The 237,114-nt window shown below is 43.2% G+C and overlaps 2 protein-coding genes and 1 long non-coding RNA gene across 4 annotated transcripts; 1 reads left to right on the top strand and 2 right to left on the bottom strand.

The window, feature by feature from the left end:
* Positions 1 to 56,460: 56,460 nt before the first annotated feature.
* Positions 56,461 to 67,153, bottom strand: psmg1 (proteasome (prosome, macropain) assembly chaperone 1). The gene is made up of 7 exons (XM_078232018.1): positions 66,983 to 67,153; positions 65,486 to 65,595; positions 64,700 to 64,854; positions 63,102 to 63,164; positions 61,364 to 61,562; positions 58,104 to 58,240; positions 56,461 to 56,729 (listed from the first exon to the last, which is right to left on the bottom strand). The coding sequence occupies exons 1-7, from the start codon at positions 67,078 to 67,080 to the stop codon at positions 56,655 to 56,657; spliced, it is 837 nt and encodes a 278-aa protein (XP_078088144.1). The 5' UTR covers positions 67,081 to 67,153; the 3' UTR covers positions 56,461 to 56,654.
* A 9,883-nt stretch (positions 67,154 to 77,036) lies between these two features.
* On the bottom strand, positions 77,037 to 174,914 carry LOC144506516 (bromodomain and WD repeat-containing protein 1-like). 2 transcript variants are annotated; one of them, XM_078232737.1, is made up of 40 exons: positions 174,593 to 174,914; positions 174,430 to 174,488; positions 174,303 to 174,332; positions 173,962 to 174,021; positions 170,974 to 171,124; positions 167,217 to 167,315; positions 166,959 to 167,119; positions 160,917 to 161,138; positions 160,174 to 160,274; positions 155,827 to 155,897; positions 150,104 to 150,204; positions 148,886 to 148,926; positions 144,556 to 144,654; positions 143,852 to 144,005; positions 134,592 to 134,726; positions 127,697 to 127,825; positions 126,036 to 126,261; positions 123,592 to 123,774; positions 119,785 to 119,968; positions 118,379 to 118,472; positions 116,173 to 116,316; positions 114,697 to 114,764; positions 113,135 to 113,315; positions 111,660 to 111,776; positions 110,787 to 110,894; positions 109,089 to 109,213; positions 107,174 to 107,256; positions 106,277 to 106,388; positions 103,758 to 103,819; positions 101,941 to 102,096; positions 101,696 to 101,816; positions 98,800 to 98,925; positions 95,010 to 95,088; positions 94,817 to 94,867; positions 93,643 to 93,786; positions 89,198 to 89,350; positions 88,290 to 88,459; positions 86,239 to 86,480; positions 79,745 to 79,897; positions 77,037 to 78,936 (listed from the first exon to the last, which is right to left on the bottom strand). In XM_078232737.1, the coding sequence occupies exons 1-40, from the start codon at positions 174,639 to 174,641 to the stop codon at positions 78,191 to 78,193; spliced, it is 5,490 nt and encodes a 1,829-aa protein (XP_078088863.1). In that variant the 5' UTR covers positions 174,642 to 174,914; the 3' UTR covers positions 77,037 to 78,190. The 2 variants fall into 2 exon arrangements, 1 of the variants encoding a protein (XP_078088863.1); XR_013499919.1 differs by lacking the exons at positions 77,037 to 78,936; positions 79,745 to 79,897; positions 86,239 to 86,480; ... (15 more) ...; positions 114,697 to 114,764; positions 143,852 to 144,005 and having other exon boundaries at positions 116,288 to 116,316; positions 174,593 to 174,762.
* Positions 174,915 to 174,961: 47 nt separating this feature from the next.
* Positions 174,962 to 175,278, top strand: LOC144506218 (uncharacterized). Its single transcript, XR_013499867.1, has 2 exons — positions 174,962 to 175,052; positions 175,150 to 175,278. It is a non-coding gene; the product is annotated as an uncharacterized LOC144506218 (long non-coding RNA).
* The last annotated feature ends 61,836 nt before the right edge of the window (positions 175,279 to 237,114 follow it).

Genomic DNA, 237,114 nt, shown 5'->3' on the forward strand with positions numbered 1-237,114 from the left:
TGGTGGAATCGTGGCGGGTGGGGACAGAACATTTGGGGCAGGATTTTACAACTTCGCTAGTCCCAAAACCGTAAAATCCCGCCAATTAGAGAATAGTTTGGAATTTTGTTCTCCTGATTTTGATGGCAGTTTAAAGGCAGGTTATGTTTCCTACTGGTCTACGTCAGGAACAACATTTACATTAATTTTCATTTCATGAATGATTTGATTTGATTTGATTTATTACTGTCGCATGTATTAGCTTACAGTGAAAAGTATTGTTTCTTGCACACTATACAGACAAAGCATACCATTCATAGAGAAGGAAAGGAGAGAGTGCAGAATGTAGTGTTACAGTCATAGCTAGGGTGTAGAGAAAGGTCAACTTAATGTAGAGTAGGTCCATCCAGAAGTTTGATGGCAGCAGGGAAGAAGCTGTTCTTGTGTCAGTTGGCACACAACCTCAGACTTTTGTATCTTTTTCCCGACAGAAAAAGGTGGAAGAGAGAAAGTCCAGGGTGCATGGGATCCTTAATTATACTGGCTGCTTTTCCAAGACAGTGGGATGTGTGGACAGAGTCAATGGATGGGAGACTGGTTTGCATGATGGATTGGGCTACATTCACGTTCTTTTGTAATTTCTTGCGGTGTTGGGAAGAGCAGGAGCCATACCAAGCTGTGATACAACCAGAAAGAATGCTTTTTATGGTGCATCTGTAAACGTTGGTGAGAGTGGATGCTCATTAAAAGAACGACACACCAGAATTGCATTTCAGATCTGCACATAGTACTCTAGCTGTGGTCTAACCCACATTTTATACAGTTCCAGCATAACTTCCCTGCTCTGAAACTCTATATCTCGGCTAATAAAAGCAAGTCTCCCACATGCTTTCTTAATCGCTTCATCCACCTGTCCTGCTACCTTAAGGAGCCAGTGTACATGCACACCAAGGTCCCTCTGATTCTTATGAGAATGTGAGTTCGGAGTGAGGAGAAGGTTCACTTACTCTGGCCGGGTGCATCAGTTCTTCATTCATTCCCACACAGCAGAGCAGTCCTTAATTGGTGGCCACTGGCACTGACCTCCCTAGCAACCTCCCCGCAAGCTGTCGTGGTCTGCTCCCAACCCTTGGAAATAAGACCTCCTGTCTTTTCTGTACGGCCTGGAGGAGAACCCCCAAGGAAGCCTCACTGAAGCGTGGAGCAGAGGGTTTGCTTCTTTTCGGTGCCATTGAGAACCTGAATTACACAACACACCTGGCCTGCAGGGAGTGAATGTGTGTGCAGCTGCCATTTCAATATGGTGCCAGGACCTCTGATCCCATGAGGTAATGGCAGGGTGGGTGAATCAATGCTTGCCCTGCCACAAGATTCAACAAGTTCCTCATTGATGAATAACTGGTGGATGGAAAAGATGAATATCTGGCTTGAAAATCTTCCCACCGCCCAGTGAGAATCACGTCAACTTCCCCAGTCTCCAGAATGGAAAATCCAGCCTGCAATCACATTGTGATGGGAGAAAAAAAACAGCCATTTTGTCCACAGCGACCTCCCACAAACAACAATGTGATAATCACCAGGTCTTGCGCAATGTGACATATTAAAGTTTCAGCCAAAGCACATCCCTGATGGGTGCTGTTAATTTGCCATTTTCAACTACTGGCACGGTGGCACAGTGGTTAGCACTGCTGCCTCACAGCGCCAGGAACCTGGGTTCAATTCCCGGCTTCGTTCACTGTCTGTGTGGAGTTTGCACGTTCTCCCCGTGTCAGCGTGGGTTCCCTCCCGGTGTCTCCAGTTTCCTCCCACAGTCCGAAAGACCTGCTGGTTAGGCGCATTGGCCACGCTAAATTCTCCCTCAGTGTACCCGAACAGGCGTCAGAGTGTGGGATTCTCACAGGAACTTCATTGCAGTGTTCATGTAAGCCTACTTGCGACACTAGCGAATAAACTAAACACAGAGACAGGCCATTCTGCCCAACTGATCAATGCTGCCGTTTATGCTCCACATTAGCTATCTCCCACTCCCTCTTCATCTAACCCAATCAGCATAACCTTATATTCCTTTCTCCCTCCTGTGGCCACTTAACTTCTCCATTGCAGAGGTTGTCAGTCAAATTATGCTTTTATCTGTAAGCAATAGGATCTTTGCTCAGTGCAGACATGGATTAAAAATTTGGCAACTTACAAAGAAGCACAAGTCATGGCCTGCCATACATAACAAGAACACATAAACAATTCCAAAACCAGTTTAATCAACTGATGAGAAATGCGTTGGCTATCCTGTGACTTTTTAACTCATTAACTAAATTGGGCAACCCACTGTTTCCCATCCTGTAATCCGCACCGGCTATAGATAGACCAGGATCTGATAGGACACTACAGGACAGGGTATGTCAACAGTAAGCTGGCTGCTATGTGAATGAGTGTTAGAACCAGAGCTTGCCAGCTTCAATACAACAACCTAATTAGCACTTATTGAAAGAAAGCCTCCACCAGGAATTTGCAATTTATTTTATTTAAACACCTGTATAATTGTACGGGTAAATACCCACAATAAGTCATGTCAAGTGGCAAATCTAGACTGGAAGGATGAATGAGTCTAATATGTTTTTGCATGACTAATATCTTCCAATTGCATTCCCGTGGAATGTATCCGTTTTATCACTGACAATCCATCTTGCTCTGTTATTACCACAAGCCACGTACTGTTTGGGAATTATTTTTCCAACACTGAAAGAAATAGTCCAATCTTTCTACTTCCCAATCTCTTTATATTCAAACAGAGCACATAAACAGTACAACACAAAACTTAAAACAATGCACTAGTGTGAACATTTCATTATATTGGATAAGGCGATATGGCCAAGATCATTTCATTCTTGCATCATTCTCCACACTGGGATTCCCCTTGGGTGAAGTCATCTTTAATTTTGGTTAGCACATTTCAGCAGTTTCTTCAGCTGCTCTTCCAACAAAGTGGAATAAGATCATGCACGACAGGATTCACCGCAACAACCACAAGTTCGGAAACATCATGACGAGGCACAATGGCCTGATACATTGGTTCAGAATCTTACTCGAGGGCCTGAATTTTCAGGATACCCTGAGAGTCAGCACGTAACACATCAGCGCCAACCCCAACGTCAGCTATCATTTCACACTCAACTGAGCATTGATTGGCAACAGGCAGGAGTTTTGCCCACCGCTGGAACAAAGTCCCACCTTGAGAACTTTTAGTCAATCAGATTGGTTCTCCAACCCATCCAGGCACAGTGCTGCAGTGGCCAGAAGCAGTACTGCAAGCATTATGCCTCAGGACCGCACTTTAAGTAAGCACTGGGGATCTCAGGGCGAGAAAGTAAGGGATTCCCTAAGGGTTTGGGAGAGGGGAGTGATCTCGGTGTTAGGGGGTTGGCTGGGGTGGGGACAGAGCTCCCAGGTCTCAGAATAGCCAATGTTGTTCCTTTGTTTAAGAAGGGTAGCTAGAATAATCCAGGTAATTACAGGCCGGTGAGTCTTACCTCAGTGGTAGGGAAATTATTGGAGAGGATTCTTCGAGACAGGATTTACTCCCACTTGGAAATAAGTGGACATATTAGCGAGAGGCAACATGGTTTTGTGAAGGGGAGATCATGTCTCACTAACTTGATCGAGTTTTTCGAGGAAGTGATGAAGATGATTGATAAGGGTAGAGCAGTGGATGTTGTCTACATCAACTTCAGTAAGGCCTTTGACAAGTTCCCTCATGGCAGACTGGTGTAGGAGGTGAAGTCGCATGGGATCAGAGGTGAGCTGGCAAGGTGGATACAGAACTGGCTCGGTCAACGAAGACAGAGGGTAGCAGTGGAAGGGTGCGTTTCTGAATGAAGGGATATGACAAGTGGCGTTCTCCAGGGATCAGTGCTGGGACCTTTGCTGTTTGTAATATACATAAATGATTTGGAGGAAAATGTAACGGTTTGATTAGTAAGTTTGCAGACGACACAAAGGTTGGTGTATTTGCGGATAGCGATGAGGACCATCAGAGGATACAGCAGGATATAGATCGGTTGGAGACTTGGGCAGAGGAATGGCAGCTGGAGTTTAATCCAGACAAATGTGAGGTAATGCATTTTGGAAGGTCTAATATAGACAGGAAATATACAGTAAATGACAGAACCCTTAAAAGTATTGATAGGCAGAGAGATCTGGGTGTACAGGTACACAGGTCACTGAAAGTGGCAACGCAAGTGGAGAAGGTAGTCAAGAAGGCATGTTTGCCTTCATCGGCCGGGGCATTGAGTTTAAAAATTGGCAAGTCATGTTGCAGCTTTATAGAACCTTAGTTAGGCCGCACTTGGAATATAGTGTTCAATTCTGGTCGCCACACTACCAGAAGGATGTCAAGGCTTTGGAGTGGGTGCAGAAAAGATTTACCAGGATGTTGCCTGGTATGGAGGACATTAGCGATGAGCAGAGGTTGGAGAAACTTGGTTTGTTCTCATTGGAATGATGTAGGTTGAGGGGCGACCTGATAGAAGTCTACAAGATTATGAGGGGCATGGGCAGAGTGGATAGTCAGAAGCTTTTTCCCAGGGTGGAAGAGTCAATTATTCGAGGGCATAGGTTTAAGGTGCGAAGGGCAAGGTTTAAAGGAGATCTACGAGGCAAGTTTTTTACACAGAGGGTGGTGGGTGCCTGGAACTCACTGCCATGGGAGGTAGTGGAAGCAGATACGACAGTGATTTTTACAGGGCGTCTTGACAAATACATGAATCGGATGGGAATAGAGGGATATGGTCCCCGGAAGGTTAGGGGGTTTTAGTTAAGTCGGGCAGCATGGTCGGAGCAGGTTTGGAGTGCCAAAGGGCCTGTTCCTGTGCTGTAATTTTCTTTGTTCTTTGTCTCGGAGGGAAGGGTGCCCAAATCTGAAGGTGTCTTTGGGGTGTGTTTCATTAAAAATACACATTCTCAAACTAAACTCATCAATTCTCCTGCACTGAAATTCCTGGGTCTCGATCTTTCAGTGGGTGACTTCTGGGGCAGGATTTCCCGGCCGTGCTCGCCCAAAAGCGAGCCATATCCCTCCTTCCCAACTTACCCATGTAACTGTCTAAATGTTTTTTAAGAGTCAAAATTGTACCCATCTCTACTACTACCTCTGGCAGCTTGATCCAGACACTCATCACCCTCTGTATGAAAAAATTGCCCCTCTGGACCTTTTGTATCTCTCCCCTCTCACCTTAAACCTAAGCCCTCTAGTTTTAGACTCCTCCACCTTTGGGAAAAGATGTTGACTATCTCGCTGATCTATGCCCCTCATTATTTTATAGACCTCTATAAGATCACCCCTAAGCCTCCTACGCTCCAGGGAAAGAAGCCCCAGTCTGTCCTGCCTCTCCTTATAACTCAAACCATCAAGTCCCAATAGCATCTTAGTAAATATTTTCTGAGAATTACAGGTAAGGTCGCCATAGTACCAGGTGACCATAGGCTCCGCTCCCCTTTGAGGGGGAGCTGACCGGTGGTGATTTAATCTGAGAATCGCCACACCTCAGGCGAGGAACAAGGTTGAGAAGGCCTTCATGAATAACCACAGCCAGTATGGGAATTGAACCCGCACTGTTGGCATCAGTCTGTATCACAAACCAGCTGCCCAGCCAACTGAGCTAAACCAACACCAGAGTGTCAGTTCAAACTCAGCCAAGGCGACAAAAAGTAGCTTTGGGATGCTTAAACTTCCAGTTCTCTCAGAAATGTCCCACCAGCTGACCTTCCACCTCATTCCAAGCAAGAAGCCACCAGGAAGTGGGAGAAAATTGTGTGGTACAGACACAGCAGTAACTCCCCTCAAGTAGGACAGAGTAACGATGTTCTCTGGCCCACCCATGGAGATCTCTATGATTGGGAGTTGTGGGGAAGATTGCACTATTGCTCCTCTTTACCCAACAAAGAAATTAAAGAAACAAATCAACTTGACTTTTTGGCCCCAATTCAATTCACCACTGGTTAGGCCAGCAGGAAGCACACTTCCAATTCTCACTCAGGACCCCCCCGCGAGTAAAAATTCAAGTCAAACCTCAATGACTGGTCATTTAGACCCAACATGAATGTGTGAAAAGGACCCTACCAGTTTAGGTGGCTGCCCTTGACGCCTGCTCAGGAAGAATGTTAAAATACCTGTCAGGTGGCATCAGGGAGAGAAGTAAAGCAGCCCACCCATCTGATTTCCAGTGTACCAATATCACCCCAGTATTGTCTGTGTGAAACAATTTGGAAATGTGATGGATTGTATAAGAGGTGATTGATGTGGCAATTAGTTTATGTCTAAATTAGGAGGAAGGGTATCCTTGCTATCGAAGGAGCGCAGCGAAGGTTTACCAGGCTGATTCCTGGGATGGCAGGACTGTCATATGAGGAGAGACTAAGTCGATTAGGATTATATTCATTGGAGTTTAGAAGAGTGAGAGGGGATCTCATAGAAAGTTATAAAATTCTAACAGGATTAGACAGGGCAGATTCAGAAAGAATGTTCCCGATGGTGAGGGAGTCCAAAACTTAGAGTCATAGTTTGAGAATAAAGGGTAAACATTTTAGGACTGAGGTGAGGAGAAATTTCTTCATCCAGAGAGTGGCGAATCAGTGGAATTCGCTACCACAGAATGTAGTTGAGGCCAAAATATTGTGTGATTTCAAGAAGAAATTAGATATAGCTCTTGGGACTAAAGGGATCAAGGGCTGTGGAGGGAAGGGGGGGGATTAGGATATTGAATTTGATCAGCCATGATCAACATGAAGGATGGAGCAGGCTCGAAGGGCTGAATGGCCTACGCCTGCTTCTAGTTTCTATGTTTCTATGTTTTAAATGCCCAGAGACCCCAGAGCAATGGAGAGCTGAGAGGTTGTTCATATTTGAGTAACGATGGCCCTGATTTTTGCTGTGACAATGATGGGGGAACTGTCTGCATTTGCCATCATTATTCAAATGAAACTGACAGCAATTTTGCAAGTCCACATGAGTAGACTAACACAGAAATTCAGAGGCTGCCGCCTGTGATTCCACACTGCTTTAGGGAGTATGTTGTTGGTGTCCTCTCAGAGTGCAATTCGTAAGCACTCATTGAATTAACTAATCCACTTTTATACTATTAGTCTCCCCAAAAATATCTTTGAAAAAGTTACACCATTTTGCAAGTTCATAAATACTGATGAATACCCTTACTGGCCTTGAAAAGCTAATTTTATATTTGTGGAATGTCAAATTTCTCCACTGCGTTCAAAAAATTCCATATATTTTTTAAATATAGGGTTCTCTGTTGATATTTTAGCTTTTATCTAAATCCAATGAGAATACTGTATTTTGCTATCTAAAATGTTAAACCACAAGTGAACTTTAATCAGTGCTTTTAACTTCCTGGTTTGCTGTCTGTGAGAATACTTCAATGCAATTGGTTGCTTACCTTGCTTGCTGACATCACTACCGCTGCATACCTGGGGATCCCTTGACTCGATGCTAGTTGGGAATGATGAAACCACGTAACAGAGGTTGCTGGATTTTTGTGGGCTGTTTCGTCCAAAGTCAACAGTGAGCACAAATACTTCACACTGACTGCAAAATCTAGCTTTATAATTTAATGGAATATTGGCTAATGTTCAATACAGGTGTGGTTGAGTTGTTGTTGAATCATCTGTTCAACACAGTCTATATTTTTTCAGTGGAATAACCCAAATGGATAATGATGAACCAACAAATGTGTCATAATGTCAGATGTGTCCAGTGAATCTGCAATGATCTGAGTCATCCACGGTCCCAAGGGACTGACGAAGAAGGAATGATCTCTTTCAAAGATCACAGATCATAGAATCCGTACAGTGCAGAAGGCCCATCAAGCCTGCACCGACTCTGAAAGAGCATCTTATCTTAGGACCACCCTATATCCTATCCCCTTAAGCCCGCTAACCTACACATCTTGGGACACTAAGGGGCAACTTAGCATGGCCAACTCCACTGTGTGGATGTGGGAGCAAACCGGAACACCCAGAGGAAACCCACGCAGACACGGGGAGAATGTGCACACTCCACACAGACAGTCACCCAAGGCTAGAACTGAACCTGGGTCCCTGGCGCTGTGAGGCAGCAGTGCTAACCGCTGTGCTACCATGTCGCCCCAATTTGTGCAGATAATGAACATAAACTAACAATATTAGAAGTTGATACTGGATTTAGGGTAGACTTGAATGATGTGGTGCCAATAGCATCTCATGCAGTGAAATAAAGCTTTCTTCAGGAGCGTACAGATATCGAAACCCTCAAAATGTCCAAGGATTTGGGAAGTGCAGGAAGCTGCATGGAACTCTTGAGACACATTTATTCAGCTGCACAATCCAGTCAGAGGCACAGTAATTATAATTTCAATATATTAAGTATAATTATACAAGCAGGAGTAAGGGAAAGGAAAGATAACAAGAGATGGAAGAAAAGCCAAATTAAGTCATGGGAAGGCAGTGGCACAGTGGCATTGTCGTTGGACTACTAATTCAGTAACCCAGGGTAATGCTGTGGGGACCGGGGTTCAAATCCCACAACGGCAGCTGGTGAAACTTGAATTCAATAAAACTCTGGAATTAACAGTCGAATGATGATAGTGAAACCGGTGTCAATTGTTGTAAAGACCCACCTGGTTCACTGCAGAAGCACCACCATCCCATGGAGTGACCCAGGGGCCCACAGGAACCCCAAGGGAGGAGGAAGGGCTCAAGCCCATGCTGGGGCCTTCCAGCCAGGAGACTGTGACTGTGGCTACACCTTCTGACACCCCCCTTCCTGACACCAGGGCATCTCAGGGGCAGCGGGATGAGGAGGGTGTCATGGAAACATCCCAGACACCTGGAAGCCAGCCAGGGCCCTCAAGGTCCAGGGCTCCAGAGGACGCCCACCACACGCATCACAGGCAATGAGACAAGGTAGGCAGCTGGCCCCCTCCACCTCTGATGTACATTCTGGGGAGACACTGAGATGTAGTGGTGGCCACGTAAGGTTCAGAAGTTGTAGTTGCACTGAGATGGCACGGGTGAAGGGCTGCACTAGTTACATAGTTCTTTAAGCACCTTAATGTTTTCCGCTCACACATTTTTATGTTAGAACTCATTACTTAAACACCTTTATTGTAATCATTGTGTTTTTTCACCATGCACCTGTGCGTGATTTGTCTCTAATAGGAATCCTCTTCCATTGATGATCACCAGAGGGATGCTTCATGTTGATGTCAGTTGAGAAAATAAAGCCATTGTTACCACAGACCCCACAAGTGATTCCCTCCCGTCCCCTACCCCACCCGCCCCAGGGCCCTGTGAGGGGGTTTCCGCTCCTTTACAGGGCATCATCATAATGGTGCTTAGCGAGTTGTCATCACCCTCCTGCCTGCCAAATAACTCCCTAACACAGAGTACCCAGGCCCACCACTCTGGTGTGATGTCGTCGCAGGAGGTAGAAGGACATTGGGAGTGGGGGAATGGAACCCGATCAGGGCCTCCCTCGCCGCCCTCGCATGCCTCATTCGAGCTGCCAGCCCTTCAGTGCCTGGGTGGTGTCGCTCGGTGTGCTCCTCCTCTTCCTCCTCCTCTTCTTCCTCCTCCTCCTGCTGGACGGCCTCCTCCCCAGCGACGCCCGTCTGGTCGACCTCCACATCCTCTTCCTCCTCCTCCAATAGGTCACCTCTCCGCTGTGCCACAGTGTGCAGGGCACAGCACACACGACCACTATACGGGAACAGATCACTGGGTTGTATTGTTGGGCCCCGCCAGAGTGGCCCAGGCCCCGGAATCACATCTTGAGGAGCCCAATGCACCTCTCCACTATCGCACGGGTGGCTACATGGGCCTCATTATAGCGGGTCTCCACCTCAGTCACAGACCTCCACACAGGGGTCGTCAGCCATGTCTGAAGCGGGTAACCCATATCACCCACGAGCCATCCCCGCAGCCTGGGCTCCTCCTCAAATACCTCCAGGATGTCCGAGCTCCTGACAATGAAGCTTTCATGCACACTGCCAGGAGGTCTCGCGCAAATGTGCATAATGTTCTATTGTGGCCACACAACAGTTGCACATTCAGGGAGTGAAACCCTTTTCTGTCGACATATCTTCATGGATTCTGCAGCGGGGTCTTGAGGGCGACATAGGTGCAGTCGATGGCCCCCTGTATATAAGGCATCCCCCCAATGGCCATGAACCCTGCAGCCCGGGCTTCCTGCTGGGCCTGGTCCAGGTTAAATTTGATATACTGCCCAGCCCGGGCATACAGGGCTTCTGTGACCTGCTTGACACAGGTGTGCATGGCTGACTGGGAAATGCCACATACATCTCCTCTGAGCCACTGAGAGTGGATGCCCCCTCGTGCCCCTAGGTGCCAGGTCCTGCAACAGATGGCACAGATGTTGCACTGTCTCCTTTCAGAGGCGGAGCTGCCGACGACACACTGTGTTCGACATCTGTTCAAATGACACTCGTGCACGGAACTGTCGGGGTCTCCGCTCCCTCCTTCTCCTACGCCCCCCCCCCCCCTCCCCACTCTGGGCAAATGGCAGGCACCTCCTGCCTCTGGTGGTCGTCTCTCTCTACTCCTGCAAGTGGTAAGGCTCATGCCTCCTGTGCCCACAATTCTTCCTCCAGCTCCTCCTCCTCAGCTCCAGCAGCAACCAAAAGAACAGCAAAAACAGTCGGTTGAATCGCAAAAGCCATCTTGTCACTCCGAAAGCGGGGGTGTGGTGGGGGGGGGGGGTGGTTGGAGATGGAGAAGAACACAGATAGAGGTCAAGGAACGTTGCTTGTCCCTAGCCAATTAACAGTCACTGTCCACACTGCCCATTCTCCTACCCACATGCTCCCAGAATCAGAGACCCCTCATTCTCCCACCCACATGCTCCCCACGATCACAGCTCCTTGAAAAGTTCAGAGGCTGCAGCAGTGCAATTTGCAAGAGCTTTGTGCACATCCTTCAGCTGGAAGAGTGCTGCGTGCACTAGGACCCAGCAGCATCCATAAGACCCGAGGTCAGTGCTGAGACCCGGGTCCATGCTGCAAATCAGACATCGGACACCCTGCTGAGCAACAGCCCCCCACCCTCCACACACATGCGGCGCACCCCTCCCCGACTCGAGCAACAAAAGGAGAGAGAGCATAAGCAGAGAGAGCTGTCGTATGCTCGGCACTTACCTCCTCACTAACCCTCACTGATGGAGCGCCCGAATCAGACTTTTATGGAGCATGTCTATTTCATGCCAATTCCAGATTGGTTGAAAGAGGAAAGTGCCAGGAAGGTTGGGCATGCAGCCCATTAAGTCTATTGTAATGCAGGCAAATACGTTTAAATGGCTGTCGCGCCCGTTTTGGGCATGGTCCTGATCGCGGCCATTTTCGGGCCTTGGGAAAGGGGGAACCGACGCAGAGGTGGGTGTGGATCACACTACGACTCACACCCGACTTTACCAAGTTTTCGTGGCCGAAATCGGGCCCATAGAATGCAGTGCAACTTGAACACATCCCGTGCCTGCTCCAGATAAATGCGCACCACACTCCTTCAATAATAACAATGGAAAGTGCAGGAAAACATCAGCGGGTCTGGCAGCATCTGTGGAGAAAGAAACAGAGGTCAGGATTTGACAGCCCCATCATGGCGGGACCCACCATGGGCGATTCAGTAGCCAGGCCAGAAGCCCATTGACCTCCAGCGGGACTGGACAATCCTGACAACAGGCGAGGCTGGAAAATCCTGCCCAGAGTTAACGTTTCAAATCCAACATAACTCTCCTTTGGGCCATACTGCTTCCTGTTTGTCATTGACAGGAGCTGACTGTTGGTTTTGAATGATGGATTCTGAGTTTATTATCCTTTGTGTAGGTTGCAATACCTGCAGCCCATACTTTGGGCTAGACTGTAACTCTGCTACTCTACCTTGTAGATCTCAATCTTATCTGGCTTCACTCCAAGTTTTAAGAAAGTCTTTTGAAAGACTTGGAAAAGATCTGGAAAATCTTGAGTTCTTCAAAAGCATGATGCAATGTTGTAAATCCCCCGAGCATAAACCATTATGTCACATCTGGTGATGTCAGTGTATTAAAAAGACAGTTTTGACCTCTCCCTTTAATTAATCAACTGTGTTTTATATTTTCTTTCTGGTCCAGAAAAGCCACAGCTGGAGGTGTAAACTGGGCGAGGGAACCAGCATTGTGAGGGTAGACTGTTCCTGAAGGATCTCCTCATATTCAACAAAGTCAGGCTATTTCCACTCAGCACTGAATACAACTACCTGCAGCATTAAGGACCCCATGCACCCCGGACATTCTCTTTTCCACCTTTTTCCATCGGGAAATAGATACAAAGGTCTGAGGTCATGTACCAACCAACTCAAGAACAGCTTCTTCCCTGCTGCCATCAGACTTTTAAATGGACCTACCTCGCATTAAGTCTCTACACCCTAGCAATGACTGCAATACTACATTCTGCGCTCTCTCCTTCCCTTCTCTATGAACGGTATGCTTTGTCTGTATAGCGCGCAAGAAACAATACTTTTCACTGTATATTAATGTATGTGACAATAATAAATCAAATCAAATCCAATCCAAATCATTAGAGAGCAGGTTGTAAGGATACAGGCAATGACATCCCATCAGCAATTCAAATGAAGCATTTGTATTTGGTCGAACCTACCTTTAGAAATCTCTGAATTTCTTTTTGTCGGTAGCTTAATTTGATACCAACCTTCCTCAAACTGTGTCAAGGGAGTTGGCATAACCAGTTTCAGTTGACACAATTTCTATTTATACCCTGGGGTTTTCTCTGTGAATCACAATACATTTGTGATACTTGGGCATCTCCTTGGTGGCACAGTGGTTAGCACTGCTGCCTCACAGCGCCAGGGATCCAGGTTCGATTCCCGGCTTGGGTCACTGTTTGTGCGGAGTCTGCACATTCTCCCCGTATCTGTGTGGGTTTCCTCCGGGTGTTACGGTTTCCTCCCACTGTCCAAGGATGTGCACATTAGGTAGATTGGCTATGCTAAATTGCCCCTTAATGTCCTGAAATGTGTAGGTTAGGTGGATTGGTCATGCTAAATTGCCCCTTGTTGTCCCGAGATGTGTAGGTTAGGTGGATTGGCCATGCTAAATTTCTCTTTAGTGTCCCAAGAGGTGCAGGTTAGGAGGATTAGCCATTGCAAATGTATGGGGTTACGGGGATAAGTTGGGGGAGAGGGCCTGGGTAAGAGAGTCAGTTCAGACTCGATGGGCCAAATGGCCTCTTTCAGCACTTTAGGGATTCTATGTCCCTATTCATTCAAAAACTCGGCCAGTACCTCGAATACTTGTGTGCATGATTTGATGGCAATAAGTGAATGAGTAGAGTGAAGAAGAGGAAAATGACAGCCTTGAGCTGCAAGGAATCTAACTTCATCACCATCAACTGGAGACTCTTCTCAAAATCATTGATTGGCCTTGGGTTAAGAGGAGTTCCTCCCTTCAGGCCTGTCTCTTCCTGCTGAGCCTCAATCCCCCTAAAAATAGAGATGAGTTCAGAGTTCAAACGATCAGGGGATTGTACCCTGATCATTTGATACCAGAGATGAGGGGTGTTGATTATGAGGAGAGACTGAGCAGATTGGGTTTGTATTCGTTGGAATTTAGAAGGCTGAGGGGGGATCTTCTATGTTATAGAAACCTATAAGATAATGAAGGGGCTGGATAGGGTAGAGATGGAGAGATTCTTTCCACTTAGAAAGGAAACTAGAACTAGAAGGCACAGCCTCAAAATAAAGAGGGGTCAGTTTAGGACAGAGTTGAGGAGGAACTTCTTCTCTCAGAGGGTGGTGAATCTCTGGAATTCTCTGCCCACTGAAGTGGTGGAGGCTACCTCGTTGAATATGTTTAAATCACGGACAGATGGATTCCTGATCGGTCAGGGAATTAGGGGTTATAGGGATCAGGCGGGTAAGTGAAACTGATCCACTTCAGATCAGCCATGATCTTATTGAATGGCGGGGCAGGCTCGAGGGGCTAGATGGCCTACTCCTGCTCCTATTTCTTATGTTCTTATGTACCCAAATGTCATGGTGTGACCCATAATCACCGAGATAGCACACGCACGCGCATCTCAGTTGCAATTAGATGGGGATAACTTGTTTGAGTAAATCCCATGAATTATATTCTGCTGCTAAACTCTGCTTTTATGCTATACATAGCATATACTTTCATCGAACATAAACTAGAATCATAGAATCCCTACAGTGCAGATGGAGGCCATTCAGCCCATCAAGTCTGCACCAACAATAATCCCACCCAGGCCCTATCCCCATAACCCCATGTATTTACCCTACTAATCCCCCTGACACCAAGTCAGTTTAACATGGCCTATCAACCTAACCCGCACATCTTTGGACTATTGAAGGAAACCAGAGCACCCGGAGGAAACCCACGCAGACACAGGGAGAACGTGCAAACTCTACACAGACAGTGACCCAAGGCTGGAATTGAACCCAGGTAACCTGGCGCTGTGAGGCAGCCAGTGGTAACCACTGTATGTGGTGTGAAAACCAACCCACACTCACTGAACTAGAACAAAAAAAAACTTAAATGTCCCAAATTATCACTGAGACCACAAAGGTTCATTAGACCAACGCACCCAAACTCAATAAAAACAAACCCATACACATCAACCAACACAAAACCTGACCCCAAACCTGTTTAAATAGATCAAAAATAGACTTCTGCGCTCCATCAGCATGGAAACCAAACCCATACCCTATAAACCAGGATCTTCCAACATAATGGCCTGTCACAGCCTGCCAGGCCTCTCCACCTGTTTTTTGGGCCTCTCTACCTGGCCTCTCAATCCAGCCTCTCTTCCCAGCCTGCTGGGCATCACCACCTGGCCTCTCTACCTGGCCTGCTGGGCCTCACGACCCAGCCTCTCTAGCCGGCCTCACCACCTGGCCTCTCCAGCCAGCCTGCAGAGAACATGTTCAAAATGCCAGTAAGTGAAGACAAAGATTCTGCAAGGAGCTGCTCCTCCAATCACAGACTGTTTCTCTCCTGCAATCACTAGTGAGCTTATCAGAAGCAAAGGTGGGAGGGAACCAGTCTCTGATTGGAGGAGCAGCCTTGTTCAGTCTGAGGCCTGATAAAACAGTATGAGGACAATGGTGAGTGTGCTGGGGAGGGAGGAGGGATCTCAGGGAGTGGGAGAAGAGCCAGAGTGACTACCGAGTAAGGGGGAGAGTGACTACTGAGCAGGGGGGAAGTGGGGGAGTGAGCATGAGTGTGTAAGTGCGTGTGCGACTGAGAGTGTGTGCGTGAGAGTAAGAATGTGAGTGAGAATGAGAGCGAGAATAAGTTTGGTTCAGTTCCAGCCTCAGTTCAAACTCACTCTCACACACCAACTCACAAAGTGGGTGAGGGTGAGTGATTGAGTGCCTTCAGACTGGGAGTGAGGCAGAGACGCACTCACTCTCACCCTCTAATGCTGACCTTTATTAATTACTCATAGTTGTAAATGATCAATTTTGTTGCTTTGACATTGCTCAGTGCAATGTCAAAGTTTCTTCTCTTTGTGCCTCAACGTTTTATTGAAATCCAGGTTTAATGTTGCACCAAATCTGAAATTTACTCATTGGCCACTTGAGGGAGAAAAAAGTTGAAATGTGGCCTCTCGTATGAAAAGGTTGGACATGCCTGCTCTAAGCCAACATCAAAACCAGATACCCCAACAGACAGCAGAGAAAGCAAGCCCGTTACAACAAGAAAACCAGAATGACAAAAAGAACAAGGATTTACATTTATATATTGCGATTCATGATCTCAGGACATCCCAGAATGTTTTATAGCCAGTGAAATGTTCCTGAAGCTCAGTCACTGTTTTCAGAGAGAAATCTGTGGCAGCCAGTTTGCACACAGCAAGATCCCACATGCAACACTGAGATAATGACAAGTTATCCATTTTAATGATGGAATGAGGGATAAATATTGTCCAGGATAGCCAGGAAACCAAGATGAAGTGTTCCTGAGGCTCAGACCCCATGTAATCCGGCCAAGTTGCAAATCCTGGTTGCAAATACATTTCACGTCATCAATGCATTTGCCAACAATCACATTTTTGGGCACTTTAATATGGGGAGGTGATGGCCTAGTGTTATTATTGCTAGACTATTAATCCAGAAACTCAGCTCTTGTTCTGGAGACTCAACTTCAAATCCCGCCACAACAGATGGTGGAATTTGAATTCAATCATGAAAATATATCTGGAATTAAGAATCTATTGATGACCATGAAACAATTGTCGATTGTCAGAAAAACCTGAGTTTCTGGTTTAATAGTCTAGCGATAATGCCACAAAGCCATCACCTCCCCCTATTGTAAAAAACCCAACATTCACTAATGTCCTTTAGAGAAGGAAATCTGCCTCCTTACCTGGTCTGGCCTACACGCAACTCCAGAGCCACAGCAATATGGTTGACTCTCAACTGCCCTCCAAGGGCAACTAAGGATGGACACTAAATGCTGGCCAGCCAGCGACGCCCATGTCCCACGAATGAATAAAAAAAATTAACATGAAAGTGGTACCATGACAAAAATTACACATCACTTCAGAACTGTAAAGCATTCACTGTGGCACAGACCCAGGGGCAAAACTTGAGGGGGAGTTTCCTCCCCGTCCAAGGCAAGAGTCCAAGTTAAAGAGACAGCAGTGCCAATTTTGGTTCTGCTTTTGGACTTGTAGGTGGGTGTGACAAAGTTATCACTTGCCTTAGGATTTGATCATTCTGTTAGTTATTGTTGTTACTCTGATCTCTAAGCAACTTATGTTTGTCCGCACTAAGGATACTCCAGTAGCAAGCAATTCAAATAAAACAACTTCACAAAGTGACGGTTCAATAAAGAAACTTCATTACACCACCACACATTGGGCCACAAAAGCTCCCCACAATTCCCGTCTGCTTTCTATTTATACCGGGTCAGTCAGTCAGCTGACCACCACAGCATGTTACCATTGGTTACATTGTAAACATTTACAGATTAGCCTCAGTTCCATCATTTCCTGGAGTGAATAACAGTGGGTTCCTGGAGTGAATAACATCTCCGATTGGGAGTTTACCGGCTGAAGAGTGTACACACATACATATATATTACATATGAAGAGTGTGTATGTATGAAAACCATATGTACACACACATATATATTTTGTCTGGTACAATGAATAAGCCATTGAAAGCAGAATATTCAATCCTATAGAACAAACCTATTCCTGTGCAACGTTATGACATGTGCTTGAATCACTCCGAGAATATTTCCAGTGCACAGGTCACTCTTTGCACAACCTACATTTAATTATTATCCTTCAAGTGCAAATACTTTTACAATGCTGTCTCCAATTTGTCAGACTCCAAGCCACCTGAATGGCTGCCAATTGGCTGGAATCAGACAATGTCATTGCTCCCTGATCATTATCTTTTGCTTCAATTCAAGGTCTAGACTATTGTTGTTGCTGAAGGACTGTTTATGTTACTGTACAATTGCAGCATTTTTTTTATCTTAACCAGTTTTATTGAACTTCGGATTGGATTTTGAGTTTGTCATTTTTTTTCCAAAGGACTTGATTGTAATGTAATGGGCTAGTTGCATAGTTTGCATTGTATATCCAATATTAAATGAATAACTTGTGAAAGCCCAGGCATTGCTTAATTGGTGATTTGCTACAGGCCTAAAATGTTAACTCTGTAAAAGCCTTTATTTCCCGGGTACAATCCAGCCTCCCGAGTGAATTAATCGCGCATCAATTTTATTAGCAACAAGAATAGAGCATACTGCTTAACAATACAATCCCAGACTAAAGGGTCACTAGGAAGTGCAGTGACCTTTATACTCCTATAGGAAGGCGGAGCCAACCGGAGTGTACCACAGAACAATGCCAATAGGTGGAACACCCCAACCCTAACCCCAACAGTAACAAGAGTAACATATGTACAAGTACCCATAGTGATAACCATCTATGGTTCAGTACCCATAGTGATAACCATCTATGGTTCAGTACCCATAGTGGTAACCATCTATGGTTCACCACACTCTGTTTATCGCTCCATAAATGCTGCCTGAACAGCTTTGCTAGCATTTTCAGTTTTTATCATTGAAAATGATGACCACGATAGCACAGTGGTTGGCACTGCTGCCTCACAGCGCCAGGGACCTGGGTTCAATTCCGGCCTTGGGTCACTGTCTGTGTGGAGTTTGCACATTCTCCCCGTGTCTGCGTGGGTTTCCTCCGGGTACTCTGGTTTCCTCCCACAGTCCAAAGATGTGCGGGTTAGGTTGATTGGCCATGCTAAATTGACCCTAGTGTCAGGGGGATTAGCAGGGTAAATATGTGGGGTTACGCGAATAGGCTCTGGGTGGGATTGTGGTCAGTGCAGACTCGATGGGCCGAATGGCCTCCTTCTGCACCATGATTCTATGAATGAAGTCCTTCATGCAATTCATGCATTTTTCGAGGTCTCCATCTTGAGAAGCTGTTAGGTGGAGCCCCGTCCAATTTTACTTTTATTGTCAGGATATATGTGGTACTAACAAAGTTGATCTCTAGTTTTCCTTGAGAAGCTTGGTGTGGGTGAACCTTCTTCTTGAACTACAACAGTCCATATGATGAAGGCACTAAATGCTTTTGGGTAGGAAGTTCATGAATTTTGACCCAGATACAAATGAAGGAACTGCAACCCACGTTGGGTTGGGTGAGTTGTCTTGGAGGATGTTGCTGGGATTTTCGAGGTGGCCGGTACCATCAGAAATTTCAGACAATACAAGATTCACGAAGCCAGTGTCTCAGTTTAAAGCTGTAACTTTATTTGACCAACGATCGTAGGAGAAATTATCGAAGAGCCCTAGCCCCCTCCAGGCGTCGATCAGCCGAGGTCACCCCTTTTTTCTGAGGCTGTGCCCTCAGATCCTAGCCTCTCCTACTAATTGAAACAACTTCCCCATGTCAGCTTTATCCAGGCCTTTCAGTATTCTGCAAGTTTCAGCGAGATGCCCCCTTATCCTTCTAAACTCCATCCAGCACAGACCCAGAAATGCTCCTCATACATCAAACCATCACGTGACTCTCTCCTCAGGGTGGCACGGTAGCACAGTGGTTAGCACTGCTGCTTCACAGCTCCAGGGACCTGGGTTCGAATCCCGGCTCGGGTCACTGTCTGTGTGGAGTTTGCACATTCTCCCTGTGTCTGCGTGGGTTTCCTCCGGGTGCTCCGGTTTCCTCCCATAGTCCAAAGATGTGTGGGCTAGGTTGATTGGCCATTCTAAATTGCCCCTTAGTGTCCCGGGATGCATAGGTTAGAGGGGTTTAGTGGGTAAAATATGTAGGGATATGTGGATAGGGCCAGGGTGGGATTGTGGTTGGTGCACACTCGATGGGCTGAATGGCCTCTTTCTGCACTGTAGGATTCTATGATGATGATTCTATAAGGAGTAGCTCTTCTTTGGCTAGGGGTGGTGGAGAATGATGACTTCAGGAACCAAGCAAAATATAAACAGAGACAGCAACAGAAGGAAGATTCATTTATTACCCCTTTTGCTGACTAGTTTTGCCTTACCAACATTACACCATGTACAGTCAGAGCCCATATCAAAACCACAACCTCCAGGAGGCACAACCAGAGGTGCATCAACATCCCCCACAATGCTGAATTATTTTAGCAATTATGTACACTCTCTCCAAAGGCCAGAAATCTCTCTTCCCCACCATTGTTTTTTATGTACAGCTGGGTTTCTGCCACATCGTCTTATCAGAAAGATCCACTTTCAAGATATCCACAGTGTTCCCAGCTTATGATTTCTCAGCCAGCTGACATTGAAACAATCCAACACTTTTAAACTTGGCCAAAAGAAGCAAGGTCAAATATAATGAATTTACAGGGAAGTTGTGCGGTGAACTGGACACTGGGTCACAGCCTGCTGAACGCCCATACCTCTGCCACAAGGAAATCTGCAAGCAAGATATGAAGTTGGCAGACATCGACATGGATCTCTGGAGGCTGGCAACTCGGAGCAACGATGGAAGAGACAAAAGAATCAAAAAGCCCAGCTCGGCAAGAAGCTCGACCTTTGAATCTTGTATCTTCTCAGCCTCTGACTTCAATTGCAGCAAATGAGCCAGAGGCTGCCATGCCAGAGTGGGCTTCCGAGCCACATCAGGTGACATTTAATACAGAGTTAACCACAATGGTGCAAGCCATTATGTCACGAGATGGAAGGCTGTCAAAGAAGGAGAAGCTATTGAGAAAGGAATGAAGGATATGTTGATTGGATGAAATGAAGGAAGGGTTGGAGGAGGCTTTTGTGGCAAATGGACCCATTGCTTCCACTCGTTTAGCTCAATGACCCGTTTGGCATCTACAATTCTGTATGGTTCGATATAACTGGTGAACTAATGGGTGGAATTTTCCCACCCTGCCCACCGCCGCTGGAATCGTAGCAGGGGGGACAGAAAATTTGGAGGAACATTTAAAGGTCCGATTTTGGGGGCGCAGATGGCTGGAAAATCCTGCCACATTGTCCTTCTTTAATTCAGCACTTTGTATGGTACAGGAATAAATTCTTTTGTAATTCCAGTACTCTCTGAACACTTGTGACACAGCATTCTGATTAGTTTTATCATCGTCTGGTTTCATTCCATCCAATGGATTTCAAATAAATTCCCCCATCATTGTGGAAATTGTTTTGGAGAAGTTACCAATGGAGATAACACAAATAAATAAACAGACCAGAAATAACCTGACTATTAAAGGACGTCCTAAACATCACCCTCCATCCCTATTGAACGTCTGTAACCTTAGATCAGCCACTTTCCTACCAGTGCTTTACACTTTGATTGCCAGTTCTTCCATCTGTTATTTTGAAAGGTTAGCACTTCTATTCAAATAAGAAAACAAAAAATTGCATTTATACGACACTTCTCATGAACATAGGATGTTGTAGAGCTTCAGATAGGTGGTGGCCTAGTGCTATTATCACTAGACTATTAATCCAGAAACTCAGCTAATGTTCTGGAGACCCGGGTTTGAATCCCGCCACGGCAGATGGTGGAATTTGAATTCAATAAAAATAAAATTTCTGGAATTAAGAATCTGATGACCATGAAATCATCATTGGAAAAACCCACCTGGCTCACTAATGTCCTTTAGGGAAGGAAATCCACCGTCCTTACCTGGTCTGGCCTACATGTGACTCCAGAGCCACAGCAATGTGGTTGACTTTCAATTGCCCTCGGGCAATTAGGGATGGGTAATAAATGCTGGCCAGCCAACGATGCCCATGTCCCATGAATGAATTTTTAAAAATCTGCTGTGTAGTTACTGTTGTAATGCAGACAAATGTGGCAATCACTTTACCTAAAGCAAACTTCCACAAACATCAATGTGTTGATGACTATGTTTCGATGATTGGTGAGGGATAAATATTGGCCCGGAAAGTGGGAGAACCCACTTTGAACAGTAGCACTTCTTTCAAGATCAGAGAGGGCCTGAGTTTAATGGCTTACCCAGAAGGAGGTATTGTGGGGCGAGGAATATAACAGGAATGTGTTAGGTATTTGTATGAAAACGATGCAGAGTAATGGCCAGCTCATACCTCTATCCACAATAATTGCTCCTTCGCATTAACGAACCCTTTTTGATTAAACCCATAAACTTGCAAAACCCAAATTACCTTGGCTTTCCTAACTGCACCCTCTAGAGGCACAGCTAGGAACAGTAGCTGCTCAGGGTCCTAGCATTCTCAACACATGCAGTTGTGCGGAACATGGTTCCTGTTTACAGTTTTATTTAGGTTGATGGCTAATGCTTAAATTACATGCTGGAAAATCAGAGGGTGGCTTATTCATCATTTCAACATGAAGGATTTGGCAACAAATTCCAAAAACAATGAATTGAAATTTTCCCCCCAAGATCTGTCAACGAATCCATTAATTCATGTCAGTCTATCAGTCAATCGCTATTCTGTTCCTTGGTTCCACCAGACTTTGGGGAAACTCCTGAAAACAATAGCAATGTTGAGACTTGTAGCTAAGCCTTTGATGAAACAGTTCTCAGCACAAAACTAGTCAGCAGTAGATCAATCCCATATAACAGGACTGGAATAACGCCATGACGTTACTTTATATTGATCCTGTGGCCCACTCCTGTACCTAAGTCCCATGTTCCTATTTTCTTATAAGCAGTTTATTAATGGCAGACTTATGTAAATTTTGCTGGAATGGTCTTTCAGAATGGTCAGTATAATACCTGCCGCTTATATCAATTGATGTGATAGACTCATGGAATCCTACAGTGCAAAAGGAGGCCATTTGGCCCATTGAGTCTGCATCAATCACAATCCCACCCAGGCCCTATCCCCATAACCCCATGCATTTACCCTAGCTAATCCCCCTGACACTAATCCACCTAACCTGCACATCTTTGGACTGTGGGAGGAAACCAGAACACGTGGAGGAAACCCATGTAGACATGGGGAGAATGCGCAAACTCCACATAGATAGTGACCCAAGCTGGGAATTGAACCCGGGTCCCTGGTGCTATGAGGCAGCAGTGCTAACCACCATGCTGCCCCAGATATTGCAGTGTTGTTCAGCAGTAACTGGGACATTGCTTGGAAAGGAGAGCCTCATAGAAATCATAGAATCATAGAAACCCTACAGTGCAGAAGGAGGCCATTCGGCCCATCGAGTCTGCACCGACCACAATCCCACCCAGGCCCTACCCCCACATATTTACCCACTAATCCCTCTAACCTACGCATCCCAGGACTCTAAGGGGCAATTTTTTTTTTTTAACCTGGCCAATCAACCTAACCCGCACATCTTTGGACTGTGGGAGGAAACCGGAGCACCCGGAGGAAACCCACGCAGACACGAGGAGAATGTGCAAACTCCACACAGACAGTGACCCGAGCCGGGAATCGAACCCGGGACCCTGGAGCTGTGAAGCAGCAGTGCTAACCACTGTACTACCATGCCGCCTATTATAGCAATGAGTGTGCATCATTTGGCCTTTGTATTTGTTAGGAATTTGGAAGTTAACAGGATTGACAGTGAACTTGTAATGAAACTTATGATTACTGGGACATGGTTACAAGGAGACAAGGTCTGGGAATTGAATATCCAAGGGTACTCAGCATTTCGGAAAGATAGACAAAGGAAAAGGAGGTGGTGTAGCTTTGCTGTCAGTGCTGTAATGAGAAATGACATAAGCACGGGAGATCAAGATGTGGAAGCAGTCTGGGTAGAAATAAGAAATAGCAAAGGAAAGAAGTACTTGGTAGGAGTAAGCTATATGTCCCCAAACAGTAGTTCCGCAGTGGGGCACAGTATAAATCAGGAAATACTGGAGCTTGTAAGAAGGGTACGGCAATAATCATGGGTGATTTTAATATGCACATAGACTGCATGAATCAAATTGGCAAGGGTAGGCTGGAGGTAGAGTTCATTGAATGTACAAAGAGCAAAGAAAATTACAGCACAGGAACAGGCCCTTCGGCTCTCCAAACCCGTCCCAACTCTGCTGCCCGACTGAACTAAAACCCCCTATCCTTCCTGGGACTATATCCTTCTATTCCTATCCTATTCATGTATTTATCAAGACGCCCCTTAAAGGCCCTTAAAACTCACTATTGTATCTGCTTCCACTATCTCCCCCGGCAGTGAATTCCAGGCACCCATCACCTAAGTAAAAAAATTGCCTCGTACATCTCCTTTAAACCTTGCCCCTCGTACCTTAAACTTATGCCCCCTAGTAATTGACTCTTCCACCCTGGGAAAAAGCTTCTGACTATCCGTTCTGTCCATGCCCCTCATAACCTTGTAGACTTCTACCAGATCTCCCCTCAACCTCCGTCGTTCCAATGAGAACAAGACAAGTTTTTCCAACCTCTCCTCATAGCTAATGCCCTCCATGTCAGGCAACATACTGGTAAATCTTTTTTGTACCCTCTCCAAAGCCTCGACATTCTTCTGGTAGTGTGATGACCAGAATTGAACACTATATTCCAAGTGCAGCCTATCTGAGGTTCAACAAAGCCGCAATATGACTTGCCAATTTTTAAACTCAGTGCCCCGGCTGATGAAGGCAAGCATGCCATATGCCTTCTTGACTACCTTCTCCACCTGATGTATTAGAGATTGTTTCTTGGAACAGTATGTTGCGGAACCAACATTTCACATTGTAGCAGCCAGTGACAGGCTGGAAGATTGAGAAACTTCAAACCTGAACAAAGGGATACTAAAAAAGTAATAAAAAGAGCTAAGATAAATTATGAAAGAAAACTAATGCAAAATATCAAGAAGGATAGCGAAAGCTTTGAAAGGAATATAAAAGGGAAAAGGGTCACTAGGGTGAAGGTTGGTCTCTTGGAAGATGAAACCGGAGAGTTAATAGTGGGGAACACTGAAATGGCAGAGATGCTAAATCAATACTTTGCCTCAGTTTTCACAGTGGAGGACACTGGTACCATTCTTATAGGGACGGGCAAGTCAGAGGTAATAGAAAGGGTAGAACTTAGAACAAACAACATCAATAGAGAAAAGATATTCAGCAAACTATTGGGATTGAGGGCAGATAAGTCTCCCGGGCCTGATGGCCTACATCCTAGGGTATTAAAGGAAGCGGCGGCGGAGATAGTGGATCCATTGGTTATAATATTCCAAAATTCTCTGGACACAGGAAAGCTATCAATGGATTGGAAAAATGCTAATGTAACGCCCTTATTCGAAAAGGGAGGGAGGCAGAATGTGGGAAATTACAGATCAGTTAGTTTAACATCTGTAGTTGGGAAAGTGTTAGAATCAATTATCAAGGAAGCAATATCAGGACATTTGGAAAGTCAAAACACTATCCATCAGAGTCATAATAGTTTTATGAATGGCAATTCATGTTTGACTAATTTGCTAGCATTCTCCAAGGATGTAACAAGCAAAGTGGATAATGGGGATCCCTGCTTGAGATTTTGGGGGGGGGGGGATGGTGGGGGGGAGTGGTAGGTGGGTCCGAAGACTCTCTGCTTCAGATCAGTGGAGTGTGGGAAAAGGGGGGGGGTGGTCTGCTGCGACCCTGCCTGTGATCAGTGAGGGGGAAGGGGGGTCCGCTGCCACTCTGCCTGTGGTCAGTGGGGGGAAGGGGGAGAGAGGCCCGTGATCGTTCCGGGTGGCGGAGGGAGTGGAGGGATAAGCGGTCAGTAATGTTGTGGGGGTGGGGCAATGTCTGTGGAGCCAGGGGGAGGCATTATCAGACCCAATGTGGCAGGGGAGCCGCATCCTATCATATATTTTTCTGCGCATGCGCAGTTGGAGGCACTGATCGGAACTGCAGCATTTTGGGTGAGTTAAGACCCACCCACAGACTTCTGCAGCGCAATTCAGAATCACTTATATTTTTTCAGGCAGAGTGTGTATGGGGGTGATGAGAACAGGTCTAAAAGTCAGATCTGAAACAGTCCCAGTTTCAAGTCTGCCCAGCACTTAGAATCAAAATGGTAAAATAGGGCCCAAAAGATAATTTCAGAAAAATAGTTATTAATATACTCAAGTGTCAGAGTGTATATTAGTCTTTCTGGTCATGTGCTTTTCTTTTCTTTTACTTGAATAAATACTCTATTAATTGTTTACACGATTTGTGGGCAGCACAGTGGCACAGTGGTTAGCACGACTGCCTCAAAGCATCAGGGACCCGTGTTCAAATCCCAGTTTGGGTCACTGTCTGTGTGGAGTTTGCACGTTCTCCCCTTGTCTATGTGGGTTTCCTCCGGGTGCTCCGGTTTCCTCTCTCAGTCCAAAGATGTGTGGGTTAGGTGGATTGGCCTTGCTAAGTTGCCCCTCAGTGTCAGGGGAACTAGCTAGGGTAAATGCATGGGGTTATGGGGATAGGACCTGGGTGGGATTGTAGTCACTGCAGAATTGATGGGCCGAATGGCTTCCTTCTGTATTGTAGGATTCTATGATTGGACTGGTTCCTCACGAGAATGTACATTGTTCCTCACATTATTCAAACAAGTATAAACCTGTAAGATCCGGTGTTTCAAGTTTTCTTTTTGGGGGTTTTGAGACACTCACAGGTAACATCATAGAACATAGAACATTACAGCGCAGTACAGGCCCTTCGGCCTTCGATGTTGCACCGACCAGTGAAACCGATCTAAAGCCCATCTAACCTACATTATTGCAATATCATCCATATGTTTATCCAATGACCATTTAAATGCTGTTAATGTTGGCGAGTCCCACTACTGCTGCAGACAGGGCATTCCACGCCCTTACCACTCTCTGAGTGAAGAACCTGCCTCTGACATCTGTCCTATATCTATCACCCCTCAATTTAAAGCTATGTCCCCTTGTGCTAGCTATCGCCATCTGAGGAAAAAGGCTCTCACTATCCACCCTATCTAATCCTCTGGTCATCTTGTATGCCTCTATTAAGTCACCTCTTAACCTTTTTCTCTCTAACAAAATCAACCTCAAGTCCCTCAGCCTTTCCTCATAAGACCTTCCCACCTTACCAGACAACATCCTAGTACATCTCCTCTGCACCCTTTCCAATGCATCCACATCCTTCCTATAATGCGGTGACCAGAACTGTACGCAATACTCCAAGTGTGGCCACACCAGAGTTTTGTACAGCTGCAACATGACCTCCTGGCTCTGAAACTCAATCCCTCTACCAATAAAAGCTAACACTCCGTACGCCTTCTTAACAACCCTATCAACCTGGGTGCCAACTTTCAGGGATCTATGCACATGGATACCCAGATCCCTCTGTTCATCCTCACTACCAAGTATCTTACCATTAGCCCAGTACTCTGTAGTCCTGTTACTGCTTCCAAAGTGAATCACCTCACACTTTTCCGCATTGAACTCCATTTGCCACCTCTCAGCCCAGCACTGCAGCTTATCTATGTCCCTCTGTAATCTGCAACAAGCTTCCGCACTGTCCACAACTCCACCGACTTTAGTGTCATCCGCAAATTTACTAACCCATCCTTCTACGCCCTCATCCAGGTCACTTATAAAAATGACAAACAGCAGTGGTCCCAAAACACATCCTTGCAGTACACCACTAATAACTGAACTCCAGGATGAACATTTCCCATCAACCACCGCCCTCTGTCTTCTTACGGCTAGCCAATTCCTGATCCAAACCGTTAAATCACCCTCAATCCCATGCCTCCGTATCTTCTGCAATAGCTTACCATGGGGAACCTTATCAAATGCTTTACTGAAATCCATATACACCACATCAACCACTTTACCCTCATCCACCTCTTTGGTCACCTTCTCAAAGAACTCAATAAGGTTTGTGAGGCACGACCTACCCTTCACAAAACCGAGTTGACTATCCCTAATCAAATTATTCCTTTCTAGATAATTATAAATCCTATCTCTTGTAATCCTTTCCAAAATTTTGCCCACAACAGAAGTAAGGCTCACTGGTCTATAAGCGGGATTCTTAACTGTTTTTCATTCAACTATCACACAGGAAGGATTGCAACAGTCTGGCATTTTTGTCCATCACAAGGATATTTTTTAACTTAAATACTTTTAGTCATCTTCCCAGGGTGCTGGAGATGGCCATGAGTGGATCTCCCAGGCCTACCATGCCCTGGCACAGTGAGAAGCCTCGCTGCTGCTAGCTTAAAAACTCCTTGTACTTTTTTGTAAAAGTTGCCCCCAAATGCAGCATTGTTCGATGGGCGGAATGGCCTAATTCTGCTCCTACACCTTATGGTTATGGTGCAAATGACCACATTATGTGACCAAAATACAGTGGATGACGGAAAACTGAAATAAAAACAGTAATTGCTGGAAATATTCAGCAAGTTTGGCAGCATCTATAGAGAGAGTAAAAGAGTTAACTCTTCCAAAGAAGGAGGGTTATATTCACTTTGAAACCTGAACTCTGTTTCTCCTGTCTCCACAAGCAATGTCAGATGATGCACGGTGGCACAATGGTTCGCACTGCTGCCTCACAGCACCAGGGACCCTGGTTCAATTCCCAGCTTGGGTCGCTGTCTGCGTGGGATTTTGCACATTCTCCCCGTGTCTGTATGGGCTTCCTCTGGGTGCTCCGGTTTCCTCCCACAGTCCAAAGGACATCTGGTTAGGTGGATTGGCCATGCTAAATTCTCCCTCAGTGTATCCGAACAGGCGCCGGAATATTGCGACTAGGGGATTTTCACAGTAACTTCATTGCAGTGTTAATGTAAGACTACTTGTGACTAATAAATAAACTTTAAGTTTGCACCTGTTTATAATGTGCCCACCCATAACAGATGGACATATTGTAAGTCAGCCATTATCCCCTACTGAAAAATAGGCCGGCATCTGACAGAGGTCATCTCCTGCCCATGCTGACCGCAATTCTCCACCAAAAGGAGGTAATGTTAGAAATCTAGAAGAGTACACGACCAGTAGGAAGGAACTTAAGAGGGAAATTAGAAGAGCAAGAAGGGGTCATGAGAAGGCCTTGTCAAACAGGATAAAGGAAAATCCCAAGGCATTCTACAAGTATGTTAAGAGCGAGAAGATGAGATGTGAAGGAGTAGGACCTATCAAATGTGATGGTGGGAAAGTCTGTATAGAACCGGTAGAAATAGCAGAGGTACTCAATGAATACTTTACTTCAGTATTCACAGTGGAAAAGGATCTTGGTAGTTGCAGTGCAGACATGCAGTGGACTGAGAAGATTGAGCATGTGGACATTAGGAAAGAGGATGTGTTGGAACTTTTGAAAAGCATCAAGTTAGATAAATTGCCGGGACCGGATGGTATGTATCCCAGCTTACTGTGGGAGGCGAGGGAAGAGATTGCTGAGCCTCTGGCGATGATCTTTGCATCATCAATGGAGACGGGAGAGGTTCCGGAGGATTGGAGGATTGCGGATCTGGTTTCGTTATTCAAGAAAGGGAGAAGAGATAGCCCAGGAAATTATAGACCGGTGAGTCTAACCTCAGTGGTTGGTAAGTTGATGGAGAAGATCCTGAGAGGCTTGATTTATGAACATCTGGAGAGGAATAGTATGATCAGAAATAGCCAGCACGGCTTTGTCCAAGGCAGATCATGCCTTACGAGCCTAATTGAATTTTTTGAAGATGTAACTCGACACATAGACGAGGGAAGAGCGGTAGATGTAGTTTATATGAATTTCAGCAAGGGGTTTGATAAGGTGCCCCATGCAAGGCTTATTGAGAAAGTGAAGGGGCATGGGATACAAGGGGACATTGCCTTGTGGATTCAGAACTGGCTTGCCCACAGAAGGCAAAGAATGGTTGTAGATGGGTCTTTTTTCAGCATGGAGATCGGTCACCAGTGGAGTGCCCCAGGGATCTATTCTGGGACCCTTGCTCTTTGTGATTTTTATAAATGACCTGGATGACGAAGTGGAAGGATGGGTTGGCAAGTTTGCTGATGACACAAAGGTTGGTAGTGTTGTGGATAGTGTAGAGGGATGTCAGCAGTTGCAAAGAGACATAGATAAGATGCAAGACTGGGCGGAGAAGTGGCAGATGGACTTCAACCCAGATAAGTGTGTGGTGGTTCATTTTGGCAGGTCGAATAGGATGAAAGAATATAATATTACGGGTAAGACGCTTGGCAGTGTGGAAGATCAGAAGGATCTTGGGGTCCAGGTTCATAGGACGCTCAAAGCACCGTCGCAGGTAGAGGCCGTGGTTAAGAAGGGTATGGAATACTGGCCTTCATCAATAGAGGAATTGAGTTTAGAAATCGGGAGATAATGCTGCAGCTGTATAGGACTCTGGTCAGACCCCACCTGGAGTACTGTGCCCAGTACAGAAAGGATGTGGAAGCCATAGAAAGGGTGCAGAGGAGATTTACAAGGATGTTGCCTGGATTAGGTGTCATGCCTTATGAGGATAGGTTGAGAGAGCTAGGTCTTTTCTCCTTGGAGAAGCGAAGGATGAGAGGTGACCTGATAGAGGTGTATAAGATGTTGAGAGGCATTGATAGAGTGGATTCTCAGAGGCTTTTACCCAGGGCTTAAATGGTTGCCACAAGAGGTCACAAGTTTAGGGTGCTGGGGAGTATAGGTACAGAGGAAATGTTAGGGGTAAGTTTTTCACTCAGAGGGTGGTGGGTGCGTGGAATCAGCTGCCGGTAGTGGTGGTGGAGGCGGATTCAATAGGGTCTGTTAAGAGATTTTTGGATAAGTTCATGGAAGTTAGTAAGATAGAGGGTTATAGGTAAGCCTAGTAGGTAGGGACATGTTCGGCGCAACTTGTGGGCCAAAGGGCCTGTTTGTGCTGTAGCTTTTCTATGTTCTATGTTCTATGTTCTAAAAGATTCAACTGAACCAGGGCAGAAAGTCCAGGCTTTAAGCTTTAAACACTTCCCTTAATTCGCAGCTGGTTTGCACATGCTTTTGCTGTTTCTGAAAACTGAAGGAAAGCATTGTCTTTTGGGTCTTTTCATTCTTTCAGCAGTGTACAATAACTGTAAATGATCTGTTCAAAATAACAGGTCAGTATTTGGAAATCATTTGGAGCGAGATTTCCATGGTTTTGAAACCTGAACTAATTATAACTTTCAGTTCAGAACCTGGAGACTCAGTTTGACCGATTTAAGAATGATCCTTTTGGCTTGCGAGTATCACTTTGCACTGAATGTTGTTATCACCTGCTACCATTGAACCATTCTATACTTTTCTCAATAATGATTTATATAATAAAAGGTGTCATTGTGTGTTGGAGGGTGGTAAACAGTACACACTTTGTTAAAGCTATACAAGCTGGAAACTAATTCTCCCAGCTGTCTTGATCATTATTTATACCTCAACCAATATCACAGAGACAGATTATCCGGTCATTAACTCTTTGTTTTTTAATTGTGAGAGTTTGTTGTGTACAAGTTGCTTGCCAGGTTTTCTATATTTCATTAGTGACTACACTTCAAAAGACCTTCACAATTTTTTTATTCATTTACAGGATATGGGCATTGCTGGCTAAGCCAGCTTTTATTGCCCGTCCTTAATTGCCCTTGAGAAGGTGGTGGTGAGCTGCCTTCCAAAACCGCTGCAGTCTCTTGGTGTAGGCACACCCACTGTGCCATGAGGGAATAAGTTTTGATCCAGCGACAGTGAAGGAACAGCGATATATTTCCAAGTCAGGATGGTGAGTGACTGAGAGGGGAACCTCCAGGTGGTGGTGTTCCCATGTATCCTTTTCCTTCTCGGTGGTAGTGGCTGTGGGTTTGGAAGGTGCTATCTTCCAAGGAGCCTTGGTGAGTTCATGTAGATTGTACACACTGCTGCCACTATTCATCGGTGGTGGAGGGATTGAATCAAGTGGGCTGTTTTGTCCTTAATGGTATCGAGCTTCATGCGTGTTGTTGGAGCTGCACACATCCAGGCCAGTGGAGAGTGTTCCATCACACTCCTGCAGATGGTGGACAAACTTCGGGCGTTCAGGAGGTGAGTTATTCGCCACAGGATTCCCAGCCTCTGGCCTGCTCTTGCAGCCACAGTATTTATATGGTTAATCCAGTTCAGTTTTTGGTCAATGGTAACCTCCAGCATATTGATAGTGGGGGATTCAGTGATGGTAAAGCCACTGAATATTAAGGGACAATGGTTAGATCCTCGCTTGTTGGAGATAGTCATTGCCTGGCATTTGTGTGGCATGAATGTTACTCGCCACTTGTCAGCCCAAACCTGGATATTGTCCAGGTCTTGCTGCATTTGGACATGGACTGTTGCAGTATCTGAGGAGTTGAGAATGGTGCTGAACATTGTGTAGCGACCAGCAAACAACCTCACTTCTTTCGTTCATGGAGCTAAATATTTGCGCACTGGAACAGCTTTTAGGATGCCCCGGGGTGGCAAAAGGCATTATAAAAATGCAAAATCCATCTTTACAAAAATAAAATCTGAAAGTGCAATGAAACCAAAATGCAGGAAATGTTTTTATTTATTCATTTATTCATTCATGGGATCTGAGCATCGATGGCCAATATTTATTGCCCATCCTTAATTGCCCTTGATCTGAGTGGCTTTCTAGGTATTTCAGAGTCAACCACATTGCTGTGGCTCTGGAATCGCATGTAGGCCAGACCAGGTAAGGACAGCTGATGTCCTTCTGCTAAAGAGCATCAGTGACAATTGACAATGATTTGATCGTCACCCTTTAATTCCAAATTTTTATGGAATTCAAATCTCACCACATGCCGTGGTGGGATTCAAACCCAGGCCCCGAGAGCATTACCCTGAGTCTCTGGATTACGAGTCCAGTAACAATACCACTATGCCACTGTTTCCCCTAAGCAGTTCACAATACCTCAGGGCAGAGAAACAGGAATTAATGGGTTGGATTTAATGTAGTCCATCGCAGAATGAAACATGGCGACTGGACCCAATTATTCACAGGAGAGACCCCCACGCCAGTCTCCCAGGGGGAAAAAACCTTCTCCCAATTATGTCGGAAGGTGGAAGGGGCTGACATGGGATTCCTGGCCACCAGCAGCAGGGTGCCAGTTAGGCTCATTAATGAACTAATTGACTCCCATTATCCCTGGGCCCCGGTAGTCAGTACAGGCAAGGACCTGGGAGTGCTGCACCACCTCACAGCCATACCTGTTCTGCTGCCAAGCGGCAGCTTCCATATTCCCAACACTCAGGGAAAACCAGAAAATTCCATTCATTGATTTTAATTAGCCCCTTAATGCTCTACCTTTCGCTTGCAGGAGTGCTGTAAACTGTTGCACCTCCCATCCAACCTCCAGTAAAACACCCCAGGGCACAATGGTGTCAACAAACAATCGTGCCAGAATGGTGGCATAAGATTACACATCCATCCACCTCCAGTCCCATCCACATGTCAGAGCCAAAGGTTCTGCCCTAAGTAAGCAACAGTTTGGATATACAGCATCAGCTCTCTGTTCCAATACTCTAAATGGCTGGCAACAGCTCAGCTGTTGTACAAATATTTCATTTTGCTCACCTTTTTAGATAAACTACATCACCTTATCATTTCAATGTACATTTTGGCAATTAATGAGTTTGACCATGATTACAATGAAGTCACACTCTGAGGGTGGAATCTTCTGTTTTTTGAAATTAAGTGCAGTGACTGATGTTCTAATATTAATACGAGTTCCCCAGCCTCTTCCCATTCAGCTCTGCATTGTACACGCGCAGTAGGGAATAAAGCTGCAATATTTACATACTGCATTTCTAAAGTTTATTATTATTTATCAGTATCACAAGTAAGCTTACATTAACACTGCAACGAAGTGACTGTGAAAATCCCCTAGTCACTACATTTCAGTGCCTGTTCGGGTACACAGAGGGAGAATTTAGTATGGCCAATGCACCGACTCTCTGAAAGAGTATTTTACCCAGGCCCACCCCATACCCTATTCCCATAACCCCCGCTAATCCCCCTAACCTAGGCATCTTGGGACACTAAGGAGCAATTTAGCATGGCCAATCTACTTAACCTGCACATTTTTGGACTGTGGGAGGGAACCGGAACACCCGCAGGAAATCCACGCTGACACGGGGAGAACATGCAGACTCCACACAGACAGCGACCCAAGCTGGGAATTGAACCTGGGTTCCTGGCACTGTGAGGCAGCAGTGCCAACCACTGTGCCACACTGTGCCGTTCACATACACTTGTCAAATTTTTTCTTTCAGATTCAGAAGACACAAGATTCATGTCAAAAACAATGGAAAGATGTATTATGAAGCTTCTACCTTTCTGCTGGACCTGTGGCAGCTGGACCTAGATTAAGGATATCTAATTAGAAGAAAGCTGTGCAATAAAGAGAAAAGAAGGGAGTTATCTTGATCGCATGACCAACATTCCTCCAACACCACCACAAATATATCACAACACCAGGTTAAAGTCTAACAGGTTTATTTGGTATCACGAGCTTGGGGAGCGCTGCTCTTTCCTCAGGTGAGTGATGACCTGTTGGACATTAACCTGGGTGTTGTGAGACTTTTTACTGTGCTCACCCCAGTCCAACACCGGCATCTCCACAAATATATCATCATTCGTTTTTTTATTATTTGTGGATTCTTGCTGTGAACAATTAACTTTCATATATGGCCATGTGGCACATACTAACCACATTTCAGGAATAATTTATTGGCTACCAAGCCCTTTCAAGTATGCTGAAGACATGAAAGGTGCTTTGTAAACACAAGTTCTTTATTTCCTTGCTGGTTGGCAAACTCAGTGACTCACCCAATAAACACACTGAACCGTCGCTGAACTTAAGCAGAAATGCTTAATTAGCACATCAGGATTTTAGGAATACAGGAGAAGTAACGCAACAGGGCTTCTTCGTCATGACCTTCCAAACCCCTGACTGCTTCCATCTAGAAGGACAAGAGCAGCAGGTACCTGGAACATCACCACTTGGGGTTCCCCTACAAACCACTCACCATCCTGACTTGGAAATATATCACTGTTCCTTTACTGTCACTGGATCAAAATCCTGGAACGCCCTCCCTAACAGCACTGTGAATGTACCCACACCACATTGATGGTTCAAAAAGCCAGTTCACCACCACCTTCTGAAGGGCAACTAGGGATGGGCAACTAATGCGGCCTGGCCAGCGATGCCCACTTTCCGTAAATGAAGTTTTAAAGAATTCCACACTTGTGCCAATTCTGAAAAGTTATTCTTGTGATTAAATTATATTTTAGTCCTTCTTCTCCTTGCCCAGCTAAAACCCTGTTTCCTGATGACAATAACTTGACTGTGCCAATGAGAGTCGAGTAGGTCAAGAGGGAGATGAGGCAAGTTTCGGTTTTGGGGCCTGTGGGCTGTTCCACCAGTTATCGTCAATTGACACAAAATCTTCCCAGGTGCAACTACAGACGAGGGGAATGGTTCTGCAATAAATGACCAAGACTGAAGAGATGTCAAGCATTGCCAAGAGCACATTTCCATATTCCTTCCATGAGGAAGGAACTTTAGCACATGTGATGAGAAGATTACAATCCCTGCATTTGTCATGAAGACGAGCTTTATGCCAAATAATGATTAACCCTTTAAGCACCATGACACAATTCAATAACTTGAAATGGGGTGTCACGGTGGCACAGCCACTGCTGCCTCACAGAGCCAGGGACTCGGGTTCGATTCCCAGCTTGGGTCACTGTCTGTGTGGAGTTTGCACATTCTCCTCGTGTCTGCGTGGGTTTCCTCCGAGTTCTCCATTTTCCTCCCACAGTCCAAGGATGTGCAGGTTAGATGGATTGGCCATGCTAAATTGCCCCTTAGTGTCAGGAGGACTAGCTGTGGTAAATGCATGGGGTTATGGGGATAGGGCCTGGGTGGGATTGTGGTCGGTGCAGACTCGATGGGCCAAATAGCCTCCTTCTGCACCGAATGATTCAATGATTCTAAGTTGCCAAAGCTAAGTATTAGACATGATTACTTACTGTTTTATTACATCAGTTCCCCCTTTCAGTTTCTGATCCAGGCAAACTTGTGACAATGCATCAGACTAACCACCTCAGTAACCAGAGTGATGACACATTCTTCATTGTAACAGCTATTGTCATAAGTTTATAGTCCCACATTAAGGCACACACAGGATACAGCAGGCTTTTTGATCCATTGAAACCTGAAGTGAACTTTTTAAGAACACAGAGGCTGAAGTGACTGAACTCACAGCCCAAGGCAGCTAACTCCAGTTTGCATTCCTATGGTCGGGATTCTCCACCTCCATTTTCGGCGGGGGGGAAAGTCATAGAGTGCAGAGAAGCCACCGCGGGTCCCCAAATGGCTTTTACACTCGCGGGATTTCCCATTGTTCCCCACCCCTGCCAAAGACATCATGGGGTTCCCGCCATGGAATTCAGGAACCCCATTACCATGCACTTAATTATCAGTAAATTTATTTATTAGTGTCACAAGTAGGCTTACATTAACACAGCAATGAAGTTACTGTGAAAATCCCCTAGTCGCCTGTTTGGCTACATTGAGGGAGAATTTAGCATGGCCAATGCACCTAACCAGCACATCTTTCAGACTGTGGGAGAAACGTGGAGCACCCAGTGGAAGCCCACGCAGACACGGGGAGAACGTGCAGACTCCACACAGACAGTGACCCAAGCTGGGAATCAAACCCGGGTCCCTGGCACTGTAGGGCAGCAGTGCTAACCACTCTGCCATCATTCCACCCTGTAGCAGGCTTCCTCATTCAATTGTTTCCCTCCCCATAGGGATTTCCCTCTCGCCAGCGGGATTTACAACAGCTTTTGACAAATGGGGACCTGGCAAACAGTCCCCTCTGGGTGCGCATGCCTGATTGTCACCACATGTTAGACTGTGAGGGCACACCAATGTGAATCACAACAGATTTGCCACAACATGTACCTGGTGAACAGAACCCACCACAGGTGCACAGGTGAGTACCGCTCATAGTGGGGAGAGGGCCATGCCCGGGCAGTTCGCTGGCACTGCCAACTGGCACTGCCTGGGCACTTCCCCCGGCACTGACCCCTAGCAGTGCCAGAAGGCCGTGCCAGGAAGCGTTGCCAGGGAGGGGTTCTCTGGGGAGGTGCTAGGGGTTCCATGGCGCGGGGGGGCTGGGGGTTCCTTGGTGGGTGGGTGAGGTTCCATGGAGGGCGAGGGTGTTACGTGGAGGTGGAGGACGTTCCCTCGGTGGTGGTGGGGGTCTCTAGGTTGTTCCTTTTAAAAATTTTATTTCTTTGAAAAAGAGTGCCTCGATCTTTTTAAAGCATAAGATGCTGTTGGTGGGTTTAATCAGACATCGTGGGACCTGTCCCTTCACTTTTCTTTTTCAAAACGTATGGTGAGAAATGCCGTCGGTGCAGCCAGTGGGCTACACTCTGCTTTTCCTGTCCAAGCTGACAGTTCAGAAAAAAAAATCGGAAAATTCTGCACAGTGACCTCAGGGGAGTGTGAAGGACTCACGCTCTCCTGACTCATTTGCAAGGCACCTCCGGCGATCCCTGAGATATTCAACTGTTGGAGATTGTCCATTAAGACTAAACACTTGAACAATGAGATCCTGGCTAGCTCAGTTTTCAGAGGTAAACTACTCAAGTCACCTTTGGAATACACCATTTTTATTCATTCGTGGGACATTACTGGTTGGCCAGCATTTACTGCCTATCCCTAATTGCCCTTGAAGGGCAGTTGAGAGTCGATCACATTGCTGTGGCTCTGGAGTCACATGTAGGCCAGACCAGGTAAGGACGGCAGATTTCCTTCCCTAAAGGACATTAGTGAACCAGATGGGTTTTTCCGACAATCGACAATGGTTTCATGGTCATCGGTAGATTCTTCATTCCAGAGTTTTTTTATGGAATTCAAATTCCACCACCTGCCGTGGTGGGATTCGAACTCGGGTCCTCAGAACATTTAAATATAAATCCTTTTCAATCCTCCTGGCAGTTGAAGAATGTAGATCATGTAACAAACTAACATTTTGTATGTTTTAGAACTGAGGACAAGCAGCTTGGAAAGAATACCAAAGTGGGGTCCCTCCTGTTCCTGTGCTGTATTGTTCTTTGTTCTTTGTTCTCCTGTTTGCTTCACTTTTCAACTCTTCCAGTTTGCTTTCAACTCTGTTTGCTGAGTGTGATCATATGGGGATGCCCTGCTGCAGACAGAGTTCTTTTAAAAGAATCCAACCCAGCACTACTGTCTCCTGTTGAACAACAAAATCACGAGTCTATATTTTTAAACTAGAACCATCAAGATCATCGAATCCAGCCTGAAGCCATTCGAGCCTGTATGCAGACTGTATATCGCACAGTGGTGTGTATATAACACTGCTGCCTCACAGCGCAAGGAACCCGGGTTCGATTCCAGGCTTGGGTCATTGTCGGTGCGGAGTCTACACATTCTCCCCGTGTCTGTGTGGGTTTCTTCCGGGTGCTCCGGTTTCTTCCCACAGTCTAAAGATGTTCAGGTTAGGTTCAGTGACCATGCTAAATTGTCCCTTAGTGTCAGTAAACATGGGTTATGGGATAGGACCAGGGTGGGATTGTTGTCGGTGCAGGCTCGATGGGCCAATGGTCTCCTTCTGCACTGGAGGGATTCTAAGTCCTTTACGTTTTATATGGACTCTAACTTAGCCAATCTATCCTTCCCCACTTCGTAATCTATATTTGTGCATGAACTTTGAGTGTGTGTGTGTGTGTGTGTGTGTTGAAGTTGGAGCATTTTATTATTTCACATAGATCAGTTTAAGAAGAAAACCTGCCCTATTGGTTCTTTTATGAACACAGCCAGTAAACAGTTAAATACTCATTGAATTAACAAGTACACTCTATTCAAAAAAAACCTGTTGTGATCAAATGAGGAGAGGACAAATAGGTGAGCCATTTGACTCCTCCTCACCGAGTACTATTGGAGAAATCCTTGTATCTTGTAATAATAATGTGTAGAATGAAGAAGTAAGTCATAGAGGAGTGTTGTATGTGTTGTATAAGCAACAAAAGGAGACTGGGAGCAGTGATTGACCTGAGACTGTGATGGGGTCACAGTAATGGACTACACACATACTATAGCCAATCAGAACCCAATAAAGGAATCGGACAAGGTCAAGTATTGTATTTTGTATTGACAGAGCCATGAGTCAATTCTACTTTGTATTTCAAAAACCAAATCACCCACGATTATATGTCTATAATTAATAGTTGCCAAATCATAAGGACACAAAAACACACATATAATCAGTTATTATTTTGTTCTCTGTGTGATTAATCATTTTGTATTGTGCTAAACTGAACAATGAGTGCCACACCTTTTATCCCATTAGCGTTATAGACTTTTAGTCTCCTGCCAGCACAGCGCAATCATTATTCAAGGCCCAACACTAAGGTTGCCGTGCCAATTAGGCCTAAGAATTCTTTGCTCCTACACTCCCAAATTTAAATTTAATTATTTATTTTAAATCTAGCATAAAAAGCTAGCATCCGTAAAACTAATTAATGTATTTTTTTATTCATTCATGGGACATGGGCAGCGCTGGCTGGCCAGCAGTTATCACACATTCCTGGTTGCCCGAGGGCAGTTGAGATCAACCACATTGCTGTGGCTCCGGAGTCACGTATAGGCCAGACCGGGTAAGGATGGCAGATTTCCCTCTCTTAAGGAACCAGATGGGTTTTTCCAACAATCGACAATCGTTACATGGTCATCAGTAGATTCTTAATTCCAGATATTTTTCATTGAATTCAAATTCTACCAGCGGGATCCGAACCCGGGTCCCCAGAACATTAGCTGAGTTTCTGGATTAATAGTCTAGCGATAATGCCACTTGGCCATCACCTACCCCTATCGTTAAAAACCCAACTGGTTCACTAATGTCTTTTAGGGAAGGAAATCTGCCATCCTTACCCAATATATATGTGACTTTCGACCCATAAAAAAGTGGATGACTGTAATGGCCAAGTAGCCATTTAGTTGTATTCCATCCTCTCAGGGTAATAATTGCTGGCCTAGTTAGCAACACCCACGTTGCCAAAGTTTTTCATCTTGCACTCATTGTGTGAATGAATAAACAAAAGTATGTTTAATATAGAAGTTAGTAGGTTGCCAATTAAACACTATTACGTATCCAGAAACAAGCATGTTAAATATGCTTGTTTCTGGATACAACTTAAATATTGCTGTGAAGAGAGACATGTTGCCAAAGCTTTTCATCTTGCACTCATCAGGACAAATACAAGAATGCCAAATTTCAAACAAGTGCAACAATTTATGCTACAGGAGAAAAGGGTGCTGACTGGTTGGCAGATTAATTCTAATTGGTCGAATTGTTGACGTGGAGAAGGCCATCTTCTTTAATTCAACAGAAAGTCTATTAAACAAAACAAAATGAATAAAGTGTGGATACATATAGTTTTAGATTTAATTTCACTTAAGTTCTTTATCCCTCATGAAAACAAATATTTTTATTCTATGACCACTTGGAGCTATCAATCAAACTGCTCACTTAATGAGCACCCCACTGTAATAACGTTAGTTGTGAAATCAATCATACAGCACAAATCCTATAATGATAACCCTCAATGTTAAGTCAACAGACAGAATTAAATAGCTAGCACTATATTTTTTTTAATTTCCACATATTTTTATAAAATGTGAAGCCCAGCAGAGTCAAATCCTTTGACAGCTCTGACAGTTTCAATGGTTTTTGTCAGTTCTTTGACACCTTGACAACTCTTTGACAGCTTGGCAGTTATTTTGCACTTCTTTGTCTGCTTTGACAGTTTCAATGTGCTTGTGCACTTTTTACACACGATCGTGTCTCACTTAACAATTGCAAAGGACACCTGACCATCCCAAAGGGCATCTGAGCTCTCCCAAAGGTTACCTCAACTCCAACAAAGAGCACCTGACCTCGTCCAAAGGTGTTTGTGTCCATACCCAAGATGCATCTTGTCTCTCCAAAAGAGTACCCTGGCTATCCAAACAAGGCCACAAGTTCCATACTGGGCTCCTATGGTGTCTAGTCTGCACACTTCAGGTTTCGGACACCACAAGAGTGGAAACAACAGCTAATTTATATGGGTCGCTGCCTCCAGGACTCACAAATATGCAATTTAAAAGCTGCCCCATTACACACTGCCCCCTCCCCCCTTGGGTAAAATGGTGAAGGCCGGGTTTAGGGGTAGGAATTCTGAATTTAATCCCCTGCTGGAAATTTCATGCGGATGGAGAGCCTCTCTGTCTGTTCAGAAATTCAGGCCTAATAATACAAAATAAGACCATAAGACATCAGAGCAGAATTAGGCACTCAGCCCATCGAGTCTGCTCCGCCATTCAATCATGGCTGATACTTTTCTCATCCCCATTCTCCTGCCTTTTCCCCATAACCCCTGATCCCCTTATTAATCAAGAACCTATCTATCTCTGTCTTAAAGATACTCAATGATCTGGCCTCCACAGCCTTCTGCGGCAAAGAGTTCCACAGATTCACCACTCTCTGGTTGAAGAAATTCCTCCTCATCTTTGATTTAAAGGATTGTCCCTTTAGCCTGAGGTTGTACCCTCTGGTTCTAGTTTTTCCGACTAGTGGAAACATCCACTCCACGTCCACTCTATCCAGGCCTCGCAGTACCCTGTAAGTTTCAATAAGATCCCCCCTCATCCTTCTAAACTCCAATGAGTACAGACCCAGAGTCCTCAACTGTTCCTCATACAACAAGCCCTTCATTCCAGGGATCATGCTTGTGAACATCTTCTGGACCCTTTCTAAGGCCAGTACATCCTTCCTTAGATATGGGGTCCAAAACTGCTCACAATACTCCAAATGGGATCTGACCAAAGCCTTATACAGCCTCAGAAGTACATCCCTGCTCTTGTATTCTAGTAAGAAGTTTAACAACACCAGGTTAAAGTCCAACAGGTTTATTTGGTAGCAAAAGCCACACAAGCTTTCGGAGCTCTTGTATTCTAGCCCTCTCGACATGAATGCTAACATTGCATTTGCCTTCCTAACTGCCGACTGAACCTGGACGTTAACCTTAAGAGAATCTTGAACAATGACTCCCAAGTCCCTTAGTATTTCTGATTTCCTAAGCATTTTCCCATTAGAAAATAGTCTATGCCTCCATTCCTCTTTCCAAAGTGCATAACCTCACACTTTTCCACATTATATTCCATCTGCCACTTCTTTGCCCACTCTCCTAATCTGTCCAAGTCCTTCTGCAGCCCCCCTGCTTCCTCAATACTACCTGTCCCTCTACATATCTTTGTATCATCTGCAAATTTAGCAACAATGCCTTCAGTTCCTTCCTCCAAATCGTTAATGTATATCGTGAAAAGTTGTGGTCCCAGCACTGACCCCTGAGGCACACCACTAGTCACCGGCTGCCATTCCTGAGAAAGACCCCTTTATCCCCACTCTCTGCCTTCTGCCAGTCATCCAATCCTCTATCCATGGCAGGATCTTACCCTTAACACCATGGGCTCGTAACTTATTTAACAGTCTCCTATGCGGCACCTTGTCAAAGGCCTTCTGGAAATCTAAATAAATCATGTCCACTGGTTCTCCTTTATCTAACTTCCTTGTTACCTCTTCAAAGAACTCTAACAGATTTGTCAGACGTGACCTCCCCTTGACAAAGCCGTGCTGACCATAACCTGAGTTATCTTAATAATAAGGGCGGCACGGTGGAACAGTGAATAGCACTGCTGCCTCACCACGCCAGGGACCCAGATTTGATTCTCGGCTTGGGTCACTGTCTATGTGGAGTTTGCACATTCTCCCCGTGTCTGCGTGGGTTTCCTCTGGGTGCTCCAGTTTCCTCCCACAGTCCAAAGATGTGCGGGTTAGGTGAATTGGCCATGCTAAATTACCCCTTGGTGTCAGGGGGATAAGCTAGGGTAAATGCATGGGGTTATGGGGATATGTGAGATTGTGGTCGATGCAGTCTCAATGGGCTGAATGGCCTCCTTCTGCACTGTCGGGATTCTATGATCTCTGATCTATAATTGAAAGAATTAGGGAGGGGCGGTGAGCCTATTGTTGAACATACAAATACCATTCAACTGGCGCCTGACTTTGGCCAGCCAGGGACATATGAGAATGGCCCCAGACTGATTCTGCCTTCAATGTTCCCTCACAACCTACAGCAGAGGGCCTGATCCCACAGCATCATGACTGGTATTGTGAACTCAGTAAATGGAAGATCACGAGGAGAAACTAACACATTAGGACTTCATCATGGTAACCGCTCTGAACTCCCGCCATGGGTTACCCAACGGAGGGGGGGCTGGGGGGATTCAATGGGAAATCCTACGGACAGCGGCGGGATTAGAATACCCCCACCGCTGGTCAACGGTGGGCAGCCTCCCGCCATCAAGAAACCCTCTACAGGGGACGGGGAAAATCGCCCCTTCGGTTTATTTTGGGATAGGTACCTTATTTAACAAAACGTGGCTGACCAATGGAAAATGTCCATTTGTCCCCGATATTCCATTTGTAACTTTTGAATCAACATTGTTTATTTGTTCTGTGTCTGGTTCTCATTCAGATTTCGGTGCTGTATGTTTCAACGACAATGATCTTATAGCTGGGAGCCACAGTAATTACACAGGTTACAGCCAAGCTGAACTCTGCACTATTAGCTGCCAATGAGACCTGAAGGGTTCAATCCCACAAGTCAGGCTAAATGAAAACCACATGCCCACTGCCAACAGGCTTCCAACATCTGCCCAAGGTAGGCCTGCTATTAATTAGTGGATACAATCGACTTCAGAATCAACCTTCTGTGCAATAAAAGGTATTGAATCCAGCCATTAAATGTGACAATGTTAGCACTATTTGAATATCACTGCAAGGCTTGCAACTGGAGAGAGTGACAAGTAGACTGTCACCTCAGGAAGGATGTATATATGCCTTAGAAAGAGTGCAACAAAGGGTCACTAGATAGATTCCCAGGATGAGAGCATTGTCCTTTGAGGGGAGCGTAGACTGTCGGTGGAATTCTCCAGTCCTCCCCGTCAGCAGGATATTTCTGTTCCCGGCGTGGGCAATGCCCCGCCAATCCGTGGTGGGATTCCCAGCGGTGGACCGGGTGAGGCGGGCAAAATCCTGTAAAGTTCGGCTAGAGCGAAGGACCCGCCACCAGAAACCATGCCGGAAAATCCCGCCCTAGAATTCAGAAGAATGACAGGTGACCTCTTTGAAACACATTCTTAGAGGGCTGTGAGACTGTTTCCACTGGCTGAAGGGTTTAGAATTCTCAGTCCCAAAATATGGGGTCAGTTATTCAGGACTGAGTGCGGAGAAATTTCTTCACCGACAGGGCGGTGAATCTTCAGAATTCACAAACCCAGATGAGTGTGGAATCTCAGTGGTTGAGTATATTCAAGACTGCGGTTGATAGATTTTGGGGGGCTAAGGGAATGAAGGGATATGTAGATACAGAGGGAAAGACGAGTTAATGTTTCCTCCCACACTCCAAAGATGTGTGGGTTAGGTGGATTGGCCATGCTAAATTGCCCCTTAGTGTCAGGGGGGACTAGCTAGGGTAAATGCATGGGGTTATGGGGATAGTGCCTGGTTGGGATGTGGTTGGTGCAGACTCGATGGGCCAAATGGCCTCCTTCTGCACTGTAGGGATTCTATGATTCTATGATAAAGGCTTAGCCATGATCATACTGAATGACAGAGAAGGCGCCGGGGTTGTAATGCATGTTCTGCTCCTGCTCTTAGTCCTTCTGTTTTTTATGTCCTTGTCACCTCGTACATCAGGCAGAATAATTGCTCCCTGTATAAAAATGCAAGAATAAAAGAAAAATCCAAAAATAAAATGAGTAAGAGTTTATCCCCCCTGGATATTTTATAACCCTAATTAAACTATTGAACAGTGCAGTTAGCTTAGCTTACTAACCCTTCCTGCCATCTAGTGGTAGGAAATAGGTTTGTGGCTGTGGTGGCTGTGCACAATGAGCTTATGGTGTTGTGTGGCACAAAGACAAAGCAATCTCCATGTGGACTGAGATATAGCGGCTATTTCTGCGACACTCTCATTTATCCAGTGGCCATCTTTTATCAGTGACACATATACTTGCCTTTTTCTTTTGAAAGGACAAAGATAATTCAGGACAAAGTGAACTAACATAGTTCTAGTTGCTTCGTGGTACAGAACTTGAATATTGCTGAAAAAAAGACACAACCTGTTAAAGCTTTTGGCCTTGCACTCACCAGGACGGACACAAGAATGCCAAATTTCAAAGGAAGCAACAGTTAATGCGGCACGAGAAAACGGTGCTATTTGGCTGGCAGGTCAACTCTGATTGGTCGGGGCATTGCCCTGGAAATGCACCAGGGAGATATTGTCCCCCATGCTTTTGCTCAATTCAAAAATTGTGCAATGCCCACATGTTCCTTCAGCTTGCAGAGGGCGGCTTTCTGTATATGAATATTATTGTGGACTCCCTGCAGTGCAGGAGAGACCATCCGGCCCATCGAGTCTTCACCGACTCTCTGACTCATCTATCCCAAGCCCTCTCCCCTGCCAATGTAACCCAACACATTTATCATGGATAATCAATCTAATCTACCCATCTATGGACACTAAGGGAAAATTTAGCATAGCCAATCCATCTAACCCAGTTTCTAGCAAATTGTTCACAATTGTGGCAACGTCTTGACCAATCAGAGTCAACTTGCCAAACGATCAGCACCTTTTTCTCAGGCAGAATGAACTGTGACTCCCTTTGAAATTTGGTATTCTTGCATTTGGCCTGATGCATGCAAGTTGAAAAGCTTCGGCGGTGTGTCTTTTTTTCAGCTATATTCACATCATTGTATAACAAGTGGGTATTTTTCTCTGTCCCTCCTCACCCGATGGCCCTGGCTTTCCTGCAACATGGAAGTAATACTTCATCACTCACGACTTGTTGGTATTAGCTTTGCAAAAACACTGCAGGTATCTAGAGCTGACAGGGTTAAAATTAAATTCCGCCTGACCGCTTTGCAAGACCCGATCTGGATCCCATTTTGTTGGCACTGATTTTTTTTTTCTCACTGTTCATCACAAAAGAGAGCCAAAGGCAAAAGAAAACATTTATACCAGTCAGTGTATAAAACCTCAGGGGTTAAAGGTCAGTGGCTACAGGAAATGTGGCCAAAAGTATTGTGTGCAGTTGAGGGGAGGGGGCCAGGGGATCCGATTTCAGGCCACAGGATGTGAGATGTTAACAAGTGGGAATGGAACAATGTAAATCTTTGGTGAACTAAACCTTGGTTCACCTCTGACCCGGACATAAATATTGCAGCTATCAGTTTTAATAAATAACACAGTTTAGTTATTGTTTAAAAGACCACCCATTGCCAAAGTATAAATACCACTCATTCTCCTTAAATTAATGCAGTGGAAGCATTTACTCCATTTAACTAAAGAACCTTGGCTACAAGTTAAGCAATCACTTTTGTGGTTAGGTTGTGTATTGTACCCTCTATACAACCAGACTACACATGGTCACCATCTGTACAACATGTTGTACAATCTCCAAGTGGGTAACATAAGAAGTAAAAATAGCATAAATCCTTTTTACCCATTGCAAGTTCAGTGCTTTATTTAAACCCCCCCTCCCCCCACCCCCTGTAGTACTGAGCAATGCAGAAAGGTCCCCAGTCCACGCTGTGGTTTGATGCTTGGTTTGTACTGAGTAAGCTAATCTCAGCTACACGACAGCACCTATACAATAGGTATGTGACCATGATTTTAGTGGCTGCAGCTGGAAAGTGCACACATGTTGGTATTGAATGAGAGAGAGAGAGAGATTTTTAGGATGTGACATCTTCCCTGGTCAAATATCACGACACCCCTAATTATTCAGGCTCACATCTGGAGTAACCACCTGAGTGAACTTTCGAATGGGGCTTTCCATCCATGGAACCTAATCCCAACCAAGGCCTGTCCCTTCAGGAGATGAAGAGAGCAAATTGGTGCAAGTGTCCTTCTTGCCTCGATTACAAAGATGAATCTGAGCCGTTGTCATTCAAGACACTCCTGTCCTGTGTACTCTTTTTATTATTTGTACTATTTTGCCCAGTACTGTTCCCCACAATTTCCTGTCCTCTGCTGTGTGACTGATCCTACTCGCCAGAAAAGATGCCCCATTCTTTCTCAACAAAAGAAATTGAGATTTTTTTTTAAAAGAGAGAGCTCTGTATTTGTGGCTGGCAAGAAAAGATTGAGGTTTCTACTTCTACCCAGAGATAGTAATTGATTGAGAATCAGCCAGCACGCTTGAGAAGGAGTTGGAGCGGTACGGCTTGTGTTGTGGAATGGGATGCTGAGTGTCATAGAGCTAGCAGGGACTAGCAGGATAAATATGAGGGGTTACGGGGATAGGCTTTGGGTGGGATTGTTGTCGGTGCAGACTCGATGGGCCAAATGGCCTCCTTCTGCACTCCAGGGATTTGATGATTCTATGAAACATGCCTTGCCTTTTTTTCTTGCTCCTCACTATTTTATGGATGAACCCTGATGTGTATCAATCCAAGTTGAACCTACTGCAATAATAAAAACCATTTCCTGGTGGAAGTTTGGAGCTTAAAACTATAATCGAGGCTTATTAATTCCAGTTCAAATTGTAAGGCGCTGTCGGAGTACAGCTGACGCAAACTCCTTTTTTCCTGTTTAATTGAATGTGGTAACAATGGAGACACAGGCACAGCTTCTGAAAATGCATTTCACAAGTTACTGAGCAGTGTAGGGATTGCCCCTCTTTAACATTGAGAGAGGAGTTGTATCCTGGATGGCAAAGTGTTGTTTAATAAATCTTCTGAAGCAACAGTGCAGTCCAAAGCAGTAAAACAAATCCACAGCTCCATCTAGTGACTGGTTACAGAGTGGCATTCTGAAGGTCGGAGAAACGTTCCCCATGTATCAAGCACTTGGGTATTTATTTCTAATTTGTACTCGGTTTTCCTCCTCCCCAGAAGGTTCATAAGTTCATAAAATATAGGAGCAGAATTAGGCCATTCAGCCCATCGAGTCCGCTCTGCCATTTAATTATGGCTGATATGCTCCCCATTCCCATTTTCCTGCCTTCTCCTCGTAACCCTTCAACCCATTACGAATTAAAAATCTGTCCAACTCCTCCTTAAAGTTACTCATTGTCCCAGCATCTCTCCCTAGGGTTCTGAAAGGTCTTTCTCCAAACCTGTAAATCCCAGGCTGTGAGTATCGTCACTTTCCTGACTCGTGCTCACCAATTCTCCTGTGGGTCTGGCCAGTTGGAATTAGAAGCAGAGATCCTTCTCTGGACCAGGTGCTGAGGTCAATCACAGTGCCCCTACTGGAAGTTCAGCACCTAGTCCTCTTCCCATCCCATTGGCCGAGATGATCCATCTCAACACAGACATAGGGAGGAATTCTATCCATCCCGCCTCAGCCCAAGAGCAGAATGTGGGAGGGCATAAAATCAGGTGGTTTGGTATTTTGCCAGCGGCAGGGAAAGTATCAAATGGCCCACGAGCCCTTGGACTCACTGAGGTCCAGCTAAAACATGGGGGCATCTTTGTGGGCTGGAGGGTCCCTCCTCTTTGGGCACCCTCTATCCAATAGAGACGTTCCCCCCACCTTCCCCCACCCCAGGACTCCCAACCCCCCCCTCCCCAACCGCCACTCCCCCCACCCCCCGCACCCCCGCTGTTTTTTCACCCTCCTTGTTGGGGCCTGCCAGACCAGTGAAATGCTGAACCCACTGGCCTCCATGGACCATCCACAGGCTTGTCTGTCTACAGCCCCAGCAGTGGCCAGCGCTCCCCTGGGTGCTGCTGGTACAAGAAAGCTGCCACCCATCCCATTGGACATTCCTCGCAGATGGGGGCAGGAGCCTTGCGCTGAGCCATTTAATGTCTGAACACCCCTAGAACCAGCTCAGGGCTTCCCAGCGTAGTGGTGACGGACTCGCTGCTGACTTTTTAAATTGCTGGGGGGTGAGGCAAATGAAGGGTCATCTAGACTGGAAACGTTGGCTCTATTCTCTCTCCACAGATGCTGTCAGACTTCCTGAGATTTTCCAGCATTTTCTATTTTTCCCTCAGAAGCACTCCTGGTCGTAACCTCATGCGATCGCAGAATTGTTCAACAACGGAAAAAGATGCATTTGAAAAAAATCAATAGAAGTAAATCAATACAAATTTTCCTCGTGATTTTTGTTGGCTGTGGGGTTAGGGTTGGGGGAAGGGGGGGTTGCATTTTAGTTTTTAACTTTCCCTTTATGTAGAGGTGACCCAGCAACAAGGTTTGGTAGGATGGCTGGGTACTTGTCTCAGGAAGCCACCAACAACCCAGTCCCAATCGTTGGCCATTCATTAAATGGACAAAAATCATCCCAAAACGTTTCAGTAAAAAACAGCAAATTATGCATTTTCCTGCAAGCTGTTTCAAGTGAAGATTAGTCTTGCCCCCATCTGGCCCACACATGCACCAGACACACACACTTCTTCTATTCACCTCTGCTTCCCAGAGCTCCCACCCGCCTTCATATAAATTGTCTGCTGTATTTCCTTTTGAACTGCAGCAGGACTTTTAAACTCAGTAATATTTCACAACAATCTAAATCCAGTCTGCATGAATTGCCTTCGCCTTGTTTCAAGGTTTTGATTGATTATTCAGTTTGCAAACTTGTCCTTAGTCTGAAAACTGAATGAAAACACAATTGTGCTTTTTCAAAAATTCCTTCCATTCCACCCACCCATCTCCGCCCCCACCCCTCCTCCCCCCCCCCACACACATCCCCCACCCCCCAGACACAACTTCATTTACAAACTTGTTTCCCCCCACCCACTGCCCCCCACCCCAGCCCCCATTCTTCTCTTGGTTCACAATTAACCCAGTTAACAATTAATTAAATGAACCAAGGTTCCTACTCCTGATTGTCCTTACAGGAATGTACACTTCTTGTCACACAATCCTTCAGCAATTTCCCTTTGGAATCATTGATTATTTCCGCTTCCACCCACAGCGAGTTCCAGGTCACTATCATTGCCACATTAAAAAAAGTTCCTCCCTGCACCCCTGCAATTCTTCACCAAAATCTTAAATTTATATCCCCTAGTCATTGTGGATGGCATGGTGGCAATGTGGTTAGCACTGCTGCCTCACAGCACCAGGGGTCCAAGTTCGATTCCTGGCTTGGGTCACTGTCTATGTGGAGTTTGCACGTTCTCCCCGTGTCTGCACGTCTTTCCTCCAGGAGCTCCGGTTTCCTCCCACAGTCCGAAAGACAAAGTTAGGTGCTTTGGCCATGCTAAATTCTCCCTCAGTGTACCTGAACAGGCGCCGGAGTGTGGTGACTAGAGGATTTTTCACAGTAACTTCATTGCAGTGTTAATGTAAGTCTACTTTTGACACTAATGAATAAACTTTATCAGTTACTGGGAATAGTTTTCCTCCTGTCTACCTTATTCAAACTTTTCATAATCTATCAAATTTCCCCTCAATCTCCTTTGCTCCATGGTGAATAACTCAGCTTCTCCAACCTATCTCTGTAACTAGAATCCCCTATCCATGGAATTCTCCTGATAAATCCCCTCTGCAACCTCTCAAGGAACCTCAGATCGAATGTGTGGTGACCAAAAGTGGACACAATTCTCCAGTTGGGACCTAAAAACACCTTGATGGGAGTTCAGCATAACTTCCCTGCTTTCATATTCAATGGTCTACTTATGAAGCCCAATATCCCATATGTTTTGCTAACTATCCTCGCAATATGTCTTGCCATCTATAAAGGATCGGGATCGCAGCCCAGTCCATCACGCAAACCAGCCTCCCATCCATTGACTCTGTCTACACTTTCCACTGCTTCGGAAACACAGCCAGCATAATATGTCCGGGGTATGTACGTACCCCGGACATACTCTCTTCCACCTTCATCCAACAGGAAAAGAGACAAAAGTCTGAGGTCACATACCAACCGACTCAAGAACAGCTTCTCCCCTGCTGCCATCATTTGAATGGACGGACCTTATATTAAGCTGATCTTCCTCTACACTCTAGTTGTGACTCTACAATCACATTCTGCACCCTCTCCTTTCCTTCTCTATGAATGGTATGCTTTGTCTGTATAATGTGCAAGAAACAATACTTTTCACTGTAAACTAATACATGTGACAATAATAAATCCAATCAAATCATCTTCAAAAATCAATGCACATGTGCCTGTTATGGCTGCTGAACTTTGCAACATGGCTATGTTTTGAAATGTACCTTTAACTCAAAGTAATACAGAGAATTTTAGATAAACACCTCTACTCAGAGTCATGCCCATGTGATCTTTTTGCTGTGGGGAGAGAAATTCAAAGAGAAACTTGTTAAAGTGTTGGCTGCCCATTTTAACACTTTGCACGGTGGCTCACAGCAGAAGAACAGCTGCTGTTTGAGACGCACGGAGACAAAAAGGCAATTGCATTGTATTCCCGACAAAGCAGGATAATGGTGAGATTTTGGTTTCTTTTCCGAAGAAAGAGAATAGAACAGACAAGGCTTTTGAAGATTTAAGAAACAGAGTCGCCAAGGTGTGCCTTGCTCTGGACCATTCTGGAAGTTTCAATCTGGTGTGGTAGGCTGCTGATGATCTGGGACAGTTCCTGTAGTGCTACATATATTTCCAAAGTATCTGGCACAGTGAAAGGATTTTGTGACATATTTTTCATTAGATCTTGCAAAACCTACTTTTTTGTTGTTAATTTGATGCATTAGTTGTCTGTTAATTAATGTTTGATCTACATGTATTTTAGTTTTTTGTTACAATAAAAGTCATGAAACATTAAATTTTGTCCTTTGGTTCTTTCCATTGGTCACTGGGAAGTATGTTTTAGGTTACTTGTATGGGGATCATAATGACCCTCAGATTCCTCTGTTCCTGCACACCCAGTAGAACTGTGCCATTAAGTCTACATTGCCTCTCCCTAACCCTTCTGCCAAAATGCATCACTTTACGCTTTTCTACACTAAATTCTATCTGCCATGTGCTTGCCCATTCTACTAACCTATCAATGTCATTTTGTAGGCAATTTGTATCATCCTCACTGTTTCCATTTCCTCCAAGTTTGGTATCACTGGCAAATTTTGAAATTCTGTGCCCCAAGATTCAGGTAATTACCAATAACAAAAATAATTCACAACAGTTAAGGACAAGATCAAGTTCAACCTCCTGGTTGTGGGGGATTTGCTCTCTGCATGAGGTGCAATGGAACCATAAGCTTGTTTCTTATTGACCTGGCCATTGTTGTACAAAAGACATCTTCGCACATGCTAGACAAATGGACTCTGCACACCAGAGAGGGTAACATCTATGGAATTGTACCCCAGCACTCTCTTAGAACAGAACAAAGAACAAAGAACAATACAGCACAGGAACAGGCCCTTCGGCCCTCCAAGCCCGCGCCGCTCCCTGGTCCAAACTAGACCATTCTTTTGTATCCCTCCATTCCCACTCCGTTCATATGGCTGTCTAGATAAGTCTTAAACGTTCCCAGTGTGTCTGCCTCCACCACCTTGCCTGGCAGCGCATTCCAGGCCCCCACCACCCTCTGTGTAAAATATGTCCTTCTGATATCTGTGTTAAACCTCCCCCCCTTCACCTTGAACCTATGACCCCTCGTGAACGTCACCACCGACCTGGGGAAAAGCTTCCCACCGTTCACCCTATCTATAGAACGCTGGTTAGGCCACATTTGGAGTACTGCGTCCAGTTCTGGTCGCCGCACTACCAGAAGGACGTGGAGGCATTGGAGAGAGTGCAGAGAAGGTTTACCAGGATGTTGCCTGGTATGGAGGGTCTTAGCTATGAGGAGAGATTGGGTAGACTGGGGTTGTTCTCCTTGGAAAGACGGAGAATGAGGGGAGATCTAATAGAGGTATACAAGATTATGAAGGGTATAGATAGGGTGAACAGTGGGAAGCTTTTTCCCAGGTCGGAGGTGACGATCACGAGGGGTCACGGGCTCAAGCTGAGAGGGGCGAAGTATAACTCAGACATCAGAGGGACGTTTTTTACACAGAGGGTGGTGGGGGCCTGGAATGCGCTGCCAAGTAGGGTGGTGGAGGCAGGCACGCTGACATCGTTTAAGACTTACCTGGATAGTCACATGAGCAGCCTGGGAATGGAGGGATACAAACGATTGGTCTAGTTGGACCAAGGAGCGGCACAGGCTTGGAGGGCCGAAGGGCCTGTTTCCTGTGCTGTACTGTTCTTTGTTCTTTGTTCTATGCCTTTCATAATTTTATACACCTCTATTAAGTCTCCCCTCATCCTCCATCTTTCCAGGGAGAACAACCCCAGTTTACCCAATCTCTCCTCATAACTAAGCCCCTCCATACCAGGCAACATCCTGGTAAACCTCCTCTGTACTCTCTCCAAAGCCTCCACGTCCTTCTGGTAGTGTGGCGACCAGAACTGGACGCAGTATTCCAAATGCGGCCGAACCAACGTTCTATACATCTGCAACATCAGACCCCAACTTTTATACTCTATGCCCCGTCCTATAAAGGCAAGCATGCCATATGCCTTCTTCACCACCTGTGACATCACTTTCAAGGATCTGTGGACTTGCACACCCAGGTCCCTCTGCGTATCTACACCCTTTATGGTTCTGCCATTTATCGTATAGCTCCTCCCTACATTATTTCTACCAAAATGCATCACTTCGCATTTATCAGGATTGAACTCCATCTGCCATTTCTTTGCCCAAATTTCCAGCCTATCGATATCCTTCTGTAGCTTCTGACAATGCTCCTCACTATCTGCAAGTCCTGCCAATTTTGTGTCGTCCGCAAACTTACTGATCACCCCAGTTACACCTTCTTCCAGATCATTTATATAAATCACAAACAATCACAAAATTCTCTTGAGAGAGAAAATGGGAGAACAGAAAAACTGACCTAACACGTAGATTTTAAGAATTTAATCTGACTGGCATTCTCCCTCTGCCACCATATATACATTAAAATAATCACGTGTTGAATATCAGTTCAGGACTTTAACACTATTATTTACTGATGTAACAACACACCATCTTGCATGCTTGTCACCACAGCATTCCACTGCATGGGTTCTATTCAACTTCCCTACTCAGTAATAATCAGTAAATTAAATGATTTGAAGTATTTTATTAGCACAATAAACTCCTGTTGTGATGTCTGCACAATGCAAAGTACCCCAGGCAAAATTCTAGTCAAACAGCCTACTCCAAGAGTTTGAGTGATGTTTTCTAACATATATCATTCAGTAGTGCGCCAGTTTGGCCTCAGATGACTTTATCTTTCACCTCCCTCTTCTTCTGTGGTGAAACACTTGTCTTTATTTTGCACATTTACGTGAGATCATGGAATGGAAAGAAAAGTTACATAGATTCTTTCATGACCTCACATCCACAGCCAATGAACTACTTTGAAATCTTACTCACTGACGAACACAGAATTTGCACACAGCAAGGTCCCAAATAGAGGCATGAGATAAATGGCATGGTGGCACAGTGGTTAGCACTGCTGCCTCACAGTGCCAGGGACCCAGGTTCAATTCCAGCCTTGGGTGACTGTCTGTGTGGAGTCTGCAAATTTTCCCCATGTCTGCGTGGGTTTCCTCCGGGTGTTCCGGTTTCCTCCCACAGTCTAAAGATTTGCAGGTTAGGTAGATCAGTCATGCTGAATTCTAGAATCTGAATTCAAAATCTCACACTTCCATGATTCTGAACTCTCGTACTCTGCATTATGAGGCCAGAATTGACTAATTATACAACCACTCCATTAATATCCCAGGTGGAATTCTCCCCAGCCCCCATCAGCATGTTCAATGGATGGCGCACAAGGGGAGAATATGGTGGGAGGCTTAGAAATCGTTTCACGCCAGCATTTAGTGGGACCATCCGCTGTTGCCCATCGTGGCAGGTCAGAAAACTCACCAGAGGCTGGCATGAACCTCATTTGTATCCCATTAATAGGATGCAGATATGTGCTCAACATCCCCGACGTGATTTTCCACAATGTCAGCGGGAAAATACATTGGCATTAAACATGCCCGAAACATGGCATGCAGGTGTCGAGACTCACTAGAACGACGACAGGGAGGTGGGGGGGCTGCCTCCGGATTTCAGGATGGAGGACGCCGGCCAGCAGTGGGTGGGGGGAGCATCTGCTGGTGAATTTTCCACATTAGCTGTTCTAGAGAGAGCCCGTCTTCCAGCCACAGAATGTTCCTGGAGATCCATCTTCTTTCTTCAATGGTCGGTCGGTGATGTTGGGCACCTTTTCAATATGAGACGGTGGACAATATGACATCCATGCCTGGCCCGTCACCGAATACGGTCTAAAATACCCAGGTGCATAATTAATAAGGCCAGGCTGGAAGATTTGCCGTTTTCCTGTCAGCCGCCGCAGTGGGAAACACTCCACGTTCCTGATCCACCACAGGACTTGGCCTCAAAATGAGAGAATTCCACTCACCATTTTTTGACTGAGGTTTTTATCTATTTAACCTGAAAATAATTAGTATTTCTGGGTTCTGGTAACACAGTTATTACATGTGTGTAAATTTACTTGTGAACTTACTCTGTCCATTTCTGAACCTTCACCACTCTCTTCAATCACTGAAACATTGACGCAGTTCCTCCTCCCCCATCCCACCCCCAACACCGGAGTATTTTTGGAATCAGTTTCCTGATTTGAAAGTTCTTGCTGACAGAGGCGGTGGGAGGAAATGACAACATAGCGTCTCATAGTTAAAAGGAGAGGATGTGCTCTGAGGAAGTCAACCCAAAACAAAGTATTTCCTCTCAAACACATCAATGAAAAGGCTTCCTCAATATTGGAAATGTTGATATCTATTAGCACGCTGTTGAGGAGATGCAATAATTTCAGAGAAGACAAATAGGCCTGTTAAGCATTTAACTGTTCAGGCAGTAAGTTTTTAAAATTAATTTCTGGGATGTGGGCGTCGCTGGCTGGGTCAGCATTTATTGCACATCCTTGACTGTCCTTGAGAAGGTAGTGGTGAGTCACCTTCTTGAACCATTGCAGTCCCTGAAGTGTAGGTACACCCACACTGCTGTTAGGCAGGGAGTTCCAGGATTCTGGCCCAGCGACTGAGAAGGAATAGCTATATGGTTCCAAGTCAGGATGGTGCATGACTTGGAGGGGAACTTCCAGGTGGTGGCGTTCCCAGATGTCTGCTGCCCTTGTCCTTTCAGATGGTAGCAGTCATGGGCTTAGAAGGTGCTCATAGATTCATCTTCCCAATGTTCCTGGATGCCAGGTCTGAGCAGTTCACCCTAAAACACGTTATAATATAACCAATGATAACATGCTGTGAGGGGCTGACCCATTAGACAATGTAACCAATGGCAAAATGATGTGGTGGTCAGTTGACCCGATACACATAGAAAGCAGATGGAGCTTGTGGGGAGCTTTCATGGCCCAAGGCGTGGCGGTGTAATGAAGTTTATTTGATTTACTTTGTTAAGTTACTTCTTTTATTGCTTGCCACTGGGGTATCCTCACTGCTGGATAAGCAACTTGTTCTGATAAACAATCTGTTGTCCGAAACACCTCCACTCCTTACTGAGTTTTGTTTCTAATATTCAGCAGTTTTATCTTTGACCATCAAACGGCAGGCGTGGGTACGGGCGTATAATCAATCGATGACCAGCAGGAGGCCTGTTTCTGAGGCGGAATGAGAACAAGGACAAATCATATGGAATTGTAAATGTCGGTGCTTTTAAAACTTGTGTACATGGAAGTAAGCTCTGAGCTGGAACCTCCACCTTTGTAAATATCAGGTAAATGACCTCAACAAAGGAATACATCTGCTCAATTCAGATTTTAATGACTGACAAGCCTACAGGATAATGGCAGCAATGCAACCAGAACCAGATTTCTGGGGTTAATGGAGTTAATTCTAGACCGGAAATAAATAAACAAAAAAATTCAAGGAAGCAATATCGTGAACATAAGATATTAATAATACATATCGAATTCCAACAAAGTATTCAATGCAAAACACTATGAAACAAAACTGTTAAAGAGTTTAATATTTTTTAAGGATTATAAAACATTACTAAATCCAGGCAGCCAAGTACTTTGGGAAATCTCTCACAGTAGTTAATTCAGTAACTGTTGAGGAATTGTTACTGTCTCATGTGTACAGGTTGCTTTGGATCTTGCTCATATCCACGAGTTGTTTCAGTATTTCTGCACTTTGGGAGGTATCCTGGAAGGAAACAAAGGAACCATTCACAAATGCTTCAAATGCCAATGCATTTCAGTCTCAAAGGACCCCAGGGCTAGTGGTGATTGTGTGGAGCAGAGGGAAGGGGGAAGGGAAATCAACCAATATTCCCACTCCTATCCACTGATGCTTGCTGAAAAACTGCATTGCAATCTATTCCACACCAAGACCCAATTGTCCAACACTTTTGACCTCGCTGATTAACACTGCCCCAAACAGCCCAAATTTACAAGTCTCATCCCCTGATTTAATTCTCTCATGGCTCTGCTCCTCCCTACCTGTGTAACCACCTTCAACGATACAACCTATTATACCACCCCTCCCCCCACAGCTCTCCGTTCCACTGGTTCTGGCCCTTCATTTGCCCCGTCACTGGTGGCTGTGCCTCGAGTTGCCCCAGTTGCACTGTCTGAAATTCTCTCCCTTAACTCTGCCACCTCTCCAGCTTTGTAACACTTCTATTATCCACCCATATCTTTAACCAAACTTGTGATCACTCCTCCCAAAACCTGGCTTGGACTCCTTTCTCCCTTAGACCTCTGTGCAGCTCCTTGGGAGGGTTCTTAATATTGGAAATGCAAGTTGTTACACAGAAACTGTGGTGCAGAAATAGGCCATTCGGCCCATTAGCTCCATGCAGGTTTATGCTCCAGGTGTGCCAGATGTTATGTAAGCCAGGGCAGGCTCAAATGTGATTCTTCCAAGGTTAAATATCCTGCCAAAATTAATTCTCCAGTCTCACAGAGGAAGAACTCCTTGGATGAACAGCCGGGTAACTTTCAGCAACCACGAGGACAGGATTAATCTTGGCAGTGATGGGTCCTTCAGGAAGATTTTGTATAAACTCACACACACAGAATGGGGAGCTGGCAAACTATTGGAGGGCTGCTGATTAGACTAGTAGCCCACCAACCGTCAACCCACTTACTGTCCCTTTTCTATTTTAGAACCATAGAAAGGTTACAGCACAGAAGGAAGCCATTCGACCCATCTTGTCCATGCCAACCCAAGGACCCAGGTGCCCTTTTTAATCCCACCTTCCTGCACCTGGCCCATAGCCCTATAGCTTACAGCACTTGAAGTGCAGATCCAGGTACTTTTCAAAAGAGTTTAGGATCTCTGCCTCCACCAACTAACGCCATCTGGACTGGAGGATTAATCAAGGGGAAAAAATGGAATCAAATTCTGGTTGTGAAGTTAAGTAATGAAGAGGATTTAATTAAATATTATTTAAGAATGGATCACCAAGTAGACCACTGCTATGATATATACACAATATATTTTCCATGCACAATTCCGCATTGCTCAGTGATACAGCCCCCTTACACACACGAGTAAAACATAAATAGTCCTTACTTTCACAAAGGAAATCAGACTCTTGCAGGTAAGGAGTGGCCGGAAAGCTTCTATCGTCAGAGAATCTATAGCTGTGACGTCACTGTAGCAATGATAGAGCACAGCAGGTATCTGCCGAACTTGACAATAGCTCAGAACTGGAGAGGAAATCACAGGAAAACTCATTGATCAAAGCAACAAATGGGCATAGTTCCTGAAGCATCCCACCCAGGCCACCCTCAACTCTCCACAAGACTAGATTCAAGTCCCCTCCTCACCCACGCAAACCAGAACTTTTTTCCTATTCCTTCATGGATGTGGGTGTTGCTCATCCCTAATTACCCTTGAACTGAGTGGGTTTCTTGGTCATTTCACATTGATCACATTGCTGTGGCTCTGGAGTCATGTGTAGGCCAGACTGGGTAAGGATGGCAGATTTCCCCTGAACCAGATCAGTGAAAAAAATCAATGATAGTTGTCATTAATGAAACTATTTTATAATTCCAGATTTATTAGAACAATAGAACCCCACAGTGCAGAAGGAGGCCATTTGGCCCATCGAATCTGCACTGACCACAATCCCACCCAGGCCCTATCCCCATAATCCCATGCATTTATCCTAGCTAGTCCCCGACACTAAGGGGCAATTTAGCATGGCCAATCAACCTAACCCGCACATCTTTGGAATGTGGGAGGAAGCCGGAGCACCAGGAGGAAACCCAAGCAGACATAGGGAGAACATGCAAACTCCACACAGACAGTGACCCGAGGCCGGAATTGAAGCTGGGTCCCTGGCGCTGTGAGGCAGCAGTGCTAACCACTGTGCCACCGTGCCATCAGCCCCCCCTCCCCCCCCCCCCCCGACATTTGTCCCATCACTGGTGGCTGTGCCTCGAGTTGTCTGGGTTGCACAGTCTGAAATTCTCTCCCTTAACTCTGCCACCTCTCCACCTTTGTAACGTTTCTTATGCCCACCCACATCTTTAACCAAACTTGTGCTTAACCCAACAAGATTAAATTGAATTGAAATTTCGCCATGGTGGGAATTGAGGTCACGTCTCCAGGCCATTAGCCTGGAGCCTCTGGATTACTAGTCCAGTGACATTATCACTGAGTCACCACCTCCCCACAGCATTTCTACACTCCACCCTGGACTGAACTGAGATTTGATGCTGGGGGGAGGGGGTATGTACCACAATTGGCCTCAGTGCCATTCGCGGATTGAGCTCACACATGAAGAACAGCCATTCGCGTGAGGAATGCAGCCACTCTGGAAATCAGACCTCCTGACTTCCCGCCTTCCATCAGAGAAAACGTGAGACAGAAAAGACCCAGATACCGTGCAGGTTTAACCGAAAAACCCACTTTTCACTTCACATTATTTTACCCGGGGACAGCAAGCTTTTAAAACACAAAATTCAAACTATCGGAAGTCTATCAGAAGGTATCGTACCAGGAAGCACAGGTAAACTTTATAAAACTCATTTTGGGGATTTAGAATCAGGAGAAGTCCATTTGGCCCATTGTGCCTGTGCTGACTCTTTAAATTGAGTGCTACTCAAATAGGCCCACATTTTCCCAATAGATCTGTAAGTTATCCCTTTTACCGACATCATTAGCAAGGCTGGCACCTATTGCCCATCCATAGTTACTGGTGGGCAGTCTTTGCCACGGAAAGAGCAGTGGGATTTCAGTTTCACCTCTTCCTGCACTGACCTCCTAATCTCAGCAATACACGTACATGTACAAAACATGACAGGGCAGATGGTCTGAGGTGTGCTTGCTTTAATGCAAGCAGTTTGACAGGTAAGGCAGATGAACTTAAAGCTTGGATTAGTACATGGAATTATGATGTTGTTACAATTACGAAGACTTGGATGAAAGAAGGGCAGGACTGGCAGCTCAGCATTCCAGGATTTAGATGCTTCAGGTGAGATAGTGAGGGTGACAAAAGAGGTGGGAGTGTTGCTTTACCGATTAGGGAGAATATCACTGCTATACAGGGGGAGGACACCTTGGTGGGATCATGCAGTGAGGCCATATGGATAGAACCCAGGATCAGGAGCAGTGCAATCACACTGTTGCGGTTGTATTACAGGCCTCCCGACAGCCAGTGTGAAGTGGAGGAACTGAGATGTCAGCAGATTATGGGAAGATGTAAAAACAGGGTTGTTTTGATGGGTGATTGTAACTTCCCCAATATAGACTGGGATTCCTTAAGTGCCAGGGGCTTGGACGGGGCAGAGTTTGTTCTGTGTGTCCAAGAGTACTTCTTGAGGCAATATGTACATAGTCCAACCCAGGCAGGGGTATCTTGGAACAGGTCTGGCAAACAAGCCCAGTCAGGTGATTGAAAAGTTAACTTGTGAGCTGTTTTAAATGGGTTACATCTCCAGGTCTGTTCAAGTAACCTCATTGTGAAAATGACATCAGACCACCATATCCACCAGTATTTTGACACCACACACAATCTTGGTCGGCACCAGAGGTGAAGGCAGGTTAGAGCTGAGACATGTCCAAAAGGGGAGATGGAATTAAATTGAATAGGAAATGGCAGATTACAAAACAATTTTCATATTACAAAGGCTATTTGTTGTCTAACCATGGGCACTCTGAGACTATGGCAGGACAGATTTTAAGCTAGCAAGTTCCTTCTTTTGATGCCAAAACATTGAATGTATTCAAGAGGCGGCTAGATATAGCACTTGGGACGAACGGGATCAAAGGTTATGGGGAGAAAGCAGGATTAGGCTTTTGAGTTTTATTTACCGTGAAAATGCCCTAGTCACCACACTCCGGCACCTGTTCGGGTACATTGAGGGAGAATTTAGCATGGCCAATGCACCTAACCAGCACGTCTTTGGACTGTGGGAGGAAACCGGAGCACCTGGAGGAAACCCATGCAGACACGGGGACAATGTGCAAACTCCACACAAGCAGTGACCCAAGCCAGGAATCGAACCCAGGTCCCTGGCACTGTGAGGCAGCAGCGCAAACCACTGTGCCACCATGCCGCCCCATTTCTTATCTGAACAGAATTGGAGGAAAAAGATTACTGCCCATGTGTGAAAGGAAGGAAAAATGAAAACGATTCATCCCAAATGGAAACATGACTCAATTATGGGGAAATTGGGCTTCCCAAGCTAGAAATTCTACATCAACGCTATTTGGTTTTGCTCCAAAGCATCACCACAGATTAAAACTCAACAACTGCAGTCACTGGTGAAGATTTTGATATCAACTTGCTCTCCCACTCTTGTGGAATTCCTCACAGCCCATACCTGCTGCGGGGAGACCGGATATGACATTTGGCTGCTCGAGTAATGGACAATGAGGCGTCTCCCGGAATACACTGGTTTTCAAAGCTCGGAGGAAAGGCACAGTGATGCTGGAAGTGGAGCTGGGAGATTTATATTCAGTCACAGAGCAGCTCGATAATACAATCACTTCCAGATTCCTTTTCTGGATATTTCCAAAGACCTGTAATGATTCCAAACATTTCCTCCATTGAGTTGCCTGACACACGAAAATACCACAGGATAAAATTACATGGCTCGTTCTGAAATGGTTACTCCCACTGTGGACATTATTATCGTGTCCCAACTCACAGCCGTGTGTGGCTGCGTCTCAAAATCTAGCATTCTCATGTGACAGACTGTCTACTTTCATACGACACAGGACTTTGGAAACGTAGACCTTCCGATGGAAGCCCCCCACCTCCCACCCCTTCCCATCCAAGGTCAAGGGTGAGAACTCCTTCAGTTTTTAAACATTTTAACGTCTTCAATTTTTCCTCAAAAATTGAGGCTGGGCAGGAAAAGGTCCTTAAGTGTCATCATGTGGCCAGCTAAGGGCCTTAATAGGAGCAAGGAGAGAGGGTGTATGTGAGAGCGAGAGAGAAAGGTGAGAGAGAGCGAGAGACAGAGAGAGAGAGGGTGAGAAAGAGAGAGTGAAAGAATGAGAGAGGAAGAGAGGGGCTGAGAGAGGGTAAGGGTGAGAATGAGTGAGAGTCAGAGGGGATTAGAGAAAGAGGAGTAGAGAGGGAGAGGGTTAGAGAGAAAGAGAGAGAGCTAGAAAAAGAGAGAGGGTTAGAGAGAGAGAGGGTTAGAAAGAGAGAGAGGGTTAGAGAGAGAGGGTTAGAAAGAGAGAGAGGGTTAGAGAGAGAGGGTTAGAGAGTGAGAGAGAGGGTTAGAGAGAGAGAGAGAGGGGGATAGAGAGAGGGGGTTAGAGAGAGAGAGGGGGTTAGAGAGAGAGAGAGAGGGTTAGAGAGAGAGAAAGGGTTAGAGAGAAAGGGTTAGGGAGAGAGAGAGTTAGAGAGAGAGAGAGAGAGGATGGGCGAGAGAGAAAGGGTTAGAGAGAGGGTGACAGAGAGAGAAAGGGAGAGACGGGATGAGAGAGAAACAGGGGATGAGAAAGAGAGAGAAAGGGTTAGAGAGAGGATGAGAGATGGAGAGTAATGAGAGAGAGGGATAAGAGAGTGAAAGAGAGGGGATGAGAGAGAGAGAAAAGGTTAGTGAGAGAGAGAGAGGGGATGAGAGGGAATGTGTGTGTGGGGGGTGGGTGTTGAGAAGTGTCTGTCAGCTTTCTTTTATCAATGGAAGGGGTTTGGTTGTCAATGGAAAACCTGCTACTGGGTGTCCTACTCTGCAGAAGAATGAGATGGAGCACAGATAGGAGAGCAGCACCATGATTGGGATCTGGAGTCACATACAGGCCCAGACTGGGTAAGGATGGCAGCTTTCCTTCCCAAAAGGACATCAGGAACTAGCTGGGATTTAATGGCAGTCTGACCATTTCATAATCACTTTACAATTTATTTTAAACTGTATTTAAATGTGTGGTGGCTGGAGGTGAACACGAGCTCCATGGGTCATCAATCCAAGTCGCAGAATACCCTGTCCAGCCAGCACTGAAAGCCAGCACCCTGCCAGTTCCCTATCCCCTAACGCAGAGCTACAACTGAAGATATAAAGCACGCGTCTTCCGCCTATACACCCGAGAGTTCATGAGGAAACACACCTTTTCAGTCCACTGAAAGAGCTGACCTTCCGCAACGTAGCAACTACAATGGCAGCTCAGAATCTAGTGACAGAAAGATAACACATGACAACAATAAAACAACACTTTCAAGGGAAGAACTTGCATTTCTCTCACACCTTCCATGACTTCAGGCTGTAACGCGACGCTTTGCCATCACTGAAGTATTTTTCAAATACTGTTCTGACTAGAAGTTTCCCACACTGGCACAGTTAGAAAGTCTCTCAGCTGGGTCATTACTGGCTAGTGAGACATCAGTGTGAAAAACAGCAACATGCACACACGTAAACAGAATTGATGCTAATGCAGATACTAGTTCATTCACAGCATTAACCGTTAGATCATATTATTGAATGAATTTGCGGCACAGTGGTTAGCACTGCTGCCAGGGACCCGGGTTCGATCCCCGGCTTGGGTCATTTTCTGTGTGAAGTTTGCACGTTCTCCCCGTGTCTGCGTGAGTTCCCTTCAGGTGCTCCGGTTTCCTCCCACAGTCCAAAGATGTGCAAGTTAGGTGCATTGGCCATGCTAAATTCTCCCTCAGTGTACTCGAACGGGCACCAGAATGTGACAAATAGGGGATTTTCACAGTAACTTCACTGCAGTGTCAATGTAAGCCTGACTAATAAAAAAAATAAACTTTGGGATTCAGCTGCATCTACTAACAGCAACTTCTAACTCAACCTCGAAAGGGTAAATCAACTGCCCTAGGGTTATACGGGATCTTGCTCTGCATTGTCAGTCAACCTTCAACCTCACCTCAGCTTGGTGGGAGGGACGTTGGCATTGAACCCAGCTGAAGCTCAGTCATCACTCTTCAGCCAATCTGTGGTGGCCAGTCTGAGAAAGAAAAAAAAGCCAGCCCCCCCCCCCCCCCCCCCCCCCCCAAATTAACCAAGGGTCAGACCAGATCTGGCTGTGACCATTCCACAATCAAATCACTTACTGATGCCAACAAGTCCGGGTCATTTATAACTGCCCGAGTAACCCGACTTGTCTTCAGCAGAGACAGGTTGCGGGAGGGAATATTTGCTGGGTGTTTATCTTGTTCGATGTGGGTGTCGCTGGCTGGGCCGGCATTATTGTCCATCCCTGAGGGTATTTAAGAGTCCACCACATTGCTGTGTCTTCGGAGTCACATGTAGGCCAGACCAGGTAAGGACGGCAGATTTCCTTCCCTAAAGGGCATTAGTGAACCAGATGGGTTTTTACAACAATTGACAATGGTTTCATGGTCATCATTAGACTTTTAATTCCAGATTTTTATTGAATTCAAATGTCACCATCTGATGTGGCGGGATTCGACCCCAGGTCCCCAGAGCATTACCCTGAGTCTCTGGATTACTAGTCCAGTGACAATATCACTACACCATCGCCTACCGACTGGTGTAGCTAGTCTGTCATCCCCACAGTCAGTACACTCTGCAAACACAATACCCATTCGGTCAGACTAATCTTGTGAAGGATGAATGTGATGCACTTGAGCAGGAATGAGATTTATGTGCAGTGGTTTGGGCAGCTCTCTGCAAACGTACAAACTGTCACATATTCAGACACACTCATTCAATCATAAAACTGACCATTGGATTGGACGTCAGTCGATAGAGAAGACATGATGAATCTACTGGGAACTGTTGATTGACAGTGTCTGTACCCTTCACTCTCTCATTCCAGAATGTAACAGCTCCAATAACCTCCCAGCTCCCACAGCACTGAACAAAGGAATTCAGAAACCCTACCAGGACAAATAGCAGAGAATGTGCGGTCAATAATAAAATAATAATAATTCAATCACTGCTGTACATTGCAACGAGGAGGCAAAGGAAATCGGAAGCAGTGATCAGCTGGCTGCACATAAAGAGAAGACCAAAGAGGTAGAAAATGGCCCGAGGGGCATGAGGCGGGGAGCCAGACGGGGAACCAGGCAGAGGCCAAGGGGCACCAGGCGGGGGCCGAGGGGCACTAGGCGGGGGCCCAGGGGCACCAGGCGGGGGCCCAGGGGAACCTGGCGGGGGTCCAGGGGAACCTGGCGGGGGCCCAGGGGCACCAGGCGGGGGCCCAGGGGCACCAGCGGGGAACTAGGCAGGGGCTATGGGGAACCAGGCGGAGACCGAGGGGAACCAGGCGAGTTGGGTTTCCACGATCCGGGAAAAAAATTGAATTATGAAATGATGTGATGATGAGACTTGACTTCAGTGTAGCCAGGTTTGGATTAAGACTAGACGTGCAGCGGAGCAAAGGCAACAACACAGTGACTGGGCAATAACAGTGCATCGATCTGGCAAACAGACACAAGACTGAAGGACAGGCACATCCAACAACAATTCTTACCTGGAGACCCTTCAGCCCCCTCTTACTTTACTCACCTACAGCATTCTGTCCAACAGCAATGAGAAACGTTGAGCAGGTAAAACTCGGCGTTCCAGAACTTTCTGTTGATGTTTTGCTGTGTGTGCTCCATTGGATTGTAATCTCTCTGATTGGGAAGATATGAGGACAGTTAATCTTCAACCAGAAGGGAGACCACATAACACTGGATAAATGGTTAAACTGTGAGCTATTTGCAGAATGAATCAGAAAAGCTCAACGACAGGCACAGGAAAATGAAGTGTAAACACAGTTTAACTTTTCAAATCTTGTCCAATCTGGCCTGAAAAGGCAATTCTGACCCCAGGCAGAGCTGACCAGAAGGCAGCAAGAATTTTTTTATTATTTTATTCACGGGTCATGGGCATCGCTGGCTGGGCCAGCATTTATTGCCCATCCCCAGTTGCCCTTGGAGGGTAGTTGAGAGTCAACCGCATTGCTGTGCCTCTGGAGTCACACGTAGGCCAGACCAGGTAAGGACGGCAGATTTCCTTCCCTAAAGGACGTTAGTGAACCAGATGGGTTTTTCTGACAATTGACAATGATTTCGCAGTCATCAGTAGATTCTCAATTCCAGATTGTTTTTTTTAAATGCTGTTTGGCCATTCGGACCTTTTATTCTCTCTATGGACTGCCATTAGCAGCCTTTCCCCTTGGTTTTATGGCAATGACTCGTCTCTCATTCCCTCATCCTGCAGTATAAACATCTCCCACTTTCTGTGCCTTTTAGCTTTGACAAAGGGTCATCTGGACTCGAAACGTCAGCTCTCTCCTCTCAGCCTTTGGGCTAAGATCAAGTGCAGTCCTGCACTCGATAGAAGTCAATGAGGTTACACTGAGGTTTCATCTGAAGCAATTTTTTAAAAGCAGCATCTGGGCCTTTTGGCTGAGATGGAAATGGGATCGAGCACTGGAGGAGGTGCAACGTCTGCTCCAATCGGCTTGGATCACATCGAGGAGGCGGCCAGACAGGTCTCATCAGCTTGGATCGGGAATGTCTCACTCGTTGAGACTCTGAATTGAACTTTGATTGGATTGAATTGGATATAAACGAAAACAATCTTCTCTCCTTACAGATGCTGCCGGACCTGCTGAGATTTTCCGGCATTTTCTCTTTGGTTTCAGATGTTTTTTATTGAATTCAAATTCCACCGCGGGCGGTGTGGCGGATTCGAGCCCGGCTCCCCGGGGCGTCCCCCTGAGTCTCTGTCCCGAGGCAGTGCCGCTGATCCGGCTCATCCTCGATGCCCACAGCGGTGCCCCCACTCTGCCCTCAGCCCCACTTTCCAAACACAAGCCCAGGCCATCGCCCCTCTGCTCAACTTACAGCTGGGGATCAGCCAGGACTCAGAGACTCCCCACACTGCGCACACACACAGGCCACTCAGCCCATCCAACCCCACCAAACTATCCCACTCGGCCGTCAATATAATTGATCCGGGATTATTCACTCAGACTCCCGGCACTCGGATCAATCCCGGAGTCTCCGGCCTCACCGGCGGCCCAGCTCCTCAGCCTGGATTTCCGGATCTTCCTCCTCATCCTCCACCGCCCGGGAGAAAACCGGCACAACCTCCCCGAAAAACGTGGCCATTTCCGAAGCCTGCCCACCGCTGCACTGACTCCTCCCCGTCGCCAGAGGGCGCTCCAACCCACTGCACGGACACATCCCCGCCACCAGAGGGCGCGCCAACCCACTGCACCGACTCATCCCGCCGCCAGAAGGCGTTCCAACCCATTGCACCGACTCAACCCCGTCGCCAGAGGGCGCTCCAACCCACTGCACCGACTCAACCCCGCCGCCAGAGGGCGCGCCAACCCATTGCACCGACTCATCCCAGCCGCCAGAGAGTACTCCCGCCCGCTGCTGCACTGACTCATCCCCACCGCCAGAGGACGAGCCCGCCCGCTGCTGCACTGACTCCTCCCCGCGGCCAAAGGGCGCTCCACGACCCCAACGACTCATCCCATCCGTCAGAGGACGATCCCACTACTATACAGACTCATTCCCTCTGCCAGACAGCGCTCCCGCCCACCGCTGCACCGACTCATCCCCGCCGCTCCTTTCAATGCACTGACTCATACCCACCACCAGAGGGTGCTCCCACTGTTGCACTGATTCATCCCCACCACGAGAGGGTGCTCCAACCCACTGCACCGACTCATCTCTTCCGCCAGAGGGAGCTCCCACCCGTCTGTGCACCGTCTCATCTTTACCGCCAGAGGCCGCTGCTGCCCGCGCCAAACACCTTTGCAAGGTGCAATCCTGTAGCTGCATCTAGAAAACGTGCAGAGATACATAACCAGAACATAGATATAAACTATAAACAGAGTTATAACCGTTACGGACTGAGATATATAACTATTATATTATTGAGTGAGCTGAACTCCATGAATAGGCATTAAAGTTTATTTATTAGTGTCACAAGTAAGGCTTACATTACACTGCGATAAAGTTACTGTGAAAATCCCCTAGTCGCCACACTCCGGCACCTGTTTGGGCACACTGAGGGAGAATTTAGCATGGCCAATGCACCTAACCAGCACATTTTTCAGACTGGGAGGAAACCCACGCAGACACGGGGAGAACATGCAGACTCTGCACAGACAGTGACCCAAGCTGAGAATCGAATCTGGTCCTTGGTGCTGTGAGGCAGCAGTGCTAACCCCTGTGCCACCCAAAAGTGGAAGAGGACAAGTGCACTACCAGAAGACTGATCCCAAATGTGTTACCAAAAACTGACCAAACCAAAGTAGAACGTACAGGGTAAATGGTAGGACTCTGAAGAGTGCAGTTGAACAGAGGGATCTGGGAATACAGGTACAGAATTCCCTAAAAGTGACGTCACAGGTGGATAGGGTCGTAAAGAGTGCCTTTGGTACATTGGCCTTTATAAATCGGAGTATCGAGTATAAAAGTTGGAGTGTTATGGTAAGGTTATATAAGGCATTGGTGAGGCCGAATTTGGAGTATTGTGTACAGTTTTGGTCACCTCGTTACAGGAAGGATGTAAATAAGGTTGAAAGAGTGCAGAGAAGGTTCACAAGGATGTTGCCGGGACTTGAGAAGCTGAGTTACAGAGAGAGATTGAATAGGTTGGGACTTTATTCCCTGGAGCGTAGAAGATTGAGGGGAGATTTGATAGAGGTGTATAAGATTTTGATGGGTATAGATAGAGTGAATGCAAGCAGGCTTTTTCCGCTGAGGCAAGGGGAGAAAAAAACCAGAGGGCATGGGTCAGTGGGACTAGGCAAAAAATGGTTCGGCACAGACAAGACGGGCCAAAAGGCCTGTTTCTGAGCTGTAATTTTCTATGGTTCTATGCACAATGTGGAAATGCCAGCGTTGGAGATGCCGGCAAGATGCACAAAAGAGTGAATAATAGTGAATTGGTTTTCAAGCAGGAATAAACAGATCTTCCAGCATTAAGATCACTGTTCTTAAAGTGTATTAATGACCTGGATTTGGGTATGTAGGACTTCATCTCAAAGTTGATAGATGACACATAGGAGGGAAATATGGTTAAAGCAGTCAGAACACAGATTGGTCAAATGGGCAGACATACTGATAAGAGCGATTTATTCATTAAATGTCATCGTTTTTTTTAAAAAGAGAAAAGAACAAAGCAGTCTGCCAAATTGGACCATAATGGCAGCAAGGAAAGAGTCAGCGAATATTTTTCTATCTGTAATCCAGTTTGAGTTTCACAGGGCTCAACCTGGTAGGGGTGAGACCATAGTCAGCTGGCAAGAGTGCTTCTGGGCCTTTTGGCTAAGAGTCAGATCAAGCCCAAGATGGGGAGCCATGTCTTTTCTCGTCAGCTTGGATTTTGTATGTCTCTCTTTTGGGGACTATGAATTGGATTCAATTTGAATTGTTTTTTTGGAGATGGATTAAGGGTTTCTACTGTGTGCGCAGCGTATTGCCTTTATAACTTTAAGGAAGGAATACAATTTTTAAAATATAAATCTCATCGACGAAACCTGTTGGCCTCCCGTCCAAATAGTTGTTCTCGACCGAGTGTTGCACACTGGCACATTCCAAAGCCCAGGACTATGTGCTGAGGGTCAATGGGGAAGGTCACTGCCCAAGACCTTTCAGCCATAGTAAACTGAGGGGAGGGGAATTGTATAGAACCCCCTTGGGCTATTTGACTCACATTGAGTGTACACAGTGAATATTACATGTATCATAATTGTATTAAAGCACCTCAGAGTGCGACCTGATGTAAACAACTTAAATACCTTTGTTTTATTTGTAACAAGCATTTTGAAATATCTAATGTTTCTTTGACTTCTTAAATTTTATTTATTAGTCACAAGTAAGGCTTACATTAACATTGCAATGAAGTTACAGTGAAATTCCCCTAGTCCAGCGCCTGTTCGGGTCAACCAGCACATCTTTCAGATTGTGGGAGGAAACCGGAACACGTGGAGGAAACCCACGCAGACACAGGGAGAAGGTGCAAACTCCACACAGTGACCCAAGCTGGGAATCGAACCCGGGTCCTTGGCGCTGTGAGGCAGCAGTTCTAACCACTGTGCCACCCACCTTCTTGACACCTAGGTAACAAAGACACTTATGTCAGACTCCTATTTATTGACGACAGCTCAGCCTTCAACACTATTATTCCTGCGAAACCCATCTCCAAACTCTGTTGCCTGGGCCTTGACTCCTCCCTCTGCAACTGGATCCTGAACTTCCTAACCCACAGACCACAATCAGTAAGGATAGGCAACACCACCACCTCCACGATCATCCTCAACACCGGTGCCCCAGAAGCGGTTTTCTCAGCCCTCTACTATATTTCTAAACACCTATGACTGTGTAACCAAATCCCCCTCCAACTCGAATTAAGTTTGCTGACGACACCACCATAGTGGGTCGGATCTCAAACAATGACGAGACAGAGTATAGGAATCAGATAGCGAATCTGGTGAACTGGAGCAGCGACAGCTCTCCCTCAATGTCAACAAAATGCAGGAGATTGTCATCAACTTCAGGAAGCGTAAAGGAGAACATGCCCCTGTCTACATTAATGGGGACAAAGTGGAAATGGTTGAGAGCTTCAAGTTTTTAGGTGTCCAGATCACCAACAACCTGTCCTGGTCCCCTCCATGCCGACACTATAGTTAAGAAAGCCCACCAATGCCTCTACTTTGTCAGAAGACTAAGGAAATTTGGCATGTCAGCTATGACTCTCACCAACTTTTACAGATGCACAATAGAAAGCATTCTTTCTGATTGTATCACAGCTTGGTATGGCTCCTGCTCTGCCCAAAACCACAAGAAACTTCAAAAGGTTGTGAATGTAGCCCAGTTCATCACTCAAACCAGCCTCCCATCTACTGACTCTGTCTACACTTCCCACTGCCTCGGCAAAGCAGCCGGCATAATTAAGGACCCCACGCACTCCGGACATTCTCTCTTCCACCTTCTCCATTCGGGAAAAAGATACAAAAGTCTGAGGTCACGTACTAACCGACTCAAGAAAAACTTCTTTCTTCTGCCATCAGACTTTTGAATGGATCTATCTTGCATTTAAGTTGATCTTTCTCTACATCCTAGCTATGACTGTAACACGACATTCTGCACTCTCTCGTTTCCTTTTCTATGAATAGCACGCTTTGTCTGTATAGCACGCAAGAAACAATAATTTTCACTTTATGTTAATACATGTGACAATAATAAATCAAATCAAAGTATGTTCAAATCATGATAGACATCATCCATTAGACCAAAACTCCCATGTAATTCTGTACTTTCAAGTTTATTAGTACAGCACCCAGCAACTGTGTACACCCTTTGGCCAAAATAACCCCTTGCATATATTCAGTATTCATTTCCTTCTGTTGACAATCTCTCCATTAGTTTACACACCATTCGTGACTCAGAAATGACACGTGACAATGGTACTCACAATAGTCACAGAATATTTGAAGCAAAGAACACAAGGAGAAAACTTTTGAAATGCCTTTTATTTTTAAAGAAGGAAATCTGTGTTTTTTTTGTACAGGGGCAATCAGTTTTCCACATAAAACTTGGAAAATAGCATAATCACAACCACATACACTATTCATTTGTACAATATGCTATGCTGCTAATGCAAAAATTGCAGGTTTTCCAAACTTTTACATATGTACAATTTACAATAACTGCCAGAAAAATGACAAAAATAAACTGCCAATGTTTTTCCTTGCATATCAAAGAAAACTGAAGTTTGCCATTTTGACAAACACCTCTCCCTGAATAGTTTTGATTCTTCAGTTTGTACATATAAACTGTCCTGAGATCAAAATAGAAACATTTTGGCAAAAGCAATGTCCTAGGAAAAGGAATAAACATATTCTCAAATTTTTAAATTGGGGAGTGTAAAATTCAGAACTTTACAATAAATCTGCACTAACAAAAATATTAACTCAATTTTAACCCAGTTATTCCTCATTACCCCATCCCCAACCTGTGCCAGTTTTGCCTTCAGTCACAAATGAGGAGTGGTCTGATCCTTGGATTGGTATAGAATTGCTGCTGGTCTTCTGCAGTATAATAATAATGTCCTGTTGTTTTTCTTTTATGCTTCTCTCCAAGATTAAATGTCCCACTTAGAAGCTCAACCAATAACTTATTCATAAATTTGCCTACAAAGAGAATTTAGAGATGGATCAGGCCTCAGGCACTCCAACTTGGCAATGCAGCACCATATTTCTGAACTTATAAGATTGCTGCTTTCCTCCCCAAATAAAACTCAATGCCAAAATCACATTCTCTGGAACATTGCTGCTGTAACACACGTGCATAAGTTAACAACCTCCAGGACTGGAATCCTGTGGACGTATCACCCACTATGTTGCAGAGTACTCAACACAGTAAAGCATGGCACATCATCCAAAACCAATATATTTTTATTTACCAGCTCATATTAACTCAAAATCAACTGATGGTTTAATTTTTAAATCGTACTTCATTTTTCATAAAGTGTTACAAAATTCTGTTTCTTTTTTCCCCAATATTGTACTTGTAATCGGAATCCCAAATGCATAGACATTTATACCGTTCCAAAGCATTACAAAGTTGCTGATCAAGCTAACAAGAAAGATTTCATAGATAATGTCAAGTATGTAAACAAAATTTTGCTGTATTCAATTTTTCTTCCGTTTTCTCAGTTTTCCTTTAAATTGTTATCCGAAAGAAATCTGAGCTTAAACTAAAGACTATTGCAATTCAGCTGGATATAAAATATTTGGGGAAATCACTTTTAAAATTAAGGTTAAATTCATTCCTAAACAGCTATCATTTTATAGCTTGTCTTGCAGTCAGATGAAATGCTGGCCATAACACTCCTGTGTTAATGATGTTGGATGTGAACGCATTTTGAAATGGTTAAAGAAATGCTGCAAATATACAATAGGTCTGCAGTATAAAGAAAGGTTGATGATTTGGGTGGCAGTCTTTGGAAAGCCCGTCTCGCCTCAAAAAATAAACCTCTTTATAAAAGAGGTAGGATATCCAAATCAACTGTGCATAATTTATATAATGCAAACTGTAAGTGGGAATCACTGTTATTGCTATTACCCTTTACTCCATCATGCTTCAGCATACAAAAAACTCAATTCAAGCAATACATCCTGAAAATTAATTCACTGCAACTATTATTTCATTGACTGACAAGTGCAAACGCTTGGTACAGTAGCTTAAAATTACATTTTCTGGGCGAGTGCATTTTTATTATATCCATAAAAGAATACTGGAAAGAGAATGCAGATAATTCATAGTCAGAAAAACAGATCTAATTTTGTCACTATAAGTTACCTTGAACTTTTCCCCTTACTAAACAGAAAATAGGCAGCCTGTGAGTGCAACAATTATCTTTGAATTATCAAAGAAGAGTTTTAGCTGAATAACAGAATGGTACCTAATTGTCCCAATGTGTTTATTACAAATTAAAAGTTCAATTCTTGTGCTGTTAGCCAATGAGGCAGAGGAAAGGACTACGTCAATCCAACTGCTCACAGGTTTCCTGGGCAAAGGTCAGAGTTCCTATTCCAAATGGCAATCCGTCTTTTCCCAAATTGTCTGTGAACACAAGGTTCAGGAAGAACCACCGTGCCACCATTTAGCCAGATTTCTGACACTAACTGTCTAGGTACATGTGAACGGCTCATTGCAGCCAATGGGAATGTTATTACAAAGTGAGCATTCAGGATCATTCTTGGCTCTGCTCAACCCACAGTCAAGCAAGCCTGCTGACACTCAATATTAAGGCTAACAATTAGTGCAGGGTGCCCAAGAAGCAATGGAACTCTATCTTGCAAAAGCCAGCATCTTATTACCTGGATGTTATCACGATTTTTCTACAGGTGGTAGCTCACGTTTGGCATAAACTGCACTTTACACAGCTTTGGGGGAAGTCAGGCACTATTTTTCTGGGGGTTTTTTCAAGCAAATATACTTAACCTAAAGAATGTAATGTAGTAAGATCCGGCCTCTACAAACTGTGTATTTTAACTGGCAGTAGCAATGTTAGAACAAATCCACCAGCATATATGACCAGTTTCATGCAGTACAGAATGAGAAGTGGTGGGTCAGTCACAGCACACTAGTCTGATTATGGGATTATGGAATGGTAGGGTTGTGAAGTATTGGAAGGCAAATATTAGCCAAAGTTGTTCTTGTGCAGCTCCTTGGTATGAGAGTGTCATAGGAGTACGTCATCTGTCAATACACAGTTAGAAATAGTGTCCCATGCTCTAAAGGGAAAATGATGTTCTTACAATCGACCAGGTTAGGAAGGAGTCACAAAGGAATTTCAAAATTAACCAGATTAAATTCCAGTTAAGATGCAGCTTATGCACAGGTTTGCGGAACATTATATGCAAGTATTGTGCTACTCAGCTAACTATTGGAAATTAAGATAAAATAAAATCATTTTAATAAATGAAATCAAAAGAAAACTTCATGCTTCATTATCCAAGGATTTACTAGTGGAAATATGCAACATGAGCGCTGGTTGATAACTAAGGTATGTGAAGACTAATTCGGAAACTCAGACTTTACCATTTTTCAAACCATCATCTTAACATTCCTTGGAATATAGTTGGGAATAAGAGAGAGAACTTCCTGCTTCTCTACTGATGTGTTTATTGTTCAATTAAAGTGGATCAGAAGTGTTTATAGTCAGTTAACAATAACCTATTAGTTTTGTTGTAAATTATTGGACTTTCATGATTACTCTATTATGTGACATTTTCTAAATCCATCAACTGATGCAGAATTAGCATCATTTTTCCATAGATCTAAACAATATTCAATATTGTGGGAGATTTAACCCACAACAACATTTCTAACTGGAAGACAATTCACATGTTTAGATTCTAAGTTAACACAATCAAATAAAAACATTAGATAACGTATGGACAATTTTTAACATAACTCGCCCACCTGGAATTCGATGCCACACTAGCGATTTTAACTATTGAATGAAGAGTAATATTGGGCCTTGGGTAAAACCAGAGTTTCACCTGATCCCATGAGCTTCCTGTCTGGGGAGTTAGGTTAAAATTAGCCCCTCAAATTTTGCATACAACCACATCAAAATTATCCCTCCATTTTGAAGTGGACATTGTGTCCAAATATTCAGCAATATTCGAGTTGTGGTGTTAGGGGTGGGGTGGGAGGGGGGTGGTGGCTGGGGTAAAACATTTGGTTTAATGTGCACCTGAGGACAACCACCACAAAAAGAGTAGAAATATCATCTAGTATCACTGTAGGCACAGACAAAACTGAAGGCACCAATTTCTTTTTATAACACAATTCCACACTAATAAACTGTGGATGAGCTAAAAGGTCACTTGCCATTACATTAAAAAAAATTAGACTGAACAAAACTGTCTGCTATCATAAATTATGTTGCATGTCAGAAGTTACATTCTCTCATTCAAGTGAGTTTACAGATATTTTAACCATCTCTTCTTCAGAAGTGATCATCTGGCATCCCCAAAACATTTTGCACGTGACAAATGCAAAGCTTGGCTGCGATTTAAAATATATTTTTTAAAAGATAGAACATAAAAAATAATTTTAAGGTGATTTGTTCAGTCTCTACCTCATACAAATATATGTATGTGGTAAAATGGGAAAGAATGTAGACGAGCTATCCCAGGTATAACTGGATCATGTCTCTAAAGACTGGTGGTCAATGGTCCTGCTGTGCCCAAAATATTGGCAACTTTATAGATTCACCAGTTTGCTGTGTGCCTTTTAAAAGCTAATGTTCAAGGTTAGGATGTTTAATTTCACTGTCATCATAGATTTTTATAAAGATGAAAACTAAATAAATGAAAGGATAGGCCAGTCTGATACAATTGGTAGGAAAAACAATAATTAATCTGACCAAGAACTGGTTTCAGTACAGATTCAAAATCAAATGGCTTGCTGACAAGTAGCTAAATGATATTTACACATATTGTAAAATAACAAAACTAAAACAAAATGCAGCAGTTTTGTATGAACCTGAAAACAGTAAATTAAAGCACATATGCTTCTTGGAACAGTTAGCAGTGGGTAGATGGCTTCAGTAAACAACAGCCAATTTTAGAGCAGGGAGATATAAATTTAGACAGTATTCGATAAATGGGCAGAAAAGTTAAATCAGGTGCCAGGCCTGTTAGTAACTTGGAAATTTACTTAGATTGTTTTCATTGCAAACAATACGGAATTACTTTTCTTGTAGTATTTTAGTTTGTGATCTGCAAACCATAACTGAGTTAAATATTTATTTATCAAGGGAGATTTTGTTTAGCAACTTTTGAACAACAGTGATTGTTGTGGGTCAAGTCAAAAGATTTACGCTCTCTCTCTTGTGCAAATTGGGAAACAGCTTGGAATTAAAACTTTGCACAGGAATTCCTCCAATGAATCAGTAGAGTAGCATTATGATACCGAGTACAGGGCAGCAAAGTTCCAAGTCTGATACCTGTTAATTTATGTTGGCTCATATCAATTTGAGCAGGCGCTTTAGTTAGACTGCAGAGGAAAAACAACAGCCATTGTTCCTACATTAATTTCAGACTAATGTTGAAAGATATGTGCATGTGGGGTGTGGAGTCAAGATCATGCTCCAAGATCAGCTAACATTCCCTCAACATTTTGATTGAATAAGCCTGTGAATGCTCATTAATTAGATACATATATGGATATTCAGACAAGGTATCAAATGGTCGATGGAATCACATTTCAGTGCAAATCATTTCCTTCAGAAGTGGAGGGCAGGAAGAAAGTTCTTCTAAACAAATTTTATGAAATCTGTAAAAGGATGTAACTTCAGTGTAAAAGTACAGATTGAAAATATTGTACTTTACACCAGCACACTGATGACCCACAATTTAGGAAGATACTTTTGACTGACGTATTATTTTGGAACATTCACACAAGATTTATCATAGCAAGGAGGACTTCATAGTTAATCCATGCTTTCTGAATTCACTCAGATTAGCTCCCTCTTAAACAAGTATTTTTAAATTGTCTTTAAATGAGATTTTTTTTTTAAACTCTCCCCTCTCCTAAATTTGATGGCCAGCATTAAAATATTTGGATAGATGTTGAGATATTAACAAAACGTAATTTAATAAACCAAATATGATCCACTTAGAACAAAAGACAGTAAACTGGAAAGTAATTTAAAATGGGGGTAAATTTGATTTTAAACCAGACTCTGTCAATTAAGTATTTTGTCCTGCATATAATTTCTTACGCTATTACTCAACTTTGTGCCAAGCCATTCCTCACATTCCAAATAAATCCACACTGTTTCTGCACCAGCAATTAGATCACAATCAGGTCGGTACTGTAAATACTGATTTTCCTCTCCACCTTTTAATATATTGGGGAAAAAAAGCTCTGATCAGGAAAGCCATTAGTATTACATTGTTCTTTGCTCAAACACAGGAAACAGCAAATTGATTAGGCACAGACAATGGCTGCCAAAGCGACAGAAATTTAAAGGATTAGAATTATCCAATTTACTACAAAATTAAACTATTGCTCGTTAATGTAAGCAATGCTAGGGATAGGACAAAGAAAGTTACAGGCTTTTGAATAATATAGTACATCTACTTGAAAAGAAAATCTGTTTTTCCTATCCTTGCTGAAGAAGAATGATTTCCATTTCTTCTACTCTGTGCCTCCAAAACAAATCTCTGCTCTACACACTAGCTTTAGGCAAAAATATTTGTATTGTATTCTTGCTTTCAATTAATGCAGATATCATCACAAATTGGGAAAAGAAAATGGATACAAAAACTTGTGTTTCTTCCTGCTGCCATTATCCAGTGTCTAAATGTGAAAGATAACCCACTTGACCACTGGTGAGACAAATATACGCTGTTCAGTTGGCTTAAAATACATGCAAGGAAGCAAAAAATAAATAACTTTAGCTGTAGTGCTTAATAGTAGAAAAAAACTAAATTACACATTTTTCTAGCATGATCCACGGACATTGCTAGAATTGCCTTATGTACTACTGCAGTTTCTTGTGCTGTTACTACATGTTCCTTAATGGTTGCAATATCGGTCATGATTTTGTGTCCGAGCACAGCCAGCTGCCCCCCCTTCCCCAGAAAATAAACCCAGAAAAATATAAATATAATCCCTGAAATTTTAGAGAAAACAAATTCACAGTGGTACAGTGCCAATAAATGGCTGCATCTCAGTCTCTCACTCTCATGGGTATTCGCCGTACCCGTCCAGACCTGGACACTCCATGGTTAGCAATCTCATTTTGTAAAACGCTGTCTGTATCTGAATCATAATCATCATATCTTACAGTTCTTCTGCCTTGATTTCTGGTCCTTATTGCAGACGGTCTACAAACACAATCTCGTTTTACATAATCAGAATCATCATCATCATCCCCTTCTTCATCATCGCTGTCCAAGATGTTTTGCTGCTTCTTATATTCAAACCTGCTGGTGACTTTTTTGGAAACAGCTATTCTGTTTTTGCCTCTCCCTTTAACTTTTTTAGGTCTCCCTCTCTTTAATTTTGTCTTTGCTTTCACTTTTATCTTTGATTTCACTTTTGTCTTTGCTTTCACATCGTAATCGCTGTCCAAATCAGAAACAGATTGCAGTTCAGAGTCTGACTGGGATTTTGAATCAGAACTGCAGCTTGAGCTGCTTTCAGTCCCAGAACTGGTACTGCTACTCGAACTAGGCTTTTGGCTGTCTCCATCCTGCTGCTGCTGCTGGCTCTCAGACAGTGAGTCATCTTCTTCCAAAACACAGGCATACTTTCTTCTCTTAACTGCACTTAACTTCTCCTGTTCCTTCTCTGAATGGGAATCATCTTCCTCAGAATCACTCAAGATCTTGCGTTTCTTAGCTGCCATAGTCTGACGGACCAATTTTCGGTTGTCTCCATTTACCTGAGTACCACTTGTTTCTGTTTCTGAAACTAAAAAAAAACATTATTTTTACCTTTAAACATCTTCAGTTAGAAGAGGGTTTAAACAAACTCAAAATAAGAATGAGCTGAATTAGTACTTTTGGTAACCACATCATTAAACTTAACCCAGATCACCTTGCCCTCCGGAGGGTCAGAATGGTAGTGAGCGATGACAAAGAAAAAAATAACAATGTGTCTCAGAAGCATTTCACACAATAACAATGGACAATTTCTACCTTGTGCTGTCAATCTCTTTCTGGTAATGTTGAATGAGAAGAAATTTTGGCCACTGCACCAAGACAGTTCCTGCTTTCAATCAAAATAACTCCATAAGATCTTGCTATATCCAGCAGAACCACTGGAACAAGATAGGGCTCCAGTTTAAAAAGCTCAGCAAAAGAATAGCATGTCATCGTGCAGCCTCTCTCAATTTTGGACTGAAATATCAGCAAATACACATGCAAATTTTAATGTGGGCCTTGAACCATCAATATTCTGGTTCAGTTGAGCACGTGACAAATTAAATCATACCAACACACTGACAAGAAAGAAACCAATGCCTCAACAAAATAGGAGAATTAATACAGAAACTATCATTCAACTCTCCCTCAGAAAAATATAACTAAACTTCAGTGACAAGCAGGGCCAAGAAATAGCAATCTGTGGTACTCAAACAATTATATCAGATGTTCTGGGTTGCTAGTCTCTACTGAACTAGTGTGCAAGTGAAAGTAAAAATTGGAGATACTTTCCAGATGTGTATCTAAACCAATAGATCCAGGCAATTCAGTCACATAACAATGCTCAGTATGCTCACCTGGTTTTTGTTTAGGTGATACGTGCTTTCTTACTGTCCTACTGCTGCCAGGCACAGACTCCGTCCAAGCACCATTCAGAGAAGAGGCTGTAGACCTCATAGTACTTTCATTCTCTTCAGCAGAACTTTCACTGGAGTCTTCATGTTCTGATGCTAAAAACACAATATCATAAAAAGAAAACTCTTACTTCCATCATAGTTATGCAATTGAGCTGTTCTCTACGAACATCAAGATATTTGTTCTGAATCCTAAACACTATTTTCACTCAAATCAATAGTCACTAGCGGACTTTACACAAAGGTGTCACTGCTCATTTTAATTTTAACAAGGCTATCCAAAAATCTTCAGCATCGTTTCACTAATTTTCTGAAAAAAAAATCAATCTCAACTTCCAGTAACAAGCGCTTATCACTGAAACCTGTGTTTTGTACACCAAAAAATCTGCTCAATTCAAAGAAACCAACCCAGAGACAGTAAGGAACTACGCAATTGCCCAGAATCCGAGGCTTGTGCTGACTGGTAAATGGAAAGAGTGTGGCAGGAATGCTAATAGCACTATGAAATTTACAGAGGGCAAGTCAAGCTGATTGTAAACATAAAAAATGTACATCACTATGATGATTTCTGATAAATTTTCTAAAGTTTCTAATGCAAGGATACTGCCAGGAATGGAAAATTTTCACTACGAGGGAAGATTGGATAGACTGTGGTTGTTTACCTTGAAACAGAGGAGGGTGAGAGATGACTTAATTGAGGTATACAATTAAATCCAGAGGTACAGATATGAAGTAATTGGTAAAAGGATTAGAGAGATGAGGAAACAATTTTTCACCCAAAATAGGGACCTGGAATACTGTCTGACAAGCTGGTAGAGGCTAAAACTCACACCCTTCCCAAGTGTGGTAACTAGAACTAAATGCAAGACTCTAGTTGTGGTGTAACGAGCGCTTTAAGGTTGAGCACAACCTTCCTGCCTTTATACTCGCTGCACCCATTCATGAAGTCCAGCATCTCATTTGCTTTCCTAACCACTCTTTCTTTATGCCATAGAAACTAACTGCATAGAAACAACAGACTAATGCTTTGACGACATGCATTCAAATCCCACAACAGCTGGTGGAATTTAAATTAATCAAATCTGGAGCTAGTCTCAGTGATGGTGATTATGAAACTATCAGTGATTGTCGTAAAAACCCATCTGATTCATTAATGTCCTTTTCTCGAAGGGAATTTGCAATCCTTATCTATTCTGGCCTAGATGCAACTTGATACATGCCTTCGAAATGGCTAAGCAAGCTACTCAGTTTAAGGCCAAGTTAGGCAACAAATGCGGGCCTTGCCAGCAGTGACACATCCCATGATTTCTTTTTAAGTTCCCGTGCATTTCTGGAGTATTATGAAGGTTTCCACTACACTCCTAAGCAGTGAGGGTTCCTGTCTCTACTACGCGCTCAGACAGTGAGCCAGATCCTGATCACCTTAAGTTCATAGAATTTCTCCTTGAATTCTCTCTAAACTTCCTACCCACAGCCAGAATTCGTGGTCTTGCATGCCCCACTACCAACAGAATGGAGAATGCCAGCTGTGGGCGAGGTCAGAGAATTTCAGCCTACATCTACGGCAATAGGTTACTCCTATGCACACACTATCCAGACCTCTGAATTTTACACACTTCAATTAGTTCTCCCCTCAGTCTCACCTGTTCCCAAAAAGATAATCTTTTATCCATACTTTCCTCTCAACTCAAATTCTCCACGCCAGGCAACATCCTCCTAATCCTCCTCTGTATGCTCTTTTGCATGATCACATCTTTAGAGCAGTGATGAGAACTGAATGCAGTATTCTAGCTGTGAACCAATTAGTGTTTTATGCAGTCCTACCATCTTCAAAGGTCTATGCACAAGCACCTCCAGGTCCCTCTGTTCCTGAACATTTTTTAGAACATTGCCAAAGAGTGAATATTGCCTCTTCCAAAATGACCTCGCACTTCTCTGTATCAAATTCCATCTGCTACTCGTCTGTCCATTCTGCCAGTCTATGTCCTGTTGCAGTCAACCAGTATCATCCTCACGATCTGCCACTCCTCCAAGTTTGTTGACATCAACAATTTTTGTAATTTTATTCTGTATTCCAATATCAAAAGTCATTTATGTATATTTTATACATATACTTTTTGTTTTATATCCTTATGGCAATTTTTAAAATTCAATTTGATACTGACCCTCATATTCTACGAGCCTCCATTTTGTTAACCAGTTTTGGTACTCTTATGGTACTCTTCCAAATGTTTTCATAAAATCCACAAAAACAACATCCACTGCATTCCAATCAATCTTCACTGTCACTTCACCAAAAAATTCAGAAGATTAGTCAAGCAAGATCTGTCTCTTACAAATCTGTGCCAATCATCCTTAATTACTCAGACCTCTCAAACGTTTATTTATTTTTTCCTCAGATTTTTGTTTCCAAAACCTCACCCACTATTGATGTCAAATTAAATGGCCTGTAGTTGCTCAGAGTAACATAAGAACTTAATAATTCGGAGGAGTGCTTTATTTGGCCTCTCCATTCAGCCTGATCTGATTGTGGCCTTAACTCCACTTTGCTGCTTGCCCCAAGAACTCTCGACTCCTTATTCATTTAAAACTAAATGTTTCCAAGGCTGAGTTAGACAATGACCCTGCTTCCATCCCTTACTGGGAAAAGAATTCCAAACACAAGAGAGTAGTAGTATTTCATCTGCCTTAAATTTTGAAACTGTAGCCCAAGTTTAAGATTCCTCCATGAGAAGAAGCATCTACTCCATTGAGTCCCCTCAGAATCTTGTATGTTTCAATAAGATCACTTCTCCTTCCTCTAAATTCCAATGAGTATAGGTCCAACCAGCTCAACCTCTTCACATGAGACAAAACCCTCATCCCAGGAATCAGCCTAATGAACCTTCTCTGAACAAGTATGTCTCTCCTTAAGTAAGGAGGGTGACCAAAATGGTACACAGTACTTCTTGCACTCTTTCATGAATAATTGTCACATTTGCCACTCTGCAGGCTAAAGTTCTCTGCAGAGAATTTCCAAGATAGCGCTGGAGTAAGGCGACTTCTTGCAAGCTGTGCCCAGCATACCCTCTAATTCTAACTTTTACTCTCATTCTATGCTTCTAAAACTTTATTCTAACTCTTTCAAACTGTCTAACAATGCTTTAATTCAATCTCTTACGGATTTGGCACAACAGCTTCTTCCCTGCTGCTTTCTGACTTTTGAATGGACCTACCTCATAATAAGCTAATCTTTCTCTACACCCTAGCAATGACTGTAACACTACATTCTACACACTCTCCTTTCCTTCTCTATGTCCAGTACTTCCCTGGAACAGAGATACTATGACATCTTCTTCGAAGCCTTCTTCGAAACATCACCAATGAAGGTGAACATCTCGCCAAGGCCATCCCCATACTCTCACTATTTGCCTTCAAACAACCGCCCAACCTCAAATAGATCATTGTTCACAGCAAACTACCCAGACTTCAGGAGAACAGCGACCATGACACCACACAATCCTGCCACGGCAACCTCTGCAAGACGTGCCGGATCATCGACATGGATACCACCATCAGACCCGAGAACACCACCCACCAAGTACACGGTATATACTCATGCGACTCGGCCAACGTTGTCTATACGCTGCAGGAAAGGATGTCCCGAGGCGTGGTACATCAGCAAGACCATGAAGACGCTACAACAACGGATGAACAGATACTGCACAACAATCACCAGGCAGGAGTGCTTCCTTCCAGTCAGGGAGCACTTCAGCAGTCAAGGGCATTCAGCCTCCGATCTTTGGGTAAGCGTTCTCCAAGGCGGCCTTCAAGACACACGACAGCACAGAATCGCCGAGCAGAAACTGATAGCCAAGTTCTGCACGCATGAGGACGGCCTCAACCGGGATCTTGGGTTCATGTCACACGACTTGCAACCCCCACCATACTGCCTAGATTTGCAAAATCTTACTAACTGTCCTGGCTTGAGACAATTCACACCGCTTTAACCTGTGATTATCCCTCTCTCCACACACACTGTTTGTACCTGTAAAGACTCACATTCTTCAATTCTGTAATTATCTTGCAACTGTGTCTTTGTCTATATATGCCGTGTTTGTGAACCTACCTCCACTCACCTGATGAAGGAGCAGCGCTCTGAAAGCTCGTGATTCCAAATAAACCTGTTGGACTTTAACCTGGTGTTGTGAGACTTCTTACTATTCTCTATGTACGGTATGCTTTGTCTGTATAGCACGCAAGAAACAATACTTTTCATTGTATATTAATACATGTGACAATAATAAGTCAAATCAAACCAAGCTCTATGCTCCTTGTACATGTAAATTCAATTTTCTCCAAACATCACCATTTTTAAGTTTCACACATTTTGTTCTTACTATCAAAGTGAATAAACTCACTCAATTCTCACATTATATTCCATCTGCCACTTCCTTGCCCACTCACTTAATCTGCCTTTTTCTCTTTGGAGCCAATTTGTATCTTCTTCAGAGCTGATATTCACACCTCACTTGTATCATTGGCCAATCTGAATAAATTTCACTTGCTTCAGTCAATATAATGGATTGCAAATAACAGAGCCCAGCCCTGATCCTTGCAGCCCTCCACTATCTGCAGCCTGTCAACTTGAAATGTCTCATTTATCCCAACTCTCTACATGCTTACATAAGTTAACCAATCTTTCATCCATGCCAAATATATTACCCCAACTCCACGAGCCCTTACCATGCAAATTAATCTTCTGAGAGCTTTTCCAAATGCCTTTTGGAAATGCACGTGTACAACATCAACTGGTTTGCATTCATTTACTTGTTACAACCTCAAAAAATCCTTAACAAATGATATCAAAGACAATTTTCCTTTCATAAAACTATGTTGACTCTGTCTGATCATACGATGATTTTCTAAGTGCATTATTAAGACTGCCATAGCAACAGATTGCAGCATTTTCCCAACAAGTAATGTAAGGCTATTGGTCATTTGATTCATTTTGGTAGGACTAATTTAAATGTGGATTACAGGGTCAAAAGTAGTGTTCTGAAGACTGTGGAGGAACAGAGAGATCTTGGGGTCCATATCCACAGATCTCTAAAGGTTGCCACTCAAGTGGATAGAGCTGTGAAGAAGGTCTATGGTGTGTTAGCTTTTATTAACAGGGGGTTGGAGTTTAAGAGCCGTGGGGTTATGCTGCAACTGTACAGGACCTTGGTGAGACCACATTTGGAATATTGTGTGCAGTTCTGGTCACCTCACTATAAGAAGGATGTGGAAGCGCTGGAAAGAGTGCAGAGGAGATTTACCAGGATGCTGCCTGGTTTGGAGGGTAGGTCTTATGAGGAAAGGTTGAGGGAGCTAGGGGTGTTCTCTCTGGAGCGGAGGAGGCTGAGGGGAGACTTAATAGAGGTTTATAAAATGATGAAGGGGATAGATAGAGTGAACGTTCAAAGACTATTTCCTCGGGTGGATGGAGCTATTACAAGGGGGCATAACTATAGGGTTCATGGTGGGAGATATAGGAAGGATATCAGAGGTAGGTTCTTTACGCAGAGAGTGGTTGGGGTGTGGAATGGACTGCCTGCAGTGATAGTGGAGTCAGACACTTTAGGAAAATTTAAGCAGTTATTGGATAGGCACATGGAGCACACCAGGATGATAGGGAGTGGGATAGCTTGATCTTGGTTTCAGATAAAGCTCGGCACAACATCGTGGGCCGAAGGGCCTGTTCTGTGCTGTACTGTTCTATGTTCTATGGTCTCGAGTTCCCCATTTTCTCTCTCCCTCCTTTCTTGAACAGCAGTGTTACATTTGCTAATTTCCAATCTGCTGAGACTGTTCTGGAATCTAAGGCGTTTTAGAAAATCATAACCTGTGCATCTAATATCCCTGCAGCTCTCTTTTAGACCTCTAGGATGAAGGCCATCAAGCTGACTTGAAGAAGTAGTAGGCTGCTTGTACCACATGATCAGCAAACAAATCTGCTGGTGCCCCCTGCTGTGTGCAAAGCTCACCAGTAGAGTCACAGAGCGAACACCAGATGGAGCCAAAAGTAATGATACTGAAAACATGTAGACAAGGTGAGTCAACAAATTTTGTGCCTTGCCCACTTTGATCTAACAGGCGCAGTCATACCACAAAACACACCCCACATCCAAAATCAGGGGACACAAACCTCTTGCCTTTAAAGTTCTCACCAGTGATCACTAGATGTCTCAAGGCTTTCTTCGACAGCATTGGCGAGCATCCATCAACTTCCACTATGTCAAAACTTACATATCAATAATTCATGAAGGTTTACAAATGCCGATAAAATATGACAAATGAAAACTGTAGAAGCAGTTACAGAACTACATTGCACAGTGGCTTGCATTTGTATAGCATCTTGAACAAAATAAAATATTCCACATAAGAATTAAGCTGAATTCAGTTTGTTTGCTCACCTGTTGTTGATCCAACTGACCCATTAGGCAAGTCTTTTCTTCTTTCTTTCTTTATAATTTGGACAGTCGTCTTGGCCCTCATGTTTCTTACTCTGGGTGATGTAGAAGAATGCTCAGAAGCATCGCTGCAGGTACTATCTCCAGTACTTGTGTTGTTCTGAGATGAATGTAACGAGGTAGATCTTTTGGAAAGGTGTTCCACTTTTGCCGGAGGCTTCATTGGTTTCCGTTTTCGTTCTGGACTAAAGATTGTACAAAAACAAGTACACAGCTCAAGATGCTTGTTGGCTATATTCTTTAAATTATAAATCAGAAACAAACAGTGATACCTGTAAGTGATGCTTTAAAGAATGCAGATCTTATGGATTTAGACACATCGACATATACATAAAGTTTTAAATCCCCTTTATTTCCTGAAGTTTTAAATCCATGTAAGTTACATTCTCCAGACCAGAACTGCATCTCTCTATCCATAATGCTCGATACCATTGTAAAATTCCCCTTCTAAATGTCTCTCAGAATTTGTTCCATGTTGCCAAAAGTCTCTCACATGCAACTTGCTTAGAACACCTCAAGAAACTATTCGTTTTAATATTTTTGCATTTTAAAATCACACAATTCTCTCTTATCTCCTGTGTATAAATTTACGCAACCACACTTGGTTCTCTTTCCTCTAGGGCTGGGACACCTCTATTTTGAACCAAATTCAAACTGCTCCTAATTATTAGGTAATAAATGCCTGCCATGATATGGCATAATTGACATTTGCCTCATAGTTAGCAAAAGAATATCCATAATATTCCTAGCGATTAGACTTTACGTTCAACTTGTGTGGCAGTCTGAAGATGCAATTGCGACAAATATATATCAATTATAATGGAAACATTTAACACTGACATGCCTGACAGGATGCGTCTGTTGTTTGATCATTCCATTTTACTACTTTAAACATCAAGCTCTCTTATCACCAGCAAGTACTTTTTGAACATCACTTTTCAAATTAATCTTCCACTGCCCCCACCAAAAGAAATAGTGTTATTTTTCCGAAATTTACTTTAAATTAAAATAGACCAGAGGTGCAGATTTGACATGGTACACCACAAGCTGATATAACACAATATTATGACAGCACTGTGTACAATTCTCCAAAAATGAGTTTCAGAAGTGTGTGCGCAGATTTTCTGATCATTTGGAGCCAGCTCAATTAACTCTCCCTGTCCACAATCTGGGGGGGATTCTCCCAGCACTGCAAAAGGAGACTCAAGCAGAGGCCGTTTGGCGGGCACCCACTGGGTGCTATGGTCACTGCGAGTCTCCAGCGCTGCCAGAAATTGGCACGGAGCTGTATAATTTATTCAAATTAGAAACTAAATCTAGTTAGCCCCCCTGCCCCAACCCCACTGGAGTGAAGGGGAGGGCCATCGAGGCCCCTAGGAGGTCAGAGGTATGGGGAGAGTGGCCCCTGGGCATTGCTAGCTTAGCAGTGCCAGCCTGACCCCCTGGCACTGCCCAAGGAGGCACCTTGGCACTGCCCACTCGGCATTGCCAAGGGGGTGGGGCTATAGACTCCCACTGCCACTCTGCAGTCAGCGGTAACAGAAGGAGGGAAGCCAGCGATCAGGGCGGGCCCGCACACATCCAGTGGGCAACGAATGGGATGTGGGGGTGTGTGTGCCAGCAATGCAGGAGTTGTGGGGCTGGCCAGCAATCAAGAGACCAGCAGTGTGGGGCTACTGCACATGCGCTGATCTCCGCTATGACAGATCGATGCATGTGCAGTGGCCCGCTCAGTGCTATGCTGTTAGCCTCTCCAGCAGGAATAGGCCTCACCCCTGGATTTTTCACGAGATTCACACTAGTGCACTCTGAAGTGCACAGAGTGTGGGAGATTCATTTTGATTTACTCTAGTTCTTACACAAATTTGACACTTATCCTGCTGCACAACTAAGGCCTATCTATTTAACTGCAGTGGCTTAAAAAAATAAATGATCATGGCCTTAATTTTAATTGTGATCCATTTAAAGAAAATACCACTACACAAATAACATACCTGGAAGCTCTGCTACTAGACCTGGAAGCTTCAGAACTATGTAGGCGTTTCTTGTATCTCTGCTTGTGCTGACTCCTTTTACTGTAATTTAGAGCTGTTTTATAATCGGAAACAATGGTTCGAATTTGGTCCTCAAAAAATGCAGACAACCTCAGAGTCATGCTGTATATCTATATTTTTTAAGAAAAAAGAAGGCTGTTAAGTATATTCTAATACAAGTCATAAGAGGGCAATATTGTATTCGAATATCTATTACAGGTCGCTACATAATCCTTTCAAAATTAGCATTAAATAGTTTCAGTTTATAATTGTCTCTCTCTCGAAAGTGCTAATTAATAACAATCTGATTTCATAATTAAGAGCCTCACCCAAGTAACTGTTCTTGATCTGTGAGCCTTGACACTGAGTACTGGGAATGTATTTGGAAAGGTGGAATAGGGAGCTTGAAACAGGTGGGATGGACATCAGAGTTGAGGCCAGTGTCAAGACAAGCACAATTTTGCAGGCCATAACTTAATGAACCATCAGCTTGAATCTTGTGAGGAGCAGGATAAAGGAGAGGGGGGGCCAAAGGAGAGAGAGCGGGGGGGGGGGGGGGGGGGTGGGAACTTCCTGGTTGTGTGCTGTTTTTTGGTTGTTCAAGGTGCATAGCAGCAACTCACCAAGGTTACTTTGGCAGCGCATACTCTATGACATTTAACATCAAGGAGTAAAGTAGCAGCAATGCTATGGCAATACTAAGAGATATTTTGACTGTGTTATGGAATAACATAGATGATGAACTTGCAGCCCATTTTACAGATCCCTATTTTTATTTCCATTGACTTCAAAAAACACATGCAGCTGAAAAAGAATGAAAATTTTTCCACATAAATTATTACACTCGCAAAGTGTCTTATTTAGATTACCTTTGATTTTTTATTTGGGGAATAAGCTTTAGCGTTGCTGAAGATTAATCGCACATCTTTACAAAGTTCTATTGGGCTTTCATAATTTTCCATTTCTATTGCTTCTTTTATAGTTGCCAAGTCCATTGGAGTGTGTATAATATTCCTGTAATCCTAGATATGACAACACATTATCAAAAGCAAGTGATGAAACCAGCACGAAATGCTCAAAAAAATCACTTTGCTTAAAACCTAATATGCACTCTTTCCATGAAACAGAGCTCCTGTCCCTTTAGTAGATTTTTGCATAACCACAGTGAAATATTTATGCCTGTTTTTTTCTTTCAAATGCATTATGAATTCTGCTATTTATAGCTTTACATGAGCATTGGAAGCCGTATGCCAGTTATCCAATAACTTCAATTTCTGACATGACTATCTTGGGCAGCATGGTGGCACAATGGTTAGCACTGCTGCCTCACAGTGCCAGGGGCCCAGGTTTGATTCCCAGCTTGGGTCACCGTCTGTGCGAACTTTACATGTTCTCCCAGTATCTGCGTGGGTTTCCTCCGGTTACCTTCCACAGTCCGAAAGACGTGCAGGTTCGGTGCATTGGCCATGCTAAATTCTCCCTCAGTGTACCCGAACAGTTGCCAGAGTATGGCGACTAGGGGATTTTCACAGTAACTTCATTGCAGTGTTATGCCTACTTGTGACTAATAGATAAACTTTAAACTTTTATCTTGTTTTGTAGAATATCTATGTTCATGAAAGGTGCTTATTGGGTCACAATTCTATTTACCTCATGCACTGAATTCTGGATTTCCAATGCAAACGATTAGAGAGTGGGAAGTAGACATCCAAAAACATTGGAAATCCACCCCTCCCCACCAAGCCAGAAAAGTCTCATCCCAGTCTTTATAAAATTCCATGACATTATTCCCAGGTTTACTATGACCAGCAGAAATCCTGATGAAAACTTTACTTAAAAATTCTAATTCTTCAAAAAAATATAAAAACAAAAATATATGCTGTTTACAGAACTGTGCTTCAGTAAGTTAATATATTGTGCAATAACAAGTCTGGCTGATCAGCAGAATTCTTAGCACATCATATCCAGTAGCAATGCGCAGCAAAAAAAAAATCAAAATTGTAGTGCTCCTAAAACTCTATGCTTAAAATATATTAAAACTTTTCAAAACAAACCTTACTGAACGAAAGTTAAAATGCAAAATAAGTTTTATTTAGAAATACTTTAAAATGTGAACTTCAAGCAAAAAAAAATTCGAGAAAATGCATATTTATTGCTTTTTAAAAATCTTTCCGGTGGGGAACACTACCACATTTCCCTTTTGTTAAAATCAGTTTTCTAGTTTTTTTCCCATTTATTTTACCTTTGTTACCCTCATTAGGAAAGGTGAGAAAATACTGCATATTCAGCTGACTAATCATCATCACAGGGCTTCTATGATGATCTTCAGCTGAAAGGGATGCAAGGAAACCAATCTCAAACCCAAGGAAACTTTTGCAATTTTTACCAAAGTTGACAAATCAATTGACAATATTTTCAGAATATATTTAAATTGAAAGAATTCATTTATGGATACAAGTGAAAAGTTTACGTAATTTTTTTTATTCATTGTAGGACATGGGCATCGCTGGCTGGACAGCATTTATTGCCCATCCATAGTTGCCCTTGAGAAGGTGGTGGTGAGCTGCCTTCTTGAATCGCTGCAGTCCATGTTCTGTGGGTTGACCCACAATGCCGTTAGGGAGGGAATTCCAGGATTTTGACCCAGCGACTGCGAAGGAATGGCGGTATATTTCCAAGTTAGGATGGGTAAGTAGTCTCACAACACCAGGTTAAGTCCAACAGGTTTACTTGGTAGCACGAGCTTTCGGAGTGCCGCTCCTTCATCAGGTGAGTGATGAAGGAGCAGCGCTCCGAAAGCTCGTGCTACCAAATAAACCTGTTGGACTTTAACCTGGTGTTGAGAGACTACTTACTGTGCCTACCCCAGTCCAACAACTCCATATCAAGTCAGGATGGGGAGTGGCTTGGAGGGGAACTTGCAGGTGGTGGTGTTCCCATTTATCTTCTGCCCTGGTCCTTCTAGATGGAAATGGTCATGGGTTTGGAAGGCACTGTCTAAGGATCTTTGGTGAATTGCTGCAGTGCATCTTGTAGGTAGTACACACTGCTGCTCGGTGATGGAGGGATTGAATTTTTGTAGATGTGGTGCCAATCAAGCAGGCTGCTTTGTCCTGGATGGTGTCAAGCTTCTGGAGTGTTATTGGAGCTGCACCCATCCAGGCAAGTGGGGAGCATTCCATCACACTCATGACTAATGTCTTGTAGATGGTGGACAGGGTCTAGGGAGTCAGGTGAGTTACTCGCCGCAGTATTCCTAGCCTCTGACCTGTTCTTGTAGCCAGTGTGTTTATGTGGTGAGTCCAGTTGAGTTTCTGGTCAATTGTAACCCCAAGGAATTTGATAGTGGGGAATTCAGTGATTGCTACACCATTGAATATTAAGGGGCGGTGGTTAGCGTCTCTTATTGGTGATGGACATTGCCTGGCATTTGTGAGGCACGAATGTTATTTGCCACTTGTCAGCCCAAGCCTGGATATTGTCCAGATCTTGTTGCATTTGAACATGGACTGCTTCAGTATCTGAGGAATCGCGAATGGTGCTGAACATTGTGCAATCATCGGCGAACATCCCCACTTCTGACCTTATGACGGAGGGAAGGTCATTGATGAAGCAGCTGAAGATTGTTGGGCCTAGGACACTAACTACCCTGAGGGAATCCTGCAGAGATGCTTTGGAACTGAGATGACTGACCCTTCACAACCACAACCATCTTCCTATGTACTAGGTATGACTCCAACCAGCAGAGAGTTTGCCCCCTGATACCCATTGATTCCAGTTTCGCTAGGGCTCCTTCACGTCACACTTGGTCGAATGCGGCCTTGATGTCAAGGGCTGTCACTCTCACCTCACCTCTGGAATTCAGCTCTTTTGTCCATGTTTGAACCAAGGCTGTAATGAGGTCAAGGGCTGAGTGACCCTGGCGAAACCCAAACAGGGTGTCACTGAGCAGGTTATTGGTGAGCAGGTGCTGCTTGATAGCTCTGTCGATGACCCCTTCCATCATTTTACTGATAATCGAGTGTAGACTGATTGGGCAGTAATTGGCCAGGTTGGATTTCTCCTGCTTTTTGTGTACAGGACATACCTGGGCAATTTTCCACATTGTTGGGTAAATGCCAGAGTTGTAACTGTTATGGAAGAGCTTGGCTACGGGAGCGGCAAGTTCTGGAGCAAAGTCTTCAGTGCGATTGTCGGAATGTTATCAGGGCCCATTGCCTTTGCAGTATCCAGTGCCTCCAACCATTTCTTGATATCACATGGAGTGAATCGAATTGACTGGAGACTGGCATCTGAGATGCTGGGGACCACTGGAGGAGGCCGAGATGAATCATCCACTCGGCACTTCTGGCTGAAGGTTGCTGCAAATACTTCAGCCTTATCTTTTGCACTGATGTGCTGGGCTCCTCCATCATTGAGGATGGGTATATTTGTGGAGCCCCCTCCTCCAGTGAGTTGTTTAATTGTCCCCCACCATTCTCAACTGGATGTGGAAGGACTGCAGAGCTTAGATCTGATCGTTGGTTGTGGGATCACTTAGCTTTATCATTTGCTGTTTTTGCCATTTGGCATGCAGGTAGTCCTGTTTGGTAGCTTCACCAGGTTGACACCTCATTTTTAGGTATGTCTGGTGCTGCTCCTGGCATGCTCCATTGAACCAGGGTTGATCCCCTGGTTTGATGGTAATGGTTGAGTGGGGGATATGCCGGGCCATGAGGTTGCAGATTGTGCTGGAGTACAGTTCCGCTGTTATTGATGGCCCACAGCGCCTCATGGACGCCCAGGCTTGAGTTGCTAGATCGGTTCGAAGTCTACCCCATTTAGCACAGTGATAGTGCCACACAATATGATGGAGGTTATTCTCAATGTGAAGGCAGGACTTCGTCTCCACAAGGACTCTGCGGTGGTTACTCTTACCATGTGTTATTTTCTTATTGCTAGATCATAGAATCCCTACAGTGCAGAAGGAAGCCATTTGTCCCATCGCGTCCGCACCGACTTCTCCAAAACAGTATCTTAACCGTGCCCACACCCCACCCTATCCCCTTAAATCCACGCACTGACCCCATTAATTCCTCTAACCTGCACATCTTTGGAATGTAGGAGGAAACCGAAGCACCCGGAGGAAACCCACGCAGACGGGGAGAACGTGCAAATTCCACACAGACAGTCACCCAAGGCAGTAGTTGAACTTGACCCCTGGCGCTGTGAGGCATTAGTGCTAACCACAGACGATACCTTAGTATACATTAAAACAGTGCTTTCTTAACTCAATTTATCTCCTCAAAAAGGAAAATAGTCTGAAGTAACTTACTGGGTATTCAGCAAGGTCCACAGGCTGCCTGAAAGGTTCAGAATCTTCACACTGAAACAGGATCTCCAACAGTTCTCTACACTGAGTTTTCCATAGGCTGACATCAAAGCTTGGGTTCCGTCCCAATTGGTGCCTTACATGGTTCTTCACGGGAACAAAGTAGAATAGAGCAAAATAATCAATGAGTTTGTATTGCAAAAACACGTATTACAAGTCACTAATAGCAATACTAAATACACAAATAATCAATATAGCAATGTTTTGTACCAGGATTCCATTTTTAAACACAAACGTTCAGACAATAACTTAAAGGATTATAATATATTAAATGAATACAGAACTGACATCATTTATAAAGAAAGCTATGACCTTGTTGGATCATCCAACAGTCTCAATAGAGTAATTACCAAAACATTCAATTTGTACCGTTTGGAAACAGCAAAACATTTCAGAAGTTTAGGAAATAAAATTCCTTCATTGATGGGAGCTCATTAGGGCTCAGGAATCAAGGAATTTAATTATTGAACCACAAATTAGTCACCTGTCAATCTGTTTTATTTAACAACTGGCAAAGTCACTTCAATATCATAAATACTGGGAGCATGAGAATAATCTTCCTCAAGTTTAAAAGAGTTAAGAGAACTGCTAAAAAAAAAATTAAGACCAATATAAAATGCACATTTTTTGTTGCAAGCTGCACTTCCTTTTTTCCCATTTCGCTCATAATTAACTTTTGACATTTAGCAATATGGATTATATGCAAAGCCAATCATTAATCGTTGCATTTTCCTGCTCGTGTCCAAAAATAAAATAGAATGTTATTTCAGAGCACTGTGCCAACTTGGCTTAGTTGAATATTGTGGAAAGCTCTGTTGCTGAGTTTATAATATACAGTTATTCCTTGTCCACAACCCTCAGATATTTGTGACCCTCTAGTTCACATCCCCCAATTTTCCTAATTTCATCATAGGTGGCAGTGCTTCAGATGCCTGGGCCCCAAGCTCCAGAATTCCTTTCCTACACAAAAGGCAGCAAGTTCCATGGGAGAAAGACAGCAAAATGTTGAAGTGGGAATGTGAACAAGTACCCATTGTGGAAGCCCTGTGCACCAAAACCTAGAGCTAGACCAATAACCATACAATATTTTTGCTAGTGGTTCATTTATATTACTCACTCTTCTAGCAGTAGACGTTCCTGCAACAGCATTCACTGCCTCATCATCTTCCTAAAATCAGATGACATTTCAGTTGAAGTACAGTAATTTATTCATAGAAGAAAAGCAATTGTAAAATTCCATGTTTACAGAATTAACCAGATCAGTTAAGCTAATAGTATCACCATTTAATGGTAAGCCTTTTGATTAGTACCTCATCCTCTTCTTGAGAGTCCAGTAAACAGTTCTCCATGGTACTGCAAATCTCAAAAAAGTCAACACAGTCTTTATTCCTGGAAATAAATACAATTCATTTCTAAATACAAAAATGCAATACCTTTGAAAAGTAACATGTTAATCTTTAAATTATCAGTAACCGTTCATTCTGGTCAATAGTGTACTATGCTGAGAAGCAAAAGTGTACAGAATTTGCTGTGCAAACTTGGCTTAGTTGAACATTGAGGAAAGCTCGCCACCATGTGCTGTGTTGATAACATACACAGTTATTCCATAGCCACAACCCACAGATATTTTTGTGCTCCTCCAATTCGGATCCCCAATTTTCATTGTTTCATCATTGGTGGCAGTGCTTCAGCTGCCTGGGCCCTAAGCTTCCGATTTCTCTTCCTACATCACTCCACTTCTCCACCTGCTTTTCAGATACTCCTTAAAACCTACATCTTTGCTTTTGGTTGCCTGTCCTAATATCCCCTTTATGTGGTTTTGTGTCAAATTTTGTTTGACAACACTCATGTGAAGCAACGTGGATCAATTTACTACGTTAAAGACACGATATAAATGCAAGTTTGTTTTTAATGTAACAGGAAAAGCCAGGGTCAAAATACCAACCCCTGGGGAACACCACCTCAAACCTTCCTCCAACCCAAAAATAGATAAGATGCTGCCAGATGCCTATGCAATTTTCCCAGTATTTTGTGTTTTCATTTTATATGTCACGGGTTTTTGGACACCTGAAGGACTCTCACTTTTCTCAAGGTGTGGTAAGGTTTGCAGATGCGCTGCCACTAGAAAAATATATTTTCGCCCATGTTTTAAAAAGAGGAACTGTTCTTACTGTACTGACTCCAATGAACCTTGACTACATGTCAGACAATCAGTTGTCATATAAGGGGTGGTTAACTAGCATAGTCAACCACTGATGATAAAGTTTGATTGATGGACGTAACACAATGAATGCCAGATGGGAAGACACCAACAAAAGACGCATACACTACTTGGACATTGCGACGTTTACATGGCACCTTGCAGTGCCCATGACGGGCATTGATAAGGACTAAAGCCTTGTTCCAAGCCTTCAAAAGACTGGAATCAAGTCAGAAATTTGGCTTAAAGTAATGTTGCTTCCACAACTCAGTGCTGCAGCCGCAGTGGAGTAGCCAACCACTGAAGATGGTGGAGGAAAGAATGTTGGAGTGACTGGCTGAAGAGTCCCCCTCTGTGAGGTTACTCACAAGACTTGATAACATATGCACCAATTTAGCTTCCTGTTGTGGAATAGATTAAATTAGGGCAATGCATTTTGGGGAGTTGTATTGAACAGATCAACTTGGGATTATTGTTTGTACTTAAAAAAATGATTTAAAGTGCTTTCTCCTTTCAATAAAATTATCTTTTTTTTTATATCATCAATTAAAATGGTCATATCATTGCTATTATAATTATTCAATAATCAATAAGATTGCTGCTTTAACACATTACTTTGCCATTGTTACTCATTTCTGTTAAGATTCAGAACTGTAGTCTGAACCCAAGTGAGACTCTGAAAGGACTCGCACTCCTTTACGACTGGATCTCTCAGAAGATGGACTTTAAGCTTGACCAGGCACTATAGGCACACTGTAGGCCAGAGGTTAGCAGATGCTGACTGAGAACAGCTGCCTTGGTGGGATCTTTGAAGTGGTCGATGTTAATTTTCTTGTGTAATTGCTTCTGTTGCCTCCATTGTTTGGGGGTCAGGCTGATGGAGATAGTTAATTAGATAAGGCCAGCAGTCGGTATCTGTCATGGCTTGGGTGAAGTGGACATTTCCATGGTCTCTTGCGTGTATAATGATGTAGATGCAGTCAAGCAGATGCCAATGATTGTCATAAAAATCTATTGCTTTGCTAATGCCGTTCAGGGAAAGAAACCTCACACTCGTACCATGTTTGACTTACAGGGGCAGCACAGTGGCACAGTGATTAGCACTGCTGCCTCATAGCACCAGAGGCCCAGGTTCGATTCCCAGCTTGGGTCACTGTTCGTGTGGAGTTTGCATGTTCTCCCGTGTCTGTGGGTTTCCTCTGGGTGCTCCGGTTTCTCCCACAGTCTGAAAGATGTGCTGGTTAGGTGCCGGAATGTGGCGACTAGGGGAATTTCACAGTAACTTCATTGCAGTGCTAATGTAAGCTTTACTTGTGACTAATAAATAAACTTTAAAATATGTGTCTAGGTGTAGGAAGAGAATTCCAGAGTTTGGGGCCTGTGCAACTGAAGACATGGCACCCAATAGTGGAGATAATAATGATTGCTAAGATGAAACAACAAAGCCAGTAGATCAGATGGATTCCCTGCTGAAATTATGAAACGTTTCAAGGATACACCTCTGGCACTGCTGCACAACCATATATCTCTCATCCGGAGGGGACTGCATGCCAGGGGTTCCCAAGGATGGAGTGAACATGTTCAAAAGGGAGACAAGTCCAACTGCAACAACAAAAGAGCTTCCCTGTTTGTCTGCAACAGGGAAAGATCATTGCAAGGATCATCCTCAATTGTCTCCTCCCACGGACAGATGAGCACTTTCCAGTGCATTTTTGCAATTCTAAAAAACCCATTCATGGGATAAGTGTGTCACTGGCTGGGCCAGTATTTATTGCCTATCCCAATTGTCTTTGGACTGGAACTGGCTAGACCATTAGAATGGCTAGACCATTAGAGGGCATCTGGAGTCCCATGTAGGGTGGCAGATTTCCTTCCCCAGAGGGAAAAATCCAAAAAAAATGCAAAGAGCAGCATCAATTGCTGTACATGACCTGATCATGGTGTCCAAAATTATGAGAGACTCAGGCAGAGTGGATAAGGAGCAGCTGTTCCCCTTAGTTGAAGGGTCAGTCACGAGGGACAGAGGTTCAAGGTGAGGGGCAGGAGGTTTGGGGGATGCGAGGAAAAACTTTTTTACCCAAAGGGTGATGACGGTCAGGAATGTGCTGCCTGGGAGAGTGGTAGAGGTGAGTTGCCTCACATCCATTAGAAAGTATCTGGACGACTGGCACATCATAACCTTCATGGCTATGGGCCAAGTGCTGACAGATGGGATTAGGTGGGAGTTCAGGTGTTTCTAATGTGTCGGTACATACTTGAAGGGCCTCTGCTGCGCTGTATGATTCTATGACATGATCCTATCAGAGCTCACAAAAACCCTTGACTGTCAACCATGAAGGCTTATGGAGTACCCCATATTTGGCTGCCCTTGGAAATTTGTCACTATCCTCTGCCCACTCCTTAAAGACATGCAAGCCACAATCCTCACCAACAGAACGACTATGGACTCTATTTCAGTGAAACTGAGGTCAAAAAGTACTGTGCAATAGAACCAACCCTCTTCTTCAGCTTTCTCACTGCAATCCTGCATTGCACCTCACCTCCAGCAACCTTCCCACAGGTGTGGAGATGATTTACAGAACAGCCAGGAAACTGCTCATTCTATGCCAGTTCAATCCAAAACCAAAATCACTTCAACCTCGGTCATTGATCTCTAATATGTAGATTGTACTAGTGTGCACGGATATGCCTTGCAGATTGTGCATTGGGCTTATCAACCATCATTCCATATCAGAATGGAAGCAAGTCATCCTTTGATCCTCTTTCCCAAACAATCAAGCTGCTTCCAGAATTATTATCTGGGCTAATTTGCAAACTACTCCATTATTGAATTCAGTTTCATACTTGCTATGGTAGAACTTGAACTTTATCCTTTTGGGAATAAAAATGAAATTACTCACTCAATGAACTTAAGAAGCAGGTCAGTGATTCCTCTGGCCGATGTAACAATAGGACTGTCTGGTTCGTTGAAAGTTCTTGCATTGTGCTCTATGTACCTCACCTCCCACACAAGTGCACTGATCCTCCTGCAAGTTATAGCACAAGACTTACAAACTACTGTTTCAAAATCTCAGTATAACAGTACTGCAACATGACTTATTTGCAGGATACAAATATTGATTACAAAAACGTCAGCCTCACGTAAAACCAATACAGAGCCACTATCAGCAGTCACTGAATATTTCACTCATGTGAAATGGAGATTTTCCACTGGCAGTAACCATTATATGGGAGACAGTGGTGTAGTGGTATTGTCCCTCGACTAGGATTCAGGATAATGGCCTGGGGACCCGGGTTCAAATCCCACCACAGCAAATGGTGAAATTTGAATTCAGTAAAAAAAAAATCTGGAATTCAAAGTCTAATGATGATCATGAAACCATTGTCAATTTTTAGGCGGCACGGTAGCACAGTAGTTAGCACTGCTGCTTCACAGCTCCTGGGACCTGGGTTCGATTCCCGGCTTGGGTCACTGTCTGTGTGGAGTTTGCACATTCTCCTCGTGTTTGCGTGGGTTTCCTCCGGGTGCTCCGGTTTCCTCCCACAGTCCAAAGATGTGCGGGTTAGGTTGATTGGCCATGCTAAAAATTGCCCTTAGTGTCCTGAGATGCGTAGGTTGGAGGGATTACTGGGTAAATATGTAGGGATATGGGGGTAGGGCCTGGGTGGGATTGTGGTCGGTGCAGACTCGATAGGCTGAATGGCCTCTTTCTGTACTGTAGGGTTTCTATGATTCTATGATTAATTATGTTATCACAGAACGTCTCAGTTTGTTCTTGACTAAAAAAATTGTGTAGAGCACAAAACTTTTCTCCTATTCTCATATCTAAATATGGCAAGTAAAATCATAACTGTAATATAATTGGGGGAATTCATAGCTCAGTGTTTTGTCAATTATAAACTATGGTCAGATAACAAATGGACAAAAATGGCAAAAATCACTCTCCAAAGTTGGTCCAGCTAACAGCAAACTCCAAGTAACTATTTAAAACAAATCAGCAAAGCTGCTGGGAAGAATTTTTGTGTCACTGAAATATGTAATCAACACAGTTACCTTTTTTCCTCTTCCCTCAAACAACCTAGCTAAGACTGACAATATTTATTTACTTGGAAATACAAACAACAGATGTCAATCAAGATTTGGATTCCAATTTAAGTCTTCTAATTTCCATTTTTCAGTTAATTGTTTAGTTGCTGGGCTAACAAAATGTTTAGATGTAGTCAAGCATTTGCGGCCTTGGCAACAATTTCATTTATCTTTTCTTTCTCCCTCTTCTTCCATGATCACCAACCCCCACTAAAGAAAATGCAATACATAGAATTCAATTCTTCTCTTCTCATTTCCTGAAAGCTATAATTCAGCTCAAATGCACACGAGCCAATACTTTATCCAAATGATCATTGCTCAGGTGAGCTTCAGTATTTTCATGCTTGGGTACAAAATTACTAAAGAACCAAATTATGGCCTTACCTGGTATCCACACTAGATACTAATCAGGCACAGAAACCTGAGGAATTTTCTCTTGTGGCCCAAAGGCACAGGCACATTGTTGTTTCTCCATAACAATCTAGCTGACAATTAGTTACCTCCACAGGCTAGAGAAGGATGTTGGAATATTTTTGGTCTGTAAATTTTCATACATACTATTATCTAACTAAGCATGGTGGCACAGTGGTTAGCACTGCTAGCTCACAGCACCAGGGATCCAGGTTCAATTCCCGGCTTGGGTCACTGTCCGTGTGGAGTCTAAATGGGTTACCTCCGGGTGCTCCAGTTTCCTCCCACGGTCCGAAAGACGTGCTGGTTAGGTGCATTGGCCATGCTAAATTCTCCCTCAGTGTACCGAAGACACTGGAGTGTGGCGACTAGGGGATTTTCACAGTAACTTCATTGCAGTGTTTATGTAAGCTTAATTGTGACACTAATAAATAAACTTTAAAACTTTAAAAGACCATATGTTATACAGTCCAAAGATGTGAGGGTTAGGTTGATTGGCCAGGTTAAAAATTGCCCCTTAGAATCCTAAAATGCGTAGGTTAGAGGGATTAGCGGGTAAATATGTGGGGGTAGGGCCTGGGTGGGATTGCGGTCGGTGCAGACTCGATGGGCCAAATGGCCTCCTTCTGCACTGTAGGGTTTCTATGATTTCTATGATGACATGAAATATGAACATTTCAAATAACGAATGGGTATAAAATTGCTATTTCCCTTCAAGCCATAATGGAAAAGACCAACTGTAGCCATGTTTATACCATGCCAAAGCAGCTAGCATATACCAGATATTTCAAGATTAGTAGCCAATAATACCCACTAGAATCAACATTGCTGGCTTCTGGCCATTGTAAATCTGGCAAACTGGTCTCCGATGTTACTGCAGTAGACCTTCACATGAAGTACTAATGACTGTTACTCATAGGTTTTGTTTAATGATCTTTTATTCACCAGCAAAAAAGGCGGTAATATTCATTAACATAATGTTTGTAGTTTTTTTAACTATTAAATGATTTTTGCAACTAAGAACATATATGCTTTATTTTTGAACAAGAAATGTCAACAAACTCAGTATAAGGATTTTTAAAAACTGATAGGTTACGGAAATGTATATAATTTCTACTTTAATACATGTCCATAATTAAACTTCCATTCCTTAAATATTCTTGAAACAACTTCTACTTACAATTAACATAACCTTAAAATTAGTTACACAAGCTTTAAATGTTCAAACATTGTTAAAAAAAACATTTATTTATAGTAGCGAGCACTTTTATGTCTCTATGTGGAGAAAACACACATACCTGTAAAACCTATTGACCAGCCTCATTCTGATGGTGCTGAGGTCTGTAAGGTAGGAAACCACCATACAATATACAGGATATGTCCGAAGATCCACAGGAGCATTAAAGGGGGTTGCTAGATCTGTTAATAAAATAGCACATCCGTTTCCGTTACTTCCAGTAGTACTGAATAGTATTACACTGGCATAAGCCACTCCAAGTATCAAATAGCTAGTCCAGAAAATAAATGCTATTAGTGAACTCACCAAGTGTTAGAAGGTCATCAATGCCCCTTATGATACGTTCACATTCTTCATCTCGTGATCTTTCTCCCCACTCTCCCTCTTGAGGTTTGTAGAGCAGGGCTTCTAACTCTTCCACGGTCACAGGAACACCAGCACTAGGATCATCAGGATATTCAGCTACAATTTGAACAGTAGTACAAAAGATAATCAAGTCAATACAATGGACAGCTATCAGAAATTTATAGGGTCAACTAAAGCAGCTTTGAGAGGTGTTGACTGTTTTTGAGCGTGCAGTTATGATTTGGACATTCACTATATGCCTCCTACCAATACTCTACATGTGAGCACAGCAAGGCAAACCTCAAGCAAAATTCATGTGATTCAAAATGTACAATCTTGTTCATGAAGTCAATAGTTTGGTGTGAAACAAAATGAACAAGCAACCCGTTCAGAGATATTTTATACTGGAAGTCATTTATGATGCCTACACTGCTAATAAGCAGAAGGAAACCAAGACTCGGTCAGGCCATTTGAACTGAGTGCTAAGTCCAAACATTTTGGCTGGTCCAAGGGCCTTAACCCACACTATAGGAGTTTCAACTGTTGATATAAATGCTCTTGAAGGGCAGATAAAGTCAGTTTAAGTTTTGTGATTATGTTTTTTAAACCCCCTACTCTTTAAAATAAAAGAAAAGCAGGCTTAAGCTCAGTGAGAGTTAAAACAAGTCTGCTGGACCACTTTTATTGACTGATAGGTGTATAGGTTAGAAAAAAAAATAACATCTGTCCATGAAGTTCTTTGTTCATATTTCTCAAGAGCTATTATGTCATCGTGACTGCTTGCCTTTCAAAAGCTTCATTGTGTCAGAATTCAGTTTGACATTTTAAAGATGCTTTTAAAGGCTTTGTTGTCTTTGATGTGGGATCCAAAATAGAAATGTGCTTGTTTTTACAGGATGTGGAACACTTGAGGAAATTGAAAAGCTTGGGATTTCATGTATGGTAACATCAAAAAATGTTATACTTATGTTGATTTGAATTCCAGTGGATATCATAACAGACTCGATCTCTCCACATGCGCCATCCCACCATCCCAGGAATCAGTCTGTTAAACCTTTACTGCAGTCCCTCCATAGCAAGAACATCCTTCCTCAGAAAAGAAGACCAAAACTACGCACAATATTCCAGGTGTGGTCTCACCAAGGCCCTGTATAATTGCAGCAAAACATCCCCGCTCCTGTACTCAAATCCCCTCACTAGGAAGGCCAATATACCATTTGCCTTCTTCACCACCGACTGCACTTGCATGATAACTTTCAGTGACTGGTGTACAGAACATCCAGGTCTCATTGCAGATTCCCCCCTCAATCTATAGCCATTTAGAAAATAATCTGACTTCCTGTTTTTGCTGCCAAAGTGGATAGCCTCACACTTACGCACATTATGCTGCATCTGCCGTACGTTTGCCCATTTGCTCAATTTGTCAAAACCACACTGAAGCATCTCTTTATTCTTCTCACAGTTCAACCTCCCACCTAGTTTTGTGTCATCTGCAAATTTGAAGATGTTACATTTAGTTCCCTCATCTATATCATTAATGTACATTGTGAATAGTTGGAGTCCTAGCACTGATCCCTGCAGCTCCCCTTTATCAACTCTACAAGTTACATCCTTGAAGAATTCCACTTTGGTGAAGCACCTTAGGATGTCTTATAACATTAATTAATATAAATACAAGTTATTGTTTTTTCTACTCCCCTTGTAGTGGAACTGTTTCTCATTGATAATTTTGTGGAGCATTTGTGCTAAACTTAAACAAAGAATTTCAGCTGGTTTACCATTTTCAGAAATAGGTTCCATATCCCAAGGACTCAGCCTTTCAATTTCATTATTCTCCCAGCTGTGGAGACAAAATAAAAGAGACACACAAGTTATTCATCATAGATAGTATATATTTAACGGGAGTGAATATGTACTAAGGAAGTTGCATGTTCAAGTCTTGACTCCAAGGCTTGAATGCGTAAATGTTTGCTTTTCAGAGTGACACCTGGAGAAGCACTACATTGTATTGTCCAAAGGGTGGCAACTTCATGCATTTACTAAGGTCTTTCAAATAGCAGGAAGCTCTCCTGATAGTCTGGTCAACATTCCTCCATCAACCTAAATGAACAAAACAAGTTAACTGGTTATTTATCGCCTTAGTGTCTTTGGGACCTTAGTGTGTACAAATTGGCTACTATGTTGTCTACATAAGCGACTACACAAAAATAATGCATTTGCTGTGAAGTGCCCCAGCATATGGTAGCTGCTCCAAGGTAAAGTATTTCTTTCACAATCTTATTACAGTAACAGAGTTCCAATGTATTATGTCAGAGTAACAGTGCTATACCCATAACTGCTTAAAGATGATTTACTGATCTCGACCTACTCCAAAAAGGCAAAGGAACTTGCACTGCATCAGCTCACCCTCCTCTTTGTGGATTGCTGGCTAAAGCCCGAGTGTAGGCAGTTGACACTCTCGTATCAGGGAATATTTAGCCTGGCAAATCCAGAAAAATAGGGAAGAATATAATAAAGTGAAGTTCAGCTTACAATTCAAAAAAGTTAAACCAGAATAAAAATGTTGGTTTAATGGAATGCCAAATATTCCTGTTTGCATGCAACTTATGACCAATTCATAACAGACTTGAAGGGTCTTCTTCAAGGAGCCTAGAAATACTCATCACACAAATGCAATGAAAGTAGCAAGTTCTTACAAGAGTGGCTAAAGAAACAAAGTACCAGTGTTTTGATCCAGAAGCTGAATCCAACTCAACTGAGATAGCACAATGTCCAATGGCACTTTATCCAAGTTAAAATGCACAATATAAATGCAAGTTGTTATTGATAGATTGAGAAAGTTATTCCTCTACTAGCTTACAAGTTGTACAAGTTCAGGCAACCTAAGCCCTGTTTTATATGGGATCACATCAACCTTCTACAAATCATAACTGGTCACTACTGATATGAATCTTAGAGAGCCAATAAAAATGCACCCTGCAAATTGGCAGTGTTTCCAAGACTGAACATAAAAATACAAGAAAGAAAACTTGGTAAAGTTGGGTATGAGGCGAGTAGCACGATCCGTGCCCGCCTCCACGCCGTTTCCCCTTTACCAAGTTCCGAAAATGGCCTCAATCGGGACTGCACCCGAAATGGCCATTTAAATGCATTTGCATGTATTTAAATTGGCTTAATGGGCTCGACATCCCACTTTACCAGCACTTCCCCCTTTACCTACACGTTCACCCATCCAGAATCAGCGCTAAACAGACATGCTCCATAGACGTCTGATTCGGGCGCTCCAGTTAGTGAGGAGTTAAGTGCAGAGTGTCTGGCGGCTCTCTGTTTGAGATCAGTGGGGAATCCACTGTCACTCTGCCTGAGATCAGTGGAGGGGAAGGGGGGGCTGCTGCCACTCTGCCTGAGATCAGTTGGGGGGGGAAAGGGGGAGGAGGGGCCCGTGATTGGTCTGGGTGGCAGCAGGATGGGGGGATAAGGGGATCAGTAACGTTACGGAGGTGGGGCAATGTCTGTGGGGGCCAGGGGGTGGCATTATCCGGCCCAGGAGCAATGTGGTGAAGGGGCAGCATTCTATCTTTTTTATCTGCGCATGCGCAGTTGGAGGCACCGATCGGAGCTGCAGGGTTTCACGTTAAGCCCCGCAGTACGATTCAGAATCGCCTGATATTTTTCAGGCAAGAGTGCGTATAGGGGCGCCTGAGAACGGGTCTAAAAGTCAGATATGAAACACTTCCAGTTTCAAGTCCGCCCAGCACTTAGAACCAAAATGGTAAAATAGGGCCCTATGAGTGGGATTTTATGGCCTCACTCGTCCCAAAACCGTAAAATCCCGCTCAGGGTCAACAGAGCTTTCCATTGTCCGTCCCTCGCCCACTCGGAGTCCCATGGCGGGCAGGGTGGTAAAATTCCAGCCTATAAAGTCCAGTTCTAGACCCTCCAGCCTCAGCTTCTATTCTGACAAGCCCTCCAAGCATCTTGTATGTTTAAATGAGATTGTCTCTCAACTGTTTCTCGCCTCACCCGTTCTTACTGCTGGCCCCATTTTGCCAGCAAAATCAGCTTGGACGCAAAGTCGATTTCAATATTAACAACATGATTATCATTAGCAAGTCAAATTTCCATATGATAATCAGCTCCGTGCCAATCTCCAGCACGGCGCTGATTGCACTAACAAAAAGTGCTTGGTAGGCACGCGACCAGCGAACCTCACTGGTGTCTCCCAGCCCGCTGCACCACTCGAGCAGCGCAGCGGGCCAGGAGAATCCCGACCCAGCCATGTTCCCTCCCAACTTACCGAACAGTGTAACACTGGAAATGACTATCAGGGTATGCTGACTGGAACGGTTCCTGACTTAATGCAGTGCCAAACCACCAAACATCATCTATTATAGATCGAAATTTGTCACCTGTAGCAACAAAAGGAATACAAACGATAAATTAATTATTTTGATGAAGTGATGATTATCTATGTTCAGAATGATAACAAGCTTACAATATTCAACAATTTACAATAAATGCAACAATATATATAGGTTTCCAATGTAGGAAGAGACAACCTGTAAAAATGTGACCATTACATTCCTGTAGGAGACAGTTCCAACAAAAGATCAGGCACACCCCATCAACCTGAAGAGAAGCACTGGCTGAAATTTTAGCTATTGTTAGGAGAGATGTTTGCATCAAAGAGCACATTAATTATTTTCCAAAGCTGCCTTCAGATTAATCATCTTCAAGATACAAATGCTGAACCCAAGCAAAGACTTCTAAAGGCTATTTCTCAAAAACTGTACCGTGTATACCAATTAACCATTTCCAGCCTTGTCCACACATGTACAGCAATAAATTTCAAGCTTAAAAATCACAAAAGTATTGTTCAATAGCAATCATGAAAGATGAGTGCACTGTGGATCTATTGAATTAATTGAACATGGCCACAACTGTGATGTTGTGCGGAAGAACCAAGCTGAGAGGTAGTCATTTGAAGGCCTTCTGGAAGTTGATTATATCATTTGTGAAAGTTGTGGCGCAGATCTTGCGCTGAACTTCCAGACAAATGACAAATATCCTGTGCAAGGTAACCTCACAACAATAAAAATAAAATTCCAGACTAACATTACTAAATATAGATGTTAGATTTACAAGATCACTTTCATTTAGCAGATTTAAACAAGGAAACAGAATTAAAACTTACTGGCTTTCCAATTCCTCTCCCTTGCTTCATCATAAAACTGACGTAATACAAGGAAATCAATCACATCAGGCATGTCATGATACCTGAAACACAGAACATCATCATTCTAATTTCCCTTAAAAAATAACAATCAGGTTGACAATAGATAACTGTCCCCTAATTATGCACTAGAGGGTTGGTGGGAGTAGTACTTAAATTAAGATCGAGGATTAACTGGAGCAGAGTGAAATCCTATGCTCTGCATCTGCTTTGATTTGAAATGCAACAAAAACAACAAAAAAATTAAAACAGACAGCCAAGTTAAAAATAACAATAAGTTCATTAATTCCAGCAGAAGTGCATACAGAGAGGATCACTAAAATAAAAGTGGACTTTACAGATAATGTATTAATGAAATATTACATCTAGAACATTGAAATTGGTGAGGTTATCAACACTCTCTGATGCCATGGAACAAATCAGATGTCAGTTTTCAGGGTCCACATCTCTTCAGTTAGATAGAGAAATCAAGGTGTCTGATTTCCCCTGTTTCTCCACAAGCTTTGCTACATTGGTAGATCACTGATCATTGCTGAATCACTAGCTTGCAAATACTCCAGCAAAAGTTAAACCTTCTCCATTCAAATCTAGGGGCGGCACAGTAGTTAGCACTGCTGCCTCAGTTCCAGGGATCCGGGTTTGATTCCTGGCTTGGATGACTGTGTGTGTGGAATTTGCACATTCTCCCCATGTCTGAGTGGGTTTCGTCTGGGTGCTCTGTTTTATTCCCACATTTTGAAAGGCATGCTGCTTAGGTGCATTGACCCGAACAGGTGCCAGAGTGTGACGACTAGGGGAATTTCACAGTAACTTCATTGCAGTGTTAATGTAAGCCTTACTTGTGACTAATAAATAAACTTTAAACTTTAAGTACTTCAATTACTGGAGGTTTTTAAAAAGCTACTTTACTCTCTCTAAAACAGATCTCACTTTCCCTTACTTTGCTTTCTGTACATGATTAAACATTGAATTAAATAGTCTAACTTACATTTGCTGGTATAGACTCAGCAGGACTAATTCCCATTTTCTGGGGTACTACAAGCAGCCTCAGGGTTCCAAAATAGTGTTGACAAAATGGTGCGTGCTTGTGACTCAGAGTGCCTAATGCCATTAATGTACACCCATCAATTCCTTAACCAGAATGCCAAATGCCACTTTGGTAAAGGAATTAATGGACACACACTTGCAACTGCCAGATGTGTACACAGCTGAGATTATGTAGAATGCTAATTTTATGCCAATGCTGCCATTTTGGAACTTCACACACCAAATGACACCATCTCTTAATGTGTGTTCATCTACAAAAGATTAAGCAACACAAAGAATGTCACCCCATTCACTGTCCCACTCACAAACAGCATATTTAAAGGAATCATCACTACTTGCAGGTTAGTTGCTGTTTAATTTATTCTGGCTGTTAAAGCTTTACACATTTTTGGTGCTTTCTGTAGCTGCTTCAAGTTTCAAAACTCTATAGGGAATGGTGGACAAAGCTTGTACATGGAACAAGGTCACAGCTTATCCATGACTGAATGGCAGAATAGGCTCAATGGCTAAGTTGGTCTACTCCCTTTTCTTAGTTTCTATTTTTCACGTGTAGATTTTAAACTTGCAAAGAGATAAATGTTACGCTTCTCATTGTCAGTGTTGAACTGGCTAACTTCAATGCATCAATGGTTCTCATTGAAGAGGAATTAAGGAAGGCTGATAGTCAATATCAGATTCAAAACAAAGGATAATTTCACAAGCTCCTGAATATCAGTTCTCAAAAGTGGATTTGTGGTCATGTTCTTAATTGCAGCAAAATCACATTCATATGTATAATTTTGTTAAATTAAAACAGTTAACCAAAAATATTAAAATACAGTGAACATACTTCAGAGAAAATGACTTTTCCACAATTTTGCCTGTATCCTGGTCTATGAAGGCAAGTTTTAGGCAGCATAGTGTAGGAGGGCCAACTTCATATTTTAGTCCAACAATTTTTAAAAATTCTTGATCCTGTTTATAAAACATAAATAAATTCAAAACTCCCCCAGGTTTGATGAGTAAATTAATTCCTGACAGTAGAAAGTTATATATTCAACATATTCAAATCTCAGCCAATACTTGTTATACAAAATGCTACTTAGCTGGTTAATAGTCTAATAACATTTTATTGACACTTCTACCATTAGTAAAATTATAACTCGTAAAATAATCCATCAGATTTAAAAACAATGAACAAATGGAGCAACACATGTGTCAATTACAAATTATGACTCGCTCTATGACCTAATGAGTAGAAACACCATTACACCAACAGAAGGGTCAGATTTTACTTCATTTTCTATTTCATTTGTAATTTCAGCATTTTAGGCTGAATGATCACTAGCCAGCAATGATGAAAGCTATGCACATGGATATTGAGTGACACAATGTCAGGTACTGAAATGCAAGCATATTGATATTGGTTAATGCTCACACAATGGTTATATGTGTAGAATGACTGCCAAAAGTGCACCCTAGTTGGCATCTTCAGTTGTGAAAATTAAAACAAAAACATAAATGTGTACCACAAATTTCAAGAAAAAATACAAATAACTGCTGTCCTTAAAATATTATTCCTGACTTGGCAATGGTAATGAAATATCCACATTCAAAAAAAGTTTAATTTTTTAAAAGCTGATAACATTTAATATCTTTGAGCAAGCTACACATGCGTAATACCACTATTATTTAGCATTTAACTAGTGAAATTTCTCTATTATATACAATGTGCTCTGAATTTCAAGTTTTTATATTTTAAAACAGATGACAAACGACTGCAAAAGTGGCTGCCCAATGGGTCACCTGACGCTGTGGATTGAAACTACTCCCCTGTCTAAAGAGGGAACAAAATTGAATGGACAAAACACAAAGACATTGGTTGTCTCAAACTCAAGGTCTGAAAGGCATAACACAAGATGTATATATAAATCAACGTAATTATTACCAATCTTATTTGGAAAATGTGCATGCAAGCAGCTTCTAGCAAAACCCATCTAAGCTGCAAGTCACCCAAGTAGTCATGGTAATAAGCAGTAATGCCTTGAAAGTAAAAGATCCTAAAAAGAGAGGACTCTTCAGCTAGTTATACATGAAGTTCACATGAGATCCAACTTCCTGGAAATAAGACTACAAGAAACCTCACAGCTTACTGAGAATCCTTTGCTTTATACCAGGCCTTCATTTCAACTAAAGCATCAACTTCACCCAAGAAATTAGAGGCCTGCCATGAAAGAGATACTTATAAGCTATAACAGTCCATTATTTTCACCTATATCTAATAGTGTGTAAAAGTATGTGCCAGATGAGCAAGTGAAATGTTGCATCAAATTTGGAGTAAACGTGAGATAATAAATAACCTCCTTTATTTTAAGCTTGCTGTTAAAATTTAATTGGGACACTCAAGAGGGTAAGAAAACACACTCCTCTTTCATACAAACATACTGATCATGGACAGAAAACGGAAACACAGCAATTCTGTTGTGACAATTCTTAATGAATTCTTCACGTCAAATTTTAGTTCGATAAAATCATTCTTTTGTCTTACCCTAAGTTCCAGTTTATGCCATGGCTGCTTTCGTAAACTAATGGTGTATATTTTTGCTTTTTTGACAGCTTCAACATAAGCCTCATGGCCTTGACGAAAGTAGACAACCTGTTGAAACAAATTATTCTCAGGAATGTTTGAAATGGCCCAAAGTGTATGATTTTTAAATGTTACTGAATGAGAAATATACTCGGTCATGCTACAGTATGTTCCGTCAAACAAATTTTTATATTTTAAAAACTGAACATATTGTCCTTCTGGGAGTGAATAATGAACATCACCATTGGTTTTCATCATACTTCACTGTATTAGCTGAAGCATAGAATACAGGGAGCTTATGCCATAACTGTACAAAACACTAATTAAGCCACAGCAGGAATACCGGATACAGTTCTGCTCACTACATTATAGGAAGTATATAATCACATTAGAGAGGATGCAGCGGAAATTTACAAGGATGCTGCCAGAAACTTAGCTATGAGGTAAGACTTGATATGGTATGGTAGCTTTCTGTGGAACAGAAAAAGCAAAGAGATTAAAGTGAGGTGCACAAAATTACAATAGCGTGGATAGGAAGGGTTTATTTTCCTTAGCAGAGAAGTCAATAACCTGAGGGTAAATATCGTTGGAATACACAAATAGATACAGAATCATTCTATAGGTATAAATATGAAAAGTTGGGATACCTTGTGGACATGACATTAGAGGAGATCAAATAAATAAAAATACACAAGATAAATGGCAGGGGGCATGCACTTACACAATTTAATTATTTTGTGTTAAGAACTAGAATCTCCACAAAATTCCCTTATTTACACCTTAGGTCATTTCCTCACGTATAAATGTAGTAATCTCATGTCATTGTTTTCTTACCTCATCACCCATCTGTGGAACGTAAGGTGACCTGCGCGGTACCGTATCTGTGATCCATTTTGGTGGATGCCATTCCTCTAAAATTGTACCTTCCCCAGTTGGCACAGGATTTGGTCTCTACATTGCAAGGAGGAAAACAAAACTATGTAATTGCAGAGACACACCATTGTGCACAGGACTATTCTCTCCCCAATTTTAAAATGTTTATTTGTTGAAAACTATAGTTTCTTAGCACCAGTTATAACATTATATGCTGGTGTGATATTGCAAGTTGGGAATTTGCATCGTCATTAATGGATACAGGATTTAGATGAACATACAAACAGCTTTTTGGAGCAGGAGTAGGCCACTCAGCCCTTTGAGCCTGCTCTGCCATTCAATGAGATCATGGCTGATCTGATCGTAATCTCAACTACACTCTCCCGCTTATCCCAATAACCTTCTACCCCTTGCTTATCAAGAATCTATCTCTGCTTTAAGAATGTTCAAACACTCTGCTTCCACCATTTTCTGAAAAGTTGAAAAGAGTAACACAACCTTCAGATACAAATTCTCCTAATCTCTGTCCTAAATGGGCAACCCCTTATCTTTAAGCACTGGCTCCTAGCACTAGGTTCTTCCACAAGAGGCAACATCCTCTTCACATCAATCCTGTCAAGACCCCTCAGGATATTATATGAGCAAAATAAATGATCCAATTTATAAGACTTCATTAGTGCTAGCCATCTGCATTTTAGCTCTTTAATGCAGGAAGCAATCCTGTTTGTCGCACTCCATCCAAATAGCCTCATTCAGATGAGCGTGTAAAATAATCAGAGCAAATTTTATCAGGAACAGAAAAACTATAATAAAAACAGAAGAGTGGAAACACGTGACAGGCCAGCAATTGTAGAATGTAGCAGGCCTGAGTATTTTCAACATTGTGTTTTTATTTCAGATTTCCAGCATCTGCTGTATTTGTATAGCCATATCGTATTCATGGGAAGATGAACTAATTCAATATTTTTAATTTCACAAAGGAAATTGGTGTTTCAGGCTGATGGCCCTTCAGCAGAAGCTTTTGCCTCACCCAGAAGAGTCACTGATCTGAAACCACAATGCTATTTCTCTCTCCACAGATGTAGCAGGCCTGAGTATTTTCAACATTGTGTCTTTATTTCAGATTTTCAGCATCTGCTGTATTTGTGTAGCCATATTGTATTCATGGGAAGATGAACTAATTCAACATTTTTAATTTCACAAAGGAAATTCCGTGGGCATGGATGCACTTGGAAACTTTAACCCATGTTTGGTTTATTTGTCGTGCAATATCTTAGCAAGTGTCAGATGGCTATTTGACTGCAGGAAATATCCCAATCAAAAATCAGAACCCTACCCTGGTTTGCATGGCTCAGTATAAAAGTAGGAAGTACATTAATTCACGAAACTATCTGACAAGTTTTGTTTTGAAAAACCCATTTAAAAGTTATAACTACCTTTCGTGGTCTTCCTTTGGGTTTCTTTAGCTTTTGATTCCACAAATCTTTAACTTTATCATCTTGTTCATCTTCTGAGCTGCTCATTATGCGTGGGGCTCGCCGTCTGGTTGGTCTTTTGGGCGGCTGGAGATTAATTCCTGCATTTGCTGTCCAATCTGAATACTCACTCGAAGAATCACTGAAGCCAAACAAAAGCCAATTTAATTTCTATTCATGTCCAGAGTGGAGGTTGTGTGTTTCAATGTTTTTAAACAAACCAATGTAATTTTTAATTTATTTTCTCTTGGACACAATATCTTGAAATATTTGTTAGTTTGACCTACCAGGACAGCTTATTACCATGGTCATCACAGCAGAACTCAAGACAAAGCAATATTTTCATATGCAACATACCCAAAGTTACAGTACCATTCTCATAGGAACACAGGAATTAAGAGCAGAAGTAGGCAAATTCAGGCCTTCGAGCTTGCTCCGCCATTCAGTCAGGTCATGGCTGATCTCTCCCTGGTCTCAAATCCACCTCCCCACCTGTTCCCTATAACCCTTTATCTATTGTTTTGAGAAATATATCTATCTTCTTATTGAAACCATTCAGCGATTCATACTCTACCGTGCTATGGGGCAAATAAATTCACCACCCTCTGCAAGTAGTAGTTCCTCCTCATCTCAGTTTTAAATCGACTGCCTCTCAACCAATAGATGTGACCTCTTGCTCTAGATTGCCCCATAAGAGCAAACACTTGGTCTACATTTACTCTTATCGATCCCTTTTAAAATTTTATATACCTTGATCCGATCCCCTCTCATCCTTCCCCTCACTATCCTCCCTCCATTAACTTTGGTTCACCCAAAACACTGCCGCTGATGTCCTAATTTGCACTGAATCCATCACCTGTGCTCAGTAATGTACACTGTCCCCCATCTTGGCAGCACTTCAATTTTAAGTTCTCACCATTGTTTTCAAATCTCTCCATGGCCTTGCCCCTCACTAACCTTATCCAGCACTGCACTATTCCTATGCTCTTGTGCAACCCCAATCTTCATCACTCTGCCACTGTGCCTTCAGTTGCCTAGATCCTAAGCTCTGGAACTCCTTCCCTAATCCTCTCCAGCTCTTATCCTCCTTTAGGTCAATCCTTGGAAGCTATCTCAGACTAAACATTTGGTCATGTCTTAACAGCTCTGTAGGTGGCTTAGTGCAAGTTTTGTTGATAACACTCCAATTGAAGCACATTAAGAAGTTTTATTACAATTAAGGTGCAACACAAATGCAAATTATTGTGGCTGCACCAAATACCCACAAAAAGCAGCACATCTACGCAAGTAACCCAGATGAAGAAGTTTCACAATATATTTTTCCTTGCTGGCAATTTTGCAGGGCACTCATGATTCTGAGTGCCAATCCTGAAAGTTTTGGGGAAATATTTGAATAGTACTCAGTGATTTTGTCAACACCATCTATTTCTACACTGAGAAAGGTAAATGCAACTTAAAACAAAGTCTGTACTTGACAACTTAAACACCCAAGAATGAAAATAGTGAATTGTTTGCCATATTACCTTGAGCTGTTAGATTCACTCTGCCATTCCTCTGAAGAGCCTCCACTGCCCTCTGCTGAATTACTTTCCTATATATAAAGAGACACATTTAGATATACATTCTTCATTATTTTCCTATAAATTTGAACTGAAACATATTACTTAATTTCTTCCCTTCATAATCTCGCGTCTCCAAATGAAATGCCAAGTTATAACAGACACAGCTTTCTCTCGTCTGCTACCTGCAAACATCAGAAGCAGTCCCACTGGCTTATTTAATGCCTGTTATGCCTTTATCCTCACCAGTCCTTGGAAAATCTGTTATCCTAATCAAATCCAATGGGATACAACCAGTTGCATGAACTCAAATCTGAGGATCACAGACTTTACACAAGACTTGTTTTAAGAGAAATGAGAAACGCATGATGTACATGTACCAGAGGAACCAGGATGTAAAACAGCATGTGACCAGTGATCAGATAGTGCAGTTATGGTTACAGCTGCTGCATTACTAATGGTGGCTGCTGAATCCCTAGAATAGAAATGTTTGCTGAGCTATCCTGCAACAAATCAAACCTACTTACCATTTTCCAATTGTGTGGATGATTGGTGAGTTTGTGTAAAGAAGTTAGAGATGCAACAGGCTGAGACTTGAGCATTCCTATTGCATTGTCCCACGCTTTGTGGCCAAAATGCATTATTGGAAGAGGAAAAGGATGTCAAGTTGCCTTTCACCACTAAACACCTTCACTACCCTACCTCCTCCACTGACTTGATCTTCTTCTGAAACTTAATGCAAGAAATTCACAAATCTAATTTTTTTTTGAAGAGGAGATTAATGATGTTGTTTTAAAAAAACATTTGACAAGTTAAAAAGCTAGTTTAACAAATTTGAGGTTTATGGCATAGGAGGGTCAGTACAAAGATGGTAGATGGTTGTTTTTTGGACTTGGAAGAACAGGAACACTCCTTTATGGTTTGGATGTTAAGAATACGAGGAGTAAAATGTCAAAATTTGCTGATGATACCAAGCTTGGAAAAATGATAAAAAGTGAGGATGATACAAAATTGCCTGTAACAGGACATCAATAAGTTAGCAGGCTGGACAGACAAGTGACATGTGGAATTTAACACAAGTGTGCTGCAATACATTTTGGAAGAAGGGGGAGAACCAATATAGACAATTCTAAAACGTATGTAGGAACAGAGGTACCTGGGTGGGGATGGTGCATATGCATCGCTCTTTTGAAGGTGGCACTACATTTGGTGTGGTTAGCAAAACAGAAGGGAGTTTTGGCTTTATGGAGGCATTGAGTACAAGAATTAATAAATATACGATACAAACATTTTAAAATGACAGAAATTGTGATACAAATTTAGCATGAATCAAATTTTGCCACCATCTTCATAATTAAATTGTGTCATTATGCTGTCAAAAACACAAATTAAATGCAATTGTTGGATCTAGAATGAAAAAAATGATTCCATGTCACTAACCTCTTCAGAGCTAACCTCTTCTGCTTCTTCGTGGAAAAATTGAGCTAATTCTTCAACAGCAGCGCGCGTTCGATATTTATGCTGCTCACGACGCTGTGCCCTCATTTTTCTTTTTGTGTGTTCAGAAGAGTCCAAGAAGTCATTCTAAGATGAAGATACAAAAAAAAGGAAACCAAACCATAAAACTCACCAATGGAGGATACACGATGACAGGAGTAGAGCATCGCACACAAAAAGTATGGTAAAAGTATTTCATAGAAAGCATAGTGGATTGGACTGGCAATGGAGCAGAGATCATGAGAGGTGTCAGGCAAGGAAAATTAAAGCAGCAACAAACTACTGACACAAACAGCTGGAAAAAAAAGTCAGAAAAGCATAAACACCAGATTTATGCATACATAAACAGAAAGCAATGGTCGAACCATAGAATCCCTATAGTGCAGAGGGGTCATCCGACCACCTAACCTGCACAACTTTGGACACTAAGGAGCAATTTAGCTAAGCTGCACATCTACAGACTCCGGCAAGAAACCAACGCAAACATGGGGAGAATGTGCAAACTCCACACAGACAGTTGCCCAAGGCTGAATTCGAACACAGTTCCCTGGCACTGTGAGGCAGCAGTGCTAACCACTATGCCCCTGTGTCGTCCAGGGGAATAGAAGTAAAATGTTCAATTACTTATTCACAGTTTAATATTTGACTATAAAATAGATTGAGGGGCTAGTAACTTAAAAAAATAACAGAATAAACCCAGAACGATCAACTTTACGTAAATAGACAAAAATGGGCTAACTATATGAAAAATCGAATATATACCAAATTAAATCTGTCTGATAATCATATTTTAATATTGAAAGCAAATCAGAAAATAGCGATAAAGACAATGTATCCTAATTAGCAGAACCTAAATAATATTTTCCAGCAACATGAACTTCAGCTTTTCACCATACATGTAACGCTTTCAATCCACATCAAAGTCTGCAGATCGCACTCGGATACAAGAAACAGATAACCACTCCTCTATTATACACAACACCTCTCCCGTCACTCATGGCACCTTCCCATGCAGTTGCAAAAGGTGCAATGCCTGTCCCTTTACCTCTTCCATGCTTCCCATCCAAGGTCCAAAACACTCATTCCAGGTTAAGCAGCGTTTCACTTGCACCTCTTTCAATTTGGTCTATCGCATTCGCTGCTCCCAATGTGGTCTCCTCTATATCAGAGAGACAAAGCGTAGACTGGGTGATCGCTTTACTGAGCACCTTCAGTCTGTGTGCAATCAGGACTCTGATCTTCCGGTTGCTTGCCATTTTAACACACGATCCTGCTCCCATGCCCACATGTCTGTCCTTGGCCTACTGCAATGTCCCAGTGAAACTCAACACAAACTGGAGGAACAGCATCTCATCTTCTGGCTAGGCACTTTACAGCCTTCCAGTCTCAACATCAAATTCAACAACTTCAGATGATTAGCTCTACCCCACCTCAACTGTTTTCATTTTATTTTTTGTTTAAAAATGAATTTTTTTTCTGTTCTCTACCTTTTATTTCTTTATCGTCTTCCTTCATTTTTCCCCCAACCCCCACCCTTTATTCCCCCTTTCCTTACCTTTTCTTCCCCCTTTGCCCCTTTTCTCAATTTTACCTCTCTCCCATTCATCCCCCCCTCCCCCACATCTTCATTTGTCACAGCTTACCCCTCTGATTTTAGCTTATCTGCTGTTTGGCCAGACGCTTTATTCTAATAACTGCCATTAGCAGTTTTTTCCCCTGGTTTCTGTGGCTATGACTCATCTTTCATTCCTTCACCTTGCAGTATAAATATCTCCCACTTTCTATGCCTTTTAGCTTTGACAAAGGATCATCTGGACTCAAAACGTCAGCTCTTTTCTCTCCTTACAGATGCTGCCAGACCTGCTGAGATTTTCCAGCATTTTCTCTTTTGGTTACAAGAAACTGTAGGTTGTGTAATGGAGTTATTAAGAGTTATTCACTGCTTTCGCTCCTTCAGGCGCTGTGACTCCACAACTTTAAATTTGCAATCATCACCCTTGAGGACCAAGAGAAGCTGGGTGGGTAGCAGATCAATAGGAATAGGGTCAGGAATCAGATGATGGGTCCCATGCTCAGAGGGGACAAATTATAGAAATACTGCAGCAGTTCTTCATTTTATATCCAGTAATATTCCAATTAAACTACCCACCCTTTGTGTAGAATGAATTGGACGTCTTTTCTTCTCTCTTGCATACAAGGCAATTTCCTCTTCACTTTTGGCAAGCCTAAAATCTTCCTGCATCCTATATAAAAGAACAAATACATGATCTCCATCAGTCAAAAGGATCAAAGGAAAACTACATAATTATTTAGGGGTAGGTGGGGCTGAAGGGAGAGAGGAAATAAGAAAAAGGCTTGCACTTTAATGACACCTTTCACAATTACAGGATGCCCAAAGCGTGTTATAATGAAGTACTTCTGAAGTGCAGCTTCTGCTGTAATGTAGGAAATACAGCAGACAATTTGGCAAGCTCCCAATTAGTGTTAAGAACTAGATTTTTTTTTTTAAAAACAGTGATATTGATTGAAGAATAATTATTGATTAGAAAATGGGGAAATCTACCCTGCTCTACCTCAAAATAGTGCCATGGGATCTACTCCAGAGGTTTGAGTGCACAATCTCACAGCATGTCCACCTGGAAGAGGGCATCATAGCCATTTTGAGACCAGATTTATCTACAACTCAATGCATTTGACAGAAACAGCAGGAACTCCATGGTCTCAGAAAAGAGAGATTGCTTTGCTCTGCAAGCTACACAGGAGTCAAAGAGATGCATCAAAGGATTCTGGGAGATTAATCATAGCATGACCAAAGGGCAGAAGAATCATCAAAAGAGGCCAATGATGATGGCTGAGTCAGTTAGACGTTGTTGGCTTAGCAATGTCCATGTTGATTTCAGCATCAAGTGACAGATTGCTCACAATTGTTCTAAAATAAGCTCTTAAGTTAATAAAATATCCAGAAGGTCCAGTGGGCCTCCTCAACATAAATATGATATGAAGCTTAATTTATGTTATTTTCCCATGGTCAAATTAAAGCAACTTCTCCCAGGGTTAATTCACAAACTCGCTCATATCCACACCTAACTCCAGAGATGCACTATTAACTTCTGTACTCCAAGTCAAGCACTGGATAATACAGAACATTATTCTTACTTTGGGCATCTAACCTTAAATATACTCCACAGATGGACTGAAACCTATACTTCACAAATGGACTGAAACCTATTCTTCAGTATCTCTGAACAGCCCTAACTGAAATCCCAGTAGGTTCAGTACTTAGTCAGTGACTGTCTATAGCCCTAAAATTATCTTTATAGCAAGTGCAATTAACATTCACCAGGAAATAATATGACTATATAAATTATGGTAGAAAAGAGATAGGAAAAAGTCATACTGGTCTAACAAAAATGTCTTTCAGCTGGACTTAACTGCATTTAATTTTTGCTGCAAAACAGAAGGGAGAAAAAAGCTCACTCCATTACATTTGACTAGGAAATGAGGCAAATCATATCCAACAGCCAATTTCAGATATTTGCTGTAACAGCTTTATACCTGTTCACACTAGGTGGTATATCTGGTACTACTACCCTTCTTTTCCAAGCCATGATATCTCTTTCCGTGGCTATCTGACTACGGGGAGCATTGAGATGCATCTGACGAACACCTTCAATCTGCCCACTACGACGAAGTCCCACATTTGGTGGTGACAGAACATCGGAGCTTGGGTTCCTCATAACTAGAAAGAGAACAAAACATTAAATTAAGAATAAAAAACCTTAGCATCTTAATCGTGTTACGACATGACTTACACAGGTAACCTTTCAATATCTGCACTTCACAATTCAGTTGGCTGAATATGCACTCGATAGCAAAGTAGAATCCACAATTAGCCAGCTAAAGGTTCAATAATACACCCTGATATTGGCTTCCTTTCAAGTAATTAATTTTCTACAATTGTTTTAAGAAATTTAACTATCGATTGCAACAGCATTTTCACAGAATATTCACGTTATTAAGACTGGAGTATATATTTTTGACAAGATGCAAGTTTGACATTTGACTAATAACATATTACTATCGCTTCCATATTTTAGGGAAAAGAAATTTTGAATGGAAAGGATTGAGAAAAGAGTTGCATTTAAAGGTGGATTTTTAAAGGAAAAGTGCATTTTCACAGTTAATTTGCCAATGAAAGGCATTTCACTCACTCTAAACACTAAGCCAGAAATAAAAATAGAAAATGCTAGAAATACTCAGCAGGTCAGGTACCATCTGTGATCTCGAAGGAAAAGTTAAGGTTTCAGGTCAATAACATTGTCAGGACTGAAGCAATTAGTTATCTTGTCTTAATAATCGTTAAACATTGCACACTGAGTACACTTGGAACTCTCTGGTTCCCAGCATTTGGCAGGTATCACAGCAAACCTTTTTTTCCAGCTGTAAACAGAGGTAGGTTCAAAAAAGACAGAAAATCCGCTATAATTAAGGCAGTAAAGACTTATGTTTGATCAAAACAGAAAGTGGTTTGTGCAAGCTTTTAACATGGTGAGGAAGAGAATGAAGGAGTTCCGTTGGGAGCTACTTCATTTAAATTTAAGATTTTTATTCATGGGATCTGGGCATCCCTGGCTAGGCCAGCATTTATTGTCCATCCCTCCTTGCCCTTGAAAAGGTGGTGGCGAGTTGCCTTCTTAAACTGCTGCATTCAACGTGGTGTAGGTAAACCCAATGTGCTGTTATGGAGAGAGTTCCAGGATTTTGACCCAGTAACAGTGAAGGAATTGAGATACATTTCCAAATCAGGATGGCGTAAGAATACAGCTGATGCTGTAATTTGTTCATTATTTTGTAGCATTATGTGAAGGCAAGTTATGCTCAGTGAGGTAAATGAATCTGATCATGACTGATGCTCAGCATATTGACTTGCTGTGAAATCAAGCAACCTGCCTATCTGTACCTATCCTTATCCCACTAAGTGTTTTATTTGTCTTCCTGCAAAGAGATTGACATACATATGCAAAAGATGATTTAAAATCACAAGCTAATACAATTGTTACACCCCAGCTCATCATTCAGTTTGATATTGGACAGCTTGCACATGCTCCTCATCATAAGATTTTCAGACTATTTATGAGAGTGGCTGCTATTACCGTACTCAGGATAATGATTAAGGCAATGTCAAAACATCACAACGATATTAGCAATATACAATTGCGTGGGTGGATTACTGCATAGCATACGATTTGACCCTTGCCTCAAAGTGAACCAATTTTTAAAAATATAAGTTTGCACACTTCACAAAACACCATAAAAGCAACAACTAATTTCAGCTCTGACGAAGGGCCATCCTGATTCAAAACGTTAGCTCTATTCTCTCCACAGATGATGTCAGACCGACTGAGATTTTCCAGCATTTTGTGTTTTTGTTTCAGATTCCAGCATCCACAGTAATTTGCTTTCATTTTAAATGAATTTCTAGGTAGTTTGTATTGGGTATTCTTTGGGCTGGCTTTTTGTTTTGTATTAAAACGAAAATAAAACATGCTAAATAAAGCTACTTAAAATGACAGGAGTAGGCATATGGCATGCTTGCCTTTATCATAGAAACCCTACAGTGCAGAAGGAGGCCATTCGGCCCATCGAGTCTGCACCGACCACAATCCCACCCAGGCCCTACCTATCCCCACATATTTACCCGCTAATCCCTCTAACCTACGCATCCCAGGACTCTAAGGGGCAATTTTTAACCTGGCCAATCAACCTAACCTGCACATCTTTGGACGGGGCATAGAGTATAAGAGTTGGGGTCTGATGTTGCAGATGTATAGAACGTTGGTTCGGCCGCATTTGGAATACTGCGTCCAGTTCTGGTCGCCACACTACCAGAAGGACGTGGAGGCTTTGGAGAGAGTACAGAGGAGGTTTACCAGGATGTTGCCTGGTATGGCGGGGCTTGGTTATGAGGAGAGATTGGGGAAACTGGGGTTGTTCTCCTTGGAAAGACGGAGGATGAGGGGAGACTTAATAGAGGTGTATAAAATTATGAAAGGCATAGATAGGGTGAACGGTGGGAAGCTTTTCCCCGGGTCGGTGGTGACGTTCACGAGGGGTCATAGGTTCAAGGTGAAGGGGGGGAGGTTTAACACCGATATCAGAAGGACATATTTTACACAGAGGGTCGTGGGGGCCTGGAATGTGTTGCCGGGCAAGGTGGTGGAGGCGGACACACTGGGAACGTTTAAGACTTATCTAGACAGCTATATGAACGGAGTGGGAATGGAGGGATACAAAAGAGTGGTCTAGTTTGGACCAGGGAGCGGCGCGGGCTAATTGTTCTTTGTTTCTCGTTTCAAGGCTTCATTCTATGATCATCTTGCTGGTGCCAGTACAGAGCGAGACTGCGGATAGTTGGGAACCTGTCTCGGGGGCAGGGAATTCATATGGTGTTCGTGGAAGTGGAAATGACTAGGGTTGGGAAGCATTTTCCGATCAGGGCCAGTGTGATCTCCTGGACTCGTTTCGATCGCCTCAGGGGGTCGGAGAGGAATTTTCCAGATTTTTTTTTCCCCATATTGGCCCTGGGGTTTTCACTCTGGGTTTTCGCCTCTCCCTGGAGATCACATGGTCTGGAATGGGGGGGTGGGGGTGAGTAATAGGTTGTGATGAACAAAGCATCGTAGCTGTGAGGGACAGCTCGGTGGATAGGATATTAGTATGAAGATAGGCTGGAAAATTGGGCGGGGATCCTGGATTCAGGATTCAATCCTGGACCGGGGAGCGGCGCGGGCTTGGAGGGCCAAAGGGCCTGTTCTTGTGCTGTATTGTTCTTTGTTAGCTTCATTACTGCATTAACATGGGAAAACTAAAGTAACAATTTTAAATAAACAATTTTTAGTCAGTCAGCTTTTCCATCCAAATTGTTTTGTACATTTAAGCACTTAATAAAAGTATAACAATTGTAATTAGTTTTGATTAAAGATAATTTCACACAACTTTGTCTTTTTTTGTACCAAAGAAACATTTTGAAAGTGCAAAAAGGAATTATCATATCAAAGCCAGTTCAAGCTTTTTAAATTACATTTTAAATATATTTTAAAATACATGTAATGCGTGTCTGCACTTTTTACATATATACATACAAGATATCAAAGCAAGTGGAGTTAATATAAAGTGCACCATTTTAAAATCTCAGAATTAAATGGCACAATGCTACTCAGTTGTGCAAAGTTAAATTGCTCTCTATGGGCTATGAATAATTGTTCCTAGGACATCTATTGTTTGCAAATAACAAACTGAAATGTTAAACACACTTAAGTTTTAGAACTTATGTGCTTTATTTACTCAAAGCGTAAGCTGTACCTCTTGCTGGTGTGCTGATCCTGTTGGATGGATTATTTGTCCCATGCTGCTCGGCTCCTATCCGCTGGTCTTGCTCCAGTTGTAAATTTCGGATAATGCCATCCAGAACACTAAGTTCCATGTTCTGTTCATCTTGGTCACTTGTTTGCTGCCCAATCACTTGTTCCACAACACTACCATCACCTATTAATACACCAACATTAGGCAGATATTTAAAAGAATATTGGTTCTTCTTAAGGCTGAGCCAGTGAGTGGGAAGGGGGAGCCAGCTAATGGCAGCTATTGGGGAGCAAGAGATGGTCAAAGGGATTCTATAAGAAAACAGGATAAGAGAAGGGAGGCCTTATAGCCCTGACAGCATATTTTGCTTTCCATTAAGATTTTGCTTGATCTATCTCTACTCCACTACGCTGCACGAGCACTTTATCTCGATTCCCTTAGTGTCCAAAAATCTATCAATTGATCTTGAATAAACTCAACAAATGAGCATCCACAGCCTTTTGGAGTGCAGAATTTCAAGGGTTCACATATGCCAAGTGAAGAAATTTATTAAAATGGCTACCCTGTAATCTGATGAGCCTGAGTTCTGGACTCCCTAGCCAGACAAAACAGTCTCTCAGCATCTAACCAGTCATGGTCCCTAAGAATCTTACACCCTTCAATGAGATCACCTCGTACTATTCTAAACTACAGAGAGCATTGACCCATTCTACTCTACCTATTCTCATATAACAATCCTCTCAACCCAGGAATCATTTGAGAGAATCTTCAGTTGCACCCATCTGAGGAAAGTGTACCCTTCCTTAGGTAAGGATATATCAAAACAGAACAGAATACGCCAAGTGTGGTTACAACAACGTGTATTTATAAAGTGCCCTTAATGCAATAAGATGATCAAGCTACTTACGCGAGTGGCTATTACCGTACTCAGGATAAGGTAAGGCCAGAAATATCACAATGATATTAGGAATATACAATTGTGTGGGTAGAATACTGCATACCATGTACTATTTGACCCTTGCCTCAAAGTGAATCTTTTCTTTAATTTTAAGTTTGCACATTTGACAAAAAAATCCAAAAATAATTAATTTCAGCTCTGACGCAGGGTCATCCTCACTCTATGTTCTAAAACACTGGCTCCATTCTCTCGCCACAGATGCTGTCAGATCTGTTGAGATTTTCCAGCATTTTCTGTTTTTGTTTCCGATTCTAGCATGCATAGTGATTTATTTTTATTTAAGGAATACATATTGTCACGTCCAGTAAAAATATAATATTTCTAACTTTCAAGAGGTGCACTTCATTCAATGTGGACTCTTTGACCACTTTCTTAAAGAGTCAATTTCAATGTACTGCAAATGGCTGCCATAAGTCAAGTGACCTTCTGTGACTGTTAGACAGATTAATACATGTCTGAACATGTTTTTCTGAACATGTTTCCGGAACGTTATTAAAATGCAAATGTCCATGATGGAAGAAGTTTCCTTGAAAAGATATTCAAAACTAAAGTCTTTAGAACTATTTTCAGGATATTTACCAAAACCAAATTCAATCGTTCTCCCCCAGACTCTGTCTGCAAACTCAAAATTTAAAAAAAGATGGAGTGAAACCAGTTATCACAAGCAGGTGTGAACAACCACCATTCAGCCCCCATTGTGTAGTAACGGCTTCTAATTTCAAATCATTTGAGAGAGCAATCATAGAATCCCTACAGTGCAGGAGACCATTCGGCCCATCAAGCCTGCACCAGCAACAATCCCACCCAGGCCCAAGCCCTGTAATCCCACAAATTTACCTGCTAATCCCCCTGACATAAGGGGCAACTTAGCATGGCCAAACCACCTAACCCACACATCTTTGGACTGTGGGAGGAAACCGCAGCACCCAGAGGAAACCCACGCAGACACTGGGAGAATGTGCAAACTGCACATAGACAGTCACCCAAGACCGGAATTGAACCTCAGTCCCTGGCACTGTGAGTCAGTAGTGTCAGCACTATGCCACAATGCTGCCCTTAGAAGTATTGATACTGTGATTATGATCAAAACGGACTTCAAATAACAAATTGTATTAACTCCAAGAACAGGCCATAAACAAGTCATCCTGGAGACCAAGAGGAACCGAGTGTTTTCATCGCAATTACATTTTGGGGTGTTCTGTGACTAAACGTCCACCTTCAGATTTAACTCATCAGAAAGCCCGCCCCACGTCTTTTATTAAAAACTCCCAACTTTCAAATGTCTTTAAAACATACGCTCAAAATCTCACATCCTGTTGCAGACAACTGAGAAGTGAACAGCAAAGGGGAAAAAGTTATCCCACCATCTCTGTCCAATCTAACAATATATAAACAAAGTAATGTTATGTTCTTAATGATTATAGAAGAACTGAAATTCATTTTTTGAAGGTCTTTCTATGATTTACTACAAAACTAAGCCACTTACTTGTTGCCACATATCCTAGTTGTGGTATGAGCTGCTCATCCAGACAGTTCTCACGGCCTGGCACCAATCGCTGGTATTCTGTTCGATGAGGATTTCCATCCACATCCACCAGGAAGGGTGGTGGCATGAGGTGGGGAGCTTGTTGAGTTTGCTCATCTAAGACAAAATTGTTCCCATCACGAATTAGCGGACGATAGTCAGTATGGAAAAACATTTGTTCTGGAATCTGTAAAGAAGGCACAGTTTTACACATCTGTTTCCAAAGAGCAAAGTGTCCGCTTTTCAAATTGCTTAGTGATATGTTTTGGCAAACTAATCTACTCTGCTAAGTACTGCAAACACTTTAAAGATGATTTTCATTTTGATTGTCCAACTTTATATTCTCTGATGATCTTATTAGCATGCACAGAGGTGAGAATATTTAAATACACGACAATCCCCAAGTGAGGTGTCATAAAAAGTAATTTGATCTGGACAACCTGTTAATGCCACACTTTTAAAAATCACAATTCGTACTGCAATTTACTTAAAGCCATTTTCACATGAACTACAAATTTGTGATTTGCAAAGTTTTATCTCCTCTCTTGACAACAACTAGTGATGAAATATAATCCAACAAGTATATTGCCAAGATGTCATTCATTTAAATCAAGACAAAACCCTGCCACCTACACCCTAAAGTCCCATTCGCTCATCAATTCTGTCCATACCATTCTTTCATTAAAATAAAAATTTCTTTATAAATCCACTGTCTTGTCTCACCATACATTTCAACCCTTGACGCCTGATATTTTCATGTGTTCGGAACTATAAACTACTTTGGCCCCAGCTATCCATTCCACCCCCCTCCCCCCACCCCCACTCCAAGTCTTTGCATTGCTTAATTCCTTGCTTCAGAAAGCTTCAAAACCTACCTTATAGCCTTTCAACACCAGGTTAAAATCCAACAGGTTTATTTGGTATCACGAGCTTTCAGAGTGCTGCTCCTTCATCAGGTCCTTCTCACCTGATGAAGGAGCAGCGCTCCGAAAGCTCGTGATACCAAATAAACCTGTTGGACTTTAACCTGGTGTTGTGAGACTTCTTACTGTGCCCACCCCAGTCCAACACCAGCATCTCCACATCATACCTTTTAGACTGCCCTCATGCAGGACTCTAAAATCCACTAGCACTCTGTTTAGTAAGCTCTATGACAATTAGATGCTGTATCAATGGAAATGATTACCCTGACAAAACCTAGCCTCAAACTTGCTTTCAGGAAATAAAGAATCAAACAGCAATTTAAAAAATAGACGGTGGGATGCTCCATTCATCAGACATTCACATCTCCAGAACGACTTTCTCAGGCCAAAGAGCAAAGGAAGACACTGGCAAGTGAGGAATTAACACCAAAAGATGTATTTACAACATCCTGTTATTTACATTAGCAACTTAATGGATTTTATACAATTTTTATGCACATGCAAAATTGAGAAGTGAAATAATACGGGAACTGAGTTTCAGCATTCAAGATCAAAATGATTCAAATGTTAGGATTAGGATTATATTAAGTACAAAATCATTATTGCTGCATCTGACATACAGAGAAACTGCAGACTGTGCAAATTAAAAGTATACAAGTAATTCAAAGATTACAAAACAAAGCAAAGGAATGCTGGTACCTTTTCATATAATTTACTGCATCCAAATCCAAATATAAGCAGATGTCCATGAGAGTCTGTGCAAGCAAAGTGCTGGCCATCTGGTGAAAACTTGCAGTCAAATACAGCACCATGACCTTGGCCTTCAATCTGTGAAGGGATCCGAGATAATTGATTTTAAACTTGCATCACACCAACAAACATTTTTAAATTTGGAAAAATAGGACGATCAAAAATTAATTTAGCAGCAATTTTATTTAGAATTTCTAGAGTTACTATTTTAAAACGCAAACTTATGGAACAGATTTGGTCCAACGCAATAGCTATGCATTTTGTATCCCAAGAATTTTTTTCCAAACATAGACAAATTAAGAACACCAAATTAAAAGATTATTTGTCTGCCTAATGAACTGCAGTGAATAAAGTAACAAGTACAATTGAGAGCATGCTGTAGTTGGAGGAAAGCAAGGTTGCTAAGTTATAACACTGGAGTAAATAAAATGTAGTTCAATAAAGTTTTGATATAATTTTTCATAAATTGTTAAACCCCCCCCCCTCCAAGCATATAAATGAAAGTTATTTTGGGGATGGGTGAAAATAGGTGCTAAGTAAATGCTATATTAATTAGGACATGTCAGTTTAAAAGCCTAAAATTTTGGGATGACTTGCTTATTGCCGTGATTTAACTGTGCCTGTAGATGCTTAAACTTAGACCTGCACATTTAGCACTGGAGCGCTGATTAGGAGCAATTTTCAAAGTGGTACATATAGTCTCCAGGTACACAATTCCACTGAAAATGCATTGGCTAACTGATAACAGCAGAAGTCAGGGTGGATAAGGAACCAAGAGAGTGGCTCAAAGATTGAGCCTGGTTGTGGAGACACAGAGAAGGAAAGTTGTCCGCACCACCACAGCCAGGAGACTCCCCTTCCCCCCTGCCCCCAGCATGCCTCCAGTATCAGGGAGAAATTAAACAATTTGACATGGGTAGTCGAGCAAGATCCATTTTACAAACCCAATTACTGCACAATCATAACCTCAACTCACTTCATCGTTGATCTATCTATACACTAAAATTTACAGAAACCAGAGTATTGTACCATCCATAGGCATAAATGTGGAGACGTATCACAATCCAAAATAAAACACTGAAAAATGGGAGCAAGGTTAAGAACAAGACATAGGATTCAAAAATTGAGCCCGAAAGCCTATAAGGTGCTCAATCGAAAGATGGGGTGCTGTATTCTGCTTTAGAGTATGAGCAGCTAGAGGAATTGAAAAGCAGAATGTCAAAAGCCATGAGCAAATTGGCATGGGGTTAAAAAAAATTAGACAGTCAAATGTATGGCTTAAAGACTGGATTGGGAGAAATGCATTGTGATTTCTGGGGCATCAGTGTTGGGGAAAGTGGGAGTTGCATTGTTGGGACGGTCTTCACCTCAACTGTGCTGGGACCTGTGTTCTGGCGAGTCTATAACTAGGGCAGTGGAGAGGGCTTTAAGCTAAATATTGGGAGTGAGGGAAGATGTAATGAATGAAAGAGAGGAAAAGGTAAAAAAACAAGAAAGCAATAAAGGAAGTTATCAGACTGAGTGCATAAACATTATTGCACCAGCAATTAAAGCTACAGTGTACAAAAATAAGACAGAATTAAAGGCACTCTTGCTGAATGCATGCAGCATTTGCAACAAGGTAGATGAACTGACTGCACAAATAGAAGAAAACAGGCATGAACTAATTGCCATTACAGAGATGTAGCTGCAGGGTGACCAAGGCTGGGAACTGAAAGTTCAACGGCATTCTGCATTTAGGAAGCATGGGTAAAAAGTGAAAGGCAGTAGGATCTCACTTAATAAAGGATGGGATCAGTACATTATTGAGAGGGATTAGTAGATCAGAGATCTAAATATAGAATCATTTTGAATGGAGCTAAGAAACAGTAGTGGTAACGTAGGGCATAGTTTAAAATCAGGAAGTTAGAGGTGCTTGCAAAAAGGATAATGCAGCAACGTTCAACTCCTCCCAAATTATCTTTCCCATTTTTATTTATTTTGTTTTCAATATCAAGCTTTTCTTACCTACTACATCATGCCATAATGTCCATTCCTTTATATTCCTATGAAAGATCATGGGACATTTGTCTACATTTAAGGCCCTATACAAATATAAGCGGTCATCATCCCAGGGTCATCTGTACCTATTACTAGTGAAGAATATGTTTTTCAAAAAAAAATTCATTGATAGAATATGGGAGTTGCTAGGCCATCATTTATTGCCCATCCCCAGATGCCCTCGAGAAGGTAGTGGTATGCTGCCTTCTTGAATCGCTGCATAGAAACATAGAAGATAGGAGGAGGCCATTCGGCCCTTCAAGCCTGCTCCTTCATTCATCACAATCATGGTTGATCATTCAACTCAATAGCCTAATCCTGCTTTCTCCCCATAACCTTTGATCCCGTTCACCTCAAGTGCTATATCTAGCCGCCTCTTGAATACATTCAATATTTTGGCATCAACTACTTCCTGTGGTGATGAATTCCACAGGCTCACCACTCTTTGGGTAAAGAAATGTCTCCACATCTCCATCCTCAGACTGTGACCCCTGGATCTGGACTCCCCCACCATGCAGTCCATGTGTTGCATGAACCTCCACAATGCTATTAGGCAGAGGTTCCAGGATTTTGATCCAGCATCAGTGAAGGAACAGTGATGTGGGACTTTGAGGGGGACTTGCAGGTGGTGGTGCTCCCATGCATCTGCTGCCTCCGGGGTACAGTTTAGGGCCACTGTGCATGCACAGAGCTCCAGAACTGTCAAACTCCGGCGTGAACAGGCCTCGCCCCGCCACCCCGGGTTTTTAATGATATTCACGACTGGGACCACTTCAGTGCACAGATTCAGGTGAGAAGCTGAACTGTCAGAACAGTCAGGATAGAAACATAGAAAAACTACAGCACAATACAGGCCCTTCAGCCCACAAAGTTGTGCCGAACATGTCCCTACCTTAGCGATTACTAGGCTTACCTATAACCCTCTATCTTTCTAAGTTCCATGTACTTATCTAAAAGTCTCTTAAAAAACCCTATCGAATCGGCCTCCACCACTGTTGCTGGCAGCCCATTCCACGCACCCACCACCCTCCGAGTGAAAAATGTACCCCTGACATCTCCTCTGTACCTACTCCCCAGCACCTTAAACCTGTGTCCTCTTGTGGCAACCGTTTCAGCCCTGGGAAAAAGCCTCTGACTATCCATTCGATCAATATCACTCGACATCTTATATACCTCTATCAGGTCACCCCTCATCCTTTGTTTCTCCAAGGAGAAACGGCCGAGCTCACTCAACCTATCCTCATAAGGCATGCTCCCCAACCCAGGCAACATCCTTGTAAATCTCCTCTGCACCCTTTCTATGGCTTCCACATCCTTCCTGTAATGAGGCAACTAGAACTGAGCACAGTACTCCAAGTGTGGTCACTAAACTCAATTCCTCGATTGATGAAGGCCAGTGCACCATACGCCTTCTTAAACCACAGCCTCAATCTGCACAGTTGCTTTGAGCGTCCTATGAACTCGGACCCCAAGATCCTTCTGATCTTCCACTCTGCCAAGAGTCCTACCATTATTATATTCCGCCATCCTATTTGACCTGCCAAAATGAACCACCTCACACTTATCTGGGGTGAACTCCATCTGCCACTTCTCCACCCAGTCTTGCATCCTATCAATGTCTCGCTGCAACCTCTGACATCCCTCCACACTATCCACAACACCACCAACCTTTGTGTCATCAGCAAACTTACCAACCCATCCCTCCACTTCCTCATCCAGGTCATTTATAAAAATCACAAAGAGTAAGGGTCCCAGAACAGATCCCTGGGGCACTCCACTGGTGACCGACCTCCATGCAGAATATGACCCATCTATAACCACTCTTTGCCTTCTGTGGGCAAGCCAGTTCTGGATCCACAAAGCAATGTCCCCTTGGATCCCATGCCCCCTCACTTTCTCAATAAGTCTTGCATGGGGCACGCCTTGCCGAAGCCTTGCATGGGGCATGCCTTGCCGAAGTCCATATATACTACATCTACTGCTCTTCCTTCATCAATGTGTTTAGTCACATCCTCAAAAAATTCAATCAGGCTCGTAAGGCATGATCTGCCTTTGACAAAGCCATGCTGACTATTCTTAATCATATTATACCTCTCCAAATGTTCATAAATCCTGCCTCTCAGGATCTTCTCCATCAATTTACCAACCACTGAGGTTAGACTCACTGGTCTATAATTTCCAGGACTATCTCTACTCCCTTTCTTGAATAAAGGAACAACATCCGCAATCCTCCAATCCTCTGGAACCTCTCCAGTCTCCATTGATGATGCAAAGATCATCGCCAGAGGCTCAGCAATCTCTTCCCTCGCCTCCCACAGTAGCCTGGGGTACATCTCATCCGGTCCCGGCGACTTATCTAACTTGATGCTTTTCAAAAGCTCCAACACATCCTCTTTCTTAATATCTACATGCTCAAGCTTTTCAGTCCGCTGCAAGTCTGCACTACAACCACCATGATCCTTTTCCATAGTGAATACCGAAGTAAAGTATTCATTAAGTACCTCCGCTATTTCTTCCGGTTCCATACAAATTTTCCCACCATCACACTTGATAGGTCCTATTCTTTCACGTCTTATCCTCTTGCTCTTCACATACTTGTAGAATGCCTTGGGGTTTTCCTTAATCCTGCCTGCCAAGGCCTTCTCATGACCCCTTCTGGCTCTCCTAATTTCCTTCTCAAGATCCTTCCTATTAACCATATACTCTTCAAGATCTCTAACATTACCTAGCTCCCTCAACCTTTTGTGGGCTTTTCTTTTCTTCTTGACTAGATTCATTACAGCCTTTGTACACCACGGTTCCTGTAACCTACCATAACTTCCCTGTCTCATTGGAACGTTGCTATGCAGAACTCCAGACAAATATTCCCTGAAAATTTGCCACATTTCTTCCGTACATTTCCCTGAGAAAACCTCTTTCCAATTTAAGCCTCCAATTTCCTGCCTGATAGCCTCATAATTCCCCTTACTCCAATTAAACACTTTTCTAACTTGTCTGATCCTATCTCTCTCCAATGCTATTGTAAAGGAGATAGAATTATGATCACTATCTCCAAAATGCTCTCCCACTGAGAAATCTGACACCTGACCAGGTTCATTTCCCAATACCAAATCAAGTACAGCCTCTCCTCTTGTAGGCTTATCTACATACTGTGTCAAGAAACCCTCCTGAACACACCTAACAAACTCCTCCCCATCTACACCCCTTACTCTAGGGAGATCCAATCAATATTTGGGAAATTAAAATCTCCCATCACGACAACTCTTATTATTACACCTTCCCAGGATCCGTTTCCCCATCTGTTCCTCAACATCCCTGTTACTATTGGGCGGCCTATAGAAAACACCCAGTAAAGTTATTGACCCCTTCCTGTTCCTAACCTCCACCCACAGAGACTCCGTAGACAATCCCTCCATGGTGTCCATCTTTTCTGCAGCCATGACACTATCTCTGATCAACAGTGCACTCCCCCACCTCTTTTGCCTCCCTCCCTGTCCCTTCTGAAACCCGGCACTTGAAGTAACCAGTCCTGTCCGAGTCATCCAAGTCTCTGTAACGGCCACCACATCATATTTCCAAGTAGTAATCCACGCTCTAAGTTCATCCACTTTGTTCACAACACTTGCGTTAAAATAGATACATCTCAAACCTTCGGTCTGAGCACTCCCCTTCTCTATCACCTGCCTATCCTCCCGCGCACACTGTCGACAAGCTTTCTCTATTTGTGAGCTAACCTCCTCTCTCCCAGTCACTTCAATTTGATTCCCACCCCAACCATTCTAGTTTAAACTCTCCCCAGTAGCCTTAGCAAACCTCCCCGCCAGGATATTGGTCCCCCTGGGATTCAAGTGCAACCTGTCCTTATTGTACAGGTCACACCTGCCCCAAAAGAGGCCCCAATGATCCAGAAACCTGAATCCCTGCCCCCTGCTCCAATCCCTCAGCCATGCATTTATCCTTCACCTCATTCCATTCTTACTCTCACTGTCGCGTGGCACAGGCAGTAACCCCGAGATTACTACCTTTGCGGTCCTTCTTCTCAACTCCCTTCCCAACTCCCTATATTCTCCTTTCAGGACCTCTTCCCTTTTCCTACCTATGTCATTGGTACCAAAATGTACCACGACCTCTGGCTCTTCGTCCTCCCACTTCAGGATATCTTGGACGCAATCAGAAACATCCCAGATCCTGGCACCAGGGAGGCAAACTACCATCCGAGTTTCTTGACCCCGTCCACAGAATCGCCTGTCCGACCCCCTCACTATAGAGTCCCCTATCACTACTGCCTTCCTCCTCCTTTCCCTACCCTTGAGATACAGGGCCGGACTCTGTGCCAGAGGCACGGCCACTGTTGCTTCCCCCAGGTAGGCTGTCCCCTCCAACAGCACTCAAACAGGAGTACTTATTGTTAAGGGGCACAGCCACTGGGGTACTCTCTAGCACCCGACCTTTCCCCTTCCCCTTCCTAACCGCGACCCACTTGTCTGCCTCCCGTGGCCCCGGTGTGACCACCTGCCTATAACTCCTCTCTATCACCCCCTCATTCTCCCTGACCAGATGAAGGTCATCGAGCTGCAGCTCCAGCTCCCTAACGCGGTCCTTTAGGAGCTGCAGCTCGACACACCTGGCGCAGATTTAGAACAGTCAGGATTTAGAACAGTTTTCCCGCCAATTCAGCACTTTTGGGAGAATCGCCCCCAAAGATTCTACCTGATAGACACAAGAATTCTATATGGAACGGTTCAAGGTTTTCCAAATGAAAGAGATGCTGAACCGAGTCCCTGTATCTGCTTTGTACACTTACCATGTTAAAGTAATGGTGAGATTTTGTGCCTTTAGTAATATCCCAAATAAAGATATTGCCATCATGGCCAGCAGACAAAATAATTCTCGAGTCAAATGGATGTGGCTCCAAAACAAACACTTCATCTTCATGACCCTAAAATTTTAACAAAGATTTATCAGATTATAACACCATTTAAAATGAAATTATACAATTATACAATTTATGACTGACAGGTTTTCACACCATCTATACATTTGAAAAAGGTAGGGCTGCCAACTCTGATTAAATGCATTCCTATAGGATTCATCACCATGACTTGCCCTCACTCCAGCCATCAGTCAACCAACACATCCTGTATCCTCAGACTGTGACCCCTGGTTCTGGACACCCCTATCATGCAGTCCATGTGTTGCATGACCCTCCACAATGCTATTAGGCAGAGGTTCCAGGATTTTGATCCAGCATCAGTGAAGGAACGGCAATATAGTTCCATGTCAGGGTGGTGCGAGACTTTGAGGGGAACTTGCAGGTGGTGGTGCCCCCATGCATCTGCTGCCCTTGTCCTTCCAGGTGGTAGAGTCGCAGGTTTGTAAAGTGCGTGAAAGAAGATAGCACCTGTCAAATTCTGATGGCAAGTTTCAAAATAGATACCTGTAGGAGATTGTCACTAGAAAGTCAATGTTTTGACATACTGCCTTCTAATGTCAATTGGAAAGCAAAAAGACTCATTCCCAATTGGGTGATGCTTGACTGTCAGCGAAATTGCCTTCCTTTCCTATTTTTATATCTGGTAAAGAGAAATGTTCAAAGAAAATGGCAAAAAACAATCTTTTTTAACATCCTCCCAGATTGCAGACTGTCAGCAGTGCCCTGGAGGATTGGCAACCCTGAGGCCCTGTGACGCATCTTATCTGAAGAAGTTCTTCTTCTCCCACCATCCAGATTACAATTGTTCAAACGATTTCAGGATTCAGGTATCAGCAATATCTTTTGATTGTACTTTAACAACTTGCAGTTGTTGAATGAATTGCATTCGTGTTTACAACTGGATTAGACAACGGACTGTTCACAAGTTGATTTTCTCTGCATTACAAATGGCCTTTACGTAGCCACAAGTTTAAATTCAACCCAAAGTACGAGCATGTTTATTTCATAACTAATATCCAATTTTGCTGACTCCGATTCAGTCAGCAAGGTTTAGAACTCATTCTAACTATTATCATAGAAACCCTACAGTGCAGAAACAGGCCATTCGGCCCATCAAGTCTGCACCGACCACAATCCCACCCAGGCCCTACTCCCATATCCCTACACATATTACCCGCTAATCCCTCTAACCTACGCATCTCCAGACACTAAGGGGCAATTTTAGCATGGCCAATCAACCTAACCCGCACATCTTTGGACTGTGGGAGGAAACCGGAGCACCCGGAGGAAACCCACGCAGACACGAGGAGAATGTGCAAACTCCACACAGACAGTGACCCAAGCCGGGAATCGAACCCAGGACCCTGGAGCTGTGAAGCAGCAGTGCTAACCACTGTGCTACCGTGCCGCCCTCATAGCATATTATAATATGCTATGCATAACTGTCACAATACACCCATCATCTCATAGAAGCAGATCCACTTGCACAGGGTAAACGGAAGAAAAGGAAATGTCAAAATGTGTACAAACACAGATGTTTTGATGAAATTAAAAATACGAGTATTCATAAAATTCTTGCTGCTTGATTCTTCAAAGTAGCAAAATGGAGAAGAATTTCTCCAGGTGGTCAGTGTGGCATAGCCTTTCTAAAATCACCACGGCAATGTAAAGGCAGCTTTTTAAATGTATATAGAGGTTATACGATGCCACTCCAATTAGAGCACCATTTTATTTGAGTTGTCTCAACATTTTTACACATCTTTCGTAAATACGCCCAAAACATTTATGCCTGAATTAGTAATACATCTTTTTAAATCTTATGTTGCAATATTTAAGGGAGAAATTTTATGTAAATTCAGATTTTAACTCAATGGGAAAAGTAAAGAAGAATCTGGTTTATAATGCAAGTAGGAGGAGAGTTTTTATTGGGGAGGGAAGAGACTAAGCTTTTAAACGACAGCTTCCACTTATTTGGGTTTGCTCAGGGTTAACTTCAAACTGATCCCTATAACTGCCTCCGCTAAAAACTTTCCTCGGTGATCCCCACAGTAAATACAAGCTCTCTTTTCATACTACTTTCTGTATTCTTTGTTCATTTCTGATTTCATCCTGCATTTTCTTTAACCCAAAGACAGAAAATAAGAAAAAGAGTTGCACCTGAGTAGCACCTTTTGCAACCTCAGGACACACAAGTACCTTTGAAGCTTGATCACGGTCATAAAGCAAGAAATGTGGCAGTTAGTTTGCACATCCCTAACTGCCCTCGAGAAGCTGACGGTGAGCCGCCTTCCTTAATTACTGAAGTCCACCTAGTGCGGGGACATCCCATAGTGCTGTTGAGAAGTTTCAGGCTTTTGACCTAGCAACAGTAAAGCAGCAGTGATTTAGTTCCAAGTCAGGATGTTGTGTGGCTTGAAGGAGAACTTGGCAGGTGTTTGTGTTCCTGTGCATTCACTACCCTTGCCCTTCTCAGTGGTAGAGGTCAGAGATTTGCAAGGTGCTGTTGAAGAAAGCTTGACGAGTTGCTGCATTACATCTTGTAGATGTCACACTGTTGCCACTGTGCATTGGTGGTGCAGAAAGTGAATGTCAGAGGTGGTTAATGGGGTGATGACCAAGCTGGCTTCCTAGTCCTAGATGGTGTCAGGGTTCTTGAGTGCACTCATTCAGGCAACTGGAGAGAATTCCTTCAAACTCCCAACTTGTGACATATAGATTGTCAGCAGGCTTTGGAATGTCAGGCAGTGAGTTAGTTAGCAGAGGATTCCCAGCCTCTGATCTGCTCTTCTGCCAGAGTATTTGTATGGCTGGCCCAGTAAAGTTAATGGTAATGTCTAGATGTTGATGGTGGGAATTTGGTGATGGTCATGTCTTTGACTATCACAGGAAGATGGTCAGTTCATCGCGTTATGGAGATGGTCATTGCCTGCAACTCGTGTGGCACGAACATTACTTGCCACTTACCGGCCCAAATCCGAATGTTGTCCAGGTCTTGGTGCACACAGACACAAACTGCTTCAGTGCCTGAGGAGTCTGGAATGTACTGAACAATCATCAGTGAATATCCTCACTTCTGATGAATGCAAAGTCAGTGATGAAGCAGCTACATGATGATGAAACACCTAAAACAATTCCCTGGGGCCAAGGTGACTGACCTCCAATAATCACAATCGTCTTCCTTTGTGTTGGGTATTATTCCAACCACTGGCGAGTTTTCCCCAATTCCTACGGATTTCTTTTTTGCTGGGGCCTCACTTCGTCAAATGCTGCCTTGATGTCAACGGGAGTCACACTAACCTCTTGGTTCAACTCTTTTTTTTTTCACACGATTGGTCTAAGGATGTAATGAGATCAGAAGCCATGTAGCCCAAGCAGAACTCAAACTGATCATTGGTGAGCAGGTTATTGTTCTCCAAGTTGCCGCATGATAGTACTGTCGATGACATCTTCCACCACTTTGCTGATGAGTGACAGTAGAGTGATCGGCTGGTAATTGGCTGGATTGGATTTATCCTGGGTTTTGTGGACAGGACATACCTGAACAATTTTCCACATGGTTAGGTAGATGTCAATGCAACCAGCTTAACTCAGGTGTGGCTTTTTCTGGAGTACAAGTCTTCAGAGCTACTGCCAGGACATTGCCAGAGTCCACAGCCTTTGCTGCATCTAGTGCCTTCAGCCATTTCTTGATATCACAAGAGTGAAACAAATCAAATGTTGGGGACCTCCGAAGGAGGCAGAGATGGATCATCGGCCACAGCTTTTAAAGGGAGAGAAATTCCGATAAGAGCAGGTGCTGCACATGTTTGTGGAAGAGCAGCATGAGTGAACTACTCCGCAACAAGAGAGAACGCGTTCCAAGGTTCTCTGGCACTAGATGAGATAACTTGTTGCAGGCAGCAGAGAAGGGAGGTACTCTATCCCCTCAGGTCCAGGAGGCCTTCTGCAAAGCTGTGCAAAGGCTCTGGTAGCAGATAGCCGTTGCAGCCAATGCAAGTAACAGACCCAAGGTATCTGGATGCAGTGCCAAGAGATGTTCAAATGACCTCATGAATAATCAAGGTCAGTGAATGCATCCTCAAATACCATATCATACCTAGTGTACCACGAGACTCCCAATGCTCAAATACCACAATCCCAATCACCTGCCAACAACTAATGAATCACGACTCCAACTCAACATTTATAACTAGCACAGGTACATTACCCAAACATAATGGCATCACATTCATTGTACACTTCCCTCTCTCCTATAGGAGAATGTTGCACAACCTACAGTCCTTAAAGAACAGGCGCTACAGGTTGTCTGACTGTGAGAAGAACTATTCTGATCCAATTGGTTAGCCATTGCTCACCTTAAGTCAGGCAGCCCCCAACTAGTAAGGTGCCATGGACTATGATCCATCTGCTTCAATGACGCTGGGAGTTTAAGAGTCAGTGCTCAACAAGTGGACCAAATCCATCACACCAAGAAAATAAAAACAAGCTAAAAGATGTCAACTCTTCAATTGGCAAGCCGGAACACAAGGACCATTTGCACAGGCTTGACAGACGACTTGCAGTTAGTAAATGATGCACGCAAGAAAGTTGTGATCAAACTGGAACTTTATAAACAGTGACACAACTTTCCTACAAGAAGAAAAGCTCACTGCAAAAAAACATGCGTTCACCGAGCAGGGGAAGAGTTCAGAGGAACCATGAAAGTGGGATATAGGCTTTGTTATAAGGAACTCACTACTCTCAATAATAGAACTGGCTACAAATGGTTCAGAATGTCTCTCCACTACTTCTCAACTCAAATGGGGCCAGTTAACCTTATGAATATCTATGCTCCACTACAGAGTCAAAAGATTAGTTTTATGAAGCACTTAATATGGCTAACAGAATCCCCAAGTCAGAACCTCTTTAGCTACTGGGGGCTTTCAACACAAGAGTGGACATGGATCACAAGGCACGGCCCTCCTGCCTCTGGGAAAGAAATTAAAACAGACAGACTGAGCTTTGCTGGTGCTACAAGCTGTGTATAACTGAAACCTTCTTTCAGAACAAGTCATGCCATAAGATGTCCTGGAGACACCCAAGATCAGGGCACTCGCATCAAATGGACTGGATCGTCACCAGATTTAATTCTCCCAACAGCATTCCCATCACATGCAGATACCACAACATTGACCCACTCCCCGGTGTGCACCAAGGTTATGATGAAACCTTTGAAGCCTTTCTTTCAAAGCAGAAATGTCGTCCTTTTACGAATGTCAGACATTCTACCTACCCAGATAAAAAGCAACAATTCCCACATTCTGACTGAACAGGAGCTCTCCATCATTCCCACACACAGCGCAAAAGCAAAATGGAACATACCCCAAGGCACCACTTACGATGTCACATGGTCAGCATATGGGAAGCAAGAGCAGAAAAATGCTGACAGGCTCCAGGCCAACCCCACTGTGACGGAACCTGTCATTCTTATGCCAACCGGTCTGCTTCAATTATAAGACTCTGAATGCACTAAGAAGAGTGCACCAAGATCGGAGTAAAGTCCAACAGACTGCTAGGCAGTGCCCCAATGACCACTGATTACAACTTTGCCAGAATCTTCAGAATATATGAAGGAATCAAAAAGGCAACAGGTCCATTAGCAAAGAAAACAGCACAAATGACAAAGGCAGGGAAAGTCACCTCAACTGCAATTAATAGAGGAGATATGTGGAATACTAACTGGAGTTGTGTCCTAGGGAGAACCCTTGCCGAGGAAGTTCTAGACACCATAGAAACCCAGGATATTGAACCAAAGTGCAGGCGCTTATCAAAGCTATTGATTCGTTCGCCATGGGCAAAGTTCCAAGTGCTGATGCTCTCCTGCCTGAATTCTAAGCAGGGCAAACCAGCAGTCCTGCAGCATCGGCACAAACTTCTATCTTTACTGGAGGGAGGGGCAGGGCCCCAGGATATGTTTGATGCAAAAATTGTGGCCCTGCACAGGAACAAGGGCACCACAGTGATTGCAGTAACTATTGAGGTATCGCCCTGCCAAACATTGCGCGAAACAGATTTGCCAGTGTTGTTTTTGACAGACTGCCACTCCCGACTGAACACATCTACTCAAAAATCCCAGGGTGGTTTCAGAACTGGAAGATCTACAATTAACATGATCTTTGCAGTTATTGCAGAAGAAAGAGAAATGCTGTGTATAAAGGAAATCACTATATATCGCCTTCATCAATTTCACCAAGGTACACGAACATATAAACAGAGGCAGTCTATCTAAGCTGCTGGAGAAAAGTGGCTGCCTGCCAAAGCTGCTCAAATGTGATCTGCTCCTTCCACGACAACGTGATGGGTATCGTCAGCTATGACAGGACAACATTGGGGAGACAGTGAAATAGTGGTAATGTCACTATGATAGCAATCTAGGGGTTCAGACTAATGTCCTGGGAATATGGGCTCATATCCCATCATGTCTGCTGGTGGAATCTTTAGTCACTGAGAAGGTATGTCATTTGGGACAAGATGAGGAGGAATTTCTTCAGAGGATGATAACTTTTCGGAATTCTCTATCCGAGAGTTGTGGTGGCACAGTGATTTAGTCTGTTCAAAGCAGTGATCAATAGATTTCTAGATATCAAGAGGTATGTGATAACATGGGATGGAGTTGAGGTAGATCAGCCATGATTTAATTGACTAATGGAGCAGGCTACAAGGACCAGATAGCCTACTCCTATTTCCGACATCAGAACCCTTTCAGATGAGTGGAGTCAAGCATGGTTGTGCTGTGGTACCAACACTCTCTGGCATATTCTTCTCTTCGATGCTGTCATTTGCCTTCAGGTCATCTACAGAAAATGTCTACTTGCACTTGTAACAGCACTGACAGAAAGCTGCTCAACATTGCTCGCGGGTCCAAGACAAAAGTGCACCAAATCACCATCAGCGAGTTGCTGTATGCTAACAATGCCACAGCAGCATTCCATAGCGAAGGATATCTGGAGTGGCAAATGGACAGACACTCTCAGTAAAGCAATGTCTTCTTAATGCTGATGGTCAAAGTAATGACATGGTCCACAACATTGCCATATTGTCATTTATCAGCATTCATAATATGACACTGGAGGCTATTATAGTTTTGACTATCTATGCCCTACAATCACCAACAATCTGTTACCTGATGCTGAAATTAACACACATCGCAAAAGTGGAGTACAAGAGTGCATGGAAAACCAGAAACCCGACCAAGTGCACCAAACCGAAAGTCTGCCAAGCCTACATCCTCAACACACTCATCTACAGTATTGAGACTTGGACAACATATGCAAGGCATGAGAAAAGAGTGAACAGCATCCACCTTTGCTGAATCAGATGTATCCTCGACATCTCTTAGTAGGACTATATCATCAACTCAAGAAATCCTGGAGCGTGTGAATTCCATCTGCATACTCTTGCATCTGCAGTATCAGATGGATGATGAGCATATTACCCAAAAGCCTTTTGTATAGTGAACTGGTCACTGAAACTGCTTTTTTTTTGGGAGGCGGAGGGGGGCACCTACAACTCTGTTTAAATTTTACATTATACCCCATTACACCCAGACAGTGACAAATGAGTTACTTTCTGCAACTATAATCAGGCGTGATACCGCTATCTAGGTGGTTATATACTCAGTGTCACTGAATAATTCATGCTTGAAAGTGAAAGATCAACCCAGCAAATCAATGATAAGAGTTCTAACTATCAATTGGAATACAAACAAAAATCCTCTTCTTTTCAGGCCAATCTCTTGTATGCTTTGCCCACCATCAAAGTGAATGATGGGATCAGAAAGGAAATAAACTTAAATTTTGAAGAAACAGAGGGAAAAAAAGCTACAGAATGAATACATTAGATTGGAAACAAAGCAAAAGGAGAGAGAAAATGTAGAAGAAAAGAATGGGACAGGAAAAGAGAAACAGCGTAGAGTTAATTGCTTTTTGTATTTTACTTCAATGTAAATGATTAATTCTATTCGCATAGGATTATCACAACACACAAGTAGCCTTCCACAATGGAGATTCGAGTAAAGATACTTACACCATTTATTGTGACAATATTCAAGTTCGCACAGATAAGACAACTTCAAGCACACCCATGTTACGTAACACTTCTGCTCTTCAGTCATTGAACACAGGTTCTGTTTTTTTGTCAATATCATAAATTGGATCATGGCACATTCCTATTCTTGGTCAATGAATCTGAACCAGCCACAAGAAAATGACCAAATCCAATTTTCCCTCCCCATGGAGGGAGAAAGCCGATTTCCACACACGAACCACCTAAAAGCACAGCCAAGATTGTGACCTACGTGCATGCTGACATTCGATCTATTATTAGCTGCACTAGCAAGAACAAAAACAGAAAATGCTGGGAAATCTCAGCAGGTCTGACAGCATCTGTGGGGAAAGAATAGAGCCAATGTTGAGGCTAGATGACCCTTCATTCCAGCATCCGCACTATTTTGCTTTCATCCTAGCAAGCAAGAGCATTCTTTCTGGCTGCATCTCAGCTTGGTATGGTTCCTGCTCTGTCCAAGACCGCAGAAAACTACAAAGGGTCATGAACGAAGCCGAGTTCATCACGCAAGCCCGCCAACCATCCACTGACTGTCTACACTTCCCGCTATCTCGGAAAAGCAGCCAACATAATCAAGGACCCCAGATATACTCTCTTCCAGCTTCTTCCGTTGGGAAAAGTACACAAAAATCTGAGGACACATACCAACCAATTCTTCCCTGCCATCAGCCTTTTGAATGGACCTACCTTGTATTAAGTTGATCTTTCTCTAAACCCTAGCTATGACTGTGACACTACATTCTGCACTCTCTCCTTTCCTTCTCTATGTACAGTATGTTTTGTCTGTCTAGTGTGCAAGAAGCAACACTTTTCACTGTATACTAATATATGTGACAATAATAAATTAAGTCAGTCTCGGATCTTAAACTGTAAGGCAAAGCTGAAATTCACAAAAGCTAAGGGAACAAAACAGGACATATAGGCTTCTTTAATTTCAAAGCCTCACAAAATGCATCACAACATTAAATCATTCCATTCTGTGATGCAATTTTATATCATAACCATGCCTCTGTCAGTCGACTACTTACCATTAGAATGTGCAGCAACCGCCCAGTGTATGAATTCCACACCTTTAAAGTATGGTTATTCACAGCAGTGATGACATTGTTGTCATGACGGTCCCATGCAACCATTGTCACTTTAAGTTTTGTGACCTTATCATCCCCTGGACAGGAGTTGGTTCTAAAAATAAAGATAATGACCGCCAGTTGCACAATAAGTAAAAAATAAAACATTTTGGGACACCAGCAATACACAATGACCAAGAAGACAGGTGTTGGAAGTAGAAATATTAAATTCTGAAATACATTATCTGACGTTAATAAACCTTCTGTTTTTCCATAATTTCATGATCTGTACAATATGTGTAACAAACCACTTATCATAGTATCTATATTTCCAGACGTCATCAAGAATCCAATCAAATCTGTTACATCAAGTGAACAGTTTGTTCAAGTTTGAGATCGTTACAGATATCAGAAAGACAATTTGCCTCTGTTTCTTCTGTTTTCTGCTACTTTCCTTTTGTTCTTCATACTTACTTGTAAAATATCTTCAAAGTTTCATCAAGTACACCAGTGTTAAGCCCAATACATCAAAACTGAACTTCACAGCACAGTTAAATTGTGTGCAACATACAAAGCTAAAATTCTGGATGCTTTTGGCTAAGTATTTCACAACCACTTGCACATAAATTAACAACAACTGTGGACTGAGAAACTCCAAAACTTACCCTGGCAATTGAGCACCCATGTCCAGCAAGATATTTTTCCACTCCTGATACTGGTATTGCCAGATCCGTGCTGTTCCATCTCTACTCCCACTGACCAATCTATTTAATATAAAAAGACTAACATCAATATCTATAGGATTACTCGGTTGCATAGATTGGATTTTTTTTTTAAGTCATTCTTTGATAATGCATCTTATAAAGTTTAGGGATTGCAATCCTGGGCTACTAGTCTATTTCCACAGAAAAGTTAAACAACTCCAAAATGAGAAAAGTACACAAAACGCTCGTAGAATACAAAAGAATCACAGGAACTAAAAATATCAATGACAGTGAAATTAGGGACTGAAGGAGACAATGGGTGGTATTACTGCCCAATATCAGTTTAATAGGGCAACTAACCACTTCAAATTAAAATAATCAGCTACTAATTATATTTTGAAATAAAACCCATACACAATTATATATTATAATTTCACAATTAAATTAACTATTACTTAACAATCTAAAGCAGAGTAGTTTATTTTAAATCTACTATTTGAAATGGAGAGTGGCAAAGTCCCCTCTGAATGATAAGCTTGTAAAGAAAGGAATTTTATACATGTTTTTTATGGAACAATTGATAAGGCTGCAGGATAGGCATGTGCCTGTAAAAAGGAAAGATAGGAAAGGTAGGATTCGAGAGCCGTGGATAACCAGGGAAATTGAGGATCTGATTAAAATGAAAAGGGAGGCGTAGGTTAAGTCCAGGCAACTGAAAACAGATGGAGCTCTGGAGGAATACAGAGAGAGTAGGAAAGAACTCAAACGGGGAGTTAGAAGGGCAAAAAGAGGTCACGAGATGTTCTTGGCAGGCAGGATTAAGGAGAATCCTAAGGCATTCTATTCATACGTTAGGAACAAAAGAGTTGTCAGGGAGAAAATCGGACCTCTCAGGGACAAAGGAGGGGAATTATGCTTAGAACCCAAGGGAATAGGGGAGATCCTAAATGAATACTTTGCATCGGTATTCACGAAGGAGAGGGACGTGTTAACCGGGAGTGTCTCGGAGGGAGGTGTTGACCCGTTAGAGAAAATCTCCATTACAAGGGAGGAAGTGTTAGGGTTTTTAGGGAACATTAAAACTGACAAAGCCCCAGGGCCTGATGGCATCTATCCTAGACTGCTCAGGGAGACGAGAGATGAAATTGCTGGGCCTCTAACGGAAATCTTTGTCGCTTCTTTGGACACGGGTGAGGTCCCTGAGGATTGGAGGATAGCGAATGTGGTCCCGTTGCTTAAGAAGGGTAGCAGGGATAGCCCGGGAAATTATAGGCCGTGAGCTTGACGTCCGTGGTAGGGAAGTTGTTGGAGAGGATTCTTAGAGACAGGATGTATGTGCATTTAGAACGGAACAATCTCATTAGTGACAGACAGCGTGGTTTTGTAAGTGGGAGGTCGTGCCTTACAAATTTGGAGGAGTTTTTTGAGGAAGTGCCAAAAACAGTTGACGAAGGAAGGGCCGCGGACGTTGTCTATATGGATTTCAGTAAGGCATTTGACAAAGTCCCACATGGCAGGTTGGTTAAGGTGGTTAAGGCTCATGGGATACAAGGAGAAGTGGCTAGATGGGTGGAGAACTGGCTTGGCCAAAGGAAGAAGTTTAACAACACCAGGTTAAAGTCCAACAGGTTTATTTGGTAGCAAAAGCCACACAAGCTTTCGGAGCTCTAAGCCCCTTCTTCAGGTGAGTGGGAATTCTGTTCACAAACAGAGCATATAAAGACACAGACTCAATTTACATGAATAATGGTTGGAATGCGAATACTTACAACTAATCAAGTCTTTAAGAAACAAAACAATGTGAGTGGAGAGAGCATCAAGACAGGCTAAAAAGATGTGTATTGTCTCCAGACAAGACAGCCAGTGAAACTCTGCAGGTCCACGCAACTGTGGGAGTTACAAATAGTGTGACATGAACCCAATATCCCGGTTGAGGCCGTCCTCGTGCCATCATCTCACGTGAGAACACCATCCACCAGGTACACGGTACATACTCTTGCAATTCGGCCAACATTGTCTACCTGATACGCTGCAAGAAAGGATGTCCCGAGGCATGGTACATTGGGGAAACTATGCAGACGCTGTGACAACGGATGAATGAACACCGCTCGACAATCACCAGGCAAGACTGTTCTCTTCCTGTTGGGGAGCACTTCAGCGGTCACGGGCATTCGGCCTCTGATATTCGGGTAAGCGTTCTCCAAGGCGGCCTTCGCGACACACGACAGCGCAGAGTCGCTGAGCAGAAACTGATAGCCAAGTTCCGCACACACGAGGACAGCCTCAACCGGGATATTGGGTTCATGTCACACTATTTGTAACTCCCACAGTTGCGTGGACCTGCAGAGTTTCACTGGCTGCCTTGTCTGGAGACAATACACATCTTTTTAGCCTGTCTTGATGCTCTCTCCACTCACATTGTTTTGTTTCTTAAAGACTTGATTAGTTGTAAGTATTCGCATTCCAACCATTATTCATGTAAATTGAGTCTGTGTCTTTATATGCTCTGTTTGTGAACAGAATTCCCACTCACCTGAAGAAGGGGCTTAGAGCTCCGAAAGCTTGTGTGGCTTTTGCTACCAAATAAACCTGTTGGACTTTAACCTGGTGTTGTTAAACTTCTTACTGTGTTTACCCCAGTCCAACGCCAGCATCTCCACATCTTGGCCAAAGGAGACAGAGGGTAGCGGTCGAAGCGTCTTTTTCCGGCTGGAGGTCTGTGACCAGTGGTGTTCCGCAGGGCTCTGTGCTGGGACCTCTGCTATTTGTGATATATATATATATATACATATATATACATATATATACACATATATATATATAAATGATTTGGAAGAAGGTGTAACTGGTGTTATCAGCAAGGTTGCGAATGACACAAAGATGGCTGGACTTGCGGATAGCGATGAGCATTGTCGGGCAATACTGCAGGATATAGATAGGCTGGAAAATTGGGCGGAGAGATGGCAGATGGAATTTAATCCAGATAAATGCGAAGTGATGCATTTTGGAAGAAATAATGTAGGGAGGAGTTATACAATAAATGGCAGAGCCATCAAGAGTGTAGTCCACAAATCCTTGAAAGTGGCAACACAGGTGGAGAAGGTGGTGAAGAAGGCATATGGTATGCTTGCCTTTATACGACAGGGTATAGAGTATAAAAGCTGGAGTCTGATGATGCAGCTGTATAGAACGCTGGTTAGGCCACATTTGGAGTTCTGCATCCAGTTCTGGTCGCCGCACTACCAGAAGGATGTGGAGGCGTTAGAGAGAGTGCAGAGGAGGTTTACCAGGATGTTGCCTGGCATGGAGGGTCTTAGCTATGAGGAGAGATTGGGTAAACTGGGCTTGTTCTCCCTGGAAAGACGGAAATGAGGGGAGATCTAATAGAGGTGTACAAGATTATGAAGGGGATTGGATAGGGTGGACGGTGGAAAGCTTTTTCCCAGATCAGAAGGGACGATCACACGGGGTCACGGGCTCAAGGTGAGAGGGGCGAAGTATAACTCAGATATTAGAGAGATGTTTTTTACAAAGAGGGTGGTGGGGGCCTGGAATGCGCTGCCAAGTAGGGTGGTGGAGGCAGACACGCTGACATCGTTTAAGACTTACCTGGATAGTCACATGAGCAGCCTGGGAATGGAGGGATACAAACGATTGGTCTAGTTGGACCAAGGAGCGGCACAGGCTTGGAGGGCCGAAGGGCCTGTTTCCTGTGCTCTACTGTTCTTTGTATATTCAAATTGGGACATTTCTAATCAAATGTTAAGACCGTTGCAATGACATGGTGATACTATTTCAAGTTTAGCCAACGCGGTTTCAAGATTAAACGGGTCTTCAATTTTAATTTACTTTCGATACTTTTATTAGTACCATTTTCTTAAAAGGAAGTATTAATTTGGACATTCATACACAGATGGCAGCTCTGGTGCATGTTTCTAAACTGCAGCAGAACTTGACCACAAAACCCATGAATGACAGATTCACTCATAGGATAAAAATTATTTACCGCAACTGTCAAATTTAACTTTCCCTTTATGCAGCATTTTCCCTCACCTATACAAGTCTGAAGACCCATCTATGATGAATGGTTTCAGCCAGCATTTAACACAATTGTCAATAATTCGAAGTTGACAGATGTTTATTGCTGAAACAGTTAACGCAATGGCAATGTCAAATTATGAACAATCAATAAATCATTTACATGCATATATTGGCATTCCCCTAGAAGAATTATACAAAGTTGTGAAATAAATGGTAAATTCATAATGATAATCGTAAGTAAAATATTTACCTATCACCATTGTTGGAGAACTGAATACTGTCTACTTTGTCCTGAAAGGGTGAAAATAAATATGAATTTAAGGAAGTACTACCGCAGTATGCAAATAATTCTCCTCTTACTCAGTGCAGAACATTCACTCAGATAAAAGCAGAACATTCACTGCTGTATATCATCACTATACCCAGGAACACCCAAACAAGTCAATAAGGATTAAAAAATGCAAGACTACTAAAAAGTAAAAACAAAGACATGCTAGAAATATGAGTTTCTCAATATGCGACCAAACAAATCTGTTCAGCTGCTTTCCTTTCCAGTATTAGTTAATTTCCTTTGTACTTCCAGCATATAGAACTGATTAAATAAGCTATGGCTCAGAGATCGCATTCAGACCCGAGTCAGGATTTTACAGGTTCGAGACATACTCCAGGCATCCCTGGTGAGCGGAGGAAACAGTTACAGCCTCTGGTTCACATCCAGCAGATACAACATCTGTTGGGAATGGAGATTTGACCACCAGCCTACATGCTCGGCACTCCTGGTCAGGCTATCCTGTCCACACATATGGAGTCTTTGTTACAGAAACAACCCACATCATGATCAACTGTATCTAAATACTGTGGAAGAAATGAGTTGTCGCCTGTGCCACCCAGGAATGGAAGAGAAGCAGGAAGACAGAACATAGATCTGCTCCTATTCCACTACTGTGTTAAAAGTAAGGAAGAACAAGACACTGGGCCATTCTTGAACAACTCATTAATTAATACATCCACTATTAGCTGTCACATCCTTGAACAGAATAAAAAGGTACCTTGGATTAACATTAAACAATGCAAATGATTTTAAACGAAGAAAACTACAGTAATAGCTTTCCCATCAAAACCAGGTTCACCTGGTGAAATTGCATCTTCAGTTTCAACTATTCAAGTTCTTTTTCTCCCCTTTTATTGAAAACTATTCTACTGGACAGAACAGATACTGGGATGAAAGGCTAAAAGTTAACTATAATATCACAAACAATAGCAAACTTGGTAAGAACAGGGTTAGAATACAATCTAGTTTAAGCAATGGAAGTAAAGTGCTTTATATAATATTAAAGCTAATACTTATAATACCATGTGCCTGAAAATAATGATGGGATTTGCTCGTGAATAATTGTTTTTAAAATGGAATCCAACATCTGTAAATAGTATATTTAAGTCTATTTCAAAACTTTAATAATATTTTTACCAGATGAGACTCTAATTCAGAAATCTTCTCAGGGGTTCCAGATCCAAGGTAATAGATTCTGATCACATGATCACTGCTTCCAGCTGCAAGGAACATGCCACCTTTTGAAGATAGAAAAATATTCTTCAGACCAAAATTTAAATCAGGAACCACAAATAATTTTAACTACTGAAATATAGCAAGACGTGCTTGCAATTATAATTACTCCATCTAGAAGGATGATAAAAGTAGCAGTATTCTAATTGCAGATTTTGACCAAATGTAGTAGCATGAAAACTACATGTTCCAAGACAACAAACGTTTATGCATCACAAAAAATATCTAATAAACTTGATTATTTGCAGAATGAATTGAAAATTAGAACAAAATGCATCATACACTTGGTGTTATTTCCAAATAATCAACAGCAGAATAAGGATGTCAGAGGCCGGATTTGCAACGAAGGGTCCAGGACTCGACATCCCGACAAATTCTAGGTGCCAACCTCGCACCAAAGCTACTTTTCTGTTTAAATTTCATAATTGGCCCCGAGGCAAGCTCGGAGCCCAATTAAAGGCTCTGAACACCTCTAGCAAGCGGGAGCAACCCACCTGGCACCAGCTGCAAAGGTAGATGGCAGCCAATATGGAGGCCTTGCTGATTAAAGCAAGTAGTTCATCAGAAGGCCAAGAGCTGTAAAAATGGCCAAACAAATTCAATGTACAGTGCTGCACTAGCACTGGCTGGTCCATCATACTTCCACATTTAATAAATAGAAATAAAATATCTTTGCAATGAACTGGGCACTTGTGCAGACTGCTCAGATTCACTGAAATAAAGATGGAAAATCGCATTCCTGACTGCAAAATACAAGAAAAGAAATAGAAGCAGGAGCAAACCAGATGACCCATCAAGACTGCACTGTGTCCCGACCCTGCAGCCCTTTGAAAATCCCGGTTCAGAGCTTTAACAGTGAAGACCCTATCAGAGAATTTAGTGAGGACTACATGGCCTAAGCGTCTGAATGATGCAATGAATGAGCAACGGGTGGGGAAAAACAAAAAATAGTTGTTTGTAGGAAATGTGCAAGTTGCCTAATTGATTTGCTGCACCACATCCTAAACACACGAAACAATAAGCAACCCTTCCCAAAGGCGAGGAAGTAAATTCATGAAGGAATTTAAACACAAATTTAAAATTGAGAGGTTCTGAGTCATTAAGCACAGAAATGATGGAAAAGCACACTTTGTGCAGGATATGGGAGACAGCGGTTTGGATGAGTTGATGTTTATGGAAAGCTGAGGAAGAAAGACTGATCAATAAATCATTTGAGCAGTCCAGTCTAAACGTGAGGGTTTCAGATGGGCTGAGGTGAAAGCAAAGTTGAACAATGTTATGGAGGTGGAAGTATGTAATCTTTGCGACAGGTAAGTCAGAAGCTCATCTCAGAGTCAAATAGGATGCCAAAGTTCAGAGCAGTCAGGTTCAGCCAAGGACGGTTCAGCGGGTTATGGAGTCATTGTCAAGAATACGGAGTCGGTGGTCGAAACTCCCCTGGTACCACAGTAGAAAACAGTACCACTGCAGGGAAGTCCATTGTCAACTTGTCGGACTACACACTTCAACCAGAGGAAATCGAAGTTCTCAGCCGAGGGCTCAATTTCTGCCCCACCACCAAAATAGACCCCATCAGTCTCACAGCAGACACAGAGGAATTCATCAGGCGAATGAGGCTGCGGGAGTTCTTCCACAAACCCCAAGAAGCCAACAGCGAACACAATGAGACAGCCAATGAACCGGAACAGCTGACAGAAAGGTCCGCAGTGCAGCAACCGAAGAGGAAAGTGTCGAATTGGACTCCTCCGGAAGGCCGCTGCCCTCGACTTGACATGTATGCCCAAGCCATCAGGAGGTGCGTCAGCACCAAGTTCATCAGCTGCACTCACAAGACAGCCCCGAACATCACCCAAGCACAACGCAACGCGATCTGCGCTCTCAAGACCAACCGTAACATTATCAAACTAGCAAAGGAGGGACCATCGTCATACTGAATAGAACGGATTACTGCAAAGAAGTGTACCGACAACTGAACAACGGGGAACATTACAGACAGTTACCCGCAGATCCGACCAAAGAGCACACCCATCAACTCAACAGACTGATCAGGACCTTTGATCCGGATCTTCAGAGCACCCTCCGTGCTCTCATCCCACATAATCCCCGCGTTGGAGATCTCTACTGCCTCCCGAAGATACACAAGGCAAACACACCCAGCCGTCCCATTATATCGGGTAATGGGACCGTGCGAGAACCTCTCCGGCTATGTCGAGGGCATCCTGAAATCCATTGTACAAAGAACCCTCAGCTTTTGTCGCGACACTACGGACTTCCTACAGAAACTCAGCACACATGGAGCAGTTGAACCAGGAGCACTCCTCGTCACAATGGATGTCTCGGCACTCAACACCAGCATCCCCCACCACGACGGCATTGCTGCAACTGCCTCAGTACTCAACGCCGACAACTGCCAGTTTCCAGATGCAATTTTACAACTCATCTGCTTCATCCTGGACCACAATGTCTTCACCTTCAACAACCAGTTCTTCATCCAGACACACGGAACAGCCATGGGGACCAAATTCGCACCTCAATATGCCAACATCTTCATGCACAGGTTCGAACAAGATCTCTTCACCGCACAGGACCTTCAACCGATGCTATATACTAGATACATCGATGACATTTTCTTCCTGTCGACTCATGGTGAACAATCACTGAAACAACTAAACGATGACATCAACAAGTTCCATCCCACCATCAGACTCACCATAGATTACTCAGGAATCGGTTACATTCTTGGACGCGCACATCTCCATTAAGGACGGACACCTCAGCACTTCACTGTACCGCAAGCCCACGGATAACCTCACGATGCTCCACTTCTCCAGCTTCCACCCTAAACACGTTAAAGAAGCCATCCACTACGGACAAGCCCTCCGTATACACAGGATCTGCTCAGATGAGGAGGATCGCAACAGACACCTCCAGATGCTGAAGGATGCCCTCATAAGAACAGGATTTGGCGCTCGACTCATCGACAGTTCCGACTCGCCACAGCGAAAAACAGCACCAACCTCCTCAGAAGACAAACACGGGACACGGTGAACAGAGTACCCTTCGTCGTCCAGTACTTCCCCGGAGCGGAGAAGCTACGACATCTTCTCCGGAGCCTTCAACATGTCATTGATGAAGACGAACATCTCACCAAGGCCATCCCCACACCCCCCTTCTTGCTTTCAAACAACCGCACAACCTCAAACAGACCACTGTCTGCAGCAAACTACCCAGCCTTCAGGAGAACAGTGACCACGACACCACACAACCCTGCCACAGCAATCTCTGCAAGACGTGCCAGATCATCGACACGGATGCCATCATCTCACGAGAGAACGCCATCCACCAGGTACACAGTACATACTCTTGCAACTCGGCCAACGTTGCCTACCTGATATGCTGCAGGAAAGGATGTCCCGAGGCATGGTACATTGGGGAGACTATGCAGGCGCTACGACAACGGATGAATGAACACCGCTCGACAATCACCAGGCAGGAGTGTTCTCTTCCTGTTGGGGAACACTTCAGCGGTCACGGGCATTTGGCCTCTGATCTTCGGGTAAGCGTTCTCCAAGGCAGCCTTCACGACACACGACAACGCAGAGTGGCTGAGCAGGGACTGATAGCCAAGTTCCGCACACATGAGGATGGCTTCAGCCGGGATCTTGGGTTCGTGTCACACTATCTGTAGCCCCCCCAACTTGCCTGGGCTTGCAAAATCTCACTAACTGTCCTGTTTGGAGACAATACACATCTCTTTAACCTGTGCTTAACGCTCTCTCCACTCACATTGTCTGTACCTTTAAGACTTGATTACCTGTAAAGACTCGCATTCCAATCATTATTTTGTAAATTGAGTTTGTGTCTTTATATGCCCTGTTTGTGAATAGAACTCCCACTCAACTAACGAAGGGGCAGCGCTCCGAAAGCTAGTGGATTTTGCTACCAAATAAACTGTTGGACTTTAACCTGGTGTTGTGAGACTTCTTACTGTCGAAGCTGAAGACAATGACATCAGTCTAACAAATGTTTAGCTGATCCTTGACAGGCAGTTTAACAACAAAAGATAATGGTGCAGTCGAAAGAGGACATACAACTAAATGCTGTCACTAAATTTATGGAAGCTGATTCAATGCCTGCAGATGATATCATTAAGAGCAGCATGGAGATGACCACTAATAAGTGTTATATTCCAGAAAACCAGGGGATGAATAATAAAACTGGAGTGCAATCTTTACACAAGTATTTATTCACAAAGATATACTTTCCAAACATGCATTTCCTCAACCCAGCCACCAGAATTTCCATCTGCTCCTTCATTTTTCGAACATGCATCTCCAAAACCCAACCACCATAGTTTAAATCAGCTCCTTCATATAGTAGCAATGAATCACCATTCAATACCCACCACCTGAATACAATGAAACACAATGTAGAATTAACACTCAACTCTTGAGGGTCTTCAGAGTCAACAGAATGACAGCAGATAGAAAAATCCCAGTTCTGATGAAAGGTCACAACCTGAAAAGTCAACTCAGTTTTTCTTTCCACAGTTGCTGCCAGACCTGCTGAGTATTTGCAACATTTTCTGTTTTTGTTTCAGATTTCCAGCATCCGTAAGATTTTGCTCAAGAAAAATCACTGATGCTTCGGATGGAATAGATTTGAGTGCAATTAAGTTAGTTCACTTACAACAAGTTAGATAACAGAACAGAGGCACTGGAAGAAAATAGTAATCAACTATATCAAAGGCTACAAAGATGTAGAAAAGAACAAGTACAGAAAATTCACCCAGGTCATAGTCACAGAGAACATTGTTTGTGATTTTGCTTGGGGTTTGTTTTGGTGCTCTGGACAGGACAGAAATCTGATTGGAGATATTCAAGTGGAGTTGCAGGAAAATGGGCATGAATTTAGGAGAGAACACATTCAAATATGTTGCAGAGAAAGGCAGGTTGTCGATGAGACAATAGTTTGTAAAGACAGAAGTGAGATTTTTAAGAAGGGGATGATGAAAAATGAGAGCAAGCCATTTAACCAATGGGATTTTTAAAAAATGAATAAAATGTAACGTGAATGTTTTCCTTTGGCAGTCAAATATTTTCTGTTTTTGGATACCAATCACCGGGGGTCTCAGCCACCCTATCCCCAGCCCACTTTAAAATTTCTCAGCAGGGAGAAAGAAACTCAAGCCATTCAGAGACAATTTGTTTGCTGAAGGAGATTTAGTCACCTTTTTTACACAGACAAAAATATATTAAGGAAATTGCAAATACTGAGACAAAGCAGCATTCTTGCACTCTTTTATCCTTCCTACCACTTGGCCTAATTGATAACTTTGCACCAGGAGCCCTCAAGTTTCCACTTAAAAAGTTGTCAAATTGCTATCAGAGTATTTGCATGTACAGTTGCACACTGACAGACAACTTTCCTAGTAGAGCATTCTATAATGTATAATTTCTGCCACTTCTTCCCTCTCTCAGGCTCAGATACACCAATTCATTTACCCTTCTACCATAAGAAAATCTCTACAAAGCCACTTCCAATCAAATTCAGCAGATTATTTAAGTGTCTTCGGGATTTTTGAACTTAGTTTAAATCAAAAAGCAACGGCTATTTCTGTCACTTACCAACACTGAACGAGGAACAAATCATTGGAGAACCTGGTCTGGACCGCTCCGTAAACTTCAATGGCTGATTCCTTATTCAAAGAGGATATTGGTCAATGCATTCAGAAATCAAATAGTTTTCAACAGAACAAAACTATGCACTGACTAAATTCCACTAGTTCTTTTTGTTGAACAGTTTATAAGACTGATGATTTACAAACAATGTAAACTTTGCAAACAATCCAAGCTTAGCACATCAATAGTTACCAATCATATTTAATAACCCATATCTTAAAATGTAAGTGGACAGAATTTACAGTGCTCATTACTCCACTCATATTGACTTTGGGAATCTGCACAAGAACAGAATAACGCGGGAACACAGAAGTTGCTGTAGTGCATGTATGCTTCTCCACAGCATGCTACTGAATTACCTCCAGGCTGTAATTAATTAGAAATCATTGAACTGGAGAGAACTTGCATTCTCAATCTTACGATAAAAAACGTTGGAAAAAGTCAAACCTTGCTGAACGAAATGTAACTGGATTTTTAACAGTTCATTACTGCTGAACAGCCTTACTCAGCCTGAAAAGCTAATTAAACATTTATGGAATGTCAATTTCTCCATAACAAAATTCTACACATTTTTAAAAATAAATTTTAAAGTTGCGATGTTTTAGTTTCCATCTTAACACAACTAATTATTAGCTTAGTAAGATTGAAGATTCAATGATCTTAACTTCCTGATTTGCTGTCTGTGAGAATATTCGAATGGATTGATTGCTTTGCCCATTTTTTCTATTCTTTCTCGGGTCATGGGCATTACTGGCTCGGCCCACATTTTTATAGTCCATCACTAATTGCCCTCAAGAAGGTAGTGAACTACGTTCTTGAACCTCTGCAATCTAAGTGGTGTAGGTACACACACAATGCAGTATGGGAGGGAGTTCCAGGGTTCTGACCCAGTGACAAGTGAAGGAATGGCAATATAGTTTGAAGTCAGGATGGCATGTGGTATGGAGGGGAAATTGCAAGTGGTTTTTCCCATGCATCTGCTATCCTTGTCCTTCTGGGTGTTAGATGTTGTGGGTTTGGGAGGATGCTGTCGAAGAAGCCTTGGTGAGTTGCTCCACTGCATCTTGTAGACGGTACACATTACTGCCTCCAGGTAAGGGACAGAGACAGGGAACAGGGACAGATGCAAGTTAAAGCGGGAAAAAAAAGCACAGAAAAGGCTCCAACTGGAGAGAGACTACGGATAGCAGATTTCAACATGAAGTGGGCTCAGAGGTGATAATCAACGAGGGCTCAGAAGAAGCCCTGAAGATCCACGGCTGCAGCTGAAAGACTCCAGGTTGCGGGCTGTTGAGGCGAAAGGTACCACTTTGGAGCAGGAGCATTCTGTTTGGCACAACTGAAGAGCTGAAGTTGTACTTGAGTGGTGGTTTGAGCGTATACTCAGGAATCCAGAGAAACAAAATCTCGGGAGATGAGATTAAAAAGATAGGGTAGATAAAGATAAACTATTTCCACTGGTTGGAGATTCTAGAACTAAGGGCCATAGTCTAAAATTTAGAGCCAGACCCAAGTTCAGAAGAGATGTTGGGAACACTTCTACACACAAATATTGGTCCAGATTTGGAACACTCTTCCAAAAATAGCATAGTACGCAGTCTCACAACATCAGGTTAAAGTCCAACAGGTTTATTTGGTAGCACGAGCTTTCAAAGTGCCGCTCCTTCATCAGGTGAGTGCAGGATTTGTTTCACAAACAGGGCACATGTAGACACAAACTCAATTACAAGATAATGGTTGGAATGCAAGTCTTTACAGGTAATCAAGTCTTAAAGGTACAGACAATATGAGTGGAGAGGGGGTTAAGCACAAGTTAAAGAGGTGTGAATTGTCTCCAGCCAGGACAGTTCGTGAGATTTTGCAAGCCCAGGCAAGTCGTGGGGGTTACAGATAGTGTGACATGAACCCAAGATCCCAGTTGAGGCCGTCCTCATGTGTGCAGAACTTGGCTATCAGTTTCTGCTCAGCGATTCTGCGTTGTCGTGTGTCATGAAGGCTGCTTTGGAGAACGCTTCCCCGAGGATCAGATGCTGAATGCCCTTGACTGCTGAAGTGTTCCCCGACAGGAAGAGAACACTCCTGTCTGGTGATTGTCGAGCGGTGTCCATTCATCCATTATCACAGCGTCTGCATGGTCTCGCCAATGTACCATGTTCCGGGACATCCTTTCCTGCAACGTATGAGGTGGACAATGTTGGCCGAGTCACAAAAGTATGTACCAGATACCTGGTGGATGGTGTTCTCACGTGAAATGATGGCATCCGTGACAATGATCCGGCACGTCTTACTGAGGTTGCTGTGGCAGGGTTGTGTGGTGTCATGGTCACTGTTCTCCTGAAGGCTGGGTAGTTTGCTGCGTACAATGAATGGTCTGCTTGAGGTTGCACGGTTGTTTGAAGGCAAGTAGAGGAAGTGTGGGGATGGCCTTGGCGAGATGTTCGTCTTCATCGATGACATGTTGAAGGCGCCGGAAAAGATGTTGTAGCTTCTCAGCTCTGGGGAAGTACTGGATGACAAAGAGTATTCTGTCCGCAGTGTCCCGTGTTTGTCTTCTGAGGAGGTGGGTGCGGCAATGCAGCAATGCCGTCATTGTGGCGCGTCGGAACTGTCAATCGATGATTTGAGCACCATATCCTGTTCTTACGAGGGCATCTTTCAACGTCTGTTGCGATCCTCCTCATCTGAGCAGATCCTGTGTATACGGAGGGCTTGTCCGTAGGGGATGGCTTCTTTAACGTGTTTAGGGTGGAAGCTGGAGAAGTAGAGCATCGTGACATTATCCATGGGCTTACGGTATAGTGAAGTGCTGAGGTGACCGTCCTTGATGTGTGTCCAAGAATGCAATCGATTCTGGAGAGTAGCCCATGGTGAGACAGAACTTGTTGATGTCATCATGTAGTTGTTTCAGTGATTGTTCACCACGAGTCCAAAGGAAGAAAATGTCATCAATATATCTAGTGTATAGTGTCGGTTGAAGGTCCTGTGCGGTGAAGAAGTCTTGTTCGAACCTGTGCATGAAGATGTTGGCATATTGAGGTGCGGATTTGGTCCCCATGGATGTGTTTGGATGAAGAACTGGTTGCTGAAGGTGGAGACATTGTGGTCCAGGATGAAGCGAATGAGTTGTAGAATCGCATCTGGAGATTGGCAGTTGTCGGCGTTGAGTACGGAGGCAATTGCAGCAATGCCATCATTGTGGGGGTGTTGGTATAGAGTGCCGGATCATCAACACGGATGCCATCATCTCATGTGAGAACACCATTCACCAGGTACACGGTACATACTCTTGTGATTCGGCCAACATTGCCTACTTGATACGCTGCAGGAAAGGATGTTCGAGGCATGGTACATTGGTGAGACCATGCAGACACTCCAACAGCGGATGAATGGACACCGCGCAACAATCACCAAGCAGGAGTGTGCCCTTCCTGTCGGGGAACACTTCAACAGTCAAGAGCATTCAGCATCTGATCTTCGGGGAAGCGTTCTCCAAAGCGGCCTTCACGACACACGACAACACAGAATCGCTGAGCAGAAACTGATAGCCAAGTTCCGCACACGAGACGGCCTCAACCGGGATCTTGGGTTCATGTCACACTATCTGTAACCCCCCCACAACTTGCCTGGGCTTGCAAAATCTCACTAACTGTCCTGGCTGGAGACAATTCACACCTCTTTAACCCTCTCTCCATCCACATTGTCTGTACCTTTAAGACTTGATTACCTGTAAAGACTCACATTCCAACCATTATCTTGTAATTGAGTTTTTCTCTATATATGCCCTGTTTGTGAAACAAATCCCGCACTCACCTGAAGGAGCAGCACTCCGAAAGCTTGTGCTACCAAATAAACCTATTGGACTTTAACTTGGTGTTGCAAAAATGGCATAATTGATGCGAGATCAGTTGTTATCTTTAAATCTGAGATGGCTAATTTTTTGTTAAGTAAAGCTATTAAGGGATATGGGCTAAAGCCAGGTATCTGGAGTTAGCTCACAGATCAACCTTGATCACATTGAATGGCTGAACAGGCTCAATGGATTGAATGGTCTACACTCCTGTTCCAATGTTTCCTAATCTGGAAAAATTGGAATTTTAAGAAATTAAAAGTGCAGCAAAACTAAGTTCAAGCAATTACCACAAACTTGTTTCAGTATTGTGAACAGAGCAATGTGAATTCTAAAACCAGCTCTTTGCAATTTTATTTCTGTACTTAAAAGGGTTTGCAAAAAGCAACTATGTTTACCTTCAATTAATAAATATTTCTCAATGATTTGAACACTTTAAAACTCACTTAAACTTCAGAGTGTTTGGATCCCACTGCCAAAAGCAAACACTCCCATCAGATCCTGTAGACGCCATGTAACGCACAGAACCTTTGCCCATAGGACTAAACTGGAATAAATGCAAAAAGGGGCAAGGTACCACAATCATCAGTTTTCATTCACATTTAAAAATCCACATTTTAACTTGATTATACAAGCAAAAATAAACTTCCTCCCATTATGACTATTTTAACAAAATGAAATTCATGCAAATAAGCTTGACTCTCTTTGTTCATAAGTCTGAAACAAAACAGCTCAACTATATTTCCAACCATATGTTTTAAGGTAGCTGCATTTAATAACATTTAAATACAGAAAACTGAGTTTAAATGCAAACAGCATTTGTTTTCATTTCAAGTTCAGTAGCAGAATAAATCTATGTGTGGATATGCAGAAGTTCCTTTACTGTCAATGCATTCTCAGAATTGATTCACAATAAGTTGTCCAAAGTTTAAACGCAAGTAAATGAATAGTTTGCATCAGTACAAAGAAGCATTGAACTCTCAGATGTCAAAATAGTCATTACTTTCTGAGATAAGGCCAATGAAACAACACTTCAACAATGAAAATATGACATCAAAAGTGTAACGGCAGAATTAAGGAAACAGTTAAAGCCTTTGAAACCTCTGAAGGCACAAATGACCACAGATTACAGATTTAAGCAAGAGCATTTATACCTACTTTAAGGTTTTATAGATCATTTTAAAATTACCTGTAGAGAGGTAATGGATCCCGTGTGTCCTTGTAGCACAGCTACTGGAGCACACGTTCTTAAGCACCAAATTCGAATTAGTTTATCACAGCTGCCAGCAGCCAGCATAGTGTTCTCATAATTCACAGCCATGTCAGAAATCTCTGTAGAGTGGCCACGTAGGGTGGAGAGTAATCGACCAGTGTGTGTGGCCCAGATCTTCACCAGACAGTCATCAGAGCCCTGGAACATAATCAATCTTTTAACATGGTGCTTAATAACCTCTATATTGTAGAGACTTTCAAACCCTCCCGTACATTATATCACTCAATTTTCCACCCAATTGAAAGTGTACACTTTGGATAATTTAAACTACTACAGTAATCTAACACATTGAAGTATCGCAACATTTATATACTGCCCCAACAGAACTTTGCATGGTAAAAACCCAGAATAGCAGAAAATGAAAAATGTTATAAATGTAAAATTAATTTTGAAGGATTCATTTTTATCTATCAGTTTGGAGTTCAAATCAAACCTGAATTAGGTGTTCCAGCCAGGACGAATGCTATAAGCTAAAGACTAAATTATAATTTTCCTTGACACCCAGAAAACAAGTTTGCAAGAAAACATGAAAGGATGCCTATAGATTTCAGTTAAGGCAACTAACAACTGCAAGAATTTAAAAAGAATGTGCTCATCTCTGATGCCCCATGTATGGTATACTTTGTATAGCACGCAAGAAACAATACTTTTCACTGTATACTAATACATGTGACAATAATAAATCAAATTAAACAAGAATTGAGTAGAATTCATACTGGGCTTGTATGTCTATTTCAAGTGTTAGACCTTCTTGTCATTAGATATTGTGAACATTTCTCTAGATACTCTCCAAAACCACAGTCACAACTGAAATCAGGCAGAGATCAGAAGTTAATGTAGGATTTCAGTAATTACAACTACTGAAAACAAAAGTGACCCAAGGTTCAGGACAAATATTCAAATTTCAATGTAGATTGCATTAATTGAATTAGAATCTCAGAATGGTTACAGTATAGAAGGCAGCCATTCAGTCCCTTGTGTCCGTGCTAGCTTTCTGTAAAAGCTAATTAGGTGATCCCACTTTCCCATGGTCCTGCAAATATTTTCATAAGAAAATAGAAGTAGGCCATTGGGCCCCCCAATCCTGTTTCAAACACCAAGATCATGGCTAATCTGACTGTGGCTTCAACTTCACTTTATAGCCTGCAACAACCCTCAATTCTCTTGTAGATCAATCAATTGAATTCAAATTAAGTATATTTAATGATCCAGCCTTCACTGCTCTCTGAGAATTCTAAAAGTTGACAACCCTCAGAAGAAATTCCTCCTCATCTCGACCTTAAATAAGAGACCCCTTATTTTTAAACAATGCTCCCTAGTTCAAGAGTTGCACACCCAATCCCATGAACCCCTCCACCTCTCAGCTCTTCCTCTTTCAAGCCCGAGTCTGACATGTTTCAATATCATTTTTCATTCTTCTGAACTCTATTGAGTATAGGCTCAACTTTTTCTCCAAAGACAATTCCTTCAACCCAGGAATCAACCTGGTGAACAGTCTCAGAATTTGCTCCAATGTAATATATTCCCTCCTTAAATAAGGAGAAAAACTGTATGCAGAAACTTTAAATGTAGTCTCACCAATGTCCTGTACAGCTGTAGCAAAATTTCCTTTCCTAACTACTTACACTACCTGCATGCTAATTTTTGTGGAAGATGTTTAACTAACTTGTAGAGTTTTTTGAAGAGGTAACGGAGGGTTGATGAGAGCAATGCAGTGATGTATGTGAACTTACAAAAGGCACTGATACAGTGCCACTCAACAGACTTGAGAAAAGTTATAGCTCATAGAATAAAAGGGACAGTAATAACCTGGATACAAATTTGGACGAATGACAGGAAACAAAGAGTAATGGTTAATGACTGGAGGAAGATTTGCAGTGGAGTTCCCCGGGGATCGGTTTTAGGACCCTTGCTTTTCCTGCTACATATTCATGATCACAAGGAATGATTTCAAAATTTGCAGATGAAGCAAAATTTGGAAGTATTGTATACTGCACGGAGGACAGTATTGAAGTTACAACAGAAAATAGGCAAGTTGGTGGAATGGGCGGATAGGTGGCAGATGAAATTAAATATGAAAAAACATGGTGATACATTTTGGGACGAAGAACATGGAGTGACAGTATAAAATAAAGGGTACTACTCATTAGTGAGTGCAGGAGCAGAGGGACATGGCTATATAGGTGCATAAGTCATTAAGGGTGGCAGGACAGGTTGAGAGAGCAGCATACACAATCCTAGGCTTTATTAATTGGGGCACAAAGTGCAAGAGCAAGGAGGTTATGTTAAACTTGTATAAGACACTAGACCTTGCCTGGAGTATTGCGTACAATTCTGGGCACCGCACTTTAGGAAGTATGTGAAAGCATTGGAGAGAGTACAGAAAAAGTTTACAAGAATGGTTCCAGGGATGAGAAACTTCATTTCAGAAGATAGATTGGAAAGGCTGGGACTCTTTTCCTTGGAGAAAAGAAGGCTGAGAGGAGATTTGATAGCATTGAAAATCGTAAGGGGCCTGGGCAGGCTAGACCAGGGAGAGGGGGGGGGGACTGTTCCCATTCATGGAAGGATTGAGAAGAGGGCACAGATTTTTAAAAAATTGACGAAAGGAGTAAGAGCAATATGAGAACATTTTTTCCCTCCTACACTGAGTGGCTAGGTCTGGATTGCACTGCCTGGAATGAGGTGGAGGTAGGTTCAATCAAGGTATTCAAGAGAAAATTAAATTATTATTTGAAATGAAATAATCTGCAGAGTGATGGGGAGAAGACAGAAGAATGATACAACGTAAAATGCTCAGAGGTGATGCAGACAAGATAGGCAGAGTGGCTTCCTTCTGTGCTGCAGCAATACTGAGATTCTGTAATGCTAAATTTAGGTGAATTGATATTTCAACAATTTTAAGCAACAACAGTCGTCCTTCTCATTTTAGAAATCTACAATAACACCAAAAAAAGGTCTTGGAAATGTATATTCATTTATTTCACTCCATAGCTACTACATCATTTTCTTTTTTTTAATCCGTTCACAGTATGTCAGCAAGGCCAGTACTTGTTATCCATCCCTTGACCAATGCAGTATGTGATGTAGCTACACCCACAATGCAATTAGGGAGCGAGTTCCACTAAGTGAAGGAATGATATCATTCAAAGATGGCATGTAGCTTGGAGGGGAACATGAGCTGGTGTTGTTCCCATGCACCTGCTGCCTTTGTTCTTCTGGGTGATGGACCTGTCACATTTGAAAAGTGCTGAAGGTGGCTTGTCGAGTTACACTGGCACTAGTGTGGCACGAATATTCTGTCTTTCATCTGTCCTCATTCCAAGGGCTGGCCACAATATGAACAATCTTTCTCCATTGATTTCTATTCTCCACTTCCGTCACTGCCTGTCCCATAGAAAAGTCAATCCACATTCTGATATTACCCATCCATGCCCATCTTGCATGTTTTTCAGGTGTTATGTTTTATATTACCTGTTTCTATTCTATTCTAACTGCCTTTTTCCAAATCTGTTCCAGCATGATCTTGAGCAATATTTTGCCAGTGTGGGAGATCAAACCATTTGTTCTTTTCTTTGAGCACTGTTTCATGTCACCTTTCTTCAGATGAAAGATAAAAGTAGAGACCACGACTGATTCTCCTCCCATTTTAAGGAATTCTGCCAGTATATAGTCCAGAACCATGGTCTTACAGCTGGCCGTCTGATATATTGGTTTGCTATACTTCAACTCAAAGTGGAGGAGACTTGCATTCAAATTTTAAATTCTGACTCACTGTCATCCTTCTAATGGTACTCCTGGCATTCGCACCATCGAGTAGCAATTTTTCTTGGCTGACATTTTATTTTTGGGAGAAGGTGACGGAAGTAATGCAGGCGAGTTAGAAACTTTTGTGTACTTGAACAAATCGTTTGGAAAAGTTTCCACATATTGCCTTTCTCCAGTTCAAATTCATTACACTGCAATTTTCTGTTTCTCTTTATCTGCTCACGACTTTCTTTTAATTTCTGTTTGCAAATCTGTTACAATTCACATCGGTTCTCTTTGCTTCAAATCAGGGAAAAAATCTCATCAGATTCTCCATGACTGCACAAATTCCACCATTTACTTTGCTGCATCCAGAACAGTTCTTTCTGATTTGCCAAAGCTCATGCGTCACCGTCTGTAAAGCTTTAAATTTGTTGATGATTTCCACTGAATACTCACTGCCTTACCCTTATGTTTATCTAAATTCCTCCATGTCATTTAAACCTGTTTTGTCCTTTTGCCCACTCTGACATTCACTATAGCCACTAGTAAATGATGATCAGTGCCACAATCTGTTCTTCGGTACATCTTACAATTCATTGTTTTGCTACTGCAATTTAATCAATTTGATGCTTGGTTTCTCCATTTCATGAGGTCCAGGTATACAATCATTTTTGATTATGCTTAAACTGTGTGTTGGACAGAACTAAACCATGTTCTTCATAGTCCTGAAGGCTTTCTCCAATTTCATTCCAAATGGACCAATCACTGTCTGGTCCCTATCCCACCTGTCAAATTTAACCTTAGCCAATAATGACATGCTCATTGTCAGCCTTCCATCGCTTACGATGGTTTGTACCTTAGTGGTCAATTAGTATTAAACATCACTGTGTGGCTCAGGAGGCCTACTCTGGCATGCCAGTCTTTGCTGGCCCGTTTTCGCTACCCTCTTTACGGCTAGCTGGGCTGTTTCTTTTTGCCTATTCTAATGCCCCACCAAACAGTCAGCCCCCAGAGGGGATGCCATTGCTGATGGTCTTGCAGTTGTCAATATCAATGCCAGCATCTTCAGCACCAATTTGCAGGTGTTCATGTAGTGGAGTTATGGAGCCCAGGACATTGTGCAAGTGAATTGGACACTGGGTCACAAAGTTTTTGGGTTTCAGGCAGTCATTCATCTGTTGAACATGATCGAGACAGCAAAGTCATCACTGGCTTCGTAATGAGTGCATGCTGACAGCATTGGCATGCTCCAGGACCTCCAAGTTAGTGACCTTGCCCTTCCAAGATTTGCCAAGGAAGTGCTTGAGACAGCGAAACTGATCAGCCTTCCCACATGCCCAGCATATGTTGTCCAGATCTCACCTTTGTAGAAGAGCACACTGGCTTGACGAATTCATTTTGCTTTGTTCCACATTCTCTTACTCAGCTTGAGGATATCAGCTGCAGTTTTTGTGATGCGTTGACTTTGGCTGGTCTTAGTAGAGCCTAAATATGTAATGCTGTCAACAATCTCCAGCGTCACATTGTCAATGCTGATAGATGGTGCATGGCAATTTCCTGGACCACAACATTTAACTTTCTGATGCCGATGATCAAACCAAATTCTTTACCGGCATGAGAGAATCTATCCATTTGCAACTGAAGGGGTCCTTCAAAATGGCATGCTAGTGCAATAGCATCAGAAGAGAGAACTCTCGGATAAGGACTTGTCTTATCTTTGACTTGGATCTCAGCCGAGCAAGACTGAATGGCTTTCTGTATGTTCTAGTGCGTCAGCAAATAGTCTCCATGAAACACCTGAAGGCAAATTTTAGCAACAAAGAACATACCAAAGAGTGCCAGTACCAGAACACAACAATGTTTGATCCCACTGCAGATCTCAAAGGGTTCCAACGTTGCACAGTCATAGCTGACCTTACCAATTAAGTTATGAAAAGAACAGATCACATTAAACAACTTTAGCAGGCAGCCAAATTTCAGGTCAAATGGGCCACTCTGCTTACATGGTCAAATGCCTCAAATGGACAAATTTCTCTTGCAGTTGTCAGACTGAGGAGATCATGTCAACTGTAAATCTTCCAGTTCTAAAACTCTTTTAAAACTGTTACATGCCACACTATTTGATATGCAATCAACATCTTCAATTATCAAGTGAACAAAATTCAAAGCAGAACACAAAGTATGTCCTCATAGAAAATTGGTACTCACAGTAAAAATCCTGTGCCCTGTGCGATCAAAAGCAACACAGTACACAGAAGACAGATGTCCAAGAATCCTGCGGTGCATCTTTATGTGCTGATATGTACTGGCTGGAAAAATGGAACTAAAACGTCCACTTCCTGTCAACCGTCTGCCACAGACAATCTCCACTGCAATAACAATTTTGCATAAGGTTGCATTTTCTGAGAAAGCTCCAGTCAAATATACAGCATTATCACAGTAGAACTGCATTGATCTCACACTTACCAACACTAGGTGGACTCCCATAGGTAATGGGCACTTCTGGTGGTCTACCTCTATGAAGGGCTGCAAAAGCTGAGCCTCTCCATACGACCTGCTTGCAATCTTAAATTAAGAAAAGAGGCTTCAGTATTAATAAATCTATCAAAAGTACTTAAGACAAGATGCAAGGAAATTTGTGAATACGGCTTTTCATTTGTTCAAAGTACATTCAAGTATTAAAATGGAAATGCTGAAGTATATCATAGATTGTAAATCATAGAATCATACAATGCAGAAGAGGCCCTTCACCCCTCAAGTCCGTACCGACACGCGAGAAACACCTGACCTCCAACCTAATCCTATTTACCAGCACTTGGCCCATAGTCTGGAATGTGCTGCCCTGGGAGGTGATAGAGACGAGTTTCCTCACGTCCTTTAAAAAGTACCTGGATAACACTTGGCATGTCATAGCATTCTCTTTCAGCAGAGACAAGGGACAGGAACCTTCACCAGACTACATGACTCAATACCATACTCAGTCTTCTGCCAAAATATTCACCTCAACTCCCAGAGTACTGATTCTCTTATTATATAGCTCATTTTGTTGATTCAGATTTTAAAACATTATTGCATGATACAGATTTTCAATCACTAGGATAAATCACCCAGAAGAATATACCCTAAACCAAAGTTGGAAAAAATAGAGGCATGGTATGCTGAATGTTCACTTAAATTGTTTGGCAATAACCAAGGTGAAAATAAGAAAATAAACGGCAATTTATTCAGAGTTTAAAGGGGCTATGGATGTCTAACAGCGACAAGCAGACAAAATAACGTACCATTTTGGAAGAGGAGCAACAGGAAAGTCGACAGATTGTTGATAATGAAGTTAGAAAAGGAGCACAGTATGAGAAAAATTCAATTTTAAACCCGTTCTGCACATGTATGCAAATCATACATTGTTAATTTCTCAGAGGAATAATATGCAGCTATAAATATTGTATGCCTCCTTTAATTTCTATACGAGTGGAACACAGCATTAAGCAATCAACAACCTGAGCTACCAGTAAACATCACTTGCAAAAGCAGTCCCATGACAGAGAAAAGTCAGAATCCCAGAGGACCAGTACCTCCCTCATGTTGGATCAAATGTACCATTTAAAATAAATTAATTGTAAGAACTAAAATCTAGTCACTTGGATCATTCAAAACAGGAATACAATTGATGCTCTTCACATCATACAGTACGTTTGACCTCCCAACCCTTGCCAGAAACATAAGTACCAATCCAATGACATTTAAGTGGTTTATCAGTTTCCTTGATGACTCTTGGTACATAATATAGCACAGAACTAGACAACCAGGTAAATAATAGTGCGCATCCATAGTCCACTGCAACTGACCATTTCTAACTTGTATACAATTATAGACAGTCACAGCACAAAGAGAGACCATTCAGCCAATCATGTCTATGCTGACTCTTGAAAGAGCTATCCAATGTCCTACTCCCCTGCTCTTTCTCCTTAACCTGCATTTTTCTGTTTATGTTTAATTGAAATTGCTTTGTCCTACCAAAATGAATCAAAATAAAATTTTAATCTGCCTTTTTCAGCACTGTGTCTCTCTCTCCCCCTTACTGTTGTCTATCATTTCCAGGTTTCGTGTCATCTTCAAACTTATGTCCAGGTCATTGACATATATCAAAAATTGGTGGTTGCAACACCAATCCCTGGGGGACACCATTAAACAACTTATATTTATATAACATTATTAACATAATAAAATATCCTGAGGTACTTCACAAGAGCATTACAAGACCCCTGGGGGCCACCAATAAACACTTCTCCCCAGGGTGAAAAACAACCATCACTAGTGTCATTTGACCCTCCATCAAATTGAAGCATAGAAAAAAAGCCACAAAATTAATTTTCAACAAAGTCTGCTTCACAGATTTCTACAGCCATTATTACCAATGCTTAATTTAGCAGATTATTTCATCTGTGATATTTAGTGGCATTGGACAATACCATTCAAACCCAGAACAATTAGGCCCAGCCCAATAAAAAGGCACCACTAACATACAGCTTGTACAAACTAAAAATCTATGCAATCAAGTTAAATCAGGACTTTGAAAAGTCATAGTCTTGAAATGTTAGTACAAAAGTAGAGAGGTTATGCTTCAGTTATACTGGGCATTAGTGCACCACATCTGGAGTACTGTGTACAGTATTGGTCTCCTTACATATGAACATAGGAAACAGGAACTGATGTAGGCCATATGGCTCCTCGAGCATGTCAGCCATTCAATAAGATCATGACTGATCAGTTTGTGTTATGAGCTCCATAGTCCAATCTACCTTAATAACCTTTGATTTCCCAAGGAAATCAATCACTGCCTTAAAAATATTCAATGACCTTACTTCCACCACCTTCTGAGGCGGAGGAGTTCCAATGTCGCAAGCCCCTCTGAAAAATTTCTCCTAGTCCCCGTCTTAAATGCACAATCTCTATTTTTAAACAGTGACCCCTAGTTCTAGGTTTTCCCACAAGTGGAAACATCCTTTCCATGTCTACCTTGTCAACACCATTCAGGATCTTGTATACTTCAATCAATTCACCCCTCTCTGGGATTCTAAAAGGTGCACGTTTAACTAATATTTACTTTTATCTGATATTCACTGATGAACTTCACTATGTTTCACTCAATTACAGAGACAAAAGCACGTATTTGGCAACACGGTAAGGGCGGCACGGTAGCACAGTGGTTAGCACTGCTGCTTCACAGTTCCAGGGTCCCGGGTTCGATTCCCGGTTCGGGTCACTGTCTGTGTGGAGTTTGCACATTCTCCTCGTGTCTGCGTGGGTTTCCTCCGGGTGCTCCGGTTTCCTCCCACAGTCCAAAGATGTGCGGGTTAGGTTGATTGGCCAGGTTAAAAATTGCCCCTTAGAGTCCTGGGATGCGTAGGTTAGAGCGATTAGCGGGTAAAATATGTGGGGGTAGGGCCTGGGTGGGATTGTGGTCGGTGCAGACTCGATGGGCTGAATGGCCTCCTTCTGCACTGTAGGGTTTCTATGATTTCTATGATTTCTATGAACAGGGCACAGCCAAACCAATAACAACATGACTGTTGACCAAAGCAGTATACAACATGGAAAAATTGATGAAAAATAACGAAAAATGTACAGCTAAGTGAAGAACAATCTCTATTGGTCACTTGCACTGAAGGGAAATGATGAGGAACAATCAGTATTGGTCATTCATTCAAGGGAAAAAAACCAACATCTCTATTTTATTGAAAAGCTATTATGGAGTTCAACTGAGTCATTAAGTTCAATCTCTGGTCTCAGGCTTACTGATCCAAGCACAGCATCAATATAGTTACCACAAGTGGATGCAGAATTTATTAGGTTATTACTTAAGAATTTTGTCCAGGGTTTCTTCTCCCAATCGGTTATCCAGCAACTGTTATTAAATTGTGTGTGATCTCAGTCAAACAGGCTGTCAAAATTCTCAGAAATACTGACTACTTGGGCATGTTACAGAACCCATGAACATATTGGTGCTGAGCTTAACACAAAGGGTAAGTGATACCTTACTGGCTGAACATGTAGCTGCACACAATTTCAGACTCCAGTCTTGCTAAGCAGTACAATTGCTCTCAAAATTACTATGAGTGGCTGTCTGGCTGTAGCCAATCAACTTAACAGTATTCCCATTTCTAAGCAATACAATCCAAACATCATATTCTGTACATCATGGCAAGTTAACCAAAATCTATACCTTTTGCAGTTCGAAGTAGGGACTGTCGGCCTGCACCAAGAAGGGACTGTACTCCAGATACACTTGAAGGAACCTCTTTATCCAGTAGTGTGCCAATTCGCTGGCATATCCGCAGCAGATAATCAGGGGGCACATGCTGATTTGATAAAACCTAGGATACCACAAAATAACCAGTTACAGTTACATTAACTAGGAAGATGATGCAATGCACTGGTACAGTAGGACCAAATTGTACATAGCGGTTTCATTTATCATTCAGAATTTAGCACTGTCCAACTGGGGTGTTTTCAGGGTTATCAAAGACACAACAGAAATGAAGCAAAGACAACACATTTGGGTCAATGTGATCTGGAGAGGTGGCTGATCACCTGCCTGCTGAGCTAGCATTTCAGGATGTGGCGCACAGAAAAGAGATCAGCAATCTTTAAAAATATGAATTGTCAGTTAAAAATGTCAACATTTAACTCCTCTTGAATTAATCTGTAGACAGACACACATCAACTAATCGCAGAATAATCATACCTAGAGTGGGATAATTATGAAGAAAGAGCAACAAGAAACAAACCTCAAACATGGCAAGGCTAATCGTCATCTTAACGTGAGCAACACCGTGGACCATTAACTAGTAATCTAAGACAACAGTGGTGAAGGAAAGGGAAGGGAACTAGAAAATACAGAAAAACTAAATAGTGTTTCACTTTTTCTACCTTGGGAGAGGTAACAAACTCTTTTCATGTTTAAATTCTGACAGGATTAACTTAATTTCAAAGAGATTGCCAAGCATAATTTAAAAATATGGCAAAGCATGAATCAAATCTTAAGTTATCAGGAGATTGAGATATGATTTGTTAACAACTACAAGCATCTTTAACATAATAAAAGATTACATGGAGCCACACAAGGAAATCTTCAGGCAGACGACCAGAGAGCGACAGGTAAACAAGACTTGGTGCAAGTCAAAGACAGGGGCAGTAATGGCCTCAGTTACAGAGGGGCAGAGATGTGAGACATTGCCCTGGGGTGCATTGGAAGAGTCCAATCTAGAAGTAACAAAGGCATGTTTGAGAGTTTCTACAGCAAATGATCACATATTTAGATAACACCAATCTTCTGAAATGGAAAGGGTAAACTTAAAAAGTATTTTTGCATCACAGGTGAAACTTTGTACTGAAAACTAGGCTAATGGTGATCATCTCTACTTGATTTGATTTATTATTGTCACATGTATTGAGATACAGTGAAAAGTATTGTTTCTTGCATGCTATACAGTCAAAACCTAGGAAGGAGGAAAGGATAGGGTGCAGAATATAGCATTTTTGTTAATTCTTTGTCATTTCATCTCAAAATACTTTCTAAATGAAAAATACAATATGCTGAAATGCATCGGGCAGGCAAAAAGCTAGCTGGCGACTTAGGAGAGTGTTTTCCATTACAAATGTCATTCCAAAGTTTTAATCTATCCTCTTCCCAATATTGTTGCAATAGCCTGGCATGCATTTCTAACATATTAATGATTTTATTTTAAATTTCCAGCGTTTGGAAGTTTATTTTTTCCCCAAAAAATTGGGTGGCATGGTGCCACAGTACCTCACAGCGCCTGGCACACGAGTTCAATTCCAGCCTTGGGTCAGTGTGTGGAGTTTGCGCGTTCTGCCAGCGTCTGCGTGATTTCCTCTGGGTGCTCTGGTTTCCTCCCACACTCCAAAGATTGCCCATTGTCAGGGAGATTAGCAGGGTGAATATGTAGGGTTATGGGGATAGGGCCTGGGAGGGATTGTTGTTGGTGCAGGCTCGATGTGCCAAGTGACCTCCTTCTGTACTGTAGGGATTCTACATCTGCTATGAAAGAATTTACCACAGATTTCTTTTATTTCAAATTTATTTCAAGTTTCATGATCTGCTATGATGGGATTTGAACCCGGGTCCCTGCACCTTGCCGTGGGTCTCTGGATTAGTGACCACTTGGGCGACACAATGGTTAGCACTGTTGCATCACAGCACCAGGGACCTGGGTTCGATTCCTGGCTTGGGTCACTGTCTGTGCGGAGTCTGCACATTTTCCCTGTGTCTGCGTGGATTTCATTGAATCACAGAAACCCTACAGTGCAGAAAGAGGTCATTTGGCCCATCAAGTCTGCACTGACCACAATTCCACCCAGGCCCTACCCGCATATCCCTACATATTTACCCACTAATCCCTCTAACCTACACATCTCAGGACACTAAGGGGCAATTTTAGTAAGGCCAATCAACCTAACCCGCACATCTTTGGACTGTGGGAGGAAACCGGAGCATCTGGAGGAAACCCACGCGGACACGAGGAGAATGTGCAAACTCCACACAGACAGTGATCCAAGCCGGGAATCGAACCCAGGTCCCTGGCGCTGTGAAGCAGCAGTGCTAACCACTGTGCCACCGTGCTGCCCATTTCCTCCAGGTGCTCTGCTTTCCTCCCACAGTGTACCCGAACAGGCACCAGAATGTGGCGACCAGGGGATTTTCACAGTAACTTCAGTGCAGTGTTAAAGTAAGCCTACTTGTGACACTAATAAACTAAAAAAAAAACTAGCCCATCTGACAAACACTTGGCCGAGAAAGTGACCCATAAAGTTACGAGCATGCGCAGTTTAGGAAACCAGTTTTTTTCTTCCCGACCAATCAGCGACAGGCTCTCTTGAGCGACGCCCCTGGCCAATGAAAGCGGCATTCTGATTGGGTCAGGGCTAGATATGCAAAGTGATTACGCAATCAGGATGACTCCAAGCCACGCCCACTTGTGAGGGGGAAAAAAAACTCAATTTATCACTTTTAACACCTTTTACCCCAAAATAACCCTCAAAATAAAAAAAAATCACGAGAAATGAGGGAAGAGCAGCAATTGTTCAATTTTTTTGGGGGGGGGGAAATAAATTTCACCTCCCAAAAAAATAAATAAATAAATTTCTTCCAAACATCAATTATCTTCATATTAATAAAAAAATTACTTACAAAGTTTACATAGCTTCTGTGGTACTCGTTACCTTCCCAGTCTAGACGCTTCGGGAGTAGCTGCAAAAAATAAAGTGGGGGGAGGGGGAAAGGAAAATATTATAAAGGGGGTAACAAAATGTGTTAAGTCTTTAAATTTCTTCTATCTCAGGTGAGTTTTTTTTATTAATGCGGGGAGAGAGAGAGAGAGCGGGGGGAGAGGGAAAAAAAAGAACCGTCAAATCAGATAGCATTAGAGTGACATAAGAGGCCGAATAGGAGCAGCAAACGGAGTAAAGGACAGAGAGAGGACAAGCTGAGCGGCCGCTATTGCTGCTGCTGTCCGCCCCGTCGGTACGCACCTCATTCTCCTCCAGCTCCTTCACCAGCATCTGCGAGAGAGAGAGAGAAAGATAATATTATTCTTCGACATATTATTTTACCCTTTTGTGTTTAAAAAAATATAGAGAGGGGGGGGGATTCACTCACCTCCGCGGACTTTTGGCAGGGACCCGCCGAGAGAAAGCGAGCGATAAGGAAGTACAGTTCTGGAGAAAAGAGGGGGACAAAAAAGATTTTAAAAGTCGTCTTTTTTTTTGTTTGTTTTGGTTGGTAAAATTAAAACGGTCGAGGTCTCCAGTGTCGCTCTTACCTGATTCTAATGGAGAGACTTTGGGAGAGGTAGCGGCTGTCTCGGCCATTTTTCCCTTTTTTTTCTTTTAATTACATACTACAGTGATGGGTTTTTAAATACATGATTTTCTGGTTTGCAATTTGGAAAGGTGTGGGGGTTTTTTTGAATAAAAGCTCTTTTTTTTTGGATATGTGTGTGCGTGTGTTATTTAAAAATAATAAAGTGTTGTCCCCGCCGCTGTATGTGTGTATGTGAGAGCCCCAGGCCCGGCCGCCTCCGCTTCTCTCTAATCAAGATTTTCGGTCGCCATTGGAGTGAGTGCTGAGGCCGGCCTCCAACCAGCTGTACACATGCGCGGAGGAAGAAGAAAAAGAGTCCCATTCTGTAGGGGGAGGAGGGGGGTAAATAGTGAAGTGACGGAAGAGACGGCTAACCGCTTCAATTTCTCTTTTTATTAATGGCAGATTCCAGGACAGCAGTAAGTACATATGAAAAGCAAGGAAAGTAGAATGAGTGGTCAATTGGAGATACTTTATTTTTCTTCTTTCCTTCCCCCCCTCCCTCGCCACACACAGGTCGGGTGGTTGAAGGATTGAATATAAAATGGCGTCGCCGGTCTGATATCGATCCGCCCCAAGATGGCGGCACTGGGCTGCTGGTGGTTGGAGAGCTGGCGGGTTTTTGAAAATAAACGGTCATCACTTCACTGCTTTCCGATTTATCACATATTTCTAAGTAGGCTTACATTAATATTGCGATGAAGTTACTGTGAAAATCCCCTAGTTGCTTGTTCGGGTACACTGAGGGAGAATTTAGTATAACCAATGCACTTAACCAGCATGTATTTTGGACTGGGAGGAAACCCAGTAAAAGTTTTAACAACACCAGGTTAAAGTCCAACAGGTTTATTTGATAGCAAATGCCATTAGCTTTCGGCGCGCTGCTCCTTCGTCAGATGGAGTGGATGTCCACTTCGTTAGATATCCACTCCATCTGACGAAGGAGCAGCGCTCCGAAAGCTAATGGCATTTGCTACCAAATAAACCTGTTGGACTTTAACCTGGTGTTGTTAAAACTCTTACTGTGTTTACCCCAGTCCAACGCTGGCATCTCTACATCATGAGGAAACCCACGCAGATATAGGGAGAACTGCAGATTCCACAGAGACAGTGGCCCAAGCCTGGAATTGAACCCGAGACCTGGCACTGTGATGTAGCTGTGCTAATCACTGTGTTGCTCCCACATGATTTTTATTTTTAAAAAGGCTTTGAAGTATTTGAGTGGCTGGTGCTTAAATGTCCTGTTAGATGAGAGGGGGTACAATGTTTAGCACTACTCCCTCACAGCGCCAGGGACCCAGGTTCAATTTTGGCCTTGGGTGACTGTGCAGGTTTCCTCCAGGTGCTCTGGTTTCCTCTTGTACTCCAAAAATGTGTGGGTTAGGTGGAATAGCTATGCTAAATTGCCCCTTAGTTGTTGGGGTTAGCAGAGTAAACGCTTTGGAGATGGGGCCTGGGTGGGATTTTTGTCAGTGCAGGCTGAACAGCCTCCTGCACTATAGGGATTTTATGAGACACTGCCTGTTTATGGTGAGGTTGACTTCCCTGATCTATCAATCCTTCACACACACACGTTTCCAAGCTTCTTCTCCACTTAAGTTTTTCCTTTTAAAAAAATAAATATCACCAAATTGGAAAATAAAAATATTCACCAAAAGGGACAGCAGACTGTCCTGCATGATTCCATTTCCCTCATTTATTTAATTCACTGTCACACTTATTATTTTTCTCCCTGGATCAATAATCTTGCATCTTCCTTGTGTGTGACATCATCAATCCTCTGCCCTTAGGCCTCTCAAAGTACAGACTTCTCAAAGTACTAAACCTCCCACCACCCCTTGCCCATTATAGCCCAGTTCTTATCAGTCGGTGTTTTGGTAGGTCTACTTTCCAATTTTTTTTAACCCTGTAGAGTGCAAGATTGTAATTTCTAAAATTATATAAAAGCGAGTTCCACATTCTCACCAGTAACAGGGAAAGAAGTTTTCTTCTGAACTTTAAATAAATACCACACAAATATTTAATTGTAAGTTTATTAGTATCACAAATGGGTTTATATTAACATTGCAATGAGTTACTGTGAAAATCCCCTAGTCACCGCACTCTGGTATCTGTTCAGGTACACTTAGGGAGAATTTAGCATGACGTACCTAACCAACACATCTTTTGGATTGTGGGAGAAAACTGAGAACATGCAGACTCCACACAAAGTGACCCAAGCCGTGAATCGAACCTGGGTTCCTAGTGCTGTGAGACAGCAGTGCTACCCACTGTGCCACCTCTGACTCCTAGTTTTGGATTAGAATTCACTGAAATAACCTACCATGAAGAATCTATTATTTCAATAATAACTTTAAATAAAACTGCTCTTTAAACAAAAATATTTCAAAGTATTGGTCAAAATAAACGAGAAAAAAGTGAACATTAAGGTCACTATAATTCTTGAGCCGACTTCCTAAAAGAAGAGTTCTATTACAGTTCTCAACCCAAGCAAAATTAAATCTGGAGTGAATAATGACAACTACAATACTGATTCACGTTGATTTATCAATCCACTTGATCGTGCATCAAGTTACCAGAGATTTACAAATATGTAACAGTTAAAGTAGAACTGTTGCTCCTATTAGTCAACCTTCCCTCTAACTTTTAAAAAATTCTCATTACATCCATGGTTCTAGCTTTTCTGAATGGGATGACCAATTAGTGCTCAATTGTGAATAGGTGTCTACCATTATTTAAGTTGAAACTCCTTAACCTCATTTCACATTTGATCTTCATAGTTTTACACCCTGGATAGGAAGAGAGTGCAGATTCTCTAACCTCACAATGCAAGTCACAGCAGTGAGTGTAAGTGTTTAATTCAGTCACTAAAATAGCCGATTATTTACTTTCACTACTGTTAGACTCAGAATAAAAGAGATTTTAACTGTACTTCTTTCAATAAACTTAGAATAATTATGTTAAAACTTATTTTTTTTAAAAACACATTGTAAAACTGGTTAGCATATGATTCTTCATCCAGAAATGTAAAGATTTACCCTCTTTTTAAAATCCCAATGCATACACAAACACAAAACAAACAACAAGACTAATGCAGTCTCTTCAGAGGATGACACCAGTAAGAAGTCTCACAACACCAGGTTAAAGTCCGACAGGTTTATTTGGTAGCAAAAGCCACTAGCTTTCGGAGCGCTGCTCCTTCGTCAGGTAAGTGGGAGTTCGGTTCACAAACAGGGCATATAAAGACAAACTCAAACAAGGATGACACCAAGCAGGCTTATCCAACCGCTTTGCCCAGGTGGGGGGGGGGGGGGGGGGGCATAGTTAATTATTTTTTCACTCATGGGGCCAATGAGCAAATTTCAGAGGGATAAGGTTTGGCACAGCAATAAGCTGAATTTCAAAAAAAAGTTTGGCTTACGGAAAGAAAATTGTTGAGCAAAAGTACAGCAATAAATAGTTAAGTTTAAAAAATAATAAAATCCAACAGGGTGAGAGAGTTTCTGTGTATGTGATGGGTGTGTGTTGGGGAGAGTGAATGAAAAATGAGAGACAGACAGACATACACACACACCCTCACCTGAGGAAGGGGCTCTGAAAGCTTATGCTACCAAATAAGCCTGTTGGACTTTAACCTGGTATTGTCAGACTTTTTACTGTACACACACCCCCACACACTCACTCAGTGCCTTGCACTCACGCAACACACTCACTCTGTCTCACAGTCACTCAGTTTCACATTCACTCCACACACTCATTCAGTGCCTTTCACTAACCACCACATACTCAGTGTTATACACTCCCCTCCACACACTGCCTCAGTCACTCACTGAGTTGCACTCAGCTCCACACACACACAAACATCACCAGGCCAGACATGACCTTGCTCTTCCTTTGAGGAAGAAAATTGAGGTCATCCAAGGTTTGGGCAGCCATCAGTTCTGTTCAACTCATTTCCCCCACCAACCTCAGAACACCCACAGACTTTCATTCACACTCTCTCCCATACATACACACTAGCAGTCAGTTCTTATAGCAAGCACCACACCCCAACCCAACAGGCCAGCACCTGGTTTGTATCCCAGCTTGTTAGTTGCTCCCCGCCCCCCACTGTTGAAAGTAAATTTGTTTACTCTGCCATTGCCTGAGGCCAAGGCGGTCCTCCAGAATTAACTAGGCCACACCCCTAGCTCTCCATACCCTCCAAGCCTACCCATCTGTCCACCCCCATTCCCGATCTCCTACCCATGCCCATTGAATTTGATTTCCACTCAAGCTCCCAGCCATAAAGCAGAAATTAAAAACTTACCTGGTAACTGATGACATTTGCTCATCCTGTCGCAGGTTGGTTTCACCCTGCATTGACTGTCGATAGGCTCATCATTGACTAACAATCAGCAGCCAATGCATGGAAAAAAACAGCCTGTGATTGGCTAAACAGACATAAAGCGTTTCTATACAGCCATCATAAACAAGGCAAAGGTACGTCTGGTAAGTGGGAGGCTTTCAAAGGTATGTTATCCAGGGTTCAGGGTAAGCACATTCCTCTTGGAGTGAAGGGCAAGGCTGGCAGAAGTAGGGAACCCTGGATGACTCGGGATATTGAGCCCCTGGTCAAAAGAAGAAGGAGGCACATGACATGCATAGGCAGCTGGGATCAAGTGAATCACTTGAAGAGTATAGGGGGTCTAGGGGTAGAGTTAAGAGAGAAATCAGGAAGGCAAAAAGGGGACACGAGATTGTTTTGGCAGATAAGGCAAAGGAGAATCCAAAGAGCTACGAATACATAAAGGGCAAAAGAGTAACAAGGGAGACTGTAGAGCCTCTTAAGGATCAACAAGGTCATCTATGTACGGATCCACAAGAGATGGGTGAGATCCTAAATGAATATTTCTCATCAGTATTTACTGTTGAGAAAAGCATGGATGTTAAGGAACTTGGGGAAATAAATAGTGATGTCTTGAAGAGTGTACATATTACAGAGAAAGAGGTGCTGGAAGTCTTAAAGCACATCAAGGTAGATAAATCCCCGGGACCTGATGAAGTGTATCCCAGGACATTGTGAGAGGCTAGGGAAGAAATTGCGGGTCCCCTAGCAGAGATATTTGAATCATCGATAGTCACGGGTGAGATGCCTGAAGATTGGAGGGTGGCAAATGTTGTGCCTTTGTTTAAAAAGGGCTGCAGGGAAAAGCCTCACATCTGTGGTGGGTAAGTTGTTGGAAGGTATTTTGAGAGACAGGATCTACAGGCATTTAGAGACGCAAGGACTGATTAGGGACAGTCAGCATGGCTTTGTGAGTGGAAAATCATGTCTCACAAATTTGATTGAGTTTTTTGAAGGGGTAACCAAGAAGGTAGATGAGGGCAGTGCAGTTGATGTTGTCTACATGGACTTTAGCAAGGCCTTTGACAAGGTACTGCATGGTAGGTTGTTGCATGAGGTTAAATCTCACGGGATCCAGGGTGAGGTATCTAAATGGATACAAAATTGGCTTCTTGACAGAAGTCATGATGTGGAGATGCCGGCGTTGGACTGGGGTGAACACAGTAAGAAGTCTCACAACACCAGGTTCAAGTCCAACAGGTTTATTTGGTAGCAAATACCATAAGCTTTCGGAGCGCTGCTCCTTCGTCAGATGGAGTGGAAATGTGCTCTCAAACAGTGCAAAGAGACACAAAATCAAGTTGCAGAATACTGATTAGAATGCGAATCCCTACAACCAGCCAGGTCTTAAAGGTACAGACAATGTGGGTGGAGGGAGCATTAAACACAGGTTAAAGAGATGTGTATTGTCTCCAGACAGAACAGCTAGTGAGATTCTGCAAGTCCAGGAGGCAAGCTGTGGGGGTTACTGATAATGTGACATAAATCCAACATCCCGGTTTAGGCTGTCCTCATGTGTGCGGAACTTGGCTATCAGTTTCTGCTCAGCGACTCTGCGCTGTCGTGTGTCGTGAAGGTCGCCTTGGAGAACGCTTACCTGAAGATCCAAGGCTGAATGCCCGTGACTGCTGAAGTGCTCCCCCACAAGAAGAGAACAGTCTTGCCTGGTGATTGTCAAGCTGTGTTCATTCATCCGTTGTCGTAGCGTCTGCATGGTTTCCCCAATGTACCATGCCTCGGGACATCCTTTCCTGCAGCGTATCAGGTAGACAATGTTGGCCGAGTTGCAAGAGTAGGTACCGTGTACCTGGTAGATGGTGTTCTCACGTGAGATGATGGCATCCGTGTCGATGATCCGGCACATCTTGCAGAGGTTGCTGTGGCAGGGTTGTGTGGTGTCGTGGTCACTGTTCTCCTGAAGGCTGGGTAGTTTGCTGCGGACAATGGTCTGTTTGAGGTTGCGTGGTTGTTTGAAGGCAAGAAGTGATGAATAACGGATGAATGAACACCGCTCGACAATCACCAGGCAAGACTGTTCTCTTCCTGTGGGGGAGCACTTCAGCAGTCACGGGCATTCAGCCTTGGATCTTCAGGTAAGCGTTCTCCAAGGCGGCCTTCACGACACACGACAGCGCAGAGTCGCTGAGCAGAAACTGATAGCCAAGTTCCGCACACATGAGGACAGCCTAAACCGGGATGTTGGATTTATGTCACATTATCAGTAACCCCCACAGCTTGCCTCCTGGACTTGCAGAATCTCACTAGCTGTTCTGTCTGGAGACAATACACATCTCTTTAACCTGTGTTTAATGCTCCCTCCACCCACATTGTCTGCACCTTTAAGACCTGGCTGGCTGTAAGGATTCGCATTCTAATCAGTATTCTGCAACTTGATTTTGTGTCTCTTTGCACTGTTTGAGAGCACATTTCCACTCCATCTGACGAAGGAGCAGCGCTCCGAAAGCTTATGGTATTTGCTACCAAATAAACCTGTTGGACTTTAACCTGGTGTTGTGAGACTTCTTCTTGACAGAAGCCAGAGGGTGGTTGTAGAGGGCTGTTTTTCAAACTGGAGGCCTGTGACCGGCGGTGTGCCTCAGGGATCAGTGCTGGGTCCACTGTTATTTGTCATTTATCACTGTTATTTGTCATTTTCTATGATTCTATGATTTAAAATCATTAATATTATAATCATTAATATACATACCAATTGCAAAACTGGTGAAACAATTTTCAATGCAGAAATGTAATGATTTACCCCCTTTTTTGAAATCCCAACACTCATGCGCACACAGAAACAAAACAAAAGACAAGACAAATAAAGTCTCTGCAGGGGTTTTTTTTTCTTTTTTTTGAGTCTCTGCAGAGGTTGGCGTAAGGGAACACTATAAAAAGGATAAAATTTAAAAAGGTATTGGTGCTGTCGATCTGTCAGAGCACTGGTCACATTAGTTATCTGGAAGTCTTTTCGGATGGTTCTTTAGTGAAACACTATCTTTGTTAACTCATGGGTTGCAGATTTGCAGGCTTTCAAAATACAGATGAGTTATACTGAAAAGAGAATTTTCTGGCTGAAGATGAAAATTCTACTTTGGACTTCAGGTCATACTCAGAGAGAGAGTGAGAGAAGCAATCTTCTTTCACAGGTTACTCTCAAGCCTCACACACAAACACACAGACTTCAAAATAAAATGTTCAGAAAGAATTTCTTCCAGGCCAGGTGTTTTCAGCCAATCAGCTGGAGTCAACAATATTGGCAACAACAGTTTTTTTTTTAACCCAAGTAAGGACAAGAACACTTCTCTCACCAGATGTCTCACTGGTCATCTACCTGAAGGTACGTGATTTCTTGGAAAAAGCAGCTTTCTCACAGACCAAAGTGAAATTGTAGCCTAAAAAAAAATCAGCAGAGAGTGTCCAAAATTCAATATCATAGAGTTGTATAGCACAGAAAAGGGTCTTTGGCCCATCATGTTTGCACTGACAATATCTAAATGGAGGTCGGTCACCAGTGGTGTGCCCCAGGGATCTGTTCTGGGACCCTTGCTGTTTGTCATTTTCATAAATGACCTGGATGAGGAAGTGGAGGGATGGGTTGGTAAGTTTGCCGACGACACGAAGGTTGGTGGGGTTGTGGATAGTCTGGAGGGATGTCAGAAGTTACAGAGGGACATAGATAGGATGCAAGACTGGGCGGAGAAGTGGCAGATGGACTTCAACCCAGATAAATGCGTAGTGGTCCATTTTGGTAGGTCAAATGGGATGAAGGAGTGCAATATAAAGGGAAAGACTCTTAGTACTGTAGAGGTTCAGAAGGACCTTGCGGTCCGGGTCCATAGGACTCTAAAATCAGCCCCACAGGTGTAGGAGGTGGTTAAGAAGGGGTATGGTGTGCTGGCCTTTATCAATCGAGGGATTGAGTTTAGGAGTCCGGGGATAATGATGCAGCTATATAAGACCCTTGTCAGATCCCACTTGGAGTACTGTGCTCAGTTCTGGTCGCCTCATTAACCATTTAGATATAGATCTGAATTCTCCGGCCATACAAGTCCTGCTACTGCTGCCAGCGAGAATAGAGAATTTGATGCTCAGCCAAATCTCCATTCATAGAAGCAGGATCGGAGAATCCCAACTGCGGACGAGGTCGGAGAATCCGACCAATAGCCTCAGTGTCTTCTTGTGGATTGTACCCCAGCAAGAAGTTGAATCAATGGTCAGAAAAAGGGGAAGTTTTTTTTTATTGTTATCTTGAGGAAACAAGTCTGATATGTATATTTTGTCTAAACAACATAATTATTATTGTCCCCATGCAAGGCTTCTAGAAAAAGTGAGAGGGCATGGGATCCAAGAGGCTGCTGCCCTGTGGATCCAGAACTGGCTTACCCAAAGGAGGCAGAGAGTGGGTATAGATAGGTCTTTTTCTAAATGGAGGTCGGTCACCAGTGGTGTGCCCCAGGGATCTGTTCTGGGACCCTTGCTGTTTGTCATTTTCATAAATGACCTGGATGAGGAAGTGGAGGGATGGGTTGGTAAGTTTGCCGACGACACGAAGGTTGGTGGGGTTGTGGATAGTCTGGAGGGATGTCAGAAGTTACATAGATAGGATGCAAGACTGGGCGGAGAAGTGGCAGATGGACTTCAACCCAGATAAATGCGTAGTGGTCCATTTTGGTAGGTCAAATGGGATGAAGGAGTGCAATATAAAGGGAAAGACTCTTAGTACTGTAGAGGTTCAGAAGGACCTTGCGGTCCGGGTCCATAGGACTCTAAAATCGGCCCCACAGGTGGAGGAGGTGGTTAAGAAGGCGTATGGTGTGCTGGCCTTTATTAGTCGAGGGATTGAGTTTAGGAGTCCGGGGATAATGATGCAGCTATATAAGACCCTCGTCTGATCCCACTTGGAGTACTGTGCTCAGTTCTGGTCGCCTCATTACAGGAAGGATGTGGAAAAGATTGAAAGGGTGCAGAGGAGATTTACAAGGATGTTGCCTGGATTGAGTGGCATGCCTTATGAGGATAGGCTGAGGGAGCTCGGCCTTTTCTCCTTGGAGAGATGTAGGATGAGAGGAGACCTAATAGAGGTATATAAGATGTTGAGAGGCATAGATCGGGTGGACTCTCAGAGGCTTTTTCCCAGGGTGGAAATGGCTGCTACGAGAGGACACAGGTTTAAGGTGCTGGGGGGTAGGTACAGGGGAAATGTTAGGGGGACGTTTTTCACTGAGAGGGTGGTGGGCGAGTGGAATCGGCTGCCGTCAGTGGTGGTGGTGGAGGCAAACTCAATAGGGTCTTTTAAGAGACTCCTGGATGAGTACATGGGACTTAATGGGATGGAGGGTTATAGGTAGGCCTAAAAGGTAGGGATATGTTCGGCACAACTTGTGGGGCCGAAGGGCCTGTTTTGTGCTGTAGTTTTTCTATGTTTCTAATATCTAACATTAAAGTCATGCTAATCCCATTTTCCAGCACTTGCCCCATATCCTTGAATGTTATAATGTTTCAAGTGTTCATCCAAATATTTTTTAAAGGTTGTAAAGTTTCCAGCCTCCACTACCCAATCAGGCAGTGCATCCTAGATTCCCACCATCCTCTTAATTAATTTTTTTCTCAAATCCCCACTGAATCCCCTGCCCCTTACCCTAAAACTGTGTCCCCTCGCAATTGACCCTTCAAACAAGGCGAACAACTGCTTCCTATTCACGCTGTCCATACCCCTCATAATCCTATACACCTCAATCATGTTCCCCCCTCAGCCTTCTCTGCTTGAAACAAAACAAACCAAATCTATCCAGTCTCTCCTTATTGTTCAAATGCTCCATCCCAGGCAACATCCTGGTGAACCTCGTCTGTACCCCCTCCAGTGTAATCACATCTTCCTACAGTGAGGTGACCAGAACTGCATACAGCACTCCAGCTGTGGCCTAACCATCGTTCTGTACAGTTCCAACATTACCTCCTTGCTCTTATACTCTGTGCCATGACTGATAAAAGCAAGTGTCCCTTATACCTTCTGAACCTATTCACCTGCTCTGCTGCCCTCAGATCTGTGAATAAGTATCCCAAGATCCATCTGCTTCTCTGAGCTTCCTAGTGTCCTGCCATTCATTAAATAGTCCCTTGTTTTGTTAATTCTTACAAAGTGCATCACCTCACGCTTATCAGATGGCGCAGTGGTTAGCAGTGATGTCTCACAGTGCCAGGGACCCAGGTTCGATTCCCGGCTTGGGTCACTGTGCAGAGTCTGCACGTTCTCCCCGTGTCTGCATGGGTTGCCTCCGGGTGCTCCAGTTTCCTCCCACAGTCCGAAAGACGTGCATTGGCCATGCTAAATTCTCCCTCAGTGTACCTGAACAGGTGTGGTGACTAGGGGACTTTCACAGTAACTTCATTGCAGTGTTTATGTAAGCCTACTTCTGACACGAATAAATAAACTTTCAATACCATCTGCCACTGCTCTGTCCATCTGACCAACCCATCTATATCTTCCTGTAACCTATGACATTCATCTTAACTGTTAACCACCCTACCAGGAATAAATTATAGCAATGAAACTACAAGCGAGAGAGAGGGCTCCTGGATTCTCAGATGCAGCACTGAAGCCTTTAGTGCAGGACTAGGAAAAGAGGAAAGTAATCTTTTCACAGGAGGTCATCCACGTATACACCGAAACAGCAGTGGGAGCAGATGCCCACAGAAGTCATTGCTGGAAGTCTGTTGCCAAGGACCAGGATACTGTGCTGGAAAATAGTTCAATGACCTCACAAGTGGTCAAGGTCAATGAATGCTTCATCAAGGAACAAATCCGACTAACCGCTCCATAAAGCATACACACTGCTCAATGAACTACACTCTATCCCTCACCATGAATAAAATACCTCCAGCAACCCGGAGTTATGCATAATTTTCATATGTCCCAGCTCAGTCTCGCACACCTACCACTACTGCAAGTCTCACACCAACAGGTTGCAGCTTTCACATATTTCCAGTTACTCAGCTATGGTTTCATATCCTTACTCTCTTTGTGCAAATGGTGCTAGGTCTTTTTGGTCCAGCCATTACTGAGGCTGTTGCAATTGGTGATATAGAAGTAATCTAGGATGCTGGTGTGTTTCTTACTCATGGATCTTCTAAAATTCCACTTCACCTCTATCCCACCATCCGGTATGATGTACAAGCTGCAGATAGTGTAACAATGGATCTCTTGCTTTGCATTCACAGCCTCCCTTTCTCTCATCTCAATCCTCCCCCTTTTCTACTTATGCGTTCATATCCAAGAATTGCTGTCAACCATCCAGTGGTGGCTCAAAAGGAAGGCCCAGAGGAAGAACAAACATCATTTCATGTTATTCTTGCAGTCCTCAGCTCAACTAATTGCACTAAGTGCAACTTAGAGGCTTGTGTAGAGATGGAAACTAAATAAAATGTGTCACCAGTCACAAATGGATTGCAGCCAGGGTGGTGGATGTGTCAGCTCTACAGAGGGCAAAGATGCAGATGAGGTCTGCAGCAGAGAATACAAACATAGCTTTTGAGGTGGCGCACAGGAAGAGGCTGACGGGAATGCAAGCTGAAATTCTGCCAGAAGGCCTGTTGTCACTGTCAACACTTGGAGAAGTCCAGTTCCAAGTTGGCACAGGGCTTCATGCAGAGCTTAGAGCACATCCCTTCTGGAATGAAAACAATGCCAACTCCACAAGACTACTTATGACTCCAGCTGTTTGATGAGCAAAATTCTGATTTCAATTTCAGCATGTGAAGAAGCCATCTAACATAGAAACAAGAAGCAGGAGTATGCCATTCGGCCCTTCAAGCCTGCTCCACCCTTTGTTTTGATCATGACTGATCATCGAATTCAATATCCTGATCCCTCCTTCCTCCCGTATCCCTTGATCCCTTTAGCCCCAAGAGCTATATCGAATTTCATCTTGAATTTACACAATGTTTTGGCCTCAACTACATTCTGTGGTAGTGAATTCCACACACTCACCACCCTCTGGGTGAAGAAATTTCTCCTCACCTCAGTTCTTTAAGGTTTACCCTTTATCCTCAAACTATGATCCCTAGTTCTGGACTCCCCCATCATTGGGAACATTCTTTCTGAATCTATCCTGTCTGAACCTGTTAGAATTTTATAAGTTTCTATGAGATCCCCTTTCACTCTTCTAAACTCCAGTGAATATAATCCTAACCGACTTAGTCTCTCCTCATATGACAGACCTGCCATCCCAGGAATCAGCCTGGTAAACCTTCGCTGTACTCCCTCGATAGGAAGGATATCTTTCCTCAGATAAGGACACCAAAACTGCACAATACTCCAGTTGTGGCCTCACTAGTGCCCTAAACATCCCTTCCCTATACTCAAATCCTCTCGCTATGAAGGCCAACATACCATTTACCTTCTTTACTGCCTGCTGTACCTGCGCGCTTACTTTCAGCAACTGATGCACGAGGACTCCAAGGTCTTGTTGAGTATCCACGTCTCAATTTACACCCATTCAAGTAATAATCTGTCTTCCTATTATTGCTACCAAAGTGGATAACCTCACATTTATCCACATTATACTGCATCTGCCAGGAATATGCCCTGACACTCAGCCTGTCCAAAACACACTGAAGCATCTCTGCATCCTCCTCACAGCTCACCCTCCCACCCATCTTTGTATCATCTGCAAATTTGGAGATAATACATTCAGTTCCCTCTTCCAGGTCATTAATATATAATGTGAACAATTGGGTCCTAGCACAGATCCCTGTGGAACCCCATTAGTCACTTACTGCCAGTCAGAAAAAGACCCATTTATGCCAACTACCAATATGAAAAGGACCCATTAATTTCTACTCTTTGTTTCCTCTCTGGCAACCAGTTTTCTATCCATCTCAGTACACTTCCCCCAATCCCAAGCTCTTTAATCTTGCACGATAATCTCTTTTGCGGGGCTTTGTCAAACGCTTTCTGAAAATCCAAATATACCACATCAACTGGCTCCTCCTTGTCAACTCTACTAGTTACATATCCAAAGAATTCCAACAGATTTGTCAAGCATGATTTCTCCTAATTCTTATGTTCCTATGTTTACCTGCAAGACAAGCACTAAGGACAGGAACAAGGGTGATTAGTTGAATATTGTATGTATTTTTGCAAATGTTGTTGGATAAATTTGCTAGCGCTTGTTTCCTTTGAATGGACGTTGTAGTAGCCTGTCACAGAAGGATGGTAAAGTGGGAAATGGGGATCAATCAAACCAGAGTTTGATGAAACACCTAGATTGATGATGTCCCAAATTCCTTATCACTTCTTTCACTTCCTCTTCTCTTCACCTCATTTTCTTCCTCCTCTTTAGGTGATTGAAGCTCTGGTGGCAAGGGTTATGCCCTCACAATTGCCAGGATCTAGAAGACAAAGGAGGCCATCATGAATCTGGAGATATCCTCCAGGGAGTACTGGAGGGCCCCTGCAAAGCAGTCCAGGCAGCAGAAACGTTGTTTCGGGACATTAGTGGTTTTATCCATATTGTTACCAGTTGCAGCATGATTATCATTGTCGGAACACTCTCTGTGACACATGAAGTGCAGATTAAGCAGCCTTCCATGACCCATTGAGATCTACTGTCACACGCAAGCATCCCTGACAATTGGTTTTGGACTGCCGGGCTGCTCCTCCCCTTTGTCCTCACAGCACTGGCTGAGTGTGGGTTCCGATGACACTACAGTTATCCTCCCCCGAGTGTGAGGCCCTTCACGCTGCATGAATGGGCTGCGTAGCCCATTCCTGAATTTCCCACTCTGTCCTTACAGCCTGGCCTGTCATGGGACTCCATACAGCTAATTTGCTTAGCATCCCAGTGCTAAGCCTCAATTTCAAGCCACTCCCCTCCCCTCCCCCCTCCTCCACCCCCCTCCACCCTCCTCCACCCTCTTGCCAGCCCCACTAAGGAAGGGCATCCCTCAGCTTGGATCTGGACAGGAACTCAGAATGGAAGACACGGGAAGCACTGCCTGCATATCAGCCTTCACAACCCCTTTAAAGCAAGGGACACCCTGACATGAAGGGAAGGTAAGGCCGACAAGTGATTCCTCCTGACTCCTCTTCCAGAAATGGCGATTCTTGGACCACCCCACTTACCCCGGCCTCAACTTGAACTTATCTGTGTCCCCTGACTCCTCTCCAGTGCCCCTTGAGCAGTGAACACCACCGTAGGTTATGGCAGCCTGAGCACTCATCTCCAAAAACCCCCTCAGGTTAAGGCACCATGTTCATGCTTATGTTGAGCTGTTGTAAATGGCACTGGTGTGACGTCACACCAGGGCCTGCTGACTGTCCGGTGAGGTGGAAAGTGTTGGAGAGAGTGCTCACTAATGATATGCTAATGTATTAAAATGAGCTTTCTGAGATCCCGCGGTGTGTTTCACGCCACTCGACTGGCGAGGGGCTGGGAAGATTGGAACTCAGAAACCCACCGGTGCAAATTGCTTTCTAGATTTTGAGAGCGGCCATCATTCCCTCACACAGAGAGTATGGACTCAGAATTGCCCCCTAAGGATTGATAAAGATAAACTATTTCCGCTTGTTGAGGAATCTCAGAATAGAGTATAATTTAAAAATTAGAATCATGGCAGAAGTTTACATTTCTCTTCCCCAAAATGCATCTGATGCTAGGTTATTTGTTCATTTTAAATTTGAGATCGATAGATATTTGTTAATTAAAGGTATGAAAGAATATGGAGCAAAGGTGGGTTAAGTCATAGATCAAACATAATCTCACTGAATGGCAGAACAGGCTTGAGGAGTTAAGTGGGCTACTCCTGTCCCTGTTCCCTTTTCAGTCAAATTCAATAGATATCAACTGGAAGTGAGAATAGTGGCTTGGTTTCCTCCTTTCCATGGCTTGGACCACTGAGGGCAGTCTCCACACCCAACTTCACACCTGGCTGAGATTAATTTCTTGGAAACAGATTAGTAATTGAAACACTAAAGTTAAAAGGAAAAGAGGATTCAAAATATGCTTATGAATCAATTATGTGAACTAAAAATGCTGGAACAATGACTGCCAAGACAGGTCCAAAAGCCTCTCCTTCTAATGTAAGCTTTATTTATATTCTTGTAACAAAATGTAATCAATTTTAACCCATGCAAAGGAAAGAATGAATTGCCCTGAAGTCCTTTTTTTCTGCTACAAGGCTAATAGAATCCTTACAGTGCAGAAGGAGGCCATTTGGCCCATCGAGCCCGCACTGACAACAATCCCCCCCCTCCCCAGACCCTAACCCTGCAACCCCTCGCATTTACTCTGTTAATCTTCTTGACATTAAGGGGCAATTTAGCATTGCCAATCAACCTAACCTGCACATCTTTGGAGTGTGTGAGGAAGCCGGAGCACCCGAAGGAAACCCATGCAGACATGGGGAGAATGTGCAAACTCCACACAGACAGTAACCTATGGTCGGAATTGAACCCAGATCCCTAGCATTGTGAGGCAGCAGTGCTAACCACTGTGCCACTGTGGCATAATAAGTTTTGACATTTCTGTTTCACAAAATCAAGAATTTGGAGAAGGCTAAAATATTCTCTCCATCTTCAGAAATGCATCATTTTTTAGTTCACATCTTTTGAAGTCATGTGTGAGATTTGTAAGTGGGATAAAATAGAAACATAGAAAAACTACAGCTCAAAACAGGCCCTTTGGCCCCACAAATTGTGCCAAACATATCCCTACCTTTTAGGCCTACCTATACCCTCCATCCTATTAAGTCCCATGTACTCATCCAGGAGTCTCTTAAAAGACCCTATTGAGTTTGCCTCCACCACCACTGACGGCAGCCGATTCCACTTGCCCACCACCCTCTGTGTGAAAAACGTCCCCCTAACATTTCCCCTGTACCTACCCCCCAGCACCTTAAACCTGTGTCCTCTTGTAGCAGCCATTTCCACCCTGGGAAAAAGCCTCTGAGAGTTCACCCGATCTATGCCTCTCAACATCTTATATACCTCTATTAGGTCTCCTCTCATCCTACGTCTCTCCAAGGAGAAAAGACCGAGCTCCCTCAGCCTATCCTCATAAGGCATGCCACTCAATCCAGGCAACATCCTTGTAAATCTCCTCTGCACCCTTTCAATCTTTTCCACATCCTTCCTGTAATGAGGCGACCAGAACTGAGCACAGTACTCCAAGTGGGATCTGACGAGGGTCTTATATAGCTGCATCATTATCCCCGGACTCCTAAACTCAATCCCTCGATTGATAAAGGCCAGCACACCATACGCCTTCTTAACCACCTCCTCCACATGTGGGGCCGATTTTAGAGTCCTATGGACCCGGACCGCAAGGTCCTTCTGAACCTCTACATTACTAAGAGTCTTTCCCTTTATATTGCACTCCTTCATCCCATTTGACCTGCCAAAATGGACCACTGTGCATTTATCTGGGTTGAAGTCCATCTGCCACTTCTCCGCCCAGTCTTGCATCCTATCTATGTCCCTCTGTAACTTCTGACATCCCTCCAGACTATCCACAACCCCACCAACCTTCGTGTCGTCGGCAAACTTACCAACCCATCCCTCCACTTCCTCATCCAGGTCATTTATGAAAATGACAAACAGCAAGGGTCCCAGAACAGATCCCTGGGGCACACCACTGGTGACCGACCTCCATTTAGAAAAAGACCCATCTATACCCACTCTCTGCCTCCTTTGGGCAAGCCAGTTCTGGATCCACCGTGCAGCAGCCCCTTGGATCCCATGCCCTCTCACTTTTTCTAGAAGCCTTGCATGGGGGACAATAAAAAATTATGTTGTTTAGACAAAATATACATATCAGACTTGTTTCCTCAAGATAACAATAAAAAAAAAAAATTCCCCTTTTTCTGACCATTGATTCAACTTCTTGCTGGGGTACAATCCACAAGAAGACACTGAGGCTATTGGTCGGATTCTCCGACCTCGTCCGCAGTTGGGATTCTCCGATCCTGCTTTTATGAATGGAGATTTGGCTGAGCATCAAATTCTCTATTCTCGCTGGCAGCAGTAGCAGGACTTGTATGGCCGGAGAATTCAGGTCTATATCTAAATGGTTATTCTTTATGTGTGAGCATAGATAGTAAGCTATTTGATTGCTGGAGGTGCCATTCTAAATATTAAATGATAATTACAGCTCCAAATCTCCTGCAGTTCAGGTGATGTAAAAACCCCTGTTTAAAGAGTAGAGTTCTTATGAGTGCTGATGGGCATTCCTTCCCGAATTAACACCCCAAAATTAGATTAACTGTCATTAGTCTCATTTTTGATACTGGGTCTTTGGTGGACATAGAACAGTTGAAATATTTCTAACATCTCAATAGTAACTGAATTTCGGAAATTAACCGAAGTACAATGGAAAGCCGGGGTGACATGATAAGGTGCTAGAAAAATACATGTTCTTTCTTTCACTACTATTTAATCGCATGCGTAGTACAGCTGTGAAGAATTTGGCATCCAATGAACTTTATGTGAGATTAAAAAACAAAATACTCACACCCAATTGCTATATATAACCAAAACTAAATCACTGAAAAAGACTTGCTGTTGAAGCTTTTCATCTTGCACTCATCAGGATTGTTGCAAAGGGAACAACAATTCATACTGCATGAGAACAGGTTGATGCTCGGTTGGCAAGTCGACTCTGATTGGTCAAATCTTTGCTTGGAGAATGAACCAGTGAATGGCTGTTCCCTAGGCTTTTGTTTAATTGCAAAAAGTGCAATGATTGGACATGTTCTTTTCTGTTTGCAAGGGACAGGGTCCAATGTGTGCAGATATGTAAGTGAACCAAAATGCAAACCTGACTGATAATGATAAATTGTTTATCAATGAGATTCTTAGCACAATTGGGGTTGTTCTCTACAACTGTCCAGATTGTCTGGTCAATATACACTTTGGGATTGGGATTCCTACAGTTCCACACACTATAAGATTGGCCTTCTGGGCAACCTTGTAAATAAGGCCTGAACCATTCGCTCGCCATGTAAGCTCGATGCCTAAATAGGGCACATCAAAACTATACAAAATGGCTACACCAGTCAGGTAATTGCTCACTGTATATCATGCAAACTCACAGGTGGAACGAAGGACACTACTTTCAATCCTGAAATGCGCCCTGTCTACCAAAGATTACCCTGGAAGTGTAAGGTGTCTCAACAATTTGAGCAACAGGTGATGCTGGCTGATTCATGCTGCTACTATGCAGTAACAACACGAATGGTATTCTTCAGTTACAGGATGCTGATGTCAAGCCAAAAAAAACATTCAGCCTCTCACACAAATGAGGAATGTGGTATATGAATTTCAGTGTTGGTGTGATGCCCCAGGTATGTAGGCATGATGTTCAAATGACTGGTAGATTGTATCAAATAGCATGTCCCTTTGATTGTTTGCAACAAGCAAATTATTGACCATACTCCACCAGCCCCTGCTTGCTCGCAAAACTCAGAACAAGGGAGGAGATTTTGAGCATGCACTCTCCATCTGCAGGAATGGTGGCACGCACGCAAATTCTGGAAAGTGCGATTTGCACCGGCTAGTTTCCAAGTTCCAATCATCCCAGCCCCTCGCCAGTGGAGTGGTGCGAAACATGTCGCCGGACTGCAAAAAGATTTTAATACATTATCATGGTATTAGCGAGCACTCTCTCAGTTCCCCCTAATCAGATATTTAGGTGCTTTTGAGGAATTCAAACTCGGTGTATTATCAATGCAAGGCGATACACAGAGATTTTTGGTCTATCCAATACTGAATGGAACAAAATTAAAAAGGAAATAGATACAGGAACCGCTTTATCTCTTAAATCTGAAAATTTGTATCAACAAAACCTTAAGAACATACCATTAAATATAATCCTGAGAACATACATGGAAGAGGTTGTTCCGGTGAAAGGTTATATCATCATCCAAGTTGAAACAAATGGTCAATCTGAATAATTGCCATTGCATGTTGTGAAAGGAATTTTCCTGCACTGTTCAGAAGAACATGGTAAACAAAATCAAACAAAATTGACAAGCAATTAACCAGTTGGTTGATGGAAAGAACACATTACTGAAACTCATAGTAAATGCAGAAGATCTGAGCAACATGTGAACACAGATGCTCTATCACGTCTACAAATTCAGGACAATGTTGAATCACAGGAGAACTCTTTAAACATCTTGTACTTTTCCCAGGTTGATAGTATACCTATTGCAGCCTCTCAAGTGCAAAGACGCACCAGGACAGATCCAGTGATGGGGAAGATTATAGACATGATCCTAAAAGGAATACCACTGGATAAACATAGGAGGAAAAGAGTTCATCTTCACTTTGCGGGACCAATTGAGGGATATATGTTTCTCGTCCTAGTGGACACACATTCCAAATGACCTGAAATCATGATGATGAAGTTGGCAACTGCTGAAAATACAGTCAAATGATTAAACAAAGTAATTGCATGATTTGGCAAACCAGAGCAATTGGTTAGCGATAATGGAACTCAGTTCACATCAAGAGAATTTGTGGACTACCATTTGGAATGTGCGTCCACTAGGACGAGAAACATATATCCCTCAATTGGTCCCGCAAAGTGAAGATGAACTCTTTTCCTCCTATGTTTATCCAGTGGTATTCCTTTTAGGACCATGTCTATAAATGAACAGTATTCCATTACACTTCTGACTTATGCCATGTAGATGGTGGACAGGCTTTAGGGAGTCAACAGGTGAGTTGCTCTCTGCAGAATACAGGTGAATACAGCTCCAACAGTCAAGAAGCTTGCCACTATCCAGTGCAGAGCAGTCCACTTGATTGGCACCCCATTAACCACCTTCAACATTTACTCCCTCCGTCATTGACACACAGGGCAGCAATGTGTCCAATCTACAAGATGCCCTGCATCAACTCACCCAGGTTCCTTAGCCAGCACCTTCCAAACCTGCAGTCTTTACCACCTAGCAGGACAAGGGCAGCGGATGCACAGGAACATCACCATCTGCAGGTTCCGCTCCAAGCTACGCACCATCCTGATTTGGAAATATATCGCCATTCCTTCACTGCCACTGGGTCAAAATCATGGAACTCCCATCTAAACAGCACTTTGGGTGTACCTATACCACATGGACTGCAGCCGTGTAAGAAAATGGCTCACCAACACCCTCTTGAGGAAAACTAGGGGTTGGTAATAAACGCTGGTCTTGGCAACAATGCCCACATTCCATGAAAGAATAAAAATACATATGTCTAAAGTAGAAAACATTGCACGAAAACCATCTCCAATTCATTCGGGCATTCAACCAAGGTTCTTAGAGTCCATGATAGTCCATAATGCCTTAGCAATAGAGAAAAAGATTTTACAGGATAAAGACCACAAAAAAATGAATATTATTTCATGTGAGTTCCAGAGAACAAAGTCCAGAGGAGTTTACTTTATGGTGGGGTTCCTTTTTGATGAGTTTCTCTCTGGTTGAATGATACAAATACTCTTGATACGAATGCTGCCACCTAAGTGCCTTTTCTGTGTGTTGACCACTTGGCAGGCATTGAATCATAGAATCCCTACAGTGCAGAAAGAGGACATTCAGCCCATTAAGCCTGCACTGACCCTTTGAAAGAGCATTCTACCCAGGCCTTCCTCTCCACCCTATTGCTGTAACACCGCGCATTTACCATGGCTAATCCACCTAACCTATTCCTCTTTTGGACACTAAGGGGAAATTTAGCATGGCCAATCTACCTAACCTGCATATATGTGGGCTGTGTAAGGAAACCAGAGCACCCAGAGGAAACCCATGCAGACATGGGAGAATGTGCAAACTCCACACAGTCAGTCACACAAGGCTGGAATTGAACCCCGTCCCTGGCATTGTGAGGCAGTAGTGCTACCCACTGTGCCATCATGTCACCTGATCAGAGCCTTTTAAAAATCAAGCAGGCTTCGTGGAATTAAGATTGCTTACCCAGTCTGGCTGCTGGAGTTCTGTCCAAATGATGTTAAAGCCACAGCCTGGCTACACAGACCAAATATATAATTTAAACTATCCAAAAGGCTAGGGGCTTGGGTCATGTGACTTTCCTTCTCCACAGTGACTTCAAAAGTGATGTTCATCCAGTGCCTGAAATTGACTTTGATTTCAGGACTGATAATCTCTTGGTCATTAATTGTTAAAAGTGGTGTCATCTACGTTGAGGGTTTGGTGTTTGGGAAACCATTGTCTTGGCAGACCCACTGACTCCACTAGCAAATTATCAAATGACAATCCTTTTCAGTTTCTTTGAAATTGGTTTGATCAATCCCAGGTGGGGTGTGAATCTGTTAGCAGCTGTCTAGCCATAACAAGGTGTGGCATTTGAGAACTTGGGCAATAATTATTTTGTCCTTGAAATTCCTGGGATAACTCCCAGACAGAGGGCCAACCCTGTGATCAGGTAACTTGTGGCAGCCATCTTAATTTTCTTTGTTCAGCAGAAAAAGACAAGGTTTAAAAATAAATAGCATAAAGATGACGTTTTTAAACATGTAGATGGCCTAGAGGTATTATCACTAGACTATTAATCCAGAAACTTAGCTAATGTTCTGGGGACCTGGGGTTGAATCCCACCACGGCAGCTGGTGGAATTTGAATTCGATTTTTAAAATCTGGAATTAAGAATCTACTAATGACCATTATTGGAAAAACCCACCTGATTCACTAATGTCCTTTCGGGAAGGAAATCTGCCGTCCTTACCTGGTCTGGCCTACATGCAGTTCCAGAGCCCCAACATGCTGGTTGACTCTCAACTGCCCACTGAACAAGGGCAACTAGGGATGGGCAATAAAAGCTGGCCAGCCAGCAATGCCCATGTCCCACAAATGAATAAAAAACATTTGTAGAGGTGGGTCTTTCTCCATGTCATAGGAACCCAAAACTGCTTTTAGTTTTACCACCACATGATATCTGAATTAACCTACCAACTGGATTGAACACAATTCCTCCCATAATTTGAAACCTCAATCAGATCACTTCTAAGCTTTTAGAAATAATAGCTCTAACTTGGTGCCACCTGTATATCTAAGTGCCTTAAGGTTAGGTCTCATTACAGTTGCCTTATTTTGGACTTCCATGTGGACATAACAAGATATCTCATATACCCAAAGTCTTTCTGTTTAAAATTTGATTACAACTGCAGAAGAACTTGAAAACCTACTTATCCGACTGTGTGACCTCTCTTTATCTTTCTTAATCCATTACTATTACTGAGTATTCTCAGTCAGCCATCATGGTGTGAATATGCCTGAATTATCCCTATCACAAATGTTTGATACTGCATTTTGATGTGTTGTCGCAGCCCTTTAAGGGACATTTCCCTGCCAAGTTGGGCATTCACTCAGACTTACCTGGGCTTGTTCCAGGAGTTGGCGTTTTGGGCCTGTGGAATTTAAGACTTTTTTCCTGGCTCTGTAATGTGTATAGTTGTTCTGTTAATAAAACTACTGACCAGAGTTCAAGCCTTACCTCACTACACTACATTCATGATGTGAGTAAATTGGAAGACCCCTGTGGCCAGGTGCAATTCAAGAACACAGTGGCACAGTGAGTAGCACTGCTGCCTCACAGCACCAGGGACCCAGGTTCGATTCCTGGATTGGGTCACTGTCTGTGTGGAGTTTGCAAGTTCTCTCCATGTCTGCGTGGGTTTCCTCCGGGTGCTCCGGTTTCCTCCCACACTCCAAAGATGTGTGGATTAGGTGGATTGGCCATGCTAAAATTGCCCCTTAGTGTCAGGGGGACTAGCTAGGGTAAATACATGCAGTTATGGAGATAGGGCCTGGGGGGATTGTGGTCGGTGCAGACTCAATGGGCCGAATGGCCTCATTCTGCACTGTAGGATTCTGTGATCTAAGAACAGTCTTCTACTAGATTTAGATCACAACAGAAAAACGTGAAATAAGCATGCCTTTGATTGGGAAACCCAAAACATTTGATCCTATCATAAAGCACTGGGGTCAATAAATTGAGCATCTTAAATTATTCTTTAGAGCCAACGGAATGGAGGGGGAGGAGAAACAGCAGATTATCCTATTGTCAGTATACAGAGCCCAAATGTAAAACTTGATCTGGAGCTTAACTTCTCTGGAGGCCCCAATACGACACCTTTAGTGGTGTTACCAAAGGAGCATTTTCATCCCAAACTGTCTGTAATCATGCAACAGCATAAATTTAACTCAACTAGCAGGAACCTGGGACAATCTATCACAGAGTTTGTGGCCAGATTGAGACAGCTGGCTCAACAGTGCAATTTTGGAACCATGCTCCAAGATATGCTCAGCGGCAGACTAGTCTGTGGGGTGAACGATTTGACCTTACAGAAAAAGCTGTTGGCTGAAACGGATGTTACATTGGTCAAAGCCATGGAGATTGCACAGGTTACAGAGAGTGCTAGGCAGGGTGCTATGGAACAACAGGGCATGCAGCATTGTGCGGTGAAAAGGCATGGGGGAGGAACCTTTGTGATTTTGGTGCCAAAGGTGAGGGTGCAGAGGACTGTGCAAGCAGGAGCAGTGAATAAGAAAGGGGACAAAGGAACAGAAGATGAGGTCAGTCGACAGGAGAATGGAAGAGTGTTATGGGTGCAGGGAAGTTCACAATCAAGAAGCATGTAGATTTAAGATTGTGGTGTGTTTTGAATGCAACCAGAATGACCACATCTGCATTCATCGCAGAAAGAGGAGGAACTAATGGAAGGGTGAACAAAAAGAAAACAACTCAATCTCAAGCGTGTAATATAAAGAATGACTTGCAAAGCGATTGTGAAGACAGGCCCATGGTGTTACAGCTTATGTGTGTGTAAATCAGTCCCACCATAGTAAACTGTCAAATTGAATTAAATAAATCTAGTAATTTTTTGAGGGCCACTAAGTTAAAAAATGGTAAGATTATTCTACCAACCCAATCTACTACCCCTATCTTATCTGATTTAAATGTAATGTTGCACCGTTAACACTTAATCTCTTCTGAAGTTACCTGCAAGCCAACCTTTTGAAAAAAATTCTAAGGGGAGGACAATAAGCGCAGTATTGCCTGCACGCTAATAACAGTAACAAAAAAACTCAGTTTATTATGAAAGCCGTTCAATGCTTCCTCTGATTACTGTTAATATCAATATCTCCATTGAAGTGATCTTGCATCTAACTACTTAAGAAGTGTGTTACAGATGTCCTATTAAGTATCACATGCAAGAGTGTGAAATAAGAATTGAAAATGCGTTTTTCCCCTTGTTTCATGTGCTGACAGACTTTCTGGGCAGGATTTTCCGGCCGCGCTCACCCCAAGACCGGAAAATCCCACCCAAGGTCAATGGACCTTCCCATGGTCTGCCCCTCACCCGCTCCAATTCCCGTGGTGGACGGAACAGGAAAATTCGCCCCTCTGTGTTTTTTTGGTATTTTCTACTAAAACATCAGGACTGACGAGTTCTATTGCATAACATCCACATTTTTGTCAAAATGCATATTGTTTTGAATCCAAAATTTCATCTGTGACATGTATAATCATACTTGATACTAAATGTCAGGATGTTGGGAGCCTGAGCCAGTAAAAAGCAGAGTTGACAGATGGTGACATCAGTCAGGGTGTAATGCTAATTTGACTCCAGTGTTGCCGTTTTCAACCTCAATGCTCCAGCTAACACCCTGTCAGTCTTGTGCACAATTCCTGCTTCAACATCAGGAATTATCTGTGCTTAATTAATTGTGGTTCATTGTACGCAGGTCGTGGGATTAAATGGAGTTTCCCTTGAGTATGTATAAAGAGATACTTATTGAAACTGAGGTGTGGTTGAGTTAGGAGATGTTTGCTTCTAATGTTTAATTCTGTAAATAAATATAAGACTGTAAATAAATGTAAGACCATTTGAGTCAGAAATTAATTCAGAATATTTGCTGTATTGTGAAAGAGAGGATTATGGACAACATAAAAGCTTTGGAAAGATAATCGGTCAACAGTATTTATTGCCCATCCCTAATTTTCCTTCAGAAGGTGGTTGTGACCCGATTTCTTAAACTGCTACAGTCCATATAGTGTAGGTACACCCACAGTGCTGTTAGGTAGGGAGTTCCAGGACTCTGACCCAGCGACAGTGAGAGAATGGTGATATAGTCCCAAGTCAGGATGGTGTGGTATGTGACTTGGAGAGGAACTTTCAGGTGGTGGTGTTTCTGTACATCTGCTGCTCTTTTCCTTCTAGGTGGTGGAGGTTACAAGTTTGGAAGATGCTGTCAAAGAAGCATTGGTAAATTCCTACACTGTATCTTGTAGATGGCACACACTGCTGCCACTGTGCATTGGTGTTGGAAGAAGTGAATGTTGAAAGTGGTGTGTTGGGTGCCAATCAAACAGCCTGCATTGTCCTGGATAGTGTTTAGCTACTTGAGTGATGTAGGAGCTGCTGTATCCAGGAATGTGGAGAGTATTCCATCATACTACTGACTTGTGCCTTGTAGATGGTAGACAGGCTTTGTTACTCTGTAGATTTCTCAGGCTCTGACCTGCTTTTGTAATCACGGTATTTTTATGGCTGGTCCAGTTTAGTTCCTGGTCAGTGGTAACATATAAGATGTTGATTGTGGGGGATTCCACTCTGGTAATGCCATTGAATATCAAGGGGAGATGGTTGGATTTTCTGTTGTTGGAGTTGGTCATTGCCTGGCACTTGTGTGGCATGAATGTAACTTGCCACTTATCAGCCTATGGGCTAGGCCCTTTCTGCGTACCAAGCTTTGTTGATACCCATTCATTAGTCTGTGGTATGTCTTGTTTATGACAAACTGACTAACAGGAGCAAAGAAAATACCTCCAACTACCTTCAATGACAGAGGTAATTAGATAGCTGGAGAGAGTTTGGGCTTTATTCTGAGGTTAACCAGGTATCAGTGGCAACCATAGAACCATAGAAAATTACAGCTCAGAAACAGGCCTTTTGGCCCTTCTTGTCTGTGCCGAACCATTTTATGCCTAGTCCCACTGACCTGCACTTGGACCATATCCCTCCACACCCCTCTCATCCATGAACCCGTCCAAGTTTTTCTTAAATGTTAAAAGTGAGCCCGCATTTACCACTTTATCCGGCAGCTCATTCCACACTCCCACCACTCTCTGCGTGAAGAAGCCCCCCCTAATATTCCCCTTAAACTTTTCTCCTTTCACCCTTAACCCATGTCCTCTGGTTTTTTTCTCCCCTAGCCTCAGCGGAAAAAGCCTGCTTGCATTCACTCTATCTATACCCATCAAAATCTTATACACCTCTATCAAATCTCCCCTCAATCTTCTACGCTCCAGGGAATAAAGTCCCAACCTATTCAATCTCTCTCTGTAACTCAGCTTCTCAAGTCCCGGCAACATCCTTGTGAACCTTCTCTGCACTCTTTCAGTCTTATTTACATCCTTCCTGTAACTAGGTGACCAAAACTGTACACAATACTCCAAATTCGGCCTCACCAATGCCTTATATAACCTTACCATAACACTCCAACTTTTATACTCGATACTCCGATTTATAAAGGCCAATGTACCAAAGGCACTCTTTACGACCCTATCCACCTGTGACGTCACTTTTAGGGAATTCTGTACCTGTATTCCCAGATCCCTCTGTTCAACTGCACTCTTCAGAGTCCTACCATTTACACTGTACGTTCTTCTTTGGTTTGTCCTTCCAAAGTGCAATATCTCACACTTGTCTGCGTTAAATTCCATTTGCCATTTTTCAGCCCATTTTTCTAGTTGGTCCAAATCCCTCTGCAAGCTTTGAAAACCTTCCTCACTGTCCACTACACCTCCAATCTTTGTATCATCAGCAAACTTGCTGATCCAATTTACCACATTATCATCCAGATCATTGATATAGATGACAAACACCCAACACCGATCCCTGCGGCACACCACTAGTCACAGGCCTCCACTCAGAGAAGCAATCCTCCACAACCACTCTCTGGCTTCTTCCATTGAGCCAGTGTCTTATCCAATTTACTACCTCCCCATGTATACCTAGCGACTGAACCTTCCTAACTAACCTCCCATGAGGGACCTTGTCAAAGGCCTTGCTGAAATCCAGGTAGACAACATCCACCGCCTTCCCTTCATCCACTTTCCTGGTAACCTCCTCGAAAAACTCTAATAGATTGGTCAAACATGACCTACCACGCACAAAGCCATGTTGGCTCTCCCTAATAAGTCCCTGTCTATCCAAATATTTGTAGATCCTATCCCTTATCACACCTTCCAATAACTTGCCCACCACCAACGTCAAACTTACTGGCCGATAACTTCCCGGATTTCTTTTGGAACCTTTTTTAAACAACGGAACAACATGAGCAACCAGCTTTGTCACCTAACTAGATTTGTAATGTTCTAGCAGATGGGATTGAAAAGGCCTTTACTGAATTTCATGGCACAGTTCTTTAAGATTGAAATGTTTTTGTTCTTAATTTTATCTAAAATATATGTTTTTAGAATTTTAATAATATTAATGGCTTCTTAATTTTTTTTGCTTCAGTTTGTTTTTGCTTTGTTTACCATCTTTTACTTGAGTAAGAATCCTCAAACATTTCCGCACTCATACCCTGTCCTGGTATTTGTTGTTATCAACTGGAAACACACATTTTTAAAACAACTTTAGACACTTGGTAGTAAATGAATACTTTATTATAACTGCAAAGAAAAAGGCAAATACACTATACAGATTCCTGTGAACCTGGTAGAGCCACCACGGTGACAAGCAAATTAGAGGAACTATGAAATGGAACAAAGGGACAACAGAGGAGTTGAGCAGTTGTCCAGAGAGAAGAGAGATGGCATCTGATCAATAAAAATCAAAGTGAGGACAATATTAATGAGCCTGATGGTGGATCAAATATGGAACTCTGCTTATCATAACAAATGAGCTTTTGGATGTTTATGAAGGGAGTGAATAAAATTTCTTCTTTTGAAAAGTTTTCTTTTTACAATAGTAGATGCATATCACTGTTAAAATATAAATGTGGATGCATTAAATAACACTTCTCATGTTGTGAAAAATATTCACCTTTTTATTACTAAATAAAGCTTTTATTACTAAATTAATTACTTTTGAAGTCCAGCGACGGTCAGAAAATGCAGCTGTCATTCTGCATCAATAATGTTTCAAAACAGTTCTGATCATTTTTTTGCAGTCATGATGAATTGTTTAAAGGAAAGATGTAGGCCAGGAGAATTCTCAGCTCTTCTTCAAATAGTCCCAAGGAATCACTAACCTCATTCTTTACAGGCAGGCATGATCATCAGAAAGATGGTACACCCTGCTTTTTGATATTTCCTCAAAGTGATCTGCTTCTTAAACCCAAAATTCCATGCTCAAATAGTGGGTCATAGATAGAAACTAGAAGCAGGAGTAGGCCATTCAGCCCTTTGAGCCTGCTCCACTATTCATTATGATCATGGCCGATCATCAAATTCAATATCCTGATGCCCCCAATCTTCAAACTTGAATCTCCAACCTTCTCACTCAAAGAGTAGAGCAACCAACAGATTGTAACCAGTTGCTACACAGGTACTGATAACATCAGTAATTACACCCATGAATGTTTAATGTGGGGGGGGGGGGGGGATCCAGTTTCTTTCTAATTCAGTTTATTTCTTCTCCTTAATTTCAGTAAGTTTATTTGGTCTTTCTGTTGGAAGGTGAAAGAAACTGCAATTTCAAGGGTTTAAGTATTGAGGATCTATATCTTACGACTGTGACAAGTTACAACAAAAATCTGGAAAGGAATATTGATAAAGGCAACACTTAAGGCTATGATGGTTAAATAGTCCAATTGTCTCAACAGAATTGTGACCAAAAAATAAAATAATGGACCATTATGTTTTCTGTGAACAAGGTGGCACTGCAGCTTCCATCAACTATGAAACAGTAACACAAAATGAACATAATTTTTGCTTATTATCATGAAGAGTAATCTACTGAAAAGTTGAAAATTTGGCCATGGGTAGGTAGGTGCCTTATTACCTCAGTTCTGTTATTACAACAAAGGTATAATAGGAACTGTTCAAACCTGTAGTTTCACACACTATGTAGAAATAACCTGAGGATGAACCAGTTAATAACTTCTGAGGTGAGCCTAAATGCCATAACAACTTCATTCTAGAAGTATGGGATACAGCTGATCTACATCTCTCCTCAAGCTTTTAAGGAAGAGAATAAAGGAAGTAAAAAGATCAAAAGTCATTGTTTCGTTGCTTGGTCCATTTGTCAACATTTGCTAACAAAAATGAGCACAGTTTGAACATGGGTGGGATGTGAAAGAATGCCAATTTTAATGGGGATGAGCTTGGACCAGTTGAGGGGTCAAAGTACATTAGGTTCAAGTGAGGAAAAAGATTGAAAAAAGTTTCCATATAAACTGGGAGGTTTCAAACAAGAGTTCTGGGATGAATTTCTGTCTGGATGTGGAAGTCCATTTCGATGTGTGAATGGCCACACTTTGAAATTTTGTGAAGAAAATTTGATATATTTCTGGCCTTTTTGTGGGTCAAGAATGCCTACAATGCAAAACACACACCCGCCCCTGCTGAGGTTGGGTTCTCCATTTTAAATGGGGGAATGAAAATCAGATTTTCTCCCACGCACCATCTTTGTGTGGTGGTGCAGGGTTTTGGAAGTTGCATGCCAGGTTTCAGAGTTTGTGCCCGACAAATACTAGTTGACCCTTGTGTTAACCAACATTGTGTAATTGGTCACATGCATTACCGTACTTTTCCAATGTAGAAAGTACCATAATGCAGCGAACAATGTTACAAAATGCCTGTTAGTCTCTGTGATCATCTTTGAAGTGTGTGATTTAAATGAGATGAGAGCTCTGGGTATTAAAAAAAACTGTTTTTGACACTGATTGTCTGTCATTCTACTTGAAATGATCACCTTCTTATTTTTCCACCTCAGAGAGTGCTCTATTGTTTGGACAGCTGTGGCCATTATGAACACTTTGCTGAGTTTCAAGTGCCAATGGATTTCAGTAAGTGTTACGTTTATCCCGAAATGAACAACAATTTTAAAAGTAATAACAGGTTATGCTTTTGATGCGATTCTTGGTTTTTGACATGAGCTAATTGGATTACAGGTATTACAGGATTTATTTCACATGGCAGAATGCAATTTTTCTTAGTATCACAGATAGCGGGTGGAATTTTGAGCTGGCAAGGTCTTGTTTCCCAATTTTCCCACCCCTCACCGGTGATGTAATGGCAGGAACCTCATTTCAATACATTTTAATTAAAGGGCTTCCAAGCCACATGATTCCCCTCTCACTGAATATTCTTACCTCGTCAACATGACATCATGGTAGCAAGGTTTGCAACAGCTATATAAAAACAAGAATCAGTTGAGGGAAACATACCGGGGTCGCCAAGATAAGTATGGTCCCCAGGGAGAGGGATCTGCCTAGGCAGTGTCCTGGCAATGCCAACCTGGCAATTCCAGTTTGGAAGTGCCAGGCGTTGGAAGTGCTGGGGTAGGCCCTTTGGGAATCCCCATGGGGGATAGTTGTGCCTCCCTTATATTTATGTGGTGGGGAGTCGCCCCAATGCTTGAGTCCACTGTGTCCATGGGGGGAATTTATTTGCAGGTCACATCAAGGTGGCCTTTAAAGGTTGCGCCCTGATTTCTGTGGAGTTAGCCTTTGGCTCTCTCAGGCCCTGCCCACAGATTTTCTGCACACTGAATGCCAGAGAATCTGGAGTGAAAACATGGCTGTGCATCTAGAGAAATAAACACCAGATGTATTTCTGACACTCCAACAAATTTTGGTAAAATTCCACCCACTGTATTTGATGGGGGCTATTATTAGATGGTGTGATATTTATTTTTTCCCAAGGAATGTAAAATATTTTCCACTGATATTGCAAGGAACGTGAGCACTACACACACAATCGATACTGGGGCTGCGATTGTCAAAGGAACCTTGGTGAGTTGCTGTGGTTCATCTTGCAGATGATACATACCCCTGCCATCTGGTGTTGGTGGTGGAGGGAGTGATGGTGTAAGGTTGTGAATAGAGTCCTGATCTAACAGGCTGCATTGTCTTGGATGGTGTCAATCTTCTTGAATTTTGTTGGAGCTGCAGTCATCCAGGCAATGAAAAGTATTCGAACACACTCCAGACTTGTGCCATGCAGATAGTGACAAGGCTTTGGAGAGTCAGGAGGTTAGTTATCACCACAGAATTCCCAACCTCTGACCTGGTCTTGTAGCCATATTATTTATATGGCTGGTCCAGCTGAGTTTTTGGTTAATGGCATCTCCCAGGATGTTGTTGGTGGTGATTCCATGATGTTAATGCTAATAAATTTCAATGGGAGGTGATCAAAGTCATTAGAGTAATTAGTGTTAGGTGATTAGGAGAGCTTCAAGTTTTTAGGTGTCCAGATCACCAACAACCTGTCCTGGTCCCCCCATGCCGACACTATAGTTAAGAAAGCCCACCAACACCTCTAATTTTTCAGAAGACTAAGGAAATTTAGCATGTCAGGTACGACTCTCACCAACATTTACAGATGCACCATAGAAAGCATTCTTTCTGGTTGTATCACAGCTTGGTATGGTTCCTGCTCTGCCCAAGACTGCAAGAAACTACAAAAGGTCATGAATGTAGCCCAATCTATCACGCAAACCAGCCTCCCATCCATTGACTCTGTCTACACTTCCCGCTGCCTCAATAAAGCAGCCAACATAATTTTGGACCCCACGCACCCTGGACATTCACTCTTCCACCTTCTTCCTTCGGGAAAAAGATGCAAAAGTCTGAGGTCATGTACCAACTGACTCAATAACAGCTTCTTCCCTGCTGCCATAAGACTTTTGAATGGAACTACCTTGCATTAAGTTGCTCCTTCCCTACAGCCTAGCTATGACTGTAACATTACATTTTGCACTCTCTCGTTTCCTTCTCTATGAACGGTATGCTTTGTCTGTATAGCGCGCAAGAAACAATACTTTTCACTGTGTACGAATACATGTGACAATAATAAATCAAATCAAATCAAATAGATTCTTTCTTGTGTCATTGCCTGGCACTTGAGTAAATCAAATATTACTTGCCATCAATCAGCCCAAGCTTGAGTGTTGCCCAGGTCTTGTTGAATGCAACCATGGGCTGCTTCAGCGTCTGAGGAATTGCAAATGAACACTGTACAGTCATCAGTGAACATCCCAACTTCTGACTTATGTTGGAGGTTAGGTCATTGATGAAGCAGCTGAAGACGGTTGACCCGAGGACACTGACCTGAAGAACTCCTACAGTGATGACACGGAACTGAGATGATTGACCTCTAACAGCAACAACCATTTTTGTTTGTGCTTTGTGTTCCAACCAGTGGAGAGTTTCCCATAATTTCCATGACTTAATTTTTTTCAGGGTCCTTGGTCCCATAGTTGGCCAAATGCTGCCCTGATCTCAAGGTAGTCACTTTCATCTCACCTCTAGAATTCATCTCGTTTGTCCAGACCAAAGCTATAATGAGAACAAGTGCTGAGTTGCCCTGGCAGAACCCAAACACAACTTCAGTGATCAGGTTGTTGCGTAGTAACTGTCGCTTTATAGCATTGCCAGTGGCACTTTCCATCACTTTACTGATGAATGAGAGTAGACTGATGAGGCGATATTGGCCTGATTGGTTTTGTCCTGCTTTTTGTGGACAGGACAAACCTGGGCAATTCCCCATGTTGTTGTGCAGATGCTAGTGTTGTAGCTGTACTGGAACAGCTTGGCAAAAGGCACAACTTGTTTGCCACTACAGCCAGATGTTGTCAGGGTCCAAAACCTTTGCTGTTACTCAGAGCCTACAGCCATTTCTTGGTATCATATGGATTGATAAATTGGCTGAAGATTGGCATCTATGATGATGGCCAGCTCAGGGGAAGCCACTCAGCACTTCTGGCTGAAGATGGTTTCAAATGTTTCAATCTTGTCCTTTGTAATGATGTGCTGTCCTATAATTGAGGATGGAGATGTTTTTGATCCTGCCAGAGATCCATCTAAACTTATAAGGAGGGAGAGGATCCATCTAAACTTGGAGGGAGAGGAGCCGAAGGTCGTGATGCATATAGGTACTGCTGACATAGGTAGGAAGAGGGAAGGGGTCATGAAAAGAGAATATAGGGAGTTAGGTAGACAGCTGAGAAAGAGGAATGCAAAGGTTGTAATCTCGGGATTGCTGCCTGTGCCGCGGGAGAGTGAGAACAGGAATCGGTGGAGAATGAATGCGTGGCTGAGGGACTGGAGCAAGGGACAAGGATTTGGGTACTTGGATCATTGGGACCTCTTTAGGGGCAGGTGTGACCTGTTTAAAAAAGACGGGTGGCACTTGAATCCCAGGGGGACCAATATCCTGGCGGGAAGGTTGGCTAAGGCTACTGGAGAGACTTTAAACTAGAAAGGTTGGGGGGAGGGAATCGAAATGAGGGGACTGAGAGCGAGGAGGTTAGCTCGCAAATAGATAAGGAATGTAGACAGGGTAAGAGGGAGGTTAGACGAGTGATGGAGAAGGGAAGTGCTCAGGCTGAAGGTCTGAGATGTGTCTATTTTAATGCCAGGAGTGTAGTGAATAAAGTGGATGAGCTTAGAGCGTGGATTGCTGCTTCGAATTGTGATGTGGTGGCCATTACGGAGACTTGGATGTCTCAGGGACAGGACTGGGTGCTTCAGGTGCCGGGTTTTAGATGTTTCAGGAAGGACAGGGAGGGAGGCAAGAGAGGGGGGGGAGTGGCACTGTTGATCAGGGATAGTGTCACGGCTGTAGAGAAGGTGGACGCCGTGGAGGGATTGACTACGGAGTCTCTGTGGGTGGAGGTTAGGAACAGGAAGGGGTCGGTAACTTTGCTGGGTGTTTTCTATAGGCCGCCCAATAGTAACAGAGATGTTGAGGAGCAGATGGGGAAACAGATCCTGGAGAGATGTAGGAATAACAGAGTTGTCGTGATGGGAGATTTTAATTTCCCAAACATAGATTGGAATATCCCTAGGGCTAGGGGTTTGGATGGAGAGGAGTTTGTTAGGTGTGTCCAGGAGAGTTTCCTGACACAGTATGTGGATAAGCCTACTAGAGGAGAGGCTGTACTTGATCTGGTGCTGGCTAATGAACCTGGACAGGTGGAGGATCTCTCGGTGGGTGAGCATCTTGGGGATAGCGATCATAATTCTATCTCCTTCACGATAGCATTGGAAAGAGATAGGATCAGGCAGGCTAGGAAAGTGTTTCTCTGGAGTAAAAGGAAATACAGTGTCATCAGGGAGGAAATTAGATGGGTAAATTGGAAGGAGGCATTCTTGGGGAAAAGTACCGAAGGAAAGTGGAGGATTTTCAAGGAATGTTTGTCTGGAGCTCTGCATGACAACGTTCCGATGAGACAGGGGGGTGTTGGTAGGGTACGGGAACCGTGGTGCACGAAGGTTGTGATGAACCTGGTGAATAAGAAAAGAGAGGCGTACAGAAGGTTCAGAGAGCTAGGAGGTGTTAAGGATTTAGAGGAGTATACGGGATGTATGAAGGAGCTTAAGAAGGAAATTAGGAGAGCGAGAAGGGGTCATGAGAAGACCTTGGCGGGTAAGATTAAGGAGAATCCCAAGGCTTTCTACAAATATGTCAAGAGTAAAAGGATGAGATGTGAAGGCATAGGACCCTTAAAAGGTGAAGGGGGAAAAGTTTGTGCGGAACCGTTAGAAATGGCGGAGGTGCTTAATGAATACTTTACCTCGGTATTCACGGTGGAAAGGGATCTGGGTGGTTGTACTGCTGGTTTGCGGTGGACAGAAAGGATCGAGCATGTGGACATAAAGAAAGAGGATGTGTTGGAACTATTGAATGGCATCAAGGTTGGTAAGTCGCCGGGACCGGATGGGATGTACCCCAGGTTACTGTGGGAGGCGAGGGAGGAGATTGCGGAGCCCTTGGCGATGATCTTTGCATCGTCGATGGAGACGGGAGAGGTTCCGGAGGATTGGAGGATTGCAGATGTGGTCCCTATATTCAAGAAAGGGAACAGGGACAGCCCGGGAAATTACCGACCGGTGAGTCTAACCTCAGTGGTTGGTAAGTTGATGGAGAGGATCCTGAGAGACAGGATTTATGATCATCTAGAGAAGTTTAGTATGATCAAAAGTAGTCAGCACGGCTTTGTCAAGGGCAGGTCGTGCCTTACGAGCCTGGTTGAGTTCTTTGAAAATGTGACCAAACACATTGACGAAGGAAGAGCGGTGGATGTGGTCTATATGGACTTCAGCAAGGCGTTCGATAAGGTCCCCCATGCAAGACTTCTTGAGAAAGTGAGAGGGCATGGGATCCAAGGGGCTGTTGCCTTGTGGATCCAGAACTGGCTTGCCTGCAGAAGGCAGAGAGTGGCTGTGGAGGGGTCTTTCTCTGCATGGAGGTCAGTGACCAGTGGAGTGCCCCAGGGATCTGTTCTGGGACCCTTGCTGTTTGTCATTTTCATAAATGACCTGGATGAGGAAATGGAGGGATGGGTTGGTAAGTTTGCTGACGACACCAAGGTAGGTGGTGTTGTGGATAGTTTGGAGGGATGTCAGAAGTTGCAGCGAGACATAGATAGAATGCAAGACTGGGCGGAGAAGTGGCAGATGGACTTCAACCCGGATAAGTGTGTAGTGATCCATTTTGGCAGATCCAATGGGATGAAGCAGCAGTATAATATGAAGGGTACCATTCTTAGCAGTGTAGAGGATCAGAAGGACCTTGGGGTCCGGGTCCATAGGACTCTTAAATCGGCCTCGCAGGTGGAGGATGCGGTCAAGAAGGCGTACGGCGTACTAGCCTTCATTAATCGAGGGATTGAGTTTAGGAGTCGGGAGATAATGCTGCAGCTTTATAGGACCCTGGTTAGACCCCACTTGGAGTACTGCGCGCAGTTCTGGTCACCTCATTACAGGAAAGATGTTGAAGCCATTGAAAGGGTGCAGAGGAGATTTACAAGGATGTTGCCTGGATTGGGGGGCATGCCTTATGAGGATAGGTCGAGGGAGCTTGGTCTCTTCTCCCTGGAGAGACGAAGGATGAGAGGTGACCTGATAGAGGTTTACAAGATGTTGAGAGGTCTGGATAGGGTAGACTCTCAGAGGCTATTTCCAAGGGCTGAAATGGTTGCTACGAGAGGACACAGGTTTAAGGTGCTGGGGGGTAGGTACAGAGGAGATGTCAGGGGTAAGTTTTTCACTCAGAGGGTGGTGGGTGAGTGGAATCGGCTGACGTCGGTGGTGGTGGAGGCAAACTCGTTGGGGTCTTTTAAGAGACTTCTGGATGAGTACATGGGATTTAATGGGATTGAGGGCTATAGATAGGCCTAGAGGTAGGGATATGATCAGCGCAACTTGTGGGCCGAAGGGCCTGTTTGTGCTGTGGCTTTCTATGTTCTATGTTCTATAACCATTGCTAAAGCTAAATTGGGAACTTCCATGGTTTTTGTAACTCAGTACTAAAGCATGAAATGCATTTAACCACTTAGCAATCAAATGGAAAATGACTTTTATCCCAAGGATATCTTAAATTGAGGGGAAGAGCAGCTACTGCCAATGCCTGGCTTGGCACATTCTCATTTTAGTTTTATCCACCCAAGTCGGTTGAAAAAGTAACAGGATGGGATGAAAAGACTCAGCCCATATTTGTTCCTCTATGCAGCCACTTACCTTTAAGAAGTCTCACAACATCAAGTTAAAGTCCAACAGGTTTATTTGGAATCACAAGCTTTCAGGCTCCACCTGATGAAGGAGCAGCATTCCAAAAGCTCGTGATTCAAGTAAACCTGTAGGACTTTAATCTGCTGTTGTGAGACTTCTCACTGTACCCACCCCAGTCCAACGCCGGCATCTCTACCTTTAAGAGTACACATTGCATTGACCTACTGGTTGGATATTAGGCATCCTGAAGAAGAATAGCAGCTAGAAATTGGTTAGACTTGATTTATAGTTGCAGGGGTTGCAATTTGTGACCTATACATGCGCATTCAGATTGAGGTGGGCAATATTTTAACTTTACGTAGCCACCTCATCTGAATGAAAGTAGCATTGGCCCATGTCAGTGGAACATTGTGATCAATTCTGGGGGAAATAGGACCAGTAGAGGCTGGACAGGTTGCACGTAGGCAGTGTTGAGACTAATTTCTTTGTGGGGCAATTTGCTATCTGTACTGGGGAGGATTTAAACTAACTTTGATGGGATGTGGCAACCAGGAGGTAATGCTAGAGATGAATACCAAGGTATGCAGAATATTAGGAGAGAAAACTAGCAAAAGATTAGAAAATTGGAAGGTATTAGATGGGTTCAGTACAAGAAGGAAAGTAATAAAGTCTATTTCACTCATGCATTAAACAAGGCGCAGAAGACTTTTAAAAATTCTTTCATGGGATGTGGACATCACAGGCAAGCCCAGAATTTGTGGTCCATCCCTGATTGCCACAGGAATCTCTACATTCAATCGCATTGCCATCACTGTATCCCCCATTATCAACGTCCTGGGGAATTACCATTGATGTGGAGATGCCGGCGTTGGACTGGGGTGAACACAGTAAGAGTTTTAACAACACCAGGTTAAAGTCCAACAGGTTTATTTGGTAGCAAATATCATAAGCTTTCGGAGCGCTGCTCCTTCATCAGATGGAGTGGAAATGAGCACATTTCCACTCCATCTGACAAAGGAACAGCGCTCCGAAAGCTTATGGTATTTGCTACCAAATAAACCTGTTGGACTTTAACCTGGTATTGTTAAAACTCTTACTGAATTACCATTGACCTGAAACTGAACTGGACAAGTCATTTAAAAATACTGTGGCTACCAGAGCAGGTCAAAGGCGAGGAATTGTGTGGCGAGTAATTCACCTCCTGATCCCCAAAGCTTGGTACACCATCTGCAAGGCACAAATCAGGAGTATAATGGAATACTCTCCACTTGTCTGGATGAGTGCAGCTCTAACAACACTCAAGAACCTCAACACCACCCAGGACAAAGCAGCCCTTCCACAAACATTCAATCCCTTCACCACTGACCACATGAATTTCAGTAGTTCAAAAAGCAGATGCATGGGAATATGGGAAGCTGTAAATTTTCCTCCAAACCACAAGCCATCTTTACTTTGAACTATATTGCCATTTCCTCACTGTCAATGGATCAAAACCATTAGAACTCCCATCCCCCCTTCCGAATCGCACTGTGTCTGTACCTACAACACATGGAATGCGGTAGTTCAAGAAGTTGGCTCACCACCACTTTCTCAAGGAAAAGTAGAGATGGGCAATAAATGCAGGCCTAGCCAGTGAACATCTCATGAACAAATATTTTTCAAAATTTGCTAAGCAGATAAATAATTTACCTCCAATTTTACGAGTTTTAGCTGCCATTCTCTTAGGAGAGATTTTATACAATATTAAGAATGTCCATAGATATTCCCCTGTTCATTACTTTAGCTACCACTTCAAAAAATTCAATCAGCTTTATCAGGCATCGCCTACCTTTAATACATCCATGCTGGCTCTTCCTGATTACCTGAAAATTTTCAAGGTTTCAGTTACCTTTAATTATAGCCTCCATCAATTTTCTGACAACAGATGTTAGGCTATCACCTGATCCATATTTCCTTGGTTTCCCTCATCCACCTTCCTTAAATAGTGAAGTTATATTATTTTGCAATTGGAAGAATGGTTCCTGAATTGAGAGAATATTGGCAGATTATAGCTAAAGCTTTTGCAATGGTCTCACCTATTTCTTTTAAAAGCCTGGGCCCGGGGATTAGCTTCTCTTTGATGTGACTAATTCCTCCATTATTGTTATCTTGTTCGTGTTCATTTTGCTGACTCCCCCTGCCTATGATTCATTAATAGTTTCCTTGAAATATCTGGCACACTGAGCTCTTACTCAAATGTAAATACCAATCCAAATGTGCATCATTTCCTTATTTTGATTGACAAATCACAATTTTTTTAAGGGCCAGTCAGTGCTGAGAAAAAAGATGTTGCAAGTGGATAAGATGTTCTTTATCTAGAAAAAAGCAGGAGTAGATAAATTAGCCAAAGATTGGTAAGACACCAAGCGATCATAGCATGCTTTAGTGAGAGAGGAAAAGGAGAAGGTCAGCTCACGTATGCAAAAGTGATAGGTAGGAAGAGGAAAGCTGAGGAAAAATGAGGGGAAAACAATGCTAGATCAGGTAAGAGCTGGGCTCAATGAAATAGAAAATAACCAAATCCAGTGTTTGTAAACAAAAGTTTGATCAGTGCATAGTGTACAAATCATAATGATATAAGAGGGGTAGGGGGGAGGGGGTGCAATAACATGGATTGGCCTAATCAACCCAAACTACACATGGGACAGCTCCAAGATTGAGCGCTGTTCAGAAAGAGGAGTTTATATCTGTCAATGTGATGTTAGGAATCCTGGGAAGGCAGCGTGTGGTTTTGGTTTGGATCAAGAATCACCCATGTGTGGTATGACTGTCCGGAAGTGTGGAAAAGACCAGTCTATATCCATATATCTCCAGATGGAAATTTGTTGTCTTACCATGAATACTTGTGAAATGTGTTAAAAGATCCATCCAGATAACCCAAATAGAGAGTCATCTCTTGTTGCTTGAGCTAAAGGAATTTTTTCAATGCAAGAAGAGGCACTCAAAGTGGTTGAACAGTTCAGACTAAGTCTGAAATCCATAATAGACTGGATGACCACTTAACAATAGCATCCAGCCAGAATGAAACAGCATAACGAACAAAGAGGCAATAAGATAAGATAAAGATCTATAATATCAAGCATCACCCATATAAATGTTGATGATCCTGATCTAAGCATTGACGTTAATTGAACTTATCATGCTCTGTTATGCTTGGTCCACAAGTTGAACAAAAGAGCTAATAGCTTAGAGGTACCTTCATTAATCAATGCGAAGTAGTAATCAGTGAGGGGTTAATAAATATGTTTCACCCTCAAGGTGAAAGTCTTGAGAAAACCATATTTTAGAATTATGCATTTGCCTTGTAGAGAAATGAAATCAAATATTTAAGTTCTGTAGCTTTAATATATATATAACTTCAAGTAATGTAGTTTAGACTCTGAATCAACCTTTATAATCTTAGCTTGAACAGTTGCTTGTAACTGCCTGAAACTGTATTAGTCTAGTTAAAACCACGACAAACTGGTAAGATGCCTGGGTGCATGAGTTGTGGGCATCCTTGGCAAGGCCAGCATTTGTTGCTTGTCCTTAATTGCCCTTGAACTGAGTGGCTTGCTAGGCTATTTCAGAAGGCAATTAAGAGTCAATCACATTGCCAATGAGCCTGGAGGCATATGTAGGTGAGACCAGATAAGGTTGGCAAATTTTCTTCCCAACAGGGCCTTAGCAAACCAGATAGGTTTTTTATGGCAATTAATTATAGCTTTTTTTGTGACCAGCTTTCAAGTCCAGATTTATTAGTTGAATTTCAATTCCACCAGCTGCCACTCAACAAGTAATTAGGAAAGTAAATATAATGTTAACATTTATTGTGAGGGGAATTGAATACAGAAGATTATATTTTAGTTGTGCAGGGCACTAGTGAGACAACATTTAGAGGACTGTGTATAATATTGGTCAGCATATTTAAGGAAGTATGTAAGTGCATTGAAAGCAGTTCAGAAAAGGTTTACCGACCAATATTTGGAATGGGCGGTGTAATAAGTTAAGTAAGATTTTTAAACCATTAGACATTAAGGCACTGATAGAGCAATCAGCATTGAGTTAAATGGCTTTTAAAGCAAGCTTATGAGCTAACAAGAAAGCAGTTTAGACAGATGAGATGCAGTAAGAGATTTAAATGAGTGATTATTATTTTGAAACACATATGCTGATATTTTGAATGTATTAATTACAAGATGATCTGAGGATTAGATAGGGTGGACAGTGAGAGCCTCTTTCCTCAGATGGTGATGGCTAGCACAAGGGGACATAGCTTTAAATTGAGGGGTGATAGATATAGGACAGATGTCAGAGGTAGGTTCTTTACTCAAGAGAGTAGTAAGGGCGTGGAATGCCCTGCCTGCAACAGTAATGGACTCGCCAACATTAAGGGCATTTAAATGGTCATTGGATAAACATATGGATGATATTGGAATAGTGTAGGTTAGATGGGCTTTAGATTGGATTCACAGGTCGGCGCAACATCGAGGGCCGAAGGGCCTGTACTGCACTGTAATGTTCTATGTTCTATTAATGTATTTTTTAAGATATATTGTTCACTTCAGCCAAGAGCAATTTGCTACGAAGCATCATGATAAAGAGCATTAGAGCAAAGCCATATTCTAAGAGAACGTTATGGCCTTGAGAATATGCAAGATTTTCAGTAAAATTTCGGAAGGAGAGAACATTTAGAACACTTAATCATATTTCATGAATAAGGTTTATTCACTGTCCAGATAAGATGGGTGCATGCCCAGACGTGGAGTCATGTGTCAATCTGGTTTGGCAGTGACCTTTAGGGGAACTCATGGGAGCATTCATTTGAACTTTGAGCTAGCGTCTGAGGTTACTAGGCACCACGGGAAATGGAGTCAGCCAAGACAGGAGTTAGCTTATGGATTCTATGGACTAATAAAATGCCATTATGCCAGAGGGTAAGATATGATTGCTAAGGCATATGACAGGTATTATTGTTGATTTATGTATATTGAAGATAATTGATTTAAAGCAAATGAAAGGCAAGAGTGATTGATAAGAAAAATCTATAATTAATCTGTTTTGAATTGTATACGTCAGATTTACGTTGGAGAGTTCCAGCTGCTCTATCTCAGAGCTGCCCTGACCCTTTGATGATCTCTCCTAGTGGCCGCTAGTCTAAATAAAAGTTATGTCTTTAAACTGAGACACTGGCTTCATGAGTCTTGTATTGTCTGAAGTTTAGGCAGTACCTGTCACCTTGGAAACCCCACCAACAGCTGAGTTGTCTTATGAGGAAATGTTGGACAGACTAGGTTTGTATTCACTGGAGTTTAGAAGAGTAAGAGATGACTTGCTTTAAACGTATAAGATCCTAAGGCATCTAGACAAGGTGGATGTGGAGAGGATGTTTCCTGCTGTGGGGGAATCTAAAATTAGGGGTCACTGTTTAAGAATAAAGGATCGCCATTTAAAACAGAGATGAGGCAATTTTTTTCTCTCAGAGGGTCGTGAGTCTCTGAAACCCTCTTCCTCAATTTGAATACTTTTAAAGCAGAAGTGGATAGATTCTTGGTAAGCAAGGTGATAGGTTATTACATAGAAACATAGAAAATAGGAGCAGGAGTAGTCAGTATGCAGATTTGAAATACTATCAGGAGCAGACTCAAGGGGCTGAATTACCTACTTCTGCTCTTTGTTCATATGTTTGTTTGGTGTGATTTGAATTCATGTTTTCAGAGTATTAGCCTAGGCCTCTGAATTACTTGTCCAGTGATATTACCACTCCTTCAATGTCTCCTGTTAACTGGTCAATTGGCTCAATTGTTCAAAGAATGTCAAAACCATGATCTTTGTAGTGGAGAGAAAACAGATCCAAAAGAAGGGGCTATTTATATTCTACTCAAGATTAAAAAGCCTGAACAGGGTGCAGACATTCAAAGAATACAATAGTTTAAGAAATCAAAATGGGATGTCTACAAGATAAATCCAGTCCAGGTTTTTGCGTGCTCTGTTGTCCATAGCTGAAACAGGGATGTATAACCTGCTAAGCTGTGTTAATTACCGCTTAGTTTACTAATTAAGCCATATTTTATGCTGAATAAATCTTTCCACTTTGCTACAATTTGACAGTCTTGCTGTCTACTTGTTTGAGAGATAAGCATGTGAGATCTTGGACTTCAAAAATAGAGATATTGAGCACAAAAGCAGGGAAATTATACTGTACCTTGATAACGCTCTGGTTAGAAGACCACAACTGGAGTATTGCATTCAATTCTGATCACTGTACTTCAGGAGAGATGTGAAGGTCTTTGAGAAGGTACAGAGAAGATTTACTAGAATGGTTTCAGCATTCAGGGATTTTGGCTACAAAACTAGGTTGTAAAAGCTGGAATGATTCTCCTTAGAGTACGGAGATTGAGGAGAGTTTTGATGGAGGTGTACAATAAGTTTAGATAAGGTAAAAAAGAAAACCTGTTCCCATTAGCTGATTAAAGATTTTGGACAAGAGATGCCGGGGATTGAATGAAGAATATTTTTATGCAGCAAGTGGTAATGACCTGGAACTCGCTGCCGAGGAGGATAGTTCTTGGCTGTCCTTCAACTGAGAGTCGTGAGTTTTTGCCATACGTCTTTATGTGACAGGACAGGCTGACTCACAACCCATGGATCTTTGGGCACATGGGATAGGATGCCATAGGGGTAGTGGGATCCGGAATGCACAATTTGTTTCCCTTTCTTTCCTTCTCTGCCGCTGCTCTGCCTCATCATCATAATGTTGTGATTCAAAGCGTGATGCAGCTTGATGGACAAGTTGTTGCAAATTTTAATGATTGGTAGTAAGCTCCTCCCAATTATTAATGTCAATGCTGCTGTGCTTCAGGGAGAACTTCAGAATGTCTTTGAAGTGTTTTCTTTGTCCTCCCCTGGAACTTTAACCATTTGAGAGTTGAGAAAGCAAGAGCTACAAACTACGACAGCGTGTTTGACAAAAAAAGACCTCTTCAAATCAATATAAGTCCTATTGTACGGAGCAGTTGTCATCATCAAACTCCTGCACTGCAGTGCAACACATAAGAGCACTAGAAAAATTCCATCTGCAATGCCTCTGATGCCTTGTCTGGATTCAGTGGGAGAACCGTCGAACAAATACAAGCCTCCTTCTTGAAGCCAGCTCCACAGGCATTCGGGCAAAACTGCAAAGTCAACTTCGAACAAAGGTAATGGATGCTCAGTCGGTGAATGATCTCAAAAGAAAATTGGATGGGCACTTGAGATAAATAAACTTGTAGAGCTACAGGGATAGAGTGGGGAGTGGGACAAATTGGATTGCTCAAAGAACATCTGGTTAGGACTTGATGGACCAAATGACTTCCTTCTGTATTGTTATGGCTCAATTACTCATTTAGTCCATCATCTCAATGCTAATTCAGTGGGTTGTATAGACTTTCACAGGCTTAGGTAGACTTACCCCTCCTCATTCCCAGATGTTCCCAGGTAGTGAATAAGGCATATGGCATGCTTGCCTTTATAGGACGGGGCATAGAGTATAAAAGTTGGGGTCTGATGTTGCAGTTGTATAGAACGTTGGTTCGGCCGCATTTGAAATACTGCGCCCAGTTCTGGTCGCCACACTACCAGAAGGACGTGGAGGCTTTAGAGAGAGTGCAGAGGAGGTTTACCAGGATGTTGCCTGGTATGGAAGGGCTTAGTTATGAGGAGCGATTGGGTAAACTGGGATTGTTCTCACTGGAAAGACGGAGGATGAGGGGTGACCTAAAAGAGGTGTATAAAGTTATGAAAGGCATAGATAGGGTGAACGGTGGGAAGCTTTTTCCCAGGTCGGTGGTGACATTCATGAGGGGTCATAGGTTCAAGGTGAGGGGGGAGGAGGTTTAACACGGATATCAGAAGGACGTATTTTACACAGAGGGTGGTGGGGGCCTGGAATACGTTGCCGGGCAAGGTGGTGGAGGCGGACACACTGGGAACGTTTAAGACTTATCTAGATAGCCACATGAACGGAGTGGGAATGGAGGGATACAAAAGAATGGTCTAGTTTGGACCAGGGAGCGGCGCAGGCTTGGAGGGCCGAAGGGCCTGTTCCTGTGCTGTATTGTTCTTTGTTCTTTATGTTCAAAATCTGTTGAAGGCTACACGTGCTTGGGCAATTTAACGTTTTTTTAAAAAGTTTATTTGTTAGTCACAAGTAGGCTCACATTAACACTGCAACGAAGTTACTGTGAAAATCTCCTATGCATTATTGTCAACATAGACAGCTTGAGAGAGTGCGCAGCTGGGATAGGTGAGCTTACCGGTTGCTGACAAGTTCTGGTCATGGGCTCGAGGTTGGGGTTTCCTTTTGCAGGCTGGTATATTACTTCAGATATTTTGCTGCTGATCATAAGGATGGATCCTAAGGTTGAAGTTGTTGCATGAATTGAAGAACAGGTCCATGTATTTCCACCTTTGAACTGACAGTTAGTGCACAGTCCTCACCAAACAGAAAATCCAACACTTTGGGGGGAGTTTTCCCATCCCGCCCCCCCCCCATGGCAATTGTAGCAGATGGGGGGGGGGGGGGGGGGGGGGGGAACGACACCATGGTAAGATCTGTTGACCTCGGGCAGAATTTTTCAATTTTGGGGTGAGTGCGGCCGTAAAATCCCTCCCTATCTCCTTGGAGACCTTGGTTTTTGCCTAGTTGAGCAGCTTCCTCTCCAGCGTGATATCTGATTTTGATGCCAGGATCATCACCTTGGAAGGCACTGGAGAGCATGGTGGAGAAATACAGGCTGAATAGGGTTGGCGTTAGCAAGCAGTCTTATTTAAGTCCATTCATGACTGGGAATGGATCAGAACACTCACCATCATCCAGGACACATGCAAGCACACTGACCTGGAACTATTGAAACATTGTGATGAATTTTGTAGAGCAGTTAAATCTCTCTGTTCCAAAGGCCCTCACAGCTGACTGTGTCAAGAGCCTTGGATTAGGTCAGCAAGCATCACCCAAATGGATTGCATGACACTCACTGACACTCTTCCATTTTTGTTGCAGGACAAAGTGGTCAGGCAACAGGAACTGATCAGAGGGAGATAGACACATGTCCTAATCCCCATGGAAGAGATGGCATTAGCCATTATCAAGAAAATAATTTGGTGGGAAACTGTCAAAATTGATGGTTCACATCTAATCTGCTTCTCACATGCCACTTCCACCTCAACAATTTACAAACTGCAGATGATATACACATGAATCTTTTGCTTTCCCACCCTCGCTGCACCATAATCTTGGCTTTCAGCCATCTTCCCTTTCTGACACCTGAGAGGTACAATCTCTCATGGCATTGGAGGAACAACAAGAAGAGACTGATTTGATTTCACACTTGCAGCCACCAACTCACTAATTCACACTGCACAAATCTTATAATATAGATTGGAGATGCATGTTAAGTGAGTTACTGGGCATAAGTGGACTACAGCCAGGGCAAGGGCAGGGTACCTCTCCAGAGGAAATAGATGAGAACTTTGACCTGGTAGCCTAGGGAAGAATGCTTGTAAGTATGCACAACAAAATTCTTGGTGCATTTGGAAGCCAAAGAAAGCCAGCGGTCATTTGTCACAGAGGAGTGAGAAGTTAAGGGGAGGCACTGGCATATTGGTATTGTCACTGGACTTGTAATCTAGAGACCCAGGGTAATGCTCTGGGGACCCCTGTTCAAATCCCACCATGGCAGATGAAATTTGAATTCAATAAAAAAATCTGGAATTAAAAGTGTAATAATGACCATGAAATGAATGTCATAAAAAAATCTGATTCACTATAGAACGTAGAGCATAGAACATTACAGCACAGTACAGGCCCTTCGGCCCTCAATGTTGCGCCGACCTGTGAAACCAATCTAAAGCCCATCTAACCTACACTATTCCAATATCATCCATATGTTTATCCATTGACCCTTTAAATGCCCTTAATGTTGGCGAGTCCACTACTGTTGCAGGCAGGGCATTCCACGTCCTTACTACTCTCTGAGTAAAGAACCTACCTCTGACATCTGTCTTATATCTATCACCCCTCAATTTAAAGCTATGTCCCCTTGTGCTAGCCATCACCATCCGAGGAAAAAGGCTCTCACTGTCCACCCTATCTAATCCTCTGATCATCTTGTATGCCTCTATTAAGTCACCTCTTAATACATACTATGTCCTTTGGGGAAGGAAATCCCATAGAATCCCTACAGTGCAGAAGGAGGCCATTTGGCCTGTCAAGTCTACATTGACTCTCTGAAAGAGCATCTTATCCAGGCCCAGCTCCCCTGTTCTATCCCCGTAACCCCGTACATTTATCGTGGTGAATCAACCTAACTTACACATCATTGGACAATAAGGGACAATTTTAACATGGCTAATCCACCTAACCTGCACATCTTTGGACTGTGGGAGGAAACCGGAACACCCAGAGGAAATTCACACAGACATGAGGAAAACATGCAAACACCACATAGACAGGTCACCCAAGGCTGGAATCGAACCTGGGTCCATGGCACTGTGGGGCATATTCTCTATCAAGTTCCCAACCAGGGCTTTGAGCAAAGCTTATGGCTCATACTATCTAATGTGGAAATGGTAATCAACTCCATTTACTCACTTGTGAACCAACCATCATATAGCATCATTTGGCCTAGGTTGAACTTCCCTGGCATCTGAGTGCTGCAGTGGAAGCTCAAACTGCTATTATATGAGGTTAACTCACTGTCATACAAGCTCTGCCTGGAACCACCAGGGCTGTGGATTACAGTGAGCAAAGAGGCTTACAGGCTCCCTAAACAATCCAGCAATCTGTCTTTCAACAGATGGCTAGGATTACTGAAGCGCCACCCAGGAGGAGTGGCATTGGCTCCATGGAGCCTGAACCTGCTTGTCCTCTCTCAAGAAGACAGTCATTATCCTCCTGCCACTGCCACATCTGTCAGTGCCTTTGCTGTTGCCTATCAACCATCAGGAAAGTCTGCTGCCACTCATAGCTACTTGAGGATGTTCTCCATGGTTCCCTGCAGTCTCCTCTAATGAAAATCTACAGTCTTCCACCAAGTCATGCTGCAGCCAATGAGTTAGCAATGTGTAGAAGTGCTAGGACTTGGAGACAGGCACTAAGGGAATTGCAAAGATTTGTTGATTTTTGTGTGCAACATGACATAATTTCATTCATAAATTTAGTTTGTAATGTTTACTTTATGTTGACTTTTATTTTTGCATTGTCGCCAAGCTGTGGTGGTCAGTAATAGAGGGAAGGGAATGTGGAATTAGGGTAGCAGTTATTGATATCACACTCAGATAAATTTTTCAGGGACAGACTGGCAGAAAGAGTTGTCTAGTTCCCCCTTAACTTTCTCCTCTTTTCCCTCCCTCTTATGCTCCTGGCTCCTCAGCTTGTTGCCATATAACTGATGACGAGGACATCATGTCCACATGACGGTGAGGTTGTGTAGTATGTTTACCTACACAAATTTCAACATCCTCTCTGCTGATTATGACAGGGCTCCTCCAGAGCAGTCCATGCAGTGGAAGCATCGTTTCAACATACCAATCGTTTGCTCTATCATGTTTCAAGTAGCAACAAACCTTCCAGGGTACGCTTGCTGTGCATGTGTGCATGGGTTGTACACTAGAGACATTAACCATATCACCAGCAGATAGCCCAATAATTACCCTTTGGTTTGCTCAAATGGTTCAAACGTAGAAGGCATAATGGACTGCTTCAAAATCAAGGCATTAATTTTTGTACTTTTCCAATTCAATCAAATCAAATCCAATTCAGAGTCTCAACAAGTTGAGACATTTCCGATCCAGGCTGGCAAGACAGGGCAAGCGACCAAATTACCCTGTCCTGGGCCTGATCTACATGAGCCAAGCTGATTGGAGGAGGGGGAGGTTTCCTCCTCCAAGGCTTGATCTCATTTGCATCTTAGCCAAAAGGCCGAGATGCCGCTTTTAAAAATTGCTTCATATGAAACATATGAAGCTTAAATGTGACCCAATGACCTCAACCAAGTGCAGCATCCTCTTCATACTACACTTGATCTTAGCTGCTTCAAAATCAAGGCATTTTTAAAAAAAATACTTTTCCAATTCAATCAAATCAAATCCAATTCAGAGTCTCAACAAGTTGAGACATTTCAGATCCAGGCTGACAAGACAGGGCGAGCGACCAAACCACCCTGTTCTGGGCCTGATCTACATGAGCTAAGCTGATTGGAGAGGGGGGAGGTTCCTCCTCCAAGACTTGAGCTCATTTGCATCTTAGCCAAAAGGCCAAGATGCCGCTTTTAAAAATTGCTTCATATGAAACATATGAAGCCTCAGCGTAACCTAATGACCTCGACCAAGTGCAGCCGACCATGGGCTGCCGACCATACTACACTTGATTTTAGCCAAAAGGCCGAGAAGCTGCTTCAAAATCAAGGCATTTTTTTTTTTTTATTTCAAAAATATACTTTATTCACACAAAAAAAAACTCTCCAATAAAACATTGCAAAATTACAGATCCAAATGTCATAAACAGTGTAAAAAAGAATCATTTTTACAGTCCAATACCGTGCTCATTTACAAAAACATTACATTCCGTTACATTTCATTTCTTAAAACTATATACATGTGTCAGAGTTTTCTGTGTGCCATTATTTTCCAGGTTGGCACACAGTTACACAGGCCGAGGGTATTCTGCAGTTACCCGGCCCTCGGTCTGCCTCGGTTGAGACGCTTTACACGGTGGCCTTTCCCCACTGTGCCTTGGCGGCGGCTGCCCCAAGCTTGAGCACGTCCCTGAGCACGTAGTCCTGGACCTTGGAATGTGCCAGTCTGCAACACTCGGTCGAGGACAATTCTTTCAGCTGGAAGATCAGCAAGTTTCGGGCGGACCAAAGCGCGTCCTTCACCGAGTTGATGACCCTCCAGCAGCGGTTGATATTTGTCTCGGTGTGCGTTCCCGGAAACAGCCCGTAGAGCACAGAGTCCTGCGTCACCGAGCTGCCCGGGACGAACCGCGACAAATACCACTGCATCTCGTTCCAGACCTTCTTTGCAAAGGCACATTCCACAAGGAGGTGTGCCACCGTCTCATCAGCCCCGCAGCCGCTTCGAGGGCAGCGTGCGGTGAGGTTGAGACCCCGGGCGTGCATAAAGGATCTGACGGGGAGTGCCCTTCTCACCACCAGCCAAGCCAGGTCTTGGTGCTTGTTTGTGAGTTCTGGTGATGAGGCATTCTGCCAAATGACATTGACAGTCCGCTCAGGGAACCATCCGACAGGATCTGCCGTCTCCTTTTCTCTCAGGGCCTCAAGGACATTACGTGCTGACCACTGCTTGATAGCCATGTGGTCAAAGGTGTGTTTCCGGAAGAATTTCTCCACGAAGGACAGGTGCTGCGGTACGGTCCAACTACTTGGAGCGTTCCGCGGCAATGTGGCCAGACCCATCCTCCGCAACACTTGGGACAGGTAGAACCTCAAAAAATAGTGGCACTTGCTGTTACTGTACCGAGGATCTACACACAGCTTGATGCAGCCGCACACAAAGGTGGCCATCAGGATGAGGGCGGCGTTGGGTACGCTTTTCCCTCCGTTCTCTGGAGATTTGTGCATCGCCTCCCTGCGGACACGATCCATCTTTGATCTCCAGATGAACTTGAAGATGGCCCGGGTCACTGCTGCTGCGCAGGACTTGGGGAGAGGCCACACCTGCGCCACGTACAACAACACGGACAGAACCTCGCACCGGATCACAAGGTTCTTCCCAGTAATGGAGAGGGAGCGTTGCTCCCACAATCCCAATTTTTGTTTGGCTTTGGCGATGCGCTCCTCCCAGTTTTTGGCGCATGCCCCTGCCGCTCCGAACCATATCCCCAGCACCTTGAGGTAGTCTACCCTAATGGTGAAAGGGACAAAGGATGTGTCAGGCCAGTTCCCAAAGAACATGGCCTCACTCTTACCCTGGTTGACTTTGGCCCCCGAGGCCAGCTCGAACTGCTCACAGACTCGAAGAAGCCTGCGAACAGACGAGGGGTCCGAGCAGAAAACAGCCACGTCATCCATGTAGAGGGAGGCTTTGACTTGCGTCCCTCCGCTGCCTGGGATTGTAACCCCTTTGATGCCTGGGTCGCTTCTGAGGGCCTCGGCAAAGGGTTCAATGCAACACACAAAAAGGACGGAGGAGAGAGGGCAGCCCTGCCTGACTCCAGACCTGATTTGAAACGTATCTGATTCCCACCCATTGATTGAAACTGCGCTACTGATGTCTGTGTAGAGCAGTTGGATCCAATTGCAGATTCCCTCCCCAAATCCCATTTTGGAGAGCACATCCATCATGTAGCTGTGCGATATTCTGTCAAACGCCTTCTCCTGGTCTAGACTGATGAGGCAGGTGTCCACCCGCCTGTCCTGCACGTAGGCGATCGTATCCCTGAGTAGCGCGAGGCTATCAGAGATCTTCCTGCCGGGTACAGCACAGGTTTGATCAGGATGGATTACTGACCCCAGAGCAGACTTGACCCGGTTGGCGATGACCTTGGCCAGAATCTTGTAATCCACATTCAATAGTGAAATAGGTCTCCAATTTCTAATTTCTTCCCTTTCCCCCTTCTGCTTGTAGATGAGGGTAATGATGCCTTTCCTCATGGATTCTGACATGCTGCCTTCCAGAAGCATACTCTCGTATACTTCCAGGAGGTCCGGGCCCGTCAAGTCCCACAACGCCGAGTAAAACTCAGCCGGTAAGCCGTCGCTACCGGGAGTTTTACCCTTCTGAAGGGACTCGACTGCCTTTGTCAGCTCATCCAGAGCTACCGGTCTGTCCAGGCTCTCCCGCTCGCCGTCGTCCAAGACTTGCGTGATAGACGACAGGAAAGACTGGGAGGCCGTGCTGTCTGTTGGCTTCAGGTCATACAGTCCGGCATAGAAGGATTTGCAGATCCTCAGAATGTCAGACTGCGATGACCCTACAGAGCCATCTTCTTCCTTCAGGCTTGTGATCACAGAGGTTTCTCTGTGCACCTTCTGGAAGAAGAAGCGCGAGCACGTTTCGTCCTGCTCCACGGAGCGGACCCTGGACCGGAAGATAACCTTGGAGGCCTCCGAGGCAAAGAGCGAGGCTTGCTGGCTCTTCACCTCCCGGAGGTCCTCCTTGACATCCACCCCCATCGACTGCAGTTGGAGTAGCTCCTGCATGCTTTTCTGGAGTCGGGACATTTCCCCCCGTCTCTCCCTGGCCTTCTGAACCCCTTTTCGGATGAAGAACCTCTTGATGTTGCCCTTGATGGTTTCCCACCAGAGCGATGGAGACTCAAAGAAGGGTTTCACGGTTCTCCAACCGTGGTAAACCCTCTTGAGTTCCTCAAGGTTCTCTGGGGTCAACAGTTCTACATTAAGCTTCCAGGACCCCCTGCCCACTTTCTGGTTTTCCTCCAGCTGACAGTCTGCCAGCAGGAGGCAGTGGTCAGAGAAGAACATCGGCTTGATGTCGGTGGACCTGACCGTGAGCGCGCGGGATGCAAACATGAAGTCGATCCTGGAGCGGACAGACCCGTCTGGCCGCGACCACGTGTATCTACGCTGCCCTCCGTCTGCTGGATTGCTGAAGACGTCGAGCAGCTTGGCATCTTTGACTGTTTCCAGCAGGGCTCTGGACGTAGCGTCCAGTTTACTTTCGGCCCTGTTGGATCGGCCGGCCTTGTCAATGATGCAGTTAAAGTCCCCACCCAGTATGATTGGCCTGGAGGTGGTGAGTAGCAGTGGCAGCTGTTCGAAGAGTGCCAGCCGCTCGGTCTTGACGGCAGGGGCATACACATTAATCAGCCTGAGAGGGCAGTTTTTGTACGTGACATCTGCTACGAGGAGGCGTCCTCCCACCACCTCCTTAACTTCGGAGACGGTGAAGTTGCCCCCCCGCAGCAGAATGCCTAGGCCGGATGAACGGCAGTCGTTCCCACCTGACCAGATGGACGGTCCGTGGGACCACACACTCGACCAGCGCCTGTAGTTGCTGAGGTGTGGTATTCCACACTCCTGCAGGAACAGCAGGTCGGCCTTGATCTTGGCCAGGTAGGACAAGCTGGCCGCACATCTCAGGCTGTCTTTAACACTGCGAACATTTAAGGAAGCAAACTTTAAAGACATTTTAATGTTTAAAAGGTTTGTCAGCTCTTACGTGTTCTTCAGTCGGCCTCCTCCAGGTGCTGCATTCCTGTGGCGCTGACGAAATTCTGCAGGGCTGCAGGGCTGAGGTAGCAGTCCGACCCTGCGTCAGGGACCCGACCACGACTGGGTGACATGGTCGGTGTCGTGTAGCCCTCAGTTGGTGCTGGGCTTGCGGGCCGATCTCCGCCTTGGGCATTGTCGGTGTCCTCGTTCCTGCTGTCCGGGGTTTCGGGGGCCTCGGCCGCACTGCTGCATCCGTCGGCTGGATGGTCCCCGGCTGCTTTGTGGTCGTTGGTCCGAGTCCATTCTGGTTCCCGTGCCGCTTTTCTAATGCGTCGTTTGAGGCTTTGTCGGTCAAAATCAAGGCATTGTGATGGTTGCCAGTATACTGGGCCTCTGGTCTCATACCTGCTGGATGTTGAGGGAATGGAAGGTCATTTGGTTCCACAATAGGGCAGAGCTGACATACAGCACTCACAAAGCGATCTGCATACAGTCGCTGGCACCTTATATCATGAGACCTAAAATTCTAGTGAAGTTGTCACATGTTCCACTTGTTTTTATGGCAAGAGAGAATGAACTCTCTGAATAGCGAGCCCAGTGACTTCTGTTACACAACAAAGATGGTAAACTGAGAGATCTTGCAAATACCTCCAGCTCCAGCATGGAAAGAATCCAAAGTATAAAAGTTTATCGCCACCTTCACAGCCACTTCTTTGCCCTAGCCTGAGGTTCAGTTTTGACTGCAGCAAACAATGTATTTCGGTGAGGACATTCTTACTTAGGACCAGATGTTTCACACAGTGTTCCTTGTTGAGGTTCGGATTGTTCCCTGAATGTCCCTGAGGAATATGACCACTAGCTGAAAGCCCTTCTCCCTCTCCTCCCTCTCCCTCTTTCAGAAGCTTATCTTGCTCTGTGTAGCTTCTGTTCATTCTCCCAGTCATGCTGTTGTCCAAGGTCAACTTGTTTGTGCAGAAGCCTTGAAGTCAGCAAAAGCTCCTTCCATATCTGCCACACCACTCCCTGTAAATTTCTGCAAATCGAAACTATAGAAAGCACCAAATACTTTTAGAATCATAACAACACCCAGAAGAAATCAACCAGCAACTAACTTGTAAGTACTTGAAGATCCTTATAATATTCCTGGAGGGATGGTCCTTCTTGCTGCCAAATGTGTGTTCAGCTGCACTAGGTTAAGAGAGGGTGTTGACTGGAGGGTTGATTGCCAAATTTTCACTATTGGCATCAAAGCATTGTTGCATGCTGATTGACATCATGATCTGCCTGTCTGGATACCTCCAGTGGATATCCAATGTGTGCATCCCTCACCAATATGACCTCTGGTACATTTTCCCTCTCAATTGTACATGTGCTCTGTGAACACCATTTTGGAGTTCCCACTTGATGGGGCAATAAAAAATGTTCACCTTTTAAAACATATTCATAAGTAATTTTAAAGTGGAAGTAAGTAATTTTCAGCCCAGACACTGAATTGGAGACAGGACATGTTGTCACCTCAATATATCTCTAAATAGGAAATGTGTGGTTCACTTTCCTCTGCGTTGTTTCTGGACATTCAGCATTTCCCAGGGGAAGTGCTGTGGAAACAGTCGCATCAGGTTTCTGTCTCTATTGTGTGATGTTGAGCTATTGTCATGTCTCCCCTATCAGACACATCTGTGACTATGCCTATAGTTGCCCAGGAGGAGCATAAATATGTCCACCTACTTTTCAACCGAGAAAGACAGTCCACCATTGCTCTTCTCATAACCCTAATTGCCACCATCCTGAGACTCTGCGCTTGGACCATGCAACATGGTCCACCCCTATTAATGAATAGTTTTTCCTTGTCAAGGGTATTTACACAGTTTTTTTTCCTTTGGTGAATTGTGGGGAAGTGTTGGAAGGATTAGCAGGCTTGTTGAACCACACAATGAACCCTGCTTTCATTATCTACAAATCCTAAATTGGAACTTGAAGCCAGAGCTTCTAGTTCAGACGCACCCTAACTACTGAGACTTGCACCCCCTATAGATAGACATAGGTTACTTCAACGCAATTTACATCATTAGCGCATGTTTTGCTTCATTTAAATATCTGTCTGAGTGCATGAATCTCTACTTCTTCTCAACTCACCTGTCTCTTCAGGCTGTCCACCGAGATACACAAATGCTAGTACTATAACATTATGTACTATTTTTCAACCCTTTGTGGTTTATTTTGATTTTAATACATGCTGAACTTTTAGATAAGGACAGTACACTCTGTGCTACGGCAATATCCCAGATAGGTGCAGATTGTACTGTGAGCAAAGACACCTAGCTCATTCCGGTCCGACAATTATCAAACTTCTTCCCTCCCGTTACTTGATTTCATATGCTGAATTTATCATTTGAGAAACGGCAAAAAATTGCTTGGATTTGTGTTCTCAGTCCTTTGCAGCATTAAGTGAATTGAATTGGTCAGGCACATATGCCAATCTCAAGACAAGATCAAACTAGCTGGGGCCCATCTTCTGAATAGCCTGCTCATATGCTGTGTCTCAGCTGTCTTGTGAAGAATGGCCAGAGCTAATTAGCAAAAGGCTACTGGTGCAGAGGAATTAAACTTTAACAAGATTCAATGCTTTTTGAAGAAGAGCAGTGAGAACAGGTAGAAAAAAATAGAAAACAGAGCAAACATATTTTTGTGAAACTTGGGCTGTCAGCTCGTTAGCAAATATCATAACAGCAGATGACAACGTAGTTGACAACAGAAAAAAATAACACACATGACAGGGAAATAAACCTTTAACCATACTTATTTAATAGAGAACCTAGCCTCATAACTCTGTTTGGCCTTCCCCTTGGCAGCAAGTGTAGCCTGTCTACCTGTTCCTCTGCTCACTCATGCTGATACTTCTACAAGTTTATAGCTTTCATTATATCTCAGCTGGCCAATCATTATGCAACACACAGTAAAAGCTTGTCACATTCACATCTTCCCAAGGCTTCAAGTGCAAGGCATCAAATGATGGCCATTTGAACATTAGGAAATTCATCAATGTAATGGCGCTAGGTTCATGTGTCATCACGTTCAGTGAGAAAGAAGTACATCAGTCACTTTTCTTACGCATTTAACTGATTCTGCAACATTAGGCAGAACTGAGCTGCAATATAAATAAAGGAGGCAGTGATCTTGCCAACCGCTATATTGTAAGTTTTCTGAACATGTCTTTGCAGTACATGGCAAAGCTCTCTGTCTTTTGATTTAAAACAAACTGAGTTAATTGTCCTTGGATATCAGTAGGTAGCTGTGCCAAGAAGTGATGATTTGTCTGGAGCTAGCTGATCTTCTTCTCAAGCCTACTTTCACATTTACTAACTCTACCATAAAACAGAAGTGCTTTGAAAATGGCCCATAAGTTCCATGCAAATGAGATAGCCCTTCATAACGGATGTGCAACACAGCAAGTTTTGAACGAACATTGCAGCAAAAGATGCTGTTAAATTATTCAGAGTGAGACCAGTGGGGAGCATAAAACAGCAACAGCAGCAGCAGTAAGAGCAAGATAAAGAGGTGTCAGAGGTGCTTATGGTTTCTGTTATTGATACTTTAAATGTCTGGTTGATTGACACTTTTATAGGGTTGTTGCAGTAGCATTTTTGAAGATAGTTATAAATGGCTTTTTTAAAGCCTTTCCACACATGCCATTGTTAATACAGGGTTCAGTGGTTCTGTACAGAGTGCACACTGGGTGAATGGGCATGAGAGTGCTTGAGTTGGCATAGACAGTGTGAGGAGCCATTGGGGAGTGGGTGGAGGACATAGGTGGAAATTAAGGTTATGAGGGTGCATTGGGAGTGGATGGCAGCATGAATTGGCATAGGCAAGACATTTTGAAGTTATCTTTCAAAAGGTTCTCACATCCAGACTTTGGTGCATAACTTCATTTGAGGGGCCATGAACTACAAGTCCTTGTGAAGCTGGCCCAGTTGCTAGAGTCCATTATCAAGGATTTCATAACTCAGCATTTGGAAAGCAGTAGTATAATCAAAGTCAGCATGGATTTATGAAAAGGAAATCATGCTTGACAAATCTACTGGAATTCTTTGAGGATGTAACTAGGAGAGTTGACCAGGGAATACCAGTGGAGTGGTTTATTAAGACTTTCAGAAGGCCAATTCTGCTATAAGAGATTATCTTTTGGGATAACTTCAACACCCACTTTATTTCAATGGTCCATGGTCTAGTTGTTAAGTGGTATACAGGGGGAACAACATTACCTTGATGACATGTTGATCTCTGGTATCAATGAACAGGGATACTAATGTAACCTGGAAGCCACATTGAAATGCCTTCAGGAGCTTGCTTTTCACATCAGGAAAAATAAGTGTGATTCCTTTGAAACATCAATACAATATTTAGGCCATGTGATTGATCGCAAGATTTGTATAAGGCACCTAAGAAGATGGAAGTTATTATGGAGGCTCCATGACCAACGAATGTAACATAGTTAAAGATTATTCCTAGGGTTAATTAACTACTATGGAAAAGTTGTTTAGAATACTCAAACCATCGCGCATAATTTGTTGTGCACCAAACAAGCAATGGACACCAGAGTCCGAAAAAGCTTTTAAGTCAGTCAAAGAAGCACTGAAAAAGTCAGAAGTATTGGTATGTTTCAACCTGAGATTACCACTACAACTTGCCTGTGATGCATCGCCATATGGAGTTGAAGTGGTGGTGTCACACATGCAACCCTCAGGGAAGAAGGACAAAAACTTTTGTGTCGCGTATGTTAACAAGCGCGGAATCAAATTACGCTCAGCCAGAGAAGGAGGCACTGAGCATTATCTTTGGAGTGCGGAAATTTCATCAATACTTTAATGTTGTCGCCTCACTTGTTGACAGACCACCATCTTTGACAGCTATTTTTGGACCGCTTAAAGGTATTCCCTCACTTGCAGCGAGCAAACTGCAACGATGGTCTATAATACTATCAGCATATTTCAGCAGGATCAAGTATTGTCAGTCAGATAGCCAATGCATTGTCACATGAGCCTTTGTCTGCTGATTAACTACCACCTAGTAGTGTTTCCAATATTTTCTATTTTTCACAGATAATGTCCCAGTAACTGCAGCTCAAGTCCAACAACAGACCAGAAATGATCCTGTGATGGGGAAGGTACTGGAAAGGTGTTAAAAGGGAGGATAACAGGAATGCATCCCAAATTAAAATCTGATACCAAGCTGACAGTACAGGATGGATGCCTGTTGTAATGAGGGCAATAATTCCTTCAAACCTGTAACAAAGAGTATTGGACCAATTACATGAAGGACACTTCAAATAAAAGAACTTTTGAGGAGCTACTTCTGGTGTCCTGGACTTGATGCCCAGATCAAGGAAAAGCCAGGACTGTGCCAATCATGTGTATAGGTAACGAACGCACCAGCGTTGTCCGCCTTACCATGGGAGTGGCCTAAAATGCCTTGGTATTGTCTATACATAGACCTTGCCAGTCCACACCAAAGGCACATGTTCATGGTTGTTATGGATGCACACCCCAAATGGCCATGATTAAGTCAAAAACAGCAGAACAAACCATCAAAAAGTTTGATGAGATATTTGCCAGACTTGGGAAACTGGAACAAATTGTAATTGATAATGGACCACAATTCATGGCTCAAGAGTTCAAACACTATCTAAAAAAAGAGTGGTATCCAACACATAAAATCAACACACCATCCTTCGATGAATTGTTTCACTGGAAAGTTCATCCAGTCTTTGAAGCATGCATTGAAAGCCTCCAAGGATCAAGGTTCATTTAACCGCCGTCTAAACAGTTTCTTGTTTATCGCAGCACCACACATGCAACTACATGGTGGCACAATAGTTAGCATTGCTGCCTTGCAGCACCAGAGACCCAGGTTTGATTCCCATCTTGGGTCACTATCTGTGTGGAGTTTGCACATTCTCCCTGTGTCTGCGTGGATTTCCTCCCACAGTTCAAAGGTGTGCAGGTTAGGTGCATTGGCCATGTTAAATTCTCCCTCAGTTTACCCGAACAGGTGCCAGAATGTGGTGACTAGGGGATTTCCACAGTAACTTCATTACAGTGTGAACGTAAGCCTATTTGTAACTAATAAATAAACTTTAACTTTACTTTACTCAGAGTTCCTCAGATTTATTACTATTGAGGAGGAAACTGAGAACTACCTTTAATAGGAGAAGACCTAGACAGTCGAATGTCATCAGCAGTCACAAATCTTGAGAAGGTAATTCCAAAAGACATTTATTTTGACAAGGAGAGCAAGGTTTGGCGTGCAGCTACTCCACCAGTGAGAAGTGGGTTCCTGCAACACCTATCTCCTATATACAAAGAACAATACAGCACAGGAACAGGCCCTTCGGCCCTCCAAGCCCGCGCCGCTCCCTGGTCCAATCTAGACCATTCTTTTGTATCCCTCCATTCCCACTCCGTTCATATGGCTGTCTAGATAAGTCTTAAATGTTCCCAGTGTGTCCGCCTCCACCACCTTGCCTGGCAGCGCATTCCAGGCCCCCACCACCCTCTGTGTAAAATATGTCCTTCTGATATCTGTGTTAAACCTCCCCCCCTTCACCTTGAACCTATGACCCCTCGTGAACGTCACCACCGATCTGGGGAAAAGCTTCCCACCGTTCACCCTATCTATGCCTTTCATAATTTTATACACCTCTATTAAGTCTCCCCTCATCCTCCGTCTTTCCAGGGAGAACAACCCCAGTTTACCCAATCTCTCCTCATAACTAAGCCCCTCCATACCAGGCAACATCCTGGTAAACCTCCTCTGTACTCTCTCCAAAGCCTCCACGTCCTTCTGGTAGTGTGGCGACCCGAACTGGACGCAGTATTCCAAATGCGGCCGAACCAACGTTCTATACATCTGCAACATCAGACCCCAACTTTTATACTCTATGCCCCGTCCTATAAAGGCAAGCATGCCATATGCCTTCTTCACCATCTTCTCCACCTGTGACATCACCTTCAAGGATCTGTGGACTTGCACACCCAGGTCCCTCTGCGTATCTACACCCTTTATGGTTCTGCCATTTATCGTATAGCTCCTCCCTACATTATTTCTACCAAAATGCATCACTTCGCATTCATCAGGATTGAACTCCATCTGCCATTTTTTTGCCCAAATTTCCAGCCTATCTATATCCTTCTGTATCTTCTGACAATGCTCCTCACTATCTGCAAGTCCTGCCAATTTTGTGTCGTCCGCAAACTTACTGATCACCCCAGTTACACCTTCTCCCAGATCATTTATATAAATCACAAAAAGCAGAGGTCCCAATACAGAGCCCTGCAGAACACCACTAGTCACAGGCCTCCAGCCGGAAAAAGACCCTTCCACTACCACCCTCTGTCTTCTGTGACCAAGCCAGTACTCCACCCATCTAGCCACCTCCCCCTTTATCCCATGAGAACCAACCTTTTTCACCAGCCTACCATGAGGGACTTTGTCAAACGCTTTACTAAAGTCCATATAGACGACATCCACGGCCCTTCCCTCGTCAACCATTCTGGTCACTTCTTCAAAAAACTCCACCAGGTTAGTGAGGCATGACCTCCCTCTCACAAAACCATGCTGACTATCGTTAATGAGTTTATTCCTTATAAATGCGCATACATCCTATCTCTAAGAATCTTCTCCAACAACTTCCCCACCACGGACGTCAAGCTCACCGGCCTATAATTACCCGGGTTATCCTTCCTACCCTTCTTAAATAACGCGACCAAATTAGCTATCCTCCAATCCTCTGGGACCTCACCTGCGTCCAGTGATGAGACAAAGATTTGCGTCAGAGGCCCAGCGATTTCATCTCTCGTCTCCCTGAGCAGCCTTGGATAGATTCCATCAGGCCCTGGGGATTTGTCAGTCTTTATATTCTCTAACAAACCTAACACTTCCTCCCTTGTAATGGAGATTTTCTCCAACGGTTCAACACTCCCCTCCGAGACACTCCCAGTCAACACATCCCTCTCCTTTGTGAATACCGACGCAAAGTATTCATTTAGGATCTCCCCTACTTCTTTGGGCTCCAAGCATAATTCCCCACATTTGTCCCTGAGAGGTCCGATTTTTTCCCTGACAACCCTTTTGTTCCTAACGTATGAATAAAATGCCTTGGGATTCTCCTTAATCCTGTCTGCCAAGAACATTTCATGACCCCTTTTTGCTCTTCTAATTCCCCGTTTGAGTTCTTTCCTACTTTCTTTGTACTCCTCCAGAGCTCCCTCCTATATAGTAGAAACTGAAGATGGACTGGTGTGGGAACAACACACAGATCAGTTGATAGCTACATGCATTAACATGCCAGCCTCATGTGTGCCAGAAACATCTCAGGATGAACCACCATCCATACTACCAGATACTGTGACTGCAACTTCGGGTCAATCAGCAAAAACTGAGATTGCTAAAGAATCTATTGCTGCTCCCAGTCTTTCTTTTGCAACAGAGACGGTTATGGCTTCCAGAGTGGAGACATCCTCAGAAGACTCTGACAGTGCCTCTAAGGTCAAGAACAGCTGAACACCTGAAGTGTGCTGGCAACCAGTGCAGAATAGACCTCAAATCATCTTTCCTATTAACTATATTATTACTGTGTAATGACTCATTGCCTGCCCTTGTATATATGTTTTTATGACAATGTAAAAGTGTATTGGTTATTTATTATGGGACCTTAGAAGGGGGAGGGATGTTATATATTTGGGTAGATGCTGTGTTGTTGTGTTGCCACTTTAAGAGTCTAGCCCCGTGTATAGTTTGTGATGTTATCAGCTGCTTCATGGGCTTGTAGTCAGTCTAGCCCCAGCCTTAGTACAGTGAATAATTTCTCAATAAACCTGTCTTGTTGACTGCAACCAACCCATGTCCTGCAACCCCACTTTCTTTTATCCTCACAAGTGCAACATACACATTATCACTTCCCACTACATCCGTAGCATAAGCCTACTCATACTAATTTCTTCCTCCATATTCTTGACTGACTTATTACATTTAACTCTTCTCATCAACAGCCAATGATGCAATGCCTCTCGTACTCCAGGCCTGATACTGTACAGTCATTGCAGGATTGGATAAGCTTCCTATTGCCATTCTATTTCCATTGTACACTAGCCTGTTCAGAACTGCAATTCTGTTAGAAAGTGCAAGGGTCTGAATTTTGGGTGGGAACTCGCT

The sequence above is a fragment of the Mustelus asterias genome, chromosome 17 (assembly GCF_964213995.1).
Source record: "Mustelus asterias chromosome 17, sMusAst1.hap1.1, whole genome shotgun sequence".
In the NCBI taxonomy this organism is placed as follows: Eukaryota; Metazoa; Chordata; class Chondrichthyes; order Carcharhiniformes; family Triakidae; genus Mustelus; species Mustelus asterias.

Bases quoted from the DNA above. Each gene is read 5' to 3' on its own strand.
- psmg1 (XM_078232018.1), bottom strand. From the start codon at position 67,080: ATGGCCACGTTTTTCGGGGAGGTTGTGCCGGTTTTCTCCCGGGCGGTG. The intron at 58,241-61,363 runs GTATGGGCTGTG...TTTCCTCTCCAG, and splicing joins ATCCGGTCTCCCCGCAGCAG to TTCTGAGCTATTGTCAAGTT. The intron at 56,730-58,103 runs GTAAGGACTATT...GTTTCCTTCCAG, and splicing joins GTCTGATTTCCTTTGTGAAA to GATACCTCCCAAAGTGCAGA.
- LOC144506516 (XM_078232737.1), bottom strand. From the start codon at position 174,641: ATGGCCGAGACAGCCGCTACCTCTCCCAAAGTCTCTCCATTAGAATCA. The intron at 98,926-101,695 runs GTATGTGTGTTT...TATAACTTGCAG, and splicing joins CTGGTCAATAGGTTTTACAG to GAGGATCAGTGCACTTGTGT. The intron at 89,351-93,642 runs GTAAGTTACTTC...TGTCATATCTAG, and splicing joins TGGACCTTGCTGAATACCCA to GATTACAGGAATATTATACA.